Raw genomic sequence first — 288,358 nt, forward strand, 5'->3', positions numbered from 1 at the left:
CCTCTCTCTCTCGCTCCGTGTAGTTGACTTAATTTGATTTGCTGCCTCACCAATAAAAGTCAGTTGACTGATCATTCAGACCTTCTGCTTGCTTGTGCTTCTTGTCCCCCCTCTTTATCTAATAATAAAAATTGAATTTATAACCATTTATTCTTAAGTGTTTTTGAGTGGCTAACCAACCGGACATAGTGGTGGTAGACAAACAGAAGAAGACGGTCGTAGTGATTGATGTAGCGGTTCCCAATGACAGCAACATCAAAAAGAAGGAACACGAGAAGCTCGAGAAATACTAAGGGCTCAGAGAAGAGCTCGAGAGGATGTGGAGGGTGAAGGTAACGGTGGTCCCCGTGGTAATCGGAGCACTAGGTGCGGTGACTCCCAAGCTAGGCGATCTCTGTCCAGAAGAGCGCAGTCCTGGGAACAGCTAAGATACTACGCAGGACTACGCAGGACCACCCAGCCTCTATGGATCTTGTACTCAGAGCTTGTTCTTGTGCTGCCATGATTAGTGCCTCTGTGCTGTCTTTCAGTCCAGCTTTGTCCAGCCACTGGTAGGATTTCTGGATATCAGCCACCTCCTCTATCTGCCGGTGGTACATACCGTGCAGGGGCCTGTCCTTCCATGATGGTTCCTCGTCTCCCTCCTCTTTCTTGGGTTTCTGCTGCCTGAGGTATTCACTGAGCACTCGGTCAGTTGGGGCCATCTTCCCAATGGATGTTCGTTGTCTCATCCAGGATATATATATATATATATATATATATATATATATATATATATATATATATATATATATATATATATATATATATATATATATATATATATATATATATATAGCAGTTGTCAGCCACCTCCTGTACATGGATGACATCAAGCTGTATGCCAAGAGTGAACGAGACATCGATTCACTGATCCACACTACCAGGCTATACAGCAATGACATTGGAATGTCGTTCGGACTGGAGAAGTGTAGTCGGATGGTAACAAAGAGAGGGAAGGTAGTCAGAACTGAGGGGATTGAACTACCAGAAGGCAACATTGCAGACATAGAGGACAGTTACAAGTACCTGGGGATCCCGCAGGCAAATGGGAACCATGAAGAGGCCGCTAGAAAGGCTGCAACCACCAAGTACCTGCAGAAGGTCAGGCAAGTCCTGAGGAGTCAGCTGAATGGTAAGAACAAGATCCGGGCCATCAACACATACGCCCTGCCCGTGATCAGGTACCCTGCTGGGGTAATAGGCTGGCCAAAGGAGGAGATAGAAGCCACTGACATAAAGACAAGAAAGCTCCTGACCATGCATGGAGGGTTTCACCCCAAGTCCAGCACCCTGAGGCTGTACGCTAAGCGGAAGGAAGGGGGCCGGGGACTGGTGAGTGTCAGCACCACAGTCCAGGATGAGACAAGGAACATCCAAGAATACATTGGGAAGATGGCTCCAACTGACCGAGTGCTCAGTGAATACCTCAGGCAGCAGAAACCCAAGAAAGAGGAGGGAGACGAGGAACCATCATGGAAGGACAGGCCCCTGCACGGTATGTACCACCGGCAGATAGAGGAGGTGGCTGATATCCAGAAATCCTACCAGTGGCTGGACAAAGCTGGACTGAAAGACAGCACAGAGGCACTAATCATGGCAGCACAAGAACAAGCTCTGAGTACAAGATCCATAGAGGCTGGGGTCTATCACACCAGGCAAGACCCCAGGTGCAGGCTGTGTAAAGATGCCCCAGAGACAATCCAGCACATAACAGCAGGGTGCAAGATGCTAGCAGGCAAGGCATACATGGAACGCCATAACCAAGTGGCCGGCATAGTGTACAGGAACATCTGTGCCGAGTATAACCTAGAAGTCCCGAGGTCAAAATGGGAGATGCCCCCAAGGGTGGTGGAGAATGACCGAGCTAAGATCCTGTGGGACTTCCAGATACAGACGGACAAAATGGTGGTGGCTAACCAACCGGACATAGTGGTGGTAGACAAACAGAAGAAGACGGCCGTAGTGATCGATGTAGCGGTTCCGAATGACAGCAATATCAGGAAGAAGGAACACGAGAAGCTGGAGAAATACCAAGGGCTCAGAGAAGAGCTCGAGAGGATGTGGAGGGTGAAGGTAACGGTGGTCCCCGTGGTAATCGGAGCACTAGGTGCGGTGACTCCCAAGCTAGGCGAGTGGCTCCAGCAGATCCCGGGAACAACATCGGAGATCTCTGTCCAGAAGAGCGCAGTCCTGGGAACAGCTAAGATACTGCGCAGGACCCTCAAGCTCCCAGGCCTCTGGTAGAGGACCCGAGCTTGAAGGATAAACCGCCCGCAGGGGCGTGCTGGGTGTTTTTATATATATATATATATATATATATATATATATATATATATATATATATATATATATATATATATATATATATATATATATATATATATACATATGTTGCTAAAATACATTTTCTGGGAGTATTGAGAAAACAAAATGTAAAAGTTTCACATTATTTTTAATCCACTAGTTTTATTCTTGAATCAGTCTTTGTTCCTCGTATTCTTGCCTCTCCCTCCCCTTCCTCTCTTTCAGTTCCTCTCTTTTACTTCTCTGTTCTCTCTCCTCCACATGGCTTTCATGTGTTTCTATGTTGTAAAGATTTATTTTTTCATTGTATTATCTTTTTTTTTTTTTTGATGTTCTGCAATTGTAACCCTTTGGGATCAAGGGTTTCAGTAGATATACTGTGATGGGTGAAGGAAGCTCTGATATATGTGCAAAACTCATTTATTAACAGCATTTAGATTCAAGAATACTTCATAGTTTTGTTTTGTCCACAGTAACGTGGTCAGACATGTGACATGCATACTAAAAGACTGTAAGGCATTACAGTGCCCTGTTTTGATGGAGTCTGTCTTCCTCACCAAACCCCCTCACTTTTCCCATAAAAAAGGAACATAAAAGAACAGTAAATCCGCTGGCAGGTATATTGTGCTGTTACACTGTGCCTCTTCTTCTATGCGGAGGATTATTGTTATATTTTGTGCACTTACTCAAATCAGATTTGTACATCATTTTTCCTGGATCAACCCAAGAAGATGCAGGAAATTTAAGGGCTGTGCCTGGAATTTCTGTCAATGTGATATGCCATCTGGGATACCTTTGACATGCTGGAACTTGCTTTTATTTACAATCACTATGACAGTAGCAGATATGCCATTTTAACAGCTGTGTATACCTACACTTAGAAACTTGGAAGACTATAGTAAAATAAAAGTTCTGTGATTTCACTGTAATATCTGTAGTAGTTTTCCTAAATCTTGTATCTGATATGCCCTCGATACAATAATAACTAAGAAACACTAAAACTAACACTGAAACGAATAAAAACTAAACTAAACATTTTCAAATAAAAACTAAATAAGAAACTGAAGATATGTCAGGGTAGCTTTTTTTGCCTTAATAAATTAAATCATCATTTAAAAATAACATTTTGTATTTACACAGATTATCTGTGTATAGAAATTTGTTTGATGATCTGAAACATCAGTCATAATATCTGGCAAATATGGAAGCACATTTAGGCTTCTTGTATGTGATATCTGTATCTCTGTGTTTGTGCATTTCTATAATTGCATTTTACTGTGAGACACAAGCTTTTTGATGTGTTTAATTGTCAATCATACGTGTTTGTGTTTGTATGTGGGAGGATCATCATAGACTTTTTGATCTGAGTCAGGCAAAAGACAGATCACAGGTTCCTTTCTTGTCTCACACTCTCTCTTTTTACACTGCTGCCTCTAGAGAGAAGATGTGTTTTGACTATGGTGACATCCGACCAGAGACATGGTCTCTGCGTGTGTTTGTGACGCACACAAACACACGCAGTCTTCTCAGGTGAATTTCACCTCTTGTCCTAACCCCTTGAGGCTGTATTCTGAACCTGAAGACTGAAGAAAAAACTGTCAAGATCTTGCCACCGCTGTAAAAGAACACCCTAAATTCCTATCTTGCACAATTCAATTTACATAAATATGTGTGAGACTTTTAAATAAATCAGAAAAAGAAACAAGACAGCAGTGAAGGTACATTTTTACAAAATACAGAGTTATAAATGTGTGCTGTGTGATATTATGCATGGAAGAAAACAGAAGGGTTAGGTTTTAGTTAGATCAAAGGACTGTGAAATATCACGAAAACTCAAAAAAAGAATTAATCAAAATGAAGCAAAAATGGATTATTTAAAAGAAGCCTATGTCTCAGACGGGAAACCTTGTGAAATGATTTCACAGATTTGATCATGATCATCTTTTCACTGGGTAAACAGTTTTTACTCATTTAGGGACAGGGACAAGATCTCGACTGTACCAGCAGATGGCCATTCTCTCCATCAGCAGACATTTCATTAACAAGCTCAGCAGGAACCTCAGTGTAGTTGACTTTCTGGAAAACATTAAAATAAAATAAGTATGTTTCATATATTTGCTTTTGTATATGCAAATTATAACACAATTAATTATAAAACTGATCAGAAAATCTATTTCAGAATGTTTTCAACACGATTTACAGAATTATAATTTAGCATAGCTAGAAAAAAAAAAAGCTTAAAACTATCTAAGTCTGTTTGGATGTTTAATATGTTTTTTTTGTGTGAAATTCAATAATTAATGTGATATTCAGTGTTACAACAAATGATGCCCAAATATGTTAGCAGCAAAAAATAACAACAAGCCACTGATGAGAAGCAGTAATTACCTCTTACCACTATGAAAGCATGAAACATCTCCTACCATGTGTATTAATTAAAAACCGTGACACAACAAAGTAACAATCCAAGCTAAGCTTACACCTATTTTTTCTGTATAGTTTTATCTTCTTCTTTTATCTATTGCTACTCCTAAATGTTATTTTTCTGTTCATGTAAACGGCTTAAGTAGCTGTTGTTCCTGCCTAAGTCATTAAACATGAAAAAGTTGCCACAATGTAGCAACAAAATGTTCAGTGAAAAGACACAAAAAGTCACAGTGGCCGCCCTCTGCCCTGTCCATGAGGGATTCTTTTTTGTCTTTTCACCTTACCTCCTTTGTGCTACATTTTTGATTGTCATTGAGATTTCAGATAAGTGCCCATAAACAAAGGGACAGGAAGAGTCTGTTAATCTCTGGGGCGACTTAATGCTATTGTAAATGCAGCCTCTCCTCTGCAGTGATGAGAATCCATGCCAATAAAAATACCTTTAAAAGATCTTCACCACTGAAAATTATTTAAAATTTGAGCACTACAGCTGGTATTTCATTTAGTAAGTATTAAAATTAATCAGTAAAGTATTTTGGCTGTATAACAGAGCAGTGGATTAGTACATAGAAAAATCCTGCAACTATGCAATCATTTGGGTTTGTACCAACAAATCAATGTGAAAAAAGTGAAAAAATAAAAATCTCCAAAGGCAAGACATCAAATAACAGATGTTTTATGGCAATTTTTAATAAATATTTCACTAGAAAAATTAGATATGGAGCTTCAAGAGGGCATTAAAGGCTCTAGTTTTCAATTTTAAATAAATTATTATGGAACTGCACCAAAATCTGATGTTGTCCACATTTTCCTCAATTGTCATTTACCGTCCTGTCCTGAGACAGAGGTCACATTAAATCAAAAACATGAGCCCTTTACCCCAGTAATAATAGAACCACACAGTCCTATTACATTGTCCTTCAAATCATATTACAGTCCAGAGTCTCAGATTCATCCCAACTGATCCACCAGAACCCCCAAACAACATCATCAAAACACCAAATGAGGCAGCATCTTTTAGAGAATACTTTTCTCCCTCTTCGCGTCACGTCAAATATTACATATCTGTGAGCAAACCAAGTGTCTATACATTCCCAAATAGAAAAATGAAAATCCGATGAATGTACATCTGAATAGTTTAATATTTAGGTCCAGCTTTGTTACCGGTTTTCATACTAGAACACATATACTAAAGCAAACAAATGTCTGGTAAAAACTAAGGGAGAAGTTGTTTTATAACTTTTTAATAAAGTTTTAATAGTGTGAATGCCCTGCCTCATGAAACTTGCACAAATTTAGAGTAACTGGATAATTTATTTCATATAATATAATAAAACTGCTAAGGACATAAAATCAGGGTGTAATATCTTATGTATAATGTAACTGAAAAATATCAGGAGCTTGAATATTTGATTTTAAAGTCTGAGTTTCGTAAGGGCTTCATTTTATGTCCAGGGACCTGGTGGTAATTTTAAGTGAGAATAAACTAACATCATAAAGCAATGCAATTATAGACTCATGCAATTACGATTTATGTCAGCCAGCAGAAAAAGGTGAAAATTTTAAAAAAGGGAGTAAATTGAGCTTAGTTGAGTTATTTTCTATCTCGTTGTTAAAGCTACAGACATACACATCCTTAGGCTGACGTCCTTTCGTGTGCCAGTTTATTCAAAGCTTGCTTTGATGCTTTGCTTTTATGTGTTTTTTTGTTTTTTTTCTGCCTTGGTTTTATTTATTTATTTATTTTAATAACACATCTGCAAAGCACTTTCTGGTGTAACATTGTTTCCAACAACTTCTGTCTTCATTGTCATATCTTGGCAGAGGTACATCTGGTACCAGGCTAAATTTCAGGAAACTTGGTGGGTAGATGAAACAGTGACTGAGGAAGAACACACTGGATTTTGGTAAGTTTCCAGATCACTTTCTTTGAAACTGCAAGAAATTATTTTGGCCTTGGAGGAGGATGTGCTCTCCAAGTACCCTTCTAGTTATAATTTATCTGTGGTGAATCTCTAACTCTATTGAGTAATTCTTTCACTTCTCTCCAGACTTTGGGAGCTACACTAATAATATAAAGTACTGAGGATAGTGAGAGGGTTCATTAATAAATCCAGGCAGATGTTTGTTTCAGAATCCAATGTTGGTTACTTAGCATGGTCCTCCTTATTTAATGCAATAATGCGAAATTAAGTAAAATATGTATTCTGTATACAGCCGTCCTGATTTCCTATTTTTTTCTGTTTGTCACACTTAAATGTTTCAGGTCATCAAACAAATTTAAATATTAGACAAAAATAACAGAAGTAAACACAAAAGGCAGCTTCTAAATGAAAATGTCTATTATTAAGGGGGAAAAAATCCAAACTTACATGGCTCTATGTAAAAAAAGTGATTGCCACCTAAAGCTAAATAACTGGTTGGCTGCAATCAATGTGATAACTGAGTCTTTTACAGAGCTGTGGAGGAATTTTGGCCCACTCATCTTTGAAGAATTGTTGTGATTCAGCCACACTGGAGGGTTTTCGACCTTTTTAAGGTCATGTGACAGCTTCTCAATCGGATTCTATCCAAAGTGTTCATTTTGTTTTTCTTAAGCCATTCAGAGGTGGTGTTTGTGGCGATCGTGGCTCAAGAGTTGGTCGTTCGTCTTGTAATCGGAAGGTAGCCGGTTCGAGCCCCGGCTCGGCCAGTGTGTCCTTGGGCAAGACACTTCACCCATTTCCTACTGGTGGTGGTCAGAGGGCCCAGTGTCAGGCAGCCTCGCCTCTGTCAGTGCGCCCCAGGGTGGCTGTGGTTACAACGTAGCTTGCCATCACCAGTGTGTGAATGGGTGGATGACTAAATGTGTAAAGCACTATACAAATACAGGCCATTTACCATTTGTTTTGGATCACTGTTCTGCTGCAGAACCCAAGTACGCTTCGGCTTGAGGTCATGAACAGATGGCCGGACATTGTCATTCAGGATGTTTTAGTACACATCAGAATTCATGATTCCATTTACCGCAGCAAGGTTTCCAGGTCCTGAGGCAGCAAAACAACCCCAGACCAACACACAACAACCACCATATTTTGCAATCGATATGATATTCCTTTTCTGAAAATGCTGTGTTAGTTTTATGTCGGATGTAATGGGACTCAAACCTTCCTGAAGGTTCAACTTGTGTCTCGTCTGTTTATGATTGTTGAGACATGTGAAACTTGAGTCTCTTTAATTTTGTGACCTCCTGGATGAGTTGTCAATGTGTTCTTGAAATAATTTCGGTAGGCTGGTCTCTCCTGGAGATCTTCTCCATTGTTTCACGTTTTCTGCATTTGTGTATAATGGCTCTCACCGTGGTTCACTGGAGTCCCAAAGCCTGGGTTTTGTAACCTTTTCCAGACTGATAAATGTCAGTGACTTTGTTTCTCGGGTGTTTATTCAGATCGTGGCGTGATGTGTTGCTTTTTGAGATATATTAGCCTGCTTTACTTTATCAGACAGGTTCTATTTAAATGATTAACCCTAGCCCTAACCCAGTCTTGAAGGAATTTCCAGAGATGCTGAGCACTTGTTGACCCTTTTGCCTCCACTCTGCGGTCCATCTCATCCCAAACCATCTCAATTAGGTTTATGTGAGGTGACTGTGGAGGTCAGGCCATCTGGTGGAGCACTCCATCACTTTCCTTCGTCAAAAAGTCCTTATACAGCCTTGAAATGTGTTTGGAGTCTGTGAAATCCACCACTGCAGCGGAGCCAGAGACCACGCCTCCACAACAGGGTCATTGTCCTGTCGAAAAACAAATGCAGCTAAACGCAAACTGGATGAGATGGCTTGTCGCTGCTGGATGCTGTGGTAGCCATATTGGTTCATTCAGTGTACCTTTAATTTTGAATAAATCCCAAACAGTGTCACCAGCAAAGCATCCCCACACCATCACACCTCCTCCTCCTCAATGCTTCACGGTGGGAACCATACATGTAGAGACCATCCATTCATCTTTTCTGTGTCGCACAGAGACATGGCAGGTGGAACCAAAAATCTCAAATTTAGACTCATCAGACCAAAGCACAGATTTCCACAGGTCTAATGTCCATTCCTTGTGTTTCTTGGCCCAAACAAATCTCTTCTTCTTTTTGCTCTTCCTTAGTTGTGGTTTCTTAGCAGCTATTTGACCATAAAGGCCTGATTCACACAGTCTCCTCTGAACAGCTGATGTAGAGATGTGTCTGCTACTGGAACTCTGTGTGGCATTTATCTGAGCTCTAATCTGAGGTGCTGTTAACTTGCAATTTGTGAGGTTGGTGATTCAGATGAATTTATCCTCAGCAGCAGAGGTGACTCTTGGTCTTCCTTTCCCGGGGCGGTATTCGTGTGAGCCAGTTTTGTCATAGTGTTTGATGGTTTTTGCAACTGGACACGTTTAAAGTTTTAGCAATTTTCCAGACTGACTGACCTTCAGTTCTTAGACTAATGATGAACTATTGTTTCTCTTTACTTAGCTGGTTGGTGTTTATCCATAATTTGAATTCTAACAGTTGTCAAATAGGGCTGTCAGCTGTGTACCAACCTGACTTCTGCACAACACAACTGATGGTCCCAGTCCCATTAAGAAGGCAAGAAATTCCACAAATGACTAGGGATGGGTACCGGTATCCGGTGCTATTATGGCACCGGTTCTGACATAAACGGTAGTAACCAGACCGAAAAGCAGCGCAAATTTCGGTGCTTTATTTCAGTGCTTTTTTTCCCCTTGAGATGTCATACACTTTGGATTCTAGCCAATCATTTTACCTTTGCAAGGATAGTAGGCGGGTCCAGGTAAGTACATTCTTTTAGAGCAGAGCTACAGATTAAAAATGCCCAAGGTGAAGCGGTCAAAAGTCTGACTGTACTTCACAGCAAAACATGCAAACTCAGCAGCAACAAGTGCTTTAAGCTGATACTGTGATACTGTGCAAAGGAGGTAACACCTCAAATCTGATGAAACACCTGGCGACGTATAGCGTTTTGTTAAAAGCCGAGAAATGCACCGTATTTGATAGCTTGCTGTGAGAGCTCACACCGTGCACATCTACTGCGGGTGTGGTACCGGTTTGGTACTGGTATCAGATAAAACCTAAACGATACCCATCCCTACAAATGACAAGGCACACCTGTGAAGTGAAAACCATTTTAGGTGATGTCATCATGAAGATTATTAAGAGATGGCCAAAGGTGTGCAACGCTGTCAACAAAGCAAAAGCTACTTTGAGGAATCTAAAATATAAAGCATTTATTTTTTTTATTATAGTTAGTGTGTGTATTTCTTGTTTCTTCTTTTTTTCTACAGTTATTGGGGATCACTCCGATCAGTGTCCATAGCAGTGTAGGGACCAGTGTTGGGTAAGTTACTTTAAATTAGTAACTTAGTTACATTACTAGTTAATTCTATCAAAAGTAACTCAGTTACTTCAAGTTACTCGTTACTTTCAAAGTAACTAGTTACTAGGGTTAGTAACTTTGGTTTTACTTAGAATTCTCTTGTTAATGTGTTTCTTCCATAACTTTGCCAGTCTTCTAGCTTGCTTACTTGCCACAAGTGCACTGTGCCACCTACCAATAGAAAGGAACAAATAATGTGCATATTTCCACGAGAGAAATCCCACGCCTGGACCGTCATTGACCGCCACCATGATTCTAGCCTACGTAACAGCGTCATTAGTCATTAGTTTTAATATTACTCCTATTATTCTTTCTGGGTCACAAAATAAACGTTTAACATATTTCAGGCGAGAATGTAGCTGTGTAAACCTCAAATATCTGCTCAGTTTATCAAGACACCACATACTTTCAAAAGCGCTCTGACATTTTCGGAGACGTCTGTTACCCACTAGCTCGATAGCTCACTAGAGCCATGAGAACACCGGACTCCCGGCAAATCGTTTTCAAACCCACCACCGTCTTTCGTTACTCAGGTTAAACATGATATATAAGTCACTTAGATAACTTAAAAATTTTATTGTTTGGCTTTTTTTCAGTATTTTATTTGTTCCTGAGTAAAACGGTTTGGCTGAGATTAAAGTTATAGTTTTTACACAGCTGAATAAACGTCAAGCAGACAGCTGATTATCAGAAGTGTGAGATGCTCCAGAATATACTCCAGTGTCCTGTTATATTTTAGATAGCAAGGAGTTTATTAAACTTCACCGAAACAATCTGCAAATTTCATTAAAATTTAATAAACTATCATCTTGTCTTTATTTTTAGTTAGCACAGACCTTACACACTTAAAGCTGTAAGCTAGTGATAGTTATATAAGAGCAGATGCTCTTATATAACTCTTATATAAGAGCTCTTATATATAACCGCCAGAGACATTGATGAATACACAGACTCAGTCTGTGGATTTATCAGGAAATGCGTGGAAGATGTCGTCCCATCCAGAACAGTCAAATCCTTCCCAAATCAAAAACCCTGGATTAACGGAGATGTTCGCGCGGCACTGGCGGCACGGAACACCGCCTTTGCCTCCGCGAACACATCGGACTACAAACACGCACATTACCAACTCCGGAAGACGATCAAAGCAGCCAAACGTGAGTACAGGGACAGGGTGGAGCAACAGTTTGACAACCCTCGGAGTATGTGGCAGGGACTAAACACGATCACAGACTTTAGAGGGAAAACCAGCACACCGCAGACCACGGCCTCTCTGTGTGAGGATCTAAACGTATTCTACGCTAGATTCGACACAGCGAACACCATGAGACCGGACAGTGTGCGCACCGCGGATGACGTCAGTGCGCACACTGTGTCTGAGGAGGATGTGCGGAAGTGCTTCAGGAAGGTGAACGCACGCAAAGCTACTGGTCCGGACGGGATTCCCGGCCGCGTCCTCAGGTCATGCGCGGCTCAGCTGGCTGGAGTGTTCACGCACATCTTCAACCTTTCCCTCTCTCTGTCTGTAGTCCCAGCCTGCTTCAAAATGGCCACCATCGTCCCTGTACCCAAATCCTCCACCATCTCCTCATTGAACGACTGGCGACCTGTAGCCCTGACCCCCATCGTAAGCAAATGCTTCGAGAAGCTGGTCAGGGACTTCATCTGCTCTGCACTACCCGACTCACTGGACCCTCTACAGTTTGCATACCGCCACAACAGGTCCACTGATGATGCCATAGCCCTGACACTACACACTGCCCTGTCACACCTGGAGAAGAGAGACACGTATGTGAGGATGCTGTTTGTAGATTACAGCTCAGCATTCAATACCATCGTTCCCTCGAAGCTGGACAGGAAACTGCAGGATCTAGGACTGAGTAGCTCCCTCTGCAGCTGGATCCTTAGCTTCCTGTCTGACAGACGCCAAGTGGTCAGACTGGGCAGCATCACCTCATCCCCCATCACACTGAACACTGGTGCTCCACAGGGGTGTGTACTGAGCCCTCTCCTGTACTCACTCTACACCTACGACTGCACAGCCACTAACAGCTCCAACATCATTGTGAAGTTTGCGGACGACACTACAGTGGTGGGTCTTATCACCAACGGTGATGAGACGGCTTACAGGGAGGAGGTCAGCGCCCTGACCCACTGGTGTCAAGACAACCATCTCACCCTCAACGTCGCAAAGACAAAGGAGTTGATAGTGGACTTCCGGAGGTGCAGAGAAGTACACACCCCCATCACCATCAGCGGCGCTGCTGTGGAGAGAGTGAGCAGCTTCCGGTTCCTTGGTGTACATCTGGCTGAGGATCTTACGTGGTCAGTACACACAAACAAAACAGTGAAGAAGGTGCAGCAGCGCCTCTTCTTTCTCAGGAGACTGAAAAGATTCGGCATGAGCCCCCGCATCCTCAGGACCTTCTATCACTGTGCCATTGAGAGCATCCTCACTGGATGCATCACCACCTGGTATGGCAACAGCACCGCCTACAACTGCAAAGCTCTCCAGCGAGTAGTGCGGTGCTCTGAACGGATAATTGGAGGTGAGCTTCCCTCCCTCCAAGACATCTACAGGAAGCGCTGCCTGAGGAAAGCGGGGAGGATCATCAAGGACTCCAGTCACCCCAGCCATAAACTGTTCAGACTGCTTCCATCAGGAAGGAGGTTCTGCAGCATCCGGTCCCGTACCAGCAGACTGAGAGACAGCTTTTTCCATCAGGCCATCAGACTGCTGAACACGTCATAGACACCTCAGCTTCACTACTGGAACTTCAACATTATGCACTCCACACTGTATATAAATGCCACTTGTTTTGCACATATTCAACTCTGTATATTTTATATATTTTATTATTATTATTATTATTATTATTATTTTACTATTTAATTTGTAAAAATGTGTATACACACACACACACACACACACACACACACACACACACACACACACGTAGGAAAATATTTAGTATACACATCCAGAAATGCATACACTATTATATATTGTACATATATTTATTAGTTTCAGGTTGGCCATTCTTGTATTTTGCTCGTTTGTGTTGTTGTGTTTGCACATCTCTGTTGCTTGTGGGGCTCGCACACAAGAATTTCACTCGCATGTGCTGTGCCAGTGTGCCTGCACATGTGATGTGACAATAAAAGTGATTTGATTTGATTTGATTTGATTTGATTTGATTTTGATTTGAGATGCTGCTGGTGCAATAAGCTGAACGTTTTACGTCCAATGGATGATGATCTGATTAGTCGACTAATCGCAAAAATAATCGGTGACTAGTCGACTATCAAAATAATCGTTTGTGGCAGCCCTACATCTAATCTGACTGAGCTGGAGCTGTTTTGTAAAGAAGAATGGGCAAGGATTTCAGTCTGTAGATGTGCAAAGCTGGTAGACACATACCCTAAAAGACTGGCAGCTGGAATTGCAGCAAAAGGTGGTTCTACAAAGTATTGACTCAGGGGGCTGAATAATTACGCACACCCCACTTTTCAGTTATTCATTTGTAAAAAATGTTTGGAATCATGTATGATTTTCGTTCCACTTCTCACGTGTGCACCACTTTGTGTTGGTCTTTCACGTGGAATTCCAATAAAATTGATTCATGTTTGTGGCTGTAATGTGACAAAATGTGGAAAAGTTCAAGGGGGCCGAATACTTTTGCAAGTCACTGTATGTACAGACAGGAGAGAAATCAAAGGTCTTTTTAAGGTCTGGGGCCACCAGAAGAGCTGCAGTGCGCCTTGGTGTTGACTCCACAAAAATGTGGAACTGTACATGTGCCCTTGGGTTGGCCATTATCATCAGAAATGAGATCACTCCCATCAGAAGGGAAATGTTTCATTACATGATAAAGGGGATGACTCAGAATAACTCTGAGGGGGCAACTCAGCATAAACCATGCCAGCAAAACGCTCTCCACTGCATAACATGCAACAGAGTTAGTTTTTCATTCATTCGTGTGTTTGTTTACTATGTGCACATACAGGCTGTTTGTCATAAGGTGTTTGTAATATAATTCACAACAGTCAAACCGATGAAGATTAGCGTTCGTCTCCGATTTTCTCACTATTTTTCAACCTGTTTACACGACAACAGGTATGACACTGGGAAACGGAACTGATGCCTGTCCTTGAAAACCAAGGATACTGGACAGAGTAAGTTGGGTAGATGTGGTTCAGGGTGAAGCAGTCAGGTTTAACAGGGTTCTCTGTAACTCAAAGTCAAAACTTCATCCCTGCTCTGGGTCAACCAAATCCATAGCCCACATGCCAAAACACCCACCTCCTTCTTAGCCCTCTCAGCACTTGAGGTTGAGCTGACACCAGGAACAAGAATCAAACAAACAAAAAAAACCCCAAACAGTCAGTGTATTGTAATTGTTTGGTAATAGAGATAGAAAACTGTTCTCTCTGCTTTCTATCTTCCTCTGTGAGGTCAGAGTTTTGCAGTGACTGAATTGCAACGCAAATGGATTCACAATTGCAGACCTGGCACTATTACCGAAGCCTATTCTAGGTCTCTGTTTCTCCCCTGGTTGTTTATCTCTTTCTTCTTTCTCCTTTCCATTTTCTTTTCCTAGTGAAGAATAATGATAACTGTGATGCACTCTGGGTAATCTGTAGAGAAGATGGAACAAGTCTTGTGGCATGCCCTTGAGACTTCAAATCAAATGGCATCTTAACCTTTATACAAATTGATTTCTTAACCCACCAGCTAGCATGGCCTGAACCTTGAATTATGTCACTGTTAGGCAGGAAATGTTGAAAACGAATCTGGTGATTCTCTCCTTCCTTCAGACTCACAAGATGGATTGTTTTTCCTGCTTGAAATATTCCTGGAACAGACCAGGAAATCGGATTTCATTTCTCACTCACACAACCCCTCTGCCACCTCTAATCCAGTGGTGACTTCCACAGTCATCCCCCCATCAGGCTTAGAAAAACACGATTTCCTCACCACATCAATAACTAGGGTTTATTCAGCAGCATGGTGGTCCATGTGGACAGGCCGGCTGCCCTGCCTCCTACCGAGGTTTATTAGTATGAAGGGACAGAAAGGTGCACTAAGACATGGCGACATAAAGGAGAAGCAGCAGCAGATAATAACATACTCTATATTGATAGCAGTCTAATTCTGGGGATGAACTCACTTTTCACAGCCATATGAATTTAAAGGAAAGCAACAATCAGGCTAGTGGAAATAGATTACCCCTGGCGCGTGCACGTGGCATTAACATAATTCAATCTTCTGCAGAAGTAACAGTCAAAAAACTGTTGATAGATTTAGCATCAGGACTGTTGGATAGGCAGCAAAGATTTCTGAGAAATTCATTTTTCCCAGTGTGGAACGATAAAGGGTTTATTTCAATGTTGTTAGAAAGGATCATTCATTAATATTAAAGAAATAGGCAACATTTAGCCCTTAAACTATTATGTAATGCTAATAATATAGAGTGTGACCAAAGAAAGTTTTCTTTTCCTCTGTAAAAGCCTAAAAGTAATAAAAACAAAGAAACTGTTCTACGTGGAAAAACTTCCACAGCTCCATGGCGACCCATCCTAGATCCTAGTTCTCACCTTTGTTGTTACTGGTGTCATTCACGTGTCACTTAAATAAAGGAATTACATCACTTTCCTTGGCAGCAGAGAAGGGAAAGAAATGGAACAAAGATAAATGACTAATTACTAGTGACACGTGCACACTATAAAACAGAGCTCTTCATGTCCACATACTGTACATGTGTTTAGGAAGCATCAACTTCCCCTTCTTCTTTACCCCAGATACATGTGCATGTCACATCACTATGCTTCCCTTCACTAACCATGTTTGTTGCTGGTATTTGAATGTAAGCACTCTATTACATTATTTATTTATTTAGCTGGTTTTTTTAATCAGTTCTTCCAAACTGAGCTGAGTGATGAAAACAGTTTCATTAATTAGTATTTTTCTACCTGATGTGAAAAGAAAAGAAAACTATGATATTGAGCATTTTACTTCATCTAACGACTCTTATTAAATGGAAATAAAAATGAAAACAGTTCTCAGAAGTCAGGGGCACTATCACTATTTCCTTGAAAAAGGTCACTCTTGAGACTTTCCAGTCAAACAAACTTAAACAATGCCAGTAAGGCTAGAAGCAGCAAAAAAAGATCAAAGACAGTATTGTAAATTTCAACATCTTCCTGACCTTGCACATTACATCATTGTAAGATGACCCCATTTTTTTACCATGCTTTCTTAAAGAAAAACATTTGGTAGAACGGGTGGGTGCATGTTGTCCTGTTGCCCCTGAGAAACTTTATCAGCATCTGTTGTAATTGAATAAAATATACTTTTTTAAGCTTCATGTCTACTCCCGCAGTGCATGCAAAATGTGTTAAAGCAGCTTAATATGGAAAAATGAAGTATGTGGTTTGCAGGTAGCATCATAACAAAAAATATTTTCTTTTTTGTTAATTTAGGTCACTAACAAAACAAAAGCAGCTATAAAAACAAAGCAAAATTATAGTTATTAATATCTCTCCAGACTGAAAACACCACTATGACATGGGTATCATCAATGTGTAGTCAGCAGCTGTGGAGGCACTGACTGTAATGGAAGCCAGATTTGCACATTAGGGATTGTGATATGTAATTATTTTTTCAAAAGATAACCAGTAGCTGACAGTCAGTAATAAACTCAGATTATTAGGGAAATTACTGATTACCCACACTGCATGTATTGCACACGCCACAAAATATGCCTGATACACGTGTGCACATGAAATACTCTGCTTTTCCATGTTCCCTTTCTTACATCTACACTCAGTCTGAAAGGGTTTAATTCTGGAGATGGTCACAATCAATCCCCCAAATGCCCGGTATCGCTATAACAAACATGGTAAGACATTGTCTTTGTCCAGTTCAAAACAAGCATTTTGAACAGCTTTGCCAATCACTGGTAATGTGGCTAAGCACCATGCAGATGCAAAGCCTAATGAATGATACTACAATAGGCAATTCTGTGTAAACGCTCATGCCTTTCCTTTCAAATTAAACACATCAACCATAAGCTCCAGTTCATCAGTTTATTTTATAAAACCTGTCACATAAAGTAATCCTCTCAGACCAGTAAAATGATTAACATGTCGTGTAATTCAGTTACAGCCAATATAACTGGCTCATTGTGCAGATCAGTGCTATGCTGCACTCCCATATTTATCATACCTGAGTCTTGCAGAGGGTCTGGGTCGTACTTTAAGATTAAAAATGAACTTCCCACGCCGTCAGATTAATAACAAACTAACATCAGTGGGTAGTAGGTAATTTAAATGTGATTGTGTGGTCGTTAGGGAACGCTACAGTTAGATCCACAACAACATCACAGTGGATTTAAAATCAAATAGCCATCAAATAGACACTCAACTTCGATTCAAGGAGTTTAACAAAAAAACAATTGTTGTCATATTTAAAATTATGTTCGGTTGTCCAGTTATTGTTGAGCTTCTGAAAATAAGTTATAAAATTGGCTGTAATAGCTAAAAAGTTAATAGAAGATTAATGTTAAAGACCATAAATAAAAGATGAAAGTCTGCACTTCAATTAAATTTTGAATGTTTGATTTAGAATCCACTGTGGTGGTGTACAGAGGCAAAATTAATTAAAATGATATGTATAATTAATTTTAAAATATGGAACTGTCCAAGTACATACAAACCTAATTGAATGCAGAGATTAATAAATCTTCTTTTATGTAATTATCTTACACTGTGCTAATCTGCGTTCAGTTCCAAATTGTGGTTTGAAGTTTTTCTAAAATACTAAAATACAGCCGGTAATCGAAATGCAAACAGCATGTTCATCCTTAGATCACAATACTGTTGCGTATTAATCTCCAGCCACAGTGCCTTATATGACAAACAACATGACAGATGAGCAGTTCAGCAAAACAAATATTTCGATCATTAATATTTTATGGGATCACTTAACAGATAACAAAGGTGTTTGCTAAAATACATTATAAGATTTACCTACAACTTTTAGAAAGACCCACTGGCTGAAATGTCAGCATCATTTCCAATTTGTTTGCAGAGCAGTGGCCTGGTGGCAAAACATCAGCTCTCACATTGCCAGACTGCTGTGAAGAGTCCATTGTGTTTATCACCAACTGTCTACAGCTGTCAGATATGTTGTCTTTCATTTTCAGGTCCCAGCATGAAGTCTGTGGGTGCGTGATCACTTATGTGCATCAATATGAGAGCATGCTGGTGTGTGTTTCAAAGCCTATAAACATGAACAATACATTTTCTACATACTATGTCCTCACATGTGCACAGACTGGTTTCCCCACAGCAGTGATACTATCTCAGAGATTTGTGCCTTGGGTTTAGGCTCCTTTGTCCCTGTGACTTAGCAACCTGTGAGACGAATGTTCACACTCCCACTCTCATCTCTGCCTCTGCTGCTGACATTTCCTGACTATTAGGGCCCACGGGGAATAATCTGTAAAATAGGTGTCATTTTCTATAATGAAAATTTCAATCACAAGAAGTCACAGTAGGAGTATGAAGAATAGAGGAGGATGTAAACGTTTATTGATATTTGAATTCAATTAAAAAACATCAGCTAGAATTAGTGTTATTATTGCTATTTAAAGAGGCTGAGCGCTAAGGCCCCCAAGCCCCTTAGAATCAATCCATTAAAAACAGTGACCAAGATGGACGTCACTGTTCTGTTTAATCAAATTTTATATTTATGGTTGGAGACCAGCCACATGTTTAGTAAGGCAAAGGTGGAGAGGAAAAGAATTCATAAGGATTTATGGTCAGTTGTGTCTGCACCTTCAGACACAATACATGAAGAACTGTACCTCTGTTTTATCATCTGAGAAGAGCTCCTCTTCACCAAAGAACGAAAGCAGCAATGTTATTCTCTTCCTCCTCGCCTCTAGCCTCATCTCCTGAACCAAAGTCAGGGCTCTAACACACTAAAGAGTGCATAAGCATGGTTATTTATTTCCAATATTGTTATTATTATAGTTATTTATTGTCCGCAGGTTAGACATGTAACCAGCCCATCATATAGAATTGACAACGAAATAAAAGCTAAACAAACAACAATAACAACAGCTGGTTATAAGCTATCATTATATCTGTTATAGCTCTGATGAACAGTTCGATTCTCACATTGTATGAGAGTTTATTTAGTTAGGTCGTTCAAAGAAAGTCTCAGCAGGGCTGGATAACAGACAGAAAAGTAAATAGACATGGACACATATTGACAGCTGCAGTAAACAAAGGACTAACAGATTACACTCACTACAGATGATCAGTGGCCAGAGTTTGTCCTACAGCAGCCACAGTAGCTAGGATAATACAAGTGAATTGGGAACCAGAACTTTTACAGAGGTTTTACGTACTTCACCTTTAAGGTTTTTGGCAAACTTAGTGGTAGTGACAAGGTTACAAAAAAGACTTAATGAACATATTTAGCATATTAAACAAATAATAACTGTGCTAAAGTTAATGTTTCAGCTAGAGAATCAGGAGCAACTGAAAAACTGTACATACACAAGAAGTTACAGGAAAGAAACCTTGGACTAACAGACAATTTATTCATTTACCAAAAAATTAAATAAATTTTAAAAAACCCACTGCAAACAGTGAAAGCCACAAACTGATACATGAAAAACACATCAACAGCTGCTCGATTTTAAAAATAAACCCAACAAATGGGCAGAAGGCAAACTAACAATTATTACCTCTCACAAGATTCATCTCCATTCCCTAATAGTTCCTTTACACATAATATTCAGCCGATTACATTTGGCAAGAGGTAACAAATGACACATGAAGTGACAGGATCATAAAAAGTTCTTTTTCACCCATCTACACAAAACAAATATGGATTCTTTTAAGCTTGACTTGTTTTGTTTGCCATTCACAGCCAGCTCCAAAGAATTCGATCTGAAGTTGCGCTAAAATAAGAAAATCACAAAGCTGATATCGACAGAAGAGTGGCTGAGCTTATGTAATACAAATAATATGTGATGTCCCTTCCTGTAAATCCTCTGTCCTGTGGTCAAAGCTCAATTTGTCATCAATAAACATGCCAAGGTATTTGTATCTGTCGAGCTGCTCCACAGCTTAGCTCTTGATAACATCGGCATCTGAAATCGATCGACACGCCTGGGGGCGAAGCTACAAAAAAAATGAATTCTTGCACCACTCAGGCTGTCCATTTGTCCCGTGGGAGTACATCTGTAAAAGCATAGTCTGTGGTCGATCATATGCTGGGGTATAGTGCAGGAACAAAAACAATAAAAAACGACCAAATTCAATTTTCGACTACATCCTTAAGATACAAATGCACAGTGCAAATCATACAGGAATAAAAGATTTAGGAGATAAAACAAAGAATACTGAATCAAGTCAATTAAATGTGACCGATCAGCCAGACTTTGTTTTTCTGTTGGTTTTGTAAATAAAAAGTGCAAGATTCAAAAAGTAGACTGGAAACTTTAAGAAGAGTAGGGGTATTATAGAAGAAATTTAGCAGGGAAAGTATTAAGACAGCTGCCCAAAGCCTCACTCCCTCTGCTGGTCTCCTTCCACCCATAGTTCACCCTGGTGCCAGGTGTCCCCAAGGTTAACTGACGCACAGGCCACCTTCCATCTATCTTGCTTTAAATGGGTTTAACATTTTGAGCCAAAGCACACAGCCAATAGCAGCAAAATATGGTACATCTCTTGAATATTACAAACACACACGGGGATGCTCTTTAAGAGTTGAGTACTGAGGGTGACAAATGATTGAAATCAGAATGGATCAGTGAAGGTTTGTTTTAGTTCTTTTCCTCTCTCACCCTCAATGCAAAAGAAGGCTGAGCTCAGGTTGAAGGGGGAAGCGCCTGACATATCTTTAAAAGCAGCGTGCTGTGCTCAGCTACTGCCTGCTGTGCACTGGCTTTGATAGCAGCCAGAGAAAAGTTGTATAAATGATGATGCTCATCATGCGGTAGTAGCAGGAGTTTGACATTCTGCATTGCAGCTCCAGTTCCCAGTAACTCGGTGAAGGTAAAAAAAAATACCTTAAATTTTTAAGGATCTCCTCGTTGGATATTGCAAAAACAGATTCTAATATGTGAGTGAGGGCATTACTAACATTTAAAAAAGTTACATGTCATTCTGCAGCAATGAAAAAACAAAGACATATGTTTTGCTCCTTTGAATTTTGATGTGTTTTTTTTATGAGCTTGGTAAAAACACATTGGCGTTTGTGAACAATGTTTTATCGTTGTGTCCTTGGGCAAGACACTTCACCTGTTGCCTACTGGTGGTGGTCAGAGGGCCCGGTGGCGCCAGTGTCCGGCAGCCTCGCCTCTGTCAGTGCGCCCCAGGGTGGCTGTGGCTACAATGTAGCTGCCATCACCAGTGTGTGAATGTGTGGATGACTGAATGTGTAAAGCGCTATACAAATACAGGCCTTTTACCATTTTATTAAAGACCTTTTTTTTTCCCATTTTGCCCATTAAATGAATGAATGAATACTAGAGTGTTGCATTTTTCCCGGGTTCACAACTGGTGATGCAGTTAAAAATTATTTTAAACCTGTGACAAAATATTGTTTTATCAATTTAGCCCATGAATACAATTAGGTGTAAAAACACCCCGATACCCAAAACTGTGTCTGTATTATCAACACTAATCCAAAATGTGCTGTACTACTTATAATAAAGGTGAGATGTAAGCTCATTCGTAAATGTATTTGTAGTTTTATTTTCGTGTTTTATTTACTATTTTCCATATAATTAAAAATGGCTCTACAGTAAAACGGATTTATTAAACAGTTACAGTTTGACATATTGTGAGTTACACTAGTACAGCGGCCCCCAACCTTTTTTGGGCCATGGACCGGTTTACATCCCACAATATTTTTACGGACCGGCCTTTAAGGTGTCGCGGATAAATACAACAAAATAAAACCAGTACCGGTACCAAAAAAAAGAAGGTTTATTCATAACACACGGGAAAAGACCAAGGAAAACAGAGTTAACGATAAAAACGATTAAAAAATAACGATAAAAACCCTGAAAACCATAAATTTTACACCCGAGCCTCAACTATCACGGCCCAGTACCAAACGGCACCAAGCGGTAGCGGTCCGTTGCCCGGGGGTTGGGGACCGCTGCACTAGTCGACTTACTACATACACTGAGACGACCATTTCTACGACAATAAGATAATTTCTTCAAACCAGGGCCATGTAGAAAGCATCACAGTAGTGGCTGTGTTAGACAACACTTTAAAACTATGTGGTAAAATATTTTGTATCTATCACTTACAGGACACATTTGAATGGATATAATTTCCTATAGACCAGGGGTCACCAACCTTTTTGAAAGTGAGAGCTACTTCTTGGGTACCGATTAATGTGAAGGGCTACCAGTTTGACACACACTTCTCAAATAACAAATTTCCTCAGTTTAACTTAATTATGTGTTATCATTAATAATTAATGATATTCATCTATGTACGGACACTAATTATGTTAATTATTTTTCACCATAATTATAAAGAATGCAATTAGGAAACAAGGTAGGAAACATAAATATCAATATGCAACGCTTTATTTCTATATATCTCTGCAAGTATTTACATTTTGAAGTGATCACTTCTACAACATTTTCACTTACCACTAACAAATTTTAACAAATCATGCACTGTTACATACATTATTTTTGTATGTATGTAACATACAAAAAATCAACTTTCAAATTTTACAGAACTTTTCACCAAATTGGCAGCATTTTAAAGCAAATTGTCACATGTTACACTTAACAAACACATTTGTTTTTCAATAATTAAATTAAACTTTGACATGACACTGTAATGTTGCCACTGAGAACATCTAATATGGCTTTCTTTGTCTGTTAGTGGGAAACCTGGCATTGCATGCTGTTCACCAGTGTGTTGTAATCTGGGGTATAACTTGACACTGCAACTCTGAGTGAGTCTTGCAGATGTGCATCGGAGAGGCGTGTTCTGTGTTTGTTCTTGATGAAGTTCATGTCAGAAAAGGCTGATTCACAAAGATAGGTTGAACCAAACAGGCTGGCAACCTTCATAGCTGGAAACAAATGAGACACATGGCTCAAGCTGATCAAGGTCACAAAACCTGTTCTCAAACTCTTGACCAAGTCGGTTTATGACTTGAGTGTACTTTTCTGCAACTTTGTCAAAAGTCTCAGATGCAGAAGCATTGTCTTTCAGCACCATCTGCACAGAGGGAAAGTGCAGCACCTTTTTTCTCTGTAAATGCACAGAGAAAATGTTCATCTGGGCTTTAAATCCATTTAAAGCACTTATCATGTCAGCAACAGTCTTACCTTTGCCTTGCAGCTCACAGTTCAAATGGTTCAGTTTCCCAGTAATGTCTGTTAAAAACGCAAGGTCAAGTGTCCACTCAGTGTCCTCCAGCAGAGATGTGTCTTCCCCTTTGGATTGCATGAACTCCTTGATTTCACCCAAAAGTGACAAAAAACGAAGCAAAATCCGTCCCCTGCTGAGCCATCGGATTTCCGTATGTAGTAGCAGGTCACCATATTCAGCTGACAGCTCCTCCAATAGCACCTTGAATGTTCTGTGCTGTTTAGCTCTGGAGCGGATGCTGTTTATGATCTTCACGACGGGAGTCATGACGTGCTCGAAGCCGATCACGTTTGGGCATAACACCTGCTGGTGAATGATGCAGTGGTAATGCATGAAGTTTGGGAACTCTGTGTCACCTTTACAGTGAGCGATGAATCCCGTATGTCGGCCGATCATAGCAGGAGCCCCGTCGGTAGTCACTGATACCAGCTTTTCCAACGGTACCTTTTTCTTCGCGAAAAACTCCTTCACCGCGTTATAGATGTCAACTCCCTTCGTTGTTGTCTTTAGCGGCAGTAGTGTCAGAAGTTCTTCTTTTGTGGAGAAACCATCAAATACCATCCGGATAAAGACCATCAGCTGTGCTGTACTGCTGCTGTCGACGGACTCGTCACACTGGATGCTAAACCAACTGCACTTTGCCAGATCCTGATCCAACTGATCGGCCAAGTTCCCGGACATAGCCGACACTCTTCTAACAATTGTAGTTGCCCCCAGCTGGACATCAGAGAGAGTGGAGATTACATCGTTTCCATATTTCTCGTCTTTAAGCACAGTTTTTGCAATTATCATCATTGCTTCTTTGAAATACTCCCCGTCTAAAAATGCCTTCTTTTTCTTAATCATGAAATGTGTAGCTCTAAATGAGGCTTCGGTTGCTTTTTGAGAGTTTTTCACCGGTCTCGTGAAAAAAGACTGCTGTTTGCTCAAACCTGCCTTTAATTCGCGGGCCTTTTCCGCTCGCAGTGTGCTGCCCTTTGGGTAGTTAGCATGGTAGCTTGTGTGACACGTTTGGAAATGTCTCTCCACGTTGTGCCGCTTTGCCGTTGCCACAGTTGCCCCGCAAATGAGACACACGCATGAATCTTTCACAGTGGTAAAAAAAAACTCTTCCTCCCATTCACTGTGAAAATTATATGTTTTCTTCCTTTTTTCCGCCATGTTTTCCTCATCTCCTCACCTTTGCCTTTGCTGGTCTTCACGGCAACTGTTTCCGTGGAGACCAGCTAGCACTAAATATTAGATCATGATCTAATATTTAATAATAAACATTTTTTTAATATATTATCTCTAACAAATTAACGCCAATGCAATTGTGATTAAAAAAAATAGCAAGAAAAAATAAAAATAGATGCAGCTTACTGGTAAGTTGTTATGGTGAGCTATTTTTAGAACAGGCCCGCGGGCGACTCATGTGGTCCTTGCGGGCGACCTGGTGCCCGCGGGCACCGTGTTGGTGACCCCTGCTATAGACTGATACTGATGGTGTCATTTTCACCCATCTGTGAGAGATACTGTTAACACTGTGGTATGCTGAGTGGACACCTGCCATCCACAGCTGAATCTGCACTCTGGAGCTTAAAATCTTTATCACTGCCTTTCCTTGTAATATTTAGAAGCTTGGAGCTATTAGTTTACTACTTCTCACCCAGCTAAACCCATAAAGCAAACCAATCAAAACCCCAGCGCAACACGGAGGCTTAGAGAAATCTATTGGCTTTACTGGGCTATTGATCTTGCCCTCCAGAGCCAGGGCCTGTGTGTAGCTTTATCTTACTTTACAAGTAAGATAAAGAGATATCTATAACAGTAAAAAATGACAAAGATTTGAATGAGGGCTGTTTACCTCTTTATTAGGGGTAAATTACTTGATTATTATTATCACATGTGGGGTCGTGCAGCTTGGTGTCGGCCTGAAGTCAATTGGATTTTGTCATTTCATTTCTAATGGGAAAATAAAATAAAATGTAACACTTGCACAGGTCATGGATGAGGCAGTCTCAGAAAATCAGCTGGCCCTTTGCATGACACGGATGGTCGATGTTTCCGTGTGATAACAGCAAATTGGAAATGTGGGAAGCGTGTAGTGTTCTTATTCACTAGGGCCTCTGTAGCAAATACCCATTTGCACAATATTGTTGGGTGAAGAAAATGGCTGAGCACTCAAGTTAAACTCATTAGCAAGCCCAGCGGGGGCTTTTTTTTCACCAACTACCAAGAAATCTGAGGCTGCTTTCATTATGCATTCTCCCATAGTGCTTCCAGTCTCTATTTGGTTGGATAAAGTGCATTTAAGATTTGGAGAGCAGAGACAGAAACGACACTGGCTTCAAGCAACATGCTTTAAGATATTAGTACATATTCTTAAACTGTGCTTCTTGATAACAGATCAGTCTAGATGGAAACACGTAAAGTCAAGCTTGATAGTTGGGAGTTGAATGGATTAAGCCTCCACTAGTCCTCCACCTTCCAAATGCGGTTTTTCAAATATCTTTTTTTTTTTTCTATAGACAATCTAACAGTATTAGCTTATTAAGACAAGTATGGTGTGAAGTGACTCGTTGGAGCTGTTGTTTTGTCTTCTGATCATAATGATGATACATGAGCTGCAGCAGAGCTGGTCCTCTGTATCGTGCTGGTGACTGCAGGTGTATGCCTGGATCAAAGTGTAAATGGATCTTGGAGTCAGTTTGACAAATCCTGGCAGGCAGCACCCACGCATTCCACACACATCCCTGCAAGAACAATGCGGGTGAGAGAAAAGGCAGAAAACCACCCCTTTGTAGGCCGTGATGCTCAGGGGATCGATCAAGGTCAACACCGCCTGCATCTGGTTTTGGAAGTACTTGTGTTCACTGATCAATATTTATCTGTTTATGATTCCTTGAGAAAGAGCGTTTCATCCTAGTGGTGTCTGTGGCCATCTGTAATCTGATTACTTTTTTCAAGTAACGAGTAATGTAAGGGATTACTATTGCAAAAACGGTAATTAGATTACCGTTACTTTCACGTAAGCACGCTGCGTTATTAAAACCGTGATTTTTTGCGAGAATGCAACGTTTGTGACAACAGCTGTGTGCAGATCAACAATGGATAATATATCGAGTGCGGGAGAGAGTATGAGCGTGCAGCGTTTAAAGCGTGGAAGTACTGACCTTACTTGGAGTTTGATTCCATAAAAAGTGACAAAAACATTAGTGTCCACTGTTCACTGGGAAGAAAACTTGTTTTTACAGCGAAAAAAACCCCTAAACTTCCAAGCAAGCACTGAGTGCGCTACCACGTAACGGGAACTTCACAGAGAAACTCGCGGCTCCCGACGACCCGAAAAACAAACGCAAAACAAAAAAAACACAGCACAACCAACCCAGGGCGGGCGGCGGGGGGTCCAGGACGGAGGGCCCCAAAACCTCTCCGTCAACACTAGACAACAAAAAAGAAAAACCAAGTTCAATAGTCCAACCACTGCCCTAATGGCAGCAACAGTTCTGGCGGCCGACCCAGTGGACAGCAAAACAGGCGAAGCCCGCTGTGGGTCAGGCAGTGGTGGAGAAACAGTTCAGGTGGCCTACCTCGGGTCCAGTGGCAGCAATCGAGCACGTCAGGCGGCCTGCCACGGGTCCAATAGCGGAGACACTGCAGCTCCGGCGGGTGACCACGGATCCGGCAGCAGCGGAGAAACAGTTCAGGTGGCTTGCCACGGATTCGGTGGCGGTGTTGCATCTCAGGTGGCCTGCCAAGCGTCCAGTGGTTGCGGCGTAGCTCCGGCGGCCTGCTGCGGGTGCTGCGGTGATTCAGCTCCGGTGAGCGATAGAGCAGAAAGGCCCATGATCCCCGATGAGCTGAACGTGGACGGCGTGGAGGGCGCGCTGGACTTGGACGGCGTAGACGGTGTGGAGGGCGCACTGGACGTCCTTTATGTCTGTGATGCAAATATCCAGACCATAAGATCAAAAATCAAGTATATGACCTTTAGTGTGAGTTGGTTCACTTACCCACTGGGTGAGATTGAGGGTGCTAATAAGACTGAGGAAATCCTTAGCTAGCAAACTGTCCTCACAGCAAACATGAATGTTGAACTCACCAACAATTAGTATACGGGCATAACGTAGCACAAGGCTCCCCAGTAGATCAGCAAATTCTGGAAGAAAATCCTTGATAAGTTTCGGGGGGCGATACATCACAGCGCAGAGGATGGAGGGGACGCAGTTCATTTCCAATAACTGCACCTCGAAACTGGGGGTACAGAACAGGTGGCAGCTGCCGACATCTAAGTTTGTTTTTAAAAACTGAAGCTAGCCCTCCACCTCTTCCAGTGGTCCGGGGTGAGCTAATAAAAGCGTAGTCAGGTGGGAGCAGCTCCGAGAAGGGAAAATTTTATATAAAACTTATATTAAATGATTTACTCACAACCAATATAAGTAGATTTAAACCACAAATTGGAACACATGAATTTATATAAGTTTACATCACTGCTCATCATGATCCTTCCATGTGAGACTGTGGTTTGTTTGACATTATGGCGTCAGGTTTTTGTCATGGTTCTTAAGATCTGGAGAGGTCGTGGTGTGTGTGTTTTTTGTCTTCGCCTCTCCCACCAGGGCGGAACTGGACCTTGATTCCCTGCCTCTGAACCCGCCCTGAACACACACCCGTGGCTCATTCACACTGATCCTGGCAGACTACTTAAGATGGCAAGAGAGGCTGCTTCCTCGCTGGATTGTCACACTACCTAGCGTCAGTGTAGCCTAGCCTAGCCTAGCCTAGCCTAGCCTTGCCTTTGGAAGTATTCCTTGTGATCACCTAGAGTTTCCACCTGACGTTGTTTTTCTCTGTGTACAGGCCTTCTAGATTCCCTGCCCGTATTCCCTGCCGTCTGGATTTCTGTGGATGTGTGTGAGTGAGCGTGAGCATTTTGGAGTGGACATTCAGAGTGAGTTGTGGATTAAGTTGAAGAGGAGCATGTGTACCCCGCCTTGGACCTTCCCCTCAGACCCCCCTCCACCCCCTGGAGCCCTGTGTTATCTGTTTCACTGTATATATGTAGATATTCTCACTTGGTGCCACGCTGTAAATAAACCCTCACCTTCTCTCTAAACTTCAGAGTCCTGCGAGTGAGTCCTCAGCCTAATAATCTGTGACAGTTTTCATCTGTTCCTACCTTAAAACACTTACCACACATTACTACCATGGTACTCTCAGTTTAATTAAAAATAATCTGTCTCACATCCAAATATTTACATATGGATGCTTCAACCCCATGAACATTTGAGTTCTCTGGATAAATCTCAGCATAATTTTTTAACGTGAAGTGATTTATGTTGCAAAAACTGGTATTTTAAATCAAACCCAGAGGTGGCAAAAGTACAGACATTCTGGACTTAAGTAGGATACTAGTGTTAAATGCTCCTAAAATACTCCAGTAAAAGTTGAAGTTCAGATTCAGTCTTTGCTCAAGTAAAAGTGAAAAAGTAAAGATTCTGAAATGTATTCAAAGTAAGAAAGTAAAAAGTTTTTGAAGGATGTTTCTATCAGCTATTTTTGTGCAAAGCTAACTGAACTGTGTGCTATATTAATGCAATAATAAAATAATATCAGTAGATGGTAATAGAAACTCTATTTCAGTCTAAATTTGAATTCTAAAACATGTATTCAGCTTGAATCAGTAATGCAAAACATGAGCAGAGAAAAAGAAGGAACTTTACAAAAGAGCTCTATTTTCTGTTGTCTACGTTGTAGATGGTGACCTGCTGCTCTTTGTGGAGTTATACACCTGAATTCAACCTGATGTAACAGATGTTTCATTAATTGTCCTGGCTGATTTCCATTCTTTAGACTGACAGTGTGTTTATGCTAACTTTTTTCTTCACACCCCTCACAGTACAGCAAACTAACCTGTTTATTCTGAATTTACCTGCAGAGTGTTTGCATGCAACCTTTAAATAACACAGTCTACTTCAGTTTTGCATCATGTTTCACAACATTACAAAAAAACACAATGTCACATGTACACAACCATCTAATTTAAAACATGAGGACTTACATGTAAACTTAAAATCTAACCTCTCTTCTTCCTCTGCTGTCCCGTCTTTCTTATCTGTCTCCATCTCAGAGTGAAGTTAGCTCTCTTCCTTTTCTCTCCCTGTACAGCAGGGACCTTTAGCTAACAAGACACTACGACAAACTGCGCACAAACAGTTTGTGTGTTTGCAGATGTTTGTGGAGCTGATAGAAATATAATGCTCGCTAATCTTTTGTAGCACTAGCTAGATGCGGAAGTAATGCAACTCATGACAACCTGTTGTGCCGAAAAACAAACAAACACTTTAACCCGTGACAATGGCACATGATTGTGACCCTTCATCTCTTTTTATGCGTCATTTGTTGGTGATTAATGAATGAATAGGATTGCCTTCCATGTGTTACTGTTCAGGCTCAAATTGGTTTGATGCTTGAAGGTTGACGTGAAATAAAAACCTCCCTCTTATGCCTTAAATGAGCCTATTTTTAAAATGTAAGGACTAGAAAGTACAGATACTTGTTTAAAAATCTAGGGAGTAAAAGTAGAAAGTTGTCACAAAAAAACCTACTTAAGTTAAGTAAACTTTACTTAAGTACAGTAACAGAGTATTTGTACTTGGTTACTTCCCATCTCTGCCCAAACAACAATATTTTTCTTAACTTACCCACGCAGCAAGTGACGGTAAAACAGAAACCTCCAATAAGTATGCAAACCGTAGCCACCTGGTTGACTTCTTTTAGCTTGTTTTAGCTTAAAAATGTCTGATATTTAAAAATACATTGTAATATGTGCTGTGCAAGTTTCATGCAGTACAGCTACAGCAATCAGGTAAGGGTGTTGATTTCTGTCGGCTGCGTCTTATGGCAGGGATCAATGTGCTTCATGTTTTCTAAGGTCTGCAGTGTGACTGGAATTTGGAAAAAAAAATGTTAACACTGTTAATAATTTTTTCCCATTAAAAAGGGATTTAAAAGCAGTTTATTCAGCAACAATTTGTTAGTAGGACTTATCCAGATTTGATACACAGCAGAGCTTCGGGGGGATTTGTTTTGGTTTTGCATTCTAAATGTTAGAGTCCCAAATTACATTCATGAAAATCAAAATTTTAAACATGCTCCGCTTCATCTCGTTTTAAATTTAACAAATGGTTAAATGAAATCTATTTATGGCCCCGTGGCAATGTTATTTTAAGCCATTTCATTTAAATAATGTGCAGTTAATACCAACATTTAGGGCACTCGCTTTGGTGTAAAACGCAGTCAGCAGCCATGGTGTGGGTGCACAGGATTAGCAACAAATACAATGCCTATCAAAATGTCCCTGCACCACAGTGTTCTGACACTTTTCTTATAGAAAAGACAGTGCAGTACAGATCTGTCACAAAAGCTGCTCCAAAACAGAAACTGATGTCCTTGTGTGGGTGGTGCAGCGTCACTCCAAGCCAATACTGTATACAGCGGTACGCTTTAAAATAGCTCGGGGGGAGGCAATACATCTGGTTACTTTGTTTTTCTGATCCACTGTCTGGTGCAAGAAAGGGTTTAAATATTATTAGCCGATGACCTAGCTAGCTGCAGACCTCAAGCACAGCTTTGCAGGAACAAAAGGAACACCCACCATCCCTGACATTTCAATCCCAACGAAAGCACACACTCACATTTATCTGTATCTAGTTAGCATGAAAAATGTGGTTGACCTCACACATTTTTTCTGCTTGAGAGGCTTATATTAAATTGTTCATACTGCCTCAGTTGGCAGGAACACAGAAATGGCACAGAACGCAACTGCACCTCACACCTTTGACCTGGACTGTGCAGAAAGTGTCAAACAGCTCAAACCCTGGGGATTCTTCAGACATCCACCGAATTATTTCTGATAGTTTTGCTGTTGTGCTTTTGTGTGTGTGTGTGTGTGTGTGTGTGTGTGTGTGTGTGTGTGTGTGTGTCACGTGACCTCGGTGTCAAGAGGCAGTGAGAGAGGAACATTTCAGACATAAGGAAATATGTGTTTATGTGAATCTCAACAGTAATCGACACAGTAATGAATGGCTTGGAATGTGTTGCTATGAGCTAATGTCAATAAAGGTGCAAATACTCATTTTGTGTCTCTTTTGTTGTTTTATTTGTCATTGTGGTCAGTTTGCATCTGCTACTTAGTATCCCAGAGATACAATAAGACACCATTGATGTATCTTTTGTGAGCTACTATATGATAACTTTTTTAGATATTGAACATCTGTTTGCAGTTTCTCACAATCATTGCTGTCTCTATTCATTTTGCCTCTATCATATTAACAGTTATTCAGTAATTCATGTCCATACACAGAGAGAAATTCTGATGATTCATCAGCTTCTTGTATTTGTGGAGGACAATGGTGGCAAATCACTCCTGGCTACCTTTCTTGTTCCGCCTCTACTTACTTGTGATGTTCTTTTTTCCTGTGAGGTGTTTTTGCAAGAGAAAATATAATTATTTAGAAATAGTGGTTATCTCTCCATGATATGTAAATCTCTTGCCAGAATGCTAAATACCAAAATATATCAAGCCTTAACTCTAGAGAAACGTTTAAAGGTAATTTAATTCTAACTAAGCCTTTCATGCTGAGATAAATGGCACATTTGTAAAGGGAAAACTATCACAGATTAAGCGGCCTGTCTTTTATGTTTGAAAGCTGTTTTTTTTTCCTTGCTTCCTCTGCTTTTTAAGTATTTTCTTTCTTCATAGTGGTAACAGGAGACAATACCCTCTAAACATCCTGTGCTCTTCCACAAAGGGGTAGTGGTGCCTTTTTGCAGTTATCTGTTGTGCAGGGAGCACTGTACATGAAAGGACCCAAATGCAGCTCACAAAAGGCAGCCTGCAAAACAAAAGACACATTTTAATTCAAAGCTTGTAGGGGCCCCAAAGTCCAAGTGACAATAACAAGATGCACAAAAAAGGTAGAAAGAAAAAGTACAATAAAAAAAACAATTAAAGTAAATAAATAAAGTAAATGCACTTGGTAAACAATAAGCAAAAACCCACAGAATCAGTAATGTATGGCAACATCCTGTGAGGCTGTGGGAGTGTGTGGGTGGGGTGTTTGCCCGCTCTCCCCGCCTCCTCCTCTCTTGCCACTCCTACCCCCTCTGTCTCTCTCACTCTCCTCTCGCCCCAGGACACAGCTGCTTTTGATTGGCCTCGTTTGCCACCTGACTCCAGTCAGCAATCACCTCTGAGGCTATTTATTAAACTGGGGATGAGCTGTGAGCAGGGTGGTTTTTTTCCCCTCTGTGGCACTGCATGGTTTTGTGCTAGGTTTTGGACAGACAGCCTCCTTCTGACTAGTGAGTAGACGGGCTTGTGGGCCCTGAGAGTGTCTCCCCGTGGTGAGGAGTAGTGTGGGAAGTGCCTCCCTTTTTTGTTTAGTAGCCTTCTTGTCTTTTGTTGCTGCGAGTGTTTCCTTTGTTTCTTTGGCATTATTGGTAAAACGGCGTTGCCGGCTCTTTAAGTTAATGTCGTTTGTAATAAACCTATATTATTTGTAATAAAACTATATTAATACAGAACAACTCTGTCTGTTTTCCTTTTCATTCTGTTTCCGGACTCACTTGTTACTGGTCCCCCTCACTCGCATGCCTAGACCCCTTCGGGGGGAACGTAACACAAGGGTAATTAGAATGCATACAAACAGTCATGTCAGTTTCAAAGGTACAGAAAACACAAGGTTGAGAAGTGCCTGCACCATGCCACATTAAGAACAACGATCTGTTTAAAATAAAATAAACTTAAAAAAAACAGAATCACATTGTCCTTTCCTCAGACTTCCTCTTCTTCTTCAGGATTACATCAAGCAATCTCATTGAAAAGTCCACTGCCTTCTCTCCTAGACATCTTCAAATCTCCGCTGGTAGGTCATCTGGATCATCTGCCTTTCTACTCTCCATAACTGCTCCTTACTAACCTCTATACTTCCTGATTTGCTAGCTTTCATCCATCTGTTCTCCTCTCTCTCATTTTCTCAATTCATGAGCCCCTCAAAGCACTTCTTCCATTGTCTGAGCAGCACGGCAGGCTCTCTTCAATCTTCAGTACATTTCCATCTCTCTCCTTAATCACTCTAATCCGCCGGACATCCCTTTCAGCTCGATCTCTCTGTTTAGCCAATCAATACAAGTCCATATGTCCTTCTTAAGTGTCCATCCTTACATGCAGCTCACTATAGGCCTTTTCATTTGCCTCGTTCTTTGCTGTACACCTGGCCTCCCGGAACTTTTGAGTATTTTTTCTTCCAGACTATCCCACGTTTTCTTTGGTAATGTCTTCCTTTAAATACTTCTGTGTACCTCCTGCGCCTGTTTCAACCCCTCACTAAACTCTGTGCAACATTCTTCCTTCTTCAACTTCACCATTGAATCCTCGGCTCCACTACATGTCCCCTGAAGTCTGCTGCAGCAGTCACCACTTTCTCCCTTCAAGAGACAATATTTACCACCTTACTCCAGATTTCATCTTTCTCCTCTATGTGACATCCAGCTTGTAGAGCAACGTACAACATTACCCCTTCAACTTCCAGCCTCAAACTTATGATCCTGTCTGGCACTTCCATCATCTCCATCCACCTTCTTTTAAGATTAGACCTATTCCATTTCTCTTCCTATCTACACCATTTGAATCATTTCCAGTGCTCCTGTCCTTGCTTCCCTTCCACCTGATCTCTTTCGTACACAACATATCTGCCTTATTTCTCTTTGTCATATCAACTAGCTCTCTCCTTTTACCAGTCATTTAAATTTAAGATGCCCGTACTCTCACCTCCACATTCGCTGCTTCTGAGGTGCCAACTGATCCCGAATGGAAATCGGCAGTGTTTAGCTGATACTGAGTTCCCAAGAATGGGACAAAGAATGAACAATGTGGACCATCGCTGGCATGGAGGCATCCACAATTTCTTAGTATGTGTACAGTGTAATAAAACCAGGAACTTGTCCTGTCCTATCCCCCAGTCATGTCTGTCCTGTTTGTAGCAACCGAAAATAAAATAAATTCATAATTATAATAAAGGTCAATCAAATGGACCAATATGGCGAGGCCATGATGATCCACTTGGTAAAATAAATCCACTTGGCATCTTTCTTGGCCTTAAGACAACAATTCTGATGGCTAAAGATCCAAACGGGACACAAAATAAAATAAAATAAAATAAAACCAGGAAAGAGGATGCAAGTTTCAAAAATATGGACCCCACTGCTGATGAATCTTCAAAGCTATTGATATGACTGGATGATTTTAGCCAAATGGTAAATTAACTTTTATGTCTGTGACAAAATAACTGTTATATCATCCTCTTTGTTAAAGCTTGGTTTAGCTGCTCAAGCTTTGAGTGTCAAAAACAGGCAGTGAGTATGATGGAAAAAAGCTTATTTGGAGAGATGTTTAGTGAGGACAGTCAAAGCCAATCGGATCTGATCCTCACCCTAGAGGGTAGTTTGAACTTTACTCACTGATCTGCACTTCAGGCAGATGACTTAGCTTGGATTAAAAAAGGTCACTTGATGTGCTGTATTATTATTTTAAATCACATTTGCAGCCAAATCAGTACAAATTATGGATTGAAATAAACAGAATTCAGGTCACTCTCTTCAATGTCCATCAAGCCAGTGCAGTCTTCCACACAGATTCTTCCTTAGAACGCTCATGGACACATACCTAAACACGCTCTACCAATCAGTGCAGGCCAGCTCTCTGTTCTTTGCAGATGAATGCAGGGGTGTAAACATCAAGGGCGAGGATGCAGACAGGATTAGCAAACTGGTGAAAAAGACAAGGCTCTGTTGGAGAGCTGAGCCAGTACACCCTGAAGGATGTGAACTGAACTGAACTCCCTCCTAGACAACGTGGGGTACACACTTGAGCACCAGGCTCTGCTTTAAATCTGCAGATTTTCTTTTTCATTTCTTACATTTGTGACATTTCAAGTATGTGTGTATTGCACATCGTATCTTTTTTTCACTTCACTGAATTGCTGACACATTCCAAAAATGCCAAAACAGTGCAGTTATATGGAGATGTAACCATCTAATCTGGTTTGCTGAATTGTGCCAAACATTTCAAGCAGCAGCTTATTCAGTTTTCTTTGTTAGGATGGGTAAGAATGCATCCCTTTGAAAGGTGTTGATGAAAGAACGACAGTGAAACAGCCCCAGAATTAAAGGTTTCTTCCACATGTTGAAGATGCAGTGTGCCTGCAGTGCTGCAACTGGCTATGTCACTGGTTAATGTTTGTGTACTGGCTCTTTAAAATTACATGTCACACATGTACTATATACTTACATGAATATACAAGCAGTTGTTGTACGGTAATGGTCACTGCAGCTCCACTGAGGAATCACTTTGCACATGACAATACAATTTATTGAAATACGTGCAAACACACATGAAAATACAGCATATAAGGCAAAAACAGAGGTCGTTTATTCTTCAACACAGCCTGAACTCTCTTAGGAAAGCTTTCCTGCCATTTTTAAGGGGTCTTCAGGAATAGCTGTCCAGGCTTCTTGAATCTGATTGCTATCTCTGTGTTCATATTTCCATCAATTCTGACCAGATCCCCAGCATCAATGACTGAAATTAAGTCCCAAACCAGCCTCAACCATGTTTTTTAGAAATGCCTGTAGACATGCAGACTATTGTACTTCTCTCCCAACCTCCTCCAAACATAGCGATGAGAATTTGAAATAGAAATTTCAAATTTGGATTCATCACTGCCACTGATTTTCAGTCCAGTTCTTGCCCAGTTTGGCAAACCTTAGCCTTTTCTCCCCATTTCATTTCCATTGAGACCATTTCTGAACAGGCTTCAGCAAACAGTAGTTCTATCAATTAGTCTTTGTTGGATTTTTCCTATTTTTCAAGAGAATGACTTTCAGGTACTTCAGATACTCTAGCTCTGCTACCGACAGACTTTAGGCCAATCCCTTTCTTTTTCTTGGAGCTGTAGGGTTTTGGCTAATAGCTTTTTGGGAATGACCTTGTGGGTGCATTGTCTGACAAACTGCGTTATCGTTGATTTTGTTTGGGGTTGTTATTGTAGATTTTCAAAGGAAATTTGAAAAAACAATCAGTTTTTGGGATGCATACACATGAAAATATATACTTGTGAAAAAAATTGTAGAATGACACACAGGTCAGGCCAGCGTATCATTTTAATCCTTGTGCTTGACTGTTTTAAAATGAGTCAAAAAGCAGACAACTATTGCATAAAGAGGGGGGGTGCACAGTAGAGTAGTGCTTTAATTTCAAGTATAAAGAAATGAGAGATGGCTTAAGACTGTTGTACAGTACTAAAAATAAATAATTTAGTAAGTTAGATCCAATTCCATTGTTACTTAAGAAAATAAATAAATAATTATAGTATTTCTCAATAATTAAAGATGTGGTTTTTAATGTTTTCAGTCACATTGCTTTGAATTTTTTCCAACCATTAACTTTTAATAAAAAATACCAGCTCAGTTAAATGTGACCTCTTGTGTTATCAGCAAACACAAACTTTACATTTTTCCTTTTGCTTCTGCTAAAATTATAACAAGATTTCATTCAACAGAATTATTGGAAAAGTCCGTTTTCTCTCATTTTCTAGATTTGTTTTACCTTTTTTTAATGATTGACTGAGTCGGCCTGCTTAAGTGTCCACTCTCCCACGGCCTGTTTAGAGTACAGGATACTGAAGCTACTGATGTTTTCTTTTATTCATCTTACGTTGCATTAAAATTCCAGTCTTACCTGCTGTGGATGACGCAGCAACCCAGCATCCCCTGCAGAATGCACTGTGCATGTATTTAAATCTTTCATTACAAAGTTTCCGTCTGTTTTATAATCATGATTGAAATGAAACAAAGTAAACCATTACCATATTACTTACCCTACACCGTATTTGGAGGATGCCTGAAAACTAGACAACCTTTATCAAATGAGGGGAATGTGCAACAATAACATTTACTCCAGGAGAAAGCAGGGAATAATTACTCGTGTGTGGCTTGAAATAGAACAGTTGAACAGCGCACATCCTCCAGTGCCCATTAATCAAATGCTTTGGAATTAACTTTCAATTGACTTTCTTATCCTTCCGCATAAAATAGATGCCATGGCTGAAAAATGGAGTGAGCAAGCAATCTTTAATTTGAAGACAAAGTTTGTCACGCCAGTCAAAAAAAGGAAAAAGAAATGAAACGATGGAGGAACTTCAATTTTCATTTGTGTTTCAAAGTAATAAAAGAGGCCCAGAAGTGCTTTTATTTCAATGAGGATTCTCCATAACAATGGAGAGAATATTAATGGGAGATGATTGGTGATCTTTGTATTTTTTGAACATCCATTGTACTACTTTGTTTCCCCCTTTTAGTCAAGTCCTTCTTAGAAAAAAAATTTCTATGTGCTGTATAGATCAATCTTAAACTCGTATGTTTTCATGGTAAAAGGAAGCAAAACCTGCCACTGAAAGGCTTACTGAAAGTCGACAGTTGTGTTAATGGGATTGTTGTCACTAATCAACAGCAAAGTGCTCATGTAATGAATCTGTAAGTGGTTTTGGCAGATTTTCTTTTAGCACACCTGTAAAATGCTACATTTTCTGCTTTTTTGCCATCAGTAACTATGTCATCCTTGCTGCTGAATGCTCATAGATGAATTTAAAGCAACAGTTTGACATTTTGGGAAAGGTATTTTTTTTTCTTGCTGAGAGTTAAATAAGATTCATATTAGTCTCATTTGTGTATAGGGAATAAGACAGTACAGTGCATGGCTACAGCCTGCAGCTTAATAGCTTAGCTTAGAGAGAGATACTCCCATACAGCTTATGACAAAATTTAATCCGAAGTGATTGATGGCCCTAATCACGACCTTTTGACCTCCCCCCTCCCCCCCGGAAGTGTGTAATGAGCGTGACGAATTGCATCCGGAGAAGGGGGGGTGAACCCCGGAAGCGCGCCATCTGTTGCTAAGCGTGTCGAATTGCATCCTGAGAAGGGAGGGGGGAAACCTCCGGAAGAGCGCCATCTGTTGTTGGGAAAAAAAAGTTTTTAGAGGGAGGGAGTGCAGCGGGGGAGGAGAATAAAAAAGCAGAGAGGTGGAGTCCGTCACAATTTCTAAGGCACAGACGCAAGATGGATTTCCTTCTGCAGCCCAGCAGCGTTCCTGTGTCCGATGAGATCTGCTCTCCCAAAGAAGAAGGCTTTGAATATGACATATTCAAATACAGCATATTTACTATGGAAGGCCTCGATCCGGACCTTATGACCCTACCGGAAATACTCCGGAAGTGTCTAGTCATTTTCAGACCTGATGCGTCATGTTCCCTAAGCACAGCGGTGATGCAGCAGCTGATTCTGTGCTGTATAGAGAGACAGAGCGGCAGCTAGTTTTCCGCAAACTCATAGTTTGAATTCTGTTTCGATATTATGACAATTTTCTCTGTTTTTTTACAATAGCGGGTGTAATTTTACTTTCTTAAGCTGCACCGGCGTTTGTAATGGAAATAAAGAGTGACTTCCTGTAGAGATTTCAATAGTATTTTATTTTCCTATAATACAGACGCTGTAAAAAAACCTTTAAGATACACCATAGCTTGTGATGAAAAGAAGAACTTTCTATCCGCTTGTAACCTACAGGCTGCCTATGTGTAAAAAATGAATAAATATCCCTTAGTGAATACTACTTTTCCTTTTGAGAGACTGAAAAACAAACCATAATTGCCGCGACAGGCGATCTTGTTTCACACACACACACACACACACACACACACACACACACACACACACACACACACACACCGCGGGTCAAGGAGGAGTGAGACGGCGGAAGAGTTTTTTTCTTCATTACTTTTACAATGGGTTTTCTCAATAGATAGAAAATGATGACGTTGAGGAGTCAACAGCCGATATTATCATTGCTTGTAACCCGGTAAATAATTTCGTACATCTCCTCCCCTAAAATAAGCCTTAGCGGAAAAAAAGCTCATATTCGAATAAGTTTATTAAAGCACCCCCCTCTGTGGGAAAGAGTCAACCATGAGGCGAGTTTTGTCAACAGCAATTGTCCATTTGGTAAAACAAATATCCGCCTCAAAGTCGTATTTTACCGTTGCAGAATGTGGAAAACAGACGGCGTTCGCAAGAAGGCAATCAAAAAAAAAAAAAAAAAAAGGAAATTTGGTACCTCCAACTCTCCCGACTGCGCGCGCGCGCGCACACACACACACACACACACACACACACACACACACACACACACACACACACACACACCGCGGGTCAAGGAGGAGTGAGACGGCGGAAGAGTTTTTTTCTTCATTACTTTTACAATGGGTTTTCTCAATAGATAGAAAATGATGACGCTGAGGAGTCAACATCCGATATTATCATTGCTTGTAACCCGGTAAATAATTTCGTACATCTCCCCATAAAACAAGTCTTAGTGGAAAAAAGCTCATATTCAAATAAGTTTATTCCCCTCTGTGGGAAAGAGTTTTTTTCTCAGAGTCAACCATGAGGCGAGTTTTGTCAACAGCAAGAACAACTGTTGCCCATAAAGTAAAACAAATATCCGCCTCTAAGTCGTATTTTACCGTTGCAGAATGTGGAAAACAGACAGCCCTCACAGGAGGCACCATAGTTAAAATATTTAAATTTCAACTAAATTTGTAGTAATGATCGGATTTCCTCACTTATCTACACCACACTCCTTGTCCTTGATTTCTTATCGTTTCTTATCGTTCCTCTGTCCCTTAATAGAAACCACATATATAGAAACTATCCTCCCTTTCAGTTGTCTTTTGCACTTCCATATCGCAAAGCAGTTACTGTAGGTTATTTTCTGCTTATGCATTAATGTAATTAATTAACTTATTTATCCTTAAGTAAGGTAATGACTTGAGTTCTAATGCTTTTTGTCTCTTGAGTTAGCTGTCAATGTGGGATTTTTTTCCCCTTTTGTCCAGTTAAAGCTGCCTTTCATTCTTCAACACAGCTTAAACTCTAATAGGTAAGCTTTCTTGTAATTTCTTAGTTCTGCAGTCTTCTTGAAAGACATCCGAGACTCTTCTTTGGATGCTGGCTGCCTTTTGTTTTGTTTTCTGTCAAGATGATCCCACACTGCTTCGATTATCTTGAGGTTCGAACCCTGGAGAGATCAATCCATGACTGATGCGTTGTTTCATCCAGGCATACTTTGACTACATTGGCAGTATGTTTGCGATCATTGTCGTACTGAAAAATGAAGTTGAAGCCAATCAGACACTACGTGGTATTACATGGTCGATCAAAATCTGGTGGAACTTTTCTACATTCATAATTTGATTAATTTGGATAAGAGCTCCAACAACACTGGCTGAAATCCAGCCTCAAAGCACGGTAGAGTATCCACGCTGTGTTAAAGACGGCTATAGACATTCACTGTTGTATCTCTCTTCGGACCTCTTCCATGCATATTTCAAATTTGGATTCATTACTCCATAAGACATATTACAGCTGATTTCTTTTTCCAGTCAATTTCTTGTGTAATTTGGCACACCTCAGCCTTATTTTTCTCTGTTCTCCTTCCTTAAGAATGGCTTATTAACAGCCACCCTTCCAACTCAGATAACTTTTGATGAGGTTTCATGAAATGTTTACAGCACTTGAGTTACTCGCCACGGCCATCCTAAATGCTAAAAACACTAAACTTTAATTCTAAATTACGTAATTAACGTTAACCAGAAAAAACAAGCCAAAGTCGAAATGTTGCTGAGCTGACCTGTGGTATGCTATGTCTTCTAAAGCGCGTATAATGTAAACAGAACTGGTCTTTGCACAGAAGCCTGTGGAGCTTCATAATTAACCTCAGTGTGTGAAGAGGACTCTCCATTTAATAATAGCTGTAATAAAATGTTCTGGCCGACGGTGTTAAACGCTGCACTTGGGTCTAGCAGGGAAGATTTCAACTTTTCAATATGAATGAAGGCTGAAAACTGATTAGATTAATGTCTGATGATCTTTTCCGTGCTTCTTCAAGTTTGTAACACCAAACATATTAAAGGATGATGTAAGGCTCACAGGAAGAGTTTAATTAGACACACATTTACTATTTTCTTTATACTCTTTCTTTCTTGACATGTTTAATATGATTACTATCAGAGGAGAAAATGAACCTTGTGTAGTCTAAAAACTTTTTTATTTAATCAAACTGTAATGTTGTTGAACTCTGACGGACGTGTCTTTTAATCTTGTCAACAAATCCTTAATCATCTAAATCTGCCATTTATCATCTTGTAAAATGTTCCCTCTGCTTCTGTTGCACATCTCCCCCCGACACTCTCTGCTTCACCTGTCCTGTGCAGGTGGTCCAACCCCTGCCTGCCTCCTTAAACTGGGGTGTTTAAATCTCTTTACCTCTGTTGTGAACTTCACACAAAGTTTGTGGTAACAAAATCAAACTGACGAGGATCTCGTTTGAAAAACACACACACTCACGAGACAAAATAAAAACAGACTGCTCAAAGCAAAAGCAGAGCCCTCACAGCTGGTAGTACAAACACAGTGACAACATGCGTATTAGATACCCTCAGTGCCAAAAGCATAAATATGAAAAAAATGTGATCACCAAGAATATCCTAAAAATGGCATTGAGGTGCGTGTTACAGTAAAGAAAAAAAAAAAGTAGCCAAATTTTCATCGGAAAATGTTGAATTTTAGTAAAAACAATGCTCTGTAGTTTGATACTGTCGTTACAGACAAAGCAGATGTTTAAAGCCTTTGGACGCACATTTGAAACGCACTCATTCTCCTTATCAGCTGGAAACATTAAAGCCGTAAAATGACTTTTTCAAACGGATAAAAACTATTGAACAGCAGCAATGTTGAGCCTGTTCCAAAATTTGAATGTACATGTGTTGAAGGTGCGGGTCTTGTTGAATTATTAAACATACTTTCTTTAATTTTTCGAGCCACAAAAACAACAACTTTTAATTTTCTTCTGCTTGAGTATCGGCCTCGGGTAGCTCTACTTATCATTGCTCAGTCAGTTGTCTGTTTGTGCTACTTTTTTTCAAGGAGCAGTGGATTATTGGTAAGGGTGACTTTATGTGTTTAGTTACTTAAGTGGAAGTACTGTGGAAAGTTTTACCTTACATACATAGATCTACCAGTACAGCTTCTGAGGTATCTGTTTACAAAATGTTATAATCTATTCAAAGGTTCTTTGCAATTTTACATTGATAAACATTATCCTTAACACATTTGGCCCACATAAAGTACTATGGCCATCACACGGTCATTTAGAATTGTTTAAATAACTCGTGTCTTAAGTCCTTCCATCAAACAGAAAATTTAAAAAAAAAAAAACATGGTTCACTTTTACATCACAAAATGTTAGAAATATAAGCCGTTCATAACAACCTGAAAGGCTGGGAGTTTAAATTGCAAACCGATGGAAGCAGAAGTAGAAGACTATAATGTCTCAGAGCACACGGTGTCTATTAATGTGTAGACATGTATAAATAAGAGCTTAATAAAGATGCTTAATTTCTTAAGAAATAAACAGGTGGAGTGATCTTTATCAAAAGTGGATGTTGCATCTGTGGCTAAACCACTGTACCCAAAAAAACTTTAAAAATCTACTGTGTGTGAGGCTGTGTAAGTAAAGCTTGCCCTTCACACCTGCGTGTAATAAACCATTTGTTGGGGGTTGTGGATTTGGCACCTCAGCATTGTGAAAGTGGGGAAACATGTTTCTGGCTGTGCATAAGATTCCTCCTTACAACTTAGAATCTCAGTTCTAAATGAAATTCAGATGTTTTTTTAAGTATGGCTAATGTATTATTTGACTTCTAAGGCACACACACACACACACACACACACACACACACACACACACACACACACACACACACACACACAAGAACAACACAGAGAAGAAGAAGAGGGGGTCGTTTTACTACACATCATAAAAACGCAATCATTCATCTTCCAACTGTATCTTTCTGTTCTGGCTTTAGAATCATAGGTTGTTTACTGAGCCGTACTTTGGGAGTCATACTGTTGTGATACTGAGGAGAAAAGGGTAAGGTTTGATAGACTAAACCATTACACACACAAAACTTGAATAACCTAAAGAGTGTGTGAGACTGCTAGCTGTGTTGTTCAGCATTAAACTCATCTACAAATGTGTTAGTAAAGAGCGACTTGTACTTCTGTCCCATTAAGCAACGGTTTAACAAATTTCACTGCAAACTATAAAAGGAATCTGGATTTATATAGAACATAGTAGTGATGGATTAAGTGCAGGAAACACTAGTATAAGGTGTCTATTGAACAAATCTCCTTCAGCGTTCAAAATGACCAAAGTGAGGCCTACAGGCGTTTCTCTCGATTGGTTGTGTTCAGGGAAAAAGCAGCTAAATACACTGAGACTGCTCCACATTGTTAGCGAGTTAACTCTGGATATCTGTAGGTTTTGTCAAACTTGGAGTGAACAAAAGCAGAAAAACAGTAAAAGATGCAGACAGTGAAAGTCTGGTTTATTTCATGAACACAATGAAACATTTTACAGTCCACAGAGCAAAGTAGCATACATGATAAATAGATACACATAACATGAGAAGTAAAACTCGTCGTCTTACCACATGTTATATTCTGTAAACTTAAAATAACCACAGAAATTAGAGTTTAGTGTTTTAAGTCATCTATTAAAAAACATGAGTCAACATTACTGAAGTGACGCTTTAACGATGCGTCTTATCACCGTGTTTATGATGATAAAACATGTTCTCTCGTTAGTAGATGTCAGCGCTGTCACTTGTCATGAAAATGTCCAGAGCCAGGGTTCCTCTTTAATTACCATTGATCATTAATAGGGTCACAAAAGATTTGTCACATTATCCCCATAAACAAAATTGCTTTTATAGAAATCATTGTGATACAAATATTTAGATTCTTGATTCACAATGTGCACGAACTCAAAATCTTTAGAGGTTCATATTTATAAAGTATCGCAAATAATACATTTATACCATTGTATGAGCTACACTTCTTGTAAAAAACTGATTGAAAAAAGCTCCTGTCGTGACCTTCCTTCTGTGAGGACACACACACACACAGAGAGAGAGAGAGAGAGGGGGAAGATCATTAGGATTGGAGGCGTTTTTGGATTTTCACTTATTGTTGGCTTTACAGTCACATAAAATTCATTCCAATTTTTTTGCCTTTGCTTCAATTAAGGTGTTTCTTTAAATCTACAGCAGCTTCCTTTTCAAAAAGTTTACTGACATAGTAAGGAAGTAGCTAGGGAACTCAGTAAGTATGAGCAACAACAGCTTAGGGACTGTTTCTACAATAAAGAGGAATTCATCATCATCTGCAGTTCATCAAAAAAAAAAAAAAGTGCCATTAAAAACAATTCAGCAGATCCTCAAAGTATGGATACAATCTGTTTTCAGCTGTAGAGGTACGCTTCATGTACTTATCAACATGCAGTTTAGAGGCTTGCATTAGAGTGCTTTGGTACTTGGGCCTCTTTTATTTAGCACGGTTATACCATTGTGTATTTAGCTATATAAATATGCTCAAGAGTCTATTGTATGTTTGTCATGCAATTAAAAATTCAAAAATATAATTTTTAAATCAGTAACTTTGCAAATTTAGCGCGGACCCTCACCCCTCCCTCCGGCTCCCACGGCCCCGCTGTCACCGTAAGACTCATACTCTTCCCCCACGTATGCTGCTATTTCCCCGCGCCCCAATAATTCTTGTCCTTTTTCTGTTGCAGCCTCCCACAGTCCCGTTTTCGGCGTTCCTGCGCGACTCATCTCCCGGTCCCTTGGTTTCTCGAGTTTCACTCGTGTTTTCCTTCTAACCTCCCGGGACACCTTCAGTTAAAATAAAGTTTATTTTCTCGTACTCCTGTGTGTGTTGGCTCTGCTTCTGGGTCCAGCTTGTGCGCTGAACTTCGGTTCATGACACTAATAGTTTTAAATAGAGCACCACAAACAACAGGTATTCCTTTAGAAATAAACTTTTCTTGTGTTACTTCTAAAAACTACAGATTCTTAACTCTGCAACAGTTAGACAGAGTTGGTTACAGTTAGGCCCTCAACAGTCAGCAAAACAAGTCATAAAACAATAAAAGAGGCTGCCTTATCAAGAGCATCCCAGCACTGTAGTTCCATTACAATCAGTTTCCTTTATTTTATCTTATCATGTCAGAGGCCAACTGAAACCAAGTCCACCTATATAAAAACACCCCATCAGACACACAGTAGTTTCCTCAGCACTTCACAATTCCCCCCAAGGTATAGCGTTTTAACTTTTTATTTTTTCGGATCCCAGACACAGCGGTGTGAGGTAGTTAGCACACAGTTTGGACGTGTAGAAAACATTGCTTGTTTGGAACACATCAGCAGAGAGGTAGAGTTCATAGCTGTTCATAAGAGTTTAATTTAATCAAACCTCATTTTACGGATCTAAGTGGCTCCTCATCACTAGCCAATTCACCATTTTATTTAAATATCTGAATTTTCGGAATGAGGATCAAAGCGGGACACAGAGGCTGCTTTAACGCACCAGAATGCAAATATAAATAAAAGCCTGACTATCCTGAGAGCCTAGCTGCAGCGAGACCTTTCTTTCACACGGATTCCTGGATGTGCGTTGGATCCGACTTTGCTACCCACACAGAGCGTTTCTGACAGTCGGGCGCTGCTTATACAATAGAGAAAAGCAACAATACACCGTGTTTCTCTGCTCCAAGGTAAGGATGTCTGTTATACCCAGCGCATAAATGTCTCTGTGTTAACGCTGATTATTCAAACCCTGTTGAAAATGTGACACATTTGTTATCCAAAAACATTTCCTCTAAATTTGCAAAGTTACTGATTTAAAAATTATATTTTTGAATTTTTAATTGCATGACAAACATACAATAGACTCTTGAGCATATTTATATAGCTAAATACACAATGGTATAACCGTGCTAAATAAAAGAGGCCCAAGTACCAAAGCACTCTAATGCAAGCCTCTAAACTGCATGTTGATAAGTACATGAAGCGTACCTCTACAGCTGAAAACAGATTGTATCCATACTTTGAGGATCTGCTGAATTGTTTTTAATGGCACTTTTTTTTTTTTTGATGAACTGCAGATGATGATGAATTCCTCTTTATTGTAGAAACAGTCCCTAAGCTGTTGTTGCTCATACTTACTGAGTTCCCTAGCTACTTCCTTACTATGTCAGTAAACTTTTTGAAAAGGAAGCTGCTGTAGATTTAAAGAAACACCTTAATTGAAGCAAAGGCAAAAAAATTGGAATGAATTTTATGTGACTGTAAAGCCAACAATAAGTGAAAATCCAAAAACGCCTCCAATCCTAATGATCTTCCCCCTCTCTCTCTCTCTCTCTGTGTGTGTGTGTGTCCTCACAGAAGGAAGGTCACGACAGGAGCTTTTTTCAATCAGTTTTTTACAAGAAGTGTAGCTCATACAATGGTATAAATGTATTATTTGCGATACTTTATAAATATGAACCTCTAAAGATTTTGAGTTCGTGCACATTGTGAATCAAGAATCTAAATATTTGTATCACAATGATTTCTATAAAAGCAATTTTGTTTATGGGGATAATGTGACAAATCTTTTGTGACCCTATTAATGATCAATGGTAATTAAAGAGGAACCCTGGCTCTGGACATTTTCATGACAAGTGACAGCGCTGACATCTACTAACGAGAGAACATGTTTTATCATCATAAACACGGTGATAAGACGCATCGTTAAAGCGTCACTTCAGTAATGTTGACTCATGTTTTTTAATAGATGACTTAAAACACTAAACTCTAATTTCTGTGGTTATTTTAAGTTTACAGAATATAACATGTGGTAAGACGACGAGTTTTACTTCTCATGTTATGTGTATCTATTTATCATGTATGCTACTTTGCTCTGTGGACTGTAAAATGTTTCATTGTGTTCATGAAATAAACCAGACTTTCACTGTCTGCATCTTTTACTGTTTTTCTGCTTTTGTTCACTCCAAGTTTGACAAAACCTACAGATATCCAGAGTTAACTCGCTAACAATGTGGAGCAGTCTCAGTGTATTTAGCTGCTTTTTCCCTGAACACAACCAATCGAGAGAAACGCCTGTAGGCCTCACTTTGGTCATTTTGAACGCTGAAGGAGATTTGTTCAATAGACACCTTATACTAGTGTTTCCTGCACTTAATCCATCACTACTATGTTCTATATAAATCCAGATTCCTTTTATAGTTTGCAGTGAAATTTGTTAAACCGTTGCTTAATGGGACAGAAGTACAAGTCGCTCTTTACTAACACATTTGTAGATGAGTTTAATGCTGAACAACACAGCTAGCAGTCTCACACACTCTTTAGGTTATTCAAGTTTTGTGTGTGTAATGGTTTAGTCTATCAAACCTTACCCTTTTCTCCTCAGTATCACAACAGTATGACTCCCAAAGTACGGCTCAGTAAACAACCTATGATTCTAAAGCCAGAACAGAAAGATACAGTTGGAAGATGAATGATTGCGTTTTTATGATGTGTAGTAAAACGACCCCCTCTTCTTCTTCTCTGTGTTGTTCTTGTGTGTGTGTGTGTGTGTGTGTGTGTGTGTGTGTGTGTGTGTGTGTGTGTGTGCCTTAGAAGTCAAATAATACATTAGCCATACTTAAAAAAACATCTGAATTTCATTTAGAACTGAGATTCTAAGTTGTAAGGAGGAATCTTATGCACAGCCAGAAACATGTTTCCCCACTTTCACAATGCTGAGGTGCCAAATCCACAACCCCCAACAAATGGTTTATTACACGCAGGTGTGAAGGGCAAGCTTTACTTACACAGCCTCACACACAGTAGATTTTTAAAGTTTTTTTTTGGGTACAGTGGTTTAGCCACAGATGCAACATCCACTTTTGATAAAGATCACTCCACCTGTTTATTTCTTAAGAAATTAAGCATCTTTATTAAGCTCTTATTTATACATGTCTACACATTAATAGACACCGTGTGCTCTGAGACATTATAGTCTTCTACTTCTGCTTCCATCGGTTTGCATTTTAAACTCCCAGCCTTTCAGGTTGTTATGAACGGCTTATATTTCTAACATTTTGTGATGTAAAAGTGAACCATGTTTTTTTTTTTTTTAATTTTCTGTTTGATGGAAGGACTTAAGACACGAGTTATTTAAACAATTCTAAATGACCGTGTGATGGCCATAGTACTTTATGTGGGCCAAATGTGTTAAGGATAATGTTTATCAATGTAAAATTGCAAAGAACCTTTGAATAGATTATAACATTTTGTAAACAGTTACCTCAGAAGCTGCACTGGTAGATCTATGTATGTAAGGTAAAACTTTCCACAGTACTTCCACTTAAGTAACTAAACACATAAAGTCACCCTTACCAATAATCCACTGCTCCTTGAAAAAAAGTAGCACAAACAGACAACTGACTGAGCAATGATAAGTAGAGCTACCCGAGGCCGATACTCAAGCAGAAGAAAATTAAAAGTTGTTGTTTTTGTGGCTCGAAAAATTAAAGAAAGTATGTTTAATAATTCAACAAGACCCGCACCTTCAACACATGTACATTCAAATTTTGGAACAGGCTCAACATTGCTGCTGTTCAATAGTTTTTATCCGTTTGAAAAAGTCATTTTACGGCTTTAATGTTTCCAGCTGATAAGGAGAATGAGTGCGTTTCAAATGTGCGTCCAAAGGCTTTAAACATCTGCTTTGTCTGTAACGACAGTATCAAACTACAGAGCATTGTTTTTACTAAAATTCAACATTTTCAGATGAAAATTTGGCTACTTTTTTTTTCTTCTTTACTGTAACACGCACCTCAATGCCATTTTTAGGATATTCTTGGTGATCACATTTTTTTCATATTTATGCTTTTGGCACTGAGGGTATCTAATACGCATGTTGTCACTGTGTTTGTACTACCAGCTGTGAGGGCTCTGCTTTTGCTTTGAGCAGTCTGTTTTTATTTTGTCTCGTGAGTGTGTGTGTTTTTCAAACGAGATCCTCGTCAGTTTGATTTTGTTACCACAAACTTTGTGTGAAGTTCACAACAGAGGTAAAGAGATTTAAACACCCCAGTTTAAGGAGGCAGGCAGGGGTTGGACCACCTGCACAGGACAGGTGAAGCAGAGAGTGTCGGGGGGAGATGTGCAACAGAAGCAGAGGGAACATTTTACAAGATGATAAATGGCAGATTTAGATGATTAAGGATTTGTTGACAAGATTAAAAGACACGTCCGTCAGAGTTCAACAACATTACAGTTTGATTAAATAAAAAAGTTTTTAGACTACACAAGGTTCATTTTCTCCTCTGATAGTAATCATATTAAACATGTCAAGAAAGAAAGAGTATAAAGAAAATAGTAAATGTGTGTCTAATTAAACTCTTCCTGTGAGCCTTACATCATCCTTTAATATGTTTGGTGTTACAAACTTGAAGAAGCACGGAAAAGATCATCAGACATTAATCTAATCAGTTTTCAGCCTTCATTCATATTGAAAAGTTGAAATCTTCCCTGCTAGACCCAAGTGCAGCGTTTAACACCGTCGGCCAGAACATTTTATTACAGCTATTATTAAATGGAGAGTCCTCTTCACACACTGAGGTTAATTATGAAGCTCCACAGGCTTCTGTGCAAAGACCAGTTCTGTTTACATTATACGCGCTTTAGAAGACATAGCATACCACAGGTCAGCTCAGCAACATTTCGACTTTGGCTTGTTTTTTCTGGTTAACGTTAATTACGTAATTTAGAATTAAAGTTTAGTGTTTTTAGCATTTAGGATGGCCGTGGCGAGTAACTCAAGTGCTGTAAACATTTCATGAAACCTCATCAAAAGTTATCTGAGTTGGAAGGGTGGCTGTTAATAAGCCATTCTTAAGGAAGGAGAACAGAGAAAAATAAGGCTGAGGTGTGCCAAATTACACAAGAAATTGACTGGAAAAAGAAATCAGCTGTAATATGTCTTATGGAGTAATGAATCCAAATTTGAAATATGCATGGAAGAGGTCCGAAGAGAGATACAACAGTGAATGTCTATAGCCGTCTTTAACACAGCGTGGATACTCTACCGTGCTTTGAGGCTGGATTTCAGCCAGTGTTGTTGGAGCTCTTATCCAAATTAATCAAATTATGAATGTAGAAAAGTTCCACCAGATTTTGATCGACCATGTAATACCACGTAGTGTCTGATTGGCTTCAACTTCATTTTTCAGTACGACAATGATCGCAAACATACTGCCAATGTAGTCAAAGTATGCCTGGATGAAACAACGCATCAGTCATGGATTGATCTCTCCAGGGTTCGAACCTCAAGATAATCGAAGCAGTGTGGGATCATCTTGACAGAAAACAAAACAAAAGGCAGCCAGCATCCAAAGAAGAGTCTCGGATGTCTTTCAAGAAGCCTGCAGAACTAAGAAATTACAAGAAAGCTTACCTATTAGAGTTTAAGCTGTGTTGAAGAATGAAAGGCAGCTTTAACTGGACAAAAGGGGAAAAAAATCCCACATTGACAGCTAACTCAAGAGACAAAAAGCATTAGAACTCAAGTCATTACCTTACTTAAGGATAAATAAGTTAATTAATTACATTAATGCATAAGCAGAAAATAACCTACAGTAACTGCTTTGCGATATGGAAGTGCAAAAGACAACTGAAAGGGAGGATAGTTTCTATATATGTGGTTTCTATTAAGGGACAGAGGAACGATAAGAAACGATAAGAAATCAAGGACAAGGAGTGTGGTGTAGATAAGTGAGGAAATCCGATCATTACTACAAATTTAGTTGAAATTTAAATATTTTAACTATGGTGCCTCCTGTGAGGGCTGTCTGTTTTCCACATTCTGCAACGGTAAAATACGACTTAGAGGCGGATATTTGTTTTACTTTATGGGCAACAGTTGTTCTTGCTGTTGACAAAACTCGCCTCATGGTTGACTCTGAGAAAAAAACTCTTTCCCACAGAGGGGAATAAACTTATTTGAATATGAGCTTTTTTCCACTAAGACTTGTTTTATGGGGAGATGTACGAAATTATTTACCGGGTTACAAGCAATGATAATATCGGATGTTGACTCCTCAGCGTCATCATTTTCTATCTATTGAGAAAACCCATTGTAAAAGTAATGAAGAAAAAAACTCTTCCGCCGTCTCACTCCTCCTTGACCCGCGGTGTGTGTGTGTGTGTGTGTGTGTGTGTGTGTGTGTGTGTGTGTGTGTGTGTGAAACAAGATCGCCTGTCGCTGCAATTATGGTTTGTTTTTCAGTCTCTCAAAAGGAAAAGTAGTATTCACTAAGGGATATTTATTCATTTTTTACACATAGACAGCCTGTAGGTTACAAGCGGATAGAAAGTTCTTCTTTTCATCACAAGCTATGGTGTATCTTAAAGGTTTTTTACAGCGTCTGTATTATAGGAAAATAAAATACTATTGAAATCTCTACAGGAAGTCACTCTTTATTCCCATTACAAACGCCGGTGCAGCTTAAGAAAGTAAAATTACACCCGCTATTGTAAAAAACAGAGAAAATTGTCATAATATCGAAACAGAATTCAAACTATGAGTTTGCGGAAAACTAGCTGCCGCTCTGTCTCTCTATACAGCACAGAATCAGCTGCTGCATCACCGCTGTGCTTAGGGAACATGACGCATCAGGTCTGAAAATGACTAGACACTTCCGGAGTATTTCCGGTAGGGTCATAAGGTCCGGATCGAGGCCTTCCATAGTAAATATGCTGTATTTGAATATGTCATATTCAAAGCCTTCTTCTTTGGGAGAGCAGATCTCATCGGACACAGGAACGCTGCTGGGCTGCAGAAGGAAATCCATCTTGCGTCTGTGCCTTAGAAATTGTGACGGACTCCACCTCTCTGCTTTTTTATTCTCCTCCCCCGCTGCACTCCCTCCCTCTAAAAACTTTTTTTTCCCAACAACAGATGGCGCTCTTCCGGAGGTTTCCCCCCTCCCTTCTCAGGATGCAATTCGACACGCTTAGCAACAGATGGCGCGCTTCCGGGGTTCACCCCCCCTTCTCCGGATGCAATTCGTCACGCTCATTACACACTTCCGGGGGGGAGGGGGGAGGTCAAAAGGTCGTGATTAGGGCCATCAATAACTTCGGATTAAATTTTGTCATAAGCTGTATGGGAGTATCTCTCTGCTTAGCATAAAGCTTTGTGTTAGAATAAAAAATGTCTACCTTCTGACTAGCTCAGACTTGAAAGTTAGGCACATAACCCCCTGCAAAACTGTCCTGGTCACACTATAAAATGGACCAGCTAAATTTATCCAGTAAATCCTTCAGCAAAGTGCAACTTCATCTCAGCTGTATAACAGCAACCTTTGAAAGGTCAGCAGGGATTGATTAATTAACAGCCTTTTATTGTGCAACTTTCCACTATGTCTTCAAAGTCAGACTGGATAATGACATTTGGCAACCAGTTATAGTCAGCCCAGACTGTGTATACAACTCTCTTTGGACATTTGGTTGGACAAGATTTCAAATTAATTGAATAATGAATCAAAGACTGAGAGTAAGCATATGTCCAGTTACCGTACCCCCAGTGGCCTGTTAGAAACAGAGACACAGAACCCCTAAATATACAGGGACAAAGAAAACACAATGGCTCCAAGAAAACACAATGGCACAGTTTTTTATGTAAGCAGGATGGCTAACGTTAAGTCAGAAACAAGAATTCAAATCTAAACTTAATTATAAGCCTAAATGTATTTCCAATGAGAGAAAATGTGACATATTTGGTTCTCATTCACCTGCAGAGTGGTGAGTCGATGATGTCATTGCCTCTAGGAGACAGATTTTTTTTCTCTTACTCAGATGTCGCAGAGTCGTGGTTGGTCTGTGTGTGATGACTCACAGGTGTCCGTGGTCTGTGTAGTCCTTCAGTCTTATGTTCAGTTATACACAGTTTTAAAGGATACTTTGTTTGTCTGAAATATACATAATCATATTTTAATATATAAACAACGTGTGTCTGACAGCTAACGAAGGATTTGAAGGAGCATGTTTGCCACTATTTGGATATCTAAAATACGTTGTCTGAGGAATCTGAACACTCGTATAATGGGCACAATACAGTATCAGAGTGAACAAGACTCTCTCTCACATGGTATTTAAATATCATCAGATGAAGCATAGACTTTATTTTTTTTTAAAGATGGGTCACTTTTAAGAATAAGTACTACAGGAGTAAGGTGATCTTTGACGAAATATTTTTAGTAGCAGGGAATTTGTCTCTGTATTCTGGGATAGGCTGAAAAAATATACACCGGAGGGTGACTCCTTTCTTGGAGAGTGTTTCATTTCAATAAATTTACATGGTAAATCTGTGTCTGTACTGCAGTATCTTTGTAATGTGTAATGCGTTGTCCCTGATGAATACACTGAGCTTATATAAACTGGTTTCTGCTCAGGGGTTTGAGATCAAATTGTAGCTACAAGTGCTGTAAGACGCCTAAAAAGTAACAGGTAATCCTGTTATTCAACCTCTTTTGAAAGCACAGTCAGTATACACAGAAATTTCCTTCTTAAAGTCATTAGTAGGCTTTGACTTTAAAACCTACTGCAGAGACACTAATTATGCTGGAATTGCATTGCTAAAACTCCATAATGACAATCAAGGGAGCAGCAAACAACTGTCTTTTCTTTTCTTTTCTTTTCTAATGAGCACAACCAGCCACGATACCATATAATACATACCAATTCAGTACTGGTTCTTTCTTCTCCTTTTCCCTTCTATTATAAGTGAATGAGTGTTACAAGGAGGCAGAAGTCACCATGCTGAAACCATCATTCCAGGTGGTTGTTCCTATTTTTTTGTTGTTATTTATTTATTGCAAAATTTGTATACTCAGCATGTCACCAGGGCACCAGGTTTTTCTTAATAAAATAATTTTTATATTTGGTCTGGCACATGTTATCAATACAATAAGTGCTTTGAATTCAAACTTTAATCATATTTATTCTTGATTAAATCTATCTGGACTACAGCCTTACAGCAGCGCCAGTGCTCAAGTCATGGTAACGTTGCAACAATGTTACAATTAAAGGCTTGCTGCTCACTGAAGCAGCAAGCCTTTAATTATAAATTAGAAAAGCACAATATGACAGCCAAGTCAAGACAATATTTTTCTATGCTTCTGAAAAAAGAACACTTAAGCAGACAAGCTGTGTTGTTTGATTAAATGAGTTTTCTTTTACTGATTGAAGAGCCATGGAACATAGCAGTCCTCTACACTTGGAGTCAAAGAAAGGGCACATAGCTTGACAACAGTGTTAAATAATCACCAATCTCCTCTTGAGTAAACAATTCTTAGCTTCAAATGGCAAATAATTAGTACAACAAAAAGGCGCGGCTTGGTTTTACAAAAACGCTGTGCAGGTTTAGAATTTGTTGTTTTTTTAATTTGTAGTATGCAACATGAGAAGGACGCGAGCTCTAATCTCTCTTTATCCAGGCTGGATGATGCCTGCTTGATGGATCACCATCCTGCTTCACTAGCTCACTGTTGGCCATCATGGATCACTATCTGGATGCACTTTCATTATGGCTACTGTCATGGACCACTATCTTGTTATGCTGCAAAAACATCAATGACAAATCAAAGCCACAAGCACATGAAATTAGCTTGAGTGTGTGCTGGGATTTTGTAGTGAGCATGATATTTACCTGGTACGGTGCCAAGAACACTGAACGAATGGTTCTTAGAAAATTAGGCGCGTCATTTCACCCTCGCCTCCGTTTCACATTACATCCCGATCGGCCTCTGGTGGGAAAGCTGTCTTATTTCTATCTTTTTTCTCTCGTTCCACCCTCTAATCAGCCATCAGGGATTGTGTGTGTCAGCGTGTGTGCATGTGTACAGGGATTGTGAATGAAGAGCAGTGCAAAAAGGAGCGATGACCCACAGTCCTCTGCACTCGCTTCGACCTCAACCGCTGCAGTCCCCTGTGGCTTTCCCTCCCTCCACGCACGCACACACCTCAGCCGCTGCACGGCTTAACATTCATTTGCCACCACCACCCCTCCCCTCTTCTCCTCTCTCCACCACCCGCATGCCCTCTTCACTGGAAGAGCCACATAATTATTTTCTCTGGGAGACATACTGCTCGCGTTCGCCTCTATCTTTAATTACAATCAAGCAAAAGAGAGCTTTAACAGGAGGGACCAGGCGTGCTGCTTTGATGTTGTCTGCTGCTGGCCCCTCTGCTTTTTTCCCCCAGGCAAATGGCAGAGCGCTTACATGTCAACACCACCCTGAACACCCAGCATCATATTCCTTGACAGCGAGGAGATGTAAAGCATGGTGTCTGTGTGAAGCAGATTGTAAAAATTTGGATGCAAATCTGTTGGCTCTTTTTTTTCAATTTTGTTGTTCTTTTCTGGGGTTGTGATGTTAGTTTAACAAAGGCCAGCATGTTGTTCTGCTATAAACCTAAATTCCAGTTTGGCCATCCGCGTGTTTTGATCCCCGCTGCCAGTGAAGACTTTGTTCCTTTGGAGGAAACCCAAGCGGTGGGGATTTGAATGTGTGCAAGGAGAGTGTGGGCATCACTTAGCTTGTACTGCAGGTTATGAAGCATGTCTTCACATAATGCATTCACGCAACACAAAGTTGCATTACAGTAAGATTGCAGGAGAACTGTCGAAGCTAAAATGTATTTAACTTAAATAGATTTGTGTTTGCTGGACCATACGTGCAGGAACTGGTTTGCACCAGGATGCATTTAGGCTTGTTTGTGCGCACGTGTTTGTGACTGATTAGCGGCTAGATCTGTGATTGCTGCTGTGAGCCTGTGATTAGAGTGTTGGCTGAGATGTTGGCTGCTGATTCTTTTGGCCACAAATGGACAAGAAGCCGGACTGAATCAGCGATTGCAGTCTGCCACCTTCTAGAGACGGTTTTCTGTCTAACTCTAAGCTCAGTGTAGCCCTGCTCTGTGAATAAAGCATCTGAAATGAAAGCTGATACAATGTCTTTTCTCATCCATAGCTATTATGTCACTCACTTTGTGAACAATGGATGCTAATATCCTGGTATTAGTCTGTGATACAAGTTATTCTTCTGTGTATTTTTGTTTAATTATTGGCTAGAACAACAAAACTAATGAAAGTCTTTAGAGTAAAGCTGGAAAATATGCTGTTGTTGTTTCAAATATGAGCCTGATCCAAATAAATGTTCTTTCACAAGACGATTGATTTGATGCACTTGTCACTCTGTATGCTAAATATATAGCCATCCAAAAATATTGTATTTTTATCTATCTATACACAGCTGTGGTGAAAAGCTTGCATAAACTCATCATGGGCATGGATGTCATGGTAATTTTCAGCTTTTAATGATTTCTTTGAACTGTTTGTTTCCAGAGTGAAATGATTGTATGGTATATATCTTCAATAACAACAAGAATTGGGGGCACGAGGTTGAATTTATTTTGGATTACCTCTCATCCACACAGGGTCAGAGGTATACATACGCCCCCACTAATATTTCATTAAATGTTCCTTAGCAAGTTGCTCCTCAACCAGATATTTTGGTAGCCATCAAAAAGTTTTGACTTCTGGCTGAACGTTCGACCGCTCTTCTTGGCAGAATTAATGGAGTTCATTTAAATTGGTTGATTCACTGTTTTTATACATAGTCTAACAATTTTCAGTAGGGTTGACGTCGGGGCTTTGGAAAGGCCAGAACCTTCACCTTAATTCTAAGCAAGAGTCTATCATTTATCTGTCTCTCAGTCTATCCATCTATCTATTTGTGTGAATTAGTCCATCTGTGTGTGTTTGCACAGAGGAGGCTGATTTGTATTCATTCATTTTGTCAAGTAGAGCAAGTTTATTTTTCTCCCTGTTTTCACTTTTGGAACTGAGTCAAACTAAACTTCAGCATGAATAAGGACATGATATTATTCTACAAAAGTATTAAACTAAAAACTCTAGGTCCATAGACCAAATTTATAATTCATGTTTTAATTCATGGTTTTGTCTTTTGGGCAACACGGTGGTTAGCACTGTTGCCTCACAGCTGGAAGGTCCAGGGTTCGATTCCACCACCTGGCCGGGCGTTTCTGTGTGGAGCTTTCATGGGTTCTCTTTGTGTACTCTGACTTCCTTCCACAGTCCAAAGACATGCAGTTATTAGGGTGAGGTTAACTGGTAATTCCAAATTGTCCATAGGTGTGGGTGGTTGTCTGTCTCTGAGTGTTAGCCCTGTGACAGCTGGGATAGGCTACAGCCCCCTGTGACCCTGACGAGGAAGGATGGTTTTGTTTTTCTATAAAAACGACATCATTTTCTACTTTTGCTCCACATTTTCCACCATAAAAAACATATACAAAAATTCTAGGAAATGAGATAATTTCTTCTGACTCAGCATCAATGGGACAGTATGGAAGGGCCATGAGATCTAACCAAAGATGCAACAGAGTCGTTTATAAGTGATTTAAATCTACCTGAAATCTATCTGAACTGGTTCTGAATCCTAAATTGCATTTATGTATTGTTGCATGTTCCATTTTCTAGGGCAGAAATACCGTGGTAACTCGCACATCTCACGGAGGAATAAACCACATACACGCTGTTAGAGTTTTACATCAGAGGCACACGCCTTCCTCTGCGCCATCCTTTATTGAACACACACTTCCGTATTTATACCTTTCAGATTAAGAGCACATACATATATGATAGGGCAACACCCCCACTTGCTCTTAACACTGTACGTTACATATTTACATGATATTCACATATTAACATTTATGTTCCAAACAAAATATGCGTAAATTTATCTATTTTCACTTTACTTACAGCCTTAGTCATGATGTCTGCTACCATGTCTTCTGTTGCACAATATTTAACTTGTACTTCCTTCTCAGTTATAGCAGACCTAATAAAGTGATACTTGACATCGATGTGTTTACATCTTTGACGGTTTATAGGATTTTTGGACAATGCAATTGCACCTTGATTGTCTGCAAGAATGGTAACTGGTGAATATTGCCTTTTAATGTCCATGCCATTAAGTAGCTGTGAGAGGTATAAGCTTTCTTGTACTGTGGCGGCCATCGCCATGTACTCTGCCTCGCACGTTGACAAAGCTACTGTAGCTTGCTTCCTGGTTTTCCAGCAGATCACTGGCCCATTTTTGGATAGTACAAAACAATAACCCGTTGTACTTCTCCTGTCACTCAAATCTGTGGCCCAATCTGCATCGCTCTGTGCTATAAGATTTAGGTTTCCTTCTGTCCTTTTATAGCACAGCTCTTTGTTTAGTGTCCCCTTAAGGTAACGTAATACATGTTTTGCTGCTGTCCAATGATGCTCTTTTGGCTCAGACAGGGATTGTGACAGTTTGCTCACTATCCAACTCAAATCTGGTCTTGTACATGTCATTAAGTAAATCAAACTGCCCACTAATTCTCTATATTTTCCTGAATCAACTGATTCACCATGTGCATCAAAGTCATTTTTGAGTTCACAAGGAGTAGAACGTGGCTTACAGTCAGACATTTTGAACTTTTCCAGGATTTTTGTGACGTACCGTGTCTGGTTTAGTCTTATCTCATGGTTCTCTTGTATACAGTCAATACCCAAGAAATGTTTGAGCTCACCAAGATCCTTCATTTTAAATTTCTCATCCAACATTTGTTTCACGTTTCTGATAGCGTCTTCACTGTTGGCAGCTATGATTACATCATCAACCCAGATGATAAGAATCACTGTCTCACTCGCTGTCTGTCTGGAATATACACAATGGTCTACAGGATTTTGTTTGTAACCTTTTTCACATAAATGGTCATGTAACATCTTATTCCAGTTCCTGCCAGATTGTTTCAAACCATATAGTGATTTGTTTCGTTTGCAGACCAGTTTTTCACCTGTGTCTGATTTTACTTCAAAACCTTCTGGTTGCTGCATATACACCTCACAATCGATTGGGGCGTGCAAATAAGCAGTCTTCACATCCATTTGATGGAGTTTAAAGTTGTGCTGTACTGCTAATTGCATCAGCGTACGCACTGACGTCATATCTGCAGTCGGCGAAAAGGTTTCTTTGTAATCAATGCCTTGAACTTGGCTATAGCCTTTAGCAACATATCTTGCTTTAAATGTTTTAGTCCGATTCGGGTTCTCTTTTATCACATACACCCATCTCCCTCCCACTGCATTTTTACCTTCTGGCAGCGTGGCTAGAGTAAACGTATTATTGTCTTTCAAGGATCTCATTTCATCTTCCATAGCATCTGACCAACACTTCGAGTTCGATGACTGCATAGCTTCTTCAAATGTCTTTGGTATGTTATACATCACCCTGTAACAGTAATCTACAGTCAGCAATGTTTGGTCGTCTTCTGCAGTTTGGACATAGTCTTTCAGGTAATCTGGCCTTCTCCTGTTTCGTTTGGAATATCGTTCAGACTCTGTTCTGTCACTCTGTTTGTCTGAGTTTTGTGTGTCATTTATGACATTGTCCTGAATGTCACTTTCAGGTTCAAGGATCATACTTTCATTTGATCTCTGGTCATTCCCTGTTTTGTCCTTTCTAGCGGGGTACTTCAAGATGTCCCCTGGAGTCAAATCATCATCTCCATCGTCATCATCCTGAGTGGTCTGGGTTTGGTGCTCAACTACACTTTTAGTGAGGAACTTGACCAACCTATGTCTAAGAACTCATCCTGTTTTAGGGTAGTAGATTAGATACGATGGACTGTTTTTATCGTAACCCACAAAAACTTATTTTCATACCCTCGGTAATGTTCTCTAGTTTAACCAAGTCTTCATAGTTACAGTGGCCGAGGATTTTGTGCCAAGTTTCTACATCATGACAGCCATTGCATTCGTCGTTGTCAACATAATGATCAGATGTAACACTGTTTAATTAGTATAGGCGTTCATATTCACTTATCTTAAACCTTGTCCCGTTCTTATGGATAAGCTGGTTGCAGCCCTTCTTGAAGGTTACTGAGGCTCCTTTGGCCGTCGCCGCCTGGACCGAGAAGATATCTTGCGGGTAAGAGGGAATGTAAAGTGCTCCCTCCAGTGTCGCCTTCACCTTTAGTCCCTCGCTGTCGTAGATAGACCTCCACATCTCCCCTCTTCAGTGCGACCCCACTCGTCCTCGTCCCGTCAGCTAACTCCATGAAATGTCTTCTCATCAAAACTTTTGAATCTCTGAATGTCCGTAATAATGTGAGAAGTGGCCCCTGTATCAACCATTAGGCCTCTCTGTTTCAGCCCTTGATTTCCACAGTCTTTAGCTTTGAACGCGAAACTATGGTCTTCTGCATCGGTTACGTGTTTAGCAGTAATCTTCTTTCGTCGGCGACAGTCGCTGTCCTTATACGTTGAGCTTTTGCAGTAACCGCACCACTGCTTCTCTTTTTGTTCTTTCCTTTCGGCCTTTGTGTAACACTCACGTGCTATATGACCCTTTTTTTCACAGTTGTAACATATGATTTCTGCATTGTCTCTCTCTTTCTTCCAGTTATTTGCCTTCATCACATTGTCTTCAGAACATGTGGCCTTTTCGGTGCTCTCATAGCTTCTTAATTTAGCTTTGAATTCACTAAATGTCATTGCTTTGTCACTGTGGGTTACATGTATGGCAAACGGCTTGAAAGATTCAGGCAACCCTTTTAACACCATTGCAATAAGCAGTCCATCACTTAATGTCTCTTCTGCATTCCTCAGAGCTGTAATGGCAGTCTCAGCCCTTATCCTATAGTCTGTGACGCTCTCGCTGGGCGTTTTCTGTAGCGACGTTAGCTCCGTGTACAGGCTAATCACACGTGGTTTCCCCTTACCGGCGTGGTGCTCTCTCAGAATTTCCAACGCTTTCCGTCCGTCATCCCTGACATCTCTCATCACGAGTGAAAGACTTCTATCATCCAATACTTGGATTAGCTCTGCATAAGCTACTTCATTTTTTTCATCCAAGTCCTTGTCTTCTGCCTCCGACTCGCCGGGCTCGTCCAAAATGGCGGCCTTTAGCCCAAGTAGCCACAGGTATCCCAGGAACTTTGTTTCCCACAATTCGTAGTTTCTCTCGTCTCCGTCGAAGCACAGATGGTTCCACCGGCTTCCCACATCCCTTCTGGGCCCATAACCTGTTTCATGTTCCATTTTCTAGGGCAGAAATACCGTGGTAACTCGCACATCTCATGGAGGAATAAACCACATACACGTTGTTAGAGTTTTACATCAGAGGCACACGCCTTCCTCTGCGCCATCCTTTATTGAACACACACTTCCGTATTTATACGTTTCAGATTAAGAGCACATACATATATGATAGGGCAACATGTATTGTATTGCTTCACTGTGTTCCTTTGCTTACTATGAAACTATTGTTTGGCATTTGTGCTTTTGATTGGCTTTGTTGGTCTATTTGAAATCACTCAACATCATTATGAATGGGTTCTAGCCTTGAATGACTTTTAAAAAAATTATCCCTCTGAAGTCATCAAAAGATGGATCTTGTGTGTTTGTCTGTGTCTCTATGTATATGGATCAAATTTCTCATTTCTGCAATGTTTTGTAAATCCATCAACAGTCGTTTTTCTCACTAAGAAATTCTCCCGTCCACCGTCTCGCCCAAAAAACTGAAAACATAAACTGGAGGAATGCTCGCAGCCGTGGAATATCAATCAGTCTCCAAATAAGTCGGAGGTGTCAGCAGCGTAATGGATTTTGTTTGAGAACGAGTCCATAGCTGCTGTACACAGGGATTTAAAACAATAATCTTTCCGGCATAATGACTGGGTAATATGGATAGCCCATTTATCTTTGATTAGTTTTTTTGATGTAGGGATAAATTCCCATGACTCCCTGTTTCATTATTCTTTCTAATTACCTGCACCGATTCGCCCATCAAGCATCGGTACACTGGCGCGATGTAATTGCTTCTGCCATAAATCAAGAAACATTTGGGGGCGTCTCCAGAGTATCTGCTCCATTAATACAAAAACATTGAGAAGCCAAGCTTATGCTCATATTGATAAATCTAATCATTAGTTTTGACATTTTGATATTTGATATGCACAATCTCCAGCTGAGCGTCTTAGCAGTCTTATACTGATAATTGCTGCTTCTGTTTTACCCAAAAGCATGCGTACAGAGGCGACATCTGCTTCTTTCTTTATGTTATTCACAGGGTCAAGATTTGCCACGTCTCCACTTGGAAAAAAAGGCACTTTGCATTTGCAATTGGGATGCCACTGAATGACGCATTATGGTAAAGCCATAGCTGGCTGCCAAGGTCAAGGAGCACATTGTGTCTTAATGAGGCCCCAGGCTCTGATAAACATTCGGCTGACAGCCCCCAGTGTTGCCTCATCTCTGTTGTACAAAAAAACAAGTAAAAACTTGCCTCGAGCTGAACATCACATATTCCAGTCCGCAGGGTTATCATTCTAATTTAGTTAAGGCATTAGGCAAATCAACAACTCCCGTAGCACCACAGTAGGGAGAGGTTGCTGGAGGTGGAATGTGAATGAGCTAAGTTAAGGCAGACAGAACTGGGGCTTAGCTGTTAGCCTCGGGGTCAAAGTGATAATGTATGAACTTATCTCCAGCAGGCCAGCAGACAGCACTACATTAGTGGCCAACGAGTGTCTCAGAGTGGGCGCTTTACTCTGAAAGTGACACGGCAAGTTTGCATGCCAGCCAGTCAGGAACAAATGTGGATTACTTGCTGTGCCATAAAATTACTCATGTTCCTCATGTATCAGATTTGTTACTTTTAATGCCTTTGCACAGTGGTTGATTTGTTTGTGCCTTTGCCAAAACATTATGCATACTAACCACTGCGAATAGGAAAGGAAAACAGATTTTGTTTTCTCTTAGGAAAGCACATTTGCATTTTTAGGGAGAAAGTTTTGAATTAAATTAGCCTTAACAGTTTACTTTTAAAATGCTGCATATTTTATTTTGTGCTCAGCGCTTGCTAATTCTGACTAGCAATTTTGAGCTTGTATTACACTGAATACAAACTACTTTACTTGTAAAGAACTCCAAAAAAGGTTTCTTGTTCATTGAATTCTGTCAAGAATCCATTTTGCATACTGTTAGAATGGCAGCAACACAGAATTGGCATCAACACATTAGCACCCTGAAAACTGACAAGAAGTAACTGTGATGTTTGCCTCTGCTGTGGACATGTGTGATGTGTTGACTTCCAGCTGTCCTTGCTTTCTAGCATCTTGTCTGAACACATTCTCTTTGCCTGGCCTCTTGTGAACCAAACACAGAGGAGCAGCTTCAACTGACAAGAATGCCTAATGTACTAAAGTCACTGGAGTGTAGCAAACTAAATGGCCCCCAACAAAGCACTTACTGCCTTGTGTTTTACAGTAGTTGCTATCTTCTTTTCAGCAAAAATATATCTAAGCTTAACCTTGCCTGGGTTCACTGTGAGATTTCTGTAGTGCAGTGTGTTTTCCTTTTCTTTTTAAAGCTGCTCTGGTTAGCGTTTTTGTATAACCAACAGCTCAAGTGATTATGTTTAAAGTGAAAGGTGTGAGTCATGCTGATAGACACACAGGAAATCATTGCTCTTTAAACTGTTTTAGCATCATTCTTTTCATTACTTAGGTGGCCTTCTTTTCTCCTACCTGATTTCCGGATGCATGAGCTAACTTTATTTTTTTAGGAAGACAGCCCAAAATAGTGTACACCAAGTTCACAAACAAAGTTGCAATTGGAAATGTAGCTGCTGAAGAGCCGGGTATTTTCTAAGACCACAACAGACCTGAAAGAACCATAAACATGGTCACCTACAGTGGCTAGATCACCAATACTTGTTCTAAATAAGTAATTTTAAAACATATCTACATGTGCAAACATGTAACTGCTTGCTGATTAGGTTGTGTAATTATGATTCAAGCAAAAGCAAGAACAAACCCCAAACCTCTTTTAAGTTAACCTCCTAAGACCTGAACTCTTCCACGGCATGCATTTTTCATTTCTCTTTGATATTTGGGCATATTGGGAACCAGTGAATGTAAAAACAAAGAATTACCAGATTTTTTTTTTTTTTTTACCTGATTTTTGTTTCTAAGAAAAATGAGAGCCACATATGAGGATATTCGTTTAAAATTTCGATAGAACAGTAGCAGTATAATGTCCTCGTAAGTGGATATCAGGCCCTTGTAGAGCAAAATTGAGTATTTTGGTCTAAATAACCCAAAATGGGATGTCCACATATGTGGATGCCAGGTCCTAGGAGGTTAATACTCTTGTCTTGTTTGTTACCGTATCCTTACACTTTATCCAGCACCTTTGCTTGTTGTAGCAAATGTCCACTGTGGGCAAAGGGCTCTAGTTTTGAAAGGTAGACAAGTAAACTAGTTAGCTAGCATGTATTTAAACTGAACATAAAATGTTCTGATGATATTTTCAGTGCATTGCCATAAATGTCTTATAAAAACACAGAAATATTTAATTCCCTTTAAGTGATGAAAAAATATTCTTTAAAAGCATGTGTTTATATTACCGGCAGACTGAAAGTATATCGATAAGCAGATTAAGTAGCATGTTTGAAAAATTAGTTTCTGTTTTTATACGATAGTTAACACCTCATGAGCCCCGTGAACGCAGATCACATGAACACAAAGCAGTAGATATTTATGGCTTTAACAGCGCTACTAGACTCACACGCTTTTGTCTAGCTCGTGCTCTCCCTCTGAATATGTTCGAGTGGCTTATGCGGAGACACTGAGTGGGATGACTGTGGTGCAGCTTGCAGTGACCCAGGTTAATATGGTTAAAACACTTGAGTGCCAGTGTCTGCAGTTACAGAGGCATGCAGGGTGCTGAATGCTGAAAACAAGTCTTCAGAGAGTCTTATAGGGGAGCGCGGGGAGCTGATATACAGTGCTGTAGCTGCTGTATAAGCAGCTGTGCTTAGGCCTGCACGGTGCCTGAGGTGTCTGTAACAATGATTTCCCCACAGACTCTTTCTGCAAACTATGAATCAAAGCAGCACCTTGTGTGCACCTTATTATACATTCTATACAATGAAAATCCTTTTAAATGTCCTTGTTATGCAGACCTGGGAGCTGTAAGGCAATAGAAAGTATGCATCACCATCATCATCATCATCAGTATCATGACCACACAGGGAACAGTATGAGCCCTGCCTAAGCTTTGTTATTCTACCCTCTTAAAAAGAAAAACTATTTTGGAATGCAGGAGCTTTGTGGAACAAATGAACCTCTCAAGAACATTTGTGCCTAGACTTATATGACAAGGTCTCGTTCTTTGAAAACACTAAAAATAAAAGCCCTCAAATCTGCTCTCAGAAAATCAGAACCGATTCCATCTTGAAGACACGCACAATCAAGAAATGTGTATAAGTATAAAATAACTTACAAGCTCACGTTCATACCAAATGTCCTCTTACAAAGAAATGTGCAGACTATAGAGGCTTTAGCTACCCTGGCACTATCTTGGTGTACTGAAGCAGCAAACAAACTGAAGAGCACAGATCTGAGATCCTCTGGTGGGTGTGAAGTGGAATCAAAGTACTTCGGGCAGCCACTACCGTGTCTGGGTTTGCCTAATCAAGTAAAAGTACACAGAGAGCCCGAAGCTCTTTGTACGTGATTTACTGGAGCCATAATTCATTTGGAATTGGAGATGAGGAGCTGGCAATGGCAGGTTACAGTATGGAGTAGGAGTAATTTGAACTGAGTAATGATTAGAATCTGGATGGCTCTATAAAACAGATGTCCTTCAATATCTGTGGGTTTAGTGTGGAGTTTTAGTCACCAGTGTGTGGTTTTGCTTGATTGTTTTTCTTTTTTTGGTTGGCAAAACCTCAAATTCTCTCCTGAGAGTGGATTTGTATTATAATAAACAAATGTTGCATGCCTTTCTAATTCAAATATATGCATATTTATTCTGTTTAGCTTGGCGTTAAAACTGTAGTCAAGCATGTGATTTGTGACATGATCCTTATAGCCTACTTCTGAAGCAGAGCGTGTATGTATAGGAGTGCATGCATGCAACCTGAAACATATGTGCGAATTGGTTAACCTAAAGGCTCGGCCTTGTGAATAACATAGAAAAACCATTTAACACATCTTCACACAGATTTCCACAGCTCACCTGTACAGGGGGTGGGGTGGGGTGGTGTAGATTGCTCTACCAAGTGGAAGTACACGCTGCTTCCATGGTCGCGCTATTTATTTTATTCCGACACAACACTGCTTGTGAATATTCATGATTGTGTGCCTCTAAACGTCAGGACGCAGCGGTGGCTCTTCCTCCCTGACAGAGCGGGGAGACTGAGAGAGGAGCGACAGCATGCCAGAGCCCGGCTGCATCGCTCCCATCGACATCGAGCGTCATTTGACTGCGTTTGAGGGCAAATCTGCTCTCAACTCATCCCACGGTGCAGCGCCAAGGGAGGCGGCGATGGTCTGACGGGACACAAACACAGAAAGAGACTCGGAGGCAGAGAGAGAGAGAGGAAAAGGGAGAGGGGAGAAAGAGAAACGCCGCTTTGTTTTTGAAACGCGCGCACACACACACGCATATATATATTTATTTATTTGTTGGACATAAGCGCATTTGGATTCATATTTGCAGAGCGGGACGGATCGGGTGACCACAACGCCTTTGAGGAAGGAGATGCCACAGAGCGGCGAGAGCTGTGTGACGCTTCAAAACCAGGGCTTTTCTTGCGCGATGGACGAGACATATTGATGCTAAGGAACTGGCGAATTACCACGCTGCGGAGGAGAGATGTTTTGCAACTGCCGGGGGCTGCTCGGGAGGATGAATGCCTCCCGTGGCGTCATTTCTCGCTTGTAATATGTAGGTGAAGCGAGTGCAGCTGTTTGTCGACTAGTGAAGCTCATAAAAGCATCGCTCGCTGGTTGGAGCCGAGCTCCGGGGACGCTACTAACATTTCCCACCTTGTAAGTTCTATGTGACCGGTGCGGTGTCCCACTACGGAGCTGTCCGTGGTGCTGAACGGATCTGCCAGCCCTTCGGGTCTCCACGAGTTGACCTTCTCTCCAGCGAGCACAGAAATCACCCCGCCGCAAGACACACTGTAAGGTGACAAAGGAGGCCACCACTCATGAGCTTTTGACGGGCTTGACTGAGTCAGCCAGACAATATTCTCCTTTCATGGCTGTGGCACGCAAAATCAAAACTTTGCTGACCGTCAACATCTTAGTGTTTGTGGGGATTATACTGTTCTCGGTGTACTGCAGGATCCAGGACCGATCCGAGGAGCTCATCCAGATAGGGCGTATTTCTGACCAGAGGCTGCGAGCCAGGAATGGCAAAGTTTCCAACTTGGTGGACAGGCAGTCAATTCTCCAGAGGCTGGAGAGGCTGGAGGATGTGGTCTACAACCAGCTAAACGGTAGGAAACTGAAGTTCTTAGTTGTTAAATCCGTGATCTATGAAAGCAAAGATTTTATATTTAGCACACAGGGAGTCCTTGTCAGCCAATTTATCGGGTAATAAGATGCGCTCAGGTGAGTTTGACCTGGACCATGACTCATGCATTTTATTTATTTATTTATTTATTGTCAGTCTAGCCTCATTTCTTTGGTAAAAGCGCTTCACTGTCACATAAATTAATGGCTATAGTATCAGACTTGCGCATTAATAGGCTAATTATGCATTGTATACCTTTTGCATGTGCTTAAGCACAAATCGGTGTTAATGTACTTCCCTGTGCTGTCACTGACCTGTTGTAAACTTCACACGAATTTCTGATAATTATCGAGGTCGGTGCAGAATCGCACTTGGAGAAAGTCTGTATGCCAGCAGCATTCCTGCCATTTCACTGGAAGCATCGCTGGTGAGATATGCCAGGTTTAACTGGCAGTCTGCGTTTTGAAGGAGAGTCTAATGTACTACCTGTATAACACAATGACAGACTTTTACAGGATTTCATTACACGGGCATTAGTCTGTGGGTCAGATCTGGTCTTTTTGACCACAGCAGAAATCCTTTTAAATCAGGTTACGTCTTACTCTGCCTTACTGTTTTATTTAATACATCTATGTGTTTTAAGCAGGAGAAGGTCGTGGTGAGTGAGTGGGCTTCAAAAGATTCATGAAATGAATGAGGCATGACTACATCAGCCTCAGCCTCTATGTTTATGTGTACTTCATATTTACATGCACACTTTCTACCAGTACTTTTTATTCTCATGAGCATCATTTTTCTTAAGGGAATTTCTTCAATTCTGATTCAAATGTTAAATAGGAGTGGATGGGCTTTTTGGTCAAGGGTTACGCAACCACACATATAACCTATTTAAACGAGTTTAGCTAAAATATCCAGTGTCTTTTGCATTCCTGTAAGCGACTCTGCACCAAAAATATCTTTGAGTACTAAATAATATTTTGGCTTTTTTTTTTTTTTGCAATGAAAGAAACAGATTTCTTGAATTAAACGTTTTGTTTTTTTTGTTCCAGAGTGCTCACTCACATAATAAGGGATAAGTGGGATCACAACTAATATGTTCTCAAATCCTGTGATTACCACAGGAGTGCTTTTCTACCGTGCATCATGAACCGTACCAGATGCATCAGCATGAAGTGGCTGACTTGATGATGACTCAGTGACTGCTAAACTTCAGCCTTTTGAAGAGCGCATCCAGTTTGGAACTCTGTATTCACAGTTATTTGGGCAACCTCTTCTCTCACTAGTACAGGAGGGATCTGTTTTTGATCCAGTGATGCCTCATCTACAAAGACTCTTGTTTTCAAGCCAAATAATGAGAAGGCTGCATGGTAGACTGTTACACTGAGTTACTGATTTGTTTCTTGACACTATAGCTAAGGCTTAATGATAGAGAGCAAAGATTTCATCATAACCTTTTAATAGTCAGCCTCCTGAAAGCCGTTTAACCCAGAAATTTTACAATAAAGACATAAACAATTTGAGGAAAGTAAGCATGTCTCTTTTGCCACTGAAGTTGCATCATTTTATCTTAATTCTATGGAGAAAGATTAAGAAGACAAGGTGGGGCACTCCATTCGACTGTTTTCTCTAAGACCCTCACCAATGAATATTATTTTTTAACATTGTTTAGTAATTTGGAACAGGTTTTATCCTATATTATCAACATGTGATTAACTGCCTGATAATTACCTGTGTATTGATTCTATTTAAGCTAAGTGTGAGTATTGCTGTCATTTGCGGTCCTGCTACTTTCTCTCTGCGCCGCATTCTGTTTTGCTTCTGTGTGCGACTTGAACAGCAAAACAGGGACACACAGTTTTGTTTTTGTAAATTTTAATAGGTAGAGCCTAGCCATTGCTTCAGGCACTTTAAATTTTCAGATGCACTCATATGATTTAGTTTATCCTCTCTTAGCACCATGCTGTGTTCAGGAACATCCTGATGTACAAGTGAAGCAATGTGCATAAGTGTGTTGTCCTCTCCCTTCCCCACTCCTGCTTAACATGCACACATTTTAAGTGGTACAAGGCTTTCTAGTGGATGCTGTGGCAGGAGTGTGAGGTGGGAATTAATTTGCATATTCATAGATCTGTGCATACAAAATGAGGTAACGATGTGGAATTACATCAAGACCATTTCAAGGCATAAAGAGGTTATTTTCGTAGAAAAAAAATCTAAATATATATTTTTAATGATCAGAGATGAGTTTTCAGGTATTTCATGAATGCAGAGGGACTTGTCGAGTTAGATGGTGAACGAGGACCCCAGATGGAAGCAGCAATCAAAATGAAACCAACCTTTTATTGGAGGCAAAACAGCAGAAAGAAATAAACTCCATGAACCAACATAGGAAGATTTAGGGGTTGCTCTAATAACTAGGAATCTGGCATAACCAGGGGTGTTCTTGGTGACTGTGGTCCCAACGTCAGATCGTCATTGAGCTCCTCCTGTGTAGTCTTGTGCTAATCCAACACCTTGTATTCCATTCCAGCCTTGTGCAAGTCTACAGTCTTGTCCCTGATGTCCTTTTACAGCTCTTTGGTCTCAGCCATGGTGGTAGAGAGGTTGGAATGAAAGAAATTTGTTCTATGGACAAGTCTGCTTTATATATATATAAGGAGCTAAGGAGATCATGAGAATCTGTATTGATTGATTCATTGTAATCTCTGTGCCACAGGGACACACAGCCAATCCATGGGAACCAGAATTCAGGATGGTTTGTAAGGGATCAAATACTTAATTTACTTACTGACATTAAAATTTGCATTGTGTTGTTTTATGGATATTCGCTCTCTCTCCATTAATATGAAACAACAATAAAAATGAGAGACTGTTAAGGTCTCTGTAAAAGTGTGCAAACTTACAAAATCAGCAGGGGATCAAATAATTATTTCCCCCACTGAAGACAGGATGAAAGTGAGACAGTCAATACAGCAGAGTATCACTGCTACTGGGCATGAGCACACAGTGTCTGCACAGATCTTGCTGACTGTGGGACTCAAGGTCAAGCAATAGGCTTTTATATCTACACAAAATGCACTTTTCAGATTCTAAAGACGAGCTGCTGTCCCAGCTGAAGAAGTACGAGATGTACGTTGTCTCATTCCATGAGTGCGACGTATATTTGAGTCTTTGAATGCCGACTATCTCCTGGAAGGCGTGTTTCCTCTAATGCTAGGCATGCGCTGTCAAAAGAGTCACATCAATTTCATAAAATATTCTCAGACCTGACTTGTCTTTGCTGTTGCACTGCTGAGTCCAAGTATCTGGAGCACAATTTGCAGGTTTTTCACAAGTGTGCTGAAGAGGGGAACAAACCACAAAGTGCAGAGCTGGCACAGTTCCCTGCCTGCCAGGTATCATACAAAATATGACAGAACGAAAGCATTTTTTTGACCTTGGAGTGAGATTCTTTGATTAACAATGACACTGAGTGTCAGGCTGTTACACTGGATTTCAAATGGAGCGTCACATGACAAGTTGCTGAATTCAACTGCAAAAGTGCTGCTGTACAGAGTGACAAATGCAGATGTATTACTTGTAAATAATCTCTATGCGGTCCAAATCATAAACATCAATCCGTTTCGGTATAGTCATTTGTCTTAAGCAGAAGCAGGAGCGCACAGTGGATGGATGCTGACTGTCACAGGCCTTGCATGGTTTTTCACAAACTGTATTCTATGGCCACTGGGGATAACTATGGTGAGAGGACTCAACGCGCCAATAACTATTATCATGTCCAGCAGCGATATTAAGTAATCGCCCATTCCTCCTGTTGTTTATTGCCTACCTATGGCATGCCATGGGATATGCAGTACAGTCCAATTAGATTTGAAGGACATAAAGAAGCCAGAGAATTCTTATTTCACGGTTGCCTGAAGAACGAGCACTAGACTCCCAACAAGAAAACAATGGTCAAGCTTTTCCAGCAGCCCATTCTGTGCAGAAATGAGTAACATGAGGGTTATCAGCAGCATTGCTCTGCTGTGGATGCCACCAGCTTTGAGCAATCAGATGAGAGGTTTTAAGCTTGTTAACAAGCTTATGAAGTAGTGTTTTCGACTTAAGTACAACATTAGCACCGGTAAATACTTCCTTGCAGGTACTTAGCTGCTGAAGCCCTCTAAGTCTTACTGACTTAAATGCACACTATAGCCAGATATTGATGGACATTTAGAGAATTTCTTTTGACACTGTTAACATGTTTTATTTGGGGTGTTTTGGTCAATATTGAGATGGAAATCTTTTACTTTAGAGTTAGACATCCATCATGAAGTCCTAAATTTCAGTTATTGTAGGGAGGGGGAAAAGAAGCGCATGATTGCAGGATTAATTCACCCAGTGGAAAAGTTGACTGTGACTTTTAAAGTGTATTTGGGAAAGAAACGTCGATTGATTGATAGATATTCTATGTCAGTTTTGGCACAGCTGGAACAACTGCAAAAACAAACTAATTTGAATTATGTACTGTTCCCATTCACATGCTATATCATTTTGGCATTTATGAGATGTAGTGCACAGTGTTGTAGGACTGTCAGCATAAGTATTCTGAAAAAAATGTTCTGAGAAAACTGTGTGTCGAAAGCTAAATACAGCTCAACTTCAAGTAATATGTTTTGAGCTTTAAACTATTAAGTCCATTCTTCTTTACGACATTGCTTCAGTTCATTGAGGTTTGAGGCTCTCACGGTCCCACCACAGCATTTCAATCAGGTTGAGGTCTGGACTTTGACTGGGCCATTGCAGCAGCTTGATTATTTTCTTTTTCAGCTGTTCTGCTGTAGATTTCCTGCTGTGCTTGGGATCATGGTTTACACTACAATCATTAGAATACTTTGATATACACTGAAACTCATGGTCCACTCTATCACTGTAAGGTGTCCAGGTTCTGTGACTGCAAAAACGCCCGAGATCTTATAAAGTTCTAAAAAGATATAGTAAATCTGATCTCATTTGCAGTTGAAGATGTCAACAGTTTTTTTTTAAATGTCTCTTCCTTTGCTTTTTGAAGGTAGAGGAAGACGCAGCACTAATGAAACATTAGCTTATTTCAACAACTGAATTAAAATAATTTTTAATAATAAAAGTAATACATTTTATTAAAAGCGCCTTTCAAGACACTCAAGGACACTTAACAATAGAGTAAAAACACATAATAGAACAAGGACAGAACAAAGAACAATAAAAACAAGATCAAATAAACAACCAATAAGTTCACAGTGAATATGCAAACGTGAACAGATTTTTAGTTGAGATTTAAACTGGGGGAGAGGACCAATGTTTCTAATATCCAGGGGTAGGGAATTACACAGCCTGGGAGCAGAGAAACTGAAAGCTCTGCTTCCCATAGTGCTGAGGCAGAAAGAAGTGCAGCAAGTTGAATAGAAAAAGAAGATCAAGTGAGTGGGCAGAAGAGGTAGTTCTAAACAGGTCAGAAAGGTAAGGAGGAGCAAGGTTATAAAGGGGCTTGAAAGTGAACAGAAGAAGCTTGAATACTATTCGGAATTTCACAGGGAGCCAGTGAAGTTCCTGAAGGATAGGGGTGATGTGCTAGTAGGAGGGGTTCTGCTAATAATGCAGGCAGCGGAGTTTTGAACCAGTTGAAGCTTATGGAGGCACTTTTTGTGGAGACCATGTAAGAGAGAATTACATTAGTCAATGCAGGAAGTAATGTGGCTATGAACTACAATGGACGCAGACTGGATGGAAAGAGAAGGGCGTAATCGGTTAATGTTGCATAGGTGGAAATAGGCAGAACAGGTGAGATCATTGATGTGAGATTTATAGGATAGTGAGCTGTCAAGGATGACACCAAGGCTCTTAACCAGAGGTAAAGGGAAAACCGTGGAGTTCTCAATAGTGAGAGTGAAATGATTTGCCACCAGCAAGCTGGATTTGATGCCGATGAGAATTTCAGTTTTGTACTCATTGAGCTTAAGAAAATTAGAACTGAACCAGAATTTTAATTCGCATAAGCATTGTGTAAGAGAAGGTCAAGGTCAAGGTCAAGTGGCTTTATTGTCATCCCAACCATGTGCAGTGGTACAGTACACAGTGAAACAACGTTCCTCCAAGAACATGGTGCTACATATGACATATAACAGACAATTGACACAGGAATACATAAAGTGCAATGTGCAAAATTGCAAAAAAAATTGCAAAAATTGCAAACAAAACAAAGAGTGCAGCACCAGACAGAACAGAACAGACACGAGACGATGCAGACACAGCAGTGCAATAGAAATTTGCAAAAGACTGAGTGCTGTGCAAAAAGTAACTTGGTGTATGAAGGTGTTCCTGTATGTATGTATGAGATTGTTCAGATAAGTGCTTGCTAGTGACGTGTATGATGTTTACGAATGTATGCGTGTGTTTGTCAGTCCAGTGGGAGAAGAAGGTGGGAGGGAGGAGTCCGGCCTGCAGGAGAGATATAATTGAGTGTCATCGGCAAAACAATGAAAGTGAAGATCAAATTTAAGGAAAATGGTACCAAGAAGAAGAAAATTTATTATGAAGGGAAGAGGGCCTAAGACTGAACCTTGGGGTACACCAGAAGTTACAAGGAATAAACAAGAGTGGAAGGAGATATGATTGGAATCAGGCTAGGTGTGATGCCAAGAGAGGAAAGTCTGTTTAGCAGGATGGAGTGAGAGATAGATCCAAAAGGACGAGAATGTTGAGAAGACCAAAGTCAAGTTAGTGACTTTAAGTAAAGCGTTTCTGTACTGTGACATGAGCGGCTTTTGGTCATATTTGGTATCAAGTAAAACAAACTACAAGTGCTTATATTTTGCAAAACAAACACACAGCTTCAGCTGTTACATTCAAACTGTTCAGCTGTTTTTACATAAACCCGTACAGAGCGGTTCAGTGTGGGGAGATTTCCAGAGCTTGACAATTGCTAAGCTGCTTGGATAACTATTGTTCCGAGAGGGGCTATAGTCAGTCAGCAATTGCAAGATTAAGCTATTTAAAAATAGGCTTATACAACACATCAATATTTATATATTTGGCTATTTTCATTCTGATTGTCTTACTTGGATTGGACACCAATGAAAGTACCTGAAAGCCATTTGATTCGCTGCCTCTCTTCTTTTATCACCTTAGAGCAGAACTGCTCTAAAAATAAACTTCTTAAAAAAACAGACATTGGTGTTAGAGAGCCTGTGTACTGCTATTGTGTCTACTCCTTTTCTCTGACCATCACTGGAAGCATCATTGTCTAAGCTCAGCTGTCCCACAACTTACAGGCACACTGAGGCGCTTGTCATCAGCCATGCATGTCACTTCCTGTCTTTCCTCACTGCGTAGGAGCTGATGGGCTGGCAGCCTCGCGGGTCCAGCTGTAGCACCAGATATGCTTCTTATCTATATGCCCAATTATAGGGAAAAATCTAACGCTGTTTATAGGCCAAGCCAGCTCAAACAAAGACTTGATGAGGATGGAGAAACAGCCCTCTCACTCCCCTCCACGCTGGCAGGCGCTTGGCACTCAAACTCAATTTTAATGATACGTATCATGGTGCGCGTATACGTTTTGCAGCGTGTAATGGTGGTGGCTGCAGGGACATCACATCTCTGCGTGATGAATCCTGATGAAATGAATTATATTATAATAATGACATGTAGATGAGGCGCTGGTTGACAACACAGTTTCAGAAACAGATAACAATCAATTCTGCTCAGCCTTGAGGAATCACGATAACGAATTCAGCGGCTCACCTGACAATCAGCAGGCAGCCGCAGATAATAATGTCAATTTCAGATGGAGCGAGCATCCCTCTTATTTATACTGCTGGCTTAGAGTCATGCAGTGATTACATTACCAACATTTAATGATGATATCCAGTGACTGAAGGGCATAGGCCAGTTTGCCAGGCTGGATAACTGATCATGTAAATTTTCTTCATGATTTCTTGATGCAGAACAACTCCTACATCCTACGGAAAGGAGCTCCTCGTGACTGGGTCCCGTCTCAGTGTTGTAACATTCTGACACACTTCAAAGACTTTTTGCTATTTTTCCATCGACAACCTTGTTCTTGCTTCATTTCATTGCACACTTTTAACCCGACCAACACGGCAGTAAACATGAAATTTTCAATGATTTATTTTATGCTTTATATCTGGAGTACATGAGCTATTGTCAGTGCTTTTGCATGTTTAGAGATAACTTAGTGGTCTAATTGGTATCAATTTCCAAATCGGAGTTCTCATCCTCTTAAGATGCCTGGCTCCCAGATTTAAACCAGTGCTTCTCCCAGCTCTCAATGTTTCATAGATTTGTTTTGGCCTTTGAAGACTTTAAATCTCTTTAGAATGAGTTATTTTCCTCCTCTTCAAGAGTCCACAGAAATCCTCCACCTCCCCTCAGCATCAATATTTAGAACTCTGCTGCATCACTTTGGACACACTTAAAACCACTCATGCTCTTAAATCATTTATTAAAAATGGGGTCATCTTTGAATTTGAGACTCTTTCTTGTAAAGGCCACATCGGAATCATTCTGAAGGTTGTTAGATAATTTATAACTGTTGTGGCTCTTACTGTATCATGTCAGATGGTTTTGGACAAACCATTGAGGGTTGAGAGGAAAGAGCTCAGAGACGGATACAAGCTGGGACACAATGAGACTGAAACCGGTGCATGTCGTCGCAGATGAGCCACATTGCGCTGATCCTTTGGATGGGAGTGAGGCCTGAGAGGGAGAAGCAGATGCTGGGCTGTAATTGCCTCAAAGTAAAGTTGTGAAAGTGCAACGGCGCTGCTTGAAGGGCTACTACCACTTTAGAAACAGTGAACGGGAGAGAAGCTCACGGAAAATGTGAAATAAATTTTCTTTATGCTGAATTATTAGTTTTCATTCCCTAGAGTTTCACATTGTGTTGTGAGCTTTTAGTCACTGTCCTTTTTTCCTTTTTTTGACCAGAATACAAGAGCCTACTAGCTGGATGTTTTTATACAAAGTACCCCGCAGGATCATGTGTACATACATTTTTAACTTGTGTAGCTGCTGTGGCAGGAGAGCTTTTAGTCCTCACAATGTTGGTACCATGCTCTACCCACAGACAAACAGTCTAGGTATTTCTTTCAGATAAGCTTTCTATCTGAAAGCAGTCCATTTTTGGAAAGAAAATTTGCTGTGCAACAGAAGTATGTGGCTTTTGCCCTTGATAAATGTATGCATATTCAAGTGATTACTTCCAAACCAATTTTACACAAATAGACTCCAAACTCTAGAAAACCTGATGAATGAATCAATGCCAGTGAAAGCTATTTTATTATATGAAGTCATCTCTGGAGCAACATCAAAACAGCAGCTAAATTTAAAAAGAAAATCTTCAATAAAGATATTAAAGCTTGTTGCGGTACAGTTTACATGTCAGCAATCCAACCTTTTGCTAAAACGCTAAAAGACAGACAGCGGCGGATCAGACTTTAAGGTCTCATCCCATAAAGGAACCTTCAATCAGACCGAGGCAGCTGTAGACAGGAGGGAAGCAAAAAATAACGCAGTGACCAGAAAACAAAGCTGGCAGGAGTTGTCCTGCTTCCAAGACACACGCAGAGACAGAGAGGCCCTCCAGACTTGAGACTCTGGCTCTGGAGGCTATCTGTGTTATTGTGTGACACAGGCAGCTATGACAGATGGCTTGTCCGTGACGTGAACCCCACCCATACTTGTCAAAATGCCCGACACATTGGCTGGTGTCGGGCATGCTAAATCCCTCTCGTGGGAGAAGCCAGTTTCCAACCATTCAGCTCCAATTACAAATCTTCAGTCGCACCCGAGGATTTGAGGCCATCCAAATATGGTGATTACTCCTCAGTTCCTGGAGGGGGTGAAGCTGAGAGCTGAGCTCTTCATCGGTATGCGCTGTTTGCTTACTGTCTGTGTGTCCATCTGTTGATACGGAGAACAGACGCAGCTCGATTATTCTGTGGAGGCCACAGTGGAAGCTTGGCTCGCATAACAATTATCTGACATTATCCCACAGTTTCATGGAATTTTAAATAGTCAAACAATAGTGAAGGCTGGCACGGACGCATGACAACATGTCCTTATAACAGTCTCTTTGTAGTTTAGACACTGCACAAAAATTATTTTTGGAGGGTGGGCGCTGTTAATGGGAGTTTTGCAATGCGGGCATTTTAATTTTCCCATGGCAAAGACTTATATTGTATTTCTCCCCAGAAAAACACTGAATATAAAAATCGCTATTTTACAAACATGGTGATTGCTTGCACCATAAAAATTGCAGTGTTTGTAAGCCTATAAATGAGGACAACAATTATGTCCTCATATTAAGATTTTATTTTCCTGTGATGTCATCAAAGCATTACTATGTGCAATTAAACGTACAGTGCAGAGTTCTCCAACCTGATGACAGATTTTCAGCAGAGCCAAAATGCTTCTAGTAATGGCTAAAGTGGAAATAAAGCTGGCTCAGGGCAGCTGCTTGTGACCCAGGAGGGTTTGGATTTTCAAAAGTCAGAAACTCGGTCCCCACCTCAGTATTTTACAGTACTGTGGAGGTCTGCACGTTTTCCCCCCCTCAGCCGAGATGTCACTTTTGACACCGCACAGCATTTTTCTCCATCCCTTTCTGAAAATGTCAGTGTCACAGCACCAAAGCGACGGCTCGTTAAACACAGTCATGAGTCATTTTAATAAGAGCAGAAGGGCGGTTTGAGTCCGGCGCTGAATTTAGCTGTGTTAGACCGAAGGAGCATACTGTAACACGATTGAGGCTGAGCGAGAATGGGCTCCCATTCACTGCTAAGCACGCAGCCAGGCAATCTGGCCACTCTTTGGGCTCTTTGTGAGATAAAAGGACCTGCATGGAACAAGCGCTGTTTGAATAACCACTCCACGGTCGTGGTACTGCTGCACACATGCTCCCAGAATGCTTCTATAATTAGCTGAATAGAGCCATTAGGTGTTCAGTGCAACATCTGGTGTGGCCTTGTTGAATCAAAGGTTTCTGAAAGAATCAGTCATTTTAAATCTACAAGAACAAACTAAGACTTCAAGACAGAGAAGTTGTGTATGATCAAATATTGTTTATACAAATTGATTTTGTTTTACATCTATGCTACCACCAGCTGTTCAGCTGATTCACACATATATAAAATCATGCATACAGTCATTTCACACATGCTAGCAAAGCCGCGAGCTACCACGTGTGTTCTCTAAGCAAATTAAAAATAGTACAATGAGAACAAATGCTTATGTGATGTGTTTGCAGCAGTCCACACACATTCCACATCGGAGATTAACCTCAGCTTTATACCGGATGCAATGTCAGGCTGAAGATGGAAACTGAGTGCAACAGCTTGACAACAACTCCACGGTGATCATGCCAGATTTGAATTTGTTCCAGATTGTTTTTTGCCGATATTTCAGTAGGATTGCAAGATTTTTTTTCTTCCTGTGAAGGTTTTGCTTCGGTTATTTCTCGTATCATTTCAGATAACTGGTATCAACCTCAGACAGAGTTATTAATTAGTCTGCCATCTTTGTGATCTTAATTAAAAGGAAACCTTCTTTGAGTTCTCATGCAATATGGGGAGGAAAAGGAATGCTTCTGAAGTCTGAAAACTGCAGACTAGTGCAATGGTTTGCAAGAAGCGTGAAAACCATTGATAGTTTATAATAACTGAAAAGAAATCCCAGAACTCTAAGATGTGAGGGGTTTAAAGACACACGAATTTGGTCAAATTAACACTATTGAAAGTCCTGCTGTTTTAAAAAGCAAAGAAACAAGTATCTGAAAGTGATTTGCCGACTGCGTTTCTCACTGGAGTCTCAAGGAGGTCCCGATGAAGGATCCTCCAAAGTCTGATCCATCTCTGTTGTCATGATTTTTTTAAAGTTGTTTATGATGTGGTGCTGATGTTTTTAAAGCGCATCCTGCATATTTATCTGGAGCATATTGTGTTTTGGATGTTGTTAAAAAGGCATCCACACAATAATTAGATCCAGGGAGAGTTATTCACAAAATTCTAAACTCTATCTGTTGTCTCTGTAGTAGTAATTTTAGGTTTTTATTTATTTATTTTGTTGTCTGTCAAACACTGAATCGAGAGCCTTTTAACAATAAAAGGAGGAACATTTTAATCTGAATGTACAAACAAAAAGACAACGCACATCTAGCTTTGTAATACGGAGCTTTGATTTGATGACATCAAAGTGATATGCATTAATAAAATGGTAACTTGTACAAAACGCATCTGCAACCCAGGTAAAACTATAATCATTATCCTTCTCAGTGTGGGTTTCAGAGAGTTTTTCCTTTCACACTTGATTAACCACTGACAGTTTCATGCCCGCTGTTCCATATGTGACCTAAAGTTGTGTATAAATTCTGTCTGGTGTCTGTTGTAGAGTTGGCCGTTCTGCCACGGTGTCTCTCAGCTTCAGCTCTTCTTTGCTCTTCCCTGTGACGGTGTGTCGGTGTGGGTGTTTTGCAGCTTCTTCATTGACAGACACTGTAATGGTACCCTATGGATTCCTGGGTCTCAGAGCTGCTGTGCACCAGTTTCTTCACACTGCTAGGCAATGTCAATCACCTGCCCCCTCTTCTCACCTCTCTATGTCTGCTCTGTGTTGGAATTCATGGCTACATCTGTATAATTGTCTGTCACATGTGTTATTTTCTTGGCAGGTTTAGCAAAGCCCATGGGGCTGGTAGAAGGGCCCGGAGGCCTCGGCCAGGGGGGAGCTGCTGCCACTCTGGGAGAAGATAGCCGCGATGTCGAGAGGAAGTACGAGGAGTATGGCTACAATGCTCAGCTCAGTGATCGTATCTCCCTGGACAGGAGCATCCCAGACTACAGGCCTAAGAAGTATGTCTGCCTGTGTTTCTGCTCATTTTATGTCATGTACATTCTTCTTCCAGCTACAGCTCTACACCTGTTTCTTTCCCCCTGTGGCTGGCTCTGTAGCCTTCAAAAAAAGACTTGTTTTAGGTTTGGTTGGCTTTATTTTTTTACTGCATGAAATGTAAGGCAGAACTTACATTATCATTGAGTGCACTGTGCATTTATCCTCATCCACTTCTTTTATTTATTTATTTATGTTTTGCTTATCCTCTGCGACATTTACTGTGCAAAGTTGAAACAGACCACCATGCAACTAGTGTTAGAATTGATAAACTGTACAAATATAGCCTGAGCCTGAGGATTAGTGGATTTTGCAAGAGCTTCTTGCAGGTTCAGGTGAGGTCAAAAGTGCAGGGAACAGTCATGTCTTTGTAATACTTTCTTCAAGTCAGAAAGTCACATGTGGATGTGTTCTTACTTTTACATATTTTCTTTTTCATGCATGCAGCAGTAAAACGACTAGCGGCCATATGAGTTGACTCAGCTTCTGGGTGCAGGCCTCCACTGTTTTAGATGTTTTTGAATAGACAGCTTTGTGTCAGCAGTATTTCTGTGTAGCATGTCTTTAAGCTAAGGGTTTAAAAGCTCACAGTGTACACTACAGCCTCCAGGCTCACTCTGTCCTGAACATCAAAAATTTAAACACCTCAGAAAGAAGCAGTCTTAGGCTAAGTTGTAGCATTTCCACATATTAAATACTGACCCCCTGGATCTTCACCTTAGCTGATGTTTTTCCTGTTTTGTGTCTTTTTTTCCTGCCATAAAATGGTATTGGTCTGTGCTGTTCAGGGACCCAGGTGCAGCAACCTTTAGCATGTTTGCTTTTGAGAGCAATTTAACTGTAAATGTATATTAGCCATATAATAGCTCTGTAGATTACACAGATTTTATATATAGTCATGCAATAGACTGGCAAACTGTCCAGGGTGTACCACACCTCTCGAGCACCTCTGAAGCAGAAGAAAATGGATGGATGCATAGAGTCTGTGGAAGCTAGCAATGAGGTAACAGATCATTATATATGAACTAGCCGAACTTAACTAAGCCTCTATAGCATGCTGTTATATAGTTTTAGCTCATATTTTTTTAGATCGATAGATGTAGCAGTGCCGTACATTTTTATTTTTTTTTGGTTTTCTGACGTTATATAATCTTTGATGTCAATTAGCTAGCTGACGTAACATCTAACGAACTCAAGCTACCAAATCGTCTTTTTAGTGTATGCCTGGACATTATGCTTTGTTGTTACACCTGGAAAAAATGGCACAGTGATCATTTCACTGGAGTCAAAAGAATTTGGACCATTTTTAACCTTCAGTAGTTTCTCAGTGATTGCTTAATATTAGGAATTGAAGGAGGTTTTGGAAAGAAACTAGCTAATCACGTCAAGATAAAAAGCCAATTCCACTGCCAGCATGCACGTATAAGCTTAAGGTGAGACGCAGCATGTTCCATCAAAGTGTACTATTATGTATTTTCAGGACTTCTTCCACAAGACACTGGACCCTCTGTACTTAGTACCTGCTGTAGGCGAGTTGAGGAGGTGTCATGTAGGCCAGAAACTGTCTCATGCCAGTTTTCATATTAAATAGAAAACTGCGAATGTCACTCTTGTAAATTTAATGGCAACCAGCGGGAGAAATACTGTGGTTTATATCATTAATTTTGCACTGACTGCACTGAATGTCCTATTAGCACATGGCATGTAGTAAACTTGCCCCGAATTTAAATGAGGAGCCTCATAATCCAGCTACTTTTGTTTCCTAGTAATATATAATATAATTTTGCAAAAAAGTACATTTCTACTGTATTTATGGGAAGTGACATGAAAGCACATTGCTAGACATCCCTAATATGACAGGAAGTGCAATAAGATGAAAGCAACATTTGAGCTGTTTTAATGTTAAAATGTAGATTTTATTTTCTTTGCAAAAGAAACCCAGCTGACACCCAACGAAGAGCCTTAATTTTCCTTTTTTGAAGTTATATTTTATATTTAGAAAGTGAATTATAGTTGTGAAACAATAGGAGGTGGAGGAGATGGCTTGGGTTTTGGGGGATAATCGGGGCTGTCAGTGGTGTTGATATCAGACAATGTCAAAGAACAATGGTGACAGGCGGAAACACAGAGAGGAAATTTGACAGCCCAGAGAGGATTTTAGTGTGGATAGCTAATGATTTCATCCATGCTGCTTTGTTTTAAGTTCTTTTTCACACCCAGAAAAATTAGACAAGAGAGGAGTGGGAAGGAGGAGATTGGGTTAAAAAGAGCTTTTTAATTAATAACGTTAGCTAGGACAGCCTCTGGAATAGAGAGGTTTTACGAAAGGTTTTGTTTTTTTTTAATTAAAAGGGTTGGCTGGTTGTTGGAGGCTGCAAGATATAAAAAAAAGTGTGTGTGTGTGTGGATGGTTTGGTTTCCAGTTTCAAATGATGCTGCCTTTATTAGTGTTAGTATTCAATTCAATTCAATTCAATTTTATTTATATAGTGCAAAATCACAACAAAAGTCGCCTCAAGGCGCTTCATAGATACAGAGAAAAACCCAACAATCATATGACCCCCTATTCAGATGCTTATTGGTGTTTGGATTTTGTGCTACTTCCATCATGGACCAGATTCTGACAGCTTGTCTTCCTCCACTTTCCTCTTTCTCTACCTGTGTTTATGTGTCCTTATATAAATGCATGTATTTTCACAATTCTTCACCCTCATATACCCATATACACAAAGACATTCTCAGACTCCAAAAATAAATACACAATGTCAAACTAGATACAGCTTTTGTCATTTTTATTTTATTTTAGAAACTGCATGAAAATCAATGCAGTGGAAAGTGAATGCAGTTTTTTTTTTCCTTTTCTGTTTATGTCACTGAAGTCGCACTTTGGAGAACAATAGAAACATCAAAGCGGTGCTCTGAGCATGTGAAAGAATTGTTTGGAGGGATAAAATATTGCGTGTGCAATCAACACAACACTGCAACAGCCAGCATTGTTGTGGCACTAGTGATTGTGGATTTCTTTGCTGCCTTCACACGTTGTCTTTCTAGTGTTTTTGTCCAGAAGTTTTCAGCTTTTTTAAGGCTCGTACAAAGCCTTTGAGGAGATTTCTGCCTCGGACTTCACAGCTGCACTGCTTTAGCGCAGGGACCTTGTTCTAGTCCCCCTTTTAAAGTGATGTGACACCAAAGCTAATCTAGAGCTGGTTGTATGACTAAGACTTCAGTTGCTGTAATGTACACTAAATCTAATGAACTTATATGAGCAGTGACCTGGAGAACATTGTATACATCAACCCACAAATCAGAAAGTAGTAGGTACTTATTGTTTCTCTGCAGCGTGTGATTACAGTTTATTAAATGAAATTAAAATTATTAACATCTCGCAACTATCACGTGTTAATATTATGATAAAAGACTTTTTGCCTCATGTTTCTACCTGGTAATTGTTACTCGTTGTTGAAGGTTGAGTTGCAGTTTAATGATGCAATAATTATGATAATGAATAATGCTGAATCTTTTTTTTTACTGCATTTGCAGCTCCTGAGCTTGTTTTAGGATCAGAGGACAGAACCTATGAAGCAGTAAAGTTTGGCGTGCTTTGGGGTCTTTTTGTGACAGAAATTACATTTTCAGCAAAACTGTCTAAACACTGACACGCATATCACTTCTTTTGACTGTATTAGTAACATGACATAGGGTTAGCCATACAGTGTGTCAGTCACCTGTCACAACCAATAGAAGCATGCCTTGAATCATACCAGTGGTAGACTATATAGATCAAATGTTAGGAAATACTGTATGGGAATAATATTCATGTATCTGTTTCATTTCTGTTTGGTTGCAGATTCAAAAACAATATACATTAGGTTGATTAAAAAACAGTAAAAAAAAATACAAGATTTTCACTTTTATAGATGCAATAAATAAGTTTCAAGGGTCTCCTGTCTTAAAGTACAACACATTGTAACCTCATCTTTGTATGCTCCCTACATGGACTCTTGTGTAACCACTTCACCTTCTTTTCGCTGACCATACTTATAATCAGTGTTGGTCAAGTTACTTGAAAAAAGTAATCAGTAACTAATTACCGATTACTTCCCCCAAAAAGTAATCCCGTTACTTTACTGATTATCTATTTTCAAAAGTAATTAATTACTTAGTTACTTAGTTACTTTTTAAAAACACGATTTACAACCTGAGTAGGTGATAAAGCGATAGATCTTTCAGCCCAGTTCTACTTTTTCTGCATAATCCATCATACAAAATGTAATCAAATGGAAAAGTCTCTTTTTAAAACTTGTTTTATTAGTTTTAATCTTTTAACTTTATGCATCAAGCAAACATTTAATTATCTGCAACATTCTCTGACTGGAAGAAATTAGTTTAACATTTAAACCTATTTTCTGCACATTCCAGCACATAATTTTTTTTGTGTGTTTACACTCACTCTTTCAAATGGATGCAAGTAAAACAGCAGAAAATAAATCACATCAAAGACTCAGCGGTCCTGTTGCTCTATTTTCACCTGTACTAAGACAAAATGGCGCCGGTGAGGTCAGCTGCCGTGCTGGATGCTCTGCCCTAACTTCTCCACTTTTTGCAGTTTTTCGTCACTTTTTGCTATATCTGCGATAATCTTGCATGGGCATCATGCAAAACACACAAATCCGCTACAGTAGAGACACTTTGGTTTCTATTGGTCTGCAGTACACGAACATTTCACCATGTTTAACTCCGGACCCAACCTGGCCAAAGGAGATCCTGAGAGAGAACAAAGGACGCGACCCTAAGCGACGGCCTCGAGGTAAAAGAGCCGGCATCAGGAACAGGCTACGGGCTCGCGCACACCGCGCACCCATGCCCAGTATCCTGCTAGCCAATGTTCAATCCATCGAGAACAAGCTTGATGACCTCAGAGCCAGAATCAAGTTCCAGAGAGACATTCGGGACTGCAACCTCCTCTGCTTCACCGAGACTTGGCTGAACCCAGCGATACCAGACCACGCCGTGCAGCCGACGGGGTTCTTTTCGGTTTACCGCATGGACAGGACAATGGAGTCGGGGAAGAAAAGAGGTGGTGGAGTATGTTTGATGGTGAACAACAGATGGTGCGACAGCACAAACATCTCCCCACTCACACGCTCTTGCTCGCCCAATCTGGAGCTTTTGATCGTTAAGTGTCGCCCTTTCTATCTCCCTCGGGAATTCACTGCGGTCATTGCCTGCACTGTTTACATTCCGCCTCACGCGGACTCGGACACTGCCTTATGTGAGCTACATGAGGCTCTCACACATCAACAAACACTTCACCGAGATGCCGCACTCGTTGTTATGGGAGATTTTAACAGAGTGAATCTCAAACGGACATTTCACAACCTTCACCAGCACATCAACTGCCCCACCCGGGGCACGAGGACATTAGACCACTGCTACACCCCGTTCAAGAACTGTTACAAGGCTCAACCCCTGCCGGCATTTGGAAAATCGGACCATTCCGCCATCTTCCTCATACCAGCTTACAAACAAAGGCTAAAGCAGCAACCACCAATCAGGAGGGAGGTTGCTCGCTGGACGGACCAATCGGTGGCCGCGCTGCAGGACGCACTGGATGACGCAGACTGGGACATGTTTCGGCGCAGCTCTGATGACATCAACATGTTTACGGAAGCGGTTGTGGGATTTATCAGGAAACTAGCGGACGACACAGCCGAAAGAACTATCATCCGAACGTTTCCCAACCAGAAGCCGTGGGTGGATAAAAACATCCGCGACGCTCTGAGATCACGCACCGCTGCCTACAATGAAGGGCTTGTCTCCGGTAATATGGACCTATACAAGGCTGCGTCCTACAACGTGCGCAGCGCGGTCCGAAAGGCAAAGCGGAGCTACGGGGAAAAACTAGAGTCACAGCTACGACAGTGCGACTCTAGGAGCCTGTGGAAAGGACTGCGGACTATAATGGACTATAAACGACCAGCTTCTTCAATGATGAATGCCGATGCTTCACTGGCTGATGAGCTGAACACGTTTTATGCTCGCTTCGACGCCGCAGCAATTAAAACAACAAAAGGCTGCGCGCGCTCGGAGTGCACCAGTGAAGAAAATGCATTCGTCATCACAGAGCATGCCGTGAGGAACACCTTCAGGAGGGTGAACACCAGGAAGGCAGCAGGACCAGATGCAATCCCTGACCGGGTCCTTAGAGCCTGCGCTGATCAACTAGCACCGGTGTTCACGGAGATCTTCAACCTCTCCCTGGCCCAAGCTGTGGTTCCCACGTGCTTCAAACGGTCCATTATTGTCCCTGTTCCAAAGAAACAACAGCCCGCTTGCCACAATGACTACCGTCCAGTAGCACTGACTTCAATTGTGATGAAGTGTTTTGAAAGACTGATGAGAGATCACATCACTTCTTCACTTCCTCCCACCATCGACTCACTTCAGTTTGCTTACCGGACTAATCGTTCCACAGACGATGCCATATCTCACCTGCTCCACACATCCCTGAGTCACCTGGACACTGGCAGAGGGAATTATGTTAGGATGCTGTTCGTGGACTACAGTTCAGCATTCAACACAATAATTCCCTCTAAGCTTTTCACCAAGTTGACGGATCTAGGACTCAGCTCATCACTGTGTCAGTGGATCCTCAACTTCCTCACAGACAGACCCCAATCAGTGAGGGTAGGAAAACAAGTCTCCCCCTCCATCTCACTCAGCACTGGAGTGCCTCAGGGCTGTGTTTTAAGCCCCCTGCTGTACTCACTGTACACTTATGACTGTGTAGCCACATCCGACACCACCTCCATTGTCAAGTTTGCTGACGACACTGCTGTTGTGGGCCTGATCTCCGACAACATCGAGACGGCCTACCTGGAGGAGATTAGGAACCTGGAGACCTGGTGCCAGGAGAATAACCTCCTCCTAAACATCAGCAAGACTAAGGAGCTGATCGTGGACTTCACTACAAAGCAGGCGAGGAATTACAAACCCCTCATCATCAGTGGCACGCCAGTGGAGAGAGTGGACAGTTTCCGATACCTGGGTGTCCACATCACTCAGGACCTGTCATGGTCCTGTCACATCAACATCCTGGTTAAGAAACCCGTCAGCGTCTCTTCTTCCTCAGAAGACTTAGAGACTTCCATCTGCCACTGAAGGTGCTCAAGAACTTCTACTCCTGCACCATCGAGAGCGTCCTGACGTCAAACATCTGCACCTGGTTTGGGAACAGCACCAAGCAGGACAGACGAGATCTGCAAAGGGTGGTGCGCTCGGCAGAACGCATCATTCAATCAGAGCTCCCTGACCTGCTGTCCATCTACACCAAGCGGTGCAAGTCCAAAGCTAGGAAGATTATGATGGACCTCTCCCATCCCAACAATGGACTCTTCTCACTGTTGAGGTCTGGGAAGCGCTTCCGCTCCCTTAAGGCCAAAACAGAGAGAATGAGGAGGAGCTTCTTCCCCCAGGCTATTCGGGGCCTGAACCAGGTGTAGGACTGGACTCTCCCAAACACGTCACTATAAGACTGGACTCTCACACACGTCACCACACGCACCACCACACATTTCCTATAATCCTATAATTCCTATAATTTATAATCCTTATCTTTATAATCTCTTCTGCTATTTGCACATTCTTTACTGTAAATTCCTAAGTTAATTTGTAAATTTTTGTAGTAAATTGTAAATATTGTAAAACTTTTCTTCTGTCATTTAATGGTCGGGCATTGTACAGCTACAAGCATTTCACCCCCATGTCATACTGTGTATGGTTGTGTGTGTGTGACAAATAAAATTTGAATTTGAATTTGAATTTGTAAAGCATGAGTGGGGCAGGCGGAGGTTTACCCTGGTGCAGGTGTGCCGCAGCGGTCAGTGGAAGAATCCGCGAGTTTCTCTGTGAGTTTCCCATTACGTCGTAGCTACTCGGTGCTTGTTTTCGCTGTAAAAAGAAGTTTTCTTCCCACGCACAACGGACACTAATGTTTTTGTCACTTTTTATGGAATCAAACTCAAAGTAAGGTCAGTACTTCCACGCTTTAAACGCTGCACGCTCATACTCTCTCCCACACTCGATATATGATCCATTGTTGATCTGCACACAGCTGTTGTCTCTATTGGCGCACTCGCTTACGTCACTGTCATGAGACATTCTCGCAAAAAAATCACGGTTTTAGTAACGCAGTAACGCAGCGTTCCTACGGGAAAGTAACGGTAATCTAATTACCGTTTTTGCAATAGTAATCCCTTACTTCACTTGTTACCTGAAAAAAGTAATCAGATTACAGTAACACGTTACTGCCCATCTCTGCTTATAATGGTTGCTTTTGTGAACTGTCTCAATGAATATAATTATGTGCTGTGATAACTTGATTGAATAAATGACCTGTTAGGTTGTTGTTTTTTTTAAAGGGAGACACTCTCGGCTATCCATGTAGCACCCACTGGCTCTGTTCCACTTGTGAAGACGTATTGCTTCAAACACCAGTTTTCTCAAACTTGATCATGAACAAAATTTATAAATGCATGAAGGTCTTCATCTTAGTTAACTTGTAGTCTGTGTATCTTATTGAGAGACAGTTATATTGATTGACATTATAATGATGATCTGCAGTTTACTGAAAGAGATAAACATAAAGACCGCTTCCTCGAGGCCTTTCTAGTTCCAACCTCTACTACACCCATCGTCTGATCTATTATCTCTGTGATTCTCAAATCCCCTTTCAAATTATCTATTGTTATGGAAAGTTATACATTTTTACACTGAGAAATTATTAAATTAAAATGTAAAATTAAATCCACATTGGACCACAGCTAGTACTGTAGTGTGTGCAGCTTTGCTGACACATTTTCTCCCCCAACATAATATTGCTGAAGGAACTGCTTGCGTCTTTTTCCCTCCCAGGTCCACTTGGTGGAATATTTTGTTTCACTTGTTCTTCTCGATTAAACTTGCTCACTAACAAAACACAATTCTTATACAGCAATTGAGAGGTGTTGATTAAGCCTAGGAAGTTGAACAGATTTGTTTGTCAGAGTGACAAAGTTTGTAAGTTTGTCTGTTTCAGAGAGTTTAGTGATTGCTGCATCAGGAAAGCTCACAGAAATGTATGGGAAGGTTCAGGTATAAAAACCTATTAAAGAAAGGACCACTGGCTTCCTGCTTTAGGTGGCTGCACCATCCTTGTACGGAGTTACATATTTCTGATTTCTAATTCAGATTCAGTAATTATATCCTGCCGGCAAAAGGTGACTGCCGCAGTACCGAAGTGAGGTTAAATGCAGGAACCAGGCACCTCCTGTCTAATGGGCTTTTAATTGAGCAGAAGCCATTGAGCAGAGAGGACTTTGATGACTACAGGGAAGCAAAGTCCATCACCATAACCAAAAGAATCGACACATTTCCAAGCCTTCTCTTTTTAAACCTGCCTGTCGACAGCAAAACCAATTCATAATAATACAGCAGCGTTTGTGTCTCTCACAAAAACCTGTAATCCCCGCTCGCCACCTGCTAGTCTGTATTTCTTCTCTCTGCCCTTCTTTCTGCAAGTGACATTCTTAACTGAAATACCAAAGGACTTAAGTAGGCTCTATTTTATGTGACTTTGTACCTGCCATTCGCTGTCCTTGGGAGGCTTAAGTATAACAGCTCATTGGGCTGTGGAGAACAAAGCGATAAAGGCAGACAAGCTAGAGAGATTACTGATGCCCAGAAAACAAACAAACAAACAAACATATATATATATATATATATATATATATATATATATATATATATATATATATATATATATATATATATATATATATATATACCCTCCTGTTATACGTGAGGATTTTTATTCATTTACTCCGAATCTCACCTCTATCTTTACTGTCACTTTGCTGATTTGATTTCTGTTTTGTCAAAATAGCCGTTAAAACTAAAACCGTATCGAAGCGTAACGCGTGCCCTTCTTCCCTGAGGACCCCACATCTTCTGTTTGCCCGCCTGTGGGAGGGTGATAACCAGCAAGGGAGGCTGAAGAAACAGGCTTACCTCATCTCCTAAGCGTCTGATACTGCAGAATGGGATCATAAGGTCTCCGTGGTGCAGAAGCTCCTGCTGCAAATTGATGCTCTTTCCAGTGTTACAGTTTATCGCCCGGATGGCGGGTGGGGGTCGGCGTGAGTGGAGCGTTGGTGGGGGGCAGAAAAATGACAAAGCAAACTATTATCTTTCAGGGAGGAGTGTTCGCAGATTGGAAAGTTGCTTTGGTGTTGCCTGCAATGCGCGGGTTATGGGAGGTTAATGTGAAATTACACAGCAAATAAGAGCGGCCAGCGGGGAAAAAGTCAGATGGAGTGGCTGGGGCTGCAGGCTGCTGGAGAAGGATAGGATAGGAATACATCTTAATCTGGCACTCTGTTTCTGTCAAAGCTTGTTCCGGGTCAAATTATGAGAGCTGGCCAGTGAGCTCAGTCCCATTACTAACAGATGAGTCGATCGCTCATCCTGTTACGGCTTTACAAGGCTTCCCCGCTACTCTAGACAGGTACAAATTTAAGGTTGAGCGATGCCCTAAATTGGATCCAGTAACTAGGGCAATGGAACTACAATATCACTTTACGATGTCGACACTGAAATCCACTGTCGCACCACGTCTCTACTAGAAGCAGCCATGCTGCCCGTGACATTTTCAAGATCACTCTGGTAATGTTCATTAAACACAATCTCTGCACTGCATATATGACTGGCAGGGGTGAAATATACATTACTTTGTTTTGTCATGCTTTAATTGTGTCTCTGCAAAGGAGAGCTGCGGCGCAAAAGAACCCTCCTCAAACTCACTGCCAGATTTGTCCTTGTATTTATAGACCTGGCAGGGCAGACTGAGAGAGGCAATAGAGAAAGCTGCGAGAGGGAACAAAGGAGTTTCTGAGCACAAATGCACACGGAAGGGCTGCAATGATACAGTGGAGGGGTTATCAATCAAAACGTTCGTGCATTTACTCGCACGCAAAACACAAGAATCTAGCTTAAAGCATAAAAATACACAGAGCGCTTCATCATAAACACTCTCTGTGGCTTGGTTGTCCTTTCATGAGCTCTGCTGTCAAATACATGTAGGCTTGGGTGAGGGTGTGGTTGATAACAGAGCGTGACGTCAAGCTTTACAAGTCAAGAGAAGCAAACATGAACAGCTAGAAGCTTCAGCTGGCTATAAATCCTGTGATTAAAAAGAAATCAGTATTGAAAAACATCTCATAAAGACTACAGTTGCTTCTCAAATAAACCCAGATTAAAAAAGAGAAATCCAACATCATGTCAAGTCATTTTGGTTTTTTCTTCGTTTTCACTGGTTGTTTGGTTTAGTTTTTATCACTAAAAACGACTCTGTTATGTTTAGGAAAAGTCGTTTCTAAATGCTTCTTTCCAACAATAATCCTGCACAAATTGCACTCAACAGTATCCTGTCCATTTATATGTCACGCCCAGCAGCATCCACATGTGACGAGTTTGGAGTGAGTTACCCATCTTTATGCATATCTCTGTTTTTGACATAAGGTTAGTCTTATTCTATGTTTGTCCCTTATTTCTTTCTTATTTCTACACATATCAGCCAGAATATTAGAACCTGATATTGTGTAGGCAGCCAAAACAGCCGTGACACATGAAGGAATTGACTGGGACCTCATGGGGTATCCTGTTGTGTCTGTCACTGGGAAATTGACAGTGAATAGGGCTTGTTCCAGCGCATCCAGTGAAAGCATGATTGGACTGGGATCTGGGGAGTTTGGGGAGGCTGGGTCAAAACCCTTGAGCTTTCTGATGTGTTCAAGGAACAGAGCTAAAGCGCTGTGATGGTGCCGCTGTGCAGGAGTACCATCGCTGTGGATGGTACCTGCTGAAATGTTTAGGTGGGTGTTAGGTAGGTGTCACATGAATGATGAGTTTGCCAGCTGGACATTCTAGCAAGATAGTTAACATTCATAAAACGTCTGTTTTTTAATGCCGTGGCTGAACAGTTTATGTGTCCAGTGATAGCACATGCGATATTTTGCATTTAGACCTCAGACTTCAGTTCAAACTTGCAGTTTAAAGTTGAGAGGCATTAAAAAGTTTAACTTTTTCCAAAATTTATATTCGCTATACTAAGATGTGATACGGAGAGCATGCAACAGATATGCAAAGTAAAAATGCAAAGTGGATGAAGGTAAATAGAAGATGACCTTTCAGAAATGCTTTTTTATATTTTTATTTATTTATTTATTTTAGAGAGATATGGAAAGCATTTACTATATAACTTCACAAGTAAATAAGATGCCATCTGCTGTGCCATCCCACATATTTGTTACTTCTTCCTTTGCCAGTTCTCATTGTTAAAAGGTGAGAAATTTCTTCACTCTCGTGCAAACACGCACACAAACACACACACACACACACACAGACACTCAGTGGCTGTGCAGTGAGCACCAGGAGTCTTCCACTGGGTGGAACAAGGATGTAACTATAGCACCATGCAGGGCTCCATCTGCTATGTGGCCATCCCTCTGTGGCCTGACCCCACGGATGCTGCTGAGTCAAAGTGACATTCTGGTTCACAGGGGTATTAGAAAGCCGAGCACCAGCAGAGAGGTAGCTCACAGCAAGAGTGGACGAGTAGCAGACATACCCTTTTTTTTCTTCACTTTTTTTGTCCTGATTGACATTTTGTCAGTCAGGACAACTAGAGCCAATAGAAAATTGTTATTTCCTTTTCAGTAAGTTATATTTGGATCTAGTGGGAATAGCAGGCCGTAACCAGCTTACAGATAAGACAGGTAAACAACTTAAATAGTGCACCCTAGATGAGGTCTAATTGGATGCGTCAGCTGAGCCATCGGCTAATGTGAGCTGGCACTAAGATCGGCTGATCTGGGAGGTCCCAGCATTTGTGGCCTGTCGTAATATGTCTGACTACATGACTATAGAGATAACTGAAAATATCACCACTCTCATTACTGTTTTTACGACTAAGGATGATGTCAGCAGCGTTGGCGCCTCTCCGTCTTCGTATTTAGCAAAACACTTTAAAGGCTGAGAAGGATTTACTGAAGCTAAATGGGAATCATAGTTTTGTTTACCCTGTAGTTCATTTCTATCAATATTCAGACGCAGAACAGTACTACAAGTGTTTCCTGCTCTTGTAAATAATTCAGCCACAGCAGTTATAATAGCCACCTCATTATCCCCGCATAATGAATTAGGGACGTGGAAACATGGGGAAATAAAAGCAGATGTGAGTGAAATGTGTTTGTCAGGCATTGAATTCTGAGCCTAATTGGGGCCGTGTGGAGGGGTGGGGGGGGGGGTGGCAATCGCAAGATGCTGACTGCGTGTATTCACAGTTGCCATAGGAATCATTTAAGTGCTTCTGTCCAGTTAACACTGTTATTTCTTACTGCAAACTCGCAGTGCGTCTTTCAGAGAATACTGTATTTTCCAGAAATGACAGGGACGTTTGCCAGACTTGAAAACAACTATTATTAGCCGCGGAGAGTCTCAGCATCGTGACAGAATGTGTGAACTTAGAACAAGTGACGCTAGTGCACAGATCATTTTAATAATTGGGTCAGTCTCGGTAGCGGCACGATGTAGGACTCTAATCACAGATGTACAAAAGGGGTTGCTGTGGAGTCTGTGTGAGGAGGAGGCAGAAAGTTGAAAATGGATAGGGAGGGCTCCGCGGTTATGAAGGATGAAAGGAGGCTGAATGGGAGAGGGAGGAGGACACCGAACATATCAACAGCCTTTCTACTGCAGGAACCATGAGCAGACACCCTGATTGGCCCTGTAAGCCTTTTTCTGTGCAGTATAAGATCGGTCTGACTCACACAGTGATGTAATCATTTTGTGACAGGTGCAACCCTGCATTCATTTTATGTTATTTCTTTTTTCTCCACCTCTGTGGCAGATGGTATTATGTTTGAATGAGCAGCAGTCTGTTTTTCTTTATCTTAGTTCCAATATTTAGCTTTTTCCCCCTTTTTTTCAAAATGGCACATGTTCCAAGTCAAAGCAATCAACATTGAGGTTTTCAGGGACTCTCAGAAGTACCCACTCCAGAGTAGGTCCTTTTATTTTCCCTGAAAACGGCTGTCAAAGACTTTGTTAAATTGTCTAATCGTTGTTTCGCTCAGTATTTCTAGCATTTGTATCTCCGTTTTGTGTATGTTGTTTTTGAATCGGATTTGGTCCTACATTTGAGAAGAACACAGAATACCAATCTTTATTATTGAGTCTTTATTATTCATGTATTTGGCTTCTTCACATTCAGCACGCACTCTCCCATTACGCACAACGGAGATAAAACGCAGTCAGTTTGACTTTTGGCTGCCTGCTTCTACTAGGATATGTTGTCTTCATCGTACCATTAGCACTGAAAGGATACTATAACAACAAACTTTACCCTCCATGTTACCAAAGTCATACTTACAGTTTCTGGTAGGCTGGCTGTGCTGTGTGTTTTTCCATGTGGTCTCTTTGTTATCTTTAGTTTCTTTTCTTTTGCAGATGAAAACTGGGTCATTTGTAAATTAAAATATTTATTATTCCTCTGCCTTTGAGATAAATAGTTGTGCATCGGAGAGAAATATAAGTGTTTGCACTATGAAAATTCCTCTTTTACAGACCATTTTACTCACTCAAGGGAAAAACTTCTTTTTTAAATCCAACCAGCAGAAGCAAACAATGAGCCCGATGTTAACACATTCAACTCACGAACATCTCTGATATGAACATTTTAGCCTTTGATATGGTTGTAACTCATGACTTTTTCCTTGCTTACCTGAACACCTAAAAGGACCAGAGCCATTATTAATACCACGAGTTACTCCTGTGATGTCCCTGCTACAACATTTCAAAGTGTCGGCTTCAGCCTTCCTGAAGGTCACAACACGACCCCTGAGATGGCTCCACAATTTTCAAACTTAGCAAACCTTTCCTTGCTGTAGACTCACATTAACATACATGTATAAAACTCACAATCTACCTTGCAGCAAGCAACAGCTTCTTGAATATACTCTTTGTCTTCTCTAATATATTCATATTAATCCTTTGAAGGAAAAATGCAATTAATAAAGTCAGCGTAGGTTTAATATCGGTGAATAATTCTTGCATTTCTTTTATCAGGTGTAAGCAGATGACGTACCCAGAGGACCTTCCTCAGATCTCAGTAGTCTTTATCTTTGTGAATGAGGCTCTGTCAGTGATCCTGCGCTCCGTCCACAGTGTGGTCAATCACACACCGGCACACCTGCTGAAGGAGATCATCTTGGTAGATGACAACAGTGACAGTGGTAAGACCTTTCACGGTTTTATTAATATAATACCTTATATTGGTTTTAATTCTCTTAAAAAATACCAGTTGTTTTTCTGTTGAGGTCAGTCTTTGTTCTTTAACATTAACTGAAAGCTTTAATTGAAATCTAGCCAGTTACAGTATTTCCTTATTGCAACATGTTTTTGTTTTTTGTATCAGGATCCTATCTCTAAGCTTATTCTCGGACAGGGAATTAAAAAAAAAATCTTATGGTTTGCTTATTCAGTTGAGACAGCCACTTTATTTAACTCTGGCTGTCTTCTCTCATGGAACAGCGCGACGTTTTTAAATTCATGTCTGAATTGTTGGTCTGTTTATGCTACGGTATATTTGAGTATTTTCTTATGTGTTCCTGTACCACACTTTTCTGAGTTTTTTATGTCTGTTTGGGTTCGTGAGTAACGGTTGAGGTGATGGCGAACCCCTGAGGGTAAACACTTGAGCACCAGGTTTTAAAATAGCATAAAAAAAGTGGGGGGAGCAGGGATGGATTTGTCTCATCTACACTGCCGTGTACTACTGTCTCCATGGCGATGTGGGCAAATCCTTCAGTGGTTTCCACTCCTCGGTGCCCACAGAAGCTGATGATGCTTAGCTTCATCTCCCCAAAGCTTTCCTGTTTGGAGAGCGAGTCACAATGAACTAGATTCCAGACCATGCTTGGCCCTTCTTCACTTGGCACTGAGTAGCAAGCCTGCCTCCCTCAGGCTGGCAGAAGAAAAGGACGCATAAATAACATACTAAAAGAAGGCAAACCAGGAGTCACCACTGGCACATTTCCATTCCCCACTAAGCCTCTAACTGCCGACCATTAAAAAGGGAGGCTTTAAAAGTCAGCGAACAGAGAGAATGGAGTCTGACCTCATGTCTCATTATATCGGCTTGACTGTAGTAGTAAACAAAACCTCTCCAGTGACTTCGTCGGTGGATTATTTTCAAACGAGGAACAGTTGTTATTATTTAGTAGTACGAAAGCTCGGGCTAATTGGGTTGGCATGTGTTCTGCAGTCATTTCCCTTTGAAATATACTTGGCTTCCTGTCTGTTTTATTCTTTCCTGCTTTTTAGACTATGTATCTCGCCTTCATTGTGTTCACCTATGTCTTGTTTCCTACTAGCCGCTCAGTCACACTACAGTAAAGATAGGACAGCAACCTCCATCCGGCTAGAAGCAATTGGTGGCTGCCCCGTGATTCAATTGAATATTTTTGCATTTAGCAAGTGATTGCAAGTAATTACGATAACCAACTGGGTGCTCAGTGTATGCACATGCAAAGTCCTCAACCTCTGGGCGACTAATAGGGGTGGATTTAAAAAATCGATTTCCCAATTTGACTCGATTTTAGTTTGAACAAAGCAATTGTGATTCATCAAATCCTGAATCGATTTTGAAATCTAAAAGTATTTTGCCAGAAATGCCAGAATCTCAGCTTCAAGCTCACAAAACTATTTTATCAACTGCCAAACAGCTAAAACAGCAAATAATTAAAGAGCAGGTAAACGCATGCCGCAAAAAGATATAAACACAAAGCGCGACCCGACGACACGCACACGTACATGCTGTTGGTGCTGAAAGACGATGTCTCACAGATTCTGAAGCTGCAGGTTTCGTCACTCTCCAATCCAAATTCATCAAAGACAAGAAAGCCTCATTTTAAAATTATGCCAAATTGCAAAACGCTTAGCTGTGTCTCTAATTAATCCTCTGTAACTTTACCTAATGCTGCTTCACTTCAGCAGCATTAGGTAATGTTCATATGTTGATTCGTGGTTTTCCTCAGTTTTTGTTCTACTGCAGAATATTTTTAAGGCGGTTATCTGCCATAGAAAGCCAGGCCAGAAAAATCTTCATGTTTTCTGTTTTTTTATCTTCAGTTACTTTGACACAAAGCCACCTGCTGTGATGCTCAAACCTATGGTGAAGTCTCACGAGTGTCAGCTTTGTTTTTATATATACATATAAAATATGGATATGTAATGATAAATGATCACAATGATAATATTTTTGACTGTCTGAGTTGAAATTGAATCGAATCGGAACCTTGTGAATCAGTGACGATACCCAGCCTGGTAACCACTTTTAATTGCAAAGGGATTGTGCAGGTCGCCTGCACATAATTGCAGTCCAATTTATAGAGGAAGAGAGATTGCCAGAAAATTTCAATAAATCCAAGTCAGCTGTGCCAAGCGTCTATGTGTTTCTTTGCAGTAGGGGACTCAGCTCTGCTGGCTGTATTCTGGTCATTTTCTCATGCTTCTTAGGTTTTCCAGCACAGATCTTTTCCTGGTTTATTATAGCTTATTACTACATTATTATAAACAGCTGCAAGTAGTTGCCAACTTGACTACATTCAATTGCAAACTGATGGCCCTGGTAGCAGGTTTTTGTCACCATCTTGAAGTGCCAAAGTTGTTCTGAACACTGCGAGTGTTGGTGAATGGTCACAGACCTGGTCAACATCTTCAAAGCAGCCATTTCAAAGGCACCGATAATGCAAGTTCTGGTCATGTCACAGTCTCCACTTGTTGTTTTGTCTAGTGCGATTGTTTCTGGTCCAGTACCTGCCTGTGCTAGCTGTCTCTTCTTTAAGGTTCTCATTCAAAGAGTGTAGGACACATTAATGCAGCCAGTCAGTCAGCAGCATTTGCAAAACAAATACATAATTAGGTTGCATTTCTAAGTACATGGCTACGTGTAGAACGCCTTCAAAAATCTAATTTTGAAGCAATTACCTAAAGAAAAAGGAAAAAAGAGGGAATCAATTATGTATTTGTGAAGTAATAAAATCTGGGTTTACAATGTTTTTATCCATTCATCATCACTCATTTTGACTGATAAAAGCATTGCATGGATTCAACATTACATTTCCCTTCAGTCCTGTAGTTTTACCAGTATTCAACTCACTCTTTTGATTTTATCTTCATCTTTATTGCTTTTTGGTCCATGTGCACGGTTCAGCAAAAAAGTAATGAATGCTGGCTCAAACGTAAAGTAGCAAAACATAAAGCCGGCATTCTTTTCCAAGTTATTTCACCCCAGAATCGTGGCCACTGCAGGAATGGAAGCTTGTCAAAACTGTCACAATAAAGTTGTCTCTGCTGAAAACGGACAAATTAAAACTGCTGTAAAAGAGGTTAACGTTAGTCTGCAGACATCACACTACATGACTAACAGCATGTGACTGCACTGTGCTTTAATTGACCACGTGCCTCATTCATCTGTAATGAAAGGTCAGTTTCAGGTCATTATCGCATCCATCAGCTTCTCTTAGTGTATGTTTACCAACACTGATGATAATTTGTGCAGATGTGCGAGTGGTGTCTTGGGAGTTGCGGCGCTGTGACATTAGAAAATTAACATGCAGACTGGACTGTTTGACTTTTAGTGGCTGCCTCTTACTGTCCCTGCTCGTTTAAGTAAAACTCAGTGAAATGAACTGAGGCACAGCCACTCCTGGAGTAAAAAATCACACACAGGAAACATGTTTGCCATGCCACGGCGACACATTTTCTTCACTGTGACATTTGTTTGATGACAGGTAGCACTGCTTCTAGTGTGCTATACTAAATTTACCCTTCCCCATTGATGAGCTGTGACTGTGTGTGTCAGTCAGGATGACTCCAGTTCATAGCTGTTCATAATGCGAGTAGCAAGGAAAGACTCAATGAGGCCTACGGTATTAAATTCCAGCAGATACCATCATAAATTGACAACTTAATGATTCATATAATGAAAACACGATATAAACTGAAAGCCATGTTGATTACAGCTTGTAATATACATTTCAAGTCAATACTGAATTGCTTTAAACGTTGCATACATTAAATCAGATTTATTCTTCAGAACAGACGGCATGCTCATTAGCAAAGAGCAAGAAATTCCTCTCACAGACAATTAATTAGGCAAAGAAAATGCACATTCAATTGAATATACAATTAAATATATTTCTTTTTGTTTGAATGGAACTGAGTCCTCATTTGCAGAAATAATTAAGGAACAAGAGTTTTCTTTGGTTAAATTTGCAGCAGGAAGCAGAAATCTAGAAAAATAGATACACAGCCTTCCTCCTGCAGCTTTTCTTTCTCTGCTCTAAGCTCCTCCCACCAGCAAAGGCTTGAAACAAATATATGAATTAGAAGTTCGCACAATGCAGAACTCCATTTCTTTATTAACTGCATCTAGTAGTCTCAGAAAAAGGGGTTGGCGATATATCGAATTTACTCGAGGTATCGCAGGTTTTTCCAAGTATGATGGTTCAAATGGTTTTATTGCAACCGTCGAGTATAAATTGCCATGCGTGTTGTATTCTGTTGAAACTATTGCTGCAAAAGGTAGCAAATTTATTCCACCAGCTGAAAAGTCATCCATTGCAAAGTTATCACTGTTTTAAACTCTGCATATCAACGTCTCCCCACACAGAAAACGTTAAATAAACCAGCTGTGACGCCTGTGACTGTTCTTGGTTTGAGGTCGCTACATTTTTTTGTCTTATAATTCTTATATGTTACAATTAAAAAAAGAGCACCTTTGTAATTTCACTTGTTTTATTTTGTCTCGTGAATTATTGCTTGATGTCCTTTATTGTTGCTATTTGTTTGTTAAAACCACAGATAGAGATTTACTGTGGCAATACTGCCATTTGTGAAAACATCTGTGTGCAGCTGATGGTTAAATTTTTTTTTTAATTCATTCTGATTTTTTGTATTCAAAGTAGAAAACAAATATGGAGTGGTCAATTTGAATGAGTATACCAGTGCATGTTTAGGCACTATATGCTTCAAAATAACATTTGTATTTGAATGTTATTTAAGCACATCATGATATACATCGTGTGTCGTGATATAGCCAAAAAATATTGTGATTTTAGATTTTCCTCATGCTACCCAGCCCTACTTAGAATAAATACGTTGCTCTAACTTAGTTATCTTAAATAAGCGCCACCAAGTTTCCATAATTTTTCTAAGTTCTGGAACATAAAAAATTAAATTAAACTGTCCCATATAACACATGGTGGTGAAGGTGTGCATGGATTTTTTTTTCCTGTTTTAAAAATAAGTCATACGCCTGACTTTAGTCTCACCCAAGTGTTAGACGTGATCTTGTGTGAGTCTTTGAGACGTCTGTGTCATCAGCTTAATTTTTCTTTTCCTGACAAAAACATGAAGAAATTGCTCAATAAAAATCTTTAACAAATTTTTAAGCAATACATGCAAAAATGATTCCAACTAAAACTCACATATGCAAATTGATGTTTATTTATTTATTTTTTCATAGAAGGTTCAAGAAACAATTTAGTTAAAAAATGTAAATGTTCTTTGTTTCATGGTTCAGGCGTTACAGGTTTAACCTGGGATTGCAATCGTGCTCTCTCAGGGGAAACTGGCCCATCGCACCACCACGTCGTACTTCCTGTGTTAACCTTTTTACCCTTTTAGTCTGGACTGATAAAACTGGCTAGGCTTTCTAAATCCAGATAACAGAGCCTAGAGTAGCTACAGGACTCTAGTTCCCTCTAATTTCACTTCCAGTATATTGAAAGATTAGCGTAGACTTTTTTCCCCTAACAATGTCAAAAAGCATTTTGCCTGCTACAACTTTTACAGCTTTCAGTCATTGCTTGCAGCAAACAAGCTGTACAGTATCTCTAGCAATTTATCTGTCAGTTATTCAGAGAAAATCAAGCAAGATGTTGAGCGATAAGAATTTAAAATGAAGCAGATGCACAGACATTAAGATCAGGTACGTTAGAAGAGGAAAAGATCAAACACCAACCAGTTTACTGTCATGCTGTTCCCAATAAATGCGTGAGAGGTGGGTGACCTCAATATTGCTGACATGCCGCGGCACAAATCATTTCTGCAACTCTGAAGCGTGTTGACAAAAACGTTTTCCACTTACAGTGACGAACTGTACTGTACTCTGACGCAGCGTTTCAGCTGGAAGCTTTCGTGTCAGGATGACAAGCACATGATTCCTTTTTTAATATTTAATCCATCATCACATTACTTGTGGTGAGCCAGTTTACCCATTAGGTAACTTTACTATTCTGCTCATGATTGATTAAAGCGATCGATATCTGGCCTGTTCAGGGATCAGTGTCGGAGACAAGTCAATAAATCCAGAGTTAAAAGAATGTGGCCTGTGGTTTGTGTTGCACAAGTAAATCTCTTTCCTCTGAAGGTGATCATTTTACTTCGCCAGACAAAAACATAATTAAGAGGTGTTCTGAGGCTGGTCTTATTGGAGGAGAAAATCCTGGGGGTTAATTTTAATAGACTGCCAGTTAGACATCTCTTTGGACAGCAGGAAGGAGTGAATGTTCAGGCTTTAAAAAGAATGTTCAGTAACACTTCATCATCCACCCTTAACACAGCACTCTATAACCTCCCATGACTTCCAGGGATTCATGGTGTTCCTTGCACAGTATGTATTCATTTAAATTCACAGTATGATGGATAGTTATCCTCTGCCATGTTGCATTGCCAGTACTTTAAAATGTATTCCCAGCTCCATAACTCTCTTCCGATGGATGCATTCCAGCGTTTTATTTGCAAGGATCAGAGAGAGCCCCATAACTTTTCTTCTTTCCAGCAAAGCCTAGTAATTATTACACCCTAATAGCTTTTATTGTATTGTAGCTGCAGGGTAGACTGATGATGAAGGAGCCTCACTGCACAGGTCCGAAACCTGCTATGGGTGCAATCAGAACTAAGCTGCTGAGGTGCTTTACAATGCAGCTTCTAACAGTGACTGATTTAAATTCAATAAGATGAACCCTACAAACCTTATAGTTCATAAATTATTTTACGTGATGTTATTATTAAATTCCCACAACGTTTTCATGTGTATCCATCCCTTTGTGATCCTTTAAAGAGCTGGATAAAAAGTAGATGAAAGAGAAAAAGTCAAACTTTAATAAGTCCAGCTTTTGCAGGATGGGATGCTTCTTACCATTTGGGACACATTAAAGGGGTATCAACACAGAAAGTGACTAGCAGTGAGCAGAGACCACAGGAAGTCAATGCCAACATTCAACCTTCAAGAGATGACAGGCACAGTAACTGCTGGTTAAACCTTTCAATACACTGGAAACAGCAGTAGGCAGTGGTTAGGGACCAACTGCTACAAAGTGATGCATAGCAAACACATTCCCTCTTCTGTGGGTGCTCCTTAATCGTTACCTTTTCCATCCATCCATTTGTTATCTTATTCAGAGTTCAGCTTCCATAGGGTGAGAGATGAGTACACCGTGGACGGATCGCCAGCGTGTCGCAGTGCTGGAACAGAGAGACAGACAGACATTTGCACTCACAGTGCCAATTTAGAATCATCAATTAACCTGACCTCACTAACTGCGTGTCTTTGGACTGAGGGAGGAAGCCAGAGTACCTGGAAAGAACCCACACAGACGCAGGAAGAACATGACATGCAAACTGCACCCAGAAAGGCCCTGATGTTGGATTAGGACCTTTTTACCTACCTACACCACCATGGTGCACATCATTACCGATTTATAAAGGGGGGGGGGGAAGTCATAAAATTATTGATTTTTCTCTTGACTTTTAATTTGAGTGATTTGAAAATATCAAACAGTAGAAGCTGATTTTGATTCAAATTAATCGACATCATCTCAACCTGTCAGGATGAATGTTCTAAATGACCACCTCATATATGTCATCAGCAGAGGAGGTACTCAAATAGTTTACTGCTGTAAATGACCCACAGCAGACCTGACAGTTCAATGCTTTTCAGCATACTTATTAACTTGGATGCTGTACACACAGCGGCTGCAGCTTTCCAGCCGCACACATCACCATCTCTAACAACCACAGACAGACAGCACAGCTTTTTATGCCAGAAAGGTGGGATTGCAGATGCTGTGCAGGTGCATCCGTCTCTCAGACCACGCCCCGCCACAACTACAAACACAGAAAAGATGTATGTCATCACAGTCACAAATATTAAAAAGTAATTTTTTTACAGAAAATGCTTCGGATGACTGCTCTGTAGTAGCTGTAGTAGTGGCAAAAGTACCACGGTGTCAAAATAAGAGCAGGGGCAAAGCTGCAATATAAGTACAAACTACCAGTATGCCTTCAAAGTTTGTTACCATGGCACCCTTGTTAAATACATTTACAGTAATAAATGGTCATTCAAATTCTGTCTAATTGTTTACTTACCTGATGTAGTGTTCACGTGGACTTCAACACCATTAATCTAGCTTAGCTTAGACAATTTTGCAAATTGCCTATTAGGGAAGTTGTATCTATTGCATCTGTATCTGTCTACAAAATGAAAGAATACCCTTTTTTTTTCCTTTCTTTTTTCTTTAGCTAGGACCCGTGGCAAATATGAGGGGCATCTATTAAATCTCCAAAATTACATACTTTTGACTGGGTTCCCCTAGGACCTCAACATACTGGTACTTTTAAAAAGCAATATGTAAAATAGAACTAGAAACGAATGATATGAAGTCATTGGGAACTAAATGACAAAATCATGGAAATTAAAATGATGGGAAAAAGCCTCAGGGGTCTGCAGGTACTGCAGTCTGTGGGATTACTGGTTAATTTAGTGTTAAATGCTCATGCTTTTTTTCTGTCTCTTCGAGGGCCAGTAGGATACCAGCAAATTCACCCTCTCTCCCTGCAGCATTCACCACTGTATGTTAAGACCTTCAGCTAGAAAAAGACTCCTGACAATCCTTCACTATGTCTCCTCAATGACACACAGGGGATTAGACTGCCATTTTTCTTATACTTTCACCGGCTGATTTATGTTGCTAGCTGAAGTCAGAAGCTAGGTGTGGATGCTGTTCAGAGCCGATGTGCCACACGCTTCCTTATTAATCTCTCCCTCAGAAAGTGGAGCGCTCAGCAGTAACCCAGAGGAGAAGCTCAAACAGCCATCTATCCTCCGACGAAACACAGACAGCAATTTGCACAAATGGCTGTTTACCCATCAAACTTTGTTTCCAGTGATGACAGCCAGCCTCATCCGTGAGAGGAGAGCAGAGCAGAGACAATATTATAATCCAGTTGGAATAAAGACTTGCGATGAGGAATGCCTTAGGACTACAGTAACTTGTATAGAAATCGTTAACTTGGTCTCAAGTGACTAGAATAGAAATACACAACATTAACATCTATACACATCTATACAGAATATTAAAGGAAAAGCTCATGTTTTCCAGCAGTTTCTAATTAAATGAAACAATTACTGGAAAATTTAAGATGAATTTCTAAGTAAGACGAGATAAGATAAGACTTTATTGATCCCACAACGGGGAAATTTTTGCGTCACCTCAGCTCAGGTACAGACATCAGAAGGAAATACAAAAATACAAATAAGTACAATCAATGAAAAAAAGTAAGATAATACACTATATACAATGGTAGCATACACAGTATGTGATTATGGATATGGTTGGAAATATGGAAGACATAAACTATATAGCTTGATTTAGCTATTGTACCACTATTATTCCTATTTACACACACATGTACACACTAAATATACATATGTATACATATGTACATTTTTATTTTATTCTATTCTGTACAGTTGTGTACTGTATTTATTCTTATTGTATTCTAATTTTTGCCTCATAACTTTTGCACTGTCCACTTCCTGCTGTGACAAAACAAATTTCCCACGTGTGGGACTAATAAAGGTTATCTTATCTTATCTTATCTTATCTTATATACATACGTATACCTGCACATGTCCATACACATGGAAGGTCCATTATGCATGAAGTGGTGACCGTGGATGTTCACAGTGTCCAGTGACTTATGACATCGTGATTGAGGAGTTATAAGTATTCTTGTGTTGGCTATGCTCCCCTTTTTTTTGAATGGAAGCATGGTCTAGTACAGCGGTGCCCAACCCCCGGGCCTCGGGCCGGTACCGGCCGCGAGAGTTGAGGCTCAGGTGTGAAATGTGTGGTTTTCAGGGTTTTTATCGGTTTTCAGCGTTATTTTGTTATCGTTTTTATCATTAACTCTGTTTTCCTGGGTCTTTTCACGTGTGTTATGAATAAATCTTCTTTTTTTCGGTACCGGTACTAGTTTTATTTTGTTGTATTTATCCGCGACACCTTAAAGGCCGGTCTGTGAAAATATTGTCGGGCATAAACCGGTCCGTGGCGCAAAAACGGTTGGGGACCGCTGCTCTAGTATGCTCAGAATCAGTGTTCTGCTTCATTATGAATCCTTATTCACAACGATGCAAAGCAGAGGGTTCTTACTGTTCTTCTGAAGCAGACCTCTTTCTTGTGTTTAGTCCTCTCAGACCACTATCAGACATTTTTCTTTTGACAGAACTTTGACTTTCTGGATTCTTCCTGTATTTGGTTTGCCAATTCTGTATCAATGATCAAAGCTTGATGTATTGATCTTCTAATGGCGTACCCACTTTTGGTCTGTCTTTTTACGCTTTGGATTCCACTGATCAAGTTTCTATCAGACTAAATGTTTTAGATTGCTGTGCTCTGTCTGCTTTGAAACCTTCAGTGTTTCCTTGGTTTGATGCTGAGAAAGCCTGCAATGGTTTTAAGTAAGCAATATTCTGCTGGTATCCCCTTTATTGCAAGTCAGCAATGGCTGCAAGTTGATTGTCTTGAATAAGCCTCTAACGAGTACATCAAATCCACCATTGTCCTCTAAAAGATGCTCTAATGGAAGCAATACAACTGAAGAAAACGGAGCTTTTTTTCAAGTTTCAAACTTCATTTCAAGTTCTGAATGATTCAACTCAGTTTAGTTTTATTCATATAAATATCATTTATCTGATAACACAAAGAGACATTCACAAGACAGCTGTAGTTATAGCAGATGTTATCATATGAAAGTGCTGAGACTCTGTGTAAAATGTAGGTGAAAAAACAGAAAGCAATGATTTACTAATCTCACAAACATATATTTAATTCACAATAGAACACAGAACACACATTAAATGTTTAAACTGACCAATTTTAATATTTCATGAAAAAATAATTATTGCCTTGTTTTGAATTTGATCGCAGAAAAACATTTAAAAGAGTTGGGACAGGAGCAGCAAAAGGCTGGAGAAGTAAATGCTCCTAAAGACGAGAGTTTCTAAGAAGAAAATACAAAATAATATTCTTCAAAGTAAAAATTGTAAAAATTTTGAGTATCTCATCATCTACAGTTTATAATATCATCAAGAGATTACGATCATCTGCTGTGTGCAAGAGACATTAAAAACAGGCATGATTTTGTTGAGGAAATCAGTGCAGCGGCTCAGGAACACTTCCAGAAATTCAAAAAAGCTGGTTGAAGCCCTGCATGCAAAGAAGAAGTTGCATGTTTTTGAAAAACATGCACAAATCATCTAAACTAAAGAGCAGAGAGGCCATCCAGCTTAATCCCAGCAGTCATTTCAGAAGCGTCCTTCATCGGAGGTGCATTAATGCCCATGGAATTGGCAGCTTGCACATCTAGAAAAGCATCTAGATGTGCTGTACTGCATTTTTTAAGAAAAGGACTTGTCGTGCACCAAAAGGACAATGGTGCACGACCACATACTGCTGCATAGTGCAGATTTAGCAAACACATGGCTTCGTACCAAAAGAATCTGAGTGCTTAACTTTCCCACCTGCGGTCAGATCCTTTCACCAGCTTAAAACATTCCTCGTCTAAAAGTCCAGCAGCTGGTCCCCTCAGCTTCCATCAAATTCAAATTGAGTTTAGATTTTTTCTTAAAATTGTACCTTTGCTCAGTTTAAAGACTTGATCTGTTTTCTGAGTTTTATTTTGAATAAAATATGTGTTGATGAAATTTGCAGTTCATTGCATTTTGGCTTGATTTCCCTTTTACACAGGGTCCCAACAGTTTCAGAATTGGACATTGTGGAGTTAGCTGTAAGAAAGCTGATGTATTTCACAGCCTTTTGAATTGATCCAAATTTCACTCCAGTACACGCTGATGTGAAAATGCTTCAGTTTAACTTGGAGAGTACAGGAAACTAAAACTGCCAGCTGGATATTTGACTTGGTGACAAACTGCTTGCTGCACAAGTAGACATATTTAGTGTCAGGATCCCAGATGTTTCCCTCTTCTTCTTGTTGATGCCTCGGGTCTTATTTCTCGTATGCTCAGCTTTTCAGCTCACACAGACTTTGTTCTGGGTACCTTAGTCCCATTTGTAGTACATCATACCACACTGGAGGTGAGAAGGAGGTATATAATCATGTTTTTCTGATTTTTTTGGTCTCCTAGCAGAAGTAACCGACCAGGAGGCACCATGACCACATGTAAAGTCACCAGAACGCGATCAGTTGTCTGTGGGATGAGCAGGACTCTATTAGGCTCTGTCTCTCTGTTTGACTGAGCTGGCAAACCTCAGTCACTGATAAGCACACATTCATGAATCACTGAATAAAGCTTCAAACTCAGAGTAGATGGGGTGTGCGTTTGATCAGAGCTGGGTTGGCTAAGAAAGTAATGCTGCTGATTGCTCTTGCTGATGAGTACTTAGTAAAGAAAAGTAATGGCTTTTTTAGTGAGTAATACGAATAACTGATTGCATTTGGTGATCACTATTTCTCTTTAGGTGTAATCTAAAAGTTAAACACTCTGAAAGGGGAAAGAAGGGATTTTCTGAGCTAAAAATCACTGACTACAGCTACCTTGTTAATGTTTTCCTGTTGTCATGTGGGTGTCTTTTAAAGGAGGGCTCTCTCTAATCTCTTCCAGTGGAGCTGAAATTCAACTTGGATCAGTATGTGAACAAACGTTACCCAGGCCTCGTAAAGATTGTGAGAAACAGCAAGCGGGAGGGTCTGATCCGGGCCCGTATACATGGCTGGAACGCGGCCACGGCTCCCGTCGTCGGCTTCTTTGACGCTCACGTCGAGTTCAACACCGGCTGGTAAGGTCATGTTTAACTTGAAAAGGTCTAAGCGGTTTCTCTGTCCTCTCTCACCTTTGCCTTTGTGCTTTGCTTTTTATGTTTTTTAGAACAGAGGGATGTCATGTAAATTTATTATCACTCAATTATGCAGTCTGGTCTGATCTAAGCGTTCTGATAAAACACCAGGCGAGGTTCTAACCGAGACAGCGTTTTTCAGGACAGTGGCGCTTATTATGCAGAAGGGTTTCTAGCAGAGGTGGGACCAAGTCATTGTTTTGCAAGTCTCAAGTAAGTCTCAAGTCTTTATCCTCAAGTCTCAAGTCAAGTCTCAAGTAATGTCAGGCAAGTCAGAGTCGAGTCTCAAGTCACTGGTGTAAAAGTCCGAGTCAAGTCACAAGTCTGAAACTTTGAATTTCAAGTCCTTTCGAGTCTTTAAAAAAAAAAAAGAAAAAATAATGTTGCAGTTATGCTAAATGTAAATATTAGACCATGTAATTTTAAAATCTGTGTTTTTCTCAACACATGACAAAATAGTGAACTTAGAAAATATACACAAATTGTGAAATTGCACCTCTTTAAAATGCAGCTCAATTAAACCTAGCTCCAAGAATAATTTTCACCGACAGTTCTGAGATAAGCTGCATGTTATTCTTGGATGCGGTTGTAGGACCGGCTTTAAAATCGCATGACAAAAATATCATACACATTAAAAAAAACTGTATCACCAACGTAGCCTGGACAACATTTGCTAGTTAGATGAAGTCAGCTATCTCATCGTAGCATATTTATATGCATATTTATAATCATACGGTTCTTGGAGTGAGTGCATACACTCATGAAGTTTAGTAACTTCAGGTCACTGCAACAAGCCCAGGTACAGTTTACCGACGGATGGGTGCAGGACCTTGAAATGCACCGTGTAGAAAGTAAAGACCATCGTACGTATCATAAGTTTACCAGTCTCACAAATCGTCGTCATAAATACACATTCGTTAACCGTTTATTAATAGGACCTTTGAGCTCAACGGTAATTAATTAGTAGTGGAAATAATTTCTGGTACGCATCACAGAAATGTAGCAGTGACAATAATATTGTATGCTGTAATCGTACTGGACAATTAGTGATACAAAACAACTGTTTTATCCTGTGAATAAAAGTATATGTTTTTGTCAATATACCATAATAACAGAAGCGAAACGCAATATTGTGTCAGGACAATTCACTATTTATGCACAATAAATAAAGGAGCATAGCGCGACAATTTCTGTTCAGCGCCAGACTTGCTTGTAACCTATATCACTAATTATGTTATGAAAATGACGTATTAACTACAACAGCAGACTGACCTTCGTGTAAATGCTTGGAGCAGACTAACCTGTGAGCTGGAGTGTTCTGGGACGTTATATTTGATCTTTGAATGGCTGCGATCCAGGCCATCCGTCGCGTCTTTGTTACTTCGGAAACATGGCTCGAACAATTTCTCTTCAACGACGTAATCCGATAACAACCGATCTCTTTACCCGTCAGCTTCTCGTGGCTGTCATGCGACCGGCTATTGCAGTTAATAATACAACGGCTTCTTGACATTTTTGTGTTTCTTTTTATCGCTGTATAACTGATTTCAATTGAAAGCCTGCGTGCGCTAGTACCGCTTGCCACGAGTTCCCAGAATCCTTTGCGGTTCTACCCGTGAATGACGTCACATTTTCAATCTCTATATAATATGCATGTTAAATTTTATATTTGGGGTAAAATATCAAGTCTTTTCAAGTAAACCGGTTCAAGTCCAATTCAAGTCCCAAGTCATTGGTGTAAAAGTCCAAGTCAAGTCACAAGTCTTAGAACATTTTTTCAAGTCAAGTCTAAAGTCATAAAATTAATGACTCGAGTCTGACTCGAGTCCAAGTCATGTGACTCGAGTCCACACCTCTGGTTTCTAGCTGGTAATCCTTTTCCTTTTTGCATTTCCTTTTTTAAATTGTAAGAATCACTTTTGGTTAGAGCTGGATAAAAAGACAGCCCGGCTAATATGGCATTACCTGTCGAGCAAATACACACTTACGACAAGTGAGAGCGAGTCAACCACTGTGAAATGTGAGAGTGAGTGTAATTAAAGAGGTAGCTCAAATGTTGTGCATTTCAAAATTATTTTACTTGCAGGCTCTGGGCTCATTTTGCGATATGAAATTACTTCTGGGGGTCTCAGTCCAATGTCTGCCTGCTGCTTAAGTTTAACGGCAAACAAGTAACTCAAAAAGATGTAATTGGCACCTAATTTGAGCCTGTCATGCCGTCAGTGTCTGATGAAGCTTTGTTCCCTGGAAGCTGCCTGAGAGTCAAGAAAGGGACAAGGAAGAAGATGAGGAAGACTGAGTCTACAGCATCTCTGAATGCTTTTCGATCTTTACAGCTAAATAGATGCAAGAAATATAAACACATCCAAATGTGCTATTCAGATTTGTGACAGCTGTCATGCCAGTTCTTCTTAGTCATAAACTGGTCAAAAGAAAAACACAAAGAAATAATGCACATGTCTCTACAATCAACAGAACTGTTGATCAAACCTCCCAAAATTTCCCAAATAAGTCAAGTCTTCCTTATAATTATGACATTCAGATATTTCCAGTGTATTCAATGCTTCTACAATTAGGACAATAAATGTAAGCAATTGTTAAGGTTCAAATATTGAGGAGGAGAGTACAAACAACCATGGTCCAGAAGATCTTGGTCAAACAATTGATTTTAATGAATACATGTCATCCAGGGAAGACGGACGTTGTTTTGCTGTGCTGTATTTTTATGTGAAGTGTATATATTTATTTTTTATATTGCATGTATTTTGTGCAGTGTTTTATTTAGTTTGCATGTTTTTAGTTGCCGGCAAATTGTCCTGGAGAGACTCCGCCTTTTCCCCCGTTTTTACTAATTGGACACACCTGAGAGAAAAGAAAAGGTAATTTACAGAGTGCTCAAGGACACATAAGAGGTTTGGAGCCGGTGTTCAACAAAAATGTAACACGGAGAATGCGAGACAGACAGAGGAAAGACACAGACGATCAGAGGGGAGAGCGAGAGACGATCAGAGAGTAGAGATGATCAGATGGAGCAGACGACCAGCGACTGGGAAGAGAGATTACCAGCGACTGGAAAGGGGAAACGATCAGAGGAAAAAAAGGCAGATGACCAGCGACTAGGGACGCGTAGCGGCAGTCTGGTGGCAATAACGACAAGAGCCAGCTCGTGCACTGCGGGAGAACAGAAGCAGTGAGACCGCGGTGCCGATTGCAGTTTGAGGAAGTGGCGGGCGGAGTTGAGAGCTCTGCCCACCCGGGTAAGTCTTTGACTTATCCTTTTTATAAAGTAAACTGCCAAAGGAATAGTGACTGCCGCTCCCTCCCTTTCTTCAGTGCACCAGGACGTGGAATGCGGGGAGGAAGGCGAGGACTCCGCTGGGTTTCCCTCTTTTAATACTACGCTGGACCTCTTAGTTTTCTGTGACTTTTAGGCCGTGGTGGATTCCACTGGACTTTTAATGTTGTGTGTTATTGATTTTTATTGTGTCTTCCCTTGGCCAAGGTTGTTTTAATTCATTTTATATTTTTAACTATTTAAACATAATAAATTATATTTTTAATTCTACAGTTTTTGTATCGTGTGCTTTTCCCTCGGCGGCTCCACTGCTCTGCCCGCTTTGAGGAAGGTTTCCTTCCTTTTAAAAAACACAAACCATCTTGGAAACATAATCAGCCTTTCCGCTCCGGTGTCACATACACGCGTGGGAAGACCTCTCTGTACGCAGACAGGAATTAATCTTCGACTTAATCAAAGCATAAACAGATTTTTTATACCATCAGGGATTGAACTTACTGACACCCCCTCATGCGTCATCAGACAGAATATATGGATACGTCAAATCAAAACCACAATGACTTTTAACACAGTTTAAAAAGAACATTGTCTTCTATCTTCATGGCAGGTACTTCCTGTCACTGCCGGATGCTCGCTTATCATCTTGACACATCAGCAGCAGTTCTGCGACAAACTGCTCTTTTTGCAACCCCGAGCAAAACATGATTAAACTTCCACCTATAAATGATTCTCTTTAACTAAGTGTGTGTGTGTGTGTATCTGTGTGCTAACCACAATTGCACCCTATTTCACCTCGCCGACTAGCTCCTGACCTCTCACCAGACAGAGAGACAGAAGCCACTCTCATATATGTAATAACTGAACTGAAACTATGTATATGTCATCTACTAAATAAATGTTTTAATCAAGAACCTCTACTAAAAGCTTAATACAAGAATATAAAAGTATAACAGACAATTTGAATACCCTAGTTATTCACATAGCCTCGTCTAACCAGCTCCTCAGAATGCTTTCGGTTTCACTTCTGCAAACTTTCTGCAACCCTGCAGTTTCCTGTCAGCCTGTGGCTTAGTCTTTCTGAAAGACACACATTGTTTAAACATCTGAATGCAATATCAATACTGTAGATTACATTATTAATCTGGACAATAGCAGTAAAATAATTTCCCTGATCTCCACACAATATATAATCAAGTAAATACTCCTTCACTTCTTCTCTTCAGACTTCACTGTTCACTTTAAAATAAGATGAAAACTGATATTATAATAGACATAACTGATGACAGTCAGTATTTAGTATGACCGCCTGTGGTGTTTCGACAGAAGAACGGAGACGGCTTGGTTTGTAATGGAACGTATATATTCAGCAGTGGCTCGCCATTTTACATCTCACCATACACTTCACTTCTTCTCTCCTTCCATCATTCTTAGTCACAGAGCCCCCTACTGGTAACTGAGTATATGTTCATATTCAGTCCCCCTTGTAAGCAACCCTTCACCATCTTAGCAGTGTATGTAAACACAACATCTCTCCTCATTCTCACAGAATTCTACTACCTCAGTATTACTTACTTAGCATGGCAACATTACTATTTGCACAGAACATTATCAGTAGTAAACTTTGCAACCAGACAGCATTTTCAATACCTATTTCACTTATAACATTACTGTTTGAACTATACCCGTGATCTTAACATACAATCTTGTTATGGTGCCTAAATCGTCCTTTATAATGAATACTTGTACCGTTAAGGTTACTGTAGTAACTTAACAACCTTAAGTCACAAAACTCACAAATAAATCACAGTAAATCAATCCTCTATTATACTTGGACCTCAGAACTAGCAGTATGGAACTTAACATTAGCACCCAACAGCTCAAGCGTGTTTTTTTTCACTTTTTTTTCTTTTCATTTTTTTTTTTTTTAAACTCATTTCATAACATAATCCTTGGTCCAAGCTGGTAACTGTCTCGGTCTGTTAGGAACAGAAGGTCTTTTAGGAGTTTCTCTTGTGTTATTTTCAACCTCGTCACCAGCCTGCAACGGCTCAGCATTCTCTGCGCGGCAGAGTGAGAGACGGGCTGCATTCCATCTCTTTCCATCACTCAAGATGAAGGTGCTCAGTCCAGTCTGTTGCTGCACTGACAGTGGATCAGTGAACTGTCTCTCTCCCTTCCCCACTCGGAAAGGTTTACGTATCCGCACCCTGTCACCGACCACAAGCTGGGGAGGTTTTGCCCCCCTCTTTGCATCAGTGTAGCGTTTACTCTTACGTTGCTGGTGAGAGACTCTGGCCCTGCATTGGTCATACTGTCCTGTGTCTTTGGGAAACGGCAGGACATTTAGCTTTGTTCTCATGGGTCTCCCTCTGAGAAGCTGGAACGGAGCTGCTCCAGTCGTTGCATGAGCTGTAGCACGGTAATTCTGTAGCATCTCTGTCACGGCGGGCTTCCACAGCTTCTGGGACACCTGTGCAGCCTGAACATAGTCCTTCAGCACTCTGTTGAATCTTTCAACACACCCGTTCGCTTGAGGGTGATACACACTTGTTCTGATGTGCTTGATGCCCCTTTCCTTCAGGAAATCAGCAAAGGCAGATGAAGTGAATTGTGGTCCATTATCTGTGGTAAGCTCACAAGGGTTTCCCTCCCGTGCAAAAACTGAAGACAAGAACCTAATCACAGTGTCTGTAGTAGCTGATGAAGTAAAGGCTACTTCTGGCCATTTGCTGAAGTAATCGACCAGTGTGATGGCAAACCTGCAGTCCTGCGACCCGCGGTCAAAAGGTCCAACAATGTCAATGGCCACATGCTGAAAGGGACCATCTGGAAACTGAACCGGCTGTAAGGGAGTAGGAGCAGTTTTGGCCGTTTTGTCACACAATTGACAGACTGAGCACGATGACAGAATCGCATGGACTTGAGTATCCATGCATGGCCACCAGTAAAGCTCTCTGAGCCGCTGCTTTGTGCGAACTATGCCCTGGTGACCTTCGTGTGCGAGACATATCACCTTTTCCCGCAGGGACCTTGGGACCACCAGACGTGTCCCCCGGAAAACCAACGGTGATTCCACAGCAAGTTCATGTCGCACCAGGAAATACGGCTGTATCTCAGGTGGGAGAGACCTTTTCACCTTAGGCCAGCCTGAGCGGATAACCTGTCGCAGCAGAGAAAGGTCAGGGCAGTCCTCACATTCAGCTTTAAAATCCGTCAACGGTGTCGCTGTCAAGAGAGGAGAAACTTCAGCTATCTCCAAGAGAAGGTCTTTTTCAGCATCAATGTCAGTGCTGGAGTACATCAGGGGAACCCGTGAGAGGCAGTCTGCGATGACATTCTGAACACCAGGACGGTACTGCACATCATACTGAAAACACATCAGCCTTGCAGACCATCGTGCGATTCTCATGCCCGCTCTGTTCATACCTTTGGTGCTGAGAAGGGTAGTAAGAGCTTGGTGGTCAGTACGAAGCGTGAATCTGCGGCCCCATACATATGTACGCCACCTTTCCACCGCCCAGACACAGGCTAACGCCTCCTTTTCTGTGGTGGAGTACTTCCTTTCAGCAGGAGACAGTGTTCGGGAGGCGAACGCCACAACCCGCTCCACTTGATCTGGATGTAACTGTGTCAACACAGCGCCTAGCCCATAGTCTGATGCGTCTGTGGTGATAAAAGCAGGTAAGTCAGGGTCATAGACGGCAAGCGCGGGACTTTCCAGAAGGAGTTTTTTCAGGTCACTGAAGCTCTCACGCGCTGCCTCGTTCCACTGGAGTTCAACTTTCATGTCTGTTTTCAGCAACTGTCGCAGTGGTTCCACCAGTGTAGCATAATCTGGAATAAATTTACTGAACCAGGATGACAAACCCAGGAACGAGCGCAATGCAGCCATATCCTTTGGAGCAGGAGCCTCGGCAATAGCAGTAAGGTGATGTTGGCTTGGACGTAGGCCTTCCTTTGAGATTACATGGCCCAGGAATGTGATGTGTGACTGGCAGAAGGAACTTTTCCCAGCATTAATCTGGAGGCCGACATGTCTGAGACGTTGGAGAACAGCTTGCAGGCGTGTATCATGCACCTCCTTTGATGTTCCGTAGACGATGATGTCATCCAAGTAGTTGCGAACACCAGGCAGATCTTTCAGGACCGTTTGCATCATTTTCTGGAACGCCGAAGGTGCTGATGCTAGGCCAAATGGGACACGTGTGAACTGGAACAGTCCCTCATGAGTGATGAAAGCAAAGGTAATTGGTGGTATGCTGAGCTGAGGTCAATCTGGCTGTAGTGAGTGGCACCTGCCAAGTCAGAAAACAGATCCTCCATATGAGGAAGAGGATGGCAGTCAGCAATAATGCTCTTATTGGGTTCACGAAGGTCAACACACAGTCTCAACTCCTTTTTTCGCTTTCTGGCCACGACCAAAGGACTCACCCACTCAGCTGCATCGATCCTTTCAATTATGCCAGCTTTGAGTAAGCGAGAGAGTTCTGCTGACACCTCTGTACGTACACTTAATGGCAGGCGTCTCATCTTTTGGCGTACAGGCCGCACATTGTTGTTTACCTGTACTTTATGGATGAACCCTTTAACACATCCAAGTTGAGCTGGTGGAATAGGATCAACATTGTACACAGCAGACTTCTGGTTAGACGAATCCGGATCATCTGCAGTTTCATCCTGAATGCGGTCCACTTTGCCTCCGACGATGCAGACGTTCAGTGCTCTAATGAGGTCGAGGCCTAATAGCGGGGAACCAGCTTTGACAATGTAGAAGGAAGCAGGAACTTTTTCATTCTGTGCATACAGTGCAACTGATGCAGGCAGACAACCCATCACAGCCAACTCATCTTTAGCATAAGTAACTAGTTTGACTTTAGGTCGCACCAGTGAACAGTCTGCAAAATACTGTCTGTAGATAGTTTCTGGCAGAATAGACACAGAAGCTCCAGTGTCTACTATCAGCTCTACTGTCTTAGAGCCACCTTGTACAGTTTCAATGTCGACAGTGCAGGTAAGCTTATCTTGAATAGCTGCCATCATTTTAGCATCTTGCACGCACAGTACTGCCAATTCTGGAACCACTACTTCTCTCACTTCACTGACTGACGACTTACATACCTTGGCAAAATGTCCCTTTTCCCGCAGTTATTGCATTTTGAAGAAGCAGCCGGGCAGTTTTTATCATTAGCTAAGTGCTTGTGAGAACCACACCTGAAGCACTTCCGCTGCTGCTGCTTTGAACCTCCCCGTTTGCGTTGGTCAATCCATGGCTGATAGTGTTGTGTGTTTTTCCAATCATACGTGCTTTTACTGCATTGGCGCTGTGTTTGGGATCATAGTCACACTGACAAATGAAGCTGTTTCCAGTCAGATCTTTTCCAGATGGTACTGCATGATGGATCAAAATCTACATTCACAATTCAGTTTGGAAAAGTAATGTGTGTTTGTGACAGGCTGCTGTAACAAAGTGCCCAAAGTTACAATTGAATTTGTTTCTTTTTGGGGTTTTTTGCTGTTGTTATGGCCCATTTGTCTCACTTGCCACAGATGCTCCAGATCATCTTTGGGTTTATCCAGTCGGCTATGCAGCACATTGTTTCTATGTCATTCTGGTTTAAACAGCATTTTAAAACTCGTCTTTCTTTATGTGATGATTTTGATGATCATTTAACAATCATTATTTATTCCTTGGGCTCATTTACTACTACACTATGTGATTCTGTGTTAAGTTTTACTTATGAATTTGCTTTTAAGGATTTTCTGAAAATGAAGCAACTACAATGATTATTTTAGAACAAATATAAACTCCAATATTAACTTTCTATCATATTACCAGTAAAGTTTCTCTGCTCACAGGTAAAACTTTTATAATAAAAGACGTGGGAACTTTGTGTGTTTATTCTGTAAACTGGCATAATGTAATCAGAATGTTCTGTTTTGCTTCATTAAGATGAAATTAAAGCACTAAAGGTCAGAGTGGGCCTGACCTATAAACATCCCACCACAACATTAGTCAGCAATCAAAGGGACCTTTACCAAGAGATGACTTGATAAGCCGCGGTTATTGAAGCTTGACGGGCCATTTATGGCCCATATGGGAACTACAGGCCCAGAAGTGGCACGACCCGGGCAGGAAACAGCACTCACAAAGGAAGTTGCATCAATGCCTAGGTGCATATCTGATGATAACTGACACCCCAGTGGTTCCCTCATCTGCTTCCCCATCTGTTCTTGCTCAGAAGTAGACTTGCCTGTCATTGATGCAACATACCCCACTCACCTCCGCGTAGGCTTCCTCCTCTCCATCCGTCCCTCTTCCACATGCCAAAGCCACCTCAGCATATTTTGTTCACCGTGCGACGCTCTCTTCTTTCTGCTCCACACACCTTCACCGATGTATCACCTTCGTCTTCCTTTGACAACCTGCAGCTGAAGATTTGTTAGTTTTGTTTTATTTTGCAGCTCCGGTTTTTGCTTTTTGCATGAAGTGTTATTTACAGAAGTCAGTGGAAAGTAGAGCAGAATGCCTGTGATATTTTTTTTTTAGTAGTAGTCGCCGGATAAAGGAATATAGCAACTGAAGAGATGACAGCCAACTTCTACAAGCTTGCTCACGCCGCTTAGATTTCTTTGTGTATGAGAGAGTGTGTGCATTTATTATCTACTGTATGCCTGCAAACAGCATGCACTCTCTTACTCAGATTCACTGGCGGTATCTACACTTTCTATTTGTTCAAATGGAAGAGAAGCCGTTTATCATAATGTGATTATTCACTATGACACATACAGTGATAAGTGAGATGGATGTTTCCTCTAGATGTTGTGGTGAATATCCCTCAATGACCTTGTACACAGTGCCTATGCATACTGAGCCAGAGACAATGCTGCCAGCTCTTAGTGGCATCGCTGTGATTCATTGGCGTGGTATTCCCCGGAGGTGCTGTACATTTGCAGCTGAAATGTATTGCTACTTCGCATAACTTATTATTGGGTTTAAGCAAACATAATTGTATCATGCTGTATCACGCACTTAGTCATTTCCCATTCCCTCACAGCATGTTGGTTTATGACTGTGGTTCTCAAACACGGGGGGCATTAAGTAACTGCAGGGGTGGGAGTGGGGGGGTGACCAGGAGAAAAATATGAGGTGAATAAGCATGATTTATGGGGATTAAAAACAAACTAGAGTTTGCTAAAATTCACATTCGAGGCTTTTTTATTACTTACTTCCACCGTGAGTGCTTGTGACTGATAGAAATTATGTGGTGTCAGGTGCTTTTTATCAGCTTTGTAAAAGGAAGATTGTAAAAAAAAAAAAAAGTTGGTGAAGCACTTGTTTTTCAGGAGTTAATAAGCAAACGTTTTGCACCACAAGAGTGATGGAGTCTGATTTCTGTGGCTTTGCGCCGCTTGAATATGAGGATATGAAATCGTCGTTGTGGTTAATGCGGTTTTGCACCGGCTTAATGCTCGCAGTCTATCTTCTCCTGTAGTTTCTAACCATCCATCCTTTGGGCAGCCGTTGTCCATTGTGTTCCAAAGACGACCAATTTCCTTCCGCGTGCTATGTAAATAAACAGGATTGATAGCAGAAAAGAGGAGCATGTTGTAATTAGAACCTACTGTATGCCATACTTCAACCAAACGGTTGCGGAGGGGAGGAAATTGATATTTATTTGGTTTTGAAGTCTCTTGCACAGTTGCAATCTCAGGTTATTAACGATTAACCATTAACAACGTAGCAGCAGCTCCCGTAAGTGTGCGCTGGAGATAAGGTTGTCGATGCAGGGAGGTTGTAATGAAATACATGCTTCAGAAAGCAACACTTTGATGAATGTTGAATGTTCTGCTGCACTGTGACCTGGTGAGTGTTTGTAAGGAAGAGACAAACTGGTGGAATTCAGAAAGCTAAGGAATGGATTAAACAGTCCTCTTGTAATTTTTAATTATTTTTGCCACATGTATATTTGATATTGGCTCCTTTGGTAATCTCACAGAACTCCTTCTGCTTATTATTATGCCATGCAGGTGCAGTGGTATTATATTAAATTCAATGGTACATAAATTCCAGAGGTCTTGAAGGCTGGGGAAATATTTTTTTAGATAAAGTAAATCATGTTTTTCCTCTCGCTCACAGCGTCTGGCAGTGGCTCAGTGTTTATATCTGTCTGGAGATGAGAAAGGAGGCTGCAGCCTTACTGAGTGCTTCACAGAGCACAGGCCAGGCAAACCTCCAAAAAGCACTGAAAAGACAGGGCTTTATGCTGCCTTTACGTTTGTATCATATCAACCACGTCTTTGGCAAATGCATTTAGAAGTGGTGAGGAATCTAACATTGCGCCTTGATCCTTTTCCAGTTCATGCCTCTGCATCCCGCTATCTACTTCAAAAAAGCCTCGACCCTGTAATGAATTTAAATTCTGCATGGCTACCTTTCCCTTCTTTGAATCCTGCATCTTTTTTATTGGAGGCAGGAGACTGGCCCAATATTAATATCTACTCTACATATGCATGTCTGAGCTGCTCTGTAAAACAGCCAGGCGAAAGGACTGTGGACGGCTGCACATTTAAAGATTAATGCACTTAAAGATGGCCAGAGGCACTGCAGGCTTAGATTCTTTATCCTAGCAAACACAAATTAGCACTGTCAGATCTAAATTGTACCATACTGCAATGTCAGTTTGACTGGTTTTAAAATGTTGTGATGAAATACAATTTTTTTTTAAAATCCCAATAATATGCAATAATTTAATTGGCAATTGCATTGGCAAGGCCCATATTGGGTTCACAACCTGCTGTTAATCATATTTTAACTATAGTGAGAAACCTGATCATAAAAGCGCAGTTATGAAAAAAAAACATTCAAAATAAAGATAAATATGTTTTAAGAACTTTGAAAGATTTCACTCAAAGCAGATTTAAAGACCTCAGTGCTAATAGATCTTTTTTTTCTGCTAGGGGTCTGTTAGGGTCTTTTTTTTTTTTTTTAAGTTACTGAATTTAAAAAAAAAGCTACTTCTATAGGGCAGCTCACACGGTCTGCAGCATTGAGTTTAATGCAGAATTAAAGAAGATCTTATTTTAGGCACTTAGGGCCCTGCTGCTCTTAGGGTGTAGTTAGATCCCATTATCTGATAACTCTCTGCCTGAGTATCGTTCTCTATTTGAGATCCATTAATCTAAAATTTTTAAATAAAAAATGCAGCCTTGAAAGGAGGACTGCAGGGCTTTTACGTCAATTCTGGGCAAAGGTAGGACAGATAATGAGACATCCTGTGATGCTGCTGTTGTTAAATCAAGTAGATATGAATAGATTGTGTTTCCTTGATTTTTTTTTAATATCTGAAATGCATGCACAGCCTGGTGTGAACCTCCACAAAAGTGCAGACTGCACTGAAAGACAAGTAGTCAAAGAGTTCATTAATCAAGAGGACTTCTGCTTTGAATATAAGAAATGGCATTGTGGAGCCAGCGGTGATGGATGTTGTCAGCATGTATTTGCTGTACTGGATGAGTCATTACTGGTAGAAGGGAAAATCTCATTGCTATTTGCAACTGAGCATGATTAGGACCGATGTGGATGAATAACGGCCTCAATGTAAGGAACACGAGATAGCAGATAAAGAAAGGAGGATCACACAGCCTCGTCTGTCAAAAGCAGATGTGTTCTCATTTCCACACTGTCTCTTATCTTATCACTCTCGTGTATTCCAGCAGTAAAGAAGGTGTAGGCTGGGTTAGGGTGTTGTGGGAGCTCAAGGACAGAAGGAGATGAATGGAAAAGGTTGGAATGACAGGGAGATCTGCCCAAGGTAAGGAAGTGCTCAGAGCAACACTTTTGCTGAGCATGTCAAGCAAACCACGTCATGCATTCTGCTACAGTAAAAATGTCTTCAAAGTAAAAGCAGAGCCTTTGTTTCACTACATAGTCAAGCACTGTATGGCACATCTGAGCCTTCAAAAAGATTGTTCTTACGCAGGTTAAGACTAAATTGTTGGATTGAACACCTAACCCTTTAAATGGCTTGGAAATATCAAATGATTTAAATGAAAAATCAATGCAAATTTCACTTAACGTGAGGGTTATTGTTGCCTGTCAGATATGTTTTATTCTTGTAATACTGTAAAGAAGAAGAGGTAGAAACATACAGTGGCTAACAAAAGTATATGGCCCCCTTGAACTTTCCCACATTTTGTCACATTACAGCCACAAACATGAATCAGTTTTGAATTGAATGCATGTAAATGAGAGCAAAATGTAGGAATGCATAAATGAAAATGCATCTATGTTAGAGTGAAAATTTGTAAATATGTACATTAAAATAAATGTATAAGAGAGGACAATATTGCAATGTGTGTGTTAAATATGTGTAAACATGAGAATAAAAATAACTAAATATAAAAATTAAAATAAAACTATGTGAGAGTGAAAGTATATGTATGTGAAAGAAGAATATATGTATGTGAGAGTGAAAGAATGAATTTTGGCTTGTACGGCGTATCTTGTGCAATATTAACAAGCTTTTATGACTGAGCCTACAAGGCAGCACACATAATTAGTGAAATTAGTGATTGCCATTTTTCATATAGATGCTTTGCCCAACTGTGCATATATATATATGTATATATATATATATATGTATATATATGTATATATATACATATATATATACACATATATATATGTATATATATATATATGTATATATATGTATATATATACATATATACATATACATATATATATATATATATATATATATATGTGTATATATATGTATCTCTCTCTCTATATATATATATATATGTACACACACACACACACATATAAGCATAACTGATATTTAGCTGAAAATGTTTTGTTTTGTTTATTTTTTGTTTTTTAAACTGTCTACTGTAGTTTAGTCTACCCTGAATTTTTTCATTTAATTAATGATTCTTTTCACTTTGAACTAGTGAGCACCTCATTTTTTGTGAGTTAATGAAAAATTACAGCGTAAATGACCTAGATCATCTCCCCTGTGCAATGTTGATGCTAGAGGACTGATCCGACATAAAATAAAACTGGAACTGGAACAAAGGCTGGGGAAGCTTAAGTTTGAAAACTATAGGGTTAATTTTGTGAAGGGACAAACATTTGACTCAAACTACCATTATTTTCCCATAACCAGGTAGCGTTGGTGCCTAAGTGAAGAAATTACATTAAATACAACTGAATTAAAAGACTGACACCACGTCTGTTAATATGAAGTTTCCTTAGGTTTATATTATCATAAAATATATTTGTATAAAATAAAATGAAGACAAAAAATAAATGAAAGAGCTTTCTTTGTTCTGTACCACCATTTCTAAAGCAAAATAATACGTTATTATTGTGTTCGACTTACCCACATCCATCAGTAAAGTCACAAATTAAATGAGGGAACTCATGTTTCTCTAACAGTTAATACAGTAAGTACAGATAAGACTGTATGTTCCAAAGCATCCATTTTCTAAGCACTTGTCCCATACAGGATCGCGGGGGTGTCTTAGATTATTCCTGCTGTCATAGGTTCAAAAGGTGGGCTAGACTTCCGACAGGTGGCCAGTCAATCACAGGGCTTTCAAGTTATTAAAGGATTATTTTGTCACCCAAAACAGTTCAGTTCGTCTCACTCCCCTCTGTAGTTTCTGTCCTTTACCTTCATGTGATAAGAAGTCATTTTGTTTTTGGAAGATGAATGAGTTCCACTTTTTGAAGAGGGCGAGAGAGGAAGTAGGACATGAGTCAGGGCCAAGAAACTGACAGTTAGAAAACTGGAGAGGGGAGTGTGTGTGTGTGTTTTTTTTTAAAGAAATGCATTTATCAAGTAATGATTGCAGCCAGTTTCTGTTTTCTTTCTTTCTCTTTTTTAATTTGGAAAAGTGTTCCCATAACCAAGTAGCATATGAACCATATGAAGTGCTCTTTTAAAAATATGGAGGACATCATCTGTTAGCATAGGAAGATTATACAAATGTAACTAGGGCCAGAAGCACATGACTGTCATTGTGTTCTGCCCATGGCCAAGCTAAGGAGAGGTTATTGCATGGTATGCAGTGCTATGTTTTATAGACCAAGTGAGTCAAATCATTCTAAATGTCTTTTAATTTCCTTTGAAGATAATACCAGAACTATTAACTATTACTACATTTGCTATTAACAGAACTGCATTTTGGTGATTCTAAACTGACTGTAGGTGTGAATGTGAGCATGAATGTTTGCGTCTCGATGTGTTAGCTCTGCAGCATGTCAAGTGTGTACCCACTCACCCTATGACAGCTTGGACAGGCTCCAGCCCCCCACAACCCTGAATCAGATATGCGGAAGAAAAATCAATGGATGGATGGATGGACATACTGGAGTCTTAGCTTCACCATGTAACTTCTCTTATATGCTGTAACTAAGATAGTTGTGAATTGGTTTTATCTCATTTATTAATATCTCGATGTTGCCTTAAGATTTTTAAAGTCTTGAAAGCGTGTAGTCCATTTAATATGTGCCAGCCAAAACTGCCTGGGAGGGAAAAAGTCATGAGACGACGATCACAGCAGGGCTGTCTCAGACTCTTCCTTGCAAGCGTCTCTCTGTAATGCGTGTCACTATTTGACATTGGATTTTCGTGAGTGAGGGATATCAAATATGATATCATTTGTCGTTACACAGAAAATTCATTTCGCAAGAACTTCATATCATCAACAGGAGAGGGAAGCAGATGCTGGAAATTGGTTTGAAAGTTGAATAAATGCTGGTTTACCAGACTGCATCTACACTGAAAAAGCATGTCAGTGTGGCAATGGTTTAAAAGTCGAGACAGTGTCTGCAGCTATCTGTAGCTGCTCCTGGCATTTTTTGTAACTATTGACTAAAGAACTTTTTGTTTAACATTTAAATGCATTGGTTTCCTGCACATACACATCCACAGCTTTCACTTTACATTCATATTCAGTTAAGTTATCCATTCAGTCAGATTTGACCAGCATTTTTGCAATATTAATGCTTCAAACCTCTGCAGATAGAATGAATATATGCACAGATCTGTTACTTGCCCTGTTGCAGACTCTACACCTCTCACTCTTTTCATTCACCTCCTGCAACTATGCAATGAATCTTCGGCATACCTAATCCAGAAAGCCAGCTTTTAACTTCTGTCTCTTTTCTTATCCATAGGTCTGAACCTATTCTGACCCGGATGAAGGAGGATCATACCCGCATTATCTTGCCCGCCATAGACAACATCAAGTACAACACGTTCGAGGTGCAGCAGTACGCTAATGCCGCCCACGGCTACAACTGGGGTCTATGGTGTATGTACATCATCCCTCCACAAGAGTGGCTGGACAGGGGCGATGAGACAGCCCCTATCAGGTGAGGGCCTCAGCCGGTGCAAAGTGTCCATTATAGATGAGGATGTCTGATGAAATATGAATAGCCTTGGGATATGACTTATTCATATGTAGAGGCATCAAACTCAGGCACACTATAGTTTACTATGCCACACGAACACATGAATAAATGCTGCCTTTAGAAAACTTTCCAATTACACTGAAAAATATCATTTTGAAAGCACAGGGCCTCAGCGGTGTGGTGTCATTAGTGTAACTTTGTGTTGGCTATTAGCAGGGTATTATAATATACCACCTTAGATTAAAGGAGAGCATATGCTTCTGTCGGGTTTTTATATAACTCTAGAAATGCTTTTGTGTATCCCTGGCAAAACTCTACTGGAATGCAATACATTAAAGAAAAAGAGTGTAGCACATCAGCATTTCTTAAACTCTTGTTGCTCTTACAGATGTTCTGGCTGTGTGGATAGGATGGGGACAGGAGCTGAACTTGTTGATGAATTTGAATTTGTCCCCTGTGACTGTAGAAAATTTGTGATTGACAATTGTTAGTAGCTGTAATGTTTAGAAGTCTGCTTAAATTTAGTTTATTAGAGGAATAAAAACAAGTGAACTTGTTAATAGTCTTGTGTTATATAGAACTCTTTAAAGATGCACTGAACTTTTCTTATGATGCTTTATAATACATATCTGTAATCACGTAGCGGTTTTGTTTTAGTGTTGTAAGGCCAAAGGCAGTGCAAGCACCAAGAACATAAGGTCAAGTCCACCTGACTCAGCTTAGCTCTTGGTTTTCCTCTTCCATAATTATGGGGCTGCTGAACTGCTTAATGTTGCTGCATCCCTGGTGCAATTTTACAACTAGTGCTACAGTAGAGCATCAAACTTGAACTGAAGATGCCGCATCCTGACACATAAACATAAATATAATCACAAGGAGGTGCGGGTCAGCGGTAGCGAGAGATCGGCAGCTTTGAGCTGCATTTTTTCTTATCTCATTCAAGGATGCTTCAGTGAAATGGATCCAGCTGAAGTGTTCTCTGAACACAGTTCATCTGGTTAAAGAAGAAGTATTTCCTCTTTTCTCAGACTGCACAGACTCAGTAATACATCTGTTGACAAAGACAAGCATTTACAGGAGGAAAAGGGTGTTGTTTTTAAAGATCTGAGATGTGCAATGCACTAACAGGCCTTCATCTCTGTATGAACATGAACTTGGAGTGACCCATTTAATCAGACATTTAAACTGATTTAGATTCGTAAATGAAAATCCACCACGTTTTTGAGATTCCTATACTGACAAGCACAAAACAAATACTAAAAGATCAGTGACAGGAGTAGAGGGCAAAAACATTCAGAAAAATCAAAAGTCGAACTGATCACATACTGTAAGTAAAGTAGCTAAATTTGGCTACCCCAAAGGCCTGATCAATGAGGATCTGTGGCTGCATGTTCACCCTGTTGCCATCTGGCAAGCGATACAGGATCTGCTGCCGTAGCACCAGACTTTGGAGCCATTTCTTTCTTCAGGCTGTGAGACTACTGAGCTCTTCCCCTTCACTTCACCACAAATATTAGCTTAATTTACTTATTTATTTTAGCAGCATAACAGGAAAAACATCTGAAACGTCAATGTACAACCCTGTGCTCCACAATGATGAATAAATGCCTGCAGAATGTCAGTGCTGATTTTGTAAAGCGCTAAAAGGAATCAATAATTCTTGTCTGCTGGTGTAAACCTATGTTCAAACAGCATTGCTGCTATAAACAGAACAGGTAAATGTGTTCATTTGTATCACTTAATGTCCTGGACACTGCATTTTAACCAAGCCATAAGCATGAAACCTACTGATGTGTACTGCCACGATGTCTTCCATTATCCCAGACACCAAGACATTCACACACACTGTTCAGTTCTGACCACAGGCAACAGAAACATGAATTGGAAGCCAGAGTTTCATTACCTACCACAGACCAGTGCTGGAAAAGCAATAACAATTTCATTTGGTACAGGGTGTTCTCATACAAACAACTAGTGTGGACCTAAATATTGGATGTCTTATCAAAACTCCACGAGAATCATGTATTACCAAATATCAATTGCTAGAGTTGAGATAAAAAGAAATGATAAGAGTAGACATTCACGCTGGTTCGTCTTCCCTATTGAAAGTTTGCTGAAAATGAACAGATCGCCTCAAGGGCCAGCTGGAGTGTGTCAGCTGGGTGGATTCCTATTGGAAATCATTTTCCTGCTTGCTTCCTCAAGGTTTCTACTCATCAAAAACAGAAGCTCACTCACAACATCTCTGGTTGTTTGGTAAATGGTAAATGGCCTGTATTTATATAGCGCTTTACTAGTCCCTAAGGACCCCATTACCTCCATTTTATCATCTGGAAGAGACGGAGTCTTTATCTTGCCATATATTGCATACATCTATCAGACATTTACACTGCAAGCAGGAGACAAGGACAAGAGTTGCAAGGGGCGGATGAGTCCTGCAGGCTGACCATCTGCACACTAAAAATAACTAAACCTCGTGACGTTAAATGAGAAATCCACTGGATGATTACACCATCAATCTGTGATGTCTGATGGACTCCAGAAGTTGTTTTGTGACTTATGATTTCCTGTTTTTTGAAGGCCACGCAACGATATCTCTGTTGTGCGTGCCTTCAGGTACAAAATACAGACACAACAACAGCGTTGGCTGAAAGGAAGCAATAGAAGTGTGCGTCATTCGCCCATGCAAAATATTAGCAAAAATCAATGCCAGACCCTTTGTGTTTTATATTCACCCACTTGCATAAGAGTTTATTGAATGTTCTTGTAATGGAGAAAACTAGCATGTTTTTTTTTCTTGTCTATAACTTTTTCACTGCATAAAGACCTTGCAATACTATGTAGAGTAACTCGTGAACCAGGCTATCTGCCTTAACTAGTTGGATGAAGTGAAGAGAGAAAAGAAGAGCATAGGGAGACCACAACTAAAAAAAAGTTCCCAAATAGCTCCAGAAAGTAACAAACAGACAGAGGACAAAGTACAAACTGCAGGAGAAACAAGGCACAAGGTTAATAGCATGCAATAGTGGCATATAAATGCCTGCAGAGTAAAAGAGAGTAGAGGAGAGGTGCTCAGTGTATTATGGGAGTTCCTCCAGCAACGTGTGCTTGTACCCATATAATTATGAAACCTTGCAGGGTCACCTAATCCGGCCCGAAAGATAAGCGTTATCAAAAAGGGAAGTTTTAAGCCTCACCCGAAAAGCACCCAAACAAGGTGCTCCTTTCAAAGAAAACGGACCTAATAGCTAAAGGCTGTCCTTTATGTTCTGCTTTTTAAAACTTGGGGAACCACAAGAAAGCACTGTGAAAGCAAAGTGCTCTGTTGAGATGATATAGCGAGGTCTTTGCGATATAGTGTAGCATCATTAAGGGTTTGTATGTGAGAAGGGTTTTAAATGCAGTGAGGAGAAGCTAACAGGGTAGAAAAATGATCTGTCCTGCTAGTCATTGTTAGTTCTCTCACTTTTGCATCTGGTAGAGGCTTTTAAGAGAACTATTAGTGCATCCCTCTGATAAGTAATTACAATAGCTCAACCTGGAATTCACAGGTGGGTGGTCTATTTTCTCAGCATCACTCTGAGACAGGATGTTCCTAATTTTCACCATAGTCTATTATACAGATGAAAGGAGTCCTTGAGATAAGTTTATTGTATGACTTACAAAAAATCCTGAATGCAAGGTTTCCAACAGGGGTACTGGAATATTTGGTATGAGTCAGATTTACTAAAGAGGAGCAAATTAGCATGATGATGCAACTGCAAACATTTCCCAAGGGGAGGTTAAAGTTCTGGGGGGATCATCTACTCACTTCATTGTAATTTATAAATACAGCAAAGCCAGTTCCCATTAATGATTACCAGTATTTTATGAAGAGTGCAATAAAGCTACATCCACACGTACCCGGGTATTTTTGAAAACGTAGATTTTTCTATGCGTTTGCACCTTTCATCCACACATAAACGGTGTTTTTGGTCACTGAAAACGGAGATTTTTAAAAACTCCAGCCAGGGTGGATATTTTTGAAAACTCTGTTTTTGCATTTACGTGTGGACGAGAAAAACTGAGAAAACGCAGAAAACGCAACGTCAAAGTTGTGCACCTTTTTTGACGTCACACTGTGCGCCACGTTATTGTTTCAGTGAAATGAATTTCTACAATACTGTTACTGTTAATTGTTCTCTCTGCAGTGTTTAAATGCTTACATATACACACACAGTTACTGTCCCTCCACACATACAACTCGGTTCTGCTTCTATGCCCCATCTTTGTTTACTTTTTCCCACCGAGGCTTCTAGACTTCTGATTGGCCAACATTTCTGCACGGTTATGAATATATCGCCACCTGTTGCTTTGGCATGCTCCTAGCAGCGTTTTCCTTCATTTCTGCGTTTACGTGTGGACGGGATTATTTTTTAAAACGAAAACGGAAAATCTCTGTTTTCAAAAATACCCGTGTACGTGTGGACGTAGCCTAAATTGGTTGGTTGAAAACAACCAGGCCTGGTGTGGAAGTAAATACTGTACTAACCAAAATAATGCAGTGTAAGTCCAGGTCTCCCAGCATTACAATTCAAACACACTTCAGATCTGTTTAAATCCCATTGACAGGCATTCCAGTATGGAATTTAATACATTCAGTACTATTGGAATTCAGTTCAGTTCAATTATTTTCTATGTTATCAAAATAACAGTATTAATAAGGACCGGATACGTGTTGAGCTTAGTTCTAAAGATTCGGGTTGAGGAGTCACAGCTTTCAGCCATCCTCCAGTGCCAAATAAGACATGGATGCAAAATAAGATGTGACCTTTTTTTCAGCATAAATTCAACAGAATTTTCTATGGCACACTTTAATAACTCATGTTTGCACAGTTCATTTAAATACTGTCCGCCCCAAATCTTGCTCTGTGAAAGGGAAACTCTGAAAAGACCAGCCACAGAAAGGCCTGTGTCCGCACCTTTTGGCCGTTATATTGACATGGCACCACTTACCAACAGCAGCGTTTTAGTGCCAAATGTTTTAGTCCAGCAGAGCCCATTAGAAAATCTGGGCAAATATAAATGATAATCATTCTGCAATAGCATAAGCATGAGCATTTAATAAGGACCAGAAATGGTTAGTAGAACAAAAGAGGAATGTCTGTTATTGGGTTTAAGGGATTGGATCATTTAGAATTGAGGGGCAGAGCGGATGACTGAACCAGGCCGTTAGCTGATATATTTCAAGGTTTCAGAGATAATAAAAAATAATTGCTTGGTCATCTATCAAACCATTTCCCAACTTTTTCATGAGTAAGATCTAATGCTCTTTTATTTAATTTTATTTGGTTTGTGCTTTTGGTTTTATTGTAGAAGTCATTAATTTTAATTAGATCCATATGAATAGTTTGTCATGTGTTGATTTTGCTTTTTGTTTCTTTAATTTAGGTGGTCAGGGAGCAGACTCCGTCTCTGTGGTGTTTTGGGGGCTTGACAGCTGAAGGGAAATTGCAGAGAAGCAACTCTACTTTGTGGTCTCATTACTTTATTTTAAAATTTAAAAATGAATACATTAATCATTATATTTATATGACAGATGCACCACGCAAAGTGGGATGGATGCTGTCCCTTTTAATCAGACCAGGTTTCCCTCGCTTGGTTTCTAATTACCAGTTTTAGCCCTCATCCTATTTCAAGCACTTTACCATAATCAGTGCCATAGTCAGTGTCATTCCAGTGGATACAAATGTTTTTCTTTCCTTCTTCATATATTATTCTTTGCCAGTTAAGACTCTGGTCTTAAGAATATGTTGGAATATATTGGCCTAATTAGCCTAATTTAATTGGATATTTAATGCCATTAAATACCATAAAAGGCCTGCTTGATAATGTTGCCACCAAACTTGGCAACAATTTACTCTTTTCTTTATTCTTAACTTAAAAATACAAATATGCAGGACATCAATTTGAGGATGTTTGTTTCACAATATAAAATACACAGTGTGGAAAAATGCTAAACGTTCAATCGTGCAAGGATTTTATTTCATTATCAGATGCGTCCAGCTTAATACGGTGCTGAGAGTGTACTGAGGGAGAGAGACGTGTTTACCTTGCCAGGAAGCTTAATCTAAAGGGAGCACTCAAAGAGGTTTGCACAAAGTTTGCAGTACAGACAGGAAGGCCACTTGTCAAGGGAAGTGAAAGGATAGGATGAATCAGGCCGAGAGTGTGCAGGGTCTGTCTTTTTCATCTACACAGCCAGTAAAAAATGATGGCACTTGAAAGCCTGTCTGTCACCCCCTTATAATTTAAACAAGACTGTGTGTCAGGAAATAAAAGTATAGAACTCAGCAAGCGTGATTCATAAAAAAAGATAGACTTGTAATTGTTACTGCGAGAGTGTTTAACTAGAACTGCCAATCTGTGATCGCAAGCCAGTTTCACTTTTAAATTGGGTTTTCTTTATTGTGTTTGATTTTCAGCTATTTTAAATTAAAGTGACACAGCTCATGAGACGTATATACTGTGAATGTCAAGCTCTAAAGACATTTATGAAAAAAAAAAAACAAACGGTGAAAGTGCTTTCTTGGCGATATATTGGTTCAGGGGGTTCGGAGCTCTGCGTCAATTTTTTATTTATCTACTGGTGCAGGATTTTCAAAGTAGCAGCCCATGGTTATATTTCAGTCAGCCTTTTATATGGGGTTTAAACCTAAAAGCACCTTTCTTTTTGGCTTGCACGCCATACAGCTTAATGCTCTCTTTTAATACAGTCCGTGAATCAAAATGCAGCTCTTGCAGCACTTTACAGTACTTCCTGTCTGTCAGACTGAAGTGGCTGACATTCATGTGTGTGTGTGTGTGTGTGTGTGTGTGTGTGTGTGTGTGTGTGTGTGTGTGTGTGCATGTTTGTGTAATACATGGTGAACTCACCTCAGGCATCATTTCAGATAGAAAATCCATGCTTTCATTGGTCACTTTAAAAAATAATGCTGTTCAAGACCCTGTATGACTATAGTGCTCTTAATGGGGCTTTGTTCTGAGCACTTTAGATGGGACCGATAATAGTGCTGAAAGTAGCCCTGTCAACTAAGTGGGACCGTTTCTTCTACTGAAGATGGAAAATCTTGCTTTTGTTAAAAAAAACATGCACCCTCTAAATGTTTTATATCAGCTAAATTTTGGTAGATGTTTTATTTTCATCTTTATATTGTATAATGTGTTTCATTTTGTTTTAATTATTATAGCAACCATTGATAGGTTTGTCTTACTACGCATGAAATTTATTTGCCAGAATGATTAAATAATTAGATAAACAAAATATACCATGAAGCTGTCACGTGGCTCTCATTTGGATCACTGGTGCCCAGAATTTTGGGCTGAAGTGGAGATTTCATGGCTGATAAAACAACTTACTCACCCCTGCTGGCATGTACTTCAGAGTGGCTGCTGCGGTGAGCTAGTAACTGCTTGTGCTCAATAACACACTAATATAGTTCTCCTGCACCTTTACCACTCTCCTCAGTAATACTGAGCAGTTGGGGTCTTTAAGCTTATAATTGTGGTCTTAAGGCTTGAAAAAATTCAGTTTTATTGCAGGGTATATAAGCTGTTCTTTTTCAGCACCTTTAGCAAAGGTGGTTAAACAACAGAGGCGCAGTCTTTGTGCTTAAAATTAAACTGAACTAGTGTCTGTTTGTTTTTTCATCTTTCTGGCATTTCCACACCTTCCCTCAGTCAATCAAGCCTCAGTCTTCTCCTCATTTAAAAAAGCAGTGTATAAAAGTTTTGGATCTTTGGTCATAATCTGGCTTTCTTTAAAGTTTTACTTAAAGTTCAGAGAACAGCAATTTGTCTGTGTCTTTGTCGAACATTAGGCACTGCTGTAGAAACCCTCTAAAAACTAACCTGCATGATGATCTGCTAGAGAAACGAGACCATCTTATATATTACAAAAAATCTTACACATTGCTCTTAAAAAAAGCCACACTAGAAAAGAGAACAATGAAAGGTTCACTGTTGGAGGACGCTGTTTCTTTCTCATCTCTTGTCTGCTGTAAGATTGGGCCTTAATGGAAACAGTCTTTCTATGCTATACAAAGACATGTACATGGAATATCTGCAACACACATTTATTTGCAGTATTTGAGGTTTAAAGTTTAGCTTTAAAACCCCACTTAAACCTGTCTGGGCATTTAATGTACATTAAGAAACCTTAAATTATTATTTTTTTGTTCTTGTTTGATCTTTTTAGCGGACTTAAAGAAAAAAGGTGGGTTTCATGCGGTTCAATTCCATTGACGCATGCTGTGTCTCTCACTCTGCCCGACTAGAACTCCAGCCATGATCGGCTGCTCTTTCGTGGTAGATCGGGAATACTTTGGTGAGATCGGTCTGCTGGATCCTGGCATGGAGGTCTACGGAGGTGAGAACATCGAGCTGGGCATGCGGGTAAGGACCACATTTTATTACCCAAGCTGCTGCTACAATGTAGACTTTTATAAACAGCCTTAAAGGTAGACTTTGTTTTGTCTCTTTAAACTAAATGAGAAGCCGCTGTGTTAAGAGAGAGATGAAACTTCTCAGAGAAAAGCTGCGAGAAAAGTTATGTTGTTAATGAGGCTTTCCTTCAAAGCTGCAGAGGTTTGTGTCTGAAGTTCTACACGAGGAAGGCCACACAAAGAGCCATAATTACAGAGCCAATATTTGAGGGAGTAATGCTTAGATGAACAGTCTTTGTTAGAATGATTTGTGAAATCTGTATTCAGACTTTGGAACAGCTTATGATCAAGTTTTCTTATGTTTCACAGCCGGAGGGATACAGCTTAAGAAACAAAAAACAGGGGCATCAACAGAGACCATGATTAAACTTTCCAAAGTTTTTTAGATGGGAGTGGAGGAGGGAAATAAAAAAATCCCCTTAATGCAAATCTTTAGCCAACCCAAAGGCTCTAAAGCTTGTATACAGAAAATGTAAATCTCTTTGGCTGCTGCTTTGAGTTGAATTTAACGCTTCATGTGAGCGAAGGGCTTGCTGAAGAATTGGTTAGCGTTTAAATTCAGAAAATGTTTCTCTCCAGCCAAGTGGAACCTTTCTGAATCGAGACGCTCTCCTTGGGCTTATTGCAATGAGAAATGCTTGAAAGATCCCACTCTTCATTTAACATCATGCCCACATACATTTCAAAATCTCGAGATTCCATCAACGACACCTCTGAAGTGTCGGCTGCCTTTGAAAGAGCACTTAAACAGAGGCTGGAGAATGTTTTCATGTTTGTGCAGTGCTTTATTGAAGACGTTTGTAGTTGCTGGTGATTATTTCAGAGCCTTCTATTATTCCACGTAGAGTGGCTTTTCCTGTTTATATAAATGGCATGATTCATTGCCGTCTGCACAATGATACAATGATCTGGCCTCTTCTGTCTTTAGCTCGTAGTTTTACCATTATTATGTAGTAATAACTCACTATTTTCTATTATGTGCCAACCACTGACAGCCGCCCCCAAGCTTACAGAGTTTTCACTTTCAGCAGCCCTGCTTATATGCACCTAACAAACCATGCAGCTGTGTTAGACGATGTTCGTGGGGGAGATCAATTCAGCTACAGCAGCTAAATAAACCTAGAACAACTCTATTGAACTGTGTGATATAGTTTAACTGGCTCTGATACGCACCAGCTCCTCATTGTCTCTCTTTTCTCACTGAATATTTACTATCGCTTTTTTTCATTCATAAAGTGAGAAGAATAACCGTCTGTCTGCAAACAGAGTGCCATCACAAAGGCAATTACCTATCCTCCTGTTTGGCCTGTTTGTGTGTGGAAATGAAACACATGCCACGAAAAAACAGGCCATTCAGCTCACACACACAAGCCTGATAGGTCGACAGTCAGCAACTAGCTTCGTCCATTCATAATGTACAGCCTTTAATAGAATGGAGACGGGATCCCGGCAAGTGAGCCGCAGTTACTCCTCTTTGGCTACTGCGGCTCAGGCAGCTCATTGTAGTGCCGGTTGAAGAGCTGCCACTGGGATAGGTTTGATTGACAAGAACATGTTTAACAATTAGCCAGGGCAGCTCACAGGAGCCCAGGATCATCTGACTGCAGGAGCCTGATGAGAGGCAGGGTTCACATTCAAAGGTTATGGTATAGTTATCATCTAACGTGAGTTGTTCCTTTGTGTCTAAGAGGGATGCAAAGAATCTTTCGTAGGCAGAAGGGATGTGCAGGGGCTGATTAGGCTGCACATAGCAATGTGGTGCGGTGTCACTTTTGACAGGTAGACAACAGAATAAAACCGGGGAGGAGGGGTTTCTCACCGATGTGTTTGCTCAGGAGTGAAATCATTTATAAGCTAGGACCTGTAAATGAAGAGAGACAGCACAGGCAAATCACACTGATGAAAGATCACATAGAGTTCGTCTGCAGCCTCGTGATATCACTCTCTCGCTTACATAATCACAACAAATAAAGGAATGCATTAAATGCGTTTGTGCTGAATGATTTTTTTTTTTTTAATCTTCCAGAGAATCTTTCATTGCCCTTGTAAATAATTGCAGATGGCATGTTTGAACTTACCACAAGGCCCCTTTTGCAAACAGAGAAAAATGCTTTGGGACAGTAACGGTGAATTCTGCCAGAAGTGTCAATATGAATTTATCTTGCAATGTGTCTCCCACACCTGCTTCACTGAGTCTTTGCTGATATAGAGCCCCAGTAGACCTGGACACTGCCTTTCATTTTTCAAATTCCTATGTGATACTGTGATACTCACTTCGCAAATATAATACTACACAAAATCTACCAGGGGTCACTCCTCCAGCTGCCGTCCCTGCTTTTTCCACTGAAACAGGGGAAAAAGGAAACCTTTTGAAATGTGGCAATTATGCTTATGCTAATTCTTTCACCACATTAAAGCAAGAGGAAAATAGAAAACCGAGTCCACAAATGCTAGCAGCTCAGGTTTCATTACTTCTCTTTGTAAATAATAAATATAAATAAGAAAGGTCTGTGCAGATTCTTAGTCATGCAGGTGTGAGTATTCTCAAGCACTTGAAATGAAGGCAGCTGGGCTTCTTTTTGGTTTTAGGCTATATAAGTGTTGGACTTCCATCAATTTCTGTTTCCAGTGAGTAAATAAATGTCTGGCACTTCTGGGAATGAAAGGATTAAGGTGTTAATTTGACATAATTCAAGCACTGGGAGTAATATATAAACATGTTGTGCCCTATAAGTTTATGAAGCTGGGAAACTCATCAAATTCAGCAAACTCTGCAGGCAGATCTATAGTTTCTGCTAGCTTCATGCAGCTGCTCGCAGCTCATTTTTGCTGCCTAAACGCACTGTGTACTCTGTGTTCACACAGTGCTAAATGCATTTAGTAAAAGACTTGTGCCATGCTAAACTAAAACTGCTACATTCAGTCATGCCCTTCCCTTCACATCCTAATCTAACAAAGTCAGTCTGGCATACCATTTTATGACTTGCAGAAATTTAATTCGTAAACATTTTTGCCCGCCAAACTATGATGGCAACCATGTTTCTGCCAGAAAAAGTCTAGAGTCTAGATGGGTTTACCCACACAATATGCCCATGAGCTTACATTGCCATCAGGAAGCCATCCAAGCTGCTTCATGAAATCTGTCTCATTTTCATAACAGTCTAATCAATCAGTCCAAGAACCTTGTGAAGTGTGATCTCATGGGGTGGCCTGCTTGTCTTGATGACATTTATTAAACTCACCAGGAACTCCTTTCAGGAGTAATGAACCAAAAAAGAATCTTTTTTTTTCTTCTTTGAAGCCCCATCTCCATACCCACCTGGGCTGGGCCTCAAGGCATCTGCTCATAATCTCTCTGTAGTGAGGAGAATTGAGCTAATTAAAGTGTAGCAGTACCAGCAGCTAGACAGGAATGGGACATAATTACACTTCACTTGGTTCTTTCTGCATCCCAAGCAGAGTTATTATGGTGGGATCAAAGTATAGCATGTAACAGTCCAGTATATGTATTATATTGGTTTTAGATCAGTGCATTTTTTAATCCCATGCATTTACAATGTGACACTACATAACAGGTTAGACCTGTTGCCCGGTTTGTTGTAATAACTGTCAAATTTAGATAAGCACTTGATGGACGTTTGAACATGAAGTGTGATGTCATCAAGGTTAGTTTGTTAGCCCAATATGTGAAAGGCATCTGAGTTTAGGACTCACAAAAGTCTTGAGTCACACCTCCCTACTTTTATTTTGTCAGACTTTCTTGCTTTTTTTTTTTATGTTCTTCAGCTGTAGCTGTAGTATTTTGAAGGTAGCCATACCAAATACTGATTTCTAGCTCATTAGAATTGTAGGATTTTGCCTCGAGCACTACATTTTCATACACGTTTGCACATTTCAATAAATCTCTATTTACCATTTTCCCAACAAAATATATAGAAAAAAGGGGTTGCTCAAGATAGTTGCACAATACTGAAGATTAAGTGAGTCCTAAACTCGGGTCCCTTTCACATATTAGGCTAACAAACTAACCTTGATGACATCACACCTCATGTTTAAACTTCCATCAAAGTTTTTTGGATTTTAGCTTCTAGCTTGGGCAGCACGGTGGCGCGGTGATTAGCACTGTTGCCCACAGCCCGAGGCATTCCTGAGTTTGATTCCACCATCTGTGTGGAGTTTGCATGTTCTTCCCGTGTTTGTGTCTGTTCTCTCCGGGTACTCTGGTTTCCTTTCACAGTCCAAAGACATGCAGTTAGTGGGATTAGGCTAACTGGTCATTCTAAATTGCCCATGAGTATGAGTGCAGCTGGTTGTCGTCTCTATGTGTTAGACTGACAACTAATGGATGGAAAGCTTCTAACTTTTAAAAACTTTTAAGTGGCAGGTGACACAGTAACTGTGCAATCATACAGCATTTTAAAATAGCTAGCTAGCATTTAGATGAAGCAGCGCTAGTTTCAGTGCAAGAAACAGCGTTGATGTCAGCTGCAGGTTGCTTATTAACGCCTGCTCATGTTCTGAGGCTGTCAAACAAGCTGAGGTCAGAAAAGTAGATAGATGGATAGAATTTTATTTCAAACATGCAAATATAACTGAAATAACAAGAGAAAAAACAAAAACAGAACTTAGAAAACATCAAGTTTTCATGTATATATGTACGTCTACAGAATGTGTGTGCTCAAAAAGGAGTAGGATGAAGTTTACACTTCTCCTGTTCCTAATCCCTTATTTCAAATTTCATTACTTACAAATCCACATTCAGAATTCACTATTCACAAGTGTCACTAAAAGTCACTTTCAGCATTATGACCCTGCATAGCTGCAAATTTTAAGCACTGTGCATTGTTATTACAAACTCAAATGTCTGAAATACAATATTTCTCAAGTAAAACCTTTAGACAGATAATGTACTTTTGTCTTTCGCTATTTTGCTAATAATTGATTTCTTTAACACAACTCACTGTTTTAAAATCTGTTATTCATTACAAGGTGACAGTGGCATCCACCTCTAAGTTGTAGCTGGTTAATAAATCTACAGATTGATCCTTTAGGCTTATCCCTTCGTTTTGCTTCCACAGAAGCATATTAAACAGAATGTGCATGTGTAATACATTCATATTTTGAGCAACAACTCTGATTATCAGACGATAAACCCAGCAGCTCAGCTAGTGCTTTGCATCTTATGCCACCCACCACTTTTTTCCAGATGGTGGCTTTGTTTAATGAAAGCAAACAGTGCCCCCACCCACCCAAAAACCAAAAAAAAACAAAAACAAAAACAAAGAAAATATAAATTCAAGATAAACCAGTAAGCATTACTTCAGGTGGTACTATAACAGGTGCAGCCTCGTAGCAGTTGGTGGATGCAGTCGGATGTTGCTTTCAGTTTATTGTGAGAACATCTGCCACACTGATACAAATATGAAGCCTGGACAATTTAACACAGTTGATCAACCTCACAAGCCATCTGGATTTGAAGATACAAATGGATTCAAAGGAAGGCGACAGCCTCCGGATGTGTTTGTTTGTAAAGGATATGATGACTGTACACATGGATTCTCATCGGTTGATTTTTCCATCTAACAATACGTTGTGTTTCACATGTGAGAGAATATTTGTATTAAATAGTTTCTTTCCCTTCGAGGGCAGAAATTCTCATGCTACATTTTGTTTCCCTGAAAGTTATCATCATACTGTCTATCTAATTATTATGAATGAAGACAGGGCTGTTAGAGTCATCCGGTTGCTGTGTGCTGTCGACTTTCTCAAAGAATCTAATAATGCGATGTTAATAAAGAGCTTCATCCGGCATCTGTACCAGGATTACAATACTAAATGTTAATCGCATTTGTGGTTTCGGTGACCTATCATGGGCAGCTCTAAGAAACCCACAGCAAGCTACCTTTTACATAAAGCCACCCTCTCTGGCTTTTAACATATGTCACACTAGGAATTATCTTCATTTAGCATTCAGGGATATTCAGATCACACACAGAATATATCTTCACTATTCCCCGTGACCGACTCAGACTCCTCCTCCAGGCTGCAGCCCTCCGCAGCGGAAAGCAGTCACCTTGAGAAAGGACAGAAATGTCGTTATGAGCCGTAGCCATCTGTGGACACCAGCCATTCTGGCAGCTTCCAAATCAACATCATGCTCATGTCCATCAAACGGCAAATGACAGTGGGCGCTCACCATATGTGAGCCCTTTCCAACAAAGTGAGTCATTCCAAAGATGAGAACAAATCTAATGCCTCCGAGGGATTCTCATGTTACACTTTTGCAAGTAGAAGGAGATAAATGTGGGGGATTACTGGACAAATGCCATAATGAGGAATGCTTTATTGGACAAAGCATCGCATAGTGTCCAATATGGTTGTCCCATATGGTAAATAAACACAATTTGCGGCGATGTTTATGCTGAATTCTTTTTTTAACAGTTTAAGAACTTGTTTTCTTCCACTGTCTCTTGTCTCTTCAGTGACCAGTGTTGACTAAGGTATCCTTTACTATAACCGTGCGTTGTTTTATCACCTTGTCAAAGGCGTGATTCATTCTCTCGCCACAACATGTGAGAAACTATCTGCTCTCCATCGATAAAACCAACGTGAAAGCAACAGTACCACTGGATATTGATCAAGCATTTGTCTTTTTTAAATCCTGTATTATTCAGGGGCTGAATCAATCTGTTGGGGCTTAATGGACTCGGGTTTACTTACTTCATGGTTCATTACTGTATGTTCCAGCCCGAGTCCATCTATGGGAGAAAAGACAAATGAGAATAGATGCGGCAGTAAAAGTTACAAGACCCAGATCGAGGATTGTTTCAGAGGAACTACCCCAGCTATTGAAGGACTTATTGCGACCATATGGCAAAGCAGAGAGCTTCTGCGTATGCTTTTTCGTGCTGACATTATTATACGTGATTTGGATTTATGCATCGACATGTTTGGTGCATGCATAATTTAAGATTTATATTGCCTTCTTGTCTCCTCGTGTCTTATAGATCCAGACTGTGTCCATAATTTACACCACAATAGAGTGTATGTTTGAGAACATATGTTATGTTTGGCATTTAACGATGACATCGAGCATACTCCTCTGCTTCAAGTGGCTTTGGAAAAATTACTTGGCTTCCTGGGCATGAGCGTACCTCAGAGAGTTGCCACTTTGGCGTTCAGAGCCAGAGGGATAAGTAATTAGACAGGCCCTGTCAGCTTACTTATTATCCCTGTGAATCATAAACTTCATTAAAAGCCTCCTTCAGTAGTGACTGCAGATACCCCCACCCTAATTTGAACACATTTTGACAAGGTAATTAAGATTATTTCACAAGATTTGTGCATTTCGCATCCTCCCACCATTGAAGACAATCGAATTATATAGAGAGGTATCCAAATGCTCTCTCCGTGGACAGCATCATCACCAGAAAACAACAACAGCAACACTTGACAGGCAGATTGGCTCATCCCATTCATTATCTCAGCATTAGCTAATCTGTTCACGTAATTGCTTGTGTTAGATGTCTAAGACTCTTGCTGAAAACTTGAAATGATCTGACAAGGCCAAAGCATTTGACAAGCACTTGCGCACACTGATTTGGCCGCAGCAGCAAATCAGCCGGCATATCAAAGAGGAAGGGCAGCAACTGGGTGGAATTAGCTTTTGACAGGCGTAGTTAAAAGGGCCTACGCGTCTGTCTGTCTCTCCATCAACAGCCTCCATTTTATGGATGCGCAGGCACGATGCCCAGCGATGGCACTGTCACCTCACAGCAAAAAAAGTTCTTGCTGATGGGCTGTGGACTCTGCGTGTATTTTCTCTAAATGACATGCATGTAAGACTGATTGGTGATTAAAAACTGGGAGTTGTCTGGAGACAAGCTGCTCACCCATCCTCTCTGACCCTAGTCGGGCAGTTTATCACACTAATAGAGATTTTTTTAAAAAGAACAGCAAATACTTATTAATGTAGAGGTTCCTATGAGTGCCTGAAAATAAATCAAAGTATAAAGTTGGCATGTATGTGCTGCACTACTTTGTGACTGTGAGCTTCTTGAACGACCAAAATATACTGTGATAAATATACTTCCTGTTAAGTGGATTTTTCTGACCTCTGGGGAGCTACAGCATTTCCAGTTGTTTCGTGCTAAATGACGCTAAGCGTTGCTGTGGATACTTCATAAATATGACACTAGTCATATGGCCAGTGACAGATCTAAAAGATTTTACATGGGAGAGCAAAATGGGGGCGAGAAGTCTAGGCAGGGTGGCACATACCTCTTCAGTGAAGTATGTGAAAATTCCCTATATGTAAATGGAGTCAACAAAATATCAACAAAATCACTTTCAAACTATTTATTGTATCATTATCTCTTCTAAGAAAACAAAGACGGTTTTTAGGTATAAAGTTCCCGGCTCTACAGCAGGGGGGCAGTTGCCCCCCTTGCCCCCCTGTAGATCCGCCCCTGCTTGTGGCTTAAATGAGGTATTGATTTTCTCATGTAATTCTCTGCAAGTAATTAAGTGAAACTTTCTGTGAGTCTCCTATTAATTAACCTGAATTACTTTTTAAAAACTAATACAGATGAAAGTTCACTCAGGTTGCAACACATCAGTAAAATTTGAAGAGCATTCAATAATGGCTCGAGGGTGTGGCTTCACGCCAGGTAAGGCACAGGGAATGAATATAGGTATACTTTGCTTGGTGCTCAGATTTCAGTCTTTCAAAAGTATCCGCTGCTCAAGGAAAAAACTTATTACACATTGTTCACTGCTATTTTGAATACTTGTCAACCTTTTAAATAAATTTCATTTTGTAAAAATGGGAATTTATCATTTCTGCTAATTAGCCGCTGCTGTAGTCGGTCCCAGAGAGCTGTCAAAGTTACACATGCTGCTCTGCTGATGGAGTTTGATATGTTATGAATAACTTAACACACATTTAACTCTTCAAATGTGGATTTGAAATTGAAGCGTGCTGCTTTATTCAGTGAGATCATTTTAAGTTACAATTCATGAGAGAAATATTGGACTAGTGTGAAGAGAGCAAAGCATGTCGTGCTGTTGTGAGTACTATGTTCGCTGCTAGATTTCTGTTATCTGAGGATAACAGGGTGTTGGTACTTGAAACTGCTTTCTGGTCTGGAAATTAGCATTGGTTTGAATTAACACCGGAGCTATAGACGAATGAGTGACAAATTACAGGAAAAGCCACCCATTGTGTTCTATGCTTCCAATCTTGGCCCTCACTCAGTAGAGCTCTACTGGATGTATAGAACAACAGTCTTCCGAACATATTCCCCCATTCTTGTTTTGATGATGGTAGCAGAGAGCACTGTGTAACATGTTGGTCCAAAATCTCCCACAGTTATTCAGTTGGGTTGAGATGTGCTGATTGTGAAGACGTGAGCATGTCTTCATACTGACCAAACTCCTCAGTAAACCCTCATGCCCTATTGATCAGGGAAGTAGTCTCCTGAAAGAGACTACTCCCAAACAGATAGAAATGTTTCTTCATAGAATGAAAGTGATCACTCAGAACAGTGTTGTATTGATTTGCAGTGGCCCCTTACCCTTAGAGGATAAGTGAACCCAAACAGAAAAAGCAGCTCCGCAGGGGTCAAAGGTTTCGATTTTTTTCTATAATTTGAAACCTGTTTAAATAAGGGAAATGGTGTTGCTGTGTGTTGCTGTTTTGCCTTCATATGACAGAAAACTACATCATAGAAAATCCCTTGATATTTTAAAATCTTAATGTCAGTCATTAGAAAAGTTGTAAATATACCGTCTGGTCTGCCAGCACCCTCAATCAGCATTTCTTTGAAATAGGTGGGACTTTTTGCAATAATATACTACAAAAAGACTTCCCTTGGGTTTTGACTGAGAGTGTTTCTGTTGAGAATATAGACATGTAAAATTCCCCAGATGCTACTGAGTGCTTGAGTGCTTGTGTAACTCAGTGTTAAAAACGGGATTAAAAGTATAAATATTCATACTCTCACGATGGGAATAAATATTGATAAAAACAAAATTAATTATAATAAATACTGATAAAAAGCATGTAAACATAAGTTTAATATGTACATATGTATATGTGGTATATAGATGGTGTGGGGGCAGGACTTAGTCCTTTAGAGTGTGTTTGTCAGATCCACTGAGCGACCAATCATTGGCCGGTCTGACCCTCCCCCCAGTCTGTGCGCTGCTGAGACACCTGTGCGTGCCTTCGTGTGCCAGTAAGATACGCCAGAGACACAGACGGTGAAAGATCAGTTTACCCGTGCGGCGAAGAAGCTAGCTGGATAGTGAAAGTCCTTTTTTCGGCGAGAATAATAAGAGTGATACTGTATTCCAGAGGCCGTGAGCCAACGTGAGCACTGTGAAGCCCCGTGTAGCATTTGTTGCTTCGCATGGTCAGGTTTTTTCCTTTGCTTATTTGGATTGGATTGGTTTTGAGGACCTGAGAAGAATCGAGGATCCCTTTTCCAGTACTGGATGGCGAGCCCAGCCCAAAGAGCCGGATGAACTGGTAGATTGTAACCCGACTGGTTACAAACACACTGAGTGACTACTGAACATTGAAAGACTGAAATTGACTTTTAAAAAAAAGACACAAAAGACAATATATCCTTAGGTCGACCATTTGTGGGGTTTATTTTATTTTGTTTTCAAGAAGCGCGCTCTACTTTTGTTAAATGTGCACAACTTTAATAATTGCTAATAAATGCAATTGTGTTTTCTACACCTACTGTGTACAAGTCCTCTGTTGTCATACACCCTTGGCTCCTACGAATCTAGAACCTGTCTGATCTGGTCCATATTTCCCTTCTGTCCGCGTACTGTGGTTAAAGGTAACTATACTGCCCGCACTACATGCAAAGAAGGCAAGAAGTAGCACTAACAGGTCTAGTATTGCACCACCAGTGTTACATAAGTAAAAGTGGCGAGCCAGCCAGGAGCCTAGAGTGTTGTGTGACAACATTGGAATCCTCTTTGACCTTTGATCAAATGCTCACATACTGTGAAAATGGATTTTGTCGAGAAGTATGCCGTTAAAGTACCAAATGCCATTATTGTTAGCGGTGTTACAGAGAGAGAGAAAGACAAAGAGGTATTTGAGTTTCTGGAGCAACATGGTACTATTCGTAGAGTACTCGCTGTCGATGATGACTCTTCTGCATTCCACAAAAGCCAGATTGTAGAGTTCGAGTCCGGTGCAGCCGTTGAAATATTAGCACCTAAGCTGCCTTACCTCTTACAGTCCACTGACAATCCAGATGTCAGTTACCGCATTCGAGCCTTAACTGACGTCTATACTAAGACCGTAGGGGGCAGTGTTACTGAGGCTTACATTAGCAACCTGAAGGGTTTAGCCAAGTTAAGTGGGAAGGATTTCGAAGAAGTGTTGCAGGAGGCCCTATCCACAATAGGGAAGACCATCGAAGCTGCTGAGACAGCTGAGATAAACCCTGAAAATGATGCTGCTGATCAGACTTGCCCTGTGGTAGGATCCACACAACTTGGAGCCTCACCTTCAGTCTTAACTGAACTGCCTCACCCTCCTGAACCCATTCAGGGCGCATTCCAACACCCCATGAGACCAAACTTGACACCTCAAATGTTGAGTCCAACTGACCTCAACCCACCAGAGGTTCAGAAAGTAGTAGTCGAGCATGTTGTCAAGAGTGTTGAAAAGACATCACATGCTCACTCTACATTAAGACTCAGAGCTTTCTCTGGTAAGATGCCCAGACCTTACAGCGAAGCTGACTATGAAACATGGCGTTCTCATGTTGACTTGTTGATGGAAGATGCTTCTTTGTCAGAGTTGGAAAAAACTCGTAAGATTCTTGAAAGTCTCCTTGCTCCCGCTTCTGATGTCATCCGCCCTCTTGGGCCAGAAGCCACTCCTGCAGACTATCTTAACCTTCTGGATTCAGCTTTTGGCACCGTCGAAGATGGTGAGGAACTGTTTGTACGCTTCATGAACACCCTCCAAGATCATGGTGAAAAGCCCTCTGCTTATCTGCTTCGTTTGCAGGTGGCAGTCAATCACACCGTGCGCAGAGGTGGGCTTGAACCACATGAAGTAAATAAGCAGCTTCTTAAACAGTTTTACAGAGGCTGCTGGGATGATAACTTGCTAACGGAGTTGCAATTGGAGCTAAAGCATAAGGAGCCGCCCACTTATGCAGAGCTATTGCTTCTCCTGCGTACTGCAGAAAACCGACAAGAAGTTAAAAACACGCGAATGAAGAAACACTTTAGCGCCACGAAACCAAAAGCAGTGTCTCATGAACAGACGGTCACTGAAACAAATGCAGATGTTCGCCAAGCACAGTCAGATAGTCTAGAAGAGCTGAAAAAACAAGTTGCCGATCTAAAAAGCCAATTAGCTGCCGTTGTGAAGCCAAAGAAACAAGCAACACTGAAGACAGTTCGAACAAGGAAACCTGAAAATAAAAAACCTGACCATGCCAAACCTGAAGACTCACCTCCACCCAGCCGCCGCAGTACTAGGCCCAAGCCCTGGTATTGCTTCCGCTGTGGGGAAGATGGACATATAGTAGCCACTTGTGAGTCAGAGCCCAATCCTGCCCTTGTAGTTGCAAAACGAAAGGAATTAAGAGTGAGAAGGCAGATATGGGACAGGCAGAATGACCAGCTTTCTTTAAACTAAATTCTGCCTCCGTTGCGGGACAAATGGAGGCTGATGCTTTGTTAACCCGTCCCACCCAGGTTAAACAAAAAGCTTCACCTAAAAAGCGTGCCAGCCTAAAGTCACACACAAGATCAGATTCCTTCGACTTTCCTAAAGGTCTAATTGGTACAAAGAGTACTGCACAAGTGAAAGTTAATGGTCACACAATGAGTTGTTTGCTAGATACTGGTTCCCAGGTGACTACAGTCCCCGAGTCCTACTATCGTCAGCATTTGTCCTCTCATGAGATTAAGCCATTGTTTGAACTTTTAGAAGTTGAGGGTGCCAACGGTCAGTCTGTGCCTTACTTAGGCTACATTGAACTGCATGTCACTTTCCCAAAGGACTTCCTTGGCATTGAAGCTGAAGTGCCGACACTTGCCTTAGTTGTCCCCGATGTGCGCACAGCTTCTCAGTCCTTAGTGCTAATTGGGACAAACACATTAGATGTACTTTATGAGCTGTACTCTAACACATGCCATGAACTGCAGCTGAACCTGCCATATGGCTATAGGGCAGTTCTAAAAGTTCTTGAGTCACGACACAAACAGTCCAAAGACAGTAGTCTTGGTTTAGTGACGATGCACAACAAAGAGCCACAGTTGATTCCAGCAGGCCAAACTGTTGTTCTAGATGGTTCTGTAGCTGTGTCAGCCGGTAACGGTGAAAAGTCTGTCTTGTTAGAGTATCCACGAATGTCAGCCTTACCTGGTGACATCCTTGTGAAACCTTGTCTCATAGACCTACCTGAACGAGCACCTTACCTTGTACCAGTTATACTCACCAATGAATCCGAACATGATGTGACAATCCCTCTAAATTGTGTCATCGGAGAAGTCAGTGCATATCAAAGAGTTCTATCTCACGAACACTCAGTGAGAACTCCAAGATCCCGAACTGAGCAGAAGTCAAATGTAACATATAACTTTGACTCTTCCCCTATTAGCGCTGAATGGAAGGAGCGCATAACCGAAAAACTAAGCCAAATGCCCGAAGTGTTTGCACAGAATGATCTTGACTTTGGAAAGACGGATCAAGTGAAACACACAATCAGATTGTCAGATGAAACACCGTTCAAGCATAGAGCGCGTCCCATACATCCGAACGACCTGGAGGCAGTCCGTAAGCACCTCAAAGAACTGCAAGAAGCTGGCGTGATCAGGGAATCTACCTCCCCTTTCTCTTCACCCATTGTAGTCGTGCGGAAGAAAAATGGTGAAGTCCGCCTCTGTATCGACTACAGAAAGCTTAACGCGCAGACTATAAAAGATGCTTACGCTCTCCCCAATTTGGAGGAAACGTTTTCCACCTTGATCGGGTCGCAATGGTTCTCTGTCCTGGATTTAAAATCTGGGTACTACCAAATTGAGATGGAGGAGCTGGACAAACCAAAGACGGCGTTCGTATGTCCCGTCGGCTTTTGGGAATTTAATAGAATGCCCCAAGGCATTACAAACGCCCCCAGCACATTCCAGCGGCTCATGGAGAAATGTATGGGCGACATGAACCTGCGCGAAGTGATCGTGTTTCTCGATGACATCATTGTATTCTCCAAGACACTTGAAGAACATGAGGCTCGCTTGATGAAAGTTCTTGATCGCCTGAAAGAATATGGGCTCAAACTCTCACCCAAAAAATGCAAATTTTTCCAAACTTCTGTCAGATATCTTGGGCATATTGTGTCCAGCAAGGGAGTGGAGACTGACCCTGAAAAGGTGGAAGCCTTAAGTACCTGGCCTGTGCCCCGTGATCTTAAACAGCTCCGCTCATTCTTAGGCTTTTCAGGGTACTACAGGCGGTTCATTAAGAACTATTCGAGTATCGTTAAGCCCCTCACTGACTTAACATCAGGCTACCCTCCTTTGCGCAAAAGCACAAAGCCTAAAGCTAAGTCTGTCCAGTACCATGACCCCAGGACACCTTTCGGCGAGCGATGGACTCCCTCTTGTGATCTTGCTTTCAAAACCATCATTGAAAAGCTCAGTACTGCGCCTGTATTGGGTTTTGCCGACCCTAAACTGCCATATACGCTCCATACCGACGCCAGCACTACAGGGCTTGGCGCCGCGCTCTATCAAGAGCAGAATGGCCAGACTAGGGTGATAGCTTATGCAAGCCGTGGGTTGTCTAGGAGTGAATCTCGTTATCCCGCCCATAAGTTAGAGTTCTTAGCCTTGAAGTGGGCAGTAACGGAAAAGTTTGCAGATTACTTATATGGAAATCAGTTTACTGTCGTAACAGACAATAATCCTCTGACGTACATATTAACTACTGCTAAGATGGATGCCATGAGTTACAGATGGCTAGCTGCCCTGTCAACGTTTAGCTTTAAGCTCCAGTACAGAGCAGGCAAGCTTAACTCAGATGCTGATGGCCTTTCTAGACGGCCACATGGCGAGTTGCTTAACGACGCAGTGTCCCAAAAAGAGCTCGACCGCATACAGCAGTTCACACAGACTCACCTGTCCCTACCTGACAGCAGTTTAAGTCCTGAAGTAGTGTCTGCCATTTGTGAGAAACACCTTGTATGCAGCTCTCAAAATGACACCATCCCTTTGGTTCACTCGCTAGCCATTTCTGCAGCTGCCATTCCAGGTGACTTTGTCAATGAAAATGACTGTGGTGGTCTTCCTGTTATACCCCATATGTCCCTTGAACAGATCACAAACGAACAAAGAACAGACCCTTGTCTGAGGGAAGTTATTGCACAAATTGAAACTGGAGAAAAGGTCCCACCAACTGTGCGAGCTGAACTTCCTGACATCAACCTTCTACTCCGAGAGCTCAATCGATTGGAGATGCACAATAACATCCTGTATCGAACTCGCCAAGATGGAGGAGATGTTACCTACCAGCTTGTCTTACCTGAACAGCTCCGTGACTCAGTCTTCCAAAGCCTCCACTGTGACATGGGCCACTTAGGCACTGAACGTACCTTAGATCTTGCCCGAACAAGGTTCTATTGGCCTCGCATGGCAGCATATATAGAACATAAGATCAAAACATGCAACCGCTGTGTAAGACGTAAAACTCCTCCAGAAAAAGCAGCTCCACTTGTGAATATCAAATCCACCAGACCCCTCGAATTAGTCTGCATGGACTTCCTGTCCATTGAGCCTGATCGAAGTAATGTAAAGGATGTGCTTGTATTAACCGATCATTTCACGAAATATTCATTAGCCATCCCTACCAGCAATCAGAAAGCTCAGACCGTTGCAAAAGCCCTTTGGGACAACTTCATAGTCCACTACGGGATACCCGAACGATTGCATAGCGATCAAGGTCCCGACTTTGAGTCCCACATTATCCAAGAGCTTTGCAAGATCATGGGCATTCGCAAAATCCGGACAACACCCTATCACCCCAGAGGAAACCCGGTAGAACGTTTCAATAGAACGTTACTAAGTATGCTAGGTACTCTTGAGGAAAAGGACAAAACTCAGTGGCACAACTATGTCAAACCACTCGTTCATGCGTACAATTGTACGAAAAATGATACAACCGGTTTTGCCCCATATGAGTTAATGTTTGGCCGTCAGCCAAGATTGCCAGTCGATCTAGCATTTGGGCTGCCCTTTAACAACAAAAGTTTCAAGTCGCATTCTCAGTACATAACAAAACTAAAGGCAACTCTACAAGAGACCTACAAACTAGCGACAGACCATGCTAACAAAATGGCAGAAAGAAACAAAACAAGATTTGATATGCGAGTGAAACCCTCAAAACTAGAGCCAGGTGACAGAGTTTTGGTGCGTGCAGTCCGTCTCAGAGGCAAGCACAAGCTAGCCGACAAGTGGGAGACTGATATTCACGTTGTGGTGAACCAAGCAGGTGACTTGCCCGTCTACAGTATAAAACCCCTAACAAAAGAGGGCCCAGTCCGCACAGTCCACCGCGATCTCTTGCTCCCTTGTGGTTTTCTTGCCCCTGTTGAAGAGAAACCTGTCCAACCAACTCATGTACGCAAACCAAAAACAAGGCAATCACCTAAACAACATGAGGAATGTGATCATTCAGAACTGGAAGATGAGGATATCTGTTGGTTCAGAGAGGAACCTCTTCAAGAGCCCATAAAGGTCACTCGAGTCTATGAGATTCCCCAGCCAAAGACACACCCTAATGATCACGATCATACTGAAACTCATTTGCCTGGAGGAGACAACTTACATGAACATGACAACCTGCCTGGAGGAGACAACTTACATGAACATGACAACTTGATTGGAGCTGACAATTTAACCGGATGTGACAACTTACCTGAATGTGGAAATCCACTTGGATATGGAAGCCTAGAGGAGAGTGAAACCATGGTGGAACACTCAACCACTGACAATGAAAGCGAGAGTGATGCCAACTTACCCGATGGATCTACCTGTGATGGGCCAGTGGAAGAAGACAACTCAAATGATAATCAAGCAAACTCAAGTCAGTCAAATACTGAGAGTGAAGCCACAGCGACTGTAAGGCGCTCAGAGAGAACAAGAACCCAACCAGAACGACTGCAATATAGTCGGTTGGGAAATCCTCTCGTTTCCATTGCCCAGTCCCTGTTTCAAGGTCTAAGCCTGGCTTTTACCAGTGCCTTGACAGAACAAGATTCTGTGGTCATCCCCATGAAGGCTGGTTCCCCTGTCATTACCGTTTAGCTATCCCATGCAAAGGGACTTGCATGATTCTAAGAGGGGATAGTGTAACTCAGTGTTAAAAACGGGATTAAAAGTATAAATATTCATACTCTCACGATGGGAATAAATATTGATAAAAACAAAATTAATTATAATAAATACTGATAAAAAGCATGTAAACATAAGTTTAATATGTACATATGTATATGTGGTATATAGATGGTGTGGGGGCAGGACTTAGTCCTTTAGAGTGTGTTTGTCAGATCCACTGAGCGACCAATCATTGGCCGGTCTGACCCTCCCCCCAGTCTGTGCGCTGCTGAGACACCTGTGCGTGCCTTCGTGTGCCAGTAAGATACGCCAGAGACACAGACGGTGAAAGATCAGTTTACCCGTGCGGCGAAGAAGCTAGCTGGATAGTGAAAGTCCTTTTTTCGGCGAGAATAATAAGAGTGATACTGTATTCCAGAGGCCGTGAGCCAACGTGAGCACTGTGAAGCCCCGTGTAGCATTTGTTGCTTCGCATGGTCAGGTTTTTTCCTTTGCTTATTTGGATTGGATTGGTTTTGAGGACCTGAGAAGAATCGAGGATCCCTTTTCCAGTACTGGATGGCGAGCCCAGCCCAAAGAGCCGGATGAACTGGTAGATTGTAACCCGACTGGTTACAAACACACTGAGTGACTACTGAACATTGAAAGACTGAAATTGACTTTTAAAAAAAAGACACAAAAGACAATATATCCTTAGGTCGACCATTTGTGGGGTTTATTTTATTTTGTTTTCAAGAAGCGCGCTCTACTTTTGTTAAATGTGCACAACTTTAATAATTGCTAATAAATGCAATTGTGTTTTCTACACCTACTGTGTACAAGTCCTCTGTTGTCATACACCCTTGGCTCCTACGAATCTAGAACCTGTCTGATCTGGTCCATATTTCCCTTCTGTCCGCGTACTGTGGTTAAAGGTAACTATACTGCCCGCACTACATGCAAAGAAGGCAAGAAGTAGCACTAACAGGTCTAGTATTGCACCACCAGTGTTACACTTGCAACTTACTTCCCCAAGAGGTTACAGAATGCAATTTCACAGCTTTCTTCTGAGGTATTGGTAAAAAAAATTTCCACATGAAGTTCAAAGAATTTCCATGACAAAGGTCGGCAAAAGAATCCATCCCACATTTCTGAGGATGAATACAATTCTTTGTCTAAAATGCGCTGGCACTGGAGCCTTTTGTGCAGACTGCAGGGATTAAAGGCCTGTATACTTTTTTTAACCACGCCATGTATCAGTTTATCTTCCCCTGCCCTCTAAGAGAGAGGAAAATAACACTTAAATGTCAAAGTAGAATCGTCAATTAACCTATTAAGTGACCTCTAAAGGAGTTAAATTTCGGTAGCTTGGAGAGTTGTAATGGGCAGACAGACACAAAGTGGTGAAACCACCTTTGTGGTGCTTTGCCGCTACAGTCCAGGAGCAGATTGGTCTCATCACACCCATTTTTAAGATCTTGATCTCAACTACACATCTGTAATAGCCTATGTTTGTAGCTTGCAGATTTGTGATACAATTTCACTGACAAAAAGTCTGCACATACAGGACATTGCAAAACTTTTGAACGGCTCATTTCTTTTCCCATCATTTTGCTTTCAAGGAGCCAGACGTTCTTATAATCTTTAAAGCAGTTTTGCCAATAATTCTCTTCAAGCTTTCTGAATCTCTTTCAGTGTTTTTATTAAACCACTGGCTGCTTTTTAACTCATTTAACTCATTTTCTGTCCAGTCCTTGTGCCTGACCATTTTGAGAGGATTACTTTGGGGTTTTTTTTAAGCCACTGAACACTGATCTATACATAGAAGGGCACCTAACATGAGGGATGAACCAGTGCTGTGTCTGCGCATAGACAGTTTAGAAAAGAACCAAGTTTAGATTGTGTCTTCAACCACTTTGTTACTAATTCTCAAGGCAGGGAAACGAGGAGAAATGAGTTATGAGTTATGTGAAATTACACAAGAACTGAACTGAAACTCAGTGGCAGCAGGTTTTGTGAAGTGATGAATCAGAAATTGATGGAATTTCATGGTCCTGCGGCCATGACTCAGTGTCTTTGTGTTTATGTTCTTTATTGTTATTACTTTCATTATTATTCTTGGGCTGTTTTGGGATGGTTTGTGTTTGGGATTTTAGACACTGGGTTCTGGGTTTGTGCTCCCTCTATTGGTCCCTGGTGTTAGTGTTCCCCTGTCTCGTCAGGTTAATCAGGTCCAGCTGTTTCCCCCACCTGTGTGTGATTTCCCAGTGTCTCTTTGTGTACTTATAGTGTGTGTTTTCCTCTGCTCCTCGTCGCGTCGTCTGTGTTCATACCCGGTGAATTTCCCTGCGTGCTCTCCCTGCTGTTCTCCCTGCTGTTCTCCCTTCATGTTCAGGTTTGCCACTCCTTTGTGTAGTTTCTCCCAGTTTAGTTCGTCCTTAGTTCTGTTTGCCATCTCCACTTTATGTTCAGTATTGTCAATAAATCACCCTTCACGTCTGAAATAGTGCTGCGTTTGAGTCCTCCTTCCACTCTTCACACGGCCGCTGCCCCGAGCCGTGACATGGAAATACAAACACATAGAAAAACACACAATGGAAGACTATTTATGGATTGGCCTCCCCAGAGCCCTTAACATTATTGAAGCAGTGTGGGATCGTCTTGACAATGATCTGAATAAAAGGCACCCAGCATCCAAATAAGAGCTTTGAATGTCCTTGAGGAAGCCTGGAGAACTATCCCTGAAGACTTTACATTACATGACAAAGAAGATTCAGGCTGTGTTGAAGAATTAAGGTGGTCATAGCAAATATCCTTTGCAAGCTTGTTCGAACTGTACAAACTTATTTTTTGCGTTACATACTGTTTTTCCGTATATGTTTTAATCAGTTGCTGCACCTTTTTGCCATGCTCCTTGCAAGATACAAATAAACAGTACTGTGTAAAAACCTTCAAGACTGATGTCAAACACGCACACACAAACAGGTAACCTCAGGACAAAAAAACCCCACCAAAGCCATTTTGTCACAGCTGGTAAATAAAAAACAACATATAATTAGAGTTGCTTTTGAAAAATGCATGTTATATGAAAAATATACATGTTAAGTTTGTTGTTGTTGTTGTCATGTTATACTGCGTGATGCATCTTAATCCATAAGATTCACAGATCTTCTGGTGTTGATGTGATTTTGTGAGAGACTAACAACTGGGATTTAAGATAAATGTTAAATGCTGATGGGAGCGCAAACTCAGCTCGGATGTGTGCTCAAGTACAGATGATAAATTCATGTGTGTGCAAAATCTGAACGCAGCAGTCACTGCAGGATGCCAGACTGTTCGTTTTTTTTTTTTAATTGTTGCTTTCCCACAAACCAAGTTTTGATAGTGGAAATATTTCACGTACACTGAGCATGCAAAGAGTTCCCAAAATTTTCCTTTATCACAAGTCACCACACTATAGCTGAGAGGAATATTACATATACACAGCCACCTGAACGTAAAGGGATGAGCTCTTATAAAAGTTTATTTCCAGTTCTCAGCTGCCAGTGTAGTTTTTATTATCTTCAGCTCCATATGGAGGAGGAAAAAAAATCACAAGGTTGGTCAGAATTAGGCAGGTAGACTTCTCAGTTAGAGGCTGGATTATATCGCTTTGCAATGTGACACCTTAAGCAAGAGCCCGTTTTTCTTTTCTTAACTTGTGAATTGGTCTTAAAGTTCCTGTTCAATACCACCTCTAGCAACGTGCCTCCAAAGTGTCAATAATCTGATGGGTGTGACTTTCCAAAGAAAGAAACCATTAACTAAAGCATTGATTTTAAGGGTACTACACCAAGTACGTGAGCATGTACATGTCAAGTGTATAGGACGATAAACGGCAAATGCGATACATTTGTAAACTAGTGAAAAGGGCCAAAAATGTACACATAGAAAAAGATCAGGCTCCAAGCAGATTGTGAGCATTTGAGCTATCAGCATTTCTTGTCCTAATGAGCATTTCAAAAAGCACCTCGTGCAGGATTTTGGCCTCCAAGTCAGTTCCGAGTGCTGGGGAGGGCATCTCCGTCCGTTTTGCTGCCTGGAATCTTAAATGCATCTAAATAGGACATGATGCATGATGCATAATTTCATTGAATGTATATCAAGGAGAAACTCTGTGAAAAATGTCACAGTAGAAGAAGAAGAATTTGTGTGTTTGTGTGGCTAAAAATGACATCATGGTATATCTTGTTTTCCAAATCAATACAAAACTGGCAGAGCTCAAGAGTTCCATCTAAATATCACATTTAAAAACTGATATTTCCTCAAACCTGCCGGTAAATGTTTTCGTCATGCACCGAGAATAGCTGAGAAACACGGAGATGAACCCCTATGGACCCGCGAGCTAGTGCTACACTCATTTGGGCAATCCCGAGGCTTCTGTTTGCTACTGCAGGATAATTCTCCTCCCTGTCTGTCAAACACGTTAGCTGTCAAGCTGGATGTGACATAATATAAAGTCTGCATGACCCCGGCACATTCTTTCATCATCTTAGGCTGAATTCTCAGCCGCACGCTTGCTCTCTCTCCCTGCACTGCTCTCCATTTTGACCAGTGATGGAGAAAAAGTCTGATGGCTAATGTCATTTTTGCAGTTTCTGGAAAAGTCAGCGGCTATTTTCAAACGGCTTAGAGGCAGTAGTGTATTCCAGAAGAAGTACTTGTTGGATGGGTCACACGGTGATCGTCCAGGTGTGAGGAGCCGAGAAATGAAGCGGGGTTTTTAACTTTCTCTCTCTTGCTCGCTTTATTCCTTTTTTCTCTCCACACAGTGACACAATTCTTATTATGTTCGAGTGTCCAAACAACCATGAATGTTATCCCCATTTTTAAAGAAGTCAGCCCAAATATCTACACTCTCTTTAGAAGCTCAGCTTTATCTAGGTTATCTCAGATGTGTAAACCTAGAGACAACAAAAGCTTTTTGAGGGGAGTGCTTTTAAAATCGAACTCACTTTACAAGAGTGCTACAAAAGTATGGAAGTTCTACGGAATTTGGAGCAAGCCCCCAAATCACGTGCCTGTTTGGTAGACTCGAGAGGGACTGAAATGGCTGATCAAAAGACCTGTTTTATTTCCAGCATCCATACATTTTGTATGTGGTTTGCATATTGCTGCCTACACTGTTTAAGTCACATGTCTATTACCCGGTCTGGTTGAGCGGCCATGCAGAACACGTATGATATGTTAGCCCTCAAAACAACCTTGGGGAATCAGCTGAGCCTGGTAGTCTGAAGCCAAATCACTTGGGCACAGGTGGTTTGGGTATATGCCAATGAGCAGCACTGGAACTTACTCTGAATTTGAATTGGCCGCAATGTTTAGTTTCCGTTCTGACTGGTACAAATGTTGATCAGGTCCCTTACAAAGAAACACCAATCTAGCCACACCGATGCTGCTGCATTTTGTAATGAAAATATATGAAATGATTTATTACAGCAGCAGAATTTGGCATCAGACTACAAGTTCATCACTCCCCCTCTGAATGTGATGCATATACTGTGGAAACTGGGGATGAGTAGCTATCCTCTACTGGGTGATGCTGTTGTCGGTGAGTGTGTGAAACAGCAGTCAGCTATGCAGGCCATGTAAGGGGTAAGAAATGGGAAGTGTTACAGCTTAAACAGCCAAATTTTCAGGGTGTGTTCGGCATATTACGTGAAGAGAGTAAGGCATGTTAATTGTGTATGACACAGCACCGCTTGAGCTCTCTGACTGAAGTAGCTCGCAGCCTCCATTTAAAGCAAGTGCTCAGTTCCAAACTCTGTCTACATGTCCACCATCAGCCTCCATGCACTGCATTTTCCTGGTGTATTGACTGTATTGTTTAATGGCACTGATAGAAGCCTGTTTATGGCTGTTAATAGCTTTTATGCTCTTTATGGCTGATGTTTTCGGCAGCCTCGTAGAGCTTTTCACGCAAATGATCCAGCTGCAATTAACTAACAGCATGTACAGAGACAATTAAATTAAATTAGCAATTACATCACCACAACATCAAAGTACTCTGTGTTAAGTGCTCTCTCTTAATGATGCAGAATGCAGTTTTATGAAGGGTCACCTCCAAATGGACTTCACAAAAATCTAGTCCTGAGAACCTGTGGGTGGGATGTCATAGATTAAAACAGTCTTATTTGGTATTTAGATTTTATTATGTTTCCACAGTTGTGAATATTTAAAGGTGTAACCTGTATCTGCAGGATGCTGCTGCCCTTTGGAGCTCTGTTTTCACCGTATACTACATGAAACCAAACATCCATGTCTGTGTGGAGAATATTACTGTATGCTGATTTATTTAAATTATTAAAAATTGCGATTCCATTAGTAAGAAGAGTAGTGCATTTTTTAAAAAAAAGATGCTTAATACAGCACAACAATAATGAAATGAGTACAGCAACACAAAATGAGACCCTGTCATGAGCAGAGGCACTCTCTGCATGGTGTTAATGCTTTCCTGTGTGAGCAGAAGTGCACAGGCATCCTTATTATGTCTTTATACTTCGGAGGAAAATATCTGCCATTTGGCCTGATTTGCTTTGTGAATGCTTTTTCTAAAGCCTTGTTTATGAGCCTACAGGCAGCAGGATGGAGTCATAAGCAGTCCTGGAATGTAACACGTACTGTTTTAGCCAGCAATCTGTTGGGCACCACCTGTTTTCCCTCCAAATCACCGGCGTTTTTCTCATGCGTTGAAAAAGGTCACATCAGCATTGATGATCCTCACAAGCGGAGCTGACTCCCTGCAGCTGCCTTAGATCAGGTTGTTCGTCGCTAAATCAAGAAAGAAATGTACCCTTGCCCCCCTCCCCATCTTCACCAGCAGCTTTGTGGTTAGTGGCTTGTGATTAGCTCTTTCACATCAACACATAGTGTCTTAACTATTGAGAATAAAAGTGGCATTGGAAGCGGATGTTCTCTTTTGTAGTGAAATTGACTTTCAACAGTGGTACACATTTACATGTAGGGAGAATTGTAAAACCATCGTAGAGGTTGATTCAGTCCAGCGAAGTGAGAACAGAGTGGAAGTCCCAAAATATACAAACTGCTACATAGACTGTTTGCACAACCAGCAGCCAATAGATGTGGTTATGAGGGATGCAAACGGGGACAGCAAAAGTAAGACAAGACCAAGACTTTGTGTGTATTGCTCAGAATGGGGGGGTAGTGGCTTTTTTTTTTTTTAATTTTAAAAATTTACTTCTGGGAGTTTCAGGCTTTATCTGACAGGCCGGTGCAGAGAGCAAACAGGAGACCAGGGAGAGAGTGGGGGCAATGACACAAAGGAAATGAAAGATCCAGAGCAGACTCAAATCCAGGCCCCTAGCCTTTGGCATATTGGCTGCTTTCTAAACCAGGTGAGCTCCCAGACAGTGTGAGACGCAACCAGGCAGCCTATAGGGGAAGGGAAACGGCTTTAGCACTGCATGGACCTGAACCTAGTCTAAGCTTTGCTACAGTGTAACTACATCATCATCCAATTAATAAATCATCCAGACAGATTCCAGTCAGATTAACATTATTCAGCTTGGAATCATGAAAAAAGACATGGCCCTAATAGCTTTCCAGAATCATAAGATCCTGGGCCTAGCCCTGTAAATAACAACATTATTATTTTAGCTTCAGACTTACAAATGATATTTCCTTGTCTCATTGGCATTTGAAGTATCACCTTGTGAAAAAGCTGTTGGACCTTTATCTGTTGAAATGTTATCACCATTAAATCTCAGAAGCAGGAAACTTTATTAGCATGCAGTTAACAAGCAGATATCATCACTGACAAATGCAGTAAATAATTGATGGAGGATCAAAATGACTTTGAGAAGATTGTAGTCCAGATAGAAATGAATTATGCAGAAAACAAATAGAGGCAGCCTTTGTCCACCTGGATCAAATGAAGTTCACTGTATTAGAAACCTATGCTTGAAAGGTCACTTCAAACTATTACTCCCTTTCCGTTCACTTGTAATGCCATGATAATGTGATTTGATATGATTAAAGAAATTATAATTATAATGTTAAACACGAATGAATATAATAATTAAGGATAAATGATATTGGCAATAAAGATAAACCACGTTAGATAAAATGCATGCAGAAAACATCCAGAGCCTTTCAGGTTTCACCATAGAGGAAGCACATAAAATGTTATGCTTGAAACACGTAAAGCAGGTCCATTTGATCACGACCGCTATCTTTTTGTTGCTGCTGTTGAAATGCGTCTTTTTCAGTCCTATAAATTAGAAACACCTGCAATAATTAAAGAAAAATGTTAAACAGCATCTTTTTATATACATACTTAATAGTTTGTGGGAGTTTAGATGGCTTTTTAATTTGCAACAAATCCTGCTGTGAAATATACAGTAATATAATTAGAATGAGAGCTGCTTATAGAGATAAGATGAAAGGTCTGGCTGTTACAAGGGAAATAATGAGCGGTGGAGTGTATTACTGTTGCCATGCTAAAGCAAAGAAGAGAAACAGCTGGTACTCAGTGTATTTCATTTATTTATGTATTTATTTGTAACATGGAAATTAAAAAATAAAAAATAATTTGTCTCCTGCTTCTTATAGACAAACAAATGCATTATTTTTAACAAGAAACTCTACTTGAAGCTTAAAGATAAAAGTTTAAATTAATGCAACAAAGCTTTAGTCTGTTTAGCCAACTAGCTAGCACACAGCTTTCTGACCCTTGCAAGTGGTTGAGGAAATATTGATCAGCAGTTTGCTTTCAGCGCCAGGAAAGCTGCTAACCGCAATTTCACTTGCACACATTTTCAATTATCCACGAGTGCTTCATAAGTGGTTAAAACACTGATACTTTTACTCACATACAATCAATTTGGAGCAGGAAACCAAAGAAACACAGCATTACGCAGAGCTTACTATGTTTCCAAAGGCAACGGGCGGGATCTGCAGGGACTAAAGGCTTCCCATTAAATCGGTATTGCACTCACACCCACACAAAGTCGCCAACCGTGAAGACTGTTGCAGAAAAACAGCATTTGTCATGAGCAGCAGCAAAGCAGGTAAACCCTGCTCCAAAGTACTAATGGATTTTTTAGGCCAAGGTCATTGTGGATCATCAGGAGTGAAGAAGAGGGGTCAGTCAGTCAATAGAGGTTTTTAAGCTCAGGTCAGCTCCAGCGAACTACTTCACCACTGATACAGCTGAAGCAACTGAGAGGACAAATGCTGTGATTGCCCTTATTAACATACAATTAAGCACAACCTCACAGACTCCCTTTAGCACTACAGCAACGTGTAACATCAGGGTACCTGTAGTGTTAATGTGAACTGACATATCCATTCTTTCATAAAATGAGAATTTTCCATATATTTCCTATTCTGAAATTTACACAAGCCACTAATGAATTTAGCCCACTAAAAAGAATGCTCATACCCAAAACATATTTTTTGCCTGTGCCATTAAGCTCTGTTGTTTGAACAATTAAAGAACAACTGAGTCATGCAGTTTCCCTGGGTTTCTTCATTACAGTGAACACTGTACAGGAGTTTATTTTGAGTCAAGCCCACGTGTTCCGCCTTGCTGCCAGAATATCAAAGGAACAGTGTGGATTAAACTACTCCCAAAATGATGCACCACACACCACAGCTTGGATAACATTTTCTAAGAAAAAAGCTGTTTAGACACATCTCTTTGGTTTATTCAAACAACATTTCATTAGAATTATTGAGAATAACAAAAATGTAACTTACATTATATTGTACAGACATGCTTTTTCCCTTAATAAACAAATCCAGGGATTGGTAAAACTGCTAACTTTGGGGTTGAAAGGAACCAGTTCAGGTGCTTTGGCCGTCTGTGTAGGATGCTTCCTAGGCAAGGGGTTTGGGGCATTGTCCTCATCGTAGGAGGCCCTGGGATAGACACACCACACGCTGGAAAGCTTGTATCTCTCACAATTCTGCATCCTCCTGGATGAGCTGGAAGAGGTTGCCAGTTGAGTAAAGACTGGGCTATGCTATTTAGACTACTGGCCCTGCGGCCCAAACCCAAATAAGCGGGAATCGATGGAAGGATGGATGTTTGGAAGAATGGACAGATGAATGGATGGAAGGATGGATGGATGGATGGATGGATGGATGGATGGATGGATGGATGGATTAAAATATGTGGGGACAATGTTGGGGGAGACGCTACCATCCCATAGAGCAGGGGTAGGCAACTCCAGGCATCGAGTGCCGGTGTCCTGCAGGCTTTAGATCTGTCCTTGATCCACCAGATGATTCAAATTGCTAAATTACCTCCTCAACATGTCTTGAAGTTCTCCGGAGGCCTGGTAACGAACTAATCACTTGATTCAGGTGTGTTGACCCAGGGTGAGATCTAAAGCCTGCAGCACACCGGCACTCGAGGCCTGGAGTTGCCTACCCCTGCCATAGAGGTTGGGGGTTGATAGATAGTTTATAAATGGAGACATATTTTAAGAACTTCATACAAAAAAAATCCATACTTGTCCTTTACCTAACTATCCTGTCATATCTCCCCAATACTTGGCACTACTCACTGATGATCTGGCCTACAGATATACATCCAGCTACACACCTCAAACATTTCTTGATTGCATCTGGTCACAGGTTGTTAATAATAAATCACTGGGAGCAGGAATCTCTGAATATATTTAAATTACCATACTAATATACTCAATTCATTGGTGAAAGGGCCTTTGCTTAGCACTTTAAGGTTTCCAAATGGCATCATGAAGTGCCTTCAGAGTTCAGTAGTACTCTTTTAGTCTTACAATAAGAATCATGGAAGGAAATACAGATCAAGAGTTTGAATCATATATCATTATTTTGAAAATGACCAAAAACAGACGCTGTATTTATTCACATCTTTTCACATGACATTCAATAAGCATGATGTGCAGAAAACGGGTATCATCCCAGATCTGCACTTAATTGAGAAAATAGTTTTGCAGCAGCATGTTCCTTAAACACCAAGCAGGGGGTATCGTTTTGGGGTCATAGAGAAGTTAATGAATGAGAACATCTGTTACGCTTTGTGGCAATTGTCATTAAGAGACTGTGGGTGGTGGAGGCGGTGATATTTTGTACGGCTGGAAGGACATACCATATGCTGTGGCCTTCCAGTGATACGGCATGAGAAATTGCTCAGGCACTTTGTAACACCATGGCAGAGATTTGAAGATATGGATGTGTTTTTGCAGAGAGTTTTAAAATTCAAATCTTTTCTGGCACTGAAAGAAATGGGTGCATTACTCCCATGTGACTGCCTGCCACTGTAGCTTTCCATTGAGTATGTCAGTCGAGGGTCACAACATCACACAGTCTGCAATCAATCAGTTTTCTGAGCTGTGATTGATGCTTTTAAAGAAGGCATTTTTCACTGCCTGGCTTCAAGCAGTATATCCCTCTTTTTCAGTGTCATATGCACAGCACTCCGTGGCATCAGAGTTCTCCAGTTCTCATAGGTACCTCTATGAAGACTGTATCTACAATATGAGCCAAAGGCTTACAAATCCATTTGTCCCTCATTTTGTCGCTCACTTCAGCAAATAATATAAATAAATATGTAATAATGTAACAACTAAATGCATCTTTGAGAACACGTGTGCTATGTTAGAAACAAGAAGAAGGACATAACATAGCTGTAAACTAATTGCAAGTATGTTTTTCCTCTTTAATAATGAAAACCTATGCAGCACTCTGTCGCTTTGAATGGTGGATAAAGATTGTGACCCTAAATGTGCAGCAGATTTCTGTGTCGATGCATTATATTTTTCAAGCAGTTCGCTGATGGAGATAAATTGCATTTGTGCTTCTGCCAAGGCTGTTTGCATGTGGCTTTTCAACATTTGACTTCATATTTTAATGAATATTTTTGCTCTGAAGTGGAATTCAGTTCTGTTCAATACTACATACAAAATATACCTTTCTCTAGTAGAATCTGAGTTTTATAAAGCCAGTGAGGAAGGATTCCTGTATTTCCAAAAAGACATCAGATTATATAGACATCTACTATGAGCAAGGGAATAAGGGATAATAGCCAGCTCTACATTCAAAACCAAGTTGTAATAACCAGCAAACCAGTATTTTTTGTATAAATTAAATTAATTATCCTTAAACCTCAATGCCTGTAGTTTGATTGGCCTCTACATTAGGCGGGAGCTGTGTAGCTGTTGATCTGAACTCTTTCTTTCTGCTGTGTAGGTGTGGCAGTGTGGTGGGAGCATGGAAGTCCTCCCGTGCGCCAGAGTGGCCCATATCGAGCGCACCAAAAAACCCTACAACAATGACATAGATTACTACGCCAAGCGCAATGCCCTGCGAGCCGCTGAGGTGTGGATGGACGAATACAAATCCCACGTCTACATGGCCTGGAACATTCCCATGAATGTAAGTTTTTCTCTGTCTTAGATTACACCCTCATTGAAATCCACGAGCTCTCTTTTGCCCCGTCTCCTCCTGTCACACTTTCTCATTCAGACATGCAACCAGGCCTCTGGAGACGCTAGTCAATAGAAATTCAAAATTCAGATTTCATCCCGTTTGACCTTCACACTGGCAGCAGAGCACAGGCAGAAAGCAGTAGATGCTCTTTCCAAACAGATGAGAGAGGTACATCAAGTGAAGGAGATTAGCCTCATTTCCAATCAGTCTAGTTTCATACGTATCAGTTTCATTTAATTGCTTTCAAGAGTCTAATAATAAACAGCTATTTTCATTAATAAAGAGTTTAATATTGAATCCTAATTGCCTCTTCAGCCATGCAGAATGAGATGATAGTCAGTGAAGGACAGCAGTGAAGGCCTCAAGAAAGCCGTCCAGCACAGCTCACTGACATCCCTAACAAAATAATTACAGGATGTGGGCTCGTCACACACTGGTGTGGCACGCTGCTGATGCCTGCATGCCGCCTGGAAATGTTGAGTCGAAATGTGGGAGCTGGGGGTGGCAGCACCTTTGACAAAGTAGTCAATCAGACCACATCCCTTCTTGAGTGTAATTACAAGCACAGTGGCATGGCATGTTATTACCTCGGCTGTCCTGTGGCGCAGAGTTATTTTGTGTACAGTAGAAAGGCCTAACTACGATTATTCCATCTACCCCCCTCCCTCTCCTCCCAGCCTCCCCCTATACACAATCACTGATTTTCGTTATTGTCTAAGGTACCTGCTGAGAGCACAATTACCTTGGTGGGGGAAGGCTTTATGATTCACCAGAGCGGCCGGCTCCAAGTCCAAACACCAAACAACATCTCACTGAAATTGAATGCATTTTTTAGTGTCGCTTTATGGTTGCTACAAAAAGTGGATATTTCCATCTAGAATTTATTATTAACAGATGTTGGAAGCACGTTCAGCAGCTGACTGTGGATTCCAACACAGATGGGGGCGAACTGACTGAAGAGTAGATGGCTGCATGTGTGTGTGCATGCGTCTGAATCAAGCCTCAGTGCCAGGTAGTGCAGCTATTAGGCATTCCCCCAATCAATCTAGGAAGCCACCTCCGTAATGCCGGCATGGCCGTGAGGGCTCATAATTAAGCAGCTGATTAGAGTTTGAATCACGTGTAATGAAAGAACAATGAAGGTCCTTCATGACAGGTGCATCTATCCAGCTCTTAACTAAAAGGTTGGTCTTTTCTTTTCAGCACCTCGACACTCTCGCATATTCCATTTCTCAAGCAGCTTTCACTCTAATAATTAAAATGCCTGCTGGCTAAGAGGCTTTTTTCATGCGTGTTTGTCTTTGTTTTGTACCATTTGTTGACAGAACCCTGGGGTTGATTTCGGGGATGTCTCGGAGCGCTTGGCCTTAAGGAAAAGGCTGCAATGTCGGAGTTTCCGCTGGTACCTTGATCACGTCTACCCAGAGATGCGAATCTATAACAACACCATCACATATGGCGAGGTGAGGAAGACATTAAGCAAATGGTTGAAAGTAAACACTGATTTTGCCATATCATCAGGGGACAAACACCTTCCAAAGCATTCAACTTTTGCCTCGTCAGTCCAGATACAATTTTCCCAGATGTCTTGGGGATCATCGTGATGTATTTTGGCAAATGTGAGACGTGCCTGGTTTTATTTTTTTCCTTGGTCTCCTTTGGTCTGCCAGTAATCAAGCCTGAGTATGTTTAGTGAAACTAAACAAAAACAGGGGTTAATCACAGATAATTCATGATTAAACAAGAGGGGCACTTACTTTTACACACGGGACCAGGTAGGTTTGGACAACTTTTCTCCCTTAATCAGTGAAATCAACATTTAAAAACAGAATTGTGCATTTTTCACTTTGAGGATCTGAAACATGTGAGGGTGCCAAATATTCACAACACTTGGAAATCAGGAAGGGGGCAAACACTTTTTCACACCACTGGAGTTTGCAGAGGATGTGAAAGCTGAGGCAGGAAGGCTGATCCTACAAATAAATCACAGAAATAAAGGAGTGAATTATTAGGATGTTTTGTGACATGTGATGATGACCTTTAATGTGATGGAGTGGTACATCTTAGAAAAAAACAAACGATTTGAGTGTAGCTAGTCTAAGGTATGATATTGCTAAGGAATTGCAACATCACCACACAGGATTTGTACCAGCTCCTCATAATGAGTTTTAATCAAATACTTTATTAGTTTTCCATTTTAATTTGATTGGGCTTGGCTATGCACTCAGCACAGTGGGGGGAAGACAACAGGATTATAACAGGTTGAAGAATTGAACACACTCCTGACTCAGACACTATTTGGAGGTTCGCTGAGACGCATTGTTTACCTCATATCAATTTCAGCAATGGACACCTGGAAAACTAGAAGGGCATTGGGAAAAAGCGCAGATCACTGCCAAAGGCTAATAGATCAAATATCATAATCATTTATTAGTCAACCATAAATAATGCAATATTCATCTATGTATGGGTTTAAATTACAAAGTAGTAACTGCAAACATCACGTCACAACAATGCTCATTAAAGCAATGCGACACACTCCCATTCTGGAACTGATGGGATTTTTCGTATGCCCTAGGGGAGGTTTCCAACTGAGGACAACTGTTGGGGGCCCCCTTAACAGCCTAGGGTGTTGTCTGGCATGCCTGTTCACAAGCTGCTGGTCTGACTGAATTATTAAAACCTTTTTTTCCCCTTTTTTTTTTTTTTACCAAATCTGGCCTGGTTTTTGCTAAATCCCACTCACAGACAGATGGACTGGCAAATAGGTGGGAACAAAAGAACAGCCTAATCAATATGCTGCATATCAGAATTCACAATTCATCAAAGCCCTATGAATTTACTCCCCCTTTTGTTCCCTCTGCTGCCTGTTTTGGCTCTGGCACCCAGATGGATTCCTCAGAGTGGCATTAACTTAAGTGGCACTATTTCAGATCTGTCGACAAGCTGGGTAACATTTACCTTGTCTAGCCACACAGCCAGCAGAGCAGAAGTGAGCCTCATCTGTCACCGAGCATCAGCACCGCGCTCGGCCATGCTGACCAGACCAGCCGAGTGGAACCCTCCCTGACAAAACTACATGATAGACATGTCGCAACCTGGAAATGAAGCCTTACTCATTCAAATCACACCAAACATGGGCCTCATGCTCAGTGCATCATCTGCAGGTCTGGAGGACAGGGGGGAGACTGAACTGGGGCTGGTCGTGTCCCGATAATATCTATCAAAGCTCAATCATCGCTTTGAGAAAATACAGCCTGCTGTGTGAACAAACCACAGTGGATCTAGTATCACAGAGGTATTGTGACATGCACAGAGGAATTAAATGGTGGCTCACATTCAAGAGACTATTATCTACCTTCTTAGATAATAAATAATAATAGGTTTTGAAAGGCTGCTCTGATACTATTATTTTCGTTTGAACCAAATGTGAAACCGGTAATTTATTAAATTATATAATATTGGGCCATTTTCACGTGGTAACATTTTGTACAAAATATTCATATTTACCCTGTTTTCTCAGCTCACAGGGATCCTCTTTGGCTGTTTTCTCATTAAAATCAATGCTAAAGAAGTCTTTTCCCTGGTTTAGTCACTTTCTGTTAGACTTTTTTTCTAGATTGACACTAAAACATGTCAAGAGTAAAATTAGTTGTGTAACAATAACCGCCCAACAGACAAATTAAAATGTGTCCCAGAAAGCTGCCATTACTAATGTCTTGTTGAGCATTTGTACTGTACTATCTGCAGTGCTCGCACCCCTTTGCCTCTCTTCTTCACTGCATAGATTGTGCCTAAAGGAGAATTAAATCCCACCTACACTAATCTGTAAATAAAATGGAAAAGAAAGGCAGGAGCCGACCGAAAAGGCTGAGAAGAGAGGCAGTAAGAAAACTGCTCAATAATACTCAGCGAGCTTGTCTCTACCAGCTTCTCCTTTCACATACACCAGTGGTTCGCAAATTGTGAGGTGCACCCCACTGGTGGGTGGAGGTGGAGTATGGAGTTAAGCTATTAATCTATTTTTTAGGGGGAAATATCTTCTCAAATATGTTTTTAAATTCCTGATTTAAAAAAATATACCTTGTGGTACTTAACACCTTATGTACTTGATACGTTTGCACTTTTGTCCTTTTGTCTTTCTCCCATCACTCCAGCCCCTTCCTGAGCTTGGTTCTTTCTTCCCATTAAAGGGGAGTTTTTCCTTCCCACTGTCGCCAAGCGCTTGCTCATAGGGGTCATCTTATTTTTGGGGATTATTTTTTATTATTGTAGGGTCTTTACCTTAAAATGTAAAGCAGCTTGAGTTGACTGTTGTTGTTATTTGGTTATATACAAATACAGTTGAATTGAAATGTCATGAATAGTCCCACAAATATAGGAGCATAGGCATTTAGATCAAGTTCAGAGCTTTGACATATAACAAAATGACATATTTTAAACAAACTGCATACTTTTTCATAACTTAAACAAGTAGTTTTGTTCCTTAAAGCTAGTCAAACTGCAAGTGCAAACTCAAAAACTAGAAAAGAAAAGACTGCATTCAACCAGAAAGACCTGCAGGCAAACTTTCTCCACTAGCTGATGTGAATTAATCAGAGAGAGAGAAAAAATTTCCCTTCCAGACTTCACTCAAACTAATAATTTTTCATCTAAATACAGCCAAAATCATGGCAAACTTTAACTTATGTATATGGTAATTTTGTCAAAAGACATTTCCAAGAATTACATCTGGACTTTCCGTGCAATGGAAAAGTGTTGCAAGCTTAATTTCAGTCAGTGTTTCATACTTTTCCAATTTTCAGACAACAGACACCCAACACACATATAAAATATGTAAATGAGAATAGTTTCATTGAGACTTCTGCTGTATTTAAATACAGAGGGCCCAGAGTGTAGGAGATGGTAAAATTATCTGGCACCATGCTAACCGTATACATATAACACGTTCCTATTGTTGAGGGTACACTGCCATTAGAATCGAATAGAATATAGAATAGAATAAACTTGTGTGGTTCTCCAGTTCCTCAGATGCTTATGTACTTTTTTGTGTTTGCTCTTGCACCTAACACTCAAATGTTCAAATGGAGAATATTTGAAACAAGCTGTTTGTTTGGTTGTTTTTAAGAATATTGGATATGTAAAATACTGGAGCTTTCAGCAGCTTCATAGAAACATCATCTTTTTTGTTTTTCTTGCAGGTGAGAAACAGCAAGGCCAGTGGCTACTGCCTGGACCAGGGTTCTGAGGACGATGATAAAGCCATCCTGTACCCCTGCCACGGCATGTCCTCCCAGGTCAGCAGATCTTTCTCTATTTCCTGTTTATTTTGACTGCTGTCTTCGATACAGATATTCAACAGTCAGTAATGCCATTAATTAAACTGTTTGTCAGTGCATTGTATTGATTCTTACTCATTTAAGTCTGTAAATTGGGCGTCTTTGCAAAAGGTAAACATACAGAAACCTACAGAAAATTCTTTAGCAGATTTTTTTTTAAATCAACACATTCTGCGTTTTAACACTAAACCTAAAGATGATGTGGTGCAATTAGTCTCCTCTTTAGGCAATGTAGCATCCAAGTCAGGTTTTACATAGTAAGTGTGAGGCACAGACATGCTATAAATAGAAATGTGTTCTTCCCATTGGTACTCGCTGATTAATATAGACCACCACACACATCCCTCTACGGGTTTTTAAGCAATGCAGGATGCATATACTACAAATATTCTCATGGTTAAATTAAATTGAGGTCTAACACAGAATACACATAGAGGGAAAACTAGCATCCTGTGAACTTAATGCTAGTTTGAAAGACCAATACTCACCACATGGTGTTCTCACTTTTTACAGATTAAGTTATGTTTGGACACTGCAAATATTTCAAGTATTCTCTCAGAACCTGTTCACTCTAAATGATGTTTCGACCTATCATTTGCTCTTGCAGCCAGAATAAATCTTCAAAAATCTTCCACCCCTACCATGTAACATGACTTGAAGGTGTCTCAGCTTCAAATTCAGCACCCACATGAACTACAGCTTCTCAATCTCTGTGACTCGACCTGAAAATATTTCTTGACTTTATCTGCATAGGAGTGCTATTCCTACTGGCGTCAGTGTTAATGCAATGACCTGCTCGGTCCAAAAATATCTGGATTCAGTAGATACACCAGAAAGGCTTAGCACAGCCCTCTGTAGCAAACTGTAATCAGTATACTGTCTGAAGTTTGCCAACATCATCAGTTAACAGCATGCTTACTAATAATAACAGCCTAACAACCAATCAATGTGACTAGCTTGTTGCTGTCATAAGTGGCACTCTGTTCATCTTATTAAGCAACAATTAAACAATCATTGTCAGTTTCTGCAGTCAGGCAGTTAGCGTGCCAAATGCTAAACATGTTGCTATCTACAACAATGAAAGTTTAAAAGTAACAGTGGTAGAGTTATATAATCAAGATTGGCCTTAATATGTGATACTTAACCTGTGTGGGTGTGACTATATGCTATGGATAGATATATAGCATTCCACCCCTCGGTCTATCTGATGCTGTCATTATTTAAAAGCAAAGAAAAAAAGCCCTAAAACAAATAATTACAAACTCTACATACCATCTAATAGCCAGCAGTGGTGGCTCTTCTCGTTGAAAAGGAAGACAGATTGGATTGTCAGTGAGAAAATGACCGTGCTCCTTACTTTATTTATTACACCAAAAGAAAGGTTTTTCCTAATGAGGTTATCAAAATAACCTACTACTTTCAAGTCCCTCACCCCTTAGATACAGCCCAGTGCTCATTGTGTGAATTATGGTCCCATTTACAGCAACATAGGCAATAAAGTAGGGTATGCTTTAGGGCATGGCTACCCTGTATTTGATAAGTTGCTACTGTATGAGCAAGTCTTTCAGTTTATCAGATTTTTTTCTTTTTGCTAATTTAATGACAAAAGCCAAAATGCTCAGTTCAAGACTCCATGTGGTGAATTTTAGAACAGCAACATCCATCTTTTAGGGATTTGTATATATAAAAGGAATGTGCAGCAGTTAGGCTACTAAACATCTTTATGCTGAAGAGAAACCTATGAGGTAATGGATGCACTTGGACATCTTGAAATGAAAGCAGCATCACAGCTTAATACGTTTTATTGATGGCTTTGGATTTTATATCTATCTATCTATACATACATTAGTGCTGGACGACGCTGGACAGCATCAGCGCGTGTCAAGGGATTTTTGTTTTCATATAAATTGATCAGCTTCATGAAATGTGCTTTTTGTTGATCACTAGGCAATCTACATGTCTATGTGACTTTTCACCTAATAACTTTTGTGATGAACTTATTCAGCTACTAAATCACTTCCTGTTTTTAGAGAACAGATGTAGAAAAGGGGAAATAACCCGTTGCTCTGAGTGACGTTGTTATTTTTACACACACACACACACACAGACATAAGACATGTATAAATAAAGTACGCAGGCAGTGCCGAGACGCAGATCGCAGGGTGCGTTCGTTACTGCCCAGACGACTGCAGTGTTTCTGTTTTCTAACTCAGGTGTCTTAGCTGAAGAACTACGGGGTGATTTTTAGAAATCCCCTGTCAGCGCGTTAACGAGCTAACCGCGCTAACGAGCTAACTGCGCTAACGAGCTAACCGCGCTAACGCATTGACACTGTGCAGCCCCATGCACAGGGCGATCAGCAGTAACTCGTTAACGGAGATTTGCCACGTTAATGCAGTTATGCCTTAAATGTTGCTCATCTCAGTTTAATTCATATGTACTGTGAGCATCACTTGCCTTTATTGTTGCTGATAAACATGCATGAACTTTGTCATGGCACTCAAGTACTCTGGTTTTGCAGCTGGGTTGGAGAATTTGCAGCAGTTCTTTTGGATACTGAGACAACTTCAGTTGCTTTGGTCTCTTCATCCCAGATAGACTCCATAATGTTGAGATCAGGGCTCTGTGGGGCCCGTGCCATCTGTTGCAGGACTGTTTCTCTTCTTGTTGCTGAACAGATCTTTCTGATTCTGCTGTATTTTGGCGGTTGTTGTTATGCTGCACAGTGAATTCAGGAATGAACTGCTGCCTCCCGACAGACTGAAACTTTTTTGCTATAATGTACACTGTACACGTATACATGATATAAGCAGTGATCCATGTGCAGCAGTCATTTAAAATGAATGAACCATAAGAAGGCAGCATGTTGCCTCCTGTCCTCTTAACCAGCTCTTGAACCCCATGCAGGTTCCAAACAGAGTGTTGAAGCTGGGGAGTATGAGATGACATGAACATGCAAACAGATGATGTGCAAGCACTAATTTTAAAATGTGAAAAGATCAGTCAACATAATCACTTATAGTGCTGACATACAGTATGTCTGCAGTTAGATTTAAACACACGAAAAGTGAAGAATTTTTCAGAATGTGATTAAATATGCTGCGATTTATTTTTCTTTAACGGTAAGAGAGGAGAACATGCAGCTCTTGGGAGTTTGGTATTAAATTAAATCCGAAACTCATTTTAAATGTGGTCAGGATTTGAAGGAAACACTGGAAAACTGGGGCACTCCCAGGAAACAATTATATGAATATGCAGGAGGATGCTGCTGGGGGAAAAAAAGAGAAAGCATCTTCTCAGCACAACCTTTACTTGAATAGATACCAGAACAAATGATGCTGTGGGTGGGAGGCCCTTGTCCTGTTTTTGTGCTTATTTTCTTCTCAGTGAAACCAAATCCAGTTCTCAAGATATGCATGCAAAAGCTACCCATGCATCATTTTTCAAACATTTCCCAACTTTCCTGCAAACTGCTCTCGTTTTTGGTGATGCAAACCACCTCACTGGCCTCTCCTGCAAAGAGCTCCATGGTGTCAGTAATGCAAAGCTCGATCAACTCTTAATCCTGCTCCCCAGGGGGAAATAAACAAATGGAAATGAATTTGATTTCTTTGCATCATTAGATTACACTGATGACTGACATTATTTTGAGCCAGCTGTATTCAGTTTTGTCATTTATAGAATTTCTTCTTTTAAGATATAAAAAAAAAAACTAGAATTGATCAGAATGACTTCTCGCTGTGCTTCAGAGAAGTGAGCGTGTGCACGCTCTCCCTGAGGAAATCTAACTCATGGATAATGTCTCACATTTGTTCAGCAGTGCAAAGCAGTGAAAGGATGGTGGTGGAGGCACAGAGCCGGCCCCATTACATTACTAGCGTGTGCGCACATCTACCTTCATAAAGCAAATGATGCAATATTTTATTGTCCACTGATAAAATTTTGGGATTGCTTTCTTTGCTGTATCACGATCCTCCGGTAATCTGGCTTCTCTCACAAACACAGGCAGAGTATGAAGCTATCGGCAGGCTTGTGTGCGTAGTGATGTGCGTGTTTCATTTAATAGTGGCTCAGTATTATTTGCATGTGATTTAATAAAAAGAAACAGAGTGGACAGCTGTGTGTAATAACGATACACTTCTCTGATAAGAGGCTGCAGATTTATCAAAATATCTGTCCTGCTGTCTTCAGATGGCTACAGGAAGGTAATGAACTTAAAGAGAAGCTTTTCATGCAGTACAACAGACAGAGTTGACGTGACCTTTTTAAATTATCTATTTTAAAGGGTTTCTCAGTGTTTCACCAGCACATTTTAATAGGATTTTGGTGTATGTTAACAAAATCACACGCTCTGTTTCAAGGCTTGGCCACAAGACAAACTGTGGTATGACTTTGTGGTGCAGCAAGGAAGTTGCTCCACGGTTGCACTATCACCGTAACAAAGAAGACTTGCTATTAGCATGACCTCCAAAAAATGTTCTGCAAAACTCTGGTGATTGCAGAAACGCAATGGAGTGTGTAATGTTGCTGCATGAGCCACAGGTTAATTGGCTTAGCAGAATCATTTCCTCACGTTAATTATTTGTTATGGACTCATTTTAAATGAATTAGCATATAAAACGCTGCCAGACTAAGCTGTAAACAGGTATTAGTGGGGATTATATGGAGTTTGTCTTGTGCCGAGTCATAGTTTACACCTTTATTAATAGAATAGAATAGAATTCAACTTTATTGTCATTGCACATGCACAGGTACAGGGCAACGAAATGCAGATATTAAATCAGTTTAGAGCATTAAAACCTTGAAAGACCCAAGAGGTCTACAGAAAATTCTTAATAAGACCATCTGTAATAATGACCTCTGCCTAAAGGTCATTAAACTGTGTCTCCCATTGTTGAGTTTCAAAGAAATAAATAATAATACGTTTCAAATGTGCATGTGACATGTACAATGAGAGTTCCATACACATATTTGGATGCATATTTTACTAGGATGCTGATGAAATATGTATTGCAGTGATCAGCTCAGCCAGCTCCAGTAGACTTCAAGTGAACCAAGATATGGTGCTTTATTGTTTTCCTGTTTGTTCTGAGTGCCTCTTTATGACAGAAGATTGGATTAAAATCCACATGGATCTCCCCTCTCACATGAACAATCACCCATAGAGGCAGCATGTGCATTTCTAGTTTCTCCATCCATGCTCTATAAAATCACCACTCAGACAAACATGTGCTGCAAACATTTCAAGGTTAAAATTTATTGAGTAAAACACTTTAATACAAAGCAAAATGCTACAAAAGCATTACCAGGTTTAGAATTTTAGTCTTTATGGGATTCATTTTACAGGTAAGCAGCTCATCTACTAATCGGAAGGTTGGAGGTTCGATTCCTGGCTGTTCAAGTCTGAATATTCTTGGGCAAGATACTAATCCCAAACTGCTCTCTGATTCATCCATCAGCGTATGAATGTGTATGAGTTATAGATTTAATGCACTTATGTTGAAAAAGCATAGAAAAAGGAGCGCTTGTGAGAATGCTTAGAGTAGAAAAGTGTTATATAAGAACCAGTCCATTTGCAGTTTTATAACAGTACATGTGTTTTAAGGTTTTTTTTATTTTTTTTTATGTGATTTTTTAAGTCCGACCATTAGAACAGCTGATCTTAAAGAAAATAATGAATAATTGAAATCACATTGGTAGAACAGCTGTGGGTTATTTTCACATGAATAAAGTAAAATAAAGAAATACGTTTTTCAGAAATCTTGATTCCTGTTATTACACCGATTCTTCCAGGAAGTTACATAAATACAGTAAGTTATATAAAGTACTTAACATGTTACTACCTACTCTGACAGATCGTGCATTTTGACGATTTAGGGTAGCCAAAGCAGCTTGGCCGTCATAGTGAAGACCTCCCTAGCTTTGGGGTCTCATTTTTCAGAGAGGATCATTCCCATAAATTATGAATGTTATCTCTACTGTATCCTTGCGTAATAGAGACGTATCACGACAGAGGCTTTCATGCACCGGATTACACAATGAGGGATCAAATTTTGGTTGTTAAGAGAAACTGTACCATAAATAAGCTGCACTGTGGCTTCAATGCAAAGTAACTTGAGCCTATTTTAGTATATGAAATACAAAGCTTATTAGCAATTAACAACTGGAACAGTGCGAAAATCTAAATTCCAGAAACTGCAGCAGCTTCTATACGACAAATCAATCAGTATAGTGTAGCATCATAGCGAGAGAGCTTTAAATGCTTTACGGTGGCTATTTAATTAGTTTGTGGTTGATTACAATTCATTTAAAGTAACTATTAAACTGTCTGTGTTGATATTATGACTTGAATTTAGTTCTGTTCATGCCAAGGGTTGCAGGAATAGTGCCTAAATACAGACTAAATACAGAACAACTTAAAGCCTGCCTTTTATTTCAGCTGGTCTACAATCTGCAGAATCCTAAAGTCCACAGTGGACACAGGAGGGTGACGAGACACACCTGAAACTAAGTAAAACAACAACTAGAGGAAGTAAAACAAGGCATGTAACTATCAAAATAAAGCAGGAAGAAACTAAACACTGACAGAAATGAAGGCTTGACACGACTCAAACAGATGCTGGGGAAGCTTGGAGTAAACTAAAACATGAAGATTCAATAATAACAGAAACAAGAATACAAAACTATTAACTAAGAATTCTAAATATCAAAAGATTATAATCAAAACTGAAAGAAAAGAAAATACGCCAGAATGTCTGTGAAGGTTCTCAGTCATCCAGGTCATCGTAGTCAAAGGAGCTTGCAAAGAAAAGCGTCTGGACTTCTTTAAGTTGCTTGAAGACGTTTCACCTCTCATCCGAGAAGCTTCTTCAGTTCTAAGGTCAAATGGTGGAGAGTCCCAGATATAAACCTAGTGGGAGTGACCCCCCGCAGAGGGACAAAAGGACCCCTTGATGATCCTCTAGTCGCCTGAGCCAAGGTGGGAAACTGGGCGTGGGTCCCAATCAGCCAGAGTTTCGGGTGAGTTCATTGTGAAACCTGGCCCCACCTTATCATGCGAATTCCTGAGGTCAGATGGCCCAGGATGTGAGTGGGCGTTAAGGCGTCTGGGAAGGATCTCAAAACTTGATTATAGATGGCAGAGAGTTGGTATCGTAAACCCCGCCTCTGTTCAAAGATGGTCGCTCACAGTGGACATAGATGGATTCTTTCACTCCTCTTTCAAACCATCTGTCCTCTCTGTCCAAAATGTGAACATTGGAATGCCCAGATCTCTACATTGGAGAGACCAAACAGCCACTTCACAAGCGCATGGCACAACACAGAAGAGCCACCTCCACAGGACAAGACTCAGCAGTCCATCTGCATCTTAAGGATAAAGGACACTCTTTCGATGTTCACATTTTGGACAGAGAGGACAGATGGTTTGATAGAGGAGTGAAAGAAGCATCTATGTCCACTGTGAGCGACCATCTTTGAACAGAGGCGGTGGTTTACGACACCAACTCTCTGCCATCTATAATCCAGTTTTGAGATCCCTTCCCAGACGCCTTAACGCCCACTCACATCCTGGGCCATCTGACCTCAGGAATTTGCATGATAAGGTGGGGCCAGGTTTCACAATGAACACACCCGAAACTCTGGCTGATTGGGACCCACGCCCAGTTTCCCACCTTGGCTCAGGCGATTAGAGGATCATCAGGGGGTCCTTTTGTCCCTCTGCGGGGGGTCACTCCCACTGGGTTTATATCTGGGACTCTCCACCATTTGACCCTAGAACTGAAGAAGCTTCTCGGATGAGAGGTGAAACGTCTTCAAGTAACTTAAAGAAGTCCAGACGCTTTTCTTTCCAAGCTCCTTTAAAATACGCCAGAGTTCAGAGTCCCAAAAATGACCTTGGCAGTTCATTCGACTTCTATTAATTTCCCATTATTATTATTTTCCAAAATTACTATTGTGTCATCGTGCCTACCCAACATGCTCTCTCTCAATTTGTACTTTGATTACATAAAAGACAGGCTGTAAATTACTTACAAAGAAAGCTGAGAGGCAGTACATGTCACCTTTCAATTTAGAGAAAATTATCCTAAAGTTGCTGTATATATAATTCAGGGCACTTTGTAATTAATTGGGATGATAAAGTGGGAAAGATGCACTCGTGGAGGTATGTGGTATTATGTGCCCCAAACATTAGGCTAAGGGTTTCAAACATATGCTCCAGACAGAACCGGTGCAGATGACTCAGATAACAGTGAAGGAAAAACACAATCTGCCAATCAAGCCTTAAACCCATTTTCTCCTTTCTGCTTCTGTAATTTCTGCCTGTCTGCTTTTGTAGAGCAGAATAGGTAAAGCACATTACTGCAAATCACATTCAATCACATTCAATGAAGCACATTTCCATCTTGCGCTTTCCACCGATGCCCTCTAAAAAGTCAAGTGTTTGCTTTTTATAAAGCTGTGTTTTCCACTGCGCTCTTTAATTTAGGTAGTGTAACACATTTGATTCCCTTTGGCTTGCAGCTGGCTCGGTACTCTACGGAGGGGCTTCTCCAGCTTGGTCCCCTGGGGTCCACCACCTTCCTGCCTGATACAAAATGCCTCATTGATGATGGCAGAGGACGCACTCCCAGTCTGAAAAAATGCGATGCGGTGTCGAGGATTTCCCAGAGGCTTTGGGACTTTACACAGGTAAGAAGAAAACGTGTAAACGGATTTAAAAGTGATGATTGGACGTGTGCATGCAGTCTGTTTTTTCCTTAAAAGCACTTTAAAAATTTGCCGTTATTTTTGTCTGTGTTTTCATTGCAGAATGGGCCGATCATCAGCAGGGACAGTGGCCGATGCTTGGAGGTAGAAATGTCCAAAGACGCCAACTTTGGCCTTCGCCTTGTGGTCCAGAGATGCTCTGGTCAGAAGTGGATGATACGAAACTGGATTAAGCATCCCAGGCACTGAAACCAGAGAAAGACCTCTGAGACAGTTTGGGCAGCGTTTCAAGTCACAGTTAGATCTTAAACTGTGGACAGTTCAGAGAGATCAGAGCGCCGGTGGTGCTGGTGTGTGGTATTTCACACCACAGACTACACAGTACACTGGGTCTCCCTCAGGCCACAGAGCTTTCCTATACTGAGTTTTAAAGAAGAATATGATCAATCTGTGTGTTCCACTGAGCTGCACATTCATACCAGACCTTATGGCAGGCTGCACCGTTTGAAATGGCCCACATCTGATATTCAGCTACAGCTGTACATGTATAGAGCAAGTCATCTGAGTGCAGCCCCTGAAGGTGGTTCAACGTTCTAGTAATTATATTGTTTCTACTGTAAAAGTATCAGCTCTTTGGAGATGAGAAAGCGTGGGTGGGTGTGTGATTTCTTTTTTTTTTTTTTTCCTGAGTGAATCGGAGCAAATCAGAAGATATAATTGCTGTCAGCTGCCACATGAAAGTGATTATTTTGGGCTGTGATATGGAAAATTGCTTTGGACTTAATGTGCTGCCCTGGCAAGACATGTAATAGGCTTCAAAGGGGCTGCCCATCATTAGATCGGGGGACATTTCAACTGCACTCACATAAACCACGACGGTTCTTTGTTTCTTTGGACTGTATTGCTCACTGTGGACACGAGCAATCACGTGCCTTTTTGTCTCATTTTTCTTCATCTGACCAGGGAATGTCAGTCCCAAAAGCATGTACAAAATTATTTGAAAGTTATTAATATATAAAACAATGTATAAAACAGTAATGATAGTAATATATTGTAAAGGGAAAAAACAGTGGAAAATTGATATCCGTAATCCGATAATAAATTAGGATAATAAAATCATTTTTATGACAAATCACCTCTTTGATGTTTTTTTTCCCAGCGCTTTATGAAACTGGTGTCAACTTTGGCTTCCTGTTGATACTTTTTTGTTTGTTACTACTATATATTGGAAGGCTTGAAGCAATCAACGGCTGCAAAATCACGTCTTTTGTTGTGCCCGCTCTTACAACCACCTCAAGCCACCATCGGGTCTCTAGCCTTGTGAAATGCAATTGCTTCACATGACTCACAGGATAGTTGGTGTTCAGAGAGCACAGAGAGCCTTCCAGTGATTGTGCCCATAAGGTAACCTCTTTACCATTTTTCTCCGATGTAAGCAAAAAGGTGACAGGTGACCCTGCTGGTCTCTTTTCAAATGTTTTTACTGTGTTTCTATCAGAACATGCTATAATACCTTGACTCCACCAGCACTGCTCTCGCACAGCTTCCAGTTATATGAGGTTGGCGTTTATATGGCCTCAACGCCAGTAAAGTAGCTTGTAACAAATAGATGGTGTTTTACAGGGTTCTCTGTAAAACACATATACAGGATATCTATTGATTTTGTTTGAAAAAAAAAACATCATCAACAGTTTGCTGCTAAAATCTAAAGTATACTTGAAGGAGACATGGTAGTCAAAGGATCCTGAATTGCAATCTTTTCGAGAATACCGCAAGAGCAAAGATGGGGATAGAAGTAACACTGCAACTTTTATGTTCACCGAAGCTGCTATAATACAGTCTGTCTTTGTACTCTACACAATCGGGACTTCTGCAACTAAACTTGGCACACATATTATTGTCAGTAACATGTACCTGACAAAAATGCATGAATTTTATACTGTTATTTCACCAAATTTGACTTCATAAGTTGATGTGGCAAATTATGTAATATAATGCTATATCCATACTGTAAACATCACAATTTCAAGATATCAAAAATTCTTGCTGCTTTGAGCGTGTGTATGACAAAAGAATTTCCCTCGGGATAAATGTCTCATTTCATCTCATCTCATCTCATCTCATCTATGTTATCGTCACAAGATTAAAATGCTACATGCTTTTTTAAGGCATTACAGGTGCACAAATAAAATAGGTTACTTTAGCTAATTGGTAGGTGTTGCTAGGCAACATAATGATGAAAATAGTAATTGCACTGGTCCTTATAAAGAGCTTTCCTTCTTTGAGTAGAGTTGGGTTGAGCACTCAAACAGTTATACGCATGTCTTGTTCACCCAAGCAGCCCACCTTTTTACTATTTCTAAGTGCTTTCTAGCTAACAGTCAGAAACATTCACACTCAGTGATTCGGTATCTTCCCAAAGGATAGACTGACATGCAGACTGGTGTAGCAACTCCAACATCATTGTGAAGTTTGCGGACGACGGTACAGTGGTGGGTCTTATCACCAAAGCTGATGAGACGGCCTACAGGGAGGAGGTCAGCGCCCTGACCCACTGGTGTCAGCAGCGCCTCTTCTTTCTCAGGAGACTGAAAAGATTCTGCATGAGCCCCCGCATCCTCAGGACCTTCTATCGCTGTGCCATTGAGAGCATCCTCACTGGATGCATCACCACCTGGTACGGCAACAGCACCGCTTACAACCGCAAAGCTCTCCAGAGAGTAGTGCGGTGTTCTGAACAGATAATTGGAGGTGAGCTTTCTTCCCTCCAGGACATCTACAGGAAGCGAGCCTGAGGAAAGCCGGGAGGATCATCAAGGACTCCAGTCACCCCAGCCATAAACTGTTCAGACTACTTCAATCGGGAAGGAGGTTCTGCAGCATCCGGTCCCGAACCAGCAGACTGAGAGACAGCTTTTTCCATCAGGCCATCAGACTGCTGAACACGTCATAGACACCTCAGCTTCACAACTGGAACTTCAACATTATGTACTACATACTGTACATTAATGCCACTTGTTTTGCACAATATCCAACTACCAACCTCTGTATATTTTATTTTATTGTTTATTCTATTAAATTTGTAAAATATGTATATATATATACACACACACACATTCAGTAATGTGCATACAATCTTATATTGTACATATATTTATTCATATAATTCTCAGATTTAGCCATTCTTATATTTTCCTTGTTCTTATGTTATTGTATTTTGCACAACTCTGTTGCTTGTGAAGCTCGCACACAAGAATTTCACTCGCATGTACCAGTGTACCTGCACATGTGATGTGAGAATAAAAGTGATTTAATTTGTTATTTGCAGCACAATAGATTTCAGTCATGTTTATCATCATAATAACTCATATGGATAAGAATGATCATGGACTCAAGAAGTACTTGAGTGCCAGTTTTGGTTGTTCAACCCCTGACTGTGTCTAAATTGGAGTTTGAGGGCAAGCAGACAGATTTTATGTCTTCGAGCAAGATTAAAACTGTGTTTGACTTGCTATAGTACAGCAAACTGCCCGTGTCTACTATAATTTCATTTTATCCACTTAACTAAAGCAGCAGGAGCATGACTACTTAATGTGGAAAAAACAGAGTTTTTTTCTTACACAAAAAACTGCCTGTTTTCTTGTTTAAAAAAAGTATCAACATATTCTCATAAAGCTGCCTTTCTCAGTATTAAAGCCATTTTGTTGTAAGTGTACAAAGAACCGACAGTGTAAAGACACACTATCACTAAAGGAAATAATATTTTAGTTCTACATTGCAGTCGGTATTTCCTGACAGCATGTTTGTGGTCTGTGTGTCAGTGTATTTCCTGCATGTATGTCTTTTAACACGAATGTATAGAGAAAAATCCATTGTTGGTAGAAATAATAAGCAGATAATGAGCATAACATTTGCAGAAAAGAGACATCCTGCTGTAAAATGTTGTTGTTTACTTTTGTGCCCTCCACACTCATATTTCAGATTCTATTCTTTTTCATTGTTGCATGGATACATTTAAGAAATTACAGTTCAGTTTCATGACTTTGAAGAGGAAGAGCATAGTGGCATTGGGTTAGTTAGACCAAGTGAGAGTCAGTTAGGAAGTTTAAGGTAGGACAATCTTAAAGAAAAAGGAGCTGAAATGGCCAACATTTTTATTTTTTTTAGAGTTGTGACTTATAGAAAGCTGCTATAGTAGGTGTCTGTAGGATCCCTCCATATTCTAAAGGCCTATTTAAATTTTTTCTTCCAACTGGTTTACCCTGAGAGATTATCTGCACTTGCCACCATATCATGCTTCTCTAATCGTTTTATATAAGCAATGCATCATCTCTATGTCCTCTGCACAAAGACCATTCCTGCCCTTCTAAGGTAATATCTTATTCTGGTCACTGACATGGGTTACAAATACATTGTCACTGAAATGTCTCACTGCCCCTATGTCAGGAAATAGCCTGAACCAGGAAGTTATAACTCTAGCAATATGGATTTCCCCTGACTGAATGAATGAAACCAAACAAAAGACGAGGAGCATGAACCAACACTGAGTCCACAAAGACACAAAAACAGTTCAAAACACGGAGGCAAATGTCCAAAGAGGTCAGAAGGTCAACCCGGAGGGGCGACAGCACAAAAGTTCACAGTTCGACTGTTCCGGAGGCCAGCCGCGGGGAAGACGGCGGCTCTCCGGCGGCTCTCCGGCGTCGGGCGTACTGGTAGAGGCTTGGTGGGCACAGGATCAGACGAGGCAGGACCGGACTGTGGCGTGGTCGGACAAGGCGAAGCTGAAGCCGAAGCCGAAGCCGGACAAGGCGAACAAGGCGAAGCCGAAGCCGAACAAGGCGAAGCCGAAGCCGGACAAGGCGAAGCCGAAGCCATGGCCGGACAAGGCGACGTTGAAGTTGAAGCATAGGCCGGACCGGGCGTGGGTGCAGCTGATGCCAATGCTGGACCAGGCAATGGCTGAACAGGCCCCTCGATCCCTCCAGCGGAGACGAGGAGGTGCTGGAGAGGTTCGCCTGAACCCCCAGCGAGAACAGACGCAGAGCCAGCTGGTGCGGAGACCTCTGGCTCAGCGGACGCTAACTGTAGCTGCACAGGGCACGCAGTCGGCTTGGGATGCAACGGCTGGGGCTGTGCAGGGCAAACAGTCTGTCCAAAGTTTGTCAGTACCACGCAGTCCTCAGCTGGCAGAGAAAGCCCACAAAGGCTTACAGCTGAGGTTGACAGTGTCTGAGCGGGTTGCTGAGCTATGAACTGAGCTGGTGACAGAGTTAATGACTGAGCAGGTAATGGAGCTGATAAGTGTGCTAGAGACTGAGCTGGTGACAAAACAGGAAACTTTGCTAACAGCTGAGCTAATGACTGCGCTATGGACAGAAGTGCAAGTTGTAGTGGTGGTTGAAGTGATGGTGGGTAAGCAGGTAGTTGAACTGGTGACTGAACAGGTGACTGGCTCTTGGCTGCTCTCCTGCGGGGAACAGGAACGGGTGCTGGGCCTGGCCGAACACCAGCCATCCCCACCCGAGGAACAGATACGGGTGCAGGGACGAGCTGGGCTCTGGCTGCCTTTACCCTGGGGGCCGGTGTAGGTGCAGGAGCTAGCTGGACCTCTGCCGCTCCCACCCGAGGAACTGGGACGGGTGCAGGAGCCAGCAGGGTCACAGTTGACCTCACCTGGGGAGCCGGAACAGGCGCAGGCGACGGCTGGGTGTCCATCAACCCCACCCGAGGAGCAGGTACGGGTGCCGGGATGAACGGAGCCTCTGCCAGGCTGGGGACAGAAGCAGGGACCAGCTGGACCTCAGCCACCCTCTCCCGAGGAACTGATACGGGAGCAAGGGAAAGCTGGGCCCGCGCTGCCCTGGTTACAGGAACTGGAGTTGGAGAGCTGAGCTCAGGAGCAGTAACAGACACTGGGAAAACCAAGTTAGTGGAGCCAAACACAGTTTCAGCAAACAGACTTATGGCAGGCCACTCTTAGCAACTCTGCTGTTCTTAAGCTGTCCATGTTAGAAGTAGCAGCCTTTAAAACAGTCATTGTACAGGAAAGATCCAGGCTTAGCAGAGTTAGAGTCTGTAATTCTTGGCTCAGAAGGAGCGGTTATAGAAATAGAAGCATTCTCATAGACTGTTTCTAAATACGCAGGTTGGAGAGCAGCATAGTCCAGGAGTGAAGAAACACCACCCACAGTCTTATACACAGCAGGTACAGGGGTAGGGGAGTTAACACAGGTGGTGTCTGAGGCAACTGGGTGCGAAACTAACTCAGGAATAGTCAACCTGAGCTCCCCTAGCAGTTTACACGTGACGGACGGTAACTTGTTGCACTTAACCTTAACAACTGTGATTGAATGCACAGTCTTGGTGTTTTCAAAACCTGAGTTAACAATCTTTATCCCTGGAGAAACAGATTCAGAGCTAACAGACAAGGCAGGGAAATCTAAATGTGACAGAGGGTCAAAAGCAACCTGAAGAACAGAAAGCGCAGCCTTTGAAGGTTGGAAGACACAGGTCAGTTTCCAGGTGGTCCCCTCCGGTTTCAGCAGGAACAGGAACCTCAGGACTGTTTGTTTTAATATTTAGTTCACAAGTATGCAACTCAAAAATAGTCTTTTGCTTTTCTAAGGTGAGATTATCAGTCTGTGTGTCAATTACTGCTGACCTGGGAGGAGCAAAGGAAAAAAAGTGTCATTCTCAAACATGGGCGTGAGGGTAGGTAATGCAGCCTCTGGATTAACTGACCCAGAATTACCAGACACAGAGTTAATGGCCTCTGGGATGACGCGCATAGAGCTTACAGTGCCAGAAGTTTTTAATTCAGCGTGAACAGCAGTCTCTAGGGGGGCAATGAACTCAGTCTCGTGCTTAATAGGTGCAGAGGTGAACTTAGAAACATTATGAGGCCTGGAAACACAGTCATTTTCAAACTTACTATTCGTCTCTGATGAGTTACAGACGTGAAAAACTGCGGACTCAGGAACAGAATATTGTCCGAGTCGGTCCGACTTGGAAGTGGCATGGAAGAAACAGTCAGATTCACTCACCACCGGAGTTTGCTCAGTAACTTTAGGGTGGCGACGGCGTGAGCGCCGTTTTTTCCTGGGAACTGTGCCGTGAGTTCCCGAAGCTGTAGACGCAGGCACCTCAGAGACGTCGGCTGACTGAACCGATGACGGGCCGGGCTGCGTTGAAGAGACACGGAGCTTGTGCAGCTCCGAGCGTGGAAGTCCCAGGAAGAGCGCAAAGGACTGCAGCGGAGATAGGCTGCTTGTCGGAGGCGCGAAATCTCTCCTCGGCCGCCGAGTAACCCTCTTCTTTGCGTGGGACGTGGGCGGCGACTGGGGAGGTGAACCGGAAGGTGAGAAGGCCGGAGGAGTTGTGGCAGGTGATAGGCTGAATCCTCCAACTCTTATCACCGTGGGATGATGTGGGGAAAAGGCAGCAGCGTTTGCAGTTTGGAGGCTGCACGGCCCACCTAGAGCCAATCGAGTCCCATAAAAGGCAGACTCGCGCTCCCGGGCATGCCGAGCCTCCTGCCTTCCCCTCTCGTTAGGGAAGGCGGGGTCTGCACGCTGCCGGTTCCGTAGGGAGCTTGCTGGGTCCATTACTGGTCGCGTCGTACTGTCATGAACTAGCTGTGTGGAGGCAGATGAGGACCCAAACGCAAAACTCACGGAGACAGGAACTGAACTTTATTGCAGGCTTCACAAAGAAACAGAACTAAACTGGGAATGCTAACAGAAGACCGAGGGAACACAGAAAGACACACAGGTCCGGGGAGGAGACTTTGACGACGCGACACTGAACTGAGGGAGACATGCACATAAATACACAGAGGGTTAACGAGGGAAGTGGGAGCACACGGGGAACACAGCTGACATAGATAATCATAACGAGACACGGCAGGAGTGAACACAACATGACGCATACTAACGAGACACTGTCAAAGTAAAACAGGAAGTACACAGAGGTTCAGACAGGAGGAGAGCACAGACATAACGGGCTGGGGAAAACATTAAATGAAACACGAGGGGAAACGAGGGCTCACAGATACACAGAGGGGCACACAGGAGGTAATCAAAAAAGGAACATCTTTAACAGAACCTAGGAACCACGGCACACAGAACAAAATACAAAATTACAAGAAAACTAAGAATGCTGGGCCAACATGGCCCAGGACCATGACAGCAGCAGGCTCCAAGGAACAGCACGAATTGAGAGCTACAGTACTGCATGTTGCTTAGATATATTTGAATTAGTATAGTTTACATATGCATATAAAAAGATTGGTATTGGTATTTTTTTCACACCTAAAATAACAGCAGTTTAGATTTTTATAGTGCGAAGCGACCGTCATCTTAGATCACCTCAGTGACTCTGAATTCAAGCCTCAGCTCTGCATGAGTTTAATAGTTTAATAGTTTAATTATTTATATAGCACATTTAATTACAACAGGAGCGTTGACCAAAGTGCTGTACAAGAATACAACATACATAATAAAACAACTTAGAGTATTAAAAGCAAACACCAAATATGAATTAACAAACAACTCTCATGCTGTATTAAAAGCCAGTAAATAAAAATGCGTTTTAAGATAAGATTTAAAAAGATTGACAGTATGAGCCTGTCTTATGTGTAGGGGTAAATTATTCCACAGCTTAGGCGCTACGACTGCAAATGCTCGATCACCTCTATGAACCAGCCTCGACCTTGGTACAGCTAAGAGCAAAAGATCACTTGATCTAAGAGATCTAAGGGGGGTATAAGTCTGCAAGAGGTCAGACAAATGCCCGGGAGCCTGTCCATTCAGGGATTTGTAAGTCAACAATAAAATTTTAAAATTAATTCTGAAGCGGACAGGGAGCCAATGAAGGGAGGCAAGTACCGGGGAAATGTGTTCACATCCTTTAGTACGTGTCAGAAGATGAGCTGCAGCATTCTGGACCAACTGCAGCCTTGCCAGGCAGGTCTGGCTGACTCCAGCATATAAGGAGTTACAATAGTCCAGCTGGGATATAATAAAAGCATGAATCGCTCGTTCAAAGTTTTTAAAAGATAAAAATGATCTCACCTTAGATAAAAGCCTCAGTTTGAAGAAAGACCGCTGTACAACTGAGCTAATTTTGTTTTTCAAAGGTGAAATTGCTGTCAAGTATAACCCCCAAATTTTTGGCATGTGATTTGACAAAAGGCTCAAGACTGTGCAGGTTAAAATTAGAAGTGTTGGGATTGCCGCTTGGTCCAAAAATTATCACTTCGGTTTTGTTCTCATTAAAGTTAAGGAAATTAGAGGCCATCCAGGATTTAACTTCACCGAGACACTGAAGTAAGGGTTCCAGTGAGGCAGGACTGTTTCCCTTCAATTGAAGATAGATCTGAGTATCATCGGCATATGAATGAAAATAAATGTTGTCCATCCATCCATCCATCCATCCATCTTCATCCGCTTTATCCGGGGCCGGGTCGCGGGGGCAGCAGCCTAAGCAAAGAGGCCCAGACCTCCCTCTCCCCAGCCACCTCCTCCAGCTTATCCGGGGGAATACCAAGGCGTTCCCAGGCCAGCCGAGAGATATAATCTCTCCAGCGTGTCCTGGGTCTGCCCCGGGGCCTCCTCCCGGTGGGACATGCCTGGAACACCTCACCCAGGAGGCGCCCAGGGGGCATCCTTATCAGATGCCCGAACCACCTCAGCTGGCTCCTTTCGATGTGGAGCAGCAGCTGCTCTACTCTGAGCCCCTCCCGGATGGCCGAACTTCTCACCCTATCTCTAAGGGAGAGGCCAGCCACCCTTCGGAGGAAGCTCATTTCTGCCGCTTGTATCCGCGATCTCGTTCTTTCGGTACTACCCACAGCTCGTGGCCATAGGTGAGGGTAGGGACGTAGATCGACCGGTAAATTGAGAGCTTCGCTTTTACACTCAGCTCCCTCTTCACCACGACGGACCGGTGCAGCGTCCTCATTACTGCAGCTGCAGCCCCAATCCGTCTGTCGATCTCCGGCTCCCTTCTCCCATCACTCGCGAACAAGACCCCGAGATACTTGAACTCCTCCACTTGGGGCAGGAACTCATCCCCGACCCGGAGTGGGCACTCCACCCTTTTCCGGCTGAGAACCATGGCCTCAGATTTGGAGGTGCTGATCCTCATTCCCGCTGCTTCACACTCGGCTGCGAACCGTTCCAGTGCGAGCTGAAGGCCCTCACCCGATGAAGCCAACAGAACCACATCATCTGCAAAAATCAGAGATGAGATTCTGAGGCCACCAAAGCGAAAGCCCTCCGCCACTTGGCTGCGCCTAGAAATCCTGTCCATAAAAATTATGAACAGAACCGGAGACAAAGGGCAGCCCTGGCGGAGCCCATCACCCACCGGGAACGAGTCCGACTTATCGCCGGCAATGCGAACCAAGCTCTTGCAACGGTTGTATAGGGATCGAATGGCCCGTAGCAATGGGCCAGACACCCCATATTCCCGCAACACCTCCCACAGGACACCCCGAGGGACACGGTCGAATGCCTTCTCCAAGTCCACAAAACACATGTAGACTGGTTGGGCAAACTCCCATGCACCCTCAAGTATCCTGGAGAGGATAAAGAGCTGGTCCAGTGTTCCGTGACCAGGACGAAAACCGCATTGTTCCTCCTGTATCCGAGGTTCGACTAACGGACGAACTCTCCTTTCCAGCACCCTGGCATAGACTTTCCCAGGGAGGGATGGTCCCCATCTTTAAGAAGGGGGACCGGAGGGTGAAAATAAATGTTGTATTTTCTAAAAATTAGACCTAAAGGCAGCATATAAATGGAGAACAATATTGGCCCCAGTATAGATCCCTGGGGAACACCACAAGAAAGGGGAGCTGAGGAAGAGATAAAATCGCCAAAGCTCACAGAGAAGGTCCTGTCAGACAGGTATGACCTGAACCACTCTAATGGGGTGCCCTTTACGCCACAATGCTCCAACCGTGAGATTAAAATGCTGTGGTCAACAGTATCGAAGGCAGCGGTCAGATCTAAAAGCAGAAGCACAGCTGAGTCACCTGAGTCAGTGGCTAATAAAAGATCATTAAGAACTTTTAAAAGTGCAGTTTCTGTGCTATGAAGAGTTTTAAAACCAGACTGAAACCTCTCAAGAACATTGTGTCCATTTAGAAAAGATTGCAGCTGAACAAACACAATCTTTTCCAAAATTTTCGACAGGAAGGGGAGCTTTGAAATAGGCCTGAAGTTAGTGAGGACGGAGGAGTCAAGATTAGGTTTTTTAAGTACAGGCTGTACAACAGCATGTTTAAAACAGGCTGGCACAACACCTGAGCTAAGGCTGCTATTAAAAATAGCTAAAATGTCAGAACTGACAACCTTAAAAATCTTTTTTAGAAGATGTGTTGGAATAATGTCATTTGGACACGATGATGTCTTTGTGCCACTACATACTTCCTCCACCTGATCAAGACACACAGGCTCAAACTGATCAAAAACAGCAGAGCAGGTGAATATTTTAGACACGTCATGTGAAGGCAGGGCGATCATAGATCGAAGCTGTTTTATCTTATTGATAAAAAACTTCAAAAACCTTTCATAGGTGTCTGAGGAACTATTAATACAAGAAGCTGGGGAAATATTCAGGGCAGAGTCAATAATTGAAAAAAGAACCCGAGAATTATTGGAGCTATTCTCAATAACATTAGAAAGAAACCTTGACTTTTCTGCTTTAACAATGTCCTGATACCTGTACAGACTGTCTCTCAACATGAGCAGGCAAGGTATGAGTGACAGCTCAACCAACACATTTTGGGTGGATTATAATTTAAAGTAACATATGTGAATTAAAGTTTGAGATTAAATTCAGTGTACATAACCAAGAAAAGCCTCTGATTGTCTTACAGGTGAGTGTGCCTGCTGAGCGTCTGAGCACTGTACACTCGAGCGTCAGACAACAGCTCCTGAATATGCTGCAGCAGGTGAACAGAAAGGTTACCTTGCATTCAAATTTTCATTTTCTCTCACAGGCAATGACAGTGTAACAGTGAGTGATGGGCTGGAGAGCAGGAGGGTATAGGACCGTGCGTGTGACTGAGTGGGGGCTGGAGGCGGAGAGCAACGATGGGGCCTGGTGGGTGCTGGATGGACAAGGACATCACATCAGTCACCTGAGCCTGGGACCCTCGTTCGTTCTCATTGTGATGCTGACAGTAGTTTATTTTATTCCTGGACTGCAGCCAAGAGGGATAGGTGACTTCATTACTCAGACAGCAATGGGCTGTGGGTGCAGGGGGCTCTGTGGCTTCTCTTTCAACAGCATCTGATACAAGTGTGGCAAAATGCAGCAATTCCAAACCGATGCTAATTCCCAGGACCAATATACAGTTACTGGATACAGTCTGCACATATATTCATAACTACGAGAGAGCCAGGAGAGTAATCAGTTTATTTATCTGCAGAGAACCTGACAGCAATTACTGGTGTGTTTGGAACGCACAGAGATCTGGACAGATATCCAACTCAAAAGTAAGAAAGTTTTAATGAGCAAAGTTAGGGGGGTGAGCTCAAACCTGTATAATTATCTAGTAAATATATCTAAAGATACATTCTGAGCATCGGTGCATTGCAGATGTTATCTTCAGACATGCATATTTAGACATATTCATCAAAGCCATTCAGCACTTTAGGAGATTTTTATTTATTTATTTTGCCCACAGCCAAAATGACCTTTTTGTTCTCTTAACTCAAATTCATCCCCAGGGGTCTTTTTTGAAAGTCATTGTTTCCTGCAGTCTGCTTAACAGCCAGTCTTTATGGTCACTGTCAGGGTCATTCTCATACTGATTAATGCCGTGTAGTTTATGAGCTTTTCTGAGGATAAAAAGATCATTTTTCTTTACAGTATGTCACCACTTTATTAGCTTTTTCTCAGGGCCAGCCAAGGCTCACTCTATTCTGCGTTCCCTTGTCGTATTAAAGTCCCTGTTAAGACCGACCCACTTACGTACAAGTCGAGAATAAAAGAACACTCAAATAAACTCGACATATATACGATGCACTTTCATTTTGAGGTCCCGTTCTGCAATTGTAGCCACTATACCAAAAAGAAAATCCTTTGATATGGAAAAGATATAGAATAGGTAAAGGTCATTAATTCTAACTGTAAACCAGCTCTCCTGTTGGTCCTGATTTTATTCAAGGTTCAGCAATATACCTTCCAAAACCTCTAGAACAAAACAAGGCCGATTTCAAACACTACATGTAGCTCCATCGTTGTAAAGATATATAGAAAACTATATTAATTAGAACATGTAAAACTCTGATTACTTTTTGCATTTGAATTAAATGAGCTGCAATGGCTGCAGTCACAAAAAGTACCAAAAAAAGCTGAGTGTGAAAAATTAAGTGCACCATTACTGCAGCCATAGAAATTGAGAGGCTCTAAAAATTGAATGCACTTGATTAACTGACCAGCAGCACATGTGAGCACCTCTGTAAAAGCATACACTTTAAAGTTTGCTGCTTTGGACCATTCATGAGTGTGTTAACACAAAGCCAAGGAGGAAATACATGAGCAATGATGTTGGAGAAGAAAAAGAAGCAATTGTTGCTGCCCATCAATCTGACAAGGGTTATAAGGGCATTTGTAAACAATTTGAAGTCCATTATTCTACAGTAAAAAGACTGTTCACAAGCAGAAAACATTTAAAACAGTTATCAATTTTCCCAGGAGTGGATGTTCCAGCAAATTCACCTCAAGGTCAGACTATGAAATGCTCAAAGGAAACTGTAAGTACATCTTAGACTCCACAAGCCTTAATTAGCATGTTAAATGCTGAAAGCTGATGACAGCGTAATTAGAAAAGGACTGAACAACCATGGATTGTTTGGAAGGGTTTCCAGGAGAAAGCCTCTTCTCTCTAAAAGAACTTGGCAGCCAAGCTTGAGTTTGCTAAACTGTGCCTGAATAAACTAGAAGGCATCTGGAACGATGTCCTTTGTACAGACAAGACCAAAGTGAGGATGTTTGGCCGTAATGCACAGCACCATATTTGAAGAAAACCAAACACAGCAAATCAGCACGAATATTTCACACCAGCTGTCAAGCATGGTGGTGGACTGGTAATGATTTGGGTTTGCTTTGCAGCTAGAGGACCTGGGCACCTCGCAGTCATTGAGGCCATTTAGTCGAGCCCATAGAATCAAAGCAACATTGTAAAGCGCCAAGTGGGCCAAAATTCCTCCACAACAATGTGAACGACTGGAAACCATTTCTTCAAAGGTGCTTTTCACACACTGCTTCTGTAGTAAAATGACAGTTTGATAAGTTGTATGTTGCTATTTATCGGAGGTTGTGTTTAATCTGAAGATCTGCTTAAGTTGAGATGATTTTAAATATGTCCTGATATGCAAAACCGAACTGAAAGAGGATGTACTTTATTTGTCGCATGACTGTATTTCCCCACAGTCCCCTCCATATAAATAGAGTTCAGTTAACTGCATTAAGAGTGTAAGAGTGTCATTTTTCTGGCTTACATTGTAAACGTGTGTGATGTGCATTTTGTTGCTCAGAGCATTTAAACAATGTGTTCATTGTGTACTGTTTCCAGTATATCATAAATAATTCTAATTAAAATGTTTACTCCATTAAGCTGTGTACCAAATCTTTTGGTACTACAGATCTGCTGAGTCCTTTAGTCCTAGTGGAGAAGTGATTGTGTGAATTTTCCCAGTTCCCAAACTTAGCTACATGATTTTCTAACACAGGCAGTGTGGACACAGCCTGGACTTGTTCAATGCACATTACTCTATTTAGACAACTTTTGTCTGTTCACTGTTATCCCCCCCCCCTCAGCTACAGACACTCTGCTATCAGCACCGATCCTCCCTCCACACACCTCCGTCCCAGCGCACTACTGCGTGAATAAGGAGACGGCTGCTAGCCATGCCAGCTGGCTTCCCCTGGCACGGCCCCCTGAACCCACTGTGCCACTCCACCCCACCACCACAGAACTATTTGGTCTTGTTTATTCTTGCACCACACTCCACTGGGTTTTGCTGAAAGCTTTAAAAACTGTTCATAGTGCTTCATCGTAATAGGAACAAACAACTAATTGCAGGAATAATCAGTAACAAATAGACAGAGAGGCTTCCAGGATTTCCCATCTTCAAAGTGATCTATGCACGCTGAAGCATTTACTAATAACATTGAAGTAATGTGTTTTGCTGTTATAGAAGCAAAGATCAATAACATAAAAGCTATGTTGTCGATTGTCATCATAAAATGAGCACTGGAGTCCTAAAACATCTGAACCTTTAAGGCAGCCTTTGTATACTGATTATCATGTACAAAACAAACTTCCTTCCAGCTCCAGGACTGTTCTTGAAGATGATGCAGTATTTTGTTAACGTCACTATCAGCAAAGACACCAATAATTGCATCTGGTATGCATACACATGCCTGCAAGTATGTGTTACCAGTATGTGTTCCTTCTAGTAGTTGCTTGCACTATTTTATATATTAATGCAATAATGCATTTATAGAATGAATTATTCAGACAAAGATCAGATAAAGCAGCAGAAGAGAAAAATTATCAAGGGGTGAGAAGAAAAGAGTCTAATGGCATAGCATCCAGAAAGTATCATGGAGAAAAAAAAAAAGAGTGATAGTTTGGGTACTTCAACCATATCAGCTGTCAATTGGCCAAAACTTTACAAAGACTTCTGAGGACACACTGTTCTCATTGCTCAGATCAGAGATACTAACAAGACAGCCAGCAGCGAGATCAAAAACCTCGCCAAGCAGTTTGTTTCTTTGTCTCTATGCGTCTTTCTTTAGGTGCAAGGTGCAATTTCCTAATCAACAATAATTACTTTATTCTGTCAATACTGCAACGGGGCGATGGAGATTTCAGACAGTTATGCTGTACAAGCTGATGGGATGAGAGAGTGAAGAGAGCGGGTACGTGCTGGAACAGCTTGTGGATCTTATAATGAGATCTCCAGAGATGAGCAGCACAGTAGCTCCAAGACACAATTAGGCCCAGCGTTCCTCTGCCTCCGAGATAGAACTGTATAGGCAGCACTGAGGTGGTATGTGAGCATGTGGAGCTGTGTGTGTGTAGGAGTGTGTGAACATACTGGCATGATAGTTTAGCAATGCTGTAAATAATGCACCTTTTTTGGGACTTTATTACAGCATTTCCCACACAATGCCCGGTTCAAATTGAAGGCTGAATTGACTGTATCACTGGTCTTTTTCACTTACTATGTTTCATTTCAAACTTGCATTAGTGTTTAATATTCATTTAGTGATACAACACGGAGCTATTTATTTATATAGAATTTGGACAGTCTCAGCTAAGAGAAAATTCTGGCTGGGTTGTAAAACTAACGAAAACTAGATCCTAAAAAAACTCTCTGGTCAATTTGTTAGGAAAGCAGCAGTCCCCGATGCTCCAACAAACCCAACTGTGTGAAATGCAAACTGCTCGAGGGTTCATCATCTCTCCTGCAAGCCAGTCTGAAGATGTAGGCTTTGCTGTATTCAGTGGAATTTCACTGATCAGACAATAAAAAGTTGTTTGTAACATCACCCATCAAGCACGGTGGTTGAATCTATGACATAATGTTGCTCTTGAGCTAATATTAGAATCATAAAAAGGGCATAAGCTGCATTCATCACACTAAATAGTCTATGAACTTTACAAGACCAGGAGAAGTTGCATCAACACTAATAAAACTTAGTTTTTCCTACACAGGTCTCTGGTACCAAAGTCTGATCTGTGCACAGCTCCAGAGTTAAAGCTGGAAAGTCAGAAGCTTCTGGTCAAATAAATTACATGGTATTGATCAGAAGCTCTTCCCTGATTCTAAAGTCAACACAAACTCCTGGCCTCACACATTTACATACCAGACAGCCCAAACTTATTGCTAGTTACAGTTTTTACTAGGAATAAAGACACAACACCAACCAGGAGACACTCGCACAAATGATAAATGTTGAGAAGAATGGCAACTTGTCTTACAATTTTTAATTTGTGAATCACATGCGTCTGCCCAGTTTCAATAAGCAAAGAATTACTGAGGTATTATTCGCTTTACTGAGACGATGTAGTCGTATTATTTTAAATGTGTGAACAAATAAAAACAGATAAGAACAACATCACAGTGAAATACAAAATGAGCACTTGGAACTGGTGTATTTCAGCTCTGAGGAGTTTCACTTCAAATTTGGAGAAGCACCTGCTAGCTAAAAACAGCTCTACAACACTGGTGGCCAAGTGAGTAGTTGAATGATACCAGTGATATGTCTCAAAAACAGCAGCAGATGCAATTAGCTAAGGTAGAACTGTCACATCGAGGAAAATAACAAGCTTATTGTGTTTTACGCAGCAGAGGAGATGCTGCCAATATGCAACTCCCTAAGCAATGTGCAAGAATCAATACACTGCAAGACGTTTGGTAGACTACACGCCAATAACAACAATAACAATATAACCAGCATGTGCAAGGAACGGCACTCAAATGGCACTAATATTGTTGTGTAATAAGTCACACAGCAACCTTATCCAGCACTTTATGGCAGTAACGGTACACAACCGGCTAAATCAAGTGCTTTATAAATGTTTTCTATCCGCAAGAAATTAATCAGAAATGCAATGTGGGAAGAGGGTGGCTCATTATGTTGCTGTTTTTATTTACAATTCACATTTCAACAAAAAAAATGAATGAATCAAGAGGCCTGGAGGGCAGCCAGTGAAGCCTTCAGCTACAAAAAATAATCACTTCATTTATTTACACTTTGAATTTCTTTCTGTTATGCATCCTATTTTCTAACTTCTCAATACAAAACACTAAACAATGAGCATGACTGTGATATTATCGTTCTATTTTTTTTCTCTAACACAGGTTTATATGAAACAGCTTGCAGAGCCGACTACATTTGCATGCACACACCAAACACCAAACTCCACCCAGTATGTGAGGCCCAAAGGGCTCCTTTATGCTAATAAGCCCCATCAAAGTCAGCCAATCTTTTTTCGCTGGTCCTGAGTTCTCTGCACACTGTAGACAGTGATGACTTTAATGACACTATTTCACAAAACAGCATAGTGACTTGAGGGGGAATGCATTACCCACAGCAACATTTGAGTTTATTTGCTACAATAAGGTTCCCTTAGCTACTGAAGTGTTTTTTCTGCAGCTTCATTCCACCAGACATCATAGACTACTGTGCCAAAAAACATACTGCAAAAAAAAAGGCTCACTGCTTACGATCGGTCCGCCTTAACGAAGCAGTTCATGGAGTAAAGCAACATTAGATCTATCTTAAAATCACAATGCGAGCTTGAGCCCTTCAAAGCCATGGCTTCCCTCAGCCACAAAGTGCCGGAAGTTGAAATAGTGCACAGTCTCAGGATGATTTTAGGTCACATACTGGGTGATAAATTCCTGTCAAGTACTGCTTTTTGTTATGAACTGCACCCTGATCTAGCAGGAGAAGCGCAGCAAAGATGAGGAAACACAATCTAATTTTGGGGTTGTGGATTATTGGGATTGATGTTTGTGTCACTTCCATAAAAATGTTAGCAAAAGCACCTGGTGTGAGCCAGGGTGGGTTCAGTGATGCTTCTGTGGTTTCCCCGAGTAATGCACACATGAATAGATCGAGTTCAAAGGCTTTGCAAAGCTTCCTGAGTGCCTCCCAATGTGACTTTGATATAATTCCCTAAAGCAGAACAGAGTGAATGCCACCATGTCCTTTTAACTATAGTAGTCTTTGTCATTCAGTGTAGAAGCATGATAGACATTATGCAGGCAGCCATGTCCTCTATAAATATTAGAGACCTGCTGGTTGATAAATTCCTGCTGTTTCCTGCTGCTGCTTTATGTGGCTCGTTGCCAAATATCACAAAACTAACTTCTAATTTGGCCCAGTGGATCTCCTCCAGCTAATTTTATACTACCTGTGTTATTTCTACACCTCAAGGACACTAACTTCCACATGGATAAGACTTCAAATCAGCAGGACTTTTCTCTTTGCATGGAGGATCTGTTGATCCGCTGTACTGAGAAGGACAAGAGGGGATATGACATCGTATTCCTCTAAGTCAAAACAAGTCACAGTGGCCAGCTTGAGCGTCTTTTTGGCTTCATGCAGTTTTAGAGCCAGCAAAGTTGTGTTACAGTGTTTGATTTTAATAAATTAGGAAAAGGAAGAGTGCAGAGTCAATTTTAACCCCAGTACAGGTTAAAGTAATAACTCATTTTACAATAAACTGGATCTTTCATGTATTGTACAATAAAAAATTCTAGTGTTCAGAAACCTTTCGTACTTAGTAAGACTGAGGTTATCAAGATTGATTAAGCCTTGTTCGGTTTGCTGATAATTTACATCTAGAAATCCACTAATTTGTACTTTTCACCTTTTGGAAGCTGATTACAGGTTTTGAGTTGCATTTAGACAAATCAAGCAGATTTAATCACACTAATCAGCAACGTAGATGATTTTTATTAAACGGATGGCTTCTCTTGTTTTAACACACAAGATTTCTGTTTGCTGGACTATTTCGCATATTTTTGTTTGTCTCTATTTGAGAGGCAATATGAGTAGCAGCATGGATCGGTCAGTAATAAAAAGGTTCTTTGGGGAGATCGAAGCAGCTGGCAAACAATCATTTTTACATACTCAGCACCATTAGAGAAATAAAAACCTTTCAACATCCCATGGCTTAATTTGATTTTCCATAAATATGATAAGTGACACAGTAAATGTAGGTTACCGCATTTGCATAGACAAGTCAAGGTCAATCAGCAAACCTGAAAAAAGCACACAGTAAGCTGGTTTACATTATTCAGCAGATTTGAGATGCTTGCCAGTCTTGCAGAGCACAAATCCAGAAATAAAATTGCAGGTTATACATGAACTGCAGCTGGGACATGAATGAATATTCATTGATGGCACAGTCGTCTTTTTCTGAGAGAGTAGTGGAGAGAGTTGTAATTTGAATGAGTTTTTAGAAATATACTTTTGCTAACTCTCTCCAGCTTTACAGTTCTCCAAATACTTGTCTGCAATCTTAAGTGGATATTGAGGTTTCTCAGCTGATGTCATGAGCACATGTTCAAGACTTGGCCGCCATATTGGACGTCATACAACAATTAGTTGTGGGGAAAAACCTTTCTGATTTCTGAAGTTTGCTGGTTCTTGCTGGGTAAAATTGGACGCAAAGACACGCCTGCACTCCTAGTGATTGTTTTGGTTTCTGGCAAATTACCAGTTGGCAAAAGCATTTTTTCCCAGCAAAAAGTGGATGCCTGTGTGACTGGCAATCATTTTTCCTTCAGCAATCAGTCGCAACAACTCAGGGAATATAAAGTTTTCCCTCTTGACCAGTGGTTGCCTACATTTTGATTGTCACACAGTCAAAATAGTGGGCTAGTTAATGTCATATTGTTAGTGGTCCCATTTCTGCAAAACCAGAAAGTGGGACCTCCCCAACACACACACCCAAGTTCACCCCGTCCATCCACTCCATTAACCTGGAATCCTTTCAGCTAGTCAACATGTTGGTTTTGTTTGAAGCACAACCCAAGGATGCCATCACTTTACAATAGGCTGGTCGTCAGCAAAACCTACTGATGCAGGTCATGTGGAGGTGGTGCAAAGATGGAGGGCGCTAATTGAATTGTCAGTAGTGCTCTGCTGGGCCATACTGTACTGCCCCTTCACTGGCTGCCCTCCAGGCCTCTAATAACACGGATGAATAGAATCAATTTCACCATACGCTGAAGATGTAATAAGACACTCAGACATCTATGCATGTGGGTGGTGTTAGTCTGAGAGGAGTTAAAAAGTTTCCAAAAGGGGTGGATGTACCTGACTTGGTGAGTCTTCTGATCACGTATTACCTCCTGAAAGAAGAAACTTCTTTTTTCTTTGAAACCTCACACATGTAAATACATTTACTTTCTCTGTAGATCCCCGGTCTGCTAAGTTCTCTAGAGATCATCATATCAGCCCACACAAGATGGAGTGATCAAAAACTCTAATCTACCCATCCTCTATTCATCTGGAGAGGCATGGAAACATGGTAGAAAATCACATCCCATGACTTCTCCAGTGCTTTTCAAAGTTTCAAAGCCCATATCTGTAGAAGGCTCAAAGCAATGTTCTCTACCTGATTCACCTCTGGGTCATACCACCTCCAGAGCTCTGGGATGACTCTCCCATTGTGCCGTGCACCTGCAAGTACAAAGAGAATGAAGCCAGGAGTTCGATGTGCAAGTTTGGTAGTGCAGTTCTGACATTTGAGCCCCCAAAAACTTTTCTATCAAAGATGGCTTTTGCTGAGCATGCATGCATATATTTCAGCATGGTCTCTCTTCAGATATATAACACAATTATTCAGTTATTCGGGCCACATACTGTTGTGGTTTCTAAAAATGTTCTTGCTGACGGGAAAAAAATGGCTGTCATTATTTTTTCTGCATTTTTTCAGCAAGCCTGAGGCATATTTCTCCTGCTTGTGTTTTGAGGTATTGGTCAAGAAACAATATGCTGGTATAACTTTTGAATTTTGAGCTTGATTTAATTTTAATATTAGTAATTATCCTATCTATAATGAAAAAATAGTATTTATAACATGAAAGAGTTTTCTAAAACCTGATCTTCTATGAAATTCTGTCTTCACCCATCACCACCCTGCCTGCTCCCACCCACTGACTCTGCTGCTGAGATCTGTCACAGTTACATGAAGTTCAGAAAACACGATAATTTCCCCAAGGAACCTGTTTTGAACTCTGCACAAGCCAAATAATTTTCTTATCCTGAACGTAATGAGTACTTTTGGCACCTCAATCTAAATCTGAATATCCACAAGCCAGTCAAAAACTAGTGGGTAACTGTGTCTGCAAGACAAAAGTGCCTGTAGAGGTTTTATTTGCAAAAGGGAGTAATACACACTTCTGAGAACAAGTGTGTGTTTACCTTTCCTGTGACAGAATATTATGTCTATTGATATTGCAAACTGTAACATAAATAATTGAAAATCAAAAATTCATTATAGTATTGTCAAGTTTACGCAAGTTTACACCTTTCGGCTGCTTAAACTATGTTTAAAAGGACTAAATGTTTGCTGTGTTAGTGTTTCACATAACTCAATACTAAGCTGTCTATCAGCTGAAAAAACAGCTAATCTAGTTGTCATAAACTGGCCGTGTGAAGCAGGTGGGAATGGACCCAGATGCAGACTCACAGAGATAAACTGAACTCCAAAGGCACCAGTAATACAAAACTAACTAAACAGGGAATACACATGAAACTAAACAGGTAGAACACAGGGTGGAGATCGCGATGCTGGACAGAGGAAAACAGAGGGCTTAAATGCACAAGGAAAGATGAGCGAACAGGAAACACATGGGGAACACAGCAGAGACAAATTAGGCACAATGAGACAGAGGTAGCAAAACTAAACACAATAAACATCGAACACAGGACTCTTACAATAAAACAGGAAACGATGGAACGCAAGACTGATAGATAAGCTTGACACAGAGTGAGGAAAGGCAGACGAGAGAGAGAGCGAGGGAACATTAGTGAGCGAGCAGAAGAGAGAGACATGATGGTCTGGGGAACATGGATTAACATGATAGGCGGGGGAAACACAAGGAGAGGAATATGGGCGCAGAAAGGAGACAAACACAACCCACATAAACACAGACACATGTAGAGGGACAGAGAAGGACAGAGACACAGGGGGAAATCTAATACTCAAGGAACTAAACAGGGAATAAAAGAAACTCATGACTAAGACTACTAATGAACCAGAATATGAAACATTATACAAAATATCACCAAAACACTAAAGCACAAGAAACTCAAAAACAATGGGCCAAAATGACCCAGAACCACGGCCCTCCAAAAACAAAAGCCTTAATTACACGTCCATTCCTATTATTTGAAAAGAAATGCAGAAAGTAGAGGTTTTGATTGTTTTATCATTCCAAATATGCAAAGCCCTGAAAAAAAACACAGCAACGCAAACATCAGTCCTCTCTAGAATACTACAAGCTTTGTTTAAATGCCAGTCAGAAATTGGCTGACGAGAAAATGGAAACGTACGTTTAGAAAAGAAATTCTCAACAGATGTGACTCATCTCAGAAGTGAATTTAAAATATTTATTCAAATAATAATTCTCACAGGTTCTCGTTTGTATCCTCCCCCCCATTTTCAATTGATGCTGTGCACGAGTGTCTGTGAGTTCTGAAACTTCTCTGCTCTGGTCAGTCACTGGATTGTTAAAGTGGTAGGTGTTAGTAGAGATATAAATGGCCTTGGTTTGCTGCTTTACAGTATCATCGCAGACAGAGTATTGATTTGACCTGCGGGTTGCTTTCATTTGCAAGTATCAGTTCTGCCCAGGCACCGTGTACTCACTTCTCCTTCTTTACTCATCTCTGAATACAAATGAGTTTTGTCCTCTTATCTTTCTAAATAATCAGCTGTGTCTGTTCAAATGTTGCTAACTTGCTGATGCCCTTGATGCAGTTCTTAAAGGGGACATTTGTACAACAAACAGTAGCGACAACACTACTCCTTACCTTTGCCGAGCACATTCGACCTACACCGTGTCTGAAAGCAAACTTTCAGACTTGCACGAGAGATTTAATAAAAGAGCAGTCTTACAAACTGAGTGGCAATCTGTCCAAGGTTGTTCTTAGAAGAATAGAGAGCTTTCATCCTACTTCTCGATAACCTCAGCAATCAGTTGGTGAATCGTTGTAATTGGGAAAGGTGGGGTAAAATAGATCACTTGCACCTGCTATGAAAATCAACAATTAATAACTGTTGCTGTGCTCTGCTACAGATGATTATCATCAATTGGAAGCATTTCACCATCAGCGCAGAGCTTTTCCACTAAAATGTGTTCAGTGCATTACCTATGCTCTCTTGAAAAAATATGACAACCTATATCAGGAAAATCAAACACTTACACGATGGGTGCTGCTGGCTAATGAAACATTTATGACTGTCAAAGCTAATCACTTGAGTATGTCTGGCCTTAAGAGAACTACCGGTACTGGAAACACCAAAGCTGCTTGCAGACACATTTATAGTCAGTCAGCAAGTCTATTTTAAGCACTTTACATTATTTATTGTTAATAAATATTTGTTATGTACTTTTATGACAAACACTACCATCAATGTCAAAATATGCAGCTAAAGTTCAGAAAGAAATCTATGTCAGTGGACCCAAGATATAAAGAAAACAGTTACAACCAATTTTAAACTCATCAGTAAATGATTTTAACATGTGTGCTTTTTCAGTCACCTTTTATAACAGACATTTTTTTAAGTGGTGAAGTACTGACCCTGTTTCTGAGTCCAAGCATGTCTTCTTTGTAAAGTCTTATAATGCATCTCGTTTTATTTAACAGAAACAATCCTCACAAATATAATCAGTGGTCATCCTCTGCCTCTTTAAGCTAGGTTTTTAAAAACTCACTATCTGCATTAGAGCCCTCGTGCTCGGTAAACAAGTATCTGAAATCTTCAGAAAATACTCACTCTTGCCAGCTAAGATTTCAGGGTGGCCATTAAGCTGAGTATCAGGAATTTCTCATAATGAATAATCTAACTGTGCAGCAGCATTGTAATGACCAATGTCATATTGTGGATAGATCATCTCAGATCTCCTCTCTGAAGTTTGGAGTGTTTTCAGCATGTTTTTCCTCCCATATGTTGTTTTTTATTTCTAGCCATCAGTGATCCTCAAACGTTACCCTTACCTGACGTCCCGGGGCTAGCGATTTTTCCAGTCGGGCTACCAAAATCTATCTCTGCCCTGCCCGTCGGCCTATCGTAGGAAGGAAAAATATATGTCAATGCTTTTGCATTCTTTCGGAAATGTAGCTGGGTAATTATGTCATTGGCATCGGTGAGCCACTGTCAATATGTGACATATTGAAGTCGCGTTTGAATTTGCGCTTGTTTTTTTGCTTTCACTTTGCAATCGCACAAACTGTGTATAGAGAGCGACAGCACTGATCTGTGAGTGATGATAATTTGCGCACCAATTCCTCTGACATCGTCTTATTAATCGTTAGCTTACTATGCAAACATGACAAGTGAAATCTCCCGCAGCTTAAACATGTGAGAGGTTGATCGCGCAGAGAATCGCTGAGCTTATGTGAGTGCGTCTGTAAAAGCAGCAGGATATATATTTTAGTTCTGCTGAGCCAAATAAGACAGGTCAGGGTGAAGAAGTGACAGCCAAAGAAAAGCTTACCACAAAACGGAAAAGTTATGACAAATCAGACTATAAGGCAAAAAGAAAGTGCAGCTTTATGGTTTCATGGACAAAATAATTTCTGTGGCTGCGATATGACGAGCTAAATAACCAGGGCTGCACATAAGTGGTCCGCAGGTGCGCATTCGCTGTCAAAATAAAAAACACGCACAAGGGTTAGGGTTAAATTTAAAAACTGTACTTTTGAGTTAAAATATATATTTATAATTTTAATAAATGACAAATTAAAAAGGCATGAACATTTTTTTTGTATCGAAAAAATATCGAACCGTGACACCAAAGTATCGAACCGAACCGAACCGTGAATTTTGTGTATCGTTGCACCCCTAATATATATATATATATATATGTGATGTCATGACAAAAATGAATGACCAACAAAACATTTTTCTCCTTCACTTCTGTCACACAAAGCTGTATGTAATGTTTCTCGCGGTTAGTATCATGGTTGCCACGCAACCTGAACAGCGTGACGAAGGCTAGACCGTCCCATTTCACAAGCCTGTCACTTCCGCACTTCTCGTACTTATAGTACTCACCGTACGTAGTGCGCGTACTTCAAGTAACATGGGAATGCTTGGTGATATTAAAGTCCTGTTTGTGGCACATTAGTATATGTGAGGGGGCAAACTCCTCAAGATGGGTGGTGACCATGGTGGACATTTAGAAGTCGGCCATCTTGGATACAACTTGTGTTTTTTCAATAGGAATAGGGCCATGTGACACATCAAACTTATTGGTAATGTCACAAGAAAAACAATGGTGTGCTTGGTTTCAACGTAACTTTATTCTTTCATGAGTTATTTACAAGTTTCTCTTTGTTCACAGCCATTGACATGTCGAAGAGTTTAACACATGAGGAGCGGATCGAAATTGTGTTGATATCTGGTGAACGCAGTAACCGGGTCATTGCAGCAGATTTCAATGCAAGACACCCTACGAGACCACCCGTCTCCCAGGCTACAGTTAGCAAACTGCTTGCTAAGTTTCATGAAACTGGTTCAGTGTTGGATTTGCCAAAATGTGGATGCAAGAAAACTGTCACTAATGAAGAAACATCAGTGGCTGTCCTAGCTTCATTCAGCAAGAGCCCACAGCGTAGCACTCGCTGCATGTCACTGGAGAGTGGCATTAGTCGAACATACAACGATATTAGCTACTCACAAATGGCACCCTGACAAACTCCAGCTACTGCAGCATCTCAGCGAGGATGACCCAGATCGGCGCACAGAATTTGCAAAATGGGCAAAACAAAAACTGGAACAGGACCCTCAGTTCACGCAGAAGATTTTGTTCAGTGATGAGGCAAACTTTTATGTGAATGGTGAAGTTAACAAACAAAACCACCGCTATTGGTCTGACACTAACCCACACTGGATGGATCCCTCCAAGACTGTTGGAACAACAAAAGTGATGGTTTGGTGTGGTATATGGGGTACAACGATAGTGGGTCCATTCTTCATCAATGGAAACCTCAAGGCCACTGGATATTTGAAATTGCTACATGATGATGTGTTTCCCTCTTTATGCACTGAAGCTGGCACGTTCCCTGAGTTTTTCCAGCAAGATGGTGCACCACCACATTATGGGTGCCAGGTCTGAGCATTCCTAGATGAACAGTTTCCTGGAAAGTGGATTGGTCGTCGTGGGCCAGTTGAATGGCCCCCAAGGTCTCCCGATCTGACCCCCTTAGACTTTTATCTTTGGGGTCATCTGAAGGCAATTGTCTATAGTGTGAAGATACGAGATGTGCAGCACCTGAAACTACGGATACTGGATGCCTGTGCTGGCATTTTTCCTGCAATGTTGCTATCAGTGTGTGAAGCGTGGGAGAAGAGGGTTGCATTGACAATCCAACACAATGGACAGCACATTGAACACATTTTATAAGTGGTCAGAAACTTGTAAATAACTCATGAATATTAAAGAAGAATAAAGTTACGTTGAAACCAAGCACACCATTGTTTTTCTTGTGACATTACCAATAAGTTTGATGTGTCACATGGCCCTATTCCTATTGAAAAAACAAAAGTTGTATCCAAGATGGCCGACTTCTAAATGGCCACCATGGTCACCACCCATCTTGAGGAGTTTGCCCCTCACATATACTAATGTGCCACAAACAGGACTTTAATATCACCAAGCATTCCCATGTTATTACGGTGTATCCATATAAATGGCCAACCCTGTACTTCAAGCAGTTCTGAAGCTAGCATCAGGCACGTTGTCCAGTCAGTCATGATTTATGGTTTGTTGGTTCCATGAGACAGAATAGCAGCCTTTGATACCCACAAACAATTGTGACGCTGTGTGCTCTTGTTCTTTCTGAATAAAGTGCCATTACCTAAGAATAGAGGAAAGTGCTTTATAGTTTCTCAAAGTCAGTCATGCACACACGCACATGCACGCACACACACACACACACACACACACACACACACACACACACACACAGATGGCAGAAATGCATCAGCAATGCCAGAATCGCAGATACTCACAGACTACAGTCACTATGTTCAATTGCAAATTGGACATACTGACCACTCATTGTAACGCTCAACAAACACGAACAGGTTATTTCAGTCTGTACATTCTTGTCGAAAGGTCTCATTTCGTTATACTTTACATCCAAGCAGCCAGACTTTCTTGTATTTTTAAGGTGATCTTGAGCAATAGTTCTCCATTCAGCCTTTCCAAAGTTCTTCCAATGTTTTTCCTTTTACATCGACTTGTTTTTCACTCATTTTCAGTCCCGTCTCTGTACCTGACCGTTTTCACAGGAGCGTTTTTCTGTGTTAAGCCACTTACCACAGACCTATGAATCATGCAAGCTTAAACGGGCATCTAATTCAAAGGATGGACCATTGTTCTATGTCTACGTAACAGAAAACTTAACAAAGAACCCATTTTTAAATTGCGTCTTTAGACACTTTGCTACTAGCACCCTGTTGCAAAAACAAATCTTTTCAATTTCTTATCCTGAATCAACAAAAAATGCCAAACACAACACAGTTTGACAGGCATAAAACTGTTGTTGTTTTGTTTTGTTTGCATCAAGAAGGTGATTTTCAAAGAGCTTTTAATCAAAAACTTGGCACATCTTGCCATGGTGAGCAGTGTGTCCTTAAAAATTTTGAAGAACTGGAGGACAAAGAAGAAGTGACAGGCCTAAAAAAAAAAACCCCTCTATACCACATGAACATTGTGTGAAAGTTACCACTGAAAAGCATCATTGTCTTCATGGTCTTGCATGTTTTGTACATGAGAAGACACGCAGTGTCAGTGTTTGGATGAGGAAGTGTTCACTGTTGCTCCTGCAAACACAGCAGACAGTAATGTCATTGGGCATTTCAACATTTCTGCAGCCAGTAAAGATAAGTTAACAAAGCAGTGGACGTCAGAATAATAAGGCTTCCAGCTCATTCTTGTACTACCAGCAAACGTGCTCATATTTCCATTTTGATTGTTAACAGTGTATTAAAATTAAGTTACTGCACGACCAGGAGAGATTAGATATAAATAAGCAGGATGTAATAAAGGTTTTAAAATTGGATAGATATTGAATTGGTTAGAATGACAAATTCCCAGCACTCTCAGTGCAACGCTGTAAGCACTGACTGCTCCTGCCAGTGGTACTATATGACACTGTAGCAGCACCTAAGTGATCAAGCTTGCACAGTGCTGGCTCTGAAAAGTTTGAAAGCATTGGTGGAAAAAAATCATATTAATATGAAGATGAAGACATGGAATGTGTCACTGATAACTCACATGGTGTCTTCACTGGAAATAGTCTTTTTACTTTAATCACACTGTATAAAACCTGGAGACCTAGAGGGCACTCACAAATTAGTTGTCACTGAATGTACCATAAGTGACTACAGGAAAAAAGATGAAATGAAATTTTGCACCTGATAATAGCCAGAAAATGTAAATGCAAAACCAAATCTGAAGTAAAATGAAGCAAGGTTAATTGTATTTTATTTTTCTTACTGAGAAGCTGATTGTTCCATAAAGGTTTCTGATGAAAGGTTACCTCCCAGACCCTCCAGACCCCCCAGACCACACACACCCCCACCCCCGCCAGCGGTCACAATAGACCAGGTGCACAAAGCCCTGAGGAGGATCAACCCCCGCAAGGCAGCAGGACCAGACAACATCCCGGGACGGGCTCTTAAAGCATGTGCCAATGAGCTGGCGGAGGTTCTTAGCTCCATCTTCAACCTCTCCCTCAGCCAGAACACTGTCCGCACATGCTTCAAGACCACAACCATCATCCCTCTCCCCAAGAAAAGCCCAGCCACCTGCCTGAACGACTATAGACCAGTTGCACTCACTCCAATCATTGCGAAGTGTTTTGAGAGAGTGGTACTGGCCTACATCCAGAGCAACATTACAGACACTCTGGACCCCCTGCAGTATGCCTACCAGCCCAACAGGTCCACGTCAGACACCATCGCTGCTGCCCTTCACTATTCACTCTCCCACCTGGAAAACAAAGACTCATACATCAGAGTACTTTTTGTTGATTACAGCTCCGCTTTCAATACTGTCATCCCAAACAAACTCACTCACAAGCTGGCAACACTCAACCTGCACCCTCCCTATGTGACTGGCTACAGGACTTTTTGACTGGCAGGCCTCTGTCAGGATCGGCAACAGGACTTCAGTCAGCATTATTACAAACACTGGCGTTCCACAAGTTTGCGTCCTCACCCCCACCCTCTACACCCTGTACACCCACGACTGTGTCGCCTCCAACAAAGACAACATCATTTTGAAGTTCACAGATGACACTGCAGTGATCGGTCGCATCACTGGAGGGGACGAAGCGGCTTATAGGAGAGAGGTGGCCGCTCTGGTGTCATGGTGTGAGGACAACAACCTCACCCTCAACACTGAAAAACAAAGGAGATGATAGTGGACACGAGGAAGAAAAGGAGGCCTCACCCACCGCTGTCTATCTGGGGCCTTGAAGTGGAGAGGGTGAGCAGCTTTAGGTACCTGGGCGTCTACATCTCTGAGGACCTCACCTGGACACTGAACACCACACAGCTGGTCAAGAAGGCTCAGCAGCGGCTGTATTTCCTGAGGACACTGAGGAAATTTGGTATGTCGGCCAAGATCCTCAGCAGGTTCTACAGCTGCATTGTGGAGACCCTGACTAGCTGCATCACTGCATGGTACGGCAGCACTACTGCTATGGACCGCAAACGCCTGCAGAGAGTGATAACAACTGCGGAGAAGATCACCAGGACCCCGCTGCCCTCTCTGCAGAGCATCTACCATCGCAGAGTCCAGAGGAGAGCTGCCTCCATCCTCAAAGACCCCCAACTGTTCACACTTCTGCCCTCGAGACGAAGGTTTAGGAGTGTGAAATCCAGAACATCCAGACTCACTAACTCCTTCTTCCCCACTGCTGTCGGACACCTGAACAGCTGACCCATTTTGAACAGTAATAATAATTTTTTTTTCCACGTCTGGTCATCTTACATATTAAGCCAGCATATTGAGCTATAGCTCTTTTGCACACATCTGTTTCAAATCTCCATGTTTTGTCTCCTTTTCTGTCTTTAGCTATTTATTTGTACTATTTGTATTTATATGTTCTATTTCTATTGTATATATTAATCGGCATCTGTGGGTGGACAGCAAAGAAAGAATTTCATTGCACAAAGAAATGACAATAAACACTTTGAATCTTGACTCTTGATTGATTCAGAAGTCAACAACTACAGGTTCTTATAAATGATGTTTTTGCCACAATATTTTCCCCCATATCTAAAAAAAGGAAAGCTAAATAAATTACACATTGGCACATTTAAGCAGTGATCCTTTAACATGTTTTTAATTTCAACTACATACCTATAATAGACCTATATTTGCTAATAAATAATCAGACATGGGAAGGACTGATTGCTATAAACCTCCTCAAGATATTTCATCTGTTATTCCAGGTAGGAATTTCTCCAGGAAATGTTTGCAGTGCTATGAGTAAAGCGATATGCTTTTGTATCCCCACACTGGAAAGAAAATCCAAATTTATAAAAGAATGTTTTGTAATTTGTGGTTTACCTGATGTGCCTGCTAGTGTGCCAGGTAGTGTATGAAGGTAAAACTAAATGAGATTTAGAAATCAGGATCTCTGACCATGAAACCAAAACAAAGAACAGAGATGAAAGATCTCCCGTCCCTAGATGTGTTAATGCTGCTGTTCATTATGCATTTTTGAATGTATCAAAATGTTACGTCCCCCTAAAAAATGATGAAATGGAAACCGGGAAGCATGCACTACAAAATGAAACCCTTAAGATTTAAAAGAAGAACTATGAATTTTTGTGCTCTATTGTAATTCGTATATTATGGGTAACCCACCTTTTTTCATGTGTTATGTGATGCTATTTCAATTAAATATGTGGTGTCCTTATCATTTTTAGAGAATTTGTAGGACAAGGTAATATACTATTTTCTTTCATTTGCTACTTTTTGGCAAAGTTTACTTGCAGATGGTTTCTGTGACACATTTAAACATCACGTGTGAAGCTATTACTGCCATGTACTTCTCAAATGACGACTTGCTCTTCTTTGACAAACACTGAGAACTGTGCATATCGGTAGATGCTGGTGTTTTGGTTGTCATTATGATTCAAAAGTTGTGACAACGACATAGCTCTCGTTTTCAAAGGATAACTACAATAGACTTAAAGGTCATCACTGACTCAAAATGGAAGCTTACACGTGTGTAAAAGGAGTGACTGGTTGTGATGGTGAACAGTAACTGGAGTGTCTACTACGTGAAATTCTGTGACATCTCCAGTACTTGCAGAAAGCATTTTGATACAGCTAAAAGATACTGAAATATTTGTGGTCTCAACCACATATGTCAGAAACATAAAAAGAAACAACATTTTTCCTCCATCTGTAATGGGCCAAATAACCCTCGAAGCAAGACATTTTAAAACATCCTCGTTGCTTTTACTTCTGTATTTTGCTGTTATTTATTTGTCGTGAATGAAAAGCACACTGTGGGGCAAGTGTGTCATGAAAACAAAGGTGACACGATTTTATGACAGTGACTGTAATGTCCTTCAGGATTGTGCTTAGTGCTAAACGGATATTGATAACATGCCAGGAGTTTAAGGAAAGACGACATGTGAGCAGTCTTTGAAAACTTTTGCTGTTTACATCTATATACGGTTTTTACTACAAACCGTGCCAAGTCTGAATCTTGAAAGACTCGAGCAGCTGATGTCAAGCAGCTGAAATCCGGCTCTGTCTCGATGTGTGCCTATATCTTGGCTGCATGCCTACGTACGCTTTCTCTTTCCATTCACAAAGGAGCTCTCATTGTTATTCACCATCCTGTATCGACAGATTTAGATTGCTTTCCATGCTTGATTGATGACGAGGTGAAACAAGTGCGCTCTATACACTCTCTTAGCGAAGCTCTATCTCTTGTGTGAGGCACTCCATAATTTATTCAGGTTACTCTACAGAAACTGTGCTGTTCCATAAGTCCCCCTGACTTAAATAGCTGCAGTACTGTCCTTGTTGCCTTCTTGAGTGTATTTTCTCCCTCTAGGTGCTGTTCTGCCTTTTGGAAATGGGACCACAAGTCCTATTTTCCATGTTCTAGTTTGAGAAGAGAGTAAGTGAGCCAGCAGTTCTGTGGATGCCAAATTATGCTCTCTTGACCTGCTGGCTTATCACCAATGAAGACATCTTTTAGAAAGGTTGTGATTTTCATTAGTGGGAGCTGTAACTTTCTATGCATGTACAGTAATGTCAATGAAAACAACGGTTTGCGTGCTGGTAATTAATTATACCCCATCAACATTATATTTAAAGCAATGCTATTTAAATGTAGGCTCCACAGGAACACTCATTAATCTTTCCTAGATACAGCTCAGTGCCCAGGGCCACGTTTTCTGTTTATTTCCCCCTGTATTACTTACTATATGCTGCTTTCCTGCTTTGTCTCCATATTTTTGTTTTTGCTCTTTGATTTCGAGAAAACATATACAGAACTCGCTTTTCCAACCGCCGGAGGCACGCGGAGATATAAAATAAGTTGTTTCGTAACAAGCCTCCTAAAGGATTCAGCGTTCTTCAGCAAGGGTATGGTCAGTAAGTAGGACGCATTTCTAAACATGCTGAGATGTAAGTAAGTCACAAGAAGCTGCTGACTGAACACATTGGTCCAAAAAGTCAAAGCAAAGTCATTTTTGGTCTTCCTTTTTCACCAGGAAACTATCACAGCCACTCAGCGTGCTCTTCTCTCCCTGACAAGATGGGTTTTGACAGTCCTGCGCTTGAGTGTTTGATCTGTAGGCTCTAGAAGACGAAGCAAGGGACTGAGCATCAGCCGCTGCTCTCAGAAACGAGCCTGGTGTTTTCCTTCTAACACCAGCCCAACATTTTACAGATCTCAGAATACCAACAAACACTATTGCAAAGACTGTACGCACCGTCAGGGAGGAATGAGAGCATTTCACTGCGCTTCCCAAGTGGCCCCAATTCATTCTAATAAATCCAGACAAGACCAAAGCACCGGCGCTCTGTTTTGTTGTTTCTTATACAGCTGTTTCAATAGAAAGCGATTTTTCATTTTATTACAGTGTGTCATACAGTATTTGCCACAGCTAGTTGGGAATAACAATATCAATAAAACCATATCTTGTAATTAAATGCTTTTTGGATGCAAAACAAAAAGTTATTTTTTGGCAGTTAAAACTTGCAGAGCACATTTATTTAAACAAGGTTAGTTTAAAGCATTGTTCCACTTTTTTAATACGCATTAAAAAAGGATAAAATCTATCTTCTGAGCCAGCAATGTTATTCTGAAATACCTACTCAACCATTAGATAATAATGTAATCTGCCACAAATTGTCATTTATGAGTCTGCATGACTTTGGTGACCACCTGATATTTCTAGTAATGGTGAAGTCATGTTTCGTGGCTAGAAGAATTACTTCTAGATCCTGCTGGTAAAGGACAGTCAGCAATCAGTCAGTAATGTGCATCAGTTAAATAGTGAAAGCAAAGCAGTCCTTGGATGATGATGAAAGGAGCCATAAAATAGAAAAAGAAAGAGGTGTTGGCAGTACGGCAAGCAGAGCAGTCATTAAGTGCACCACCGAGTTTGTCCTGTCTTTGCTTCCCGGTGTCAAAGGTCAAATACAGTTGGCATGAAAAAAGAATTTTCAGTGCCAGAAGATGAAAAGAGTCCACTTACTGTTTAATTAATGCAGAGACAGGATGAGATCATCAGAGTTTGTTTTGTGAAGCTGGCAAACAAAACAGTGCTTTACTGGAACTGTCCAATTCTGTAAATTCATGTTGTAACTGAGTATAATTTGTTAAGTCATAATTACACAGAAGATACTGATGCACGTCTCCAGTGTGCCAGTGTGTTGATTTCTCTTTGTCTATCAGTGCTGATTGTGTTATTCAGAGATGACTGCTGATTGAAACCAATTTAAATAAACACTACTGGTGTGGATAAAACATACGGCGCTGCAGCAGTCTGAGTCACCCCTCATTTCTTTACAGTGTGTTGAGAAATAGAAATCCTGTGCAAACATATATGGAAATACAGAATAAAGTCTGTATAAATCGAATAAGCTTTTATTATTCAATACAGTGAGAACTGTCATAGACAAGCTTTCTTCTCATTTCTTTACGTAGTCTTCGGGAATAGTTCTCCAGGCTTCTTCGAGGACATTCAAAGCTCTTCTTTGGATGTTTCTGCCTTTTGTTCTTTTCTCTGTCAAGATGATCCCACTGCTTCAGTACTGGTTGGGGCTTTGGGGAGGCACTCCATGACTGGTAGTGTCCCACTGTGTGTTTTCCTATCCAGGTATGCTTTAACTGCACAGCAGTCTGTTTGGGATCACTGTTATGCTAAAAAAAAAATAAAAAAATGTCCACTCCCAACAAGAGCCTTCTAGATTATGTTGAATGATGGATTAAAATCTGATGGTGCTGTTCAACATTCATAATTTCATCCATTTTGACAGCAGTGCCTGGCGGAGCCTCCACTGCTTTACAGATAGCTGTAGACTCACTCTTGTACAGGGAGTGCAGAATTATTAGGCAAGTTGTATTTTTGAGGAATAATGTTATTATTGAACAACAACCATGTTCTCAATGAACCCAAAAAACTCATTAATATCAAAGCTGAATGTTTTTGGAAGTAGTTTTTAGTTTGGTTTTAGTTTTAGCTATTTTAGGGGGACATCTGTGTGTGCAGGTGACTATTACTGTGCAGAATTATTAGGCAACTTAACAAAAAACAAATATATACCCATTTCAATTATTTATTTTTACCAGTGAAACCAATATAACATCTCCACATTCACAAATATACATTTCTGACATTCAAAAACAAAACAAAAACAAATCAGCGACCAATATAGCCACCTTTCTTTGCAAGGACACTCAAAAGCCTGCCATCCATGGATTCTGTCAGTGTTTTGATCTGTTCACCATCAACATTGCGTGCAGCAGCAACCACAGCCTCCCAGACACTGTTCAGAGAGGTGTACTGTTTTCCCTCCTTGTAAATCTCACATTTGATGATGGACCACAGGTTCTCAATGGGGTTCAGATCAGGTGAACAAGGAGGCCATGTCATTAGTTTTTCTTCTTTTATACCCTTTCTTGCCAGCCACGCTGTGGAGTACTTGGACGCGTGTGATGGAGCATTGTCCTGCATGAAAATCATGTTTTTCTTGAAGGATGCAGACTTCTTCCTGTACCACTGCTTGAAGAAGGTGTCTTCCAGAAACTGGCAGTAGGACTGGGAGTTGAGCTTGACTCCATCCTCAACCCGAAAAGGCCCCACAAGCTCATCTTTGATGATACCAGCCCAAACCAGTACTCCACCTCCACCTTGCTGGCGTCTGAGTCGGACTGGAGCTCTCTGCCCTTTACCAAACCAGCCACGGGCCCATCCATCTGGCCCATCAAGACTCACTCTCATTTCATCAGTCCATAAAACCTTAGAAAAACCAGTCTTGAGATATTTCTTGGCCCAGTCTTGACGTTTCAGCTTGTGTGTCTTGTTCAGTGGTGGTCGTCTTTCAGCCTTTCTTACCTTGGCCATGTCTCTGAGTATTGCACACCTTGTGCTTTTGGGCACTCCAGTGATCTTGCAGCTCTGAAATATGGCCAAACTGGTGGCAAGTGGCATCTTGGCAGCTGCACGCTTGACTTTTCTCAGTTCATGGGCAGTTATTTTGCGCCTTGGTTTTTCCACACGCTTCTTGCGACCCTGTTGACTATTTTGAATGAAACGCTTGATTGTTCGATGATCACGCTTCAGAAGCTTTGCAATTTTGAGACTGCTGCATCCCTCTGCAAGATATCTCACTATTTTTGACTTTTCTGAGCCTGTCAAGTCCTTCTTTTGACCCATTTTGCCAAAGGAAAGGACGTTGCCTAATAATTATGCACACCTGATATAGGGTGTTGATGTCATTAGACCACACCCCTTCTCATTACAGAGATGCACATCACCTAATATGCTTAATTGGTAGTAGGCTTTCGAGCCTATACAGCTTGGAGTAAGACAACATGCATGAAGAGGATGATGTGGACAAAATACTCATTTGCCTAATAATTCTGCACTCCCTGTATGTCTGTCTTGACCACACTGACAGCAATATGAACTAAAAATGTAAAATTTGGATTCATCACTTCATAGCACCTTGTTCCACTGATATTCAGACCATTTTTGTGTAATCTGGTTTACCTCAGCCTTTGATCCCTGTTTTCCTTTCTTACAAATATTTTATTTTAAGCCACCGTTCCACAAAGACTTTTTCTGAAGCAGATGGATGAACTCCATCTGCTAAAGGCCACATTTATCTCTCCAGTCCTGTATCAGGTCTTTGCTGGATTTTTCTCTGTTTCTTAAGGGCTTAACTTCAGATACTGTTTGTTTGCTATCAAACTGTCATCTTTTTGGGCATTTTGTGTTTGATTCACAGCTCAGTGTTAAGTGGCTTAACAATCCTCAGAAAGTGGTCAGTCACTCTAAAGTGAGTGAAAAAGCAGCCAATGTCCAAAGAAAAACAAAAAACAAAGCCTGGAAAATCTGGAAGCAAAATATAATAAACTAGGGATGACTTGTGCGCAGTACTGTCAGTGATTGATTAGATTTGCTATGAAATATTAAAAGCCACTGCGGCACACTTCTAATGTTATTTGAAAGGGCCGTGGAAATAAATTCTAAAAATATAAAGTGGACAGACACTGACGTGTCTTAGTGCAGCTACGGCTGATACTGAGAACAGGAAATACTTTCACCCAAATACAATATTGATGGTAAATGTTTTGCTTTGCTGTTGGTAAAGAGAGTAACATCATTCACAAGAACATTTGGTAAAACAAGGGGATGGCGATTTGGGAGAGAAATAAAGAATTCATACAAAAAAAAGAATGAAATGAATGATGAATGAAACCCAGACATAAAGCTTCAAGAAAGCTTCTGGTTTGTTTCATATCGTTTGAACACTGACCGTACGTAGAGCTGCTTCTTGGGGGAAAAGGACATCTGATCATCAATTATCCACTATGTATAGCTGTAATGAGGGCTTTCTTTATTATGCAAGTTAAATACAACATTAATTCTGGGCAAGCTTCGGTGTTCCCTTCAGGAATTAATATTGAGAAAATATCTTTTTTTTAATGTGCAGTACACAGTGAGAACTGGGGGAAAGGACACAAAAGCTTAAAAGCCATGCCCAGTGTTTCCTAAGCCAATTTTCAATGCTGTATTTATTTCTGACTGAACTTTCTCATTCACGAAGATTAAACATTTTGTCTTTGTATATCAGCTTTACTTGATATAATTGCTGATAGTCATACTCAGATTCATGCTTGGGATTAACTGAAGGAAAGAGAGAGAAGTGGTGCTTTACTGCAGAAAGCAGGGACCTTAGTTTGCACTGAATAGAGGAAGCAAAAGCCTGCAATATAATTTGTGCAGTGGAGTTTCGTGATTACTGTGGTTAACTGTTACAGCATCCACAGTTTGTTAGCTCTCTCTAAAATGAACATCGTGGTTTACATCTCTGCACAGCTGAACATTATGAAAGAAAAACACAAACACAATGAGAATATTGAGTGTTCTGCACCCTGTTTCCATTGTACTGAAGCTCTGCTTCTTGTGCTAAATATCTTTACAGTATATAAAATATATATATATTAGGGGTGCAACGATACACAAAATTCACGGTTCGATACTTTGGTGACACGGTTCGATATTTTTTCGATACAAAAAATGTTCATGCCTTTTTAATTTGTCATTTATTAAAATTATAAATATATATTTTAACTCAAAAGTACAGTTTTTAAATTTAATGTTGCTGAAACAACAAAGTAATAAAAAAATAAATCTATCGGATGGAGAAATCACTCATCTTTGGAAAAGAGAGTTTATTACAGAGAAATGTCTCTTTCCAAAAATAAAAGCTATACTATACACTTCTTCTGGGCTATATTCTCAGCAGCATATTAAATATATCAGGTCCCCATAAGGAGAATCCTGTGCTAACGGCTGTCTAAATGACTCGGGTAAAGTTTGTAGCATGTGTGCTTGTTGTTTTTTTTCTGCTTCCACTTCTCTTTGCACTAGGATGATGTCGGAGTAAATGTGCAGTCATATTCGTTGTGTTCCCACTAGTGCTGTCAGCGTTAATCTCATTAAAATCATATTAACGCCACAACACGGCAAATCTACGAGGTACCGCGGATCGCCCCGTGCGTGGGGCTGGACGGCGTCAACACGTTAACAAGCTAACTGCGCTAACGCACTAGTTCCCACCAATTGAGCATTGCGTGGCACATCCAACATACTGTTTTACTTTTGTCCATGATGCGCTTACCTTCAGGGTCATACGTCACATGACGATACATATGCGTACCGAACCGAAAGCACTGTATCAAAAGGTTCAATATCCATACGAGTATTGTTGCACCCCTAATATATATATATATATATATATATATATATATATATATATATATATATATATACACCAGATGAAGGAAATCCACTTTTGACTGGCTGTGTGACTGTCTCAGAGATGTTTGGCTCTAAAATTATGCCCTTGATGGATAGAGAGAACGTCTACCACTTAAAAGGGAAGAGAGAGCAGCATGCCGCTGTTTGGAAAATAACTGCCTGAGGGGAGGAATGTTTGTGCCATTTTAAGCTAGCATCCCATCTCAGCTCTCTGATCCATTAAACCAAGCTCATCCTCAGACTTTGTTTATATGAGCAAGCCTGTGGTATAGTGGCGGGCACACTTGCCAATACGGCCTATCTCAGTCTTTCCTGATCCAAAATTTTGATTCTTTCAGCAGATTTGGTTGAACCTGGGATCACATGATTAGTTGTGCGTATGGTTACGTGGATCTAACACCTGTCACTTCAATTCAGAGCTGCTTTGATGCTTTTTTATCAGAGCGTCGGCCTGCTCCCTGCTGTTCTTCATCTGCAGAACTGCTGTCTGTTTACAAATCGTACCAAAACTGATGCAGAGTAAAAAAGGGTTTGTTTTGTTTTAGGCTTAAAACTTTACCTTTTGATAGGTAACCATGCTATAGGTGTTGACTAATGGGAGGAGGGGGAGACATGCTGTATGCCTATATGCCACAACTGATGACCATTAATCTTTGCATTTTTGCTTCCACTGTATGCATTTCAAGTGCAATCAGCAAAGAAACTTTACCAGAATTAAATACATGGCAGTGATTCAGGACCATAACATCATCCCCACCACCACCACCACCACACACACACGCACGCACACACACACACACACACACACACAATGAACAGCAACAAGTAACAATAGTTAATAGTTAATGCAAGTTTACTTTTCAAAGCATCTAAGGTTTAATTTTACACTTTACCTGGGGACATATGCATATTTATAGCTCACTTAATTTATGAAGGCTGTGCTGTGCTAATTGTCTTTTTCTTTTTACTAGAAATACTGTGATTTTTTTCCATAATCCATAAACTGCTTCTATGCTGTTTGATTAACTGTAATGCAGAATTATGAATTCTGCCTCCTACTTTTATTTGTGAGTACTCCTTTAGTTTACTGTAGTCCTGCTTTTCATCTGCATGCCCAAGGCCTTGAGGCATGAGCTCGGCTTTCCCTCGCTATTTATGAGAGATTAATGTTTTTGTTTAATTTCAGCCATGGGGGCAGTTGGGCATTATCAAAAAATAACCCTGAGTGAGAACCATTTAGCTTCTTACTTATGGAGTTTTAATATATTTCATGATGATGTGAATTTAATGATGTGTTGGCCCATTAGCGTTTTTGTAACGATAAAAGAGTGTGATTGTTCGCACCTTATTGTGGGATGCCGGAAACATTATAGGATTAGATAAACATTTTGCAAAATGCACACATTAGTTTTCTTAATGTGAAAGTTGAAACTGCTCTCATGTCTGTGGGGCTAAATATGCCAGCGGAGAGTTAGCATAGCATATAGAAAAAAATGGGTAAACAACTAGCTATCTACGTACAAAGGCTAAAAAAGGAAAGGAAGACAGGAAGTACTCGTACACTATCTAGTTTGCTGTGTGTAACAATGTGAGATATTGGCGCACTGACTTGCTGAAGTTTTGTCCAGACTTACCTCATTAAACTTTTTTGTTTAAAGCGTGATTTCAGGACTCCATCAGGTTTTCAAAATGTGCACACAGTATTGTTAAGGTTACACTGCACACACACATGCCAAGATATGTTAAATTTTCACCTAATAGCACTTTGGGAATCGCCTTGTTGGTGCAGGAATACCAAGTGATGCCTGTCAAATGTGTTATCTTTTGCATTTCTCATTGCTAAAGAAATGAGAAGAAGCAGTGTGTTTTTGCAGTTGGCCCTTAGTAACAAAGTGCCTGTTCTTTGTTAAGTTGTTAGTAGGTCTTGAGCTATATGCCTTTGTTATGCCAAAATCAGAGGTCACTATCAAATATTCCTCTGAACATGTTCAAGAAGCCAACGTCCAAAGAAATACTTTGAAAAACATTCAGGAAGCCTGGAGAACGATTACTCAAGACCATTTTAAGAAAATTGCAAGAAAGTTGGGCTCATTGGAAGCAAAATCTAAAGAACGAGGGGTGGCTCAAACTTTTGGGATGTAGTGTAAATCTGATCCATAATCCCTCTGTAAAACAGCCCTGGAAGCACTTTAGTTCAAAACCTGACTGATGTTGGACAGGTCTGGGCCTGTTTTTTGATTTAACTGAGAATTTAATAAAGAATGTCAACGCAAGTTCCTGCTCTAACACATTACTGAAAGTGAAATAAGGTTTATAAAATGCATTACCAGTTTTGGTTTGGAAATGTTGATGCTTATTCACATCTTTTTGGGTGCAAATTTATTCCACTGGCCTCTTCGTTCAGTTTATTTTGTTAACATTCACAACAGTGTAGATGACATTGATTTCACCTTGTGAGTATGTCATCAAATCAAACCGTGTTTCTACTGTCATTTATTACCACTGCATCTACCACTACAATTTCGTAAAGTCTTTGTATCTCTTCATAACTTTATAACTTTGTGGGGATGTAAACAATACAGTAGTCGGGCAAAGGGAGCATTTTCCACTCACTTTATAATCCAGTCTCACACTGTTTTTAATTTATACAGAATTTATGACTAATTAATTTTTTTTTTATGTTACAATATTTTGATGTATGAGATATCTGAGGACACTGTTGTTGTGCGGTTTTCTTATTTCTGCTACATCAAAGTGTGAAGTCATATATCTGAAGTTCATGCACTTCCAGTGACTATGAAAATGAATAAACTTCATTATTCTTGTTACACGGATAACAGAAAACTTGAAATCTTAAAATGAATTGAAAATTACAATATAGATCATTTGACACAAATCAGTGTGATTGTTACATCTTAATTCTGAGCCGTGTCTTAAATATCTTTAGAGAGTCACAGAACATAAACATATTGTTGGCATGACAGTATGAGAGGTCAGCATTCCTTCACAAACTCCACAGCAACCCCGTCACTTAGCAACAAGAGCATGATGGAGAGAGCCAGGACCTCTTAAAATAGTCCTAATCCACTTCTCACTGATTTTAAACTACGATTAGAAGTACTTTTCACTGTGATGACCTTCTGAGAGTATAATCACAGTCTGTGTAAATGTGTTCTCTTGGACGTGGAGGCTGACCAAAGGCCCCTAATCCAATCCTTTAAAAAAAAGCACACGTTTCTTTCGATGTCCTTCATATAGATAGAGAGATCATGCTCCACCTGGAACTTAATAACACACTTTTCCAATGCAAAGTAATTGATAACTGGTTTACAGAGCTAAATCTTAAGAGCTTTAAAAAAGTAGTTTGAAGGATGTCTCACCTCTCATCCAGGAACCTGGAGCAGCAAGTAGCAACGGACCAAAAGCAGATTGATGTTCTTGTTTAATGTAGAAGACTGTTTAGCCCACGACTCTGTTGATGTGTGTATATAGTTGTACAGCTGTAAGTTATTAGTTCTCTTGTTGCCCAGGGATGGTATGATGAGCTAATACTGGATACCACTGCTTTAAAGCACTGCCTGTAAATGTCCAACCTATATGAGTCCTACAGAAACAAAAATAAAACAATTGTGTCCAGACAACCGACCGAACAAAAACTGAAAACTTCCTGTCTGTGCTCTGAGTCCCTGGAGGTTGAGGTGAAAAATATTGTGAACAAGGTCAGCGTGATCAGACGTACCTCATCTACCCGCCTTGAGCCTGGCTGTGACAATTTCATCTGGGGGAAAATTGTCAAAAATACTGTGATTCCCAGAGGCAGCAGGCAGCTTAATGGCCACTGCTTTTTTTTGCCTGATGATCATCGTGCTCTCATATCTGCGTATTCTCCTGTGATTTAATTTTCTACAGTCTAAAATGAGGCACACAGTCTGGCCCAACTTCAGTCAGTTAACCGTTTTCCGCATCTGTCATCCAGGCATGAAGACTTGAGCGAAGATAGATTATCAAGACTTTATTCAGTCTTCAGAACAAATGGCTGTTATGTCATACACTATATGCAAGAAACCTGCACATTTTAAATATGCCTTTAGAAAACAGCGAGCAGTTACTATATTAATGTTTTGAAGAAGAGATACATGTAGAAGAAGAGGTACATGTATCAGAATCAGAATCAGAAAGGGTTTTATTGCCAAATGTTGAGCGGGTTTACAACATTAGGAAATTGCTGCGGTGCTTCAGTGCAAACATACTGTTATAAATTAAGCTTAAATAGACATGAAAATAAAAATGAGAATAAGAATTAAAAGTGCTAAGTAGATAGATAGATATATACATGATATATACATGAGTGCAGGTGGTGATCAGTGCCAAACATGGAATGATGCAGTGAACAGTAGTAAATGATGCAGTAGTAAATAGCAACGTGCATCCCATTGCATCCCCATGCACGTGTCCAACGATATGTGGTTAGGTTAAGTGGTGATTCTTGGCCATTTCTTATGAGTGTAAATGCTTGTCTATCTCTGTGTGTTAGCAGGGTACTCTGCTTCTTGCCATATGGCAGTTGGGATAGGCCCCTGCGATGCTAATATGGATACACAGATGACGCACAAGAAGTAACAATAAACAACTTGGTTTTGCTAAATAATACATTTAGACTCCAGGTAATTCACAGCCACACAAAAAGTTACGACACACAATTTTCAGCTGGCAAGTCAATGTGTTCACATCGGCCCATATTCCTCAACAAAGCCAAATGCACATGACGCCTTGCTGGATGCCTTTTGAAAGCAATTCTAGCTACAAGGTTATTTTAGTACACAACACAGAATATTTCTCAGTGAAGTGGAGTGCACCATGCTTATTGTTTTGGGTTTTATTTATTTTTTTAGAGTCAATCCTACAATTTAATTTTCCACAATAGTGCAGCCTCAAAAATACCAGGAGAGTGGGGAATAATTTGAAAGAGCTATTGTTGATGAGTGGCTGGTAGCGACATCACATTGGAGTGAACTGTTGTGTTTTGTGAAATGCTGTTGTGTTTTGCACCTCAGGGCAGGGTTAGCAGCTAGCTGGTGAGCTTACACTGTAGCAAAAATATATAGCAGTTCAACAGCCACCAGAATTTGTTAAGAAGCAAAACAGAGTTTAAAATGTTTTTATAAAAACAATTTCAGTCATTTGCATTTCTCTCTCATTGGCCTTATTTTCTCTTAAAAGGGCAACATGGACACATTGAGACAAAAAGATTTAATATGCGACCAATGTCCACAACTGTGGATGCACTAGGATCGGTGTAATCACCAAGAAAGGGAGCCTTACCTATTTCCATTCTATTTTTAAAAGAGGGCAGTGTTGCAGTTGGTAAACTTTACTTGGTGCTGTCACAACCAAGCCAAGGAGTAAAATCCAGACAGCCAGCAGTTAAGCAGGCATCTACAGCTCAGATATGTTTAGCAGGGAGAGCAGGCAATGGCAAGAGCAGGAAGAGGAAGAGTGAGCTCATTTGGGCTGCCAGCCAGTGTCCCCTAGGCTACATGAAACACTGATGGACTTGATAGATTGGTTAGAGTGCCAGGGGGTTTGGGCTGAGCTGAGCGCCAACCAAGCTCCAGTGCTGGGAGGAAAAATAAATCTGGCTGACACCAGCTGAGTGAGATCCGCTCCATGCAGAGGCTCCATCCAGCAGCTCAGGGCTTATCGGGGAACAATCAAAACTTAGATTGTTTTTGAGGATAAATATGCCATGTGGCGGTGGTCTCGGGTGGGGGTTAGCGGGGGTCGGGCGGTACAAAATATGGCTTCTGATTTAATATCGTGTCAAATAATAAATAAAGAAATATGGAAGGATATTCATTATCTTTGGACTTTGATTGACGTGAAAAATGTTCCATTATTTCGGATCTGCCTGGGGTAAGAATTGATGCATCAACTAAAAAATTAATGGCGAAGCATCCACACCAGCCACTTTATTTGTGCTTCACGGAGACAGCAACAGCAAGCTAGAAATTATTCCTTCACTTCAAATACACATGCAGAGAGTAACACATGTATTGTTTTTGGGTACATTTAGAGACAAAAACCACACATCCACCTGTCAGGGAGGGCGTCTCGCTGTGCCTCCAGGTCCTATGTGGCAGGAGTTTTAATCAGCCAAAGTAAATGTTGCCTCTGGATCCCCAAGGGTGGAGGTTAAGGGGGGGGGTGAGAATGGGGAAGATGGAAGTGTGTGTGTGGGGGGGGGATGCAGGTAGTGACAGTGATGTGCCCGCCCTCCATTAGGCAATTCTGGTGGTGATGGAGACAACACTAAATCTGCTGATGGAATCTCTGCAGTGCAACAGATAGGCTCCCTGCACACATCCACCCATCTCCACCATCCGTCTTCCCCCAGATGAAATATAATGGAGAAAATGGCCGATAGGTGATGGAGATTGATTCAAAAGAAACATGAGTGTTAATCAATATTGTTCCCTGTGCAGCCAAGCAACACAAGACTCCCCCCACAACTCGCGCACCACCCACTGCTTACCCCAGGGTAAAGTTGGGTGCCATCGTGCTGCCTGTATGTAATTTATGATGAAGGTGTCACTCAGAATGATATGCCACAGCTGAGGGAGCCCAGCTCATTGGGAAAATAAGAGCCTTTTTGTCCGCACAAGGGTGGGGGGAGGAGGGGAAAAAGTTGCTTGTGCTGTTCAAATCTGTTTTGTTCGAGCGATGATGGATTGATCCAAGAAATCCCATAAAAAGTTCGAACTGAGTGATGCATTTAAAGTGGCTTTGAGTGACAAATGACACAGAAGAAACGTTCTCAGGCCTCCGTTGCAAAATGGAGTTTTCATTCATACTTATACAAGGGGATAGTTTGGCAATATGGGGAAAATGGGAAAGTGTTAGCAGAGAAGATTGATACCGTGATGCATCCTGGCATCAGTACGCTACAGCAGCCACACACCTGCACGCAGCGTACTGAGCAGAACGTCCTAAGTAATGCTGGCACATGTGCTGAGAGTCTGCTGCCTATACTTTGAGATTTAGCCTAAAGCTATGAAAACTATTTTCTTATCTAACCATAAACAAGAAAAAATACGCATATTTCTCCTGTGAGGAGAACCCTGTGTTTCTACTCCCCCTTCAAAGACACTCCTATTTCTTTTGACTTGCACACAAAGGGAGCTTCATATTGCATCACAGAAGCCTATAGGTAACCGTCGAAACTCTGCAGTAACAGAAAGTGATAATCAATAATGGATATGTGGCAGGTCATAGCTCAAGAGTAGGAGACATAGGGTGAGGTAACCCCTTTTTTTTAATAGTCAAAGTCAAGGAGAGGATGCTGATGCTTGAGTTTCCGAGGTCAACTACTCCACATGACAACAAGCAGCAGCCATGCTGCAGGGGTTACGGTATCAGCGGATGAACAGCAAAACGGGAATTGTAGAGATTAAATTTTATTCCCACTGTCACAAATCATTTGCATGTCATGTGTAGCAGGGAGCAGGAAACCTCATGCAAGTGTTTCATTCTTGGAGGATGTCATTTTGCCAACAAGGGCTGAATGGTATATATACTGACAGTCCTCTCTGGCAGTGTCTACCCAGCAGGCTACTCTTTATCTGCACACTGAATGCATTCTCCTTTATTTATTCATTCATTTCCACGTGGCCAAGTGCTGTCACTTTGATGAATTGGAGCTGGGGCTGGCCAATTGTTTTCACTCGACGGGACAAGTCTCACATGCTCTGAACTTAAACGTCCTCCTTGTCAGAGTAGCTTTGCCACTTCTGTGCTTTTTCGAAGCCCACATAAGGGCTGCCACCGTTTGCACACGTACGCAGACACCAGCCCCCACTATCTAACTTCCCTGGGGTGTTTCTTATTCGAGTTTTCCTGAGGAATTTGAGGTGCTCATTTCAATTTCATCTCCTGCGTTCACACCGCTTTATGTCACGTGGAGATTATGGACCCAGCAGGTCCAGCTTCTCCTGTGAGGATGTCATCCTGTTGAAGTGGTGAGGTTTTCTGGGAACATTTGCTAATCAACCCCCACCCCCACCCTTTAAACTGGATTCCAGTTCACTATGATAAATCAGTCTGAACTTCTCTTCCTGAACTGTAGCCTTTATTCCTTCTCAGGATGTTCAGGTGAAAATATCACAAATGTCAGAGGCAAAGGAAGAAGAGGAATATATAATAAATAAAAGTGAAGTTAAGTTTATGACTGTCAGGTTTTATGTCATCGTTAAATTAGGTGTCAAGTCAGTATGACAGCAGTACACAGAAAAGTATTCAGCACCTCAACAATAAAGACGTATCCCACCAAACTACAGTGTGCACAGTGTACAGAGCCCTGTTTAGCACATATATGTGCAAACATTTGACACAGGCGTTAATTCAAGTTGACATAAAATAATACCCAAACCAGTTCAGTGTGTTTTGTATAAAGTGTTGCATGTTGCCCTTTGTAATTCCCGTGCAGGCGTGACATTCTCCCGGAGGTCTCCACAAACACTGCCGCTGCATGTCATTTTAGAAAGAGATAATCAGGCCCAACAGCCTGTCAACGATGACAGGTGATAACACATTATAAGTCTGCGTTTACGGAAAGAAAAAAAGTGTTGAAAATCCATCTCATGTGATAGCGCTGTATCTGCGATCTGTGTCTCCGGGTGACAGAAATCAGCTTATGTTACCATTTTCAAACTCTCACTCCATCACAGTAACTTACAGTCGTTCTGCTAGCCATCTCTGGAAAACTTCCCTTTAATAAGACACTGTGTCAAGCTTTCACATGTCAGTTAATATACCTAAATGTTTTATTCGGTTACACTATTATTATTTGTCTTTTTAATCTTGTCACTACTGTTATTTTGGTATATAGATAGATAGATAGATAGATAGATAGATAGATAGATAGATAGATAGATAGATAGATAGATAGATAGATAGATAGATAGATAGATAGATAGATAGATAGATAGATAGATAGATAGATAGATAGATAGATAGATAGATAGATAGATAGATCGATCGATCTGAACTGAACTGAATGGGATAGCATGTCACTGCTGGATGCTGTGGCAGCCATGCTGGTTCAAATCCCCAACAGTGTCAACAGCAAAGCACCCCCACACCATCACACCTCCTCCTCCATGCTTCACAGTGGGAACCATACATGTAGAGACCATCTGTTCACCTTTTCCACGTTGGGTGGAACCAAAGATCTCAAAATTGGATTTCCACTAGTCTAATGTCCATTCCTTGTGTTTCTTGGCCCAAACAAATCTCTTCTGCTTGTTGCTTTTCCTTAGTGGTGGTTTCTTAGCAGCTATTTGACCATAAAGGCCTGATTCACGCAGTCTCCTCTGAACAGTAGAGATGTGTCTGTTACTGGAACTCTGTGTGGCATTTATCTGGCCTCTAGTCTGCGGCGCTGTTAACTTGCGATTTCTGAGGCTGGTGACTCGGATGAATTTATCTTCAGCAGCAGAGGTGACTCTTGGTCTTCCTTTCCCGGGGCGGTTCTCATGTGAGCCACTTTCATTGTAGCGCTTGATGGTTTTGGCAACTGCAGTTGGGAACACATTCAAAGTTTTGCCGGTTTTCTGGACTTGCTGACCTTCAGTTATTAAAATAATGATGGACTCTTGTTTCTCTTTACTTAGCTGATTGGTTCTTGCCATAATAGGAATTCTAACAGTTGTCAAATAGGGCTGTCAGCTGTGTACCAACCTGACCTGCACAACACAACTGAGGGTCCCAGTCCCATTAAGAAGGCAAGAAATTCCACAAATGAACCTGGACAAGGCACAACTGTGAAGTGAAAACCATTTCAAGTGACTTGATCATGAAGCTCATTGAGAGAAGACCAACGGTTTGCAGCACTGTCAACAAAGCAAAGGGTGGCTGCTTTGAGGAATCTAAAATATAAAACATATTTAGAGTTATTTATCAATTTTTTCATTGCTAACTCCATAATTCCATATATCTTGCTTCATAATGTCTTCAATATGTCTCTACAATGTAGAAAGTATTAAAAATAAAGAAAATCCATTAAATGAGAAGGTGTGTCCAAACCTTTGACTGGCAGATTATGTATGGAATATTTACCCTGAATTCCTGGCTGCATTGATCCATTAAACAACGTTATTTTCACATCAGAATGTCTGACAGAATCTAAATACCTCATCTAAATGCATGGATTGATGTGCCATTGGGAACGTCTTCTCACCTGCCTCAGGTGATGGAAGAGAAGGTAAAAACAAATTATCTCTTGGCTTTTGGGGGGTATTTTCTATGTGTCGCCAGTGCTGGAGTAACCACACTGAGGCCTGCAGATTTGAGGAAACAGTAGAGGGTTGTCTGTCTGGAACTACAGCTGTTATCATCCTTCTCTGGCAATGTCGGCAGGTTGTCGACTTGTGTGAGTTAACTTGGCAAAATGAACAAAGAGTGCGGGATGCCTGAGGAAGCCTCAGCCTCATGTGAAATCCTTTTGTTGAGCAGTATCGAACCGAGTCTCACCCAGACATCCATTCTTTCATGTGTCTCTTGTCTGTTCATCCCTCTGCTTTTCATCCATGCCAAATGACTATGATCGGCTTATTTGTCATATGACAGACATGAATCATTTATACTACGTCCCTGAACAGTTATCAACGGGTAGGTGCCAAAAAAGGGCAAGCAGAAGCCAGAGAAGCACTGCAATTAAAGAGAATAAATGAAGGTTACGCATAGGAAGCAGGCTGCTGATCTTGTTTCTTTATGACCACAAATGCCAGAATGTCTTTTTTTTTTAAAACTAAAATCATAACAAAAATCACAGATAGATAGATAGATAGATAGATAGATAGATAGATAGATAGATAGATAGATAGATAGATAGATAGATAGATAGATGTTATTTAAAAGTAAAACCTTGCACTGGCAAGCAAATAACTCACTCCCCAATGATTCCTTATCCTGTGCAGCTCCAGGTAATTTCTCTTCCTCTGAGACCAAAAGGGTAAATAAATACTGTGTGTGACCAGCATTTACTTAAGTGTTTAACACTTTACCTTGTGCACTTAAAAAAAAACTAGACTAATCCCATTATCCTTTTGTCACACACATAAAAAAAATCAACTAATATAAACTGAGGGAAAAAGAGTGGTGCGGTGGAGCATAATGACAGAACTATTATTACTCGACAAGGATTTATATCTCTAACAGCAAAACAATCACTTGCCAGACTGTTTTCTCCAAAGAATGCAATTTTGGCATGTGAAAGCTCCAAGCAGCTAGCTTTAGGTTTTACTTCAGCCTCCGCATCGTGGAGGTTTGACAGGGAGCTGAATATGTTTTTTCTTTCTTTCTTTTTTTTCTTCTTTTGTTGTACTCCCACCCGCTTGAGAGCGGTTGTTTGGGCAAGGTGCAAGGCGTTGTGGGAATGTAGAGCCCCGGCTGCACTTTGCAGATACACAAGCCTGCGCTTTTATGCCCAGACCCATCAAAATGGCCGAGTCAGGCTGCTATCTCCTGGGACTTGCTGCTGCAGTACAGGGGGATTGAAGCTTTTCATGAAACATTTTCACAGCCAAAGGTGTGCAGAATAGCAGCCTGTGCGCCATTTTCCACAACAAAGGTGGACTTAACTTCACTGGATGGTTAAAGCTGTAACCGTGCAGAATTTAATTCTGCATCCAATTTGGGCAACTAATTGGTCTACACAGGGTAGAAGCTTTGTAAGATTTTACTTAACTCAAATGGGGAATTAAAAAAAGTAAAATTTTAAAGGACAAATTCTCATTTTCTGGAGCATTATACAAAATGTAACTAATCATGCCCAAATGGTGTGGTAAGCTGTGCCAGGCTGTTGTTTATTTGGATCTCAGGTTAAAGCAGGAGCTGTGTGTCTTGCAGAAATCTGGGTGTTCATTAAATCATTTGATGTAAAATTTTGTAAATTAAGCAGTTCTTACATAATTAAAACAGTTTTTTACACTTTTATACTTTATATTTTTCTTAGTAGTAATACAGTGATGAAAAACAGGGATTCGTTTGCACAAAAGCTCCAAAAGCATCATCAAATTTAACTTGGACTCCGTGACAATTAACAATCCCTCAGGCACATGTGTGATAAATTGCTTGTAGGAGAAGGCCATTTGTTACAGCCTTATCTTTGAGACTGCTGTTTAGAAGACTGAATTATCCATTATCAGACCGTGCTGAAGATGAGTGGAGACCAAACACAGATTACGGCTTGAGATTTGTCCTATCTTTTACTAGGGTACATTTGCATGAAGCATACCCCAGGACATGTTTGGGTGTCCAATCACAGTGTTTTCTAACAGATCCCAGACACCCACAGAAAAGCATTTCACCCAAGAGCAAAAAATACTGTAGAGCCTTTGACTTTAAAACATAAAAAAACAAAGAAAATCATTTTAAAATCGTGGAAAAAAATAGAGATTATGTGATTGGTTATTATAAATTATGTTAGCTACAGTGTTCCATGATGCTGCTGACATTTTTGTACAAAATATATGTAAAGCTATTCCTTTTATAAATGTAAGCTTTTACTCAGTTCAATCAACATGTCCACAACTGACTTGCCAAAACTATAAATGTTATTTCAAGGCTCTTACCTTTCCCTTGGGGAGTAATAAGAACTACTATTTCTGCAGCACTGTAAATGCTGTCCATGCTACTGATGCGTGAAATAACTGTGTGGACGTTCTGCCATCCAGTGGCTAACTCTGTGAACTCCTCATCGTGCTTTCTGGAACTAAAGTGTTTGTTCCTACCCGGACGTCAAAGGTTGTTGCACAGTGAATACATTTTCGTTACGTTCCCGTTTTGTAAGTGTCACTATTTTGTCTTTTATATCATAGTAGAGGTTACGTTTAAGCGTAGCAGCACACGTAGCAAGGGTGAGACGTTTTATTTCGCGTGAGGTCAAAATTTCACGATGTTACAAATACAGTTTGCTGCTTTCAAGTTGAAGCTCTAGCCTGTTAGCTTTAGCTTCCCCGGAGAAGCTAACCTGCGAATTGAGTTCATTTATTCCAATAAAAATGTGAACCACGAATGTAATTTATTTACTGAAATAGCGACATTGCGTTTGCATAAACATGACCCGCAGTCCTAGCTTAGGCATCATAAACCTAATACAAGTGAGAGCTTGTTTAGCCTTATAAAAGGCGAGAGCTGTAATTGACCTTATGTGGTTGTAATAACTTCGTTTGTATATTTCCACCTCGTTATCCAGCCAATGGATTGACATCAGCCATCAGAGATGCTGCTGAAAGATCTGCCCAGGGAGGCCCTGATGCGGCCGTTGTCTAGGAATGAAGTGGTTGGCATGTTGTTCAGGTTGACCGTCTTTGGTGCCGCCACGTACTACAGCATCAAATGGGTCTTAGATGCAATGGATCCTACCTCCAAACAGAAAAACCAAGCCAAGAAGAGGGTATGTCATGCATCAGCACACATTATAAACACGCAATCTGTAAAATACCGTAAGCTCAAGGTTGATGCTGTTATTGAACAGTGTTCCAGAAATGCTGCCAAGGTCAGGCGTTTTTCCTGGCTCACAATGCAGCAAGCACTATCTGTTCTTGTACATTCAAAGCATGATGTAAAGATGCTTTGAGATAAAAAGAAAGATTGTGCACAATGTCTGTTATCGTTTTGTGTCTTCAGCTAAGAAGTGTTTCTTGACCCCTCAGGCAGAGCAGCTGATGAAGAGGATTGGTGTTGAGGGGGTCAGACTTACAGAATATGAGATGAACATTGCATCTCATCTAGTTGATCCACAAACTATGAAGGTAACGGTTGTAATCATCAGTCTTTTTTATGTTGCTCAGAGATTTATGAATAACTTCACCTTCCTGCAGGTATCCTGGAGAGATATTGCAGGTCTGGATGAAGTTATCAATGAGCTTCAAGATACAGTCATCCTGCCCTTTCAGAAGAGACACCTTATGGCGAATTCCAAACTATTTCAGCCCCCCAAAGGTACCACAGCATGAAATCTAATCTAATCTGGAACTGATCAGATTTTACGCTGACTCTTTAAACAGGAACTCTTATGCTTTTTTTTATTTCCTCTCATGTTGACGATAAGGACAGTGTACATGCAAGCATTCCTTCAGACTTCTCTAAATACTGCTATAAGTGCTGACAAAGGATGAACTGAGGGGCTGCACCAAGATTCTGTATAAGATAAATAAGGCTTATTTTTAACTGTGTCATACAGTGCTACTGTAGTAGTGTCTGTGATCCAGCTGCAGAGACATTTAATCTTCATGTTCCCTTTAAGGAACATAGAAGGTTCAAATTTGACATACAGAGATAAAATATAACAAGGTTGAAACAGTTAAAATTAGATACATTTTTAAATTAGTTTTTGGGAGTGGAAAGCTAGTTCATTATGTAATTCATTGGTTAATGCTAACTAACAGAGTCGAGCTCCACCTCCTGACATTCAGTTTTGCTGTAGCCAGAGGACTGACAGTCACTAATAAAAGAGCCCATAGAGCTATATTTTTGTTTTCAGGTAAAACCAAATTTAACTCTCTGTGGAGGATTGATATTTTCCAAAGTATAATGGATTTTTACTCTGAGTTTTCAGTTTTGCTGTGTGAGTTGAAGAAAATGACAATTTGGCAAGCAGTTGAGTCAAAACCCCCTAATGCAGAGAGACACATCTCAGACAAGTTGAGTTCATCAGTGAAGACTGGTTTCAAATTATTGGCAGTCTATCTAGTTTTATAGCCTAAATGAAAACACAGTTATTTGCACATTTCTGCCAATCTTTCGGAGAGTGATTGCAGTCAGACTGCGATTATTTGGAAATCGGCCACCAAGCGACCTGAGCAAAGCCTTGCAATCAAGAGCAGTCACTGTAAGTACTTGCAATTGATCCCCAAATGCTAAAAAAATCACTGTAGTCATTAAGCAAACACCAAGCTTTCTTAGTTGCAAGGAGGTTGCCATCCCATTTCTACTCTGGTGTGACTGAGCTATTGTGTGAATGGGATTTGGTTTTTCTAGTCATTCAGAAATCTTACTGTAAATGCAGTCTAGCTTTCTATAACCTTGTTCTTTGTGTATTTTACTTTGTTTCTAGTGAGCTGTGTGTTAAGTTGAGATTAGTCAGTTGCCCAGTGAAGATTTGTGCATGTTCAGGATCATGAACTCAAGTTTAAAAACCTTCAAATTACCCTTGAATTCATCGTGAAAAATCAGAATCTGTAGCTCTGTAAGACTGAGAACAAAGTTACTGTTAGATTTTAAATGTCCTTTTTCCCCATCATGAACATTAATGTGGATTTGCATCAAAAACTAGCTAACATGAAATTACCTTCTGAAACTGTGGTTATAATTTTCTAAGTTTGTATTTTTGCCATCCTCTGCCTAATCACTGTCAAAATATCTACCCAGTGAATAGCACTGCGATTTTAATCTGCCAAAAAAAGCAGGATTTATCCACTTGGCAGCGTGACAGTGAAAGATCACTAAGAGGAATGTTTTGCTTTCTGTGGATAGTCTTTACACATAGCTTCAGGATGAGTCAACCTCCAAAATGAGCTGCTTTGGGAATCAAATTCAGTCTCTAGACTTCAGGCTTTGTTTGTATCGCATCATTTAAAACAAACCAAAAGGAAAAAAATGCTTCTGGGACGAGATCGAGCCAGATTTGATACACGTGTTGCAAATGTCAGTGCAGTTGCCAGTGAAGGTTAAAACGAGTCAGGTTAAAATTACAAAGTCTATAAACTGCAGAAGTGAGAGTAAAAATCTGTTTTGTTTTTGTTCAGATATTACAAGATGTGATGAGAATCACTGTATTTTAATTCTTTACTTTTCGTCCTCTCAGGTGTTTTATTATTCGGTCCTCCGGGCTGCGGTAAGACTATGATTGCCAAGGCAACTGCCAGAGCGTCGGGATGCAGGTTTATCAACCTTCAGGCCTCCACGCTGACTGACATGTGGTACGGCGAGTCACAAAAGCTGACTGCGGCAGTCTTCTCGTTAGCTGTCAAAATTCAGCCTTGTATTATCTTCATCGATGAGATTGGTAAGCTTCATTTGCAGGATGCATGTCAAAAGTGTAGAATGTTAGTTTATTGCACTAGTGGATGTGAGCTAGCTTCATTTTCATTCATTCAGATATGACAGATATTGTTTAATTTGCATTACATTCTTTCCATGGTTTCTAAGTGGATTTGACCTTGTGATCGATATTGCAGTGCCCACAATAGCTGTAATTTAAACAGAATCTAAAATGTATCTTGCCTTTTTGTTAATCTTGTCTTTAAATTATATGAGTTCAATATAAATACGTTAGCCGAGTCCTAGGCACTCATTGGCCCCACATACTGTGTCATAGTCACTGCTGCAGAGCTGGCCAAGTTAGCAAGATTAGTCTTGTGTAAATGTTTTCTATGTGCTGCATGTTAGAATCATTTCTAAGGAATCGCTCCAGCATGGACCACGAGGCCACAGCCATGATGAAAGCCCAGTTCATGAGCCTATGGGATGGCCTGGACACCTCATCAACCACCCAGGTAACACAACCAGAATGCTTTCTTATACTGTAATGCAATTGCCAGAAAACATTGCAATGCAGTAGGTAGTTCCTGTGAAATAATGTATTAAAACTGTGATTCTCAAAATTTAGGTTATGGTGATGGGAGCCACGAACAGGCCGCAGGACCTGGATCCAGCCATTCTCCGCAGGATGCCCACAACTTTTCATATCGGCTTGCCGGTAAGATGTGTGCAAATACACAAGGAGGCTTTATTCTGTCTACAGTTGTGTCCATATATTTCTGGTCACTGACAGTTTTTACCCCTCAACCATAAAAGGCTGATAGGGGATTATTGTCACCCCAACAGGTAAGCAGGCAGGGTGGACACCCAAGTTTGTGAGTGCAATAATTTCTGAATAAGGCAACGTAGGATTTTGAAATTCAAACTTTAGGTCCATCTACTACAAATCTCAGACAAGTTTGAATTTCAGTGACCTCAAGATCAAGACCAGAGGCCAAGCTTTCTGATAATCTTGTGAACACCATAGGAGAATCTACTAGGAGCCTGAGGGGTAGTACCTAAAAAACCAGCGCATGTAATATCCACTAGGGATTCACTGGCTTCTGATAACCAAAAAAAATCCCTGAAAATGAGTTCACCCCTCATCTTAGAGACCTCAAACTCAACACTACACTTACTCGGCTTTCCAGCTGTACCTCTGCCAGGTTTGAAATGGATCCGATGAACACTTTTCAAAGTTGGAGAACAGCAGAGGAGGCACATGCAAGCATTCCTGAATTTATGCAGGAGATGTATGATGATAGGCTAGACAGCAATTTACTTTCCTAATATGAACGACTGTCCTCTCCTTTGCAGAACACAAGGCAGAGAGAAGACATCCTGAGACTCATCTTGGCAGGAGAAAACGTAAGATGGTTTCTTTTTATCTTTATCAACAGCAGAAGAAATTGTTCAGCTCTGCTGTTATCTTGTTCCATTATCATAGACTCATTTCACACCTGTATTTCCACTGTCACTTCACGTTACAATGAATCAGATCACCCATGATTAGTTGGCATTTGATTGGCAGCAACAAGCACAGTTCAAAGATTAGTGACAGCTCAATTCTGTATAATCATCTCACATTGCTTGACGTCTTTTCTGCTCAGCTGAGCAACGCAATAAATCTGAAGGAGATTGCTGAGAAGACAGAAGGCTACTCTGGGAGTGACCTACGGGAGCTCTGCCGCGACGCTGCCATGTACCGAGTACGGGACTATGTCCGCAAGGAGCAGATGAGGCAGATCGCTCAGCAGCTGCAGGACTGCCAGGAGGAGGAAAGGTATGACTCATATTCAGACACCCACAAGATTTCATAGCACTTGTGTTCACTGAGCTTCAGTGACAGTTTGTGACTAGACCAGGCTGTTTGTTTGTTTTTAAAGCACATATTACATTAAGTGATATTTGTACTGGTACACAGCCTCACATTCAACTTCATATTCCCACAACTATACCATTACATCCAGTTTTCTTCACAGATATTCACACTTCAAGACCGCTCAATAGTAGTGATTATAATACGACATAAAAGGAAGGATGATCTTAATTAAAATGATTACATCCTGATTCCTTACATACACAACTGTCAGCATCGCACAGTACTGTTATTAAACTAGGCACTGTTAGAAATGGATGACTGGTTTTTATTATCTGAGCATATATAAAAGGCTTATAGAAAAGATTTGTGAAAATGTCTGATCTGGGTAAGCCTTTGTTCAGCTGTTGCTAAGCGACTACTGAAACCACTGTTGGTGCAAGCCATTGTTGCTGAAAGAGTATTTTTAACTTTTAAGTGTTGAGAACTCAAAAGCATTCATGGATAGGCTCTTTCCAATTATAAAACCAAGGAAAAAGAATCTGAAGGTGATGGTGAAGTGAAGGCTCTGAACTAAATCACTGTAGTTCTCAGTAATCATTGCGATAGTGAAATCACATATTTCACACAGGATGGTAGGGGTCTTCCAGTTTCAGTGTGCACATTAATTCTTAGTACGTGGAGTATGCAGTGTGTTTGCAACAGAAGTTTATATCTTATCTCATTCAGACAGTTTGCATCCTGTAAGATAAATCTTTTACAATCAGTGACAGATTTTGTGAAACAAGAGAGTGAAACATCAGGCCTTGGGGTGCAGAATCCAGCCCACTGGAAGGCTTTGGGAAATGTAAAGGAGAGCATACATTTTGGACTTTAAATTGAATTTTAATTGAATTTAGATGGGAGTGGGGGGCTTACACTGGATCCACAGTATAAATATATAAATAAATAATAATAAAAGGGAATTTTCTGTAAATTAACAAAAACTTTCTGCTTCATAATTAAAGCTATCAGGAATTTTAGTGTGATTTTACACATGTATTTCATACAGTTTAAGCCCAAAGAGTTGTGCTCTTTCATTAACCTTCAGCAGCAGTGTTTCTGTATTATGTAGAAAAACAGAGCTATACTGTTAAACTGGGGTTTAGGTTTTTCCTTTTTTCCCTTTATAAAGATATCTCTGGGAATAAAGGTGCAGGTAAACGTCTTTACACTGACAGGAAGGAGCCCACTTCAGCTCAAACTGAGCTGTGTGTATTGTAAAAAAACCAAACAAAAACATTTTATAGTTATTTTTTATTTTATAGCAAAGAGAGCATATGTAAGTGTCTACATTTCGTTTGTGAAACCTTTGGAATTTTCCATGACCTAAAACATGAGATTTGAACAAAAGTCACAAAATTAGAAAAACATAACACATTTCAAATTATTTTTGTATTTATTAAGGAAAATGATCCACTGTTGCAGATCTGTGAGGGGTGAAAGTATGCGTGCTTTCAGTATTTGGTGTGACGCCATTCTTCAAAATAGCTGCAGCAAACCATTTCTGGTAACAGTCGGTCAGTCCTGCACTTCCACTTGGAGGAAATTGAACCGATTCAAACGCCCAAAATAGCTTCATCTCGGGGTTGAGGTTTTCTCACAGCTGCTCAGACGCCTTCCACGTCTTTTAAGTTGAATGCAGTTGGATTCGGGCCGTCCCAAAACTTTATACTTCTTTCACCAGTCTGTGGTTGAAGTACATTCGTGCTAAGAGTTGGTGACGTACTGCGCGGCCCACTTTTTCTTCAGACCTCAGACAGATGTCCTGACATTTTCCATTACAATCTGACATTGAAATTCAAAATGTGTTGCTCCATCATGGCCCAGATGCTGCAAAACAGACACAAACCATGACAGGATGATTATGATTATGCAGTGCACAGATGGAATTAGGTTATTATGTTGGAATGCAGTGTTTTCCTCTCTTCTGACAGAAGAGATGGGTTTTTTATTTGAGCCCCAAAAGATGCTATTTTGGGCTCATCTGTCAACAAAACATTGTTCCAAAAGCCTTCTGGCATGTCTGTGTGATCTTTAGCAAACTGCTGACGGGCAGCAATGTTCTCTTTGCAGCCCTGCCATGCACACCATTGTTGCTGGGTTTTCCCTGATGGTGCCAATGTGAGAGATCAATTTTCTACTTTTAGGATTTAGTGTGGAAATCTGATGCTTTAGGTCATATTCATGTGGAAATCCATAAAATTTCTCCTGCGACTCTAGTACATGTCGTACGCTGTGTGCAGTATAGAAGTATAAACCTGCTATTAGGCCTCTGTGCCTGACCTCTGATCTCTTGTGTCCTTGGCTCCAGACCTGTGGATGAGGAGCGGTTGCGACCAGTCACTCAGCTGGACCTCCTCTTCGGCCTGGACAAGATGAAGGAATCAAAGAAAGCCACAACCTTCATGCTACCCATCGTATCAGAGGTTGCTCTGGATTAAACACCATCTCTGGACCACTGAGGAAAAGCGAATTCTTCCAAGCTCTGTCCGCAGTGTGTTCCAACTTGCCAAGCTGAGACTCTGAGAGTGTTAGAGGTGTAGTTGAAAAAGGCAGCAGACAGACATGCTTTTCTTAAACCTAGTTTCCCAGACAGGGAGTTATTCTGAGCATGCTTATCTTAAAGGACACACGTCATGTGTACAGTTACAACATATTTAGAGTCATGAGGTCAGTCTCCTTTGAAAAGCACGCAAGGGCACTGTGACAGCTTGTTTCAGAAGAATACAAAGCAAAGACCATTTTAAAATCACCAAATGATGATGATATAATGATGATGTTTGGGAACTTCACTGTGTGTTTTCAGATGAAGGTAATCCTTCGAGTTCCAAATCAGCTTTTACACCAATCTTTGATCTTTGGGGGAGTTAAAAAGAGCAACCATCTAAATCACTGTACAGTCATATTATCCCAACACTCTGGAAGGAACATTTCAGCTTCACTTTGATGCTGTTGAGTCACACACAGCGCATGCTCTGCAAAAGTTCTTATATGATAGCAAAGTGTCCAGCAAACACTAGGAATTTTAGCCTCAGGAGTAGCAGTGTCCAGAGAAAGAGGCAGGGTCAGACAGTTGTGCACGCTCTACTGCATTACTCTTTAAAACAGAAGATTTACGTTTTACTATTGGAAATCAATTCCACTTCCATTTTGCAACCTGTGTCGTCTTTATTGATCCCTGTCAGATGATAATGGAAGTAACTGTCACTTTGTTTTGGTTGATGTACTCATATTTCACATTTTATTTTCCAATGGCGAATTAACTTTTTTTGTTGTGGTTGTTGTTTTGGGGGTTTTGTTTTTGTTTGTTTTAGGTGGTTGGTTGCATCCTTACCTTGGAAAGTAAGACGAGAATGCATATACCTCATTTGATCCTGTAGTTATGTATTACTCATGTACAGTTGTTGCTCCCAAGGAGCATTTTGAAGAATATTTCATTTGAAATTATTTAAGATATAAATGTCTACTGCATGTTTTTAGATGTAAAATCAGCTCTTCTGTAAATGGCAACAAATCATGGTGTAACTGTAAGGTTCACAGGCATTTGGTGATGGAATATAATTTTGTAATTTGGCCGCTGCGCACCACCACAGTGGGTTTGAAAGCACTGGTGATGTGATTAGAATTGTAGAATTTCAGGTTTAACTGAGAGTTGTGCAACAGTGTTGCAAAACTATTTTAAAGCCATTTTAATGTGTTCATTTCCAAAAAGTAGGAGTAGCTGGGATATTTTTTCTTTCATTTACAACAGTTATTGCACATTTTTAAACTCAAGCCTAAAAGAAACCTTTTTATTCTTGTGAAGAAAATGCCTGAGCATTTGGTCGTGGGGATTGCTTCTACACACACTGACCTCATTACTTGAAATTATGGCCATGTTTGATGTTTTCATCCAGTACTGTGGCATTATAACAAATAATAGGTCCTCTTTAAAAGCACACTCATGGCCTCACTATTTCTCGCCAACATCACACTCTTAACTTCTGTTTTTCAGTCCTTTCTCCACTCCTCTTACCTGCCCTCTTTTCTTGTGAATTAGGTAACCTTAGCCTGCTCACTGAGGAGGACGACTAAACGAAACGTGAGTCTAAGACAACAAAGATCTCTCGTGGCACTGTTAGAGCAGTCCTACAAGTGGACAATATTACCTCAGTAAACAGACTTTTGCTTCTTTTGGATCTGCCAGTCCAAAGAGTAGCTGAGGGCAAGTGGCACAGTTATCGCGTTGTTTTAAAAACCAAAACTTTGTCAAGCTTTTGAGAAAGCGCCAGCAACTGGAGCTCCTGAACCCCAAACACAACCTTCACTCTTCTCTAAAAGCAATCTTTGTCTGTGTGTTGTTATTTACAAGGGACTCTGACATGTCTGAATGCAAATTGCAAAGCACTTACTTTTCATGTGGAACGAGGGTCACTGTAATAGAAAATACAGCTGTAGTGACGAGTGATGTGATCCAGGAGCAGCAATAAAAGAAGAATAATGACCATAATCATCATCTTGTAAATAAAAGTAGGAATGTATTTAATTGTTGGATCAACAGTCCGTCCTTTTCAGTAGATCTGTGGTTTGTAAAACTGGAAGCAAAATGTTGGGTTGGAGTTGAGGCCAAGATTGAATAAAGCTGAATGTGATGTATTCCCCTTCAGTGCTGTTTTTATGCTGCTTTAATGTCTTTTTATCGTTTCCTCTTCAACCCAGAAAAAAGGCCACGATGATTTCTCCTGGTTATTTTAGCCATTCGTGCTGGTAATGTGAGACTTGTCGGACTATCATTAGTGAGATCCTATTATGGTGATCATTTTCATGTCCTGTTCTGCGCATTATTTAATCAAGCAGTGACAGCAGTTTTCATCCACTGAACAACACATCCAGGTTTTCTGTTGTCAGTTACTTTATGGAGAGCATGGTTTTCACATCCAAATGCTTCCCATCAGCTGTCAGTAGGAAGTTGTGTCAAGCTATTCTGACTCCCCTTTGTATCAAACTCGTTTTTTTGCCGTATGCTCACAGCATGTGTTTATTGATCTATCTGTGGGTCTCGTACAGACCTCCTTCCCACACAGTCTGAGTAGGCCAGGGTATATTTGCCACTAAGCCACATGGTGGCACAGTATCTTCACCATGTTGTTACTGAAGCAGTTGTTACCGACTTATTTTTATTTAGAACAGTTTTATAACATTATGGTAGTACAATGAAACGGAGAAAGTGGTTTGTTTCTCCCTCATTGGTTTATCTAGTGATAGTTGGATATGTGTTGCTTTTGCTTGGAGCGCCTCAGGTGACAGTTAAAGGTCAAAATGTTGCCATGTGAACCAGTTATTGTGTCAGTGCTGCTTGAGCATCTTAGTTGCCTTTCGGGGAGAAAGGTGGCACCGATCCAAATTCTTTCCGTTAGTGCAATATCACAGCAGATCCTTCGTCAGTCATGTTGCAGAAACGTGCATATGTGTGTATGCCGAATATGAAAAATATCTTTAGTTACCCTGAACATAAATAATATCTGTTGTCGACCAGCAGTTCCATTGTGTTTCTCTTTTAACATAAGCATATAAAATAAATGCTGCTTTTCACCTCAGTGTGAGTCTACTTCATCTTGTTGTGTGTCTCTTTCACATACAGACAAACATCCCAACCTGAATCTGGTGGCAAAAAAGCAGTCAACCTACCGGAAACCCTGATTTAGTGTTTAGACAATTTATATAAGGGTGACGTAGATCTATCAGTGAGGACTGTTTATATTCTTTTTTTCTTATGGTCCAAAGAGCAGAAAAGCATAACATTTTGTCAGGTACTTCACTGGAAGTCTGAATTTATCATAAACTGTTTGTAATTCTGTGGCTGTTCCAGTCAGTCTGTACCCTTTAGGCATGCAATAATAAGCCATTGTTGGCCATAATCAAGCTCCTGCTCTTTTCACTCTGTTGCTGTTTACTTTATTGCCATCATCTAACAAAAGCCTTGCATCTCTTATGTCTACTTTTCAGGACTTTGACAGCCAAACAGTTTTAAAATTACATCTGAGTTTTAATGGATGTCCAGACAGTTTCTGAAAGGTCACGAAACTGGAATTATCCACATATGAGTACGATGCAAAATCTTATCCAGTGAGTGAATAAAAGGTTTTCAAAGTAGATAATTATCCTACTTTCAGCTGCCCTCTCATCTCAAGGGGTCACCACAGCAGGGAGCACAGCATGTTTGATTTGGCAGAGTTTTACACTGGATGCTCTTCCTGACACAATCCCAAACGGGATTTGTGTTGACAGCCTTTAGCTTGTCAAGTGATTGTGTTAAGCGCTACACTAACTGTAGCCTAGTGCATAATAACCCACTGCTAGACACCCTCAGAACTCAGACTGCACACACACACACACACACAGAGTTGAAGTGGATGGATGCTTTGCCACATTCCCAGACGAGGCATCCGGATTATAACCCTAAAATTTAGCCCTGGCCTTTTTTTAGCAGCACCATGAGGCTGGCATTTTGTGTTTTGAGTGAAATCTCTTGACACTTATTGATGGATTGCTAAACTTTACTGCAGATACTGGACATACCTCAGATGATTCCTAAAAATACTGATACTCCTGTACATCTTTATCTACTTGTCACGGTCTGTGTGGGGATGTGAGGAATGAGGACCCAAAATGCAGGACTTGACGATGAAGGCAGTGCGTTTATTTACAGTGGTGACAATCCAAACAACAGTAAATCCCCCGTGCGATCCCGACTCCCGTTCCGTGTCTTCTCCCTTATCCCGTGCTCTGTCTCCGTTCCCTGTGTACTGTACGTGTGCTGCCTCCTGGTCGCCACAATTCCTCCTGGGGAAACACGCATACAAAAGGCAGCCGTGAGTACAAAACCTAACGGCAGACTTGCACTAACCTTGCACATTAAACTAAGACTGACGGGAAGTCACTCAACGATCCAGCGTCGAGGAGCTCTCAGCCACACTGTTTTGAAGCTCCTCTGACGAGGCTTGATCGGCACCAGGTGTGTGCGGATTCCTGGGTGTGACCGGTCAGCTGGCAGGGCCACACCCAGCAGGCCTAAAAGTGCCTGCCACGACCGCACCCTCACACACACGCACACACCCATAAACACCTGACAGAACACAAACACGGAACACAGGACAGCAGACACAACCATAATAATAACAACAATAATAATAATAACTACAATAGTAGTCCACACTGCTCACGGACCCCGAGTCCCTGGAACCGGGTCCGTGACACTACTATCATTTCTTTCTTTCTTTTTTTCCTGCAAATGTAATGACATTACCATCAACCTTACTGAGGCTGTCACGAGATTTATTAAAAAAAAAAAAAACAATTTAAAGCTAGCATGCAGTTTTTATGTATTATTTTTATAACTGAAAAGACCGTATAGATTGGTCGAGGTTTTCCTGGCTTCAGCCATTAAACACAGTTTGATTAAAGTTTTACCTGAAATCAGGCTACGTGTAGCTGGTTTTTCCTCCATGTGCAGGAAACTGGGACCATAGAATTTTCAGTCAAGTTACTTAACCTCCTAGGACCTGGCGTCCACATATGTGGACATCACATTTTGGGTTATTTAGACCAAAATACTCAATTTTGCTCTACAAGGGCCTGATATCCACTTACGAGGACATTATACTGCTACTGTTCTATCAAAATTTTAAACGAATATCCTCATATGTGGCTCTTATTTTTCTTAAAAAAAAAAAAAAAGATTTAAAAAAATCTGGTAATTCTTTGTTTTTACATCCATCGGGCTCCAATATACCCAAATATCAAAGAGAAATTAAAAATGCATGCCATGGAAGAGCTCGGGTCTTAGGAGGTTAAACATGGACGTAATTACAAATCACAAAATTATGTAGTTCATTAAATAATTTCCCACGGCACACCGGACGATCTCTCACGGCACACCTATGTTTACTTCTTTAAGTTGCTTTTCAAGCAACTTAAAGAAGTCCAGACGCTTTTCTTTCCAAGCTCCTTAGACTATGATGACCTGGATGACTGAGAACCTTCACAGACAGGGTTCATTACTGTTGTGAGGGAAATCAATTCAATGTGTATTTTAATCACATATAATAGATGCTTGCTATCAGCTGTTTAGCATTAGCTTGTCACATCCGGATCTAGTTCTTCAAGTCATTATATCCCCCAGAAACAATCCAGTTTTTGTTTTCTATTTCAGTTTTCTTTGTTTTCTTATTTGTTTGTATTTTCTATTTCCGTTGTGTTTTTCTGCTGCTCATGTTTTCTTAAGGTGCGGTCTGTTTTGCCCCTCAGGGCCACCGTAGGGGAAACAGCTGGTTTTCAGCTGATCATTTCCAACAGGTTCTCATCCCAAAGCGTAGGCCACCCAACCAGTCTGTATGTTATGCATTCCGAAAACCGTTTGGAATCAATCTACAAATGTACATTTCTTTAATTTCTCATCATTAATTGCTTTGAAAGAATACTATTCAATACGATTAAATGTGCGTGTAAATGTCCATCCTGCCTTGTATCAACAGCTCCGGCTCCTGGTGGTTGTGTAACAGTGTAAGGCCAACAGATGCCATCAGAACTGCCTGAGAGCAAGATAATAAAGTAACTCCACATATCACATTGAATAAGATAAAAATTTAAGACATTGCTATTTCAGTGTCATAAGAGACCTGCAGCTCAAGAAAGGATGTGTCAGTGAGCGGACGCACCTGAACTGAAAAACAAGTGATTACAACACAAAGCTGCAGCTTAAGACATGAACAATCTCAGACTCTATCCATCCTTCAGTGCTCAGGGTAGATCCCAGCAAACTACATGTGGGCCAACATGCTGCGAAGTATTTAGCAAGAACATCTTTTATTTAAATGTGACCTTCCCAGACTCTTCACTAACCAAACACAATAAGCATAAAAGGAAGCTCAAGTTTAGTCTATAGATAACAGACTCTCATGTATTCTCCTTTTATTCCAGTAACCTTTAAAATAGTTGTTAACGTATATTGAAAACAGGGAAATGTTCTCTCTAAAAACTATAGGGTTCAACCTTTTTGTGTGTGTATATGTAGTGGAGTAGTCCTGCTGGATGAAGTAGCCTTTCACTTCCAAGAAACAATCCACTTTCCTAAATATAAGGTATAGCTGAATGCTGCTTTGACCTTTTTCTGCTCGGCTCACGCCAATTGCAGACTCACTCACCAGAATGTATGATATCAAAGCAGTGTTCAGCAAAGGTCACGCCAAGCCCGTCTGTAGTATTTAACTCCTAAACTCTGACTATTATTTGGGAACTCCTGACACAATCGAGTGAGTGAAGTTTATTTATCTAAAGGAATGTAGATTTTAACCAATAGCAATGGCTGCTGGTGTTTTCACCTTGCATCTCCAAGATACGCAGCCACAGGCGTCCAACATGCAATCTCATGTATTACTGAAAATGCATGGTTCAGGTTAATGGGTGCTGTGGCTGGATGGAACCCATTTTATGTAGGTCTCTATTTTTAAGTGTAGATAATTGCAGCCTCTTGTATGGACAGATGGTAAGATGATATTTACACTTCAGTCTAATGAGGCAAAGTCGGGAGTGTTTTCCTCCGACTAAGTTCTGCAGGGACGCGCGTCTGATCTTTGATTCGGGATCATTGATTAGTTATTCATAAAGCTATCGATGAGTTATTCATGAAGAGGGAGTCAAAGTGACAGTCTCCATTCCAGCTCTTTTCAATTAGAGGACAGCTCTCAGTCGATAAACACGATGGAAGAAGCTCTCCACTGCAGCACAGCTGGCTGGGGGTGTCAAAGACTTCCCGTGGAGAGCTCGGACGCAGATAGATTCCCCTTTGTCTGGCCACGGTCTGTCAGCATAGAGGCTCTCAGCACCGCTCTGATGGGCTCAACCCTTTTTCCATCAGAGTGGTGGAGAGAGTGTATAATGGCCCCACTCTGCTCCGTGACAGTCCTCTAAAAGCTTCACTGCCATCGGACATGATCGAGCAAGCCCAGAGAAATCAGAAGCAGCTGTTATCCTGCCGCATTTCTCAGCAGGATATCCTGTTGCCTGCAGATGCACAGGGTTTTAAAGCTGGAGTAGATAACTCACAAAGCCAAACTGTGTAAGCATATGAAGAGCAGCTCCACACAGGCACTGAAGGGAGGCTAGAAGGTAGCAGTGCAGTGCTGATTTTTGTTAATTTGGGGTTTTGGGGAAACTTCATAATATAGACGTCCAACAAATGGGCACAATTCCCCTGTTTTTAAAAGGAATTTCAATGTATTTTATTTGAAATTATAATGTAATTAGATTTGCCTACCAGTACTTCAAGATAGGAAGACTGGATTAAGGGGGAAACAAATAAATAATCATAATTTAATTAAATTTAAGTATTGTGGAAGTAATTTCACATAACTTCGTAAATTTTATGACAAATTACAGGGAAAATTACAGTTTGTGTAAGCACACAATATTTCCCCACAATACATTGTAACAACACGATACATTTTGGGGCACAGGCCGTTTTATGTAGTAGCTTAACCTTGCCTGACTTCCAGGTATTTTACAGGAAATGAGATACTCCTTTCCTGCACATGTTTTTGAAAGTTATGTTTAAACAGTGATTGTGAGAGACAGACAATTGTGTCCGACTTGGCTTCGTCATTATAAGGTCACATAGTCCTGCAAATTTTGATTGTAATAACAGCCTTTATCACATTTATATTGGTGTAATAAAAGAACACCTGAGTAGAACATCCATCCACATCAAATTACTGTTAAATAAAAATGTAAAACAACAAGGATTAGAACACTCCATAATTTATGCTGCTTACTTAAAATATAATTATTTATTTGTTTCCTGCTGTATTCCAAAGTTTTACCAGGTTTTCTTTAGCCAGTGATGTCATAGTGCGTCAAAGAGTAGCCTGCAGTCATATATCAAAGATCTTGTGACATTTTAGCAAACAGGCAAAAGACTGTCATTGTAATGTAAAGAACACATACATTTTCAAGCAGTTTTACACAGTATCTATCTCAGAGTATCTATCTCACAGTAGGGCTGCACGATTTTGCATAAAATGAGAATCACGATTTTTTTGCTTAGAATTGAGATCGCGATTTTCTAACAATTAATCGTGCAGCCCTATCTCACAGTATCTACTGAAAGCACATCGTGTCGAGTTAAATGAGCGAGCAGTGAACAGTATACGCTGCGTATGGTGCACAGCATATTTAGCACACATTAAATAAACCATCAACTGGTTAGTTTTGAACATGTGAAATAGCTTTATATTTATCCTTCAGACAGGAAAAGTGGTATTTATTGTCTCATCACACTGTTGGTAAGAAACCAAATGCATGTATTTTTCAGCATATCAGACTATTCCTTTAAAATAAAAATGCCTGATTGAATGGCATCATGAATGCTGACATTCATGATGTCATTGTTAGATGGTAGCTCAAACAAATTAAAGGCATTTGCCATAGAAAACAGAATTATTTGTATCCTGTGTTTTTCATTGATGGCAGCAGTTTCAGCCTGAGTGCATGTGACAGATATAAAGAGGTCTGGAGAAGCTATGGAGAGCATTAATCTCACTGTGACACCATTCAACATCATTGGTTTTTGTGGTGGGTCGGTGATGGTCTAGGGAAGCATATCCATGGAGGCACGCACAGACCTCTACAGGCTAGGCAATGACACCCTGACCGCCATTAGGTATCAGGATGAAATCCTTGGACCCACTGTCAGACCCCACACTGGTCCTGGGGTCTTCCTGGTGTACGACAATGCCCGACCTCATGTGACGAGAGTATGCAGGCAGTTCCTGGGCGATGAAGGAATTGATAACACTGACTGGATTGCACGCTCACCTGACCTAAATCCAACAGAACACCTCTGCAACATTATGCACGTCCATCCTGCCAGGTTGCACCTCAGACTCTCCAGGAGCTCAGTGATGTCCTGATCCAGATCTGGGAGGAGATCCAGAACACAGACTATCATCTCATTAGGAGTGTGTCCTGAAGTTGTCAGGCATACAAGTACGTCAGGGCCATACAGACTACTGAGTGACATTTCGAGTTGCTGCAAACAAAAATTGCAAAATGGATAAAACCTGCTTTTCGGGGGGGGGGTCTTTAAATTTAGCCCCCTGTAGGTTGATAATTTTAATTTCTGTCAAATGATGTAACATCCTTTCGTTCCTAACACATTCGTCAGTCCATATCAGTGTAGATTTCCAGCATGGTTTTTTCCCATTAAGATCTGATATGTTTTCAAACTATTCCTTTATTTATTTAGTTTTTGAATAGTGTATGTAGAGCTCCTGCATCCACAGAGTCTACAGAACACACTCAGAAGATCTTTAAGATTTAACTGCATATTGCATGTTATTTGTCTCTGCCGCATCGAGAGCTTTGGCCCTATATTAAGCTCCCAGAGCAAGGCTGTTTCATTATTTGCGTGAGTGCTGCTACAGTGTCATGTTAAAAGCCACTGACATTATTCGGAGGGGCCTCACTCACCTCTAACCCAATATGCTGTAAAGCAGTGGCAGCAAATAAAGCAATTTGTGTGTTCACATCATGTCAAGCTTCAGCGTGTGTGGATTACTTGACAGTTCAAAACGTACAGTCGAAGCAATGACAGCAGATACTGCTGCATATGATTCAATATCACCACAGCCTTTATTTGTTTACTCAGAGTGCCCTCTGTGGTCAAGTGCAGCAACTTAGAGTCACAAGGCATATTGCAAAAGGCCAACAGCGTGAATCTGGTTACCAGTGAGTAACCAGAAAATGCTGGTGAGTCACTGCAGAATCATTTGTGAAAGTAAGTCACTTGGATTTGTTTTGCTGAGACCTGCCACAGCTGAAAAAGAATGATTTCAGTATTATTACCAGGTTAATATCCTTTCACATCTTTAAATATGTTGTTTTTAAATATTTTGGCTTTTTTAGGGTCATGAAGTTGCAAACAGGAAACCAAAACTCCTATTAGGGGTTTAAATGCATCTACATTTTTTTATTTGTTCTTCCAAACTGTGTGAACTGATTTTTCATTGCAAATTCACTTTTTTTCTTCCCTTTTCGGGGGAAAGGAGTATTATAAAGCAACAAGTACCTCTCTCCTGAGTTCTAGCAATCTTGCTTTTTCTTGTCTCACATTTGCTCCCTCACACGTAACTAGATGGAAGGCCAGGTTAGAAGAGAGGCTGCTCCATTAGCAGATGTAATTGAAGAGTCTGATGGCCGCAGCACACCAGATGAGAGGTAATCAGAAGGTGTGCAGTCTGTCCGAGTAGGTGTTAAGAGAAGGGTCAGCTTTAAGGGCTCGGGGCTGCTTTTATGGATTAGCCCCCCCTGGACTGAGAGCACTCAAAAATTAGAGGCACAGCTTATCTTTTCCATAAGTGAAATTGTAGAGGACGTAGTGTACAAAAATCACTATAAATGTTAATACCACAGTAACTTGAATATCTATGTTTTATACTACGCTTTATCATTTTCAGTTAGGTAAAAAATCCATCCAAGGCTGCACTACTCCAACCCTGCCCTAAAAATGTTAAAGCTAAAGTCAGGAGTGAAGTCACTCTTTTAATCCTTTTAAATCTCAACTAAATCTCTATCATTTATAAAATTACTTGTGTTTGTTCTCCCATTTCAAAGATCTACTCTAACGAGACTGTTTCTTAGAGGAAAACATGAGACAGCTAAAGAAATCGAATCTTCTAAAGCAGATCCACAGAGGCGCGCACACACATTCAGCGAACTCTGAATGCAGCGGAAGAATACACGCAAGAGCAGATCAACGGTGGCAAAACAAAATGAAAACATTATAATTGGTATGTTTTAGAATCTTTTTAATCTCTAATTTGATTCCAGGCTTTACTTTTCACATTTGTTTTTAGGTAATAGCCGTCGTTGTAGGCCTTGGTCCCAGGTGAGCCAGTCATTTAAATCCTGAATACATTTCAGAATATGGGTGCCGTATCCATGATGTCACTGGGTAATTACCCTGTACTCAAATGAGCTATTTGGGTGAAATAATCATGAGAGTTGTCACCTTACAGTAGTAGTCTGAATTATACTGCGCTATAATCAGCACAGAAAGAAGAGGCACCTGATTGCGCACGTATCCAACACCTTTACTGAAGGCAAGCAACATTTCTTCAAAATGTCCAAGCCAATGTTTATTTTTTTATTTTTGGGGGGTGAATGAACATTCATTTGAAACTTTGTTCAGTTTTATTTTTTAATGAATGAGCTGCTTTTTAGCTCAAGCGCATTAACACTGCCGCTCACCCCACTCTGAAAGGAGTCTAATGACACCCTGGCTGTCACCCCATTGAACATTTCCTTCCTCCCTTCCTTCCTCATTTTCCCCTCTTTGTCCTGATCTCGCAGAGAAAAGCGCAACACTAAAATAAAAGAAAGACGCATGATCGCAAAATCGGACAGTTTCTGCCAGACCTCTGTGACACGCACGTTCCCATGCCCCACAGTCACGCCAAAGGCGGCTGGTTGTGTAGCTAGCTATACTAATAAATGCAAGGACAAAAGCACACCACCCACTGAGAGGAGCGGAGATGGGATAATGATCACTAATTAATCATGCGCCGGGGTCGTGTAGCTCATCTCTTCACCAGCAGCACAGAAACAGGAGGGAATGACTCACTTCCCGCTGAAATCTCCACATAGTAGGCAGCTAGATGAAGTGAGACACGGGTTTCTCAGCGTGACTCCTTTTAAAAGTCTGAGCCAGTGATCCAAACGAGTGAGGTCCACTCAAAGAGAGGTATTTAAGGAATATTTAAGCAGGGCAACTCCTGTATTAATTAACCCCTTGTGCATATCTAGAATAACATCTGTTATTGCAAAGCATGTTTATCCGTTAGAAAAGTTCCCACGAAAATCCACAGACTCAGACACAAATGAATAAGCAGTGGAAGCAACAAACTATTATTATTCTTGTTCCCAGTTTTTATGCTTTTGAATAATTCTCACTTATTAGAGAAAAGCCTGCATGGTCCCCAAATGGTGTGCATGCAGTATCCATTAGTAAGTAATGTACTGATTTTCACACAGCATGCCATGAGTTGGGAGAAGCCTTTGAATTCTGCAGCACCAGTAGGCACAACAACCCAGTCAGGGAGAGTGTGTCTAAAAGTGAGGTTGAATATCGCAATGCTAAATAACCTTCTACTTATATGTAAGATAGACCGCGGTGTCTTTCAATGGCATTAGCTCGAGTAATGCGCAGAGTATTTCCATTTTATGCTCCTTGTATCAACTCAGCTTTTCAGGTGAAACTTTTGTGTTTCGATCTGGATTTACTAGGCTTTGCACGAAGACTTCGTGGGCATTAAATTACCCAACATTCAGTGGATTTTGTTTTAAATTCATTCCACCAGATGCTGCTGATATGCAAATGCAGATCTAGTAATGGCTCAATATTGTAGCATACCTTAGTATAAGGTATTAGATAATGAGTAGTCTGGTTTAATGCACAAGATTTTATCCTAGAGCCTGTAGCATACCTCTGCAGAAAGCTCACATGCACTCATCATATGAATTCAAACTACTGCATTTTTAAGTCACTAAGGGTGTATGCTGTGCAGTCATTTCTTCTTGACAAAGGAACATTTCAAAGAAGAAGTCCAAAATTACCATGACATTCATGCCCATGGTTGTCTGAGCACAACTGTATAGTTCTGCTATCTGCAGAAAGCACAACACATATAACGTGTAGATATAAACTAAAGTGTCACGGACCCAGTTCCAGGGATTCGGGGTCCGTGAGCAGTCTGGACTACTATGGTAGTTATTATCATTATTATTGTGGTTATTGTTATTATGGTTGTGTCTGCTGTCCTGTTTTCCGTGTTGGTGTACTGTCAGGTGTTTATGGGTGTGTGCATGTGTGTGAGGGTGCGGTCGTGGCAGGCACTTCTAGGCCTGGTGGGTGTGGCCCTGCCAGCTGACCGGTCCCACCCAGGAATCCACACACACCTGGCGCCGATCAAGCCTCGTCAGAGGAGCTTCAAAACAGTGTGGCTGAGAGCTCCTCGACGCTGGATCGTTGAGTGACTTCCCGTCAGTCTTAGTTTATCGTGCAAGGTTAGTGCAAGTCTGCCGTTAGGTTTTGTACTCACGACTGCCTTTTGTATGCGTGTTTCTCAGGAGGAATTGTGGCGACCAGGAGGCAGCACACGGACAGTACACAGGGAACGGAGACAGAGCACGGAGCACGGGATAAAGGAGAAGACACGGAACGGGAGTTGGGATCGCACGGGGAATTTATTGTTGTTTGGATTGTCACCACTGTAAATAAACGCACTGCCTTCAGCGCCAAGTCCTGCATTTTGGGTCCTCATTTCTCACATCCCCACGGTCTGCCAGCCAGACCGTGACATAAAGTACAGAAGATATAGGTTCATTATTTCAAGGATTTCAAACTCCTTTAATATCACGGACCACCACATTGAGTTTATGTGGGCGGGGCCAGCCCTTTCTGTCTGTGTACAGGAGTTTAACTACACTTTTAATCCCTGAGATATCTTAACAACTGAAGTGCTATTTCAACAGAAAGAAATCCGTCAGCATGACTCTTTGGGATTCAATGTTAAAACTATAACTTAATTACTTTGGTGTAACGTGACTGGCCATAGGGGAGAGGTTTATTAGCAGGAAAATCTGTAAAATGCAGGACAATACAATTACAAGTCCATAATTTCTGTTCTACACATTTTCCAAAGACAGGCAGCAGGGCATATTGCAGTTTTTGCCAGGTCGATTCTGGCCCCTGGGGCTTATGTTTGACACTCATGTATTACCAGTGTTGGGGAGTAACAGAATACATGCACCGCCGTTACGTACTTAAAATACAAAATATGAGTAACTGTATTCCATTACAGTTACCATTTAAAAAGGTGGTATTCAGAATACAGTTACTTTGCTGAAGTAAAGGGATTACACGGCAGTCTTTTCCTGTTTCACATGTTAGGCTATGGTCTCTCTATTTTTGGTAATTCCATGCCGGTGGAAATCCAAACAAAACACGCATTAAGAGGCTCAAATGCCTGTGTCTCAATCTCGCGTCTCATAATGACGTAAAGAAATATTTTTTTAAATGATTTCATATGAAGGCAATAGCAGAGTGTTACAGGCATCGCCCTAAAGAATGTAGCCTGATGGGCAGTGTAGTACGTGCTGCAGGGAGAATGGACTGCCATACATGTTATGTGTCTGTGAGCAAGGAGGGAGAAAAAGGAAAAGTACGAGCTGTCACGGAGCAGAAACGGGAGCTGGAAGCATGTAAATATAATAACAACCACTGCAGCCAAGAAGAGAGCCTGACCAGCCCAGCTGTAAGTAAGCTGTTAAGACTCGACTGTATACCGTGTTCGTGTTTTCCTCTGAAACAATAAGTTCCGTTGGAGCAGCCTTTCAACGCCTCTCTCTGTCTCTCACTAGCAAAGTTGACCCAGACAACAAAGTAAAGCTAGTTTTCAGCTACGAGCCCGGCACGAACCCGACGTATTAGCCAGAGGTCCCTTTATAGTTCGGAGCCGCAGACCTGTTTTATATACGCGCGGAATAGTTTTCTACACGAGATGACTGCAAAAAGTGCAGCCTTACCTAATGTCCACCTACTGTTACTCATTTTTTATTAAGATTTAAAAATCTAAAGCAACAGGACCACTCTCAGCATCGACCGTGTGTGTTTGCTTTTGGAACTGTGTCTTCATTCAACCTACTTCACATACAAGGGTCAGTTCTACAGGCAGAAACATGGGTGTGCCATGGGCTCCCCAGTTTCACCCATCGTGGCCAATTTGTACATGGAAGAAATGGAAAAGAGGCCTTTAGTATCCTACCCTGGAACACCACCAAGCCATTGGTTCAGATATGTGGATGACACCTGGGTGAAAATCAAATCTCAGGACGTACTACATTTCACGGATCACATTAACTCGGTGGACCGACACATCAAATTCACCAGGGAGGATATGAAAAGTGGCAGGTTAGGCTTCTTAGACTGTGAGATTTCCATCAGGAATGGGGGACATCTAAAAGCTGACGTGTACCGTAAACCTACACATACAGATCAGTATCTAAGGTTTGACTCTCATCATCCACTGAAGCATAAACTGAGTGTCATCAGGACGCTACAACACAGAGCGAACACCATCCCCACAGACACAGCAGCCAGGGAGGCAGAAGAACGGCACATCAAGAAGGCCCTGAGTAAATGTGGTTATCCAAGCTGGACTTTTGTCAAAGCGGGAAAGGCACCTAGAGAAAGCTCCAGCCGATCCAGGAGAGAAGGACAACCGCTGTCCAAGTGAAAACCTGTAGTGATCCCGTACGTGTCAGGAGTATCGGAGCAGTTGAGACGCATTTTTTCTAAACACTGGGTCTCTGTGGCTTTTAAACCCCAAAACACGCCGCGCCAAAAACTGGTCCACCCCAAGGATCGGGTCCCCCGACGCAAACAGAGTAACATAGTGTACGCTGTTAAGTGCAGGAGGATTGCCAGGATTTACACATCGGGGGAACCAAACAACCTCCGGCGAAGCGGATGGCACAACACAGAAGAGCCACCTCGTCAGGCCAGGACTCTGCAGTCTATTTACACCTACAGGCCAGTGGACACTCTTTCAATGATGAGGATGCACACATCCTGGACAGGGAGGAACGCTGGTTTGAGCGCAGAGTCAGGGAGGCCATTTACGTGAAAAGGGAAAGACCATCTCTGAATCGAGGAGGGGGCCTAAGGGTACATCTTTTGCCATCTTACAATGCTGTGATTGCAGCCATTCCCCAACTCTCTGTGAATGGGACTCATGGCCATTGATCAGCGGGTTTTGGTCAGTGGTTGTTGATCAATGGTCATGAGAATTTGCATAATTATGATTAAGGAACTGACCTCCCAGCCCATTGTTCCTTCAGTGGGCTGGTTTCAGTCATTATGCAAATGTACTGTTTATAAGATTGAAACCTGCAGTCAGCTGAGACTGAAGAAGTCACTTGGATGAGTGACGAAACGTTTCTCCCACAAAACGCTACATCCAGATGAACAGAATCAACATTTGGAGATTTAAAAATCTAGTTGGTATTGGTATGGCGAGTAGCCTTCAGTAATAGTAATAAATCACACAGCAATAGTACATTCATGTAGTTGTAAAAAAAACATGATAATATATTAAGTAATCCAAAGTATTCAGAATACGTTACTCTCATTGAGCAACGTAACGGAATACGTTACAAAATACATTTTGGGGCATGTATTCTGTAATCTGTAATCTGCAGTGGAATACATTTTAAAAGTAACCTTCCCAACACTGTGTATTACTATATATAGTGGATTTGTGCTACATGCTCTTGCATGCTGCTGTAAAAGATTATGCTTTTCATTAATTCTTTTTTTGGTTGTTTTAAATTACTCAACTTTTGTTTCAGATACCTTGCCTTATTCTTGTATTTCCCACCTTATTTTATCTCTGCCCTACTCTAATTACTTTTTCCTCATTGTGATATTTAGCTTCTTTGTTCCTCTTCCCCTGTGCCAGGTCAACTTATTACTTCTGAGTCTGGTGGTCCAGCCATTACTTGTGTATTCCTTGGGGTACCGAATCAAGCTTTTATGTTTTTGACTCTTCCTTCGCTCTGCTTTAGCCTTAGAATACCTTTTTGTGTACCAAATCATTGCTCAGTAAAGACTTTTGACCTTTATCTGAATGAGGCTCAGATCATGAAGTGTGTGTTTGTACTACTGTCACAATAAGTAAGTTAGACGTGTGTACACGGTACCAGCAGCAACAGACAGATCTGCAGTGCTTAAATGAGTCTATACCACCTTGTTGTCTTTTGACTTCACTCTTGGGTCAATAACATGTTTTTAAGGACGTTGTTGTACGGAAGCCATAGAACTTGCAATCATTAAAGTTAGAATTAATGTCAACATTTCATTCATTCATCAAAGAAAGGTTATCAGACATTAGCAGTTATATCTCAGAAAGATGAGAACTAAATAGCAGCCAAGGAGAAATCCCCTGAAATATGGACACATGCTTTTTTCTGTGCATTTTGTGGATCAGGTTCAAAATGTAGCAAGTATTAATATATGATTCATGCATTAGGGTTATCCTTTGCTAATTTACTTTAATAAGGATATGACAGTTAGCGTTACGTTTTTCCAAGCTTGATCTTGATCTCAAGATATCAGCATTAAAAAATTGACAGTGGCCTTCCTTTTGTTTTGCATGGTAGAACTTTACTGTGGTTTCACTTTTGCAAACCCAATAAAAAATAATGCATTAGAAGAATTTCTTCCTATTTTGCTGCACAAGAAACTACAAAACTTAAGAAAAACCAGCTTTGTTCTTGACATAATGCATTAAACTTTTATCTTGCATTGTTCAGCACTGTAATTACCTTTTTTTTTTCTTTTTTGTTTTCTGCTCCCTCTATGCTATCCAACTGGTAGCCTGACATTTGATTGCTGTGAGTTGCTTTTATAACTGCTGACAGTTTGACAGGCTCTGTGGTCTACACCTTCGCAAGTAAAATAGCAATAATAAAAAAGACAATAGTAAGATATAAATAGACTTGCAGGCCTGGTTGGCTTTGCATATCACAACGTTTTGACTTAATGGCACTGCACTTAGAGATAAATTATAGCAAAAGCTTTGTGTAATGACTCCTCAAAAGCTTTTAGCAAACAAGGCTCTGTGTCCAAAGCATGAGAATGGGCTGTCAGGAAAAGCACTGAATCCCAGTATGCATAAGCTGCTTTGCATGTCTTCTTTAGCAGTAACATTCAAAGGCGCTGTTGATTACGCATGTATGCAGTCATTTAACTAGATGAATACAAGAAGGGGATTTCTCAAACAACTTTAAGTAGTTAGGTTCACTAATCAATATTCAAGTGGGTACTTGAAAGGGATTTTAAAGGATGGGGCTGTAAAAGCAGCTCCAGTTGTTAATGACACTGGTTGCTGAATATGTATTTCCATCATTTGCAAATGTTTGTAATTATACAGCAACGTGTATATACTTAAACATTTGTATGCTTTCAAAGAAGGTCTATGGTGCGTCACTGAGTGTGTGACCTCCAGAGTCAGTCTAGCATTTAATTGCACTTATAGATGATTATTAATAGGCATATGCACAATCTGTGTTATTAAGGTAAGGGCTCTTTTCTTTGATGATTGTAAATGGAAGATCTTTTGCTACCTTAAAGGTAATAACAGTGATTTATATCATTTTAAAATGCTCATTTTTTATTCTCTTTTGTTTCCTATATTGATGTCAAATCAAAGATCTGGCTATTAGAATTTTGAATAAACACATCATGTATAACAAAAACAAAGGATTATTGTAAGGATCTTTACATCTATTGAAATACATGTGCAAATGACTATGCTACCTCAGAGTCACATGAGCCAGCTCTAACTATGAGCTTGTTAAAGATTTAAGCTTTAGCCCTAGTAGATCTAGTAACACGGGAGAAAAGCCTTCTATTTAAAAATGCTGTGTCCCATTCTGAGTCTACGAACAACAAGTAAGCCTGCACTCTGAAAATGAAGTGGCCTATTTGAAACGTGGTACCAGGTCTGGTGCACACAAATACATAATGTGTACCTTTTTTGCTAAGGAGGCTGCACTGAGCTGTGAGGCTGTTGGTGCATGTTGCATCAGCAAGCAGTGAGACAGATGGGGAACGATTGAGATGAAGAGTCCTGTCAAGCCTCTGAAGGCAGCTGACAGGTACCGACAGGCAAAGCAGAGTGCAGCTTTGGTAGTGCTGCTAACTTGGGACATAGTGGTGGAAAGAATACTTGATCTACTCGATCAAGTATTCTACTGGTACATCTACTGGATCTACTAAATCCAGTTGATGGCCTAAAAAGAGAAGACACAACTGAATCTGGGGAAACAACTGGCTCATCATTGGGTTATGATTACAGAGGTATTTAATACAATTCCTTGATGGCTGGCAGGAATCCAGGGATGGATGAGATTCACCTTGAATTCGTTAAAGTTTCCTCATGGAGACATTTTCAATCTGGTTACAGGACATTGGACCAGCTCCAAAGGATACTTGAGTGGCTATTTGCACTTTGTCTGTGAGGACTTCTTTGGGAAAAATAGACCCATCCGGTGGATTTTCAGACTGTCCATGTCTTACCATTGTTCATATTGTAACCCCTATAGACATGGTTACTAGTATTTTCTTGTTTTTACCTGGTAATATTATTGAACACACTTTGATTTTCCGTAGTTCAGTGAATGCAACAAAAGCACGTTGCTGCATTAAGCTAGGCAAAACGGAGCAAGACACCCGAGAGCAATTAACAAGCTACACAGTGAGTCTTTCGGTATAAAATAAGTGTTATAAAGTATTTTCAACAGTCTCTAACTTAAAGTTATGTACTTTTCAGAGGCCTTTATGTGTTTTACTCTCGACCAAAACCAGGCAGAGCGTGTATTTGTTTCTTGGGAATTCCGGTGAGTTACTAGAGATGATAAGTTAGCAGGAAAACTTATGCTAATTGTACATGTGGTAAACACTGCAACAGTGCGAATTCTGTATTGTCTAAAAAAAGCTAAAACCAGTCGGAGTACTTGAATTGTGTGTGAAATGGAATGTCGTATTTTATTTTATTGTCTATTTGATTGGGCATCTTCACAAATGCGCAAAACTAATGCAGGATGCACTTTTCTTTTAGCCATAAATGTTGTGCAGTGCCTTTCCTGCACTTTGTAATTTCAGTTATAGGTTAATACATGTAAATAAGTTATTTAAAACTAGTTACGTTACAAACATTTCATGATGTGATTACATATGCCTTAAAAAGGGGTATATAAATACAATTGATTGTAATGCTGTAAAGCAATACAAATGGAATTCATAGAGACAGAACAATGTTAAAACAACAGTGTACTTGATTTTGAAAACTTTATGAGATCTCATTTTATTTAGAAAAACTGTTAAGAACTATTTTGTTTATTGCTCTGTACTGTATGTGCAGACTGGTTTTTTGTGATCCTGGATCTGAAGTGGTTCTGGATATGGATGGCGAGCCAGACCCTGTGAAAACTCTTGGCGAATCCAAAAGCAGTGTGGCCAGCTGTTCTGGATGCAGGAGTAGAGTTACAGTCTGAATTACTTCGAATCGCAGGATTTCAGATAAGCAAGAACAAAAACTGCTTACTTGATACGGATTGTTTCTCTGGGAAACAGTTGAACTCCCAATATCCTGCTCATCAGGAGTCAGGTCTAAAGAGACTACTTATTTTATTTTATTTTGTTGTTATTTTCAAAAGAGCGCTCTTCTCTGTTGATTTTCTGTTAATTTTCTATGCTGTTTACATTGGGTTATTGCACCACTGTAACATTGTAATAAATCTGCCGGCTGTTCAACACTCAATTCTCTCAAATTTATTTTACTCCTCTCGAATCTAGTCTATAAGTTTAATCCTACTATACTAAGCAGGTGTTACATAAAAGTGGCGAGCCAGCCAGGAGGAGTTTGGCTATTTAATGCCTTTAATCCAATCATTGGCACACAGTTGGCAGTTTTATGACAATTTTTGCTCATTTTTCCACTGAAGTAACATGGATGTCATTGAACGTGAACGTATCAAGGTACCAAATGCTGTACTAATCAGTGGGTTTTCTGGTACAGAGACTGATGAAGAAGTTGTTAAGTTTTTGCAACACTATGGTTCTATTGCACGAACAGTGAAAATTGCTAGTTCTGACCCTGACTTTAAAGATACAGTTATAGTTGAGTTTGAGTATGGCACAGCCATTGAATCGATTCAGGGTGAACTACCCTGTCACAGAACAACATCTGACCCAAATGTAGTTCACAGCATCCAACTCTTATCCCCAATTTACAGTGCTAAGCTAATGGCTAGTACTACAGAGTCTTACCTTTCTAATTTAAAGGGTATTGCTAAGGTGAGTGGGGTAGATTATGAGAAAATGCTACTCAGTGAACTTAACAAACTTCAGGCCTCTGCTGGGGAAAGGGAGGGTACAGCCCCCTCTAAGGTCATTTCAGTAGATGACCCAGTCCCTTTAATACCTGGTTCTGTTTTGAGACGACCAAGCAGTGAAACTATCCCACCCACTGTGACCACTGACACCATCAATCCTTCCCTTACTGACAGACCAGCTCCTATTTTGAACCCTGAACACTTGACCACACCTGAAGTCCAGAGGGTCATTGTGGAGCACATTGTCAAAAGTACTGACATGTCCCAATCCTATCCAAGCTCTGCGAAATTCAGGTCCTTTTCTGGAAAAACTCCATGCCCTAATACGGAGGTTGACTATGACACTTGGCGAAGTCATGTTGAGTTTTATCTTGCAGATTCTTCTGTTCCTGAAAGACAAGTAGTACGGAAGATCATTGATAGCCTCTTACCGCCAGCTGCAAACATTGTTAAACAATTGGGTCCCTTGTCCAGCCCCAAAGACTTTTTGAGCTTGCTTGATTCTGCATATGGAACTGTAGATGACGTTGATGAGCTGTTCGCAAAATTCTTGAGTACAAACCAAAATGCTGGCGAAAAACCTTCAGCCTATGTGCACAGGCTGCAGACTACCCTTGACAAAGTTGTAAAAGGGGGAGGAGTCCCAGTTAGTGATTTCGATCGGCAGCTTTTGAAGCAGTTCTGTAGGGGATGCTGGGATGATAACCTAATCGCTAGCCTCCATCTAGAGCAAAAGAAATCCAGTCCACCCTCCTTTTCTGAGCTGCTTTTACTCTTGCGAACAGAGGAAGATAAGCAGGCAGCCAAGTCAACTCGCATGAGGCAGCACTTGGGAATTTCAAAAGTAAAGGTGCAGTCCAATCCTTTAAATGTTTATCCAAACACTGAGTTTCAAGCTGCTGCTGCTGCTGACAGCTCCGCTCAAGCATCTGCCAAGAAACTGCAAAAGCAAATTGCTCAGCTGCAAGAACAGTTAAGTTCCTTAAAAGCTTCAATGGAAACCATGGTTGCAAAGAAACCTCAGGCAAAGTTCCCAAAAGCTGTAAAGAAACAGCAGCTAAAGGAGGCACAAACACAGAACTCTCCGTTGAAAAATGAAGGCTTTGGCAAAAACAAAAAGCCTCGCCCATGGTTCTGCTTTAACTGTGGCGAGGATGGTCATATAGCTCCCTCTTGTGACAATGAGCCGAATCCCAGTACTGTTGAGGCCAAGCGGAAAGAGCTAAGGGTAAAACAAAAAGCTTGGGAAGACCAATGTGACTCTGATTTAAACTAGTTCCTGTTTCAATTGAGGGACAAACTGGAACTAGAAGCGACAAAAGTCCCACTCAAAACCGCCCAACAAAAAAGTGTTGTGCACAAACAAGTATGCGTCATTCCAGCTTTCCAAAGGGCTTAATTGGCAAGAAGTGCACAGCTAATGTCAACATAGCTGGAGTGAGTTGCAATTCTTTGTTAGACTCTGGGTCGCAAGTAACGACTATTTCACACTCATTTTACCAGAGACATTTGTCTGATCTTCCCATCCAGCCAATCAGTGACTTAGATGTTGAGGGTGCAAATGGACAAGTTGTACCTTATCTAGGGTATGTAGAAGTTCCAATTGGCTTTCCAAAAGAGTTTGTTGAGTCTGAGCCCCAAATTTCTACATTAGCTCTCATTGTCCCTGATTTACGTTCCAGCACAGACTTACCAGTTTTAATTGGTACAAATGCCCTTGATGTTTTATATGAGGAACACTGTAGGGATACTCCCATTTCATCAGCTGTCTATGGCTATAGTCAGATTTTAAAAATCCTTGAACATAGACATGAAACAAAAAGCACAGGAAAGCTTGGACTAATGACACTGAGGGGCAACACACCTTACGTAATACCAGCTCATGAAAGGGTTTGCCTAGAGAGTTACGCCCACCTAAATTCACCACCCACTGACAGATGGGCAGTTGTAGAGCATCCAACTTCCTCAGCCCTTCCGGGAGGAATCTTTGTCGATTGCTGCCTTATCACAGTGCCACGTCAAAGTCCTTACAAGCATCCTATTTGGATCAGAAACGAAACCGATCATGACATCATCCTTCCTGGCAACTGCGTTCTTGCTGAACTACACATTGCAGACCAAGTCCTTGAAACTCAAACCACGTCGAGTGCAAACTCTGCAGGCTGTTGCAGCCTGTCTGCAGACTCATGTTCATCACCCAGTGACCAGTTGACCTTTGATTTTGGCGATTCACCTCTGCCCGAGGAATGGAAAAGTCGGGTCACGCAGAGTCTTAGTGCCTACCGTGACGTTTTTGCATGCCACGACCTCGACTTTGGCCATGCCACTAAAGTTAAGCATAAGATCAAGCTTAAAGACGAAACGCCTATAAAACAGAGATCGCGGCCCATTCGTCCAAATGACTACGAAGCAGTCAGGAAACACCTTAAAATGCTTCTCGATGCTGGGGTAATAAGACAGTCAGAATCTCCCTTCTCATTCCCCATCGTTGTAGTCAAGAAAAAGAATGGTGAGGTACGCCTCTGTGTGGATTACCGCAAGCTTAATGTGCAAACGGTTAAAGATGCTTACGCGTTGCCAAACCTCGAAGAGACCTTCTCCGCCCTATCTGGTTCAAACTGGTTCTCTGTCATGGACTTGAAGTCAGGCTATTACCAGATAGAGATGGAGGAGGAGGATAAAGCCAAAACAGCCTTCGTATGCCCACTGGGGTTTTATGAGTTCAATCGAATGCCCCAAGGCATCACAAATGCTCCCAGCACCTTTCAGAGGTTAATGGAGAAGTGTATGGGAGACATTAATCTCAAGGAGGTACTCGTCTTCCTAGACGATTTGATTGTTTTCTCAGACTCCCTCGAGCAACATGAACAGAGGCTAAAGCATGTTTTGGACCGTCTTCGTGAATATGGCTTAAAGTTGTCCCCGAAAAAATGTCGCTTTTTCCAGACATCAGTTAAATATTTGGGCCATATTGTCTCCAAAAATGGTGTGCAAACAGATCCTGAAAAGGTTGCTACTATCAAGACCTGGCCAGTGCCACAAAACTTGAAACAGCTGAAGTCATTCTTAGGGTTCACAGGCTATTATCGCCGATTTGTTAAGGACTATTCAAAGATAGTCCGGCCCTTAAACGATCTCACATGTGGCTATCCACCTCTCAGAAAAGGCCAGAAGCAATCAGGCACTTCCAAATATCTCAATCCTCGAGAACCCTTTGCAGACAGATGGACGCCTGTTTGTCAGTCAGCCTTTGAATGCATTAAGGAGAAGTTAACATCATCCCCTGTATTGGGGTTTGCAGATGCAAAGCTCCAATATGTTCTGCACACTGACGCTAGTACCACGGGCCTGGGTGCCGCTCTTTATCAGGAGCAGGATGGTAAAATGCGCGTCATTGCCTATGCTAGTAGGGGATTGACACCAAGCGAGACCAGATATCCAGCTCATAAGCTAGAATTTCTAGCTCTGAAATGGTCCATTGTCGAAAAATTCCATGATTACCTTTACGGTAACGAGTTCATCGTTGTAACGGATAACAATCCGCTTACATATATTCTGACCACGGCAAAACTTGACGCAGCGAGTTATCGCTGGTTAGCAGCGTTGTCTACCTTCAACTTCCAAATCAAATACAGAGCTGGGAAGGCTAACCAGGATGCCGATGGCCTATCACGGAGGCCTCATCAAACTCTGGCTGCAGATAGTGTGACATTGGAAGAGGAAAACAGGATTCAACAACTCACCTCACGTCTTCTCGGATCCCTTCCAAGCTCTAACAGTGTATGCCCTGACACTGTAGCAGCTATATGTAATAAGCATCTTCTCAATGAGAACAGTGAGAACTCACCTTGTGTCATTCTGGTTGAGTCCTTGGCTATGAGTGCTGATGCCATTCCTGATGCATACAGTGATGCTGAAATATCTGGTCAAGTAGCTGCTCCCTTGTTTTCTGAGCATGAGCTTAAAGAACACCAAAGATCTGACCCAAGCATAAACCACGTCATTCAGTTACTGGAATCTGGTGCTGATGTTCCACGTGAAAACAGGTCTGAAACATTTGATATAAAACTGATGCTCAGAGAATGGAAACGTTTTGAAATGAGAAATGGCCTTTTGTATAGGAAACGACAGTGTGACTCAGTTACAACTTACCAGCTTGTACTCCCTGTCTCTCTTAGGTCTACCGTTCTCAAGCTGCTCCATGATGATATGGGTCATATGGGGTGGGAGAGGACTCATGATCTAGTAAGGGCAAGATTTTATTGGCCTAAGATGGGTGCTGATATTGAGACTAAAATAAAGAACTGTGGTCGTTGTGTTAGAAGGAAGTCCTTGCCTGAAAAAGCAGCACCACTGGTTAACATCAAAACCACACGCCCAATGGAATTGGTGTGTATGGACTTTCTTTCTATTGAACCCGACAGTAAGAGTACCAAAGACGTGTTGGTCATCACAGATCATTTCACGAAATATGCAGTGGCCTTGCCCACCCGAGACCAAAAGGCAACCACTGTGGCAAAAAACCTTTGGGAAAACTTTTTAGTTCACTATGGGTTCCCCGAACGCCTCCATAGTGACCAGGGGAGGGATTTTGAGTCACATGTGATTAGGGAATTGTGCTCAACCACAGGCATTAAAAAAGTAAGGACCAGTCCTTATCACCCAAGAGGTAACCCCGTTGAGCGATTCAATCGCACCCTGCTTGGTATGCTGGGCACCCTGAAGGATGAGCAAAAGATTCATTGGCGTGATTTTGTCAAGCCTCTTACCCACGCCTACAACTGTTCAAAGAGTGAGGTTACTGGTTTTAGCCCTTACGAGCTAATGTTTGGTCGAAAACCCAAGTTACCAGTCGACCTTGCCTTTGGGTTGCCAGTTACAGGGGACTCACCAACATCCCATTCCCAGTATGTGCGCAATCTGAAAGCTAGGCTTGAGGAAAGTTACCAGATTGCACTCGAAAACTCCAAGAGAGTTGCTGAGCGAAACAAGAACAGGTTTGATAAAAAAGTCAGAGAGTCCACACTTCAAGCTGGGGACAGAGTCTTAGTCAAGAACGTTCGTTTGCGCAGTAAACACAAACTTGGCGATAAATGGGAACACATGGTGTACCGTGTTGTTAAGAGACTGGAAAATGTTCCTGTGTATGTGGTCCAACCGGAGAAGGGTGGTGGTCCGAGCAGGACTCTTCATCGAGACCTTTTACTTGCATGTGGTGATCTCTCAGACATTGAGGATGAGGTTGAGACAAAGCCCAAACCTCCACGTCGACCTAAGACTCGGCAGAGCCCTTCTGAACCTAAAGATACAGAAATGTCAGAGTCTGAGGAGGAGTATGAATGCATTTCAGGTCATCCCTCAATCCAAACCAAGACGTTTATCAGGATTTGTGACCAAACTCAAAACCATTCCAATGTGCAAAATGAGACAACAAGCTCCGAAATTCAAAATGATCCATGTACGCTCGAAAGTGACAACTCTTTGCTTCAACCAATAGAGACAATCTCGGACAAGAATGACCATGGACAGGGAAATCAAACTGAACCTGAACTGCTGAATGAGGAATCTCACTCTAACATCATGGGAGAGAATCATAATGTCCAAGTTCCAGGAGAACCAGATGTTGAGATAGAAAACACAGAGCATAGTGAAAATATCACTGACCAACATGCTGAACAAACACCTGAAATAACTCCTGAAACACCTCAAGTGAGAAAATCTGAGAGATTAAAGCGACCCCCAGGACGGTTTCATTACCCCCAGTTGGGTCAACCCCTTATATCCTTTGCACAACGATTTCTGGATAACTTTAACCAAGCTCTTGAGTCGTTTAGTAGCTATGAAAACACTCAAATCTATGATGTTTAGATACATTTTAAGTACATGAAGGGACTCATGTTTATTCAAAGGGGGAGGGTGTAACCCCTATAGACATGGTTACTAGTATTTTCTTGTTTTTACCTGGTAATATTATTGAACACACTTTGATTTTCCGTAGTTCAGTGAATGCAACAAAAGCACGTTGCTGCATTAAGCTAGGCAAAACGGAGCAAGACACCCGAGAGCAATTAACAAGCTACACAGTGAGTCTTTCGGTATAAAATAAGTGTTATAAAGTATTTTCAACAGTCTCTAACTTAAAGTTATGTACTTTTCAGAGGCCTTTATGTGTTTTACTCTCGACCAAAACCAGGCAGAGCGTGTATTTGTTTCTTGGGAATTCCGGTGAGTTACTAGAGATGATAAGTTAGCAGGAAAACTTATGCTAATTGTACATGTGGTAAACACTGCAACAGTGCGAATTCTGTATTGTCTAAAAAAAGCTAAAACCAGTCGGAGTACTTGAATTGTGTGTGAAATGGAATGTCGTATTTTATTTTATTGTCTATTTGATTGGGCATCTTCACAAATGCGCAAAACTAATGCAGGATGCACTTTTCTTTTAGCCATAAATGTTGTGCAGTGCCTTTCCTGCACTTTGTAATTTCAGTTATAGGTTAATACATGTAAATAAGTTATTTAAAACTAGTTACGTTACAAACATTTCATGATGTGATTACATATGCCTTAAAAAGGGGTATATAAATACAATTGATTGTAATGCTGTAAAGCAATACAAATGGAATTCATAGAGACAGAACAATGTTAAAACAACAGTGTACTTGATTTTGAAAACTTTATGAGATCTCATTTTATTTAGAAAAACTGTTAAGAACTATTTTGTTTATTGCTCTGTACTGTATGTGCAGACTGGTTTTTTGTGATCCTGGATCTGAAGTGGTTCTGGATATGGATGGCGAGCCAGACCCTGTGAAAACTCTTGGCGAATCCAAAAGCAGTGTGGCCAGCTGTTCTGGATGCAGGAGTAGAGTTACAGTCTGAATTACTTCGAATCGCAGGATTTCAGATAAGCAAGAACAAAAACTGCTTACTTGATACGGATTGTTTCTCTGGGAAACAGTTGAACTCCCAATATCCTGCTCATCAGGAGTCAGGTCTAAAGAGACTACTTATTTTATTTTATTTTGTTGTTATTTTCAAAAGAGCGCTCTTCTCTGTTGATTTTCTGTTAATTTTCTATGCTGTTTACATTGGGTTATTGCACCACTGTAACATTGTAATAAATCTGCCGGCTGTTCAACACTCAATTCTCTCAAATTTATTTTACTCCTCTCGAATCTAGTCTATAAGTTTAATCCTACTATACTAAGCAGGTGTTACAATATGTTTTTTTGTGTAGCCAGAGGAATGAGTGACCTCAAAAACTGCTTATTCTTTTTTCCAAGGATGATGTGGTCCTGTTGGTTTCATCAAGCAAGTCACCAGTGGCCACCGGATCAGTTTGACGCAGAGTGTGAAATGGTTGGTTAAGAGCCTCCAAGTCTTCAGCCAAAAAGAGTGGATCACCCAGTTTAAGTTGGAATTAAGTTATTGCCTTAAGGCAGGGGTCGGCAACCTGCGGCTCCGTGGTTTGGAAATTGTAAAAGTATTTAGCTGAACTGTATTTTATTTGTGTTAGTTCTTTTTTAACTTGTAGTTCTAAATTGGAAGATTATCATGATGAAATATAAAAATAAAATGATAGAATGGTTTTTTAAGAGCATAGTGCTTTTTTCCAATTATTTTTAAAATTCAGGCTCCGAAAGCCCAAAGGTGATATAAGGATGACGGCTCAGTTTCTGTTGACTATATGGATAATTTAAGTTCAGCTTTTAATTCATTTAAAAGTGACCTTCAACTGGATGTTTTTCTTTTTTGTTATAATTTTTTTCAATTTTAGTTCAAAATGTGTTCATTACATCAATAAAATTTCATTTTCTTTCTAGCACTTCATGAATTTCATAAGCAACACACTGTAGTTGTTTATACAAAGCATAACGGTAAAAAAAAATGTATGCAGTGTTATCTTCATTTTAGATGTCAAAAAGTATTTGTGGCTCCCAGTGTTTTTTCTGTGGAAACAGGGTCCAAATGGCTCTTTGGGTCTTAAAGGTTGCTGACCCCTGCCTTAAGTACTTCATGTATCTTAGGGGTCTGCTCATCGGCGGGAGAAAGAATGGAGTAGGGGAATAATAGATGGATAGGTGTAATATAAGCAGGGATGCTGAGACTGTGGTGCTCTAATGTGCAGCAAGAGATGCTTTGCTGATGTAAAGTTATCCATTTACTGGTTGATTCATTTCATTCAGTGATGAATAGTAAGATGTTCTGGCTTTGCGGAGGACTTTCTTATAAAGCAACAAACTATTTCTCCAGGCTAAATGATTATCTTCTAAATTTGTGACACGGCATTTCCTCTCCAGCTTACGAGTCATCTGCTTTAGGGTACGTGTTTGAGAATTATACCACGGAGTCAGGTACTTCTGATTAGAGACCTTAGTTTTCACAGGAGCTACAGTATCCAGAGTCGTACGTAGTGAGGAGGTGAAATTATTAACAAGATAATCGACCTCTGTTGGGGTAGCGTTCAGATAGCGGCTCTGCTCTATGTTGGTACAGGGCATTGAAGATGATAACAGTGGGTGGATTATATTCTTAAACGTAGTTACAGCGCTTTCAAAAAGACATCTACTTTGATAAAGTCTACTCTCCACCGCTGTGTAATCAATTATTGTAAATGTACACATTTACACATTACATTTTGAGAGAAGCCAAATAACAGATTAAATGCCATGTTGAGACATTTTTAGCATCTACATGGATGTTAAAATCACCCACAATAATTATTTTATCTGAGCTGAGAACTAAATCAGATATAAAGTCTGAGAAATCAGACAGAAACTCTGTGTAAGGCCCAGGTGGACGATAGATGATAACAAGTAAGACTGGTTTCTGAGTTTTACAGCTGGGGTGGACGAGGCTAAGCATCAGGCTTTCAAATGAATTAAAAGTCTGTCTTGGTCTTTTGTTGATTAATAGGCTGGTGTGAAAAATTGCTGCCACACGGCCCCCTCGGCCTGTGCTTCTGTGAGACTGTAGATCTTCCTTATTGAACTTACCCATAAAACTATCACAAAACCTGAATGTGAAGCTCTTTAGGTTGCACAGGTGCATGTAAGCCCAAGGGTGGAACCAACACAGAAATTAATGTATTGTTTTATAGCTTCTGCATTTTACCATACCAATGCAAACCTGTCATTGAGTTAACTTAATGACATTGCAGAGGAAAATATATTAGACTTAACCATGACCTTTGTTGAGGTAGCGTTGTCAAATACTAAGCTTGAGGCTGAAAACTGAAAGCTATCCTTGAGAAGATTTGGAGAAAGCACTCATGCTTTAAAACACAACATCTGGTACTGTGCATGGAACAATAACACACATTGTTTCAAACTTTGTCTTGTGTTTAGCATGTATGTTAGTAGAAGGTTCAACTGTAATATCTTTAAGGAGTAATTAGCTAATGTTAGCATTGTACTAAACATACATGCTAAATTTGTTAAGACAGCATGCTCATTTTCTTTGGGAAAGTGTTAGCATAAGTTGCTAGCGTGCAGTTTTATCCTGGATTAAAACATCTATTGTGTCTTACATGTTTAAATATACTGTAAGCATGATTGTTAAAATATAAAACATAAAAATGCCTGTTATTTTTCATATACCTTGCTTAGCCAGCAGCAGGACCTTAGCCCTGCACTCAGACTGCATCAGTGTCAACAAATGCAGATTCATGCACCCTGTCGCCTGATTTTTTCACTTGGTGTTCTTGGGAGCCACACTACAAATGCAGGCCTCAATATGAGCTGACAATGACTGATTGGATTAGGCACTTTTGTCATGGATTGCTGAGAGACTCGATACTCTCACACAAAAATGATCCAATCCAGGTTTCTGGACTCCTTGAGGAGTGACAATCTTCACACCACCCACAGCAGCAACAGTACGTGCTGTTGGGTGGCTGATCTGAGCCAGCTGTAGGCTAGTGCCAATGGTGGTGTAGCAATGAGCAGGATTTGCAGTAATAACAGATACATAATTGCTCCTATTCATTGCTCTGCTCAACTTTAGTTTTACAACTTTCCCACAAGGTGAGTATCATATACCAGTAAATGTGTCTGTGCTCGTTGAAATGACACCTGACAGCTGGTTCAACCTATGGTTTATGGTGTGAAAACACCAAAGCATTATTGCAGCCTCTCGTCCGTAGCCTACTGGGCTACATTCACAGAAAGCAAGAACTGAATGCATCGAGCTCTGTTTACTCAAGGTTATTTCAACTAAGCACACACGCATTTCCTGGAGGAGGAAATCCTAGCTGTGACGATTCAGTGTGGGCAGTACTCAGCCTTATCTGCACTCCTTTTGAGTTGTGGCTGACTTGTGGGTCCTGGGAATCTTAAAAGACTCAAACTTCTCCAACGCTCAACATTATGTTCACTTCTGTGACTCAGCTCAGGCTGCTGCTGCCCTGCTTGACATTCTGATGTGGAACAAACAGCCAGCGGCCCACTGGCTCACCCTCATCAGCAAAAGCTGCTTGTATCTATCTCCTTTCTTCCCTCCCTCTTATATCCTCCCTTTCTTTCTTGTTATTACTTTGATTGGTTTAGTGTGCACTGCCCTGCAGCTCTACAAAGCTGTCAAGGGAATGTTGTTCAGCTTAGAGCATATATAATTTACTGCACGGCAAATACTCTCATCTATTCAGTGTAAGCTGTAACATCATCAATGAATTACTTTTCTTGGCCCTTTCAGATGAACTCCGAGATAGATGAATTCTTTAACCAAAACCAGGAGATTATATGATATTTCAATACAGCGTACTGTGTAATTAATAGAGTGGCCTGTTTTTCTCATAGTGGCAAAAAGGCCAAAATATGATCAAATGGATAAAATTCACTTAAAAACAGGTTCTGCCTTCACCTCAATATTCTTCCTGTATGGACCTTTTTACTAATCTAACTTATTAAACTACTAAAAAGCCTGGTCAGTTAAATTCCTCTTCCACTACAAACTCTGCTGTGTGGTGTATGGGCTCTGGCCTCGACTCATCGAGAACAAAAAAGTGAGGTGAGTTTCACAAAGAAGCTCATACATGCTTTCTTTATAAGGTTTGATGTGCATGGAGTAATCACAGATTTGTTCGTGTAAGTGGTCAGACAGAGGATTTCCACAGAGTGAACAAAATGTACACTACATGGGCAAAAGTACTGAGCAATGTACACATTACACCCACAGGAGACAAGGAGACTCAATCAGTTTTTGTGCTGATGTTAACTCCAGAGTTATTATCAGCACATCTGCAGTTAGTGGTTATGGATTTATTCATTTAATAAGAAATGTGGACGAGTAGCTGGAGTAAAGGGATGCTGTGTTGAGGATGAGTTACTCTGGTGTGGGACTGCAAGTTTTCTACTCTTCAGGAAATTCTGTAACCCAGATCTGGTTTGATTCCTTTTGGCTTGCTGTTACTCAGGTGTGTCAAACTACGATCAGGGCTGATGTGTGTCAGCATTTCATTGAGGTCTGTTTACAGTGACAAATCTTTTCTTCACTTGCTTAGACAGTAACTATTTATAACTGCTGAGGGACTGTTGTGTAACTATGACAACCAACTGCTGTAAGCTGGCATCCTAGTTTCAGACTGCTTATTTGTGATTTCATTAACTGTAAAGATGTCAGTATGAAAATTTGTAGTTAAAATGTATGCAACTTAGAATGCATGCAGCTTATGACTCCATGCACATCATGCAACCTATGACTGTCATTTATGCTGTCACACAAAGACAGACAGGCCTTTTTTTTGCTAGTAGAAGCAAAGTGACCATCACCTGAAATATGAAGATGAAAGAAGTTGTGACAGCCACGTTCTCTGTGTGCTCCAGGTGATAACACAAATGTGACACCCAGTCATCTCTCTAAGAAAAGAGTTTCCTGTCCTGGTTTATACTGGGAGACATTATAAGATGGGAGAACACACCAGGTCATGCAGTGTGTAATAATAAAATTTTATGTGATCAAAGTGACAAAATCATGATTATTTGCATGGAACCAGTGGCAAATGATAATTATTGTTAGTTAATAAGTATCTTCAAATTAAACATTCATGGTTATTTAAAGATAAGTTCATTCAAAATTTGCTTAGGAATTAATCAGAGCTCCTTGAGAATTGATGACTTATTAATAAGTACCTTTCCAATGATCAGTTCATCGTTATCTGTGAAGCCTCTATGTCTACTGCTTTTTTTGTGTTAATGTTTTCGAGCATCCCGTTCAGTGAGATATAAAATGAAATGGACCCTCGTCACTTCATCGTCGTCATCTCATCATTACTGTGAAGCAGAGTGGTTCATTGTACTGAGTGCTTACTCAGTACTAAAGCATTACTTCATCATTACCTGTCCATTAGGTACCACTGGACATGTGAGCTTGAAAAAGATTAACCAGTATTTTTTTCCTCATTCATTCACCAATCAGAATTCTGTGTTTTGGCAAGTTTTTCTTCTGATGTGCTCAGAAAAGAAACAGAGGGCTGATTGATGCAGGAGTTGGAGATGTGACATAAGAGAGTGATATTATACCCCTTTCGTCAAACTGACAGGTCATTAATTATTCATACTTCCGGAGCTCAGGAAGTAATTAAATTATTCATGAGCTCCGGAAGTAGGAAGTAATTAAGTAATAAAAATATGATATTCATAAACATATGATATTCATAAAAATATAATTGATTATTTAGAAAGTTTCTTATATATCAAAATAGCATTCTTTTATTTCTTTAAGCAATTAAATTTTTATTTTATTTTTTTATGCTCAAAAAACGCCATCTGGTGGCGGGTCAGTGTGTGTGTGTGTGCGCGCGCCCGCGCGCGCCCGAGGCTGTGTGTCTGGGCGCGCGGGGGCGCGCCCGTGTCTCCGGACCGTGCTCTCTCGGGCTCCGTGCTCATGTGTTTAAAAATGTATTAAACCATATTAAAATTGTTTAGTTAAACTTGTGCTTTTGTAACGTTCAGTATGGCCACAAACACATGCTGCATGCCTTGGGGGAAAACTTTATTTCGATTTATATGCATTTGTAGATTTAGAATAAAACTCATACTCAGAAAAAACCCGCGATCCCCTAACCCTAACCCTCCTTAGACACATAAGCAGGGAAAACTCCTTAAAAAACCCTCCGCGTTTTCTCCAAAACCCTACAATAACTTGTTAGGGTGCCCCCTCTATTCCCAAAACCTTATATTCGATAACAGGGGAAATCCTGAAAAAATCCTTAGTCTTTTTTCTCAAATTCAGCGCCCCGCGGCTCCCTTCATGCTCAGCCAAACAAAGCCAAAACTCCTTTAAAAAAAAATTTCTCCGCGATTTCTCCAAAACCCTAGAATAACTTGTTAGCTACCCCTCTATTCCCAAAACCTTATATTCGATAACAGGGAAAATCCTTAGTCTTTTTTCTTCAAAAACTTCCCTCTTACTAGCAAGCTCTAAAATTCAACGCACACTCTAAGTTCTACCTCGCTCTTAATCTCCGATCCACAACTTCTTGCAGAGCACAATTTTTTCCTGCTTGTTCGCTCCCCGCTCTGCTCCCGAATGCGCTGCTTACCTCGTTCGAAATTTGCGCCGGAGACCAACTCCCCCCCTTACTTCGCCCCGCTGCCAATCACATAACTATTGCACCGCTCCCTTCGCACCCCGGTTAGCCAATCCGCTCCAGGTCCGATTTTTATGATCTCCCGCTCAGGTTAAGACTACCCCCGAGCTCCCAGAAGACCCCTGCCTTCAGCCATATCAACAACTGGAACCGCTCAGACTGCTTGCGAGTTCGCATAGGGAGCGGCCGATTTCAACAGCAACTTGCGTCTCTTTCCTTATCCGCATATCATTCGGTAAGTGTTAATCTTCCTCTCTAACTACATTTTTGCATTTTCCTTTTTACCATTCTGTCAATCCTTTCATTTAAAAAAATAAATAAATATCACAATGGTTTGTAACAGGTACAATACACCATCCATCCATCCATTCGCCTCCACTTATCCTTTTCTCAGGCTCGCGCGGTGCGCTGGAGCCTATCCCACGTACAATACACTTTAAAATATATATAAGCTCCACTTTTAACTCCCGTAAAAGTTTATACATTACATGTCTACATCACCTATCATGGCCTCATCGGGTATCTCATATCATCTTGTTATTGTTATGTTATGCTCCTTTGATATTTTGCTAGTTTGCGTGTTTTAAAACTCTTTTTGTTTTTCTTTATATTTTTAGACCCAGATGTGTTAACCTGATCCCTGCGAAACACCAGCTCTGCGTGGATTTTGACCGCGAGTGACCGGATGTTGTTTCCGGCCTGAGGTTGCCTGAAATGCCGTGAGGCTCGTTTGAAAGATTGCGCCCGAGACCAACTCCGCCTCCAAGGCATGCCTACCTTTAGCTGCCACCAGTGAGATATCAGAGCCGGGCTCCACATATCCAATCAGGAGCACGAGCAAGACAGCTTTTGCAGACTCTCCAGAAATATACAAGTCCTTACCAACTGCTCTGCAACCCAGTGTTTCTGGTCCCCTCACTAACATCGCTTTTTGAGATATTTTTTATGAACCACCAAAAAAGCAATTTTACCCCACAGTACAGAAGACTGGGTCTGAGGGCAGCAGCGGGGACAAATGATTGTAATGAAGCGACGGACATTTCATGGCTGGTCTTGCATAATCGTGAGTTATTATGTCATATGGTGATAAGTACATAGTTTTGCAAGAGGCATACAAGCACTGTGGAAAAAGTAATCATAAAACTGTTTTTTGTGAACACCCTACGTTGTGCTTTAAAAAATGTGATACATGTAATGTGATCATCAAAGAACATGATTTAAAAAAAAAAAACTTTTATTCTTATGCTTTTAAAGTATGTCAGATTATCTTAAAACACTTATGTGTATGTTATAATGTTTTTCTTACACCATTTTTATAGACACCTTATTCATTGTATCAATGTGTAATTATGTATCTTTGATAAATAAATAAAATATTTAATCTTGTATTTGTGTACTTTCTGGTGATTCAATAAAAAATTAGTCACATATCGCTCTGATAAACACAGATGGCTGAAAGAAATGTTTGATGGAACAAAGGAAACAAGTGTCTTGCTGCTAAACTTTTAAGTCACCATGGTTTAAATGAGAAAGTCTGTATGTAAAACATGAAAAACTCCATATCAGTGATATCTACAAAGGTGTACTCATTTCTTTGTAATGGTACTTTACTGTTCCAATGAAACAAAAAGAAAATCTCATTTTTAAAGTACATTTTTCGGCCACCCTGACCTATTTTCAGGGGCAAGAATGTTGATGTTAGACTGTGTTTTAAATCAGGTTGTGATCTTAAACTAACTATCACAGCACTGATTTCAGTTGTAATCTCAATTAGAATCCCAATTTGGCTTTTCTCCAGTCAGTGTTATGGTGAAATTTAACTTGTTCTTTTGTGTAATTGCACATGGCCCAGCAAAGGACCCCTTAGTAAACTGTACAGCATAAGTTTTCAATTCACTTTTGTCAGAAAACTTCACAGTATGAGAAGTTACAGCACAGTTTCTCCAAACGTGTGGTTCTTTTTCAGCCAGCGTGCTTTTAGAGCATCTACATTAGCTCATGTAGTAAAAGTACAATCAGTAAGTGTACTTTAACATTTGAGATTCCGAGTCACTCTTGCTTAGATCATGTGAACTATATCATGAACCTTTTTTTGTATAATGCATTAAACGTGTTCAAATCAGTTTATTTTCAATTTATTTTAACTCATCTAGAGACAAGCAACTCCTTTTTAGCTTCTGTTATGTATTTACCTCTCACACCTTAATCTAGATGTTAGTGTTCTCAGAGTTAACATGTCTCATGTTGCCATGTTGTATTTCTAATACCCAGCCTCAGTGTTCGCCCTGTTGACCCTCAAATCCAAACACCAATGATCTAGATATTCACAAAATTCATAAGGAGATTCTTAAGGTCTTAAGTTTTGTTGTTTTTATGTTTTACAAAAAAAAAAAACTTCACATTTTTTATATTTTTAAACGAAAGTGACATGCAAGGATATTTTTCTTTAGTGATGTTGCTTCAGCAATCTCAAATACTAATTATTCTGGGAATTTTTATGGTCAAACTATCTGATTTTCCAAATGTGTGTGTGTGGAGTAAAATGACCTTGTTCTTATGATGTTGTCCCCGTGAATCATTTAGGATTAACAACACAAATTGTATCGATAGCAGAAACAGTCTTATAACTTATAATTCTCACACGTTACCGCTAGTTTTACAAACGCAGTCTTCTTCAGCTCTGTTTATGTAGCTTTTATGAAACTGATTTTCCATAGTACAAGTAGAATTTAATTTTTCTTTGCTCTCCAGTATAAATGCAATAATTTGCAGGCTTTTTACTGAAACTCTCACAATGCAACACTCAATGCTCAGAGCTTCATATATCAACAGCTCTGAAAATATCTTCTTTTTTAAAGTAATGTAGGACAGGATCTCTCACTCTCTGTGTCTCAAAAAAAACCCAACTAAACTGGCAATCACCACTAAACAAATGAAAGTAGTTTATGGCTTTTTTATCAGCTGCATTTCTTTCATTTATGTATTGATCCCATTGTTTATTGGTAATGCTTTTAGGTCACTGTTTTAGCATGTCTGCCTCACACTCCATTTAAACAGTTTAACAGATAGTGGGGTCTGGTAAGGAAGTTGGGGGGAAGCAGACAACTCCACAGGAAGAGTCTTTTTGTCTTTTCTCCACTGTAAAAGATAGCAAGGCAGTGTGAAACTTTCTTTGCGGGAAAGACAAAACTGAGAGCCATGCTAGGCTCAGTGAGAGACTCTGCTCACCCTCTGCCCCAGCGATGGCAGTCCCTCACCAAGCTTGATTTCTGTTCTTTGTCTTGATTAAAGAATGGTAGCTACCGCTCATCGCTTGTCTGCAGGCTTTATTAAACGGAAAACTTCCACAACAACCTCTAAACAGTGGTTTATGGCTTTTTGTCACCTGCAACACCATGTAACACTTGGATGTTAGATTCTTTTACCAGTCAGTGTTGTTAGCCCCAACCCCCAGGCTCCAGCTGTCTGAGCTCTAACCCTGGCTGCCAAATGTCCCCCTGAGGCCTTTGTGCCTTTTACCACCAGACTAAGTTTGTAGTCCTATCTACTAATATTATTTTATTTTTTTATTATAGCACAAGTTTCAGTTAGGTTACTACTTTGACTTCCTCAATTTGAGCACATTTCTGACCCGATACTTTATCAAGCTTTTACTCGAGTGTTTTTGACACTAGCAGCTGTACTTCTACTTAAGTGAAAATTGCCTGCAATTTTGCCACCTCAGTTGCCACTTTTCTGGAGTTTGTACACTTTTTATATTGAAACGTTCAACGTTTTACGTGTTATCCTTGATCACAGTTCTAAACAAGTTAACTTTCTTCACTTCAAAGTAACCCAAAAAAGAAACTATATGTCCAGTTCTCTTTACTCCAAACCTGGTTTAAGGCTATGCTGTTGTTGTGATATGGCCATACAAATAATATTAAGTTTAATTAATCTTTTTAAAAAATGGCTGCTTCATGGCTACCTGTTCAGAGAATTTGCAGACTTTTATGGAAACTGTCACAATGTAACACTCTCACTGTCAAAACAGGGTTGATCCATGTTTCTATGAACACTGATTAATATATCAACAGCTCTGAAAATCCTTTTTTTTTAAAGTAAAGCAGAACAGGATCTCTGTATCTCTAAAAATCCCAACAAAACTGGCAATCACCTCTAAACAAATGGAAGTAGTTTATGGATCTTTATCACCTGCAACACCATGTAACACCTAGATGTTAGACTCTTTTACCATCACATTTGCAAGGGTTTATGTGTTATCCTTGATCACAGTTCTAAATAAGTTAACTTTCTTGACATAAAAGTAGCCCAAAGAAGACAAATATATGTCCAGTTCTTTTTTACTGCAAACCTACTGATCGGAAAACATTATGTGATGCTGGAAGTTTTCATCCTATCCATCTGCAAAACAAGTTTACCTGTAAGCCAACACATTAGACGTAAGCAAATTTGTGAAATTCCTGAACAATGTGCTTTGTGGAGTAGCAGTAGTACTAGAACTAGTACTAGTAGTCCTAGTATTCTGCAGCAACCAGGCTTCAAGAGTGATCACTCTTCTGGCTTTCAAATGGTGAAAACATGTCACAGTCTTAACCGCAAATCAGAAATGTTGGTAAATTTAAAAAGGAATTTAAACGTCAGCTTTGACATAGACACAGACTTTATTAATGCCACACTCAGGAAATTCACATGTTACACATGATTTAGCTCACCTGCTAACTCCCCAGAGCAATAACCACATCAGCATCATTAGCCTGAGTGTTGATCCTCCAGGTGAGTGAGTGGAGTTGAGTGTGTGTGTGTGTGTGTGTGTGTGTGTGTGTGTGTGTGTGTGTGTGTGTGTGTGTGTGTGTGTGTGTGTGTGTGTGTGTGTGTGTGTGATCAGAGGTGAAGCTGCTTTCTGCAAAGTCTCATCAACAACATCTTTAGAAACAAACATCAACAACCAGGAAGAGTCTAAAAGCACTAAATATGAAACAGACCATTTACCATACCCAACACTGAGCTCCTGCACAGTCAGATGGAGTGAAACATAATGTCCCAGTGGTGTTCTGTTGGATTTAGCAGGTGAGCGTTGTTGCCAGTCAAAACCTTTTTGGAAACTCTTTACAAGAATCAATGTAATTATTTGTTTTACTTGAATCAAATGTATTGGTTTATATACCTGAAATAAAACTTTTTTTTGGAAACCCGTTACATCAAATAAAACTTTCTTGGAAAAGCATTGCAAGAATCAATCGAGTTATTTGTTTTACCCCATTCAAATCTATTGGTTTCATTACATCAAATTAAATAATTTTGGAAACCCGTTACATCAAATAAAACTTTCTTGGAAAAACTTTACAAGAATCAATGTAATTATTTGTTTTACTTGAATCAAATGTAATGGTTTATATACCTGAAATAAAACTTTTTTGGAAACCCTGTACATGAAGTAAAAGGTTTTTGATCTTGTAAGTTCTGGCTTTAATATTTTCAGCTGATAAAGTGAACTTCATACAAACTCTGTGTTAGAAAAAGGGGATAGTTTACTACATGCTATAAAAACACAATCCTTAATCTTTTATTTTGCAACTTTATCTTTCTGTTCTGGTTTTTAGAGTGATTGTTTTATTGACTCGTACTTTGGGAATCACCCTGTTGTGAGAAAAGGATAAGCTGGGAGAGAATACAGCATTATACAAGCAGAGTGTTTTAGCTGTATCCGTAGATCTAAGACATAAACCTGTTGTTAAAAAAGAATAGTTAACTGAAGTGCAGATTTAATTTTAAATTATTTCACGAACTGTCCAGGAATTACAGAGAGCTTTATACTGATATGGTAAAATTCTCTGAGTGTATTGGTTGTATATGACAAGTATTTGTAAATCATTAGTAGTTACTCTTGCATAGGTGTTTTGCTTGTTTTAAATTTGTGCACTATTTATTTTTATTTTTTGTATTTTGTAATGAATCTCTAATTCACTTTTTCTTGTTGGCCTTGTTGTGTGTACCTCACAAGTCAAATTATACATTGTGATGGAGCAGTCACAATACACCCGCACGAGACACAGTTTGATTTTTCTAACACAGAGTTTGTATGAAGTTCACTTTATCAGCTGAAAATATTAAAGCCAGAACTTACAAGATCAAAAACCTATTACTTCATGTACAGGGTTTCCAAAAAAGTTTTATTTCAGGTATATAAACCATTACATTTGATTCAAGTAAAACAAATAATTACATTGATTCTTGTAAAGTTTTTCCAAGAAAGTTTTATTTGATGTAACGGGTTTCCAAAATTATTTAATTTGATGTAATGAAACCAATAGATTTGAATGGGGTAAAACAAATAACTCGATTGATTCTTGCAATGCTTTTCCAAGAAAGTTTTATTTGATGTAACGGGTTTCCAAAAAAAAGTTTTATTTCAGGTATATAAACCAATACATTTGATTCAAGTAAAACAAATAATTACATTGATTCTTGTAAAGAGTCTCCAAAAAGGTTTTGACTGGCAACAACGCTCACCTGCTAAATCCAACAGAACACCACTGGGACATTATGTTTCACTCCATCTGACTGTGCAGGAGCTCAGTGTTGGGTATGGTAAATGGTCTGTTTCATATTTAGTGCTTTTAGACTCTTCCTGGTTGTTGATGTTTGTTTCTAAAGATGTTGTTGATGAGACTTTGCAGAAAGCAGCTTCACCTCTGATCACACACACACACACACACACACACACACACACACACACACACACACACACACACACACTCAACTCCACTCACTCACCTGGAGGATCAACACTCAGGCTAATGATGCTGATGGGGTTATTGCTCTGGGGATTTAGCAGGTGAGCTAAATCATGTGTAACATGTGAATTTCCTGAGTGTGGCATTAATAAAGTCTGTGTCTATGTCAAAGCTGACGTTTAAATTCCTTTTTAAATTTACCAACATTTCTGATTTGCGGTTAAGACTGTGACATGTTTTCACCATTTGAAAGCCAGAAGAGTGATCACTCTTGAAGCCTGGTTGCTGCAGAATACTAGGACTACTAGTACTAGTTCTAGTACTACTGCTACTCCACAAAGCACATTGTTCAGGAATTTCACAAATTTGCTTACGTCTAATGTGTTGGCTTACAGGTAAACTTGTTTTGCAGATGGATAGGATGAAAACTTCCAGCATCACATAATGTTTTCCGATCAGTAGGTTTGCAGTAAAAAAGAACTGGACATATATTTGTCTTCTTTGGGCTACTTTTATGTCAAGAAAGTTAACTTATTTAGAACTGTGATCAAGGATAACACATAAACCCTTGCAAATGTGATGGTAAAAGAGTCTAACATCTAGGTGTTACATGGTGTTGCAGGTGATAAAGATCCATAAACTACTTCCATTTGTTTAGAGGTGATTGCCAGTTTTGTTGGGATTTTTAGAGATACAGAGATCCTGTTCTGCTTTACTTAAAAAAAAAAAAGGATTTTCAGAGCTGTTGATATATTAATCAGTGTTCATAGAAACATGGATCAACCCTGTTTTGACAGTGAGAGTGTTACATTGTGACAGTTTCCATAAAAGTCTGCAAATTCTCTGAACAGGTAGCCATGAAGCAGCCATTTTTTAAAAAGATTAATTAAACTTAATATTATTTGTATGGCCATATCACAACAACAGCATAGCCTTAAACCAGGTTTGGAGTAAAGAGAACTGGACATATAGTTTCTTTTTTGGGTTACTTTGAAGTGAAGAAAGTTAACTTGTTTAGAACTGTGATCAAGGATAACACGTAAAACGTTGAACGTTTCAATATAAAAAGTGTACAAACTCCAGAAAAGTGGCAACTGAGGTGGCAAAATTGCAGGCAATTTTCACTTAAGTAGAAGTACAGCTGCTAGTGTCAAAAACACTCGAGTAAAAGCTTGATAAAGTATCGGGTCAGAAATGTGCTCAAATTGAGGAAGTCAAAGTAGTAACCTAACTGAAACTTGTGCTATAATAAAAAAATAAAATAATATTAGTAGATAGGACTACAAACTTAGTCTGGTGGTAAAAGGCACAAAGGCCTCAGGGGGACATTTGGCAGCCAGGGTTAGAGCTCAGACAGCTGGAGCCTGGGGGTTGGGGCTAACAACACTGACTGGTAAAAGAATCTAACATCCAAGTGTTACATGGTGTTGCAGGTGACAAAAAGCCATAAACCACTGTTTAGAGGTTGTTGTGGAAGTTTTCCGTTTAATAAAGCCTGCAGACAAGCGATGAGCGGTAGCTACCATTCTTTAATCAAGACAAAGAACAGAAATCAAGCTTGGTGAGGGACTGCCATCGCTGGGGCAGAGGGTGAGCAGAGTCTCTCACTGAGCCTAGCATGGCTCTCAGTTTTGTCTTTCCCGCAAAGAAAGTTTCACACTGCCTTGCTATCTTTTACAGTGGAGAAAAGACAAAAAGACTCTTCCTGTGGAGTTGTCTGCTTCCCCCCAACTTCCTTACCAGACCCCACTATCTGTTAAACTGTTTAAATGGAGTGTGAGGCAGACATGCTAAAACAGTGACCTAAAAGCATTACCAATAAACAATGGGATCAATACATAAATGAAAGAAATGCAGCTGATAAAAAAGCCATAAACTACTTTCATTTGTTTAGTGGTGATTGCCAGTTTAGTTGGGTTTTTTTTGAGACACAGAGAGTGAGAGATCCTGTCCTACATTACTTTAAAAAAGAAGATATTTTCAGAGCTGTTGATATATGAAGCTCTGAGCATTGAGTGTTGCATTGTGAGAGTTTCAGTAAAAAGCCTGCAAATTATTGCATTTATACTGGAGAGCAAAGAAAAATTAAATTCTACTTGTACTATGGAAAATCAGTTTCATAAAAGCTACATAAACAGAGCTGAAGAAGACTGCGTTTGTAAAACTAGCGGTAACGTGTGAGAATTATAAGTTATAAGACTGTTTCTGCTATCGATACAATTTGTGTTGTTAATCCTAAATGATTCACGGGGACAACATCATAAGAACAAGGTCATTTTACTCCACACACACACATTTGGAAAATCAGATAGTTTGACCATAAAAATTCCCAGAATAATTAGTATTTGAGATTGCTGAAGCAACATCACTAAAGAAAAATATCCTTGCATGTCACTTTCGTTTAAAAATATAAAAAATGTGAAGTTTTTTTTTTTTGTAAAACATAAAAACAACAAAACTTAAGACCTTAAGAATCTCCTTATGAATTTTGTGAATATCTAGATCATTGGTGTTTGGATTTGAGGGTCAACAGGGCGAACACTGAGGCTGGGTATTAGAAATACAACATGGCAACATGAGACATGTTAACTCTGAGAACACTAACATCTAGATTAAGGTGTGAGAGGTAAATACATAACAGAAGCTAAAAAGGAGTTGCTTGTCTCTAGATGAGTTAAAATAAATTGAAAATAAACTGATTTGAACACGTTTAATGCATTATACAAAAAAAGGTTCATGATATAGTTCACATGATCTAAGCAAGAGTGACTCGGAATCTCAAATGTTAAAGTACACTTACTGATTGTACTTTTACTACATGAGCTAATGTAGATGCTCTAAAAGCACGCTGGCTGAAAAAGAACCACACGTTTGGAGAAACTGTGCTGTAACTTCTCATACTGTGAAGTTTTCTGACAAAAGTGAATTGAAAACTTATGCTGTACAGCTTACTAAGGGGTCCTTTGCTGGGCCATGTGCAATTACACAAAAGAACAAGTTAAATTTCACCATAACACTGACTGGAGAAAAGCCAAATTGGGATTCTAATTGAGATTACAACTGAAATCAGTGCTGTGATAGTTAGTTTAAGATCACAACCTGATTTAAAACACAGTCTAACATCAACATTCTTGCCCCTGAAAATAGGTCAGGGTGGCCGAAAAATGTACTTTAAAAATGAGATTTTCTTTTTGTTTCATTGGAACAGTAAAGTACCATTACAAAGAAATGAGTACACCTTTGTAGATATCACTGATATGGAGTTTTTCATGTTTTACATACAGACTTTCTCATTTAAACCATGGTGACTTAAAAGTTTAGCAGCAAGACACTTGTTTCCTTTGTTCCATCAAACATTTCTTTCAGCCATCTGTGTTTATCAGAGCGATATGTGACTAATTTTTTATTGAATCACCAGAAAGTACACAAATACAAGATTAAATATTTTATTTATTTATCAAAGATACATGAATAAGGTGTCTATAAAAATGGTGTAAGAAAAACATTATAACATACACATAAGTGTTTTAAGATAATCTGACATACTTTAAAAGCATAAGAATAAAAGTTTTTTTTTTTTAAATCATGTTCTTTGATGATCACATTACATGTATCACATTTTTTAAAGCACAACGTAGGGTGTTCACAAAAAACAGTTTTATGATTACTTTTTCCACAGTGCTTGTATGCCTCTTGCAAAACTATGTACTTATCACCATATGACATAATAACTCACGATTATGCAAGACCAGCCATGAAATGTCCGTCGCTTCATTACAATCATTTGTCCCCGCTGCTGCCCTCAGACCCAGTCTTCTGTACTGTGGGGTAAAATTGCTTTTTTGGTGGTTCATAAAAAATATCTCAAAAAGCGATGTTAGTGAGGGGACCAGAAACACTGGGTTGCAGAGCAGTTGGTAAGGACTTGTATATTTCTGGAGAGTCTGCAAAAGCTGTCTTGCTCGTGCTCCTGATTGGATATGTGGAGCCCGGCTCTGATATCTCACTGGTGGCAGCTAAAGGTAGGCATGCCTTGGAGGCGGAGTTGGTCTCGGGCGCAATCTTTCAAACGAGCCTCACGGCATTTCAGGCAACCTCAGGCCGGAAACAACATCCGGTCACTCGCGGTCAAAATCCACGCAGAGCTGGTGTTTCGCAGGGATCAGGTTAACACATCTGGGTCTAAAAATATAAAGAAAAACAAAAAGAGTTTTAAAACACGCAAACTAGCAAAATATCAAAGGAGCATAACATAACAATAACAAGATGATATGAGATACCCGATGAGGCCATGATAGGTGATGTAGACATGTAATGTATAAACTTTTACGGGAGTTAAAAGTGGAGCTTATATATATTTTAAAGTGTATTGTACGTGGGATAGGCTCCAGCGCACCGCGCGAGCCTGAGAAAAGGATAAGTGGAGGCGAATGGATGGATGGATGGTGTATTGTACCTGTTACAAACCATTGTGATATTTATTTATTTTTTTAAATGAAAGGATTGACAGAATGGTAAAAAGGAAAATGCAAAAATGTAGTTAGAGAGGAAGATTAACACTTACCGAATGATATGCGGATAAGGAAAGAGACGCAAGTTGCTGTTGAAATCGGCCGCTCCCTATGCGAACTCGCAAGCAGTCTGAGCGGTTCCAGTTGTTGATATGGCTGAAGGCAGGGGTCTTCTGGGAGCTCGGGGGTAGTCTTAACCTGAGCGGGAGATCATAAAAATCGGACCTGGAGCGGATTGGCTAACCGGGGTGCGAAGGGAGCGGTGCAATAGTTATGTGATTGGCAGCGGGGCGAAGTAAGGGGGGGAGTTGGTCTCCGGCGCAAATTTCGAACGAGGTAAGCAGCGCATTCGGGAGCAGAGCGGGGAGCGAACAAGCAGGAAAAAATTGTGCTCTGCAAGAAGTTGTGGATCGGAGATTAAGAGCGAGGTAGAACTTAGAGTGTGCGTTGAATTTTAGAGCTTGCTAGTAAGAGGGAAGTTTTTGAAGAAAAAAGACTAAGGATTTTCCCTGTTATCGAATATAAGGTTTTGGGAATAGAGGGGTAGCTAACAAGTTATTCTAGGGTTTTGGAGAAATCGCGGAGAAATTTTTTTTTAAAGGAGTTTTGGCTTTGTTTGGCTGAGCATGAAGGGAGCCGCGGGGCGCTGAATTTGAGAAAAAAGACTAAGGATTTTTTCAGGATTTCCCCTGTTATCGAATATAAGGTTTTGGGAATAGAGGGGGCACCCTAACAAGTTATTGTAGGGTTTTGGAGAAAACGCGGAGGGTTTTTTAAGGAGTTTTCCCTGCTTATGTGTCTAAGGAGGGTTAGGGTTAGGGGATCGCGGGTTTTTTCTGAGTATGAGTTTTATTCTAAATCTACAAATGCATATAAATCGAAATAAAGTTTTCCCCCAAGGCATGCAGCATGTGTTTGTGGCCATACTGAACGTTACAAAAGCACAAGTTTAACTAAACAATTTTAATATGGTTTAATACATTTTTAAACACATGAGCACGGAGCCCGAGAGAGCACGGTCCGGAGACACGGGCGCGCCCCCGCGCGCCCAGACACACAGCCTCGGGCGCGCGCGGGCGCGCGCACACACACACACACTGACCCGCCACCAGATGGCGTTTTTTGAGCATAAAAAAATAAAATAAAGATTTAATTGCTTAAAGAAATAAAAGAATGCTATTTTGATATATAAGAAACTTTCTAAATAATCAATTATATTTTTATGAATATCATATGTTTATGAATATCATATTTTTATTACTTAATTACTTCCTACTTCCGGAGCGCATGAATAATTTAATTACTTACTTCCGGAGCTCATGAATAATTAATGACCTGTCAGTTTGACGAAAGGGGTATAATATCACTCTCTGACATAATGTCTCTGTTGCAAAACAACTTCCTAATAATGGCAGGAAACATAAATGAGACAAATAAATGAGGATGTTAACGTCATAACAGGCTTTTCTGTGACAACAATCCAATCCCTGAACAGATCTCCAATCAGGCGGATTCCTGTTGTTCTTAAAATAGCCGGAATAAAGTGAATCCACATGGACAACGAGCCAGCTGGAAAGACTTTATAGCAAGTTGGCTGCAGCCCGTTTTCTCTGCACTGGCTGCCCTGACAGTAATTACAGCCCTGAGTGAGTGTATGTGTGCCGGTGCTTGTTTGTACGGTAAAGTGTGAAGAGTGGGGCTGGCATCCCAGATAAAACCTGAGGCGAGGCCCCTTGGCGAGAGGTGTGGGTGGAGGATCGTGCCACTGCAGAGGCAACCTTTTGGATAAAAGCCACTTCCCTGCGCGAAGTCCAGGTGAGCACACAATTATACTCTGATAGAAAAAGGAACTGAGAATGCAAATACATTTCTCGCATTTCAACTACGGGAAAAACAGAACTTTCCTTTCCCCACTTTAATATAGACGCACTGCATGAATATTACTTCTGCATTTTAAGACTTGCTCACAGCCGTTGTGAAAGCGTAATCACAGTCAACACCTAGAACACAACAAATAAAATGTCCTTGACGCAGCCGAAACAAGAGAATATGTCATAATTGACGTCAGTGAACTGCATGCAAGTGCTATCAAAATTACACTTGCCTGGCTGCTTTTTGCACAACAGAGTTTAATATAAAGAATGAATATTTAGTTTAAACATACCTTTTATTTTTATTTGTCACACTGACGTCCGGGTTTAATGCTGGTCCAATCATGTTTTTGTAGCTAAAAACAATAAGTGCTGGTCACATTGGTTTCTTCAGTGGTCTTTTTGCATGAATTTCTGCAAATCAGAACTGACAACTCACTGTATACTCAACTTGTTAACAGTTAAATAGACCTTCGTGTCCACACGAGTGCAATATGGATCATTTTTGCTATGCTTTTTTCAGTGTGATTGGGTTAAATGGAGCTTTGTTTGTGCTTGCTAGTTAAACCATTGTTCTAGCTAAATCTTGACACTTTATTCTTTATTTATTGAAAAACCCTCATTCTGTATTATGGCAAAAATGTGATGTTCTGCCATTAAAATCTTGTTTTTCTGCTGCTTTGTGATGATGTTGGCAGTCAAAACTGAACTGCCACACCAGCTGAGAGAATCTGCGTGGGGAAAGTCGACTATGACTCTTCCCTTGTTGAGCATAAAGCATAAAGCAGTTTTCTGCTGACCCCTCCACTGCCATTGCTGAGTGCTTAGAAGTAGTACATGATACAACAGATGGGAAACTCTCAGCCTAGATCAGACAGCAGTTGTCACTGAACACAGTATGATGAAAACAGTATCAGGAAAAGCATTTAATCCAATATTTAGGAAACATTCCAGTACCCAAATGTGACCAGCTGTAAGAGCATGGATTTATTCTTCTACTGCTAGCACTCTTCCTGCACATGAATTGTTTTCATTCATGGTCAGGTAGAGCAAATGATGTGCACGCAGCTAAAAATCCTTCCCCTTCCCGGGTCTTGGCTCTCTTGTCACTCCAATGCAACACTTGATCTTCCTTAAGGACTAGTAGGACCGTTGTAAATGGAGCACTCAAACGCTACGGAGACATTTCTACACTTTTATTACAGTCTCAGCTATGTGGAGCCTTCAAGCAGTCTGTGACCATGTTTAAGCTCATTTGACAACCAATGCACTCTGCAGTATGAATGAATTTGCTTATAGTGTGTTTAAGCTTTCCTTTTGGGGAATACCCAACGTTAATGTTGTATATATCCTTCTGAAATAAATGATATTAGTGAATTAGTGAATGAAAAATGAACCTATTTTCTTACAATATAATTATTTAATCTTTTTCTGTACAGATAGGTAAATCCCTGAGTATTAAACACTGGCTCCATGCTTGAAAGATTATTTGTACATGTGCAAATCTTTCTTTGCATTTTTAAAGCCACTTTTTGTGCTACTGTCTCAACACTTGTTATTCACACCTGCCTGTCGATTCTGCTTAAAGGTTCCACTGCCACTACAATCAGCTGATTTCAGTTCGTGTTTTGGAGTAGGAAAATAGTGTCACAGTCTACAGCATTGATATGGACATTACTTTTATTTTTACTGCACAAAAGAACAAAACTGTGATGGTAAAGTGGAAACTGCATCCAGGGCAGAGACAACTGCATTATACAACTTAACTCAAAGGTCGCCAAGAACCCACAGTGATGTTAGCTGAGTGAATGCCGACCCAAGCCCAGCCGCCAGACCCTGAACTTCACCAAATAACAAAAGCAGCAATGAGCAGTCCAGCTGCAGCCTCCGATTCTACCTGTTCATGTTGCTAAAGTAGAATCACTGCAGCGATCGCTTTGAAGTCTCTTTCTGCTGGTTTTCATCTTTGCTCTGTGTTGCTGAC

At 40.7% G+C, this 288,358-nt stretch overlaps 3 protein-coding genes across 3 annotated transcripts; 2 read left to right on the forward strand and 1 right to left on the reverse strand.

The window, feature by feature from the left end:
• Nucleotides 1-23,423: 23,423 nt before the first annotated feature.
• LOC146620692 (general transcription factor II-I repeat domain-containing protein 2-like) lies at nucleotides 23,424-24,400 on the reverse strand. Its single transcript, XM_085367696.1, has 2 exons — nucleotides 23,566-24,400; nucleotides 23,424-23,455 (listed from the first exon to the last, which is right to left on the reverse strand). The coding sequence occupies exons 1-2, from the start codon at nucleotides 24,398-24,400 to the stop codon at nucleotides 23,424-23,426; spliced, it is 867 nt and encodes a 288-aa protein (XP_085223822.1).
• A 43,434-nt stretch (nucleotides 24,401-67,834) lies between these two features.
• On the forward strand, nucleotides 67,835-178,656 carry galnt9 (polypeptide N-acetylgalactosaminyltransferase 9). The gene is made up of 11 exons (XM_085367043.1): nucleotides 67,835-68,075; nucleotides 80,799-80,979; nucleotides 96,179-96,345; nucleotides 109,089-109,263; nucleotides 125,805-126,002; nucleotides 134,357-134,474; nucleotides 164,120-164,305; nucleotides 165,685-165,822; nucleotides 169,561-169,656; nucleotides 178,222-178,389; nucleotides 178,510-178,656. Exons 1-11 carry the CDS (start codon nucleotides 67,835-67,837, stop codon nucleotides 178,654-178,656), a joined length of 1,815 nt encoding a protein of 604 aa, XP_085223169.1.
• A 51,858-nt stretch (nucleotides 178,657-230,514) lies between these two features.
• On the forward strand, nucleotides 230,515-241,050 carry atad1a (ATPase family AAA domain containing 1a). The gene is made up of 10 exons (XM_085367793.1): nucleotides 230,515-230,574; nucleotides 230,985-231,185; nucleotides 231,445-231,543; nucleotides 231,613-231,733; nucleotides 233,598-233,798; nucleotides 234,182-234,288; nucleotides 234,402-234,491; nucleotides 235,130-235,180; nucleotides 235,423-235,595; nucleotides 237,985-241,050. Exons 2-10 carry the CDS (start codon nucleotides 231,012-231,014, stop codon nucleotides 238,112-238,114), a joined length of 1,146 nt encoding a protein of 381 aa, XP_085223919.1. The 5' UTR covers nucleotides 230,515-230,574; nucleotides 230,985-231,011; the 3' UTR covers nucleotides 238,115-241,050.
• Nucleotides 241,051-288,358: the final 47,308 nt, after the last annotated feature.

Source organism: Diplotaxodon limnothrissa, linkage group LG12 (genome assembly GCF_057381915.1).
Source record: "Diplotaxodon limnothrissa isolate DT_005_m linkage group LG12, D_limnothrissa_male_GT1.1, whole genome shotgun sequence".
Taxonomy (NCBI): Eukaryota; Metazoa; Chordata; class Actinopteri; order Cichliformes; family Cichlidae; genus Diplotaxodon; species Diplotaxodon limnothrissa.

Excerpts from the sequence above, each read along its gene's own strand:
- LOC146620692 (XM_085367696.1), bottom strand. The coding sequence starts at position 24,400 with ATGATAATTGCAAAAACTGTGCTTAAAGACGAGAAATATGGAAACGAT. Across the intron at positions 23,456-23,565 it reads CTGTGAGCTGCAAGGCAAAG|ATGGTGCTGAAAGACAATGC; the intron begins GTAAGACTGTTG and ends CCCTCTGTGCAG.
- galnt9 (XM_085367043.1), top strand. The coding sequence starts at position 67,835 with ATGGCTGTGGCACGCAAAATCAAAACTTTGCTGACCGTCAACATCTTA. Across the intron at positions 96,346-109,088 it reads AGATGACAACAGTGACAGTG|TGGAGCTGAAATTCAACTTG; the intron begins GTAAGACCTTTC and ends AATCTCTTCCAG. Across the intron at positions 178,390-178,509 it reads GGCTTTGGGACTTTACACAG|AATGGGCCGATCATCAGCAG; the intron begins GTAAGAAGAAAA and ends TTTTCATTGCAG.
- atad1a (XM_085367793.1), top strand. The coding sequence starts at position 231,012 with ATGCTGCTGAAAGATCTGCCCAGGGAGGCCCTGATGCGGCCGTTGTCT. Across the intron at positions 234,289-234,401 it reads ACACCTCATCAACCACCCAG|GTTATGGTGATGGGAGCCAC; the intron begins GTAACACAACCA and ends CTCAAAATTTAG. Across the intron at positions 235,181-235,422 it reads TCATCTTGGCAGGAGAAAAC|CTGAGCAACGCAATAAATCT; the intron begins GTAAGATGGTTT and ends TTTTCTGCTCAG.